Below are 271,621 nucleotides of genomic sequence, written 5' to 3'. Positions count from 1 at the left end.
CAGTGGGATTGGAGTGACCCCATCAGGATTGGGGTGACCCTCAGTGGGATGGGGGTCCCTGCAGAGCAGGGGGCTCCGAGGGGGGGGCACACCCACCCTGTCTCCTTTGGGGCCGGGGTCTCCTTTAGGACCCTGTGGAGCAGAGACAGAACAGGTTAGAAAAGGGGGGGCTCTAAATAATGCGGGGGGAGTTGTGGTGACATTTGGGGGGGCTGCGTTTTGGGGGGGCCCTTACCTCTACTCCAGCACTTTCTGGGTAGGCAGGGGAAGCTGTGGGGGGAAAAAAGGGGGTTCAGAGCAGCTCAGCATCACCCACCCCACACCCAGACACCCGGGAGCGGGGGCGGGACCCCGCCGTGGGAGAGATGTCGTGATACCGTCGGTGTCGGGACAGATGGGGCAGCACTCTCCGAAGGGGATCTCGGCGTTGGGGCAGTCGGAGGTGTCCTCGCAGATCACCTCGTCGCACAGGATGTTGCCGCTGTCGCAGACGCAGATCTGGCACGGTTCTGGTTTCCACACGTCCTTGTCGTTGTACGTGAGCCCATCCTGGATGCAGCTCCCGGTTTGGACTGGGACGGGGCGAGCGGCAGCGTCAGGAGGGGCGGCCCGGAGCTCCCCCCCGCTCCCCTCACCCCCCTCCCCGCTCCCGCAGCGCTTCTCCCTTCATCTGGTTCTCATCAGCGCGGCGCGGTGACACAGGAAAAGCTCCACAAGAAACTCTTCCCACATCGGCTGGAATTTAAACAAAAAATTCCCCGCAGCCGCTCGCTCGGGCCGGCCGGGCCAAGGCAAACACCCCCCGAGGCTGGGGGGTCCCCGGTTTTGGGGGGGGACGGGACGGGCGGGCCCCCAAGTTTGGGCTGAAATTGGATCCGGGCGGGATGGGGCTGGATCGGGCCAGATGGGATCGGGAACGGGAGGCCACGGAGCGGAGGCGGGCGGGGGCTGCGGGGCGAGGAAGGGGAGGGAAGGGCGAGCGGCCAGGCCTGGGGGTGGCCCCACGGTGGGGAAGGGTCTTGGCGTGGGGAGGGGCTGCGCCAGCTCATGGAAAAACCCCCCAGTCCAAAAACCAAAAAAAAATATATATATAAAGGCAAAGAATAAAAAAGGGTCAAAAAAGTGCAAAGGAAAAAGAAAAAAGGAAAAAAAAAGTGGGGAAAAAAGGATGTTGAAAAAAAAAGGCAAATGGAAAATGCAAACTTCTTCTGGGGGAAAAAAATAAAAAAAAAAGAAAGGCAGAATGGCAATGGGAAAGGCAAAATGAAGAATGGGAAATGCAGGACAGGGAATGGGGAATGGGGAATGGAGAAGGGGAGATGCGGGCTGGGCGTTGTCAGTGCAAAATGCATGATAATAATAATAATAGTCATAATAAATAATAATAATAATAATAATAATAATTAAAAATGGATTTAAGAAAAACGGCAAAAAAAAAAAAACCAAAAAGGACAAAAATGGGCAAAAAGCGGTGGGCGCCGGGCCCGGGGTCCCCCCGAGTCCCCCTGGCGCAGGTGGCAGCGGGGCACGGGGACCGTGGCGTGGCACGGGGGGGTGACCCCGGCCGTGCCCCCGGCCCGCGCCGCTGGCAGCCCCCGCTCCCCCGGCTGCCGAAACATTTTGCTTATGAATCATCCGAGACTTTTCTAATTCTTTCCTGATGGCTTTCGCAGATCCCGGGGCTGGGCCCCCCCGTCTCTCCCTCCTCTTCTCCCCCCCTCTTGTCTCTCCCGCGCTCTTTCCCCCCTTTCCTTTCCCTTCCCGGCCTCCTCCTCCTCCTCCCCTTCGTCCCGGCTCCCTCCTTCCCCGCCGGCTCCTCTCCACCCTTCCTTCCCTCCCCGCTCTTGGCAGGGCGCCCCGACTCCTCACCCCCAGAGCCCCCTAAACCCCTTTTCCCCCAACCCCAAATCCCCCCAGTCCTCTTCTCTCTTTTTTTTTTTTCCGCAATTTTCCCCTCATTTCCCTACTTGGCTCCTAATTCCCCTCTCCGCTCCGCACGCCCAGCCCGAGTTGCTCCTCTCCCACCCCAGGGCAACCGGGCCGGGCGTCGCCGGTGCCGCCGGAGCCGGTGCCAGCCCAGAGCCGCGTCCCGAGGGGTGAGGGCATCACCCAGCGCCCGCTACTCACTGTCTTCCTCTCCTTGCCCGCGGGCGAGTAGGACAGTCGCTGCTATCAACAGCAGTGACCGAGAATCCTCAAAGCTGAACATGTCTAAATATTAGACATGTAGACTCTTTGGGGTCTCTTTTGTTCTTAGCTTGGGGTCATACGGGGCCGATGCAACCCTGGAGCTCCAAATCCAGACCCCAGCAGAAAGTTCCTACTGCCCTTTGCCCACTTCTGCGCCGGCCCTTTTATACGGTGTGCAGCCGCGGGGAGGTGGGACCCGCAGCGAGCAGCGGATTTTGGACGGCCCCCTCGGCCAATCAGAGGCACCCAGCGAGTCGGGGGGCACCCCCTGACCCCCCCACCCCACCCACACGGGCCGTGTGGCCGTGCACACGCAAACACGGCCGGGCACACGCACACACGGCCGGGCACACGCACACACGGCCCGGCTGGGCTCGGGGTTAGGGGGGGTTCGGGGTGCGGGTTTTTGAGGGGGGTTGTGATTTTGGGGGGTTCTGCATGCTCGGAGGTGTCTGAGGGGCTGGCGGGGTGGGGACAGGCGATGTGGCACGTGGCGCTTTGGGGATCCCGGTGCCACGCGATGCTGGGAGTGTCACCAGGGCCCTGCCACCCCTCCAAAGGCCACCCCACAGCTGGGGCACCCCAAAACACACCCAGGGCCCTGCCACCTACCCTCAGAGCTGGGGCACCCCAAAACACACCCCGGGCTCCCATCGGGGACCCCCCTCCAGCGGGACCAAACCCCAGCACGGTGCAAGGCCAAGGCCACCGGTCCCCAGAGCATCCCTTGGATGGTCCCCAAGAGCATCCCCTGAGGGACCCCAACCCCGAAGCCCCTCCAAGAAGCACAGACACCCCCAAACCCCTCTCTCAAACCCACTGACTCTGTGTTTTTAGCCCTTTCTTTCCCTCTTTTCCCTTCCTTCCCCTCGCTGCGCTCGCTCCCCTCGCTCTCCCCCCCTGGCACGGCTCCACGGCCGTTTCCACATTTGAAGGAGCCACGTTGGTTGGAAAAAGCAAAAGCTCCTGGACAATGATCCACAACCTACCGTGCAATTTGGGGAGGGTGTAATTACACGCCAAAAAAAAAAAAAATCCCCGCCTGTGCCGGGGCCGGGAGCTCGGCATGGAGCGGGAGGGACGCGGCCAATGTGGCACCGGGGAAGGGGGAGCTCCCGCTCCGCTCCGCTCTGCTCGGGGCGGGTTCGGGGAACGCGCTGAGAAACGGGGCCGGGGCAGGGAAAAGCGGGGTGCAGCCCTGGAGACCCCCACGCTGTGCCGCGGTGCTGGGGGCTTGTGGATACTGGGAATACTGGGAGTACTGGGAGCGCTCTGTTTGTCCCCATTGTCACTGTGCTGAGAGCTTGAGGGCTCTGTGGGACACTGGGAGCACTGGGAGGGCTCAATGGAGTACTGGGTGTACTGGGAGCACTGGGAACTCTGGGAACACTCCATTTGTCCCCCTCCTCCCACTATGCTGAGAAAGCTCTTTGGGATACTGGGAATACTGGGAGCACTGGGAGTACTCTGTTTGTCGTCACTGTCACTGTGCTGAGAGCTTGAGGGCTCTGTGGGACGCTGGGAGCACTGGGAATACTGGGAACATTGGGAATACTGGGAACATTGGGAATACTGGGAACATTGGGAACACTGGGTCCACTCCATTTGTCCCCCTCCTCCCACTATGCTAAGAAATCTTGGAATGCTGGGAATACTGGGAGCGCTGGGAACACTGGGCTCATTCCATTTGTCCCACTCCTCCCGCTATGCTGAGAAAGCTCGTTGGGATGTTGGGGATACTGGGAGCACTGGGAGCACTGGGAGCACTGGGAATACTGGCAGCGCTCCATTTGTCCCCACTGTCACTGTGCCGAGAGCTTGAGGGCTCAGTGGAGCACTGGGAATACTGGGAACACTGGGAATACTGGGAACACTGGGAGGGCTGGGCTCAGCCCTCACAGCCTGCACTGGGAACACTGGGAACACTGGGAACACTGGGAACACTGGGAGAGCTGGGAATACTGGAGCACTGGGAACACTGGGAGCACAGGGAGTATTGGGAGTATTGGGAGTAGTGAGAATAATGGAAATACTGGAGCACTGGGAACACTGGGAGCACTGGGAGCACTGGGAGTAGTGAGAATAATGGGAATACTGGAGCACTGGGAACACTGGGAGCACTGGGAGCACTGGGAGTAGTGAGAATAATGGGAATACTGGAGCACTGGGAACACTGGGAGCACTGGGAGCACTGGGAATACTGGGAGTAGTGGGAATAATGGGAATACTGGAGCACTGGGAATACTGGGAATACTGGAGCATTGGGAGCACTGGGAGCACTGGGAATAATGGGAATACTGGCAGCACTGGGAGCACTGGGAGTACTGGGGGTACTGGGAGTACTGGGAGCACTGGGGGTACTGGGGGTACTGGGAGCACTGGGAGCACTGGGAGCACTGGGAATAATGGGAATACTGGCAGCACTGGGAGCACTGGGAGCACTGGGGGTACTGGGAGTACTGGGAGCACTGGGAGAACTGCAGAGTGACCCCACAACAGAGCAGGGTCTCCCACCAGGACATTCCTCGATGTTCCTTCAGAAAAGCCCCAAATCCGTGCAATTTAACAATGAAATAACGGGGAGGGGGGGGACACACGACACGTCACCTCCCTCCCACCCCCATTTGGAGATTTTTTTTCCTACCATTAAATTTAAATATTAAACAAAACACACTGGAGGAGGGGTGGGAGTTATTTGTGCGCCCACACGTGTCTGTGGGGCTACACCAGTGTCACAGCCCTGTCCCCAGCACTGTCCCCTTCTCCAGCCCCAAATCCATTTTCCAGCCCCAGATCCACCCCCAGATCCACTCTCCATTCCCCAAATCCATTCTCCAGCCCCATAACCAGTCCCAAATCCATTCTCCAGCCCCAGATCCCTTCTCCATTCCCCAGATCCAGCCCTAGCCCCACTCTCCAGCCCCAGCTCCACTCTCCAGCCCCAGATCCCTTCTCCAGCCCCAGATCCAGCCCCTGATCCCTTTTCCAGCCCCAGATCCATTCTCCATTCCCCAGATACATAACTAGCTCCACTCTCCAGCCCCATATCCATTCTCCAGCCCCAGATCCATTCTCCAGCCCCATAACCAGCCCCAGATCCCTTTTCCAGCCCCAAATCCCTTCTCCATTCCCTAGATCCCTTCTCCTGCCCCATATCCATTCTCCAGCCCCAGATCCCTTCTCCAGCCCCAGATCCAGCCCCATATCCATTTTCCAGCCCCAGATCCATTCTCCAGCCCCAGATCCAGCCCCATATCCATTTTCCAGCCCCATAACCAGCCCCAGATCCATTCTCCAACACCAGATCCCTTTTCCAGCCCCAAATCCCTTCTCCATTCCCTAGATCCCTTCTCCTGCCCCATATCCATTCTCCATTCCCCAGATCCCTTCTCCTGCCCCAGATCCCTTCTCCAACCCCATATCCATTCTCCAGCCCCATAACCAGCCCCAGATCCATTCTCCAACACCAGATCCCTTTTCCAGCCCCAAATCCCTTCTCCATTCCCTAGATCCTTTCTCCTGCCCCATATCCATTCTCCTGCCCCAGATCCCTTCTCCAACCCCATATCCATTCTCCAGCCCCATATCCAGCCCCATATCCATTCTCCAGCCCCAGATCCATTCTCCAGCCCCAGATCCAGCCCCATATCCATTTTCCAGCCCCATAACCAGCCCCATATCCATTCTCCAACACCAGATCCCTTTTCCAGCCCCAAATCCCTTCTCCATTCCCTAGATCCTTTCTCCTGCCCCATATCCATTCTCCAGCCCCATAACCAGCCCCAGATCCCTTCTCCATTCCCCAGATCCCTTCTCCAGCCCTGTTTCCAAGCATCCAAGACACGTTGCAAGCGAAGCCTCCTCCAATCCTGCCCCGGCGACTCGAAAAGCCCTGGCCGGGCTCCAGGCTGAAGATGTGTCTTTAATTTTTGCAGCATGACAGAAAAGAAAAGAATGTCATCGGCTTGGGTGTTTTTTTTTTTTTTTTTTTTTTTTTTTTTTTTTTTTTATATATATGGAGAGGGAGGGGAATTCAAAAAAAAGGGGGGGAAGGACGGGATGATGCCACCTCATCAACCCCCGGCCGCCCGCCCCAGGAATGCAGGACAAGGGGTTGGGGGCTGGGAAAAGGGAAGAATTCCCACTTTGAATAAGAAGAAGAAAAAAAAAATAATAAAGAAGAAGAATATTTGAAAAAAAAAAAAAAAGCTGGAAAAGTCATCAGGATCCTCGGAAGCAGAATGGGAGATGCCGAGCGCAGGCCTGGGCTCCTGCAGGGGTTTGGGGGTTCCCACCCGGGACCCCCGTGCTCCTTGGGGGTGTTGGGGATGGGGGTGTCGCACTCAGCCCCCCCTTCAGCTTTTGGGGGAATCCCAGAGCCTTTCCCGCGAGTTCCAGACTGGTTTGTACTGGTGCAAACTGGGCGTGTGGCCACAGGGCTCAGAATGGAGGCGGCCACCCCAAAAAGAAAAGGGTCACCCCAAAATCTTCGGCGCCACCCCAAAAATTGGGGGATCCTCCCAAAAAAAAAAAAATCAGTGGTCGTGCCAAAAAGTTGGGGGATACCCAAAAAATGCGGTGGCTGCCCCAAAAGTTTTATGGGCGCCCCAAAAAGTCGGCGGCTGCCCCAAAAATCCACCAGGCCAGGGGGTGCCCTGAGGGTGGGGGGCGAGAATGGAGAGGGGCAGCCCCCTCCCCAGCCAATTTTGGGGGGGAAGCAGCTAAAAAAGGGGGTGCGGGGGGTTCGGGGCAGGGCGGGGGTTTGTTTGCCGAGGAGCTGGAGCAGACAGCGGCATCTGGAGCCGGTTAGCTCCCCCCGGCAGCCCAGACACATGGATCGGATTAATTCCCTTCTCTCTCCCCTCCTTCCCTTCCCTGGGCAGCCCCGAGAGCCGCTCCCGAGCCCCGGCTGCGTCCCCCTCACCTACAGGACCCCCCGCCAGGGCCGTGTCCCCCCCTCCCCACCTCGGTGAGGATGATGAGGGCCGTGTCCTGCCAGGTGTGACACGCAGGTGTCTGACCCCACCCCTGCCGTGTCCCCAACACCGAAAAGCCAAAGAGACCCCCCACCCCAATTCACACCGACCCCCGCATTGTGAGGACGCGGTGCCTCAGTTTCCCCCGCGGCGGCCGCAGCGCGGCACCGCCCCGGCTATTCCTGGTGGCCTCCGGCCCTGGGCGCCCTCAATTGCGGCGGCAGGGCCGAACCCCGTAATCACGGCCGCGACTCTCCCGGCTATTTCCAGGGCAAAATTGCTTAAATTGGCCTCCGCCATTGCCAACGCCGCCCTCGGCGGGGGCACCGCCGGCTCTGAGGGGGGGGGATGCCGTGTCACCAACGGGGACCCCCAAGTGCTGCTCGGGGTGTTCCTGCACTCCAGTGGGATGGGGAGATGGGGTGTGACCCCTGCTAGGGGCTGGGACCCCCCCTCGGGGGGCTCATTTCCCACTCTGTACCCCCACAGCCAGGGCTGGGGGTCACCCCTCATCTGCACCCCCTAATCCAGGGCTGGGACCCCCCACCCGAGGGGCTCATTTCCCACTCTGCACCCCCACATTCAGGGCTGGATGCTCCAGGGGGGCTCCTTCACACAATCTGAACCCCCACATCCAGGGCTGGGACCCTCTCGGGGGGGTCATTTCCCACTCTGTACCCCCACATTCCCCCCATAGCCAGGGCTGGGGGGGAATGGGGGTTACCCCCCATCTGCACCCCGTCACCCATGGCTGGGACCCCCTTGGGGGGCTCCTTCCCCCATCTGCACCCCCTCATTCAGGGCTGAGACCCCCTCAGGGGGCTCATCCCCCACATCCAGGCCTGGTTCCTTTTTGGGGGGTTGATCCCCCCCTTCTGAACCCCTGAATCACCACAGCCCCAGGCTGGGCCCCTCCTGGGGGGCTCCTTCCCCCCCTGCACCCCCTCATCCAGGGCTGCTCCTTCCTGGGGGGCTGGGCCCTTCCTGGGGGGCTCCTTCGCCCCTGCACCCCCTCACCGCAGGGCTCAGGTCTGGGCAGACCTGGGGGTGCCTGGGGGAGGTTTTTGGGGGTCCAGGGGTTGTTTTTTGGAGGGGGAGCAGCCGCCCAGGCCAGGCCCCAGTCTGGGCTCAGGGATGGAAACTCTGAGGGACGAGCTCCACGCCGAACATTTTCCGTTCCCGACTCCTTTTTTTTTTTTTTTCTTTCTATTCCTTTTTTTTTTTTTTTAAACATTTTTTTCCCTTCTCCTCTTCAGTTTCATTGAAGAATTTGCTGCCCCCCCACATCCCCCTGGGGAGGGGGCGATGCTCCCCATCCCCGTCCTGACCATGGCATTGGGGTGGGGATGTGGGGGTTCCCCTGAGCACCCCAGAACCTCGCGGGGAGGGGATCCCCCATCCCTGAACCCCCAGAAAAGCATGGCCAGGACCAGGAACGGGACAGGGATGGGGACAGGGATGGGGACAGGGATGGGGACAGGATGGGGACAGGGGTGGGGACAGGGGTGGGGACAGGGGTGGGGAGGGGGACAGGAGCGCTCGGGGACGGGATGGGGACCCCGAGCGCTGCCGGCGGCCCCGGTTCTGGCTGGAGCCGTCCCGGTGACCTCATCGGCCGTGGCTGGCCCGGTGCCCGCCGCCTGCCGGGCCCGGTGGCTCCGGTGCCACGTGGCCGGGTCGCGGCGCTGCCAGCCCCCGCCTCGCACCCTCTGCCGTGCCCATAGCGGGGAGGGCTGTACCCCAAAACCTTGGTGCGAGGGGCTGCAGACCCCAATACCCCCCCAGGAGGAAGGGGGTGAGGGGTTGGTGGGTTGGGGGTGGGTAGGGACAGACCTGTGGGGTGTCCTGTGTGTCCTGGGGGGCTCCTCTGGCACCGAGCTGTCCCCAAAACCCCAAACCCGGCCCGTTTTGGGGGGGTCTGAGTGCCAGGGGGGAGCCAGGCACTGCTGGGGGCTCTTGGCTTGGGCTCGGGGTATTTGGGTTGGTGGGAGGAGCTGTTGGGGTGGGGTCCTCAGGTGGTTTGGGTGATTGGGTTGGGGTCCTCGGGTTCCTGGGGCTGTTTGGGTTGGGGGATTGCTTGGGGTGGAGTGTTTGGGGTATTCGGGTATTTGGGGTTTGGAGTTGGGGAGCTCGGTTGTTGGGGTTGGGGTTTTTGGGGTATTTGTGTGGTTTGGGTTCCTGGGGTGGGGGTCAGGCTCCAGCTGTGGACTCAGGACCCCCCCACCCCAAAGGAGGAGCTGGGGCCAGGCAGGGGGAGCAGGGCTGTGCCCCCCCCGGCCCCAGCGAGGGTCCCTCCAGCTGGAGCTCGGCCCAGCAGCAGCAGCAGCAGCGATGCTCCAGCTCTTCCTCCTCCTCCTCCTCCTCCTCCTCCCGGCCCCACGTCAGCACCTCCCTGCCCGCTCCCCCAGCTCATCCCAGTTCCCTGCCAGGGGCCGGGAGCCGCACGGCCGAGGGGGGGTTAACTCTTCCCTCGCAGCCCGGCAGTGTCCCCCCGAGCCTCCCGTGTCCCCCCAGCCCCGCGGAACCCCCCAGACCGACCCAAGGGTTCCCCCAGCGCCACCCCTATCCCGTCATCAGCTCCCCATTCCTGATGGGGTGTCCCCCATTCCCCCAGTGTCCCCCCGATCCCCACAATGCCCCCCATCCCCGCAGTGTCCCCCCATTCCCCCAGTGTCCCCCCGATCCCCACAGCGATCCCCATCTCCTCGGAATTCCCGTTTCTGATGGGGTCCCCTCGTCCTTTCCATGTCCCCCCATCGTCCCCAAGGTGTCCCCCCGTCCCCACAATGTCCCCACGGTGTCCCCCCATCCCCACGGTGTCCCCCCATCCCCATGATGTCCCCCCCATCCCCACGGTGTCCCCCCATCCCCACGGTGTCCCCCCATCCCCATGATGCCCCCCGTCCCCACGGTGTCCCCACGGTGTCCCCCCGTCCCCACGGTGTCCCCCCCGTCCCCGCCACGTCCCTTTGGCACCGGGACTCGGCCGTCGTGGAAACAGAGCGGGGGGGGGGTGGGGGGGAACTGGGCGTGGTGTGCCCGGGTGGGCGTGGCCTGCGGGGAGGGGGCGCGGCCACCCAACAAAAGCTTTTCAAAGGGATGAAATTGGGGCAAAGCCAGAAAACTTTAAAAGCCTTTCCTCACCCCCCCACAAGAAAAAAACAACCCGGGCTCGTCCCTGGCTCTGCACACGTGTGAGGGGAAACTGAGGCACGGCAGGGCTGGAGGGGAGCACACGGTGTCCCCGTGTCGCGGGCGGTGCCGGGGGGTCCCGCACAGCAGCGGGGAGCAGGGGGGGTGTGTGTCCCCCCCTCGCGGGGACGCGGCGGGACCGGGACCGGGACCGGGCCCGTTCCGGGCGCTGCCTCCGCCCCCGGCGGGGCCGCTGGCGGCCGCACCCCCCGGAACGCGGGGCGGGCGCACGATGCCCCTGGCGAACACCCCGGCCCTGACACGTCCCCGGAGCTGCCTCCACGTCGGCAGCGGGAGGGGGCTGGGGGGGCTGGGGGGGGTCCCCGCCTTGTGCCGCGCCCCACCCTGCTCATCACGGGGGGGTCGGAACGGGGAGCACCCCCCGAGGGGACGGCAGGGCACCGGGCAGGGCTGGGGACAGCGCCACGGGCACGGCTGGCACTGCCACGCTGTGCCATGGGCAGGGCTGGGGACAGTGACACCGGCAGGGCTGGCACTGCCACTAGGGGTGTGCCACGCTGTGCCACCGGCAGGAGTGGGGACAGTGCCACCAGCAGGGCTGGCACTGCCACACGGTGCCACAGGCAGGGCTGGCGTGGGGCACTGGCAGCGCTTGGGGACACTCCATGGGCAGCACCGGGGGGCTGCACCCTCCAGACCACCGGCGGGACACACCAGGGCTGCCGGACCCGACCCGTGAAGGATCCATCCATCCATCCATCCATCCATCCATCCATCCATCCATCCATCCATCCATCCATCCATCCATCCATCCATCCATCCATCCATCCATCCATCCATCCATCCATCCATCCATCTAACCACTTTACACTCTTCTTATTTATTTCTCCCGCCATCCCTCTGCCCCTCCATCCCCACACGGGCTCGGCTGTGTGTAACCCCTGCGTGTGCCGAGGTGTGCCAGGTGTGTGTAACCCCTGCGTGTGCAGCCCCCCGCCTGTGTCACCCGTGTCCTCTCAGGGACATCCCCCCGGGGCCACCCCCGACCCCACGCGATGCCGCCATGGCCGCGGTGGCACCCTCAGCCCGTTCCGGTGCCGTTCCCGGTGGATCCCGGGCTGTTCCCCGGCCGGTGCCGGTGGCCGCGCTGCCGGCGCTGTCCGGCTCCATCCCCGCGGCCCGCAGCCAAATTCCTCCGCCTCCGCAGGAAGCCGGCGGCGCTGGCGGCGCAGCGGGGCCGGGCCCGGCCGGAGGGATGCCGGAGGGATGCCGGGGCGGAGGAGAGAAAGCGGCTCAGCCCCGAGCCGCCAGCGTCACGCTGGCAGCGGCAGCGGCGGCTCCTTCGAGGAAGCAGGCGAGGATCCGGCCCGTGACCGCCCTCGGCACGGCCTGGCCCGGCCGCGCTCGCTCGAGGAACCCGCGCGGCCCCGGGGAGCCCCAGACAGGGCGGGTTTGCTCCCCACGGCCGGAGCGTGAGGAGGGGGCGTCTCCTGGCGCGGCCGTCGCTGTCCCGGGAGCCTCAAGGGTGGGAGGAGAGAATGTTCGGCTCGGGCAGTGCCGGCGCTGTGTACCCGGGATTTCCATCCCTGGGTGCTGCTCCCATCCCTGGGCGTCGTTCCCATCCCCAGGTACCGCTCCAGGCCCCAGATGCTGCTCCCACAGCCCCGCTGTCCCTCCAAGGCCGGCTGATGTCCCCATCCCTGGGTCCCGCTCCTTTTCTCGGCGCTGAGCTCATCCTGATCCCCGCTCCCACCCCTGGGTGCTGCTCCCACCCTCGGTACCAACGCCCCCGGGCAGGAATCCCCATCCCCTCCTCCTTAAACCCTTCCCCCTCCCCGCGGTGGGCTCGGGGGGTCCCTCCCTGCTGCCGGCGCTGCTCAAACACAAACACGGCTCAGTGGAAAATGTGAGCGGCCGATAAGCGGGGCCGGCCCGGGGCCAACTGGAACAGCACGGGCTTGGCTGCGGAGCCCGGGCCGGGCGGGGAGCGGGGGAGCCGCCGGGGGGAACAGCTCGGGACTCCCTCGCACCTCGCTCCTCCCCGCCCCCGGCACCTCCCTGGCACCCGGCCCGGTCACAGGCGCGGGACACGGGGACAGAGGGGACACCGAGGTGCTCCGAGAATGGTGGCACCTGGCCCCGGGGCAGCCCTGCCCTGCAGAGGGGCAGAGACACCAGGGGTGGTGGCGGGATGGAAATGCCCTGGGATGGTGACAAAAGGGAAGGATGAGGTGCCCAGGGTGGTGACAAGAGGAGAGGAGGAAGTGCCCTGGGATGGTGACAACAGAAGAGGATGAGGTGCCCAGGGATGGTGGCACCTGGGTGGCACAGAGATGCCCAGGGACAGTGGCACATGGACAGCACAGAGATGCCCGTGGGTGATGCTGGGTGGGCAGGATGGAGATGCTCAGGGATGGTGCTGGATGGAGAGGTTAGTGACACCCCGGGATGGTGACAGATGGGGACAGTTAAGATGTTCAGGGATGGTGACATGTGCAGGACAGAGATGCCCGGGAATTGTGCTGGGTGGGGGGGATGGAGACACCCAGGGATGGTGGCACATGGGGGGATGGAGATGCCCAGGGTCGGTGCCAGGTGAGCAGGATGCAGGTGCCCGGTGCCGGTGCCAGGTGAGCAGGATGCAGGTGCCCAGGGCCGCTGCCAGGAGGGCACCGGGAGGTGCAAGGCCGGTGCCCCGGCCGGAGGTGTGTGGGCCGGGAGCAGCCGCGGCCGAGGAGCCCGTTTGTTTCTCATTAGCGGCTCTTGGCAGGAGCTGTGGAAAAAATCGCTTCAAACAGGGAGCTGGAAGGGAAAAGGCTGGGCCGAGGGAGGGGAGAGAGGGGCCGCGGTGGGGAAGGGGGGCACGGGGCCAGGCGGGGGCGGGGAGGGGGCTGGGGGACGGCGGCCCGGATGGGGTGTGGGGATGGGGACAGGGGGACGCACGGGGTCCTCTCGGCGGCGTCGCGGTGGCCGAGGAGTGGCAACGGGGTCCGCGTGAGGATCTCGGCCGTGCACACTCGGACACGCTTGCACACGCGTGTGCACAGGGCAGGAGCACAGCGCGTGTGTGCGCAGCCGGCGGTCCCAGCGGCCCTGGGGAGGGGACGGGGACACGCGGGCGGGCACCTCCCTCCGCACGGGGCATGCCGGGGAAACCGAGGCACCGGGACCCCGGCCCCGCCGCAGCCACCGCCGGTTCTCACGGGTTTTGGGGGGTCCCGTCCCCTCGGGTTGCGCAACCCCCGAGGCGGCCCGGAGCGGGCGGGGAGCGCGGGGCACCCGGGTCCTCCCTGCCTCGGAGCGCGGCGAGGATTCTGCGGGGACAGCGGCGGTGTCACCCCGCGGTGGCCATGCCCGCGTGGCTCCGGTGCCCGGCTGTCCCGCGGGTCCCCTCCGGGACGCCGCCCTGGCCTGGGAAACCGGAGAGCGGCGGGGTCAGCTGGGGACACGGCTGGGGATGGCGCTGGTCCCTGCGCCGGGGCTGGTGGCACCGTGGCAGCCCTGGCAGCCGGGAGCGGGGTTGGCACAGGCGTCCCTGCAGGCACAGGGTCCGTGTGCCAGGGGATGGTGGGCGTGTGTGACCGTGTGTGTGTGCCCAGGTGTGCCCAGGTGTGCCCAGGTGTGCCCAGGTGGGTGCACCCGCCGTGGTGGATGTTTCTGCCTCCAGCTGGGATTTCATTCCCCGCGGCTGGTGTGGAATGAGGAGCCCGAAGGGGGCCCCGGGTACCCTCCCATGCCCTGGGCGACACCAGGGGACACCAACGCAGCGCCCTGAGCTGGGCTCAGGGGGCAGCACCCGGCCCTGGGGGGTGAAGGACCCCGTGTCCGGCAGCAGAGACTCAGCAAAATCGCTTCAGCCAGGACTGAGGGGGGTTCCCCTGGTTGAGGGGGGCTCTGCCGCATCGGGAGGCCGATTTTGGGGGGTCCCCACCAAGGCATGGGAGGACATGTGGCGGTAAATCCCTCGCTAAGCTCTTGAGCCAATTACGCGGCTGGAGCTGCCTGACCCGTGCGGCCAAGCCCCGGTGCCCCGGGCAGCCCTAAACCCCTTAGGGGGATGATCCTGCTTAGGGCATCCCACAGCCCGATCCCTGCAACCCTCCGCGGCTCCAGCTCCCCCTCCCAAACCCTCCCCACCAGCCTTGTCCCCTCTGCCACCGCCTCCTCGTCTGCTCTTGGGCCACTCACCTGCTTTGTCACCCTCTGCCGTGGGGCCGGGGGCGCAGCGTGGGGCACCTCCGGGTCACCCCTGAATCACCCCTGAATCACCCCTGAATCACCCCCGGACCACCCCTGAATCACCCCCGGATCACCTACCGGCTCTCCCCACGGATCACCCCTGAATCAACCCCGGATCACCCCTGGATTGACCCTGGGTTGCCCCCAGATCGCCCCTGGTTCATTCCCTGGATCACCCACCTGCTGTCCCCTCGGATCACCCACAAATCACCCTCGGATCGCCCCTGGATCACCCCCGAATCACCCCCAGATCGCCCCCGGATCACCCCCAGACACCCCTGGTTCATTCCCCGGATCGCCCCCGCGTCACCCACCTGCTCTCCCTCCGTATCACCCCCAAATCACCCCCGGATCACCCCTGGTTCATTCCCCGAATCAGCCCCGGTTCATTCCCCGAATCAGCCCCGGTTCATTCTCCGAATCAGCCCCGGATCGCCCCCTGCTCACCCTCCGCTGGCCCCGGCGCGGGGCTCAGGCGCTGATGGGATTTAGGAGCTTACAGCGCTGAGCCGGCGGCTCTTCACACCCGCGGCGGGATCCCGCTCCTTCGGCCTCGCCGCTGCCTCCTCGCCCTCCCCTCGGCCCGGGCACTGCTCCCTCCAGGGCCAGCGGTCCCCTGTGCCACCCCGAGCACCTCCTGTGTCACCCTGAGCACGCCCTGCGCCACCCGGGCCACCCCTCATCCCCCCGGTTCGGGGACAGCCCCCTCAGCAAGGTGCCAGCCCCCCTTGGCACGGTCCCACCCTTCAAAAAAAACCCCAGAATGACCCAAATCAGCCCGAAGCGCCCCACGGCGGGGTGTCCCGAGGGCCCCCCACCCAGGGCAAGGTGCGCAGCGGGGCAGGGAGGGTGCAAAGGGCGCGGGTTGGGACGCTGGGCGCGGGCCCTGGCGTGGCCCCGGTCCAGAGGGCGGCGGTGGCACCGAGGGGACGCGGCGGCGCCGGGGGACACCGGGTTCGTTGGCGGGGGGTCCCTGGGGACGGGGGAATGGGGGCATGGAGAGACCCTGGGAGCTGGGGGTGGGTGCAGACAGGGAGGGGGGACATGCCCGCCCCCAGCACGCACCTCTCGGCGTCCCCAGGGCCATGGTCTTCATCATCGCCATCACCTTCGTAGCCATCACCGTCCTCCTCCTCATCTTCCACATCCTCCGCAAGCTCTGCCAGGAGCCCGTGCCCCCCCCCGCCTACAGGAGCCCGCAGGGCGCCCCTCCCGCCCCGCCCTATAGAGACCCCCAGGGCTCCGTGCCCCCCGCGCTGTCCCTGATGCCCACCGTGCCCAGCCTGCCCAGCGCCGCCATCCCCGCAGGGGCTGGAGCCCCCGCCCTACAGCGAGGTGGGTCCCGCCCGGTGGGGCTGGGCTGAGCCCGCGATGGGGCCGGGGATGGCTGTGGGGTGATGGGATGTGGGGTGGGGGGTGATGGGAATGTGGGATGATGGGATGTGGGGTGATGGGGTTATGGGATGCTGGTCTGCCTTGCCCACTCAGGGGGACATCCTGGGGAACCCCCTGAGTGTGCCCTATGTCCCCCCACACTGACACTCCTCGCCCTCAGGTGACAGCCAAGCCCTTCCTGTACCCCCTGCCCGAGGGGCCGTGCCCCCAATGCAGCCACAACCCCACAGCTCAGCCCCCCTTCAGCGCCCGGACCTAGAGGTGACCTCCAAGGACAGCTGGTGACAACCTCCCCGCCACTCAGGGGGACACAGACCCTTCGGGACCACCTGGATGGCCCCGTTTCCCCAAGCCATCCCACTGAGATTCCCCCTATTTATTATATTTAAAAGTGTAAAGAATTCCAGACTCTGCTGGGGGGAGGGCAGGGCTGGGGAAGCTCTGGGAGTACAGAGGGAGAAGGGAGGGGAGATTAAGGGGGGTCTGCACCCTCCATTCACCCCCAGCTGTGGGTGCTGCCTGCGCCCATCCCCATCCCAACCCTGTCTGCATCCCAGTCTCACCCCTATCCCCATTCCCATTCCATCCCCATCTCCATCCCAACTGTCTCTCCAAACCAGTGTCACCTCTATCTCCATCCAACCCTGTCTGCATCCCAGTCTCACCCCTATCCCCATTCCCATCCCATCCCTGTCCCCATCCCTATTCCAGTCCCCATCCTGTCCCTATCCCATCTCCATCCCCATCCCAACCCTCTCTCCATCCCAGTCTCACCCCATCCCCATTCCCATCCCATCTCCATCCCATCCCTGTCCCCATCCCTATTCCAGTCCCTTTCCCATCCCTCTCTCACCCCATCCCCATTCCCATCCCATCCCTATCCCCATCCCCATCCCGTCCCTATCCCATCTCCATCCCCATCCCAACCCTCTCTCCATCCCTGTCTCACCCCTATCCCCATTCCCATCTGATCCCCATCTCCATCCCAACTGTCTCTCCATCCCAGTGTCACCTCTATCCCCATCCCCATCCCATCCCCATCCCATCTCTGTCCCCATCCCGTCCCTATCCCATCTCCATCCCAATCCCAACCCTCTCTCTGTCCCAGTCTCACCCCTATCCCCATGCCCATCCCATTCCCCTCCCATTCCCATCCCATCCCATCCCTATTCCAGTCCCTTTCCCATCCCTCTCCCACCCCCATCTCCATCCCCTCCCCAAAGACAGCTGCTGGCCACTGGGACATCGGGGTTTATTGAGCCGGGAGCCACTCCCAGCCCGAGGCCAGCTGTCCCCGCTGTCCCCTCAGGCCGTGTGGCGGCCCTGGCGCCGCTTGATTTTCCTCTTGAGGAGCAGCAGGTCCAGGTAGAGCAGGCGGCCCAGGACGGCGGAGGCGCAGAGCAGCCCCCCGTGCACGGCCCCCGCCAGCCCGCAGGAGAACACGTCCTGCCCTGAGGAACAGCCACGCACCGTGCGACAGGGGACACACGGCCACCCCCGGGGCGGGACAGAGCCGCCACCATGGGGGACGTGGCCACCAGAGCCGCAGGGACAGCACCCAGGGTGTGGAGCCGGACGCGAGGACAGCAGGACACGGGGACAGCAGGACACGGGGACAGCAGCACACGGGGACAGCAGGACACGGGGACAGCAGGACACAGGGACAGCAAGACACGGGGACAGCAGGACACGGGGACAGCAGCACGGGGACAGCCCCTCACCTGTCAGGTAGAGGTTCCTGACGGGCGTGTCGGGCCTCAGGGCGGCCACGGCGGCGGGGCTGAAGCGGCGCAGGTCGTGCTCCGTGCCGTACATCTCCCCCCGCGCCGCCCCCAGGTAGTGCTGGTTGCTCAGCGGCGACGCCGCCTCCACGAACTCCACCTGGGCAGGACGGGGGGTTCACGGCGTGCCAGGGGGCATCAGGGGGCATGGCTGGGCACCCCGGCCCTGTGGGACACCCCCACCTTGTCGCGCAGGTGCGGGAAGCGGAGCAGGGCTCTCTCCAGCAGCCGCTGGGCGATGTCCATCTTGTAGCGCTGGTATTCGGGGCCGCGGTGGCGGGGGCGGCTCCCGGCCCACTCCTCGAACCACTCGTAGCGCGCCATGGTCAGGATGGTCATGCAGGACCTGCCTGCGGGGCGGGGACAGCCGGTGACACCCCGCGGGGGTGGCGGTGGCGGCGCCCACCCCGTGCCCAGGGGATTGAGGAGCCTCCGAGCCCGCGGAGGGGAGCTGGGGGGTCGCGGGAGCCCCCCGCGGAGGGTACCTGGGTGCCGCTGCTCGTACGTGGGGTCCTTGGCGGCGGGGAAGGTGATGAACATCATGGCCAGGTTGTCGGGGACATCATCGCGGCTCAGGGCGGCGTAGCGGGTCATCCTGCGGGAACACAGGGCTGGGATGCCCCCCGTGCCCCCCAGCCGCCCCCCGTGCCCGCCCCGCGGTGCCAGAGCCCTCACATGGCATCCAGGTCGTTGTGGGGGTAGATCCAGAAGTTGGTGGGGGGCAGGCGCAGCTCGGCCGCGCTGCCCCGCAGCCCCACGAACACCAGGAAGGAGCCCATGCCCGGCCGCAGCATGGCCAGGAGGGAGCGCACACCTGCGGGGACACGGCGGGGACACCTGAGCAGGGCAGGGGACATGGGGGTGGCACTGGAACCTGTGCAGGGGACACGGGGATGGCACCTGAGCCTGGGGGTGGCACCTGAGCCCGGGCAGGGACATGGGGGTGGCACCTGTGCAGGGACACGGAGGTGGCACCTGAGCCTGGGCAGGGACTCGGGGATGGCACCTGAGCCTGGACAGGGACATTGGGGGGGCACCTGATCCTGCCTGGGGTTGGCACCAGACCCTGCCCGTGCAGGGGACACAGGGGTGGCATCTGACCCTGTCCAGGCAGGGACACGGGGGTGCCAGAAACGATGAGCTCTGGGCATGCTGGGGACACCGGGGATGCTGGTGACACTGAGGACACGAGCGCCGCGGGCACACGAGCGCCACATTACCGGGGTGGCTGCGGACGTGGGGGGGCAGCAGCTTCCCGAAGGTGTTGAAGACCCCGGCGTCGGAGATGACCAGGGGGGCGCGGATCTCCAGCTCCTCCTCGCCGGGCCCCGCCCGCACCGCCACCCCTGGGGACCGCGGCGGGGTCAGGGGACACGCGGGGTGCCACCACCGCCTCCCCATCCCTCGGAGGGTCCCAATGGGGTCAGGGGACACGCGGGGCGCCACCACCGCCTCCCCGTCCCTCGGAGGGTCCCAATGGGGTCAGGGGACACGCGGGGCGCCACCACCGCCTCCCCGTCCCCTCGGAGGGTCCCCGCGCTCACCCAGGGCGGTGCCGTCGGCGCTGACGAGCACGCGCGTGACGGGGGCGCGCACGAGCACGGCCCCCCCCGCGCGCTCGATGACGGGCACGGCGTGGAAGGCGACCTCGCTGGCCCCCCCCCGCGGGTACCAGGCCCCGCGCTGGTAGTGGTGAACCATGAGGGCGTTCACCAGGAAGCTCGAGTCCCGCGGGGCCGTGCCTGCGGCGACACCAGGGGGGGACACGGGCACGGCTGGAGGCCGCCGCAGCCCTCCCGTGTCGCGACAAAGCGCTCCTCGCCGCGATATCGCCCTCCCTTATTGCGACACAGCCCTCCGCTGTCACCACGGTGCCTTCCCATACCGCGACACATCCTTTTACTATCACGACACGGCCCTCCCGCAGTGTCACGTGGCCCTTCTGTATCGCGACACTGCTCTTCCCGCCGCCCCCATGCCAACACAGCGCTGCCCATATCGCGATGGTGCAGCCCCCTGTCGCGACACAACCGCCGCCACTGCAGTACCGCCCGCCTCCTCCACCTGGCGCCCTCCCTGTCGCGACAGCCCCTCCCTGTCGCGACAGCCCCTGACCGTAGAAGAGGTATCCGAAGAGGGCGCGCAGGTCGGGGTTGGAGGTGAGGCGGGCGGCGGCCTGGCTGTGGCTGGTGGTGGCCATGCGGAACACGGGGGACAGGCGGGGCAGGAGCCCCGAGCGCAGCAGGGCGGTGACGAGCCAGCGTGGGGACAGCTTCAGCAGGGCCAGCAGCGCCGCGTGCCGCGAGGCCACCTGCGGGACAGCCACCGTGCCACCGCCACCGCCCGCGGCAGCTGGGGACAGCCTGAGCGAGGCCACCTGTGTGACATCACCATGTGCCACCAGCCACACTGCCCTGCCCGGCCACCACCGTGTCCTCAGGACTGTCACCGCTGTGGCCCCAGGGCCACCCGTGGCTCAGCAGCTGTCCCCCCAATATCCATGTCCTCATTATCTCCAGAACTTGTCCCTATCATGCCCATCACCTGTGTCCCCTCTGTGTCCCTTCTGTGCCCACTGCTTTTGTCCCCACCGTTCCCACCACCCTTTCCCCATCACCCATGTCCCCACCACCACTGTCACTTTTGTCCCCACCGTTCCCACCACCCTTTCCCTATCACACCCATCACCCATTGTCACTTTTGTCCCCACCATTCCCACCACACCCATCACCCATGTCCCCACCACCACTGCCACTTGTGTCCCCACTGTCCCCACAGCCCCTTCCCCACCACAACCACCTCCACGTCCCCATCAGTGCCACCACCCCAAGATGGCCCTTCCTTGGGGACATGCGGAGGTGACCCCAAGGCCACACCTTGGAGAGCTTCATGAACTCCCTGATGGCCTCCTTGTCCTCGGGGAACTGCTCCTCCAGCGCGGTGACAAAGGCCACCTTGCCCGAGCGCAGCAGGTAGCGCCGGGCCCCCAGGGTCACCTCGTCATAGGGGTCGGGCAGGCGGTGCCAGCAGAGCTGCCCGTCTGTCACCTGGTCCAGGGCCACCCGCAGGAGGCTCCCCTCGTGCAGCTGCCCCACGTAGTGGATGCCTGAGGTGTGGGGACAAGGGACACGGTAGGGGACAGAGGGGACAGTGCTTGGACACGCGGAGGGAGCGGCCCCTGGAGGGCAGGGTTGGCTTTAGTGGGGCACTGAGGGGTGGGGGTGGGACGTGGACAGGGCAGGGACACCAGGGACACCAGGGACAGGGTAGGGACAGGGCAGGGACACCAGGGACACCAGGGACACCAGGGACACCAGGGACAGGGCACAGACAGGGCAGGGACATGTCAGGGACAGGGCAGGGACACGGCAAGGACAGGGACATGGCAGGGATGGGGCACACACCAAGGCTGGCGGCAGGTTCACAGTGGGGCTGCAGGGACAGGGGGTGACAGGGAGTGATGGAAGGTGACAGGAGGTGACAGGGGCTGACAGGGGGTGACAGGGAGTGATGGAAGGTGACAGGAGGTGACAGGAGGTGACAGGGGGTGACAGGGCTGCCCGGGGGTCCTCACCCACGTCGAACTCCACGCCGTGCTGCTGGAAGGTGTGGCAGCACCCCCCGGCCTGGTCGTGCTGCTCCAGCACCAGCACCCGCCTGCCCGCCTTGGCCAGGGTGGCGGCCACCGCCAGGCCCCCCACGCCACTGCCGATGACCACAGCGTCCAGCGGGGCTGGGACACGCCGGGCACTGAACCCTGCACACACACACGGGTGTGACAGTGACCGCCAGGACACTGAACCCTGCACACACACACAGGGGTGTGACAGTGACTGCCAGGGACACTGAGCTCTGCACACACACACAGGGGTGTGACAGTGACTGCCAGGGACACTGAGCTCTGCACAGCCAGCACTGCACAGGACACACGGACACAGGGACACAGGGACACACACAGGGGTGTGACAGTGACTGCCAGGGACACTGAGCTCTGCACACACACACACAGGGGTGACAGTGACCACCAGGGACACTGAGCTCTGCACAGGACACACAGACACAGGGACACAGGGACACACGGGGAGCACTCACCCTGCTTCAGGACCCTGTCCCGGGCACGCTGGTCGGTCACCAGGGGCCGTGGTGGCTCCAGGGGTGGCCCTGAGAAGGGGTTGCCGGACGGGGCCAGCAGCCGATGGGCCACCCGGGCCAGGGCCAGCGTGGCCAGGGCCACCGGCAGCAGCAGCAGCAGCAGCAGCACGGGCCACATGGCTGTCACTGCGTGGGGCTGTGTATGGACACGGCAGGGACACACAGGAACACGCACGGACACGGCAGGGACACTCACAGACACTCACAGACACACAGGGACAAAACAGGGACACGGCAGGGACACACACAGACAAGCAGGGACACGCACAGACACGTATGGACGTGACAGGGACACAGCAGAGACACTCACAGACACACAGGGACAAAAGAGGGACACAGAGGGACACACACGGACACACAGGGACACACACAGACACTCACAGACACATATGGACACAGCAGGGACACGGCCCAGCCCAGCACGTGCAGCCCCAGCCCTTATAGGCACGGCAGCTTAGGGACACGGGGATTATGGACCGGCCAATACAGCGGCTTTAGGGACAGCGCTGCTTAAAGACACAGAGCTCCCGGACGGGACACTGCACCCATGGACAGGGCACCCATGGACAGGGCACCCCTATGGGACCCTATGGCACCACACGTCACCCCATGGCCATGTCACCCCACAGCACCCCATGGCACCCTGTGACATCCAATGACATCCTATGGCCATGGCACCCCATGGCACCCTGTGACATCCTGTGACACCCCATGGCCCCTGGGAGGTGCCCACGCGTGTGCACGAGGTGGGGACGTGCGTGTCACCCCAGGGCTCTGCACACACAAACACGGGCACAGCCACGCTTGTGCAAGGGAGCCAAAGCCCCTCTGCACACCCAGAGCCCTGCAAACCCCTTTGCACACCTACACACCCCCTTGCACACCTACACACCCCCTTGCACACCTACACAAACCCCTCTGCACACCCAGAGCCCTGCAAAACCCTTTGCACACCTACATACACCCCTTTGCACACCTACACACCCCCTTGCACACCTACACACCCCCTTGCACACCTACACAAACCCCTCTGCACACCCAGAGCCCTGCAAACCCTCTTGCACACCGACACAAACCCCCTTGCACACCTACACACGCCCCTTGCACACCCACAGCCCTGCAAACCCCCTCGCGTTCACCACAAGGGACGAACCCATCTTTGTCTCCTTTAATAAAATTGACAGCAAAGTACCAAAAAGGAGGAAACGGCGGCATGGGGCAGGAGGGACACGAGGGGGTCACACCCCGCACCCCCCGTGTCCCTGTCCCTTGGGGACACCCCGTGTCACCACCCCAGACCCCCCCGCAGCGAGTCCCCAGCCACAGCCCCCCACTGGGTTAATGACAGGGTTAATTACAAGGTCGGTTAAAGGTTAATTAAGGGTTAATTACAGGGCGCGGCGTTATTGCTACCTGGGAAGGGGTGACAAGGGGACACGAGGGACAGTGAGGGACCCCCACGCTGGTAAGGGGAGAAGGGGGTCCCCAAGGCGGGGGGGGGGTTGTGGCCTGGGGGACACGGAGGGGACCCCCCAAACCCCCCCAAACCCCGCAGCCCCCATCCCCAACCCGGGGGCTGCCCCAGGTCCTGGCAGTGACTCAGCTGTGGGGGGGCTGTGCCCCCCATGGGACCCCACGGCTGCCCCTCCCCAGATTTGGGGGGGACACAGGGGTCGGGCTGGGCCCGGGGGTCTGCAGAGAGCCCCCCCAACCCCCTGCGAGCTCATCGTGAGCCACAGCCCCCCGCGGCCCCCCGGGTGGGGCTGAGGGGGGGTTCGGGGGTCCCTAATAGACCCAGGTGACCGGGACCCACTGGGGCTGCACGCGCAGGTGCTCCATGGCCTCCCGCAGGCGCCCGAACGTGCGCTCCAGGTCATCGTTGGTCAGGCTCAGGTCGAAGTAGTGCCCGTAGGCGCGCTGGATGCGGCTGCTCTCCTCCCCGTGCGCTGGGCGTCCGCCTCCTGCCCCCCCAAAACCTGCCTCAGTTTCCCCATCACCGCCAGGGACAGTGGGGGACACCCACTGTGTCGTTCTTCTGCCCCCCAAACCTGCCTCAGTTTCCCCATCACCCCCAGGAGGGATGGTGGGGGACACCCACTGTGCCCTCCTCCCACCCTCCAAACGTGCCTCAGTTTCCCCATCACTCCCATGGACAGTGGGGGACACCCATTGCTACCTGTGTGTCCTCCTCCTGCCTCAGTTTCCCCAGCCCCTCACCGTGAGCTGTTTGGTGCCCTCCTCCCACCCCGCAGAGCTGCCTCAGTTTCCCCATCACCGTGAGCTGTTTGGTGCCCTCCTCCCGCCCCCTAGAGCTGCCTCAGTTTCCCCTCACCGCGAACTGTTTGGTGCCCTCCTCCTGCTCCCTAGAGCTGCCTCAGTTTCCCCATCACCGTGAGCTGTTTGGTGCCCTCCTCCCGCCCCCCGGAGCTGCCTCAGTTTCCCCTCACCGTGAGCTGTTTGGTGGCCACGCCGCTCTCCAGGGCCGCCCTGTTCATGGCTCGCAGCCTCTCGGGCGCGGGCGCCTCGATGAACACCACGTAGGGCACGAACTCCGCCGTCCTCAGCACCTTCACGGCCTGCCCGTGGGGACAGCGCTCAGCCCCGCGCCCCGAGGGCCCGGCTGTGGCTGTCGCCGTCCCCTGGCCGTGTCCCCCACCTGCGGGTTCACATCCAGGATGCACATCTTGCCCGCGTCCACCACGGCGCGGATGGAGTCGATCCTGGTGCCGTAGAGGTTCCCCTCGTACTCGCCATGCTCCAGGTACCGGCCCGCCTTGATGTCCGCCTCCATCTCGCCCCGCGACACGAAGCGATAGCCCTGCCCGTCCCGCTCGCTCTCCTTCGGCTTCCGGGACGTGTCTGCCGGGGGGGGACAGCGGTGACACCGCCCGGCCCGGGGTCCCGCCCGGGAACCGGCACCGGGACGGGCACAGGGACAGGGATGGCAGTGGGGCGGGGACAGCGATGCTGGCAGGGACAGGGATGAGCACAGGGGACAGGAATGCTGGCAGCGACAAGGACGCTGGCAGGGACAGCAGGGATGAGCACAGAGGACAAGGACAATGATGGGGCACAGGGGTGGTGGCAGGGATGCTCTGGGGACAGGGATGAGCACAGAGGACGAGGACAATTATGGAGCGCAAGGGTGGTGACAGGGGACAGGGAAGCTCTGGGGACAGCAATGCTCCAGGGACAAGGATGGAGCACAGGGGACAGGGACAAGGATGGAGCACAGGGGTGGTGACAGGGGACAGCGATGCTCCGGGAACAAGGACGGGGACGATGATGGGGCACAGGAGTGGTGGCAGAGGACAGGGACGCTCTGGGGACAGGGATGCTCCGGGGACAGGGATGAGCACAGGGGACAGGGACGATGATGGGGCACAGGGGTGGTGGCAGAGGACAGGGACGCTCTGGGGACAGCAATGCTCCAGGGACCGGGATGAGCACAGGGGACAGCGACTCTCCGGGGACAGGGGTGGCGCCGAGGGGACAGGGACGATGATGATCGCAGGGGACAGGGCCACTCACAGGGGATGGTGGTGCCGTAGCGCGCCTGGTCGGACATGATCAGTTTGTTCTTGAGGCTGCGGCGCCCCACGCCCTGAGCCCCGATCAGCACCAGCGTTTTCCGGCGGAACGGCGGCATCCGCGCCACCTCCTCGTAGATCAGCAGCTCGTGCCGGTCGAACTCTGGGCGAGGGACAGGGCTGGCACCCGTCCCTGGGGACCCCAGGGCACCCTGTCCCAGCGGGTGCCGCCACCGCTTCCCCCGGGGAGCGCCCTGGGACACGCACCGGCGTTCTTCGTCGTCAGGTACATCATCCTCTTCTTCCTCTTCCCGCTGAGGCTGCCACACAGGGCCCCTGTGAGGCAAGGGGCTGCCTGAGCTGGGGACAGGGACGGGGACAGGGACAGACAGGGACAGCACCCTGGCACGGAGACACGGGGCACGGCAGCTGGGACCTTCTGAGGGGCGGTGCCATGGGGACATCGCCCTGAGAACGGGGACTCCCTGCGAGGGGACATGGCTCTGGGGCCACCGGGACATTGTCACAGGGCGCAGGGGACCCGCCGTGCTCCCCCTCGGGAGGTGGCCCTTCCATCCCGTGTCCCCGCTGTCCCCGTACCTGCCGAGGGCGCCACCTCCCCGTCCCGCTTGACGAACGCCTTGCGCTTCTCCTCCAGCAGCTGGCTGGGCACCAGCCCCGCGCTGCCGCCCTCCACGTGGCACGCCTGGGGACACGGAGCCACGCATGGGGACCCCCCAGCCCCACGGGGACCTCCCTGGGCTCCAGAGACCCCTCTGACCTCAGGGAACACCCCCAGCTCTAGGGATCCCCCGAGTTCCACAAGAACCGTCCCCATTTCCAGGGACTCTCCTCAGCCCCAAATCCCGAGAGGGACACGCATCCCGAGCTCCAGGAAATCCCCTCATTTCCAGGGACCTCCCAGCCCATACAAGAACCCTCTCCTGCTCCAGGGATCCCCCAGTTCCCCAGTAGCCCCCCCTGTTCCAAGGACACCCCCCGAGCTCCAGGGACCCCCCCACTTTACAGGAATTCTCCCACGCACACCCCAAGCCCCCAGGGACCCCTGGATCTCCCCCTGAACCCCCTTGCCCTCCGTGGCCCAGGATGGGGTCAAAGCGCCCCCACCCCCCAGGCCACCCCTCCAGGGCCCCCCTGACCTGCCACCAGTTGGGGTCATCCTGGTTGACGATCTGCAGCAGGTCCCCGGCCATGAACTTGAGCCCGGCCTCCTTGCAGGGGATGAGGCTGTCGGTGGCCGGGTCGTAGTCGAAGTGACACTTGACAAACACCTGGGGACAGGGCGGTCAGCGCGGGGGTGGGGGGGACACGCGGGACCCGTGTCACGCTCAGCCACGCGCGTGTGCCCCGCTAGGAGCGCCCCCCGCGGGCCGCGCCCCCCGTGCCCGCCGCAGCCAGGCCCGCACGGCCCCCGCGCACACGCACAGCGCTCCGGCCGCCGCCGCCGCGCCCCACGCGAGCGCCACGGCCACCCCCAGGCACAGCCCCAGCGCCAGCGACAGGCACAGCAGCGTCCCCAGCGCCGCCAGCGCCGCGCCCGCGATGGCGCACATGGGGACGTGCGGGGGACACACGGCCGTGGGGCAGCGGGACAGCGCGGGGACAGCGCGGGGACAGCGTGGGGACAGCGGGACAGCCCGCGCGGGGACAGCGTGGGGACAGCGCTGCTTTGTCCCTCGGAGACGGCGGTGGCTGGCACGGGGCGGGGAGGGGCAGCACAGGGCACCCTTTGCCAGCCGGCACCCGGGTCCTGTGCGGGGACAGCGACAGGGCAGGGACAGCCAGAGCCCGCAGAGAGGACACGGGGGGGACACGGGGGGGGACACGGGGGTCCCACCAGCCCAGGGGCACATGGCACGGACAGGGGGACAAGACGAGGATGGGAACAGAGGGCAGGGGGAGCTGTGGGCGGGGTGGTGGGTGCGGGATGCGGGTGGGATGGGGGGCGGGATGCGGGGCGGGATATGGGACGGATGCGGGTGGGATGTGGGTGGGATGTGGGGTGGGATGTGGGTGACATGCGGGGCGGGATGCGGGGGGGATACAGGTGGGATGCGGGTGGGATGCAGGGTGCATGTGGGGTGGATACAATCGGGATGCGGGTTGGGATGCGGGATGCGGTACCTGGCGGGGGGTGCGGCTCCTGGTAGCTGGGCAGGATCTTGAGCACGACGCTGCCGCTGGCGTGGCGCAGGCTGTCCTGCAGCGCCCGCGGGTCGCTGCCCACCTCGCGCCCGTTCACCTCGCGGATCACGTCCCCCACGTGCAGCAGCCCCTGCTGCGCCACCATCCCCCCGTGCAGGATGCGGGCGATCACCAGCTCCCCCCGCTCCACCCGGAACGTCACCCCCTGAGGGGACAGCCCCGCTCAGCCGGGACACACCCGTGACACACCCAGCGGACACCCCGCTACCGCCCCAGCACCCCAAAACGCTCCCAGCCACCCTAAAACACCACCCGGCACCTCGCAATGCCCACGGCACCCCAAAACGCCCCATCAACCCACAACACCCCCAGCACCCCATAATTCTACCAATGTCCCCATCCCCCCAACCAACACTCTCCATCCAGCACCCCGAAATCCCCCAGCACCCTAAACTATTCCCATCACCACCCGGCGCCCCCGCAGCACCCCCTGCCCCCGAAGGTGCCCCCCCGGCCGGGCTCACCAGGTTCTCCCCGGCTGCCTTGCGGATGCCCACCATGCGCACGGCGTCGGGGGGCACCGGCTGCGACCCCAGCGAGGCCTCCGGGCCGGGGCTGCTCGGGGGGGGGTCGTAGCTCTTGGCAGCCACCGAGTCGTGGGTCTCCAGCAGCGACTGCAGCGACACGCGGGGCGGGGTGTCACCTCTGTGTCCCACTCGTGTGGCACACGCCTTGTGGCGCAGGACAGAGGGTCCCCGGGGGTCCCACGCACCTGGAAGTGCGGCTCCCGCAGGATCCGGGCCAGCTCCGCCGCCGCTCCCTGCGCCTCGGGCCGCGCCAGGCGCCCGATGTCGCGCAGGATCTCCTGCACCAGCGCCAGGTTGTCCCCGCGCACCGCCTCCAGCTTGCGCTCCTCCAGCCGCTCGTGAGCCTGGGGACAGCGGGGACACCGCTGAGACCCCCGAGTGCCGCGGGGATTCGGGATCCTCGGGGGGATTCGCGATTTCCAGCGGTTGAGGGGAGCGGGGACCCCCCTGGTGGGACAGGGTGTCCCCAAGGACATCCGGGGGGATTGAGGACACTCGGAGGGGCCGAGGGGATTCCGGAGCCGGGGGCTCAGGGGGTAGGGACAGCAGAGCTGTTGGGGACCCCCAGGGTCAGGGGGAAATGGGGATCTGGGTGTGCCTGGGGGATTCAGGACACCCAGGGACAGGGGAATTGGGGGTCTGGGGGAATTCGGGACCCCTGAGTGCGGGGAATTGGGGGTCTGGGGGGGTTAGGGACCCCTGAGTGCGGGGACACACACACACACACACAGAACCCGTGCACACGCACACACACACACGGGGGGCACTCCCGCACATCCCGGGGGTGCCCGGGGGGACCCGCGCCCCCCGCGCCGCCCGCACCGCCGTACCTTGGCCAGGGAGCGGACGATGGGGCTCTCCATGATGCCACGGAGGAAGATGAGGTCGAGGTCCGCCACCCCCGGGGTCCCCGGGAGCCCCATCAGGTTGTCCAGGACCTGCTGCATGGCTGGGGGGGGGGGCACAGGGACACACACAGGGACACGGGGGGGACACGAAATGGGGGGAGGATCAGCGCCGTGAGAGAAAGTGCAGGGGGGGTGCCGGTGTCCCCCCATTCCTGTCACAGGCAGCCCGCCCCCCCCCCCATTACGGGGACAAGCGTCGGGCTCCGCTGGCAGCGCGGAAATGTCCCCTCCTCGTTCAGCGGGAGGGACAAGGGGATGGACCCCCCCCCCAAAACTGTCACCGTGCAGTCAGAAGCCCCCCAGAGCACAGTGCAACGGGCCGGGGGGGCTGCAAGGGGGGGCAATGGAAGGGGGAGGGATGCAATGGGGGGGCGATGAGATGGGGGGGCCGATGCAATTGAGGGGGGCCGCATCCGGGCCCGCGGGGGCGGGAGCGGCTGCGCGGCTGCGCTGCAATGGCGGGGGCCGATGGCGATGCAGCCGGGGGGGCGCGGAGGTGGGGGGGCGGCATCCATCATCCTCCCCCCCCCATCGAGGGGGGTGTCACAGCACCACCCGAACCCCCAGCCCCATCTCCCCCCACCCGTCTCATCCCCCACCGCATCCGCACCCGCGCCGCCCCCGGGGCGCTCTGACCCCCCCGCGGGGCAGCGCCCCCGGCACCCCCAGCCCCCCGTACCTGGGGGTGCCGGGGGGGCGCGGGCGGGCGGCGGGGACCCGGGGCCGGGGCCGCTCATGGCTGCGGGGCCGCGCTCCCCCGCCCCAGATCCGGGTACCGCCGCCCCCCCGGCCCCGCGTGGGGCCCGCGCCCCCCGCCTTGCACACGCGTGTGCACCGGGCACGCTCCGGCCGCTTGGCACGCGCGGCGGCGGGGAGGGGGCGGAAAACGGGGGAATGGGGGTGGGGGGGGCAGCGGCGTGAGCTCACACGCGCGGGCACGGCTCGTGCGCGCGCATCTCCCGCGTGTGCACGCGCGCGCGAGCATCCACGCGTGCAAACCGCCTGAGCGTGATCACGCGCGTGTGCGGACCCACGCACCCCCCCACACACACACACACACACAACACCGCCGCGCACCCGCACGGCGCACAAGCGTGTGCGCGCTCTCGCCGACACGCGCGCCCCCGCCCCTCCCTCCCCACGCGCGCTCCCGCTGGCGTGCAAACCCACGGGCGCGCTCCCCCGCTGTATATCCCCCCCCGTATCCGCTCACCCGCGCTTGCACGCCCGTGCTTGCACACCCACCCCGCTCGCGGGTGGGACCCCCCCGCGGCGTGGGGAGGGGGACGGCGGGGGCTCGGCCCCTTTAAGGGGGCGGTGGGAGGGGGGAGGGGGGCGGGAGCGCGGATTTAAAGGGGCCGCGTGCAACGCGCGCGCACCCGCGCACCAACGAGAGCGCGCAGCCGAGAGCCCATCCCCTCCGGAGCGACCCTCCCCACCCTTGCACACGCGTGTGCCAGACCCGGTTGTGCCCCGCGCCCACGCGCGTGCCCGACGCGCGCACGCGCACCCTGTGCCCCCCACCCGGGCACATCCCCCCCCCCCGAGTGCACGGGGGGGGGAAGGTGTTTGCGCGCGCGTGCCCGCGCGTGTGCGCGCGTGCAAGCCCCGCCCGGTGCGCGCGCTCACCCGTGACCGAGGCGGGGGCGGCCGCCGGCATCGCGGCGGGACACGCGCGACTGGCACCGACCGCGCGGGGACAGCGACGGGGACAGCGACAGCGACAGGCACGGCCGCGTAGGCGTGTCCACAATGCCAGCACCCCCGGTGTCCCCTGCACGGCCACTCGGTGTCCCCAGAGTCCCCAGTGACAGCACCCCCAGTGTCCCCAGCACAGCCACTCGGTGTCCCCGACACCCTCAGTGCCTCAGTGTCCCCGCTGTCCCGTGTCCCCAGAGCCACCGTTGCCCCCTCTGTCCCCAGCATCACTACGGTCCCCACACTCAGCGTCTGTAACACCCCCGGTGTCCCCAGTACTCCCATTCCCCCCGGTCACTGTCCCCACTGTCCCCAGTGTCCCCAGCAGGCAGAGGCAGACAGGCGGTGGTTGCAGGGGGGGTTTTATTGCTGGGGGTCCGTCCCAGCCCCACAGTGACGGCTCTGGGGGGGCCGGGGGTGCAGCAGGGGCAGGGGGGCTGCACCCTCTGGGCTTCTTCACCCACTCGGCCCCAGCGGTGTCCCTGAAACAAAACGGGGGTGTCACGCCATGTCCCCTTCCCCACCGAGACCTCCCAATCCCATATCCCCCACCCTGACACCCTCAGGGCCCCCCCAATCCCACATCCCCCACTCTGACACCCTCAGGCCCCCTACCCTGACACCCTGAGGGTCTCCCCCTGCATTCCCCCAGCCCAGAGCCTCCCTTCCCCCCAGGCTGTCCCCGTGGGGACCCTGAGGCCGAGGGGAGCTGTGGGGAGTTTTGGGGGGCTCCTCCCGCCCCCCAGCCCCTCACCTGGGGCTCAGCACCCTGGGGCTCCCAGGGGCTCCTGGCCCAGCGCTCGCCCACCTGCCCGCTTGCCGTACCTGCAATGGGGACACGTTAGGGGACAGGGTGACAGTGACACACCGTGGGGAGCGCGTCCCTGTGGCACTCACACGCTCTGAACAGACAGAGACATCACTCTCTCTCCCAGGATTTCTCCTGGGGCAGGCAGTGAGAAGCTCAGAGAAGACAACAGTTCTTGTCTCGCTTGTTGCTCCTGTTCGGCACATGTGGAATGTGCTACGGAGATCGTTTAACGAGAGTGGTTTGTTAATTGGGTTCTGCTGATGGTTTGGATTGATCGGCCAATTGGGGTCAAAGCTGTGTCTGTAGTGTCGGACACGGGGTTTGTCTGTAGTATCTCTTTAGTATAGTTTTAGTAGAGCATTGGTGTGATATAACCTCGATATAGCATTGGTGTGATATAACCTAGATATAGCATTGGCGTGATATAACCTAGATATTAGTGTGATATAACCTAGATATAGCATTGGTGTGATATAACCTAGATATTAGTGTGATATAACCTAGATATAATTGTGATATAACCTCGATATAGCATTGGTGTGATATAACCTAGATATAGCATTGGTGTGATATAACCTAGATATTAGTGTGATATAACCTCGATATAGCATTGGTGTGATATAACCTAGATATTCGTGTGATATAACCTAGATATAGCATTGGTGTGATATAACCTAGCTCAATAAAGTGTTTGTTCAGCCCTCTGAAATCACGGACTCAGAGCAAATCATTCACTGCACTGGGGCCGCCCTGAATCGATAAATCCTGACAGGGAGAGGGGCACGACAGGGAGCGGGGAGTGATGGGGAGTGTGTCACGACAGGGAGCATGTCACGACAGGGAGCGCATCGGGATGGGGAGCATGTCATGACAGGGAGTGTGTCACGACAGGGAGAGTTCCATGACAGGGAGTGCATTGAGATGGGGAGTGCATCACGACAGAGAGCATGTCACGACAGGGAGTGCACTGAGATGGGGATAGTATCACGAAGAGAAGCATGCCGTGGTGGGAGCACATTGGGGAGCACATCACGGTAGGGAGAGCACTCCGAGGGGGAGCACGTCGCAATAGGGGGTGTGTCACGACAGGGAGCACATTGAGTTGGGGATGGTGTCACGACAGGGAAGCACACCCTGGTGGGAAAGCGCATCGGGATGGGGAGCACATCACGGTAGGGAGAGCGCCATGATGGGGAGCATGTCACGATAGAGCTTGTGTCACGACGGGGAATGCATTGGGATGGGGATGACGAAGAGAAGCACACTGTGGTGGGAGCACGCTGGGATGGGGAGCACGTCACAGTAGGGAGAGCGTGGCGATGGGGAGCATGTCACGACAGGGAGCATGTCACGACAGGGAGCATGTCACGACAGGGAGCATGTCATGACAGGGAGTGAATTGAGATGGGGAGTGCGTCACGAAGGGAAGCACACCGTGGTGGGAGCACGGTGGGATGAGGAGCACATTGCGATAGGGAGCACGTCACGGTAGGGAGAGCGCCGCGATGGGGAGCACGTTGCGATAGGGGGTGTGTCGCGACAGGGGACACGTCGGGACGGGCAGCCCCGGGCCCTGCTCACCGCGGGCGCGTGACGACGTTCAGGTACTGCTGCAGGTCGTTGTAGAAGCGCAGCAGCTCCTCCACGGGCGCGTCGTCCCCGGGGTACGCGGGCTGGGCCGGGGCCGCGCGGGGCCGCAGCGGCAGCAGCGCCAGCACAGCGCAGGCCACCAAGAGCAGCGGCGGGGCCATGGCTGCGACAGCGACAGCGACAGCGGGGTCACACCGGGCCGGGAACGGGACGGGGCGTGCTCACATACGGGGCACGCACACAGGTGTGCACACCTGAACATACCTGAACACACACCTGAACACACAGCTGTGCACAGCTGAACACACATCACACACACACCTACGTGCAGCTGTGCACAGCTGCACACCTGAACACACACCTGCCCACAGCTGTGCACGGCTGTGCACATCTGAGCACACATCACACACCTACGCACACCTGGACACAGCTGTGCACATCTGCACACACCTGAACATGCATCACACACACATCTGTACATACCTGGACACAGCTGTGCACATCTGCACACACCTGAACACACCTGCACACACCTGCACACACAGCACATGCAAACACACACCTGTGCACACCTGAATGCACCTGAACACACCTGCACGCACCTGCACGCACAGCACATGCAAACACACACCTGTGCACACCTGAACACACCTGAACACACCTGCGCACAGCACACACACACCTGCACACACTTCCACACACGCACCTGCACACTCCCACCCCTGCACACCTCATGGCCCGCTCCTGCACACCTTCAGCCTCGCACAAACCATTGCACACACCTGTCACTTACACACCCGTTTGTCACACACCCGTTTGTCACGCACCCGCAGCTCCCCGTCCCCACTCACCTTCTTCCTCGGCCGGGGACGCGGGGACACGGCGATTCGAGGGGACGCTGCCTGGCACGCCGGGTGCTCGGTGCCGCTGCTGCCACCGCCGCGCCGGCCCTTTTATCCCCCGTGTCCCCGCTGATGTCACCCTGCCACGCAGCACCTGTGGCCAGGTGCCCACTCGGACGGGGAGGGGGGACAGGGACAGCTGGCCCCTGGTTAATGTTTGACCCCGCGCTCAGGGGGCTCCCGGAGGGGACAGGACGTGGGCACGGGTGTCCGGCCCCACGGAGGGACAGAGGGACAGGTGTGGGGACAGAGGGACGAGAGGGGCGCAGCCGGGGGGGCTGGTGGGGTGCAAGGGTGGCAGGAGTGGACAGAGGGGGGGGAGTGGGACAGACAGGGGGACGGTGGAGGGGCAGCACCCCCACGGATGCCCCCCAGCACCCCCTGCACCCCCACATTCACCAGCGGTGGATCCCCCCAGCAGTGCCCCCCACACCCAGCACACCCCAGCATCCAACCCCAGCTCACCCCGCTCCCACCCTTCCCCACGCACCCCCCCCCAAAATTCCCACCCATGACCCCCTCCCGCTCCCCTCCTTTCACCCCCCAATCCCTGCCCGCCCTCCTGACCCCCCTCCCTGCACCCCGGCACCTCCTGTCCCCTGTTCCTCACACCCCCTGCACCCCTCCATCCCCCTCCATCTCCCCCCACCCCTCCATCCCCCTCCATCTCCCCCCACCCCTCCATCCCCCTCCATCTCCCCCCACCCCTCCATCCCTCCTGCCCTTCCCCGCGCCCCCCGCGCCCCCCACGCACAGCGCGGAGCCGCCCGTGCCCACGATCGCTCTTTTATTGTCACTGCGGGGCCGTGCAGGGACCACGCGGGACCCACCCGGCAGCGGTGGGGAGGGGACAGGGTCGGGGACCCCCCGTCCCCCGGCAGCGGGACACCCCCGGGCCGGGTTCTGGGGGTCCCCGGCCTTCCAGCGGGGGGTCCCGCGCTGGCCCCGGGTCCCCTGGGGGGTCCCGGAGATGTGGGGAGGACTTGGGGGGCAGGGGGGGTCTGGGCGGGGCGGTCACCACGAGGAGTCGTCATCGAACCTGCGGGAAGAGCTGGTGTGAGAGGAGGGGAAAAGAGACCCCCGACAACCCCCCTGGGACCCCCAAACAGCCCCGGGACCCCCAGCCCGGGGTGCGCTCCCGCCCGCGGGGCGCTGGGCACAGGGAGGGGACAGCGACAGGGACACTCACCGTGACCTGTCGGTCCCCAGGAGCAGCTCCGTCCCCGCGGCGCCGGGGCTGGCGCGTTTCCCGTACCTGCGGGACACGGGAGCGCGCCTGAGCCGCGGGGACCTCGCGGGAGCGCGCGCCGAGGTGCGGAGGGGACCCCGCGGGGACAGGGACGCGTGTCACCCCCCTTCACTCTGTCGCGCTCACCTCTGCCGCGTGACCAGGTTGATGTAGTGGCGAAGGGCCGAGAAGTAGCGCGCCATCTCCTCGGGGGACGCGTCCTCGCCGGGGCTCTCGGGTTTGGGGGGGTACGCGGCCGCCAGGCACAGCAGGGCACAGAGGGACACGGCCACCAGCGCGCGCCACGGCCGCGGGGATGGCACCATCTGCGGGGCACAGGGGCGAGGGGCGGCTGTGGCTGCGGGGGGGGCGCCCCCATCACCCCCGGGACCCCCAACCCGGCTCTGCCCCCCACCAAACCCCCCAGCTCCCCAGGGATTTGTTCCACCCCCCACCCGGGACCCCAGCCCCACTCAAGGGACATCGCCACCCCCGGGGACCCTCCCGTATCCCACGGGGACACCTCCCTCCCAGAGACCCCCCCCTCAAATGAGTTGTCCCACCCCAAAGCACCCCAGAGACCCCCGTGGCCCCAAAGGGACGCCCCCCTCCAGGGTCCCCACAGCTGATTGTCCCTCCTGGGGTCCCGAGCTCCCCCCGGGACCCCCGCCCGTGGCTGCACTCACGATGGCGGAGGCAGAGGTGACAGGCAGGGCCTGGCAGTGGGGTGACAGTGCCGGGGACACGGCGGCTCCTGCACCCGCCCGGGCTTTTATAGCCCCAGGGGGGCTGGTGGCTCCTCCCTCACGCGTGACAGACCCACGGGCACGCAGGACCCTGCGGCCCCCCCGCCGCGGCCAGGGGACACGTGCCAGCACGCTGTCACTGTCCCCTGCACGGTCCCCAGCCTGGGGCACGGAGGGGCTGGGCAGGACAGAGCGGGGGGACACGGGTGGGACACATGGACACAGGGACACGCGTGTGGCCACAGGGCACGGACACGGCAATGCCAGGCGGGCACGGGACATAGGCACGGGTGTGACATGTCACCATGGCACACAGGCAGTGTGACAGGCGGCCAGGACACACGAAATGGCACATGGCAGGTGTGACAGGCAGCCACGGCACAGTGACATGGATGGGACACGCAGCTGTGGCACGGGGACACAGGACAGGGACACTGACATGGATGTCACATGCAGCTGTGGCACGGAAACACAGGACAGGGACACTGACATGGATGTCACATGCAGCCGTGGCACAAGGACACAGGACAGGGACACTGACATGGATGGGACACACAGACGTGGCACAAGGACACACAGGAATGTCACATGCAGCCGTGGCACAAGGACACAGGACAGGGACACTGACATGGATGTCACACGCAGCCATGGCGCAAGGACACAGGACACACACGGATGTCACAGGCAGCAGTGTCACACAAACCTGCCCTCACACAGCCGCGGGATGTGACAGAAGGACACAGGGACATCAGCCACACCCAGGGGCACAAACGTGGCCCGTGGGACAAGACCCACGGCCCTGAGCCACGCACGGGGGACAGTGCAGGGGACAGACACACCCACAGCCACGGCTGCCTCAGTTTCCCCAGACCAGGCACGAAGCCGCCACCACAGCCCCGTCACCGCAGCCCCACCACCGCCATCGAGCGCTGTCACCACCCGCAGGACGGATGAGGTGACCTTTCCAGCCCCCCGTGCGGGGACATTAATCCCGTATGGATTTACCATTAAGGAGCAATCACCGGCTCCGGGGGAAACTGAGGCACGGAGGGACGCGGCGGGGACGTGCCCGTCGCGCAGGGGCCACCAAAGCCACCGTGGGAGTGCTGGAATGGGGACAAGCGGCAGAAGGGGGTCCCCAAAACCGCCGGGATGGCCTCCGGCTAGTGGGGCAGAGGGGACACGGCCGTGGGGACATAGTGGGGTGCCACCAGCGCGGCTGGAGGCGACAAGAATCGACCGGAGGGGACACGGGAGGTGCCAGCCCCGGCCAGGGGGGACACGGGAGGTGCCAGCCCCGGCCAGGGGGGACACGGGAGGGTGGCAGCCCCGGCCGGAGGGGACACGGGAGGGTGGCAGTCCCGGCCGGAGGGGACGCGCCCCCACTCCTGCCCCGGTTGTCACCCGGGCAGCGGCGGCGGGGACGCGGCTGGTGGCAGTGGCGGGGCGGGCTGTCCCCCGTGGCGTGGCCGCGCTGTGACACCCGCGGGCTGCGGGGACACGGGCGGGGGGTCCCGGCCGAGCGGCGCCGGGCTCGGGCAGCACCGGGAGGGGGGAGCGGCTCCCGCAGCCCCCCCGGCCCCGGAGCTTTCACGTCGGTGCGGAGCTGACGGGACCGGGGGGGGCCTGCGGGGACCCCAGGGCAGCGACAATGTCACCGCGCTGTCACAGATGTCCCCCGGCCGGGGGGGAGCAGGGCGCGGGTGGCCCCCAGCAGCCGCGGGGGGACCCGGGGAGGGGGGGCCGGAGCTTTCTGCCCCATTTATCCGAGTGACAGCAAACAGACATTTTCCAAAGGTCACAGGATGGCTCTGCCGCGGGGGGGGGCGCGGGCTGCACCCCCGGCACAGCGGGGACAGGGCTGGGGGGGGTCCCCTGCCTGCCCCCACCTCCCCAGGGGCAGCGAGGAGGAAGAGGAGGGTCTGGGGGGGGAAGGCGCGGGGCTGGAGCCGCCGGGGGGGTGCCGGGGGTGAGGAGCCGCGGCGGCCCCCCCCGAGCAAACAGGGCTCTGCCGCCTGCCCGCGTTTTATGGCCCCGGTTCCGCCGGAGGCGCCATTAGGGCCCCCCGGAGGAAGCCCCTTATCAGCCCTGTTTGCTTTTCCGGACAGGGCGGGGGGACACGGACACCTGGGGGGGGACACGGACACGTGCCCTGCCCGGGGAGGGGACACGGACACCTGGGGGGGGACACGGACACGTGCCCTGCCCGGGGAGGGGACACGGACACCTGGGGGGGACACGGACACGTGCCCTGCCCGGGGAGGGGACACGGACACCTGAGGGGGACACGGACAGCTCAGGGGGGACACGGACCCCTGCCCTGCCCGGGGGGGGACACACACAGTTCGGGGGGGATACACAGCCCTGCCCAGCCCGGGGGGGTTGGGGACACACACACAGCCCAGGCACAGGACAAGGGCATTGAGGCCACAGCCCACGGGGACCCTGGGGGTTGCCAGCCCCTCCCTGGGGCCCCCACCTGTGCCAGAACACCCACAGCCTCTCCACCAAGTCCCCAGAGTGGCTCCCCCTCAAGCTGCTCCCCCCAAGCCCTCAGACTCACATCCCTCCCCAGATTTGGCCCCCCCAAAGCGGCTCCCCATGAGGGTCCCCCAGAACAGCTCCCCTGCAGCAGCCCCTCCACCCCAAGCCCCTAAAGGAGCTCTGCCCTCCGAGCCCCCCAAAGCATCTCCCCTGAATCAGCTCCCCCCAAAGTGACTCCTCTGAAGCAGTTTGCCCCACAGCAGCCCCTCCCTCACCATCAGCTCCCCAAAGCACTCCTGCATTGCATTCCAGGACCCCAAAAGCAGTTTGTGCCCCAAAAGCTGCAGCCCCTCACCCTGGCACCCAAAGCTGAGCCCCCCGGGGTGAGACATTAAACATTTCTCAGTACATCAGTAAAAATACTTTTTTTTGGGGGGGGAGGAGCAGTGACACCCCTCAGCAAGGGAGAGGCACCCTGACCACACAGTGGCAGGACCCCCCCCACCCATCCTCCGCCAAAATTATCAAATATTTACAAACACCACCAAAACAAAAAAAAAAAAACCCAAAAAAATCAACAAATAAATAGCGGCGCTCCTTAAAAAAATCCCTCCCACCCTTTATCCCCGCTGCCCCTCATCCATCGGTGGCCAGGATGACCACGGCCCCGAAGATGCCGACGTTCTGGCCGATGAGCTTCATCTGGTTCCAGAACTCGACGCGGCGCAGCGCGTGCCAGTAGCCCAGGTTGCCGTCGATGAGCAGGATGGCCAGGGGCAGCAGCACGGCCAGCACCTGCGCCGCTGTCCGCACGTAGTAACCCGACAGGAAGGCCAGGGCCAGCAGCCCGTAGAGCAGGAAGAGCAGCTGCAGGGCCAGCTCCCCCCCCAGCAGGTGGTCCAGGTAGGCCAGGCGGTCCTCGGTGCTGTGCTGCAGGGAGTAGGCCTGGGGGGACAGCAGGGGACAAGGGGACAATCGCAGTGGGGTGTGGCGCTGGTGCCATGCAAGGTTTCCAACCCCAGGGACAACGGGGACCTGGAGTGTGGTGGCAGTGGGAACATCCACACAAGAGTTCTGGGATGGGGAGTCCCACCAAAAGCTGGGACAAAGGGACATTCGCAGTGGGGGATGGCGCTGGTGCCATGCAAGGTTTCACCCTAGGGACAACAGGGATCTGGAGTGTGGTGGCACTGGGAACATCCACACACAAGAGTTCTGGGATGGGGAGAGGTGGCACAAGGGGGGTCCCCAAAACCAGGGGGTCATGGGGGATGCAGTGTGGTGGCACTGGTGACAATCCCCCAAGGACATCTACTGCCCGAGACTTCTCCTCTGGGGACAGTGCGGGGTTGGTGACACTGCTGACACCACCCTGAGGCCATGGACTGTCCCTGAGGCTGCCACCAGGGACAATGTGGAGCATTGTCCCAAGGCTTCTCCTGCAGGGAACCACGGCCCCAGCCTGCAGCACAGGGCTGTCCCCCGCCCCTGGCTGTCCCCAAGGTGTCCCCTGGCTGTCCCCAGCCCCAGTACCTGGCAGATGAGGTAGATGCCCAGGAACACCTGGCCCGTGGACTGCAGGGAGCGGCTGCGGGGTTTCTGCCGGTACAGCTCCCCAGCGCCGCTGGCCAGGATCAGGAAGCCACCGATGATGGCGATGGTGCGCGAGTACATCCTCACCTGGGGGGCACGCTGCTGTCAGTGCCACCTGGGGCTGCCATCAGTGCCACCTGGGCTGCTGTCAGTGCCACCCATGGCTGCCCCTCAGTGCCACCCTGGGGCTGCCCATAACTGCCCCTCAGGGCACCCTCAGTGCCACCCGGGGCTGCCCCATCAGTGCTACCTGGGCTGGCTATCAGTGCCACCCATGGCTGCCCCTCAGTGCCACACTGGGGCTGCCCCTCAGTGCCACACTGGGGCTGCCCCTCAGTGCCACCCAGAACTGCCCATCACTGCCCTCAGTGCCACCCTGGAGCTTCCCCCCAGTGCCACCCATCACTGCCCCATCAGTGCCACATGGGCTGCCTATCAGTGCCACCCATGGCTGCCCCTCAGCGCTGCCCGTCACTGCCCTCATTGCCACCCATCACTGCCCCTCAGTGCCACCCATGGCTGCCCGTCACTGCCCTCAGTGCCACCCAGGGCTCTGGGGGCAGCAGGGGTGGGGGTCTCACCTTGAGCCAGTCTCCGTAGTGCACGTGCCCCCCGACGTGGGCAGCGTAGGTGGCCACTGCCAGCTGCAGGGCGGCGCCCAGGGCGAACCAGCGCCGCTTGACCCCGAAGGACATGAAGCTGGCACAGAGCACGGCCACGCCCATGTCCACGTACAGGTAGGGCACCGGGATGTCCGGCTTCCTGCGGGGACAGGGACAGCGGCTCCGGCACCCCATACTCACCCCGGAGCCTCCTCTGGGTTATGGGGCAGCCACAGCCCTGCCCTGCCCCACAGAGCCCCTCCGAGCCCCCTCTGCTGCTCCGTCCCCTTCCCAGACCCTGACGCTGCTGCGGTCTCCCCTCAGCCCCAGCCCCATCGAATGTCCCTATCACCCGGAGCATCACCACCGAGGGTCCCCGTCACCTGTCCCAGCCCCACCGAGGGTCCCCATCACATACCCAGCCCCACCGAGGGTCCCCGTCACCTGTCCCAGCCCCACCGAGGGTCCCCGTCACCTACCCAGCCCCACACTCACCCAGGAGCCCCCCAGCTGCCCCACACTTCAGCAGCCCCCCAGGCCCCACCGGCTCTCCCAGCCCCCCAGAATCACCCTCAGCCCCTCACACCCCGGACACTCCCCCAGACCCTCAAGGCCCCACACCCCCTTTGACTCTCCAGGCCCCACAAGCACCTCCAGGCTCTCAGAGATCCCCGCCAGCCCAGCCCCACAGCCGCCCCTGCCCTCACAACCACCGCAGGCCCCCCTCAGGCCCAGGCTCCCCAGGAGCACTCGCAGGCGCCCGAGCCCGTCTCGCCCCCGGGCGCGCACCGGCGCAGGTCGGCGCGCTCAGCGCACAGCAGGAGCCCGCTGAAGCAGTGCCAGAAGGGGAAGCGGGTGAGCAGGACGCCGCCGCCCGCCGTCAGCAGCCGCAGCGCCCGCCGCCTCCACCCGCGGCCCGCCGCCATTACCGGGCCGTCCCGCCGGAAATGCCGCGCCGGAAAAGCCGCCTCGCGGACCAATCAGCGCCGCGCAAGGGGAAGCCACGCCCTGTCTGCACAAACCACGCCCCTTTAATGGAAGCGCCCTCATTCCCCTCAGGCCGCGCCTCTCCATTCAAATGGCGGCTCCTGCCCCAAAACCGCAACCGCGCTCCGGAACAGCCGCGCCCAGCGAGCCTCCAGCCTGCCCCGGGCCGCGCCTTCCCCCCGAAACCCCGCCATGGCCTCAACCGCGCCCCATCAATCAAACAAACCCTCATTGAAAATGCAGCGTTAGGCCCCGCCCCCCGCTGAAGCCACGCCCCATAACAAAGGGTAACAGGCACCACCCTAAACCACGCCCACTCCCCTTGGCCACGCCCCTCGCGAGGCCACGCCCCATTGAGCCCCCACAGACTCCGGTGATGGTTAAAAAAATTTCGGGTTTTTATTGTTTTTTGCTAAACAAGACTAAAAAATTTTCCTTTTTTTTTTCTTTTTTTAAATTTTTTTTAATCTTTAATTTTCCTAAAGGCAGGGCTTGAATTGTTTCGAGTTTGATCTGGTTTTTTTTTTTTCTTTAATTAAAATAAAAACCAAAAAAACAATGGAAGGAAACAAAACGGGGAGAGGGAGGATTGTGGCAAAAAAGAAGAATTTAAAAAATTAAAAATTAAATGAAAAATGGCAAAAAAAATTAAAAACATAAAGGAAATGGGGTGAAAAACCCCAAATCCAGGTTCTGTCTGCTCCCAAGGAGGTGTTAGAGGGATTTTTTTGCCACGACCCTAGAAGCAGACAAATATTTAAAGAACATTTTAATATATATTTATATATTTAAAGATAAGAAAAATAAGACTAATTCAAGCCTTGCCCTGTGCAAACAAAATTAAAACGAGACCACGTTGGTCACGAGGGTCCCGGGTCAGCCACCACAGTCAGCTCGTTAGTTTTATTTTCTGGAAGGATTTTTGGGGAAGAGGGAGGCAGGAACAGGGAGGAAAAGGGAAAGAAAAAAAAAAAAAGGCCAAAAAATAAAATTAACAGAGTCTGACTGGCTGGAGGGAGAAACCATGGCGGAAAAACAAAGTCTGTTAGTCAAGTAATGCGCGAGGAGCTTTAAATTATTCTCTTTTCTCGTTTGTTTTGAAGTCTAAAGTTTGGAATTGGTTGAGATTTCCCCAAAAAAAAAAAAAAAAAAGGAAATAAAAGTTGAAGGAGCCCCCCCGACGCCGCCTCCGGGGAGGGGACGCGGGGACAGGGTGGTGGTGGTGGCCCCGAGGTGGCCTCAGGATGACAGGGACGTGTCCTTCTGTGTCTGCTGTGCTTGTGAACGCTGCAGGACCTTCTGGCTTTCCACGTCCCGGAAGTGTTTCTCCACCTGCAGGGGAAGGGGGGAACCGAGGCGTTCAGGGAAGGAACCAGGAGGGGATGGGGAACCCCAGGAGGGGATGGGGAACCCCAAGAAGGTCTGGAGGCCAAGCAAAGAGGGTCTGGAGAACCTCAGGAGGGGCTGGAAAACTCCAGGAGGGGCTGAGGAACCCCTGGAGGGGCTGGAGAACCCCAGGAAGGTCTGGAGAACCCCAAGAAGGTCTGGAGGCCAAGCAAAGAGGGGATGGAGAACCCCAGGAGGGGCTGGGGAACTCCAGGAGGGGTGGGGGGAGCCCCTGGAGGGGCTGGGGGAGCCCAGGAAGGTCTGGAGAACCCTAAGAAGGTCTGCAGGCCAAGCAAGAAGGGGCTGGAGAATCCCAGGAAGGTCTGGAGGCCAAGTAAAGAGGGGATGGAGAACCCCAGGAGGGGCTGGAGGCCAAGCAAGAAGGGGCTGGAGAACTCCAGGAAGGTCTGGAGAACCCCAAGGTCTGGAGGCCAAGCAAAGAGGGGCTGGAGGAGGCCAGGAAGGTCTGGAGAACCACAGGAGGGGCTGGAGGCCAAGCCAGGAAGGGTCTCAGGTGTCCCCAGGGAGGTGACACCCACCCAGTCCTCCCAGTGTCCCCATCCCCTGCTCACCATTCTGAACACACGACTCAAAAAGGGTGGCAGGGGGCTCTGGAGAGGGAAGGGGATGCCAGGAGGGGCTGGAGCCCAGCCAAGGAGGCTCCTGGCTGTCCCCAGGGACGTGTCCCCCTGCCAGGAGGTGCCACCCCCCTCTGTCCCCAGCCCACACTCACTATTTTGCGTACGTGGCTCAGGGCGCTCCCCTCTTTGCCTTTACAGTTCTCCACCTGGTACGGAGGGGCAATGACGACTTCTTCCATCACAACTATGTTCTTCTCCTGCCATTTACAGTCCTTAATGCTGAGGGGAGGGACAATGGCATCAGGGGACTGCCACCACTGCCCCCTGGGGTGGGGCTGTGTCCCACTGAGGGGGCACAGAGCCCCCCGGTCACTCCAGGGTCTGGTTGGAGAGGGGTGGGAGCCCGGGGGGGGTGGGATGTGCCAGGCAGGGCAGAGAGCCACCCTCACCCCCAAGGATCCCATCCAGGACACACCAGAACGTTCCAGGGCAAACCTGAGGGATTCAGCGAGGCCAATCCCCCAAAAAGGCTGTGGGGGACCCCAAAAAGGAGCCTGGGGACCCCGGGTGGGCACTGGGGACCCCCGGGTGGGCACTTACGTCTTATGGATGGTCTGGAAGAGCTGCTGCCCCTCCAGAGAGACACCAGCACTAATTGCATACGCCTGGCTCATCTTCTCCTCCTTCTCCGTCCGTGCTTTGTTGGCAAGCTGGGGACACACAGGGACAGGGGGTTGGGCTGAGGGGACACGGGGACACCCCAGATATGGCTCTGCCCCTCGTGATTCCAGCCTAAATTCCCCTTTGGAGGCACCCTCAGCACTGCCAGGGCCTCCCAGAGATTTGGGGGATGGTGGTGCCATCTCCTGACATGGCCCTGCCCCTTTCTGAATTAATTCTGGCATTTTAGGTGCAATCCCCCCTCACTACTCAGGTCACTTGGGATGGAGATGGGGAAGAGGAGCCTGGAACACCCAACACGCCGGGAGTAAACGCTCCACGCAGGAGTAGGAGCAACTCTAGCCTGCAGCAGTTGGTTTGTTCCCAAAAAATAAGCAGAATTGGTTATCTGGGAGCTGCATCCGTGTGTGGGGAGGTGTGATTACACACAGGGCGCTGGAATAGAGATGGAAAACCCCGACCCTGGCCTCCCCCAGGCTGCATCCCATGGATGTGGGAGGAGAAGGAAGCGGAGCCTGGAGGCAGCAGCCTTGGACCAGCTGCCTTTTCCTGGCTGGAGCTGCCGCAGTGGAGGAGCCACATCAGCATCATCCCTCCTCTTCCTCCTCCTGGAGCCTCCTCGTTGCTGGGAGCACACCCAGAGCTGCTCTGGCTTTCTGACCCCTTGGAAAGCCCCAGATCCCTCTGACTGGGGACACTTTAGAGCCCCTGAGGGACAGGAGTCCCTCTCCCAGCCATCCCCAGTCCCCTCTTGGTGGCAGCAGGCACTGCAGGAGCACTGGGATGTGCTCCCTGACTGCCTCAGCAGGGACAGGAGCCTTCCTCACCCTCACAACCTCACCACCCACCCCCTTCCATGTGGGAATGGCTCTCTCCAAGACCACCAGCCAGGCTTCCAAACCTGACACAACATTCCATAAGAATTTCCCTGCACCCCAGATCCTTCCCTGGGGTGCCACAGCCCCTCACCCCTCTGGGGCGGCTGCCACAACGCTGGAGAAGTGGGAACCCCCCGACCACACTGGGATGGGCTGGAACTGTGGGACAGAGCCCTCAGAATCCCCTCTGCCGTGTCCCCCCTGAGCAGATCCCCCTTCCCCAGCCTGAGCTTTAGATCCCCTCTGTCCCAGGCCTGGGGATGCTCCTCCAGCACCTGCTGCATCCAGACTTGGGGACAGCCCTGACAAGAGGCCACCAGGAGGTGACTGGAACCCCTGGAGAGGGGCCAGCAGCAGCATCCCAGCATTGCCACGGGATCCATCAGCCCCCTGCAGCAGGTGAGCCCTCCCTGCCCATCCCAAGAGGAAATGTACCCATTTCCCAAAAGGAAGTGGCTCAGCCCTGCAGCTCCATGCCCTGGATCCCCCTGAATGGATGGGAGTTCACAGCACCAGGCAAGGAGGGACCCTGGGGGCCACCAGGGGTCACACCAGGGTCCCCCAGGGCCAGGGTGGCCCCTCATCCCACCTGGGTGCCAGCAGGCTGAGGAGATCAAGGGGATCCCTCCAGAATCTCCCTGTGGCTGTGCCAAGGTCCTCAGGTGAGCGCCAGCCCCGTGGGACAGGGGTGTCCCCAAAAGTCCCCAACTCTCCGGGTTCCCAGCACTCCCATGTGCCCACACCCCCTTCTCCCAGTACAACCAGTACCACCAGCAACATCCCAGCCCAGCCTGCCTGAACCCCCGTGGGGATGGGGGGCAGAGCCCACAGAACTGCCCTGCTGCCACTGGAACAGCCCCTTCCAACCCGAGCGCATGTGTCACCTCCCCAAATCCAAACCCACAATTCTGGGATGCTGGGAAAGCCTAAAGTGAGCACAGGAATTCCTGAGGGAATCCCTGAAGTGAGCACTGGGATTCCTGAGGGGGATCCCCAAAGTTAACATTGAATTCCTGAGGGGGTTCCCCAAAGTTAACACTGAATTCCTGAGGGGGTTCCCCAAAGTGAGCACTGAATTCCTGAGGGGGTTTCCCAAAGTTAACACTGAATTCCCGAGGGGGATCCCCAAAGTTAACACTGAATTCCTGAGGGGGTTCCCCAAAATGAACACTGAATTCCCGAGGGGGATCCCCAAAGTTAACACTGAATTCCCAAGGGGGCTCCCCAAAATGAACACTGAATTCCCGAGGGGGATCCCCAAAGTTAACACTGAATTCCTGAGGGGGTTCCCCAAAATGAACACTGAATTCCCGAGGGGGATCCCCAAAGTGAACACTGAATTCCCGAGGGGGATCCCCTCAGGCTGGGCTCCCAGCCATGTCACTCGCTGCAGTGACAGCCAACGGTCACACCGTGGTGGCAGCTGTGTCATCTGAGACCTGGATGTGTTAATCCACGGGGAAGGGACCCAGGAGGGGATGGACACCCAGCTGGTGCCACCTGTGTGGCACAAAGCAGCAGGAGAGGTGTCCCTGTGGGACAAGGAGGTGACAATGAGCACCCCACACCTGGATTCAGCCCAGCACCGAGAGCTCGGGGTCACCTTCCCTGTTTTTCACCTCACTAGGAATGGGCAGTGATCCCATTCCAGGATGGATGAAAAGCAATTCCTCAGAATTCCAGGTGTTCCCCTTTGTGAGTTCATCTTTGCCCCTGCTGTGCACTCCAAAACTCCAAAATCTAGATCCAAAATAGCCTCATCCAGACCCCAAACATCACCACCTGGACCCAAACTACCAAAACCCAGGCTCCAAACCCCTCAAAATTCAAACCCCAAAACAAGATCACCTTAGACCCCAAAAATACCCAAATCTGGGTTCCCAAACACCAAAAATCTAGACATAAAACCCAGGCCCCAAAACCACCCCAAAAACCAGCTCCTAAATGCCAAAACCCACACCCCAAACCCAACAAAATCCAGGCCCCAAATGCCAAAATCCAGAGCCCAAAGTGGTAAAACCCAGAGGCAAATCACCAAACCCCAGATCCAGGATGGAGCTCTGGGAAGCTGCACTGGGAGCAGCTCCAGTGGCGAATCCTGCTGGATGCCTGCAGGATTTTGGGGGATCCCTGAAGGATTTCAGGAGGATCCCTGCTGAGGAAGGGCTCTCTCACCTTGCTGACGTTGAGGGAGGCTAAAGGGGGAGGCGTTTCCGTGCGGTCATTGATTATTTCCACTTCTGACACGTACTGTAAGTTTACGAGCAGGATGTCTGCGTGGTTGGGCTTGCCACTGGAAGAGGGGCATTCTGGAGGAGGGAGTTAAGGAAAACAAATCCAGAGAGAGGTTTTTATAGGTGAGGAGCAAACCAGGAGGAGGGTGGGTTTGTGGGGAGCTCCTCTGCTCCCTTGGGATCAGTGATCCCATGTCACTCATGTCCCTCTGCAGCTGTTGATGATCCTGGTCTATCCCAACTCCAGATTGAATTCTCCAGTCCTGGCCCACCAGCACCACTGGCCCGAACCAGCACCACCAAATTTGCACTTTTTCCACCAGAATTCTTTTCCTCCTGCAAGCAGCAGCACCCCCAGGGAGCATTCCCTGCTCTGGAAGGATGGGAATTCCCAGGAGAGGGACACACAAGGTTGGTTGTTGGGAATGAGACAGCACCCCAAAAAAAAAACCCCAAAACCACTCCTTTCAGAGCTGACAGGGATTCCTGCACAAATCCTCTGCTCCCATGAGGATGGATGGATGGATGGATGGATGGATGGATGGATGGATGGATGGATGGATGGATGGATGGATGGATGGATGGATGGATGGATGGAGGGATGGAGGGATGGAGGGATGGAGGGATGGAGGGATGGAGGGATGGATGGAGGGATGGATGGAGGGATGGAGGGATGGATGGAGGGATGGATGGAGGGATGGATGGAGGGATGGATGGATGGATGATGGATCCATGGATGGATGGATGGATGGATGGATGATGGATGGATGATGGATGGATGGATGGATGATGGATGGATGGATCCATGGATGGATGGATCCATGGATGGATCCATGGATGGATGATGGATGGATGGATGGATGGATGATGGATAGATGGATGGAGGATGGATGGATGGATGGATGGATGGACGATGGATGGATGATGGATGGATGGATGGATGGATGGATGGATGGATGGATGAATGGATGGATGGATGGATGGAGGATGGATGGAGGGATGGATGGATGATGGATGGATGGAGGGACGGATGGAGCAAGGAGCACAGCATGGAGAGCCTCTTCCATGCCAACACCACCTCCCCCTAGAAGAGATCCTCATGGAAGTCCCTGTTCCTCTCCCAGCCCCCCTGAGCACAAGACGGAGCCCTCCCTAAAAAACACCATTCAGTGGTGAGCAGCAAGCCAGGAAATTCCAGTCTCCCCTTTGGGGGATGAGCTGGAGCACCCCAGACGTGGCAGGAGCAGCTGCACTTTGGGAAGGGCTGGCTCAGCCCCCCGTGGGGCTGACAAGCAGCACTGAGCGACCTGTTGGAGCCTCTGGGATTTTCCTGCTGCCTCTAATGGGACCTGGGAGCTCCCCTGGCTCCAACCACATCCCAGGCACCCAGGGGGCCTTTTCCTGTCGTGTTTCCCACAGCTCCAGCCACAAAACCCTCTCCCAGCTCCTGATTCCCTGCAGAACCCATCCCTGGCCCCCCAGAACTCCAATGCCAGCTCTGAGCTGAGCATTCAGCTTCCCCCATCTCCTGGGACCCTCCACTGCTTCCCAACAGCCCTGGGCTTTTCCCGTTCCTTGCAGATTCCAAACACAACCACATCCATGTATATTCACACTGGGGGGGGCAGGGAACACCCCACTGCCCCCCCTCACCCCAACACAAGGCTCCCCAACCCCCCCATAGTCAATGCCACACCCCCACTCGCCCCACTACAGGGTTCCTCACTGCTGCCCCCAAAAAACCTCCAGGACACCCCAGTCCCCCCCATTCTCCCCAAAACTGAGTGCTCTCTGTGCCCCCATTCAAACCAGTACAGAGCTCCCCACACCCCTCCTAAAGCTCTTTATAATGCAGGGCCCCTCCATCCCCATTCACCCCAAAACGGGGCCCCCAATCCCCCCAAAACAAACCTCCTCACTCGCCCCAAAATCTCCCTACAGAACACCCCCCATCCCATTCACCCATTACAAAACCCCCAACTCCCCCATTCAACAGGGCTCCCCAATCTCCTCTCCCCCGGTTACAATCGCCCCAATCCCTGCACACAGAGCTCCCCAATCCCCCCATTCACCCCAACACCAACCTCTCCAATCCTCCCAAAATCTCCCTACAGGACACCCCCCATCCCATTCACCCATTACAAAACCCCCAACTCCCCCATTCACCAGGGCTCCCCAATCCCCTCTCCCCCAGGTACAATCGCCCCAATCCCCGCACCCCAATCCCCCCATTCACCCCAACACCAACCTCCCCAATTCCCCCAGAACCTCCCGAGCGGACTCCCCGCTCCCCCCATCCCCCGGGGGTCTCCCGCAGCCCCTCAGACCCCTCCCCGTCGCCGCCCACCTCGATCCCCTCACACCCCCCCCCCTTTTTCCCCCTTTCCCCTCCCTCCCTCACGCCCCCCCCCTCATCGGGCGGGCCGCAGAGGCCCGAGCGGGCCGCGCCGGGGCCGGGACCAGCGCGGCGAGGCGCGGGCGGGTGGATACTGAGCGCCAGCATCTTGCTGGGGTAGTCGAAGGCGACGACCTCGCCCTGGAGGCGCTGCTCCTGGCAGGTGCGGCAGGACACCTGGCTGCCCACGCTGAAGTACTCGCCCGGCGCCGCCATCTTGTCCGCCCGCAGCGCCCGCGGCTCCGCTCGCCTCGGCCAGGCGCGGCGGGGGCGGGGCCGCGCGGCAGCGAGGGCGGGGATTGGCGCTCCGCCCCGCCGATCTGCTCCGCCCCGCGTCCTGATTGGCTGAGCCCAGCCCGGCCGGTGTTTGTCCCTCCCGCCCCGCCGTAGCGCGCCGCGCCCGCGGGCGGTGATGGGAAGTGTAGGCGGAAGAGGGCGCAGAGAGCGGCGGGAGGGAGTTTTGAGGGTTCCCCGGGATGGAGCCCCCCCCTCAGGTACCTCCCGCCGGTACCGGGGGGTGGGCAGCGCCACCGGGGGGCTCAGGGAGGCTCAGAGGCTGCTGGCGGGGATGGGCAGGCCGCGGGTATGATGTAGCGAGACCCCAGAGAGGCCTCGGGCCTGAGAGCACAGGGAGGCCCGGAGGGACCCCAGAGGGACCCCAGGGAGGGTCAGGACCGGCTTTGGGGAGACCCCGCGAAAACCCCAAGGAAAACCAAGGGTGGCTCCAGGGAGAGCCCAGGCCCTCTGCAGAATGAGCGCAGGAGACCCAGGAGGTTTCCAAGGGAAAGCCCCAGGGAGGTGGTGGCTCTTTAGAGCACCTCAGCTGCTACAAACCCCACAGCAAACCCCGGCATCCTGCCCTGGCCCCCAGCCCAGAGCCACAGGTGTGCTGTGCCCTGGGGCAACGATCTGGGAGTCATTTGTGGGCGAGCTTCGAGTGCTGAGTGACTGCCTGAGTCAGTGCCGAGGGATTCCTTGGGATCCAACCACCTCCCCACCACGGAATCCCTCGGGATCCAGCCACCTCCCCAAGGGGTTCCTCGGGATCCAGCCACCTCCCCAAGGGGTTCCTCAGGATCCAGCCACCTCCCCAACGGATTCCTCGGGATCCAGCCACCTCCCACCCTGGGGATCCCCACCTCCCCAGAGGATTCCTTGGGATCCAGCCCCCGCCCCCGCCCCTGCTGTCCCCAAGGGATCCCAGGGGATCTGTGCCGGGGCTGATCTCCCTGCACTCCCCGAACAGGAGCCAGTGCCCCAGCCCAGTGCCATGGACGCCCTGCACGAGGCCGGGATCCACGCCGCCGTGGCCCTGCAGGCTGGGCCGCCCTGGCTGGAGCAGTTCTGGCTGCTGCTGACCTCGCACCTGGACCCCAACTCCATCTACACCGTGTGCTTCCCCCTGGCCCGCGGCCTGGACGAGCACGTGTCCCTCATGGTCCTCTGGATCGCCCTGGTGGCCGAGTGGCTCAACGTGGTCCTTAAGTGGTGAGGGGGGCACGTGGAGGGGGGCACTGGGGCACTCCCTGCGCCCTGCCTGTGGCACTCTGGGCACACACACCCTGCCTGTGGCACTCTGGGCACACACTCACTGCCTCGGAGGCAGGGGCATTCTCACTCTGGGTAATTACCCTGGGAGCTGCAGGCCCTCTGGCCATCTGCCAGGAATTCCCCGGTCCCAGGGATGAGCGCAGGATCGGGGCAGGCAGGATCCTTCTCATTTGGAATTTTTTGGATGGGCTGCAGGGATCCTGCTCTCCTGGATCCCAGGGCTGCAGGGATCCTGCTCTCCTGGATCCCAGGGCTGCAGGGATCCTGCTCGGATGGAAATCCTGGGATGGGCTGCAGGGATCCTGCTCTGCTGTATCCCATGGCTGCAGGGATCCTGCTCTCCTGGATCCCAGGGCTGCAGGGATCCTGCTCTGCTGGATCCCAGGGATGGCTGCAGGGATCCTGCTCTGCTGGATCCCAGGGCTGCAGGGATCCTGCTCTCCTGGATCCCAGAGCTGCAGGGATCCTGCTCTGTGCCCAGGGTGGGGATCTGCTCTGCTGGATCCCAGGGATGGCTGCTCTCCAGGGATCCTGCTCTCTGCCCGTGGGATCCCCGCTCAGGGATCCTGCTCTCCTGGATCCCAGAGCTGCAGGGATCCTGCTCTGCTGGATCCCAGGGATGGCTGCAGGGCTCCTGCCCGGCTCTGTTCTCTCTCCCACGGCCCCCTACTGTCCGTGCCGCAGGTTCCTGTTCGGGGAGCGCCCGTACTGGTGGATCTACGAGTCCGGGATGGCTGAGCGGGAGCAGCTCCCCCTGCGCCAGTTCCCGGTCACCTGTGAGACGGGACCAGGTGAGCCCCGGCTCGGGCAGCCCCGGCTCGGAGCCCCTGGAGCCCCAAACGTGCGGGAACGCTGGGCTGGAGGTGGGAAAATCCCTTCCTGAGCAGCGGGCAAGGGTCGGGCTGGGCATTGCCGGCTCTCCCCACAGCCCCCCTGTGCTTCATCCCCCAGGGAGCCCCTCGGGGCACTGCATGATCCTGGGGGCGGCCCTGTGGCCGATTGTCACCGCCCTGAGCAAGGCAGTGTCCAGGTACAGCCGGAGGTGAGGCTGGCACGGGCAGGGGCAGCCCTGGGGAGCGTCCTGGGCCTCTGTGGCAGCAGGGGGTGGGATGTGGGGCACAAGGAGAGGTCCGGAGATGGAGACCCCATCCCTTGGGAGCTTCCAGAGCGCCTGTGGGAAGAGGGGGTGCATGTGGAACCCCTGCAGCAGCCCTGGAGGGTGATTAGGATCCCTCCCCTCCCAGCAGGGCGGCTCCAGGGGGACACATCCCTCCCCTGGCGGCTCGGGAGGAGGCCGTGACACCCCCTGAATGCCCCCCAGGACCTTTTTGTTGCTGTGCTTTCCCCCTTTCCCTCCCCGCTGACCCCGTTTCCCCCCAGCCGGCTGCTGAGGCTGGTGCCGTTCCTGCTCTACCTCCTCCTGCTGGCGGCCATGGGGCTCTCGCGGATCTTCGTCCTGGCCCATTTCCCGCACCAGGTGATCTCCGGCTCCCTGGCAGGTGAGAGGGGCTCGCAGCCCCTTCCCCTTCCCCGGAGCCCCTTCCCAGCCCATCCCAACGCCGACCCCGCCTGTCCCCGCCCCAGGGATGGCTCTGGGCTGGGGGCTGCAGCGCTGGCCCCCCAACTTCCTCAAGGTTCGCTTCTTCCTGCTGACGGCTCTGGGGCTGCTCCTGAGCGCGCTGGCCCTGCACGGGCTGGCCACAGCCGCGGGGCTGGACCTGGACTGGTGAGAGTGCGGGGACAAGGGGACAAGGGACAGGGGGAGGGATGTTAGGGGGACAGGGATGTCACAGGGGGACAGGGGTGTTACAGAGGAAAAAGGGTGTTACAAGGGAGACAGGGGTGTCACACGGGGGGCAGGAGTGTCACACAGGGACAGGGTTGTCACAGGGGAAAAGGGGTGTTGCAGGGGGACAGGATTGTCACGGGGAAAAGGGGTGTCAAGGAGGGACAGGGATGTCACAAGGATCAGCTTCTGGGGTGTCATGGGGTCCCCCAGAGCTCTGCCCACCAGGGAGGGGTATCCCCAGGGAGAGCCCTCCGGGCTGGAAGGTGGCATCCCCAGCAATCTGCTGCGGAGTGGTTTGGGGACAAACAGCAGGGATGTGCCAGGGCCAAGCCCAGGGATGTGCCAGGGCCAGCCCCAGGGATGTGCCAGGGGCCAACCCTAGGGATGTGCCAGGGCCAAGCCCAGGGATGTGCCCCAAAGCAGTTTGGGGAGGGGGCTGCCCCCAGAGCAGTTCCTGGGAGGGGTCACACCCCAATCCCCGAGCGGTTTTGGGAGGGGTCACACCCCAATCCCAGAGTGGTTTGGGGAGGGGTCACACCCCAATCCCAGAGCAGTTCCTGGGAGGGTTCACACCCCAATCCCAGAGCGGTTGGGGAGGGGTCACACCCCAATCCCAGAGTGGTTTGGGGAGGGGTCACACCCCAATCCCAGAGCGGTTTGGGGAGGGGGCTGCCCCCAGAGCGGTTTGGGAGGGGTCACACCCCAATCCCAGAGCGGTTTGGGGAGGGGCACCCCCCAGCCCGGCGTTTGGGAGGGGCGCCCCCACCCCAATCCCCGCTATCCCCGCGGTCCCCTCCGGTCCTCCGCCGGGCCAGCGCCCGCTGCTCGGAGCCCGCGTGGCTGCGGCCCGAGACGCGGCCCTGGGCCTCGCTGTGCCGGGTGAGCAGCAGCGCGCTGGGGCTGGCCCTGGCCGCCCGGCACCCCCTGAGCCGCCGCGCCGCCGAGGAGCTGCTGCTGCTGGAGCCGACCCTGGGCAGCGCCACGCTGGGGCTGCTGGCCCTGGACATGCTGCACAAGCTGCCCAGGAGCGGCGACAGCGCCCTGTGGTACCTGAACGTGGGTGCTCGCTACGCGCTGGGGCCCGTGCTGGTGGGAACCCTGATGCCCCAGCTCATCCTCACCCTGCGGCGCTGCTCCGGGCGACCCCCTAGACCCCCCCCAGTGTCGGGGAGTGTGGGGGGGATCTGCTCCCAGTTCATGTCCCAGGGAGCCCCAGATTGAGTAGGGGGTGTCTGCTCTGTTCCCTGTTCACTCTTACACTCCTATCCCCCAGGGACCCCAAATTGAGTAGGGGGTTTCTGCTCTGTTGCCAGTTCATTCTCACACTCCTTTCACCCCAAGGACCCTGAAACTGAGTAGGGGGTCCCCACTCCTGTCCCAGTTCATCCTCACCCTCCCTTTCCCCTCAGGGACCCCCAAATTGAGTGGGGGGTCTGTGCTCTGTTCCCAGTTCACTCTCACACTCCTTCCCCCCAAATTGAGTGGGGGGGTCTGTGCTCTGTTCCCAGCTCATCCTCACCCTCCCTTTCCCCCAGGGACCCCCAAATTGAGTGGGGGGTCTGTGCTCTGTCCCAGTTCACTCTCACTCCCCCCAGACCGAGCAGCTGTCCCGGTTCATCCTCACCCCCCCTGCCCCGGGGACCCCCCCTCACCCCGGGCAGGGTCCCTGCTCCCCCCGGGGCAGAGCCGGGGGTGCCCCGTGCCCAGCGGGCTCTGGGGACACAGCTGGGGGACACGGAGCTGCCACCCCCTCCCCAGCTGTCCCCACCCCGGTGCGTGCGGGGCCGCCCCCATTTGGAACCAAATAAAGCAGCGAACCGAACCGGGCCCCGAGTGCTGCGGGGGGACACGGGCTGGGGGGGGGGGACAGCAGGGACAGAGCCCCCCGAGCACGAGGGTGACAAAGGGGACCCCCCCCTCCCTCCCTGCACCTCTTGCGGTGCTGGGGGAAACTGAGGCACGTGGGGACACGGCGGGGGGAAGGGGGCAGGAAAAGGGAAAGGGACAGAGGGACAGGGAAAGGGACACGGGGACAGGGACAGGGGGACAGGAAAAGGGACCCGGGGACAGGGAAGGGGGCACAGGGACAGGAAAAGGGACACAGGGGAAGGGAACGGGGACTCGGGGACAGAGAAAGGGACACGGGGACATGAAAAGGGGCACAGGGACACAGGGACAGAGGGACAGGAAAAGTGATAGAGGGACAGGGAAAGGGACACAGGGGCAGGAAAAGGGACACAGGGACAGGGGACCTGGGAACAGGAAAAGGGACCCGGGGACAGGGAAAGGGGCACAGGGACAGGGAAAAGGGACCTGGGGACAGGGGCAGGAAAAGGGACACAGGGACATGAAAAGGGACACAGGGACAGGGAAAGGGACACAGGGAGCCAGGGACAGGGACACAGGGACAGGGACACAGGGACAGGGAAAGGGACACAGGGAGCCAGGGACAGGGACACAGGGACAGGGACACAGGGACAGGGACACAGGGACAGGGCCACAGGGAAAGGGACAGAGGGGCAGGAAAAGGGACACAGGGACAGGGAAAGGGACACAGGGAGCCAGGGACAGGGACGCAGGGCCACCCCCAGCCCCCCAGAGGCAGCGGGCCCGGCGGCTATTGCCAGAAACAGTTTATTTATACAAGGACGAACATCGGTGACATCTTACAAAATACTGAACCGAGACCCAGAGCGAGCGTGAGCGGGGACGGACGGACAGACGGACGGACGGACCGGGGGGCACACGGCGGGGCGGGGGTGGGGGGGACACACCAGCCCAAAGCAAACTGGGGGGCCGGAGACCCTCATTCCCCCCCCCCAAAATCCAGGGGCGTTTTCCTCTCCTGGGATGGGAGGGGGATCCCCCGCCACACTCGGGGTGTCCCCAGCGTTGGGGACACGCAGGATCCCCCCCCCTTCCTCACCCCAAACCAGGAGAGGTGACAAGGACACCCTTAGCCCTCTGTCCTAATTTGGGACCACCCCAAATCCCACCCCTGTCCCCCCCACCCGGAATAATTTAACCCACGACGCGCTGTCCCTGTCCCACCCCCCCAATTAAAAAAATACTATTAAATAATCCATCTGTAATAAAATTATATCCCTTTTTTTTTTGGGGGGGGGAGGGTGGTGGGTGGTTTTCTCTCTCTTAAAGCTAAAATCGCTCCGAGGCCCCTCCGGCTGGTGACAAAACAGGAAAATAAAGTGGTTTTTCCTCTTTTTTTTTTGTTGTTTTTCCCTCTCCTATAAGGATAAGTTTGATCCCAACAAAGGGGTGACAAAGTGACAGAGTGGGAGGTTGGGGGACAGGGCTCGTCCCTTTGTCTCCTGTCCCCATCCAAAACGGGGAGGCCGAAGGGAAAACAAAAAAAAAACCCAAGAAAATGAAGAAAAACCCAAAATGAAGGGAAATTAAGGCATTAAAAAAAAAAACCAAAATACTTACTCAAAGGCACGAATGTTTCCCATCGCCTCCCCCGGGGGCGGGGGACGGATCCGGAGCCAGGGAGGGAACGAGGAGGAGGAGACACAAAAATGGGGAAAATAAGGAAAAAACCCTAAAAAAAATCTCGAGGAGCCCCGGGGGGGGTCCGGGCAGCGCCGGGGGGACCCGATGGACACAGGGGACACGGGGGACACGGGGGACACGGGGGGACACGGGGGGACAGGGGGTGCTGGTGGAACTGCTGCTGCACAAGAGACACGACCGCAAACACCGCGGGGAGCCGGGGGCACAGGACGGGCAGGGGGATTTTTTTTTTTTTGTGTTTTTTCTCCTCTTTTTAATAGAAAAAGAAAATATTTTCCTCTTTTTTTTCTGGTTTTCCTTTCGATTTCTGCCTTTTTTTTTTTTTTTTTTTTTTTTTTTAGTGTTTTTTTTGTGTGTGTTTTGGATTTTTTTTTGTTTTGTTTCGTTTTCCTTTTACTGTGATTTTTTTTCTTTGTGTGTTTTTCTTCTTTTCTTCTTTTCCAGGTGTTCCTTGGTTTGCTGGATGATCCGGGTGGGTCAGAGCGTGGGCTCGGCCTCCATGGGCTCCTCTGCTGGCCTGGGCAGGGGAGGGACACGTGTGTGTCACCTGCCATGGGGACACGTGTCCCTGCCAGTGTCACACCCAGCTCCATTCATGTCCCCTATGTCCCCCTTGTCCCTCCATGTCCCCCAGGGTCACACCCTCCCTATGCTCCTTGTGTCCCCCATGTTCCCCCCAGTGTCACACCCGGCTCCATTCACTTCCCACCGTGTCCCCCACTGTCACACCCCGTGTCCCCCATTGTCACACACCCCCCCATGTCCCCCAGTGTCACACACCCCCCCATGTCCCCCAGTGTCACACACCCCGTGTCCCCCCGTGTCCCCCATTGTCACAACCCCCCCATGTCCCCCAGTGTCACACACCCCCCCATGTCCCCCAGTGTCACACACCCCGTGTCCCCCCGTGTCCCCCAGTGTCACAACCCCCCATGTCCCCCATTGTCACACACCCCCCATGTCCCCCATTGTCACACACCCTCCATGTCCCCCATTGTCACACCCGCCCATGTCCCCCCATGTCCCCCATTGTCACACCCGCCACGTCCACCAGTGTCACACACCCCATGTCCCCTGTGTCCCCCATTGTCACACACCCCCTGTGTCCCCCGTGTCCCTCATTGTCACACCCCCCCATGTCCCCCATGTCCCCCATTGTCACACACCCCATGTCCCCCATGGTCACACACCCCCCCGTGTCCCCCCCATGTCACACCTGGCTCCATTCACCCTGCCCTGTGTCCCCCCATGTCCCTCACTGTCACACCCCCCACGTCCCCCGTGTCCCCCGTTGTCACAACCCCCGTGTCCCCCATTGTCACACCCCCAGTTCCCCCCGTGTCCCCGGGCCGTACCTGGCCTGTGGCTCTGTCCTGCCGTGCTCAGCCCCCACGGACAGCAGGGCCATGGCTGTCACCGTCTCGGCCTCCTCGGTGTCCCCGCGCTGCGCCTCCAGCAGGGACCGGCCCACGGCGGCGGCGAAGCGCCGGACAGAGCCCCAGTGCCGGCCTGGGGACAGGGACAGGACAGGGACCCCTGTGACCTCCTGTGACAGAGCCCCAGTGCTGGCCTGGGGACAGGGACAGGGACCCCTGTGACAGAGCCCAGTGCTGGCCTGGGGACAGGGACAGGGACCCCTGTGACAGAGCCCCAGTGCCGGCCTGGGGACAGGGACAGGGTGACCCCCTGTGACAGAGCCCCAGTGCCGGCCTGGGGACAGGGACAGGGACAGGGACCCCTGTGACAGAGCCCCAGTGCCGGCCTGGGGACAGGGACAGGGACAGGGACCCCTGTGACAGAGCCCCAGTGCCGGCCTGGGGACAGGGGACAGGGACAGGGACCCCTGTGACCTCCTGTGACAGAGCCCCAGTGCCGGCCTGGGGACAGGGACAGGGACCCCTGTGACAGAGCCCCAGTGCCGGCCTGGGGACAGGGACAGGGACAGGGCTGGCACCGAGCGGGCAGTGACCCCCCGTGGCAGAGCTGGCCCCAGGGACCACTCAGGGACCCCCCGTGTCCCACTTGTGACAGATCCGGCCCCAGGGACCCCTTGGGGACCTCCCGTGTCCCCGTCCTCACTCTGGATCTCGATGACTTTCTCCAGCGTGGCCACCGCGTTCACGTTGGGCTTCTGCTGCAGCAGGGCCGGGTCCAGGGGCTCCAGCTGGGGGGGACACCCCGTCAGACCCCCAAAAGTGCCACCAGCACTTCCCAAACTGCCACCAGAACACCCACACTGCCACCAGCACCCCAAAACTGCCACCAGCACCCCCAGACTTCCACCAGCACCCCAAAACTGCCACCAGCATTCCCAGACAACCACCAGCACCCCCAAAAGTGCCACCAGAACACCCAAAATGCCACCAGCACCCCAAAACTGCCACCAGCATCCCCAAAATGCCACCAGCATCCCCAAACTGCCACCAGCCCCCCAAAATGCCAACAGAACACCCAAAAGTGCCACCAGCACCCCCCCAAAATACCACCAGCACCCCCAGACTGCCACCAGCCCCCCAAAATGCCAACAGAACACCCAAAAGTGCCACCAGCACCCCCCCAAAATACCACCAGCACCCCCAAATGCCACCAGCACCGCCAGACTGCCACCAGAACACCCACACTGCCACCAGCAACCCCAAAAGTGCCACCAGCATCCCCAGACTACCACCAGCATCCCAAACTGCCACCAGCAACCCCAAACTGCCACCAGCACCCCAAAATGCCACCAGAACACCCAAAATGCCACCAGCACCCCCACACTGCCACCAGCACCCCCAAACCGCCACCAGCACCCCCAAATGCCACCAGCATCCCCCCAAAATGCCACCAGAACACCCACACTGCCACCAGCACCCCCAGACTGCCACAGCAGGGATGAGACCGGAGCCCCTCACCAACCAACGAGGGGAAACTGAGGCACAACACGGGCTGTGCGCCCCAGCACGGCCCCGGGGTGACCGCGGGGGTGTCCCCTGTACCTCGAGGCCCAGCAGGGCGGTGACACAGGCCTCGGAGGCGTCGCAGATGGCCGTCAGGTCGTGTCCCCCCTCCAGCGCCAGCACCACCCGGCCCCCCGCCAGCATCATCAGCTGCTTGGTCAGGTGCCCAAAACCTGGGGAGGGAGGGGGCACCGGGTGAGGGGTGGCAGGGCCGGGGTCCCATCCCAGGGGTGCCCCCAGAGCCCCACTCACACTTGGCGGTGACGGAGTAGCCACCCAGAGGGGACAGGTGGCCCTCGACGGCGTCGAAGCCGGCGGAGACCAGCACCAGCTCCGGGGAGAACTCCTTGGCGATGGGCATCACCACCGTCCTGGGGGGGGGCAGCGGCGGCTCGGGACCCCCCCAGCGCTGGGGGAGCCCCCCAGGAGGGCAGGGACACCCCCCAGGACTTGGGAATCTTCCCAGAGCACAGGGACACCCCCCAGGACTTGCGGAGCCCCCAGAGCACAGGGCACAGGGACACCCCCCAGGACTTGCGGAGCCCCCCAGAGCACAGGGACACAGGGACACCCCCAGGACTTGGGGAGCCCCCAGGAGGGCAGGGACACCCCAAGGTGTGCAGGGACCCCCCTGAGGTGTTCATGGAGCCCCCGAGGTATGCATGGACTCCCCCAATTTGTGCAGGGACCCTCCCAGGATCCAGAGGACCCCCTGATGCAGGGACCCCCCCACACTGCAGAGAAAGCCTTCCCCCAGGACACAGGGACCCCTCCCATAGAACAGACCCACCCCAAGGGCTCAGGAACCCCCAAGGGGCTCAGGAACCTCCCCAGGGATGCTCAGGAACCCCCCAGGGCTCAGGAACCCCCCAAGGGCTCAGGAACCCCCCAAGGGCTCAGGAACCCCCCAAGGGCTCAGGAACCCCCCCAGGAATTCAGGAACCTCCCCAGGGACTCAGGAACCCCCCAAGGGCTCAGGAACCCCCCAGGGACTCAGGAACCCCCAGGGCTCAGGAACCCCCCAAGGGCTCAGGAACCCCCAGAGGGCTCAGGAACCCCCCAAGGGCTCAGGAACCCCCCAAGGGCTCAGGAACCCCCCAGGGACTCAGGAACCCCCCAGGGGCTCAGGAACCCCCCAAGGGCTCAGGAACCTCCCGAGGGCTCAGGAACCCCCCCAGGACAGTGGAACCCCTCGAGGCAGAGCTCCCCCACAGCCACGGAGCCCCCCCAGGTGCAGCCCCCCCACCTGAAGGCCGTCAGGTACTCCACGTCCCCGATCGGGGGGTCCACGCCGCCCGTCCAGGCGATGTTGATGTTGTAGCCCACGCCCGGCCCGCTGCCCACCTGGGCACAGCCACGGGTGACCCCCCCGTGCCTCGGGGGGGGCACGGAGGGACCCCCACCCCCCAGAGTGCCCCCGGTACCTCCTCGGGGGCCCCGCTGCCCGGGAAGAAGTTGCCGTCGTCGTAGCGGTGCAGGGAGATGTAGAGCACGTGCGGGTCGCTGTAGAAGGCCTGCTGGGTCCCATTGCCGTGGTGGATGTCCTGGGGGGGCAGCCGCGGGTCAGGGACCCCCCCACAGCCGCCCCGAGGCCTGCGGGGTCCCCCCTGTCCCCCCTTACCCAGTCCACGATGAGGATCCGGCCCACGCTGAGCCGCTGCTGCAGCAGCTTGGCCGAGATGGCCACCGAGTTGAAGAAGCAAAAGCCCCTGGGGACAAGGGACATCAGTGCAGGGGTGGCACTGGGCAGGGGGGTGGCACTGGGTGAGGGTCCCAGCCCTGTCCCTGTACTCACATGGCCGTGGACTCCTCGGCGTGGTGGCCTGGGGGGCGGATGACAGCGAAGCCATTCTGGGGGACAGAGAGGGACAAGGGTGGGACACAGAGGGACATGTGTGTGACACAGAGACACGTGTGGCACTGGGGCACGACTGGGACAGAGGGACATAGGTGGGACACAGAGGGACATGTGTGTGTGACACAGAGACACAGGTAGCACTGGGGCACGACTGGGACAGAGGGACATGTGTGTGACACAGAGACACGTGTGGCACTGGGGCACAACTGGGACAGAGGGACACAGGTGAGACACACAGGGATGTGTGTGACACAGGGACACGTGGCACTGGGGCACGACCGGGACAGAGGGACATGGACAGGACAGGGAGGGACATGGATGGGACACAGAGGGACATGTGTGTGACACAGAGACATGTGGCATTGGGGCAGAACTGAGACAGAGGGACACGGGTGGGACACAGAGGGACATGTGTGTCACACAGAGACGTGTGGCACTGGGGCACAATTGGGACAGAAGGACAGGGGTGGGACACAGAGACACATGTGGCATTGGGGCACGACTGGGACAGAGGGACACTCACAGGACAGGGAGGGACATGGATGGGACACAGAGGGACATGTGGCATTGGGGCGCAACTGGGGCACAGGGACACTCACAGGACAGATAGGGAGACGTGCAGGGTGGCAGGGTGGCAGGGTGACAGTGCCACGCGCTCACCTTGACCTCCCCTGCGGCCACCTTGAAGGCCAGCTCGAGCAGGCAGCCCACGGCCGTGCGCACCGCGCTGGACGAGTGCAGCTCGTTCCACACCGTGTCACTGTCCACCTGCGGGGACACCGGGGCTCAGCGGGGCACGGCCACCCCGGGGACACCGCCAGCCCTGCCCCAGACTCACCCCGATGCCCCCGCACGGCAGCACCGCGTACGTCTTCGGAGTGATGGGACCTGCGGGGGCAAGGGGCGATGGGGACAAGGGGACACAGGGGTCCCGTGGGGTAATGGGGACCTCTGAGCACCCCAAGGGATTGGGAACGCCAGGGGATGGGGGATCCCATGGGACAAGGGCACCCCAAGGGATTGGGAACGCCAGGGGATGGGGGATCCCATGGGAAAAGGGCACCCCAAGGGATTTGGAACACCAAGGGACAAGGAGCCTGTGGGATGGGGGAACCCCAGGCACCCCAAAGGATTGGGAATCCCAGGGGACAGGGGGATCCCATGGGAAAAGGGCACCCTTGGGTACAGCAAAGGATCAGGAATCCCAGGGGACAGGGGGATCCCATGGGAAAAGGGCACCCTTGGGTACAGCAAGGGATTGGGAATCCCAGGGGACAGGGGGATGCCATGGGAAAAGGGCAGCCTTGGGCACCCCAAGGCATTGGGAACACCAGGGGACAAGGAGCCCATGGGATGGGAGAACCCCAGGCACATCAAGGGATGGGGAAACCCCAAGGGACAAGGGACAGAGGGATCCCATGGGACAGGAGGAACCCAAGGCGCCCCAAGGGATGGGGGAACCCCAGAGGACAGGGGGATCCCATGGGACCCCTGAACACCCCAAGGACTGGAACCCCCCACGGGACACGGACTCTCCTGGATGCCCCAGGGCATGGGGACCCACAGGGAACAGAGGGATCACAAGGAACAGGGCACCAAGGTGACCCCAGCTCCAGAGAGGGGGGGTCCCAAGCATCAGGGGCCCCCCAGCACCCACCCAGCAGCTTTTTGCTGTCCAGTTTCTGGCGGTTCAGGGGGCTGGTGCCGTAGAGCAGCGCGTGGTGCTCCGAGTGCACCGTCTGGATCTCCTCCAGCGTCGCCTTCCTGCCCCGGATCCGCTGCCAAGGGGCACAGGCTGAGCCCCCAGGCTCCCCACGCCATCCTGACCCCCCAGGACACGGGGACCCCCCCTCACCTCACACTTGCCCAGCAGCCCCGTCTCCTGCAGCCGGGACCAGATGCTCTGGATGCGGCCGGCGTGCTCGGGGTGGATGGTGGTGTTCCCGCAGGTGCACTGGTGCTTCAGCATGAACGTGTCGTACACCACACCTGGCACGGCACAGCTGGCACAGCTGGCACCCCGGCACACCCCCAGGGGATCCCTGGGCACCCCGAGGTGTGGGGAACGCCGGGAGACAAAGGGAATCCACGGGATGGGGGATACCAGGCACGGCCAGGTATTGGGAATGCAGGGGACAGAGGGATCCTGTGGCACTGAGGGACCCCAGGGGACAGAGGGATCCTGTGGCACTGAGGGACCCCAGGGGACAGAGGGATCCTGTGGCACTGAGGAACCCCAGGACATTCCAAAGTATTGGGAACCCCAAGGGACAGAGGGATCCTGTGGGGTAGGGGAACCCCAGGACATTCCAAAATATTGGGCATCCAGGGGACAGAGAGATCCTATGGAGACCTCAGAACATTCCAAAGTATTGGGAACCCCCAGGGGACAGAGGGACCCCTCACTCAGAGGGACACTGATCCTGTGGCATGGAGGGACCCCAGGACATTCCAAAATATTGGGAATTCAAGGGACAGAGGGATCCTATGGTGTATGGGGACACCAGAACATTCCAAAGTATTGGGAACCCCAGGGGATAGAGGGATCCTATGGATTAGGGGGACCCCAGGGACAGAGGGATCCTATGGTGTATGGGGACCCCAGAACATTCCAAAGCATTGGGAACCCCAGGGAAGAAGGGAATCCTACAGGAGAGGAACATCCACAGCCCCACCACAGAATGTGACCCTAAGGGGGGGGACACAGCCATCCCTGGCCCTTCCCACGGGACAGGAGCCCCCCAAATCCCAGCACCCCAGAGCACAGGGACCCCCCCATCCCTCAGTACCGTACCTGTGGTGAAGAGGTGCTTGGGGGGCCCCTCGGGCTGGGGGGGTTTGACGCTGGCTGGGGACGATTGCGTGCGGGCGAGGGCGGCGTGGGGCAGAGCCAGGACCCCCAGGGGGGGCGCGGGGAAGAGCTGCAGCGGCGCCTCGGGGTACACCTGGGGAGGGGAGGGGGCGGCTGAGTCACCGGGGGGTCACGGCGCGGGGGCGGCGGGGACAGGGGACAGAGGGGGATGAGTCACCGACCCTTGCGAGTCATCGCTGCGGCAGCGTCCCCAAAACGGGGGAGGGGACACACGACATGGCTGGGGGAGGGCAGGGGGTGCTGGAGCTGGAGTTTGGGGCGATTCAGGGAACTGGGGGGTTTGGGTGCCCCCCAAAGTCTCACCTGCTTGTAGGTGACCCCCAGCTCAGTGACGTCGGGGTCCCCAGGGGGCTCGGCCTCGTCCCCGCTGTCACCCGGCTCCTGGCAGCCCTCGGGGTCCTGGGGCTGCTCCGGGGGCTCCCCGGCCTCCGGGGACACCAGGGCGATGGGGGGGCCGAGGGGGGGGCCGGGGGGGCCTCTCCCCCCCGGGGGGGGCGACTGCTGCTCCGTCAGCTCCTCCTCCGTCTCCTCGGGGTGGGTGGGGGGCTGCCGTGCCAGCTCCCCCCCCTTGGGGAGCAGCTGGGGGGCACGGGGGTTAAGTGAGGGTCACCCGTGCCCTGCATCCATCCCACACCCCAGCCACCCCACACACCTTTGTCCAGCCCTTCCCCAGTTTCCCACCGCGTGCCTCAGTTTCCCCCGCTCGCACTGCTCCCCCTGCTCTATTTCGGGGTCAGCGGTGCCCCACACGCCCCCCCCAGTGCCCCCCATGCCCACCTTGGCCAGCTGGAGCTGCTGCTTGTCCAGGAAGTGCTGCTGGAGGGGCCCGTGGGGCAGCGCCTGGGGGCTCTGCGGCAGCGGCGAGGACTGCGTGCGGCTCAGGGGCCGGTGCCGCGGCAGCTTGCTGCCCCCGGGGCCGCGCGGAGCCCCGGCGCCCGCCGCCACCAGCGGGGACTGCCGCAGCAGGCACTGCGGGACAGGGGACTTGTCAGAGCCACCCCGAGCCCCCAGCGGGGACTGCCCGTGCAGGGGCACTGCGGGGACAGGGGACACTGTCAGAGCCACCCCGAGCCACCCCGGAGCTCCCCTGCCACCAGCGGGGACTGCCCGTGCAGGGGCACTGCGGGGACAGGGGACATTGCCAGAGCCACCCCGAGCCCCCCCAGCCGGGACTGCCCGTGCAGGGGCACTGCGGGGACAGGGGACACTGTCAGAGCCACCCCGAGCCCCCCCAGCCGGGACTGCCCGTGCAGGGGCACTGCGGGGACAGGGGACATTGTCAGAGCCACCCCGAGCCCCCCCAGCCGGGACTGCCCGTGCAGGGGCACTGCGGGGACAGGGGACATTGCCAGAGCCACCCCGAGCCCCCCCAGCCGGGACTGCCCGTGCAGGGGCACTGCGGGGACAGGGGACACTGTCAGAGCCACCCCGAGCCCCCCCAGCCGGGACTGCCCGTGCAGGGGCACTGCGGGGACAGGGGACATTGTCAGAGCCACCCCGAGCCCCACAGAGCCCCCCAGTGGGGACTGCCCGTGCAGGGACACGGGGACACCGGCTCAGAGCCACCCTGGAGGCGCTGGGGAAATGTGGGACAGACTGGGGGGACTGGGAAAGGGGGAAGGAAAAGGGGGGGTGAACTGGGCAGGACTGAGGGGAAAATGGGGGCTAAACTGAGGGCAAACTGGGAAGGACTGGGGGGACACTGCAGGGGGATAAGGGGGACACTGAGGGAGGAGCAGGAGGACACTGAAGGGGGGATTATGGGGACATTGAGGGGGGATCAGGGGGACACTGAGGGGACACTGAGAGTGGATCAGGGGGACACGGAGGGGACACGGAGCAGGCACTTGGGGCTCACCAGCAATGAGGGTGCTCTGCTGCCGCGCCTGCTCCAGCAGCAGCACGTGCTGCAGCAGGGACGGGGAGCCGGCCGGGGCGTCGCCGTCCAGGGCCACCCCCAGCAGGCAGCCCGGGATCGAGGACGTGCTCAGGAACTTGCCGGTGAGGGCGGCCCCGGGGCGCAGCGGGGACACCCCCGGGGGCACCCCCGGCCGCTCGCCCTCCGCCTGCGGCGACAGCTTGGGGGACACCTGCGGGGACAGCGGTGACACTGGGGGTACCCGCGTCACCCCAGGGCTGCCAGGTCCCTGTGCCACCCCTGTGCCACCTTTGTGGGTCCCCACATTCCTGCTGTAGGGTGCCAACCACCCATACCACCCCCACTGTGTTCCCATATCCCGTGCCACCCGCCACAGTGTCCCCATGTCCCAGGGCCCCCCTTGTGTCCCCTGTCCCCCCCGTGGGGTCCCCATATTCCCCCTGTGAGCGCCAGGTCCCCGGCCCACCCCGTGGCGCCCAAGTTCCCAGCCCCCCAGCCAAGCCCCAGTGCCACCCAGCCCAGGGTCCCAGTGCCACCCAGCCCGAGGTCCCAGTGCCACCCAGCCCAGGGTCCCCAGTGCCACCCAGCCCGGGGTCCCCAGTGCCCCCACTCACAGGGAGGTGGGCGCTGGTGACAGTGACAGTGGCCTGCAGCCCCAGGGACAGGTTGGGCAGCGATGGGGACGTGTAGAGGCTCAGCTGGGCCCCGTCCAGGGCCAGGGCGCGGGGCTGGGGCAGGAGCTGCTGTGGCACCACACGGCAAACGTGGCATCAACACCCGAGGGGGACACCACAGGGGACAGACAGGCCACCAACATGTGTGGGGAACGACAGGACAGCACATCAACATGTGGGGACAGGACAGGACAGACAGGCCACCAACATGTGTGGGGAGAGGACACCAAAAGTGACAGGACATCAACATGTGGGGACAGGACAGGACAGTGGAACACGCCACCAACATGTGTGGGGACAGGCCACCAGCATGGTGGGGACACACCACCACTGACACATGTAGAGACACGACATGCCACCAACACGGGTGGGGACAGGACAGCACTGACATGCACCCAGCCCCCCGGCCACCCGTGTGTCCCCGTCCCTGTCCCCATGGGGCCGTACCTCGCTGTGGATGTTGGGGACAGAGGCAGCCAGGCCATTGTGGGCACCGTGGGAGCTGTTGGGGGAGCTGGGCCCCGACCCGGGGGCGCTGCTGCAGACCGATGACACTGCGGGGGACACAGGTGTCACACGGGCATGGGGACAGTGCTCTGTGTCACATATAGACACTGTGGGGGACACAGGTGTCACACGGGCATGGGGACACTGCTCTGTGTCACATGGGCATGGGGACACGTGGCGCGGGCATGGGACAGTGCTGTGTCACATATAACACTGCAGGGGACACGGGTGTCATGTCAGCACTGCCCTGTGTCACATATAGACACTGTGGGGGACACGGGTGTCACACGGGCATGGGGACACTGCCCTGTGTCACATATAGACACTGTGGGGGACACGGGTGTCACACGGGCATGGGGACAGTGCTCTGTGTCACATATAGACACTGTGGGGGACATGGGTGTCACACGGGTATGGGGACACTGCCCCGTGTCACACAGACACTGCAGGGGACACGGGTGTCACACGGGCATGGGGACAGTGCTCTGTGTCAATTGGGCAAGGGGAGCACAGGTGTGTCACACAGACACTGCGGGGGATATGGGTGTGTCACACGGGTATGGGGACACTGCTGTGTGTCACACGGACACTGTCCTGTGTCACACAGACACTGTGGGACATGGGTGTGTCACATGGGCATGGGGACACTCCTCCATGTCACACAGGCATGGGGACACTACCCTGTGTCACACAGACATGGGGACACTGCTCTGTCACATGGTGTGTCACACACAGACACTGCGGGACACGCGGTGTCACACGGGCACGAGGACACTGCCCTCTGTCACACGGGCATGGGGACACTGCCCTGCGTCACACAGACGCTGCAGGACACACTTGTGTCACACGGGCACAGGGACTGCTCTGTGTCACACAGACACTGCCCCATGTCACACTACACTGCAGGACACGCGTGTGTCACACGGGCACAGGGACACTGCTCTGTGTCACACGGGCATGAGGACACTGCCCCGTGTCACACGGTGTGTCACACCCTGACACCCCACATGTGTCACATGTGTCACCCCAGCCGCGGGAGGCCAGGGGGGCTCTGGGGAAGCACTGGGTGAGCGAGCCCAGCCCGTGTCCCCGCGGTGTCCCCATTGTCCCCGCGGTGTCCCCAGCACGCACCGGTGATCTCCACGTGGCGCTTGCGGAAGGCGCTGAGCACGGAGCCGTCGCGGCGCCGCAGGAGGGGGCTGCTCCTCCGCTCCGCCACCTTCTGCTTCAGCCGCGAGCGCACCTTCAGGTTGGGCTCGGACGCTGGGGACACAAACGTGTCACCACCACCGGCATTGTCACCGTCACCCCCTGCGGGCGTGGCACGCCCCCCGCCATCACCCACCGGTTTTGCGGAGCGGGAAATCGTCCCGGCCGTCGTAGGTGCCGAGGAGGGGGAGCTTGTAGGACGGGGGGGTCCCCGGGCTGCCGGTCTGGGGGGGGGAACTCTGGTCCAACGAGGTGTGGTGAGCCCTGGAGAGGGGGGGGGAAGGTGGCAGAGACCCCGCTGGGACACCCGGGTCACCCCCAGAGTGCCTTAGGGGGGGTCCTGGGGGGCTCGGGGGCACCTACCAACATTTGGGGTGCTGGGGGAGGGAATGGTTGGGGGGGCCGGGGCCCGGCTCCTTCGTCTTGCTGAGCAGGAATTCCTGGAGCTTCAGCTTCACCTCCGTGCTGGCGATGGCGCCTGGGGGCAGGGGGGGGTCAGGGGGGCAGCACAGCCCCCCCTCCAGCCCCGCTGCACCCCCACAGCCCAGCCCGGCCCCCCCACTCACTGTCACGGCCCCGCTCCTTGGGCCGCAGGCTCTGCAGCTGCTCCAGGCGCTGCTGCTCCAGCTCCTGCCGCTCCCGCTGCCGCTGCTGCTCCAGCTCCTGCTGCCGCCGGGCTGCCAGGGCCTCCTGCTGCTGCTGTGGGGAGGGGGCAGCGCCGCCGTGGGACCCCGGACACGGCCCCGGGCCCATCCTCACCCCCGGCCCCAAGGGGGGAGCTGAAACCCCCCAGTGTCCCCCCAAGAGCTCCATCCCTTCAATGGCTCCCTCACCCTCCATCAGTGACACCCCACGGCTCCATCACTCCCTGTATCCCCCCAATGGCTCCATCAACCCCAATATCCCACCCCACGGCTCCATCACCCCCATATTCCTCCCCCAGTGGCTCCATCCTCCCCAGTACACCCCCAAAAGCCCCATCTCCCCCCCAAACTGGTGACACCCCACATCTCCACCATCCCCAGTATCCCATTCCACAGTTCCATCCCCCCCCAGACTGGTGACACCCCAAATCTCCATCATCCCCAATACCCCTCCAAAAGGCCCATCTCCCCCCCAAATTGGTGATACCCCATCTCTATCATCCCCAGTATCCCTCCCCCAGTTCCACCCCCCCACAATGGGTGACACCCCACAACTCCATCATCCCTGGTACCCCTCCAAAAGCCCCATCCCCCCAGACTAGTGACACCCCAAATCTCCATCATCCCCAATACCCCTCCAAAAGGCACATCCCCCCAATGGGTGACACCCCCACAGCTCCATCCCCCCAGATCCCCCCCACCCCCCAATCCCCCCCCCAGCCCTGGCCATGCCCCCCCACCCACCTTGAGGTGCTTCTGGAGCTGCACCTGGTGCTGGCGGGTGAGGTGCTCGTGCTGCTTCTGGAACTCGGGCAGCAGAGTGGTTTGGGGTTCTGGGCTGTGCTGTGGGTTTCCAGGGGGGGTCACTGCAGCTTGGGGTGGGTGCAGCGCTGCTCCGCCCAGCCCCATCCCCGGATCGACCCCCACCTCAGGTCCCCCAAAAAAAAACGGGGCCCCCCCAATCCCCCCTCCACTCCTGCGGACACGCGGAGGGGGATGGGATGGGGACACGCCGGGAAGGATGGAGGGGCTGGGAGGGGTTCAAGGGGCCGGTTTGGGGTGCTCCGGGCATGCAGAGTGGTTTGGGGGTGTCCCGGGGGTGATGTTTGGGGGGTCAGGGGCGGTTTGGGGTGGGTATCAAGGAAACCCTCGGGGGTCTCCCCCAGCCCCACCCCCTGGATCGACCCCCACCTCACTTAACCCCCCAAAAACAAAACCGGGGTGGCCCCCCCACCCAATCCAAGCCCCTCCATCTGCAGCACACACCGAGCCCCCCACCCCAAATATCCCCCCAACACCCACCGGGGGGAGGGGGGGCCACACAGAGGGAGGGATGGGACACGCAGGATCGGGGGTGGGAGGGGGCGGCCCCACGCACACAGGAAGGCGGGGGCGGGCGGGGGGGGCACGCGGTGCATGTCAATGAGCCCCCCCAGCCCAGCCCCCTCCCCCGGGCACTGACGGGCACTGACGTCCCCACGCGGACCCACGGACGTCACCGGGCACGGAGGGGGGGGCACAGACCCCCCCCAAGGACAGCCAGAGCCCCCCCAGTACCACAGAGCCCCCCAGGAGAAGCAGCACCCCCATATCCCGAGCACCCCCAGTCCCATCCAGCCCCCCCAGGGGTTCGGCTCTCCCGGGGGTATTTGGGGGTACACTGGGGTACTCCTGCAGCCCCCCCCCCGGGGGTCCCCAAAAAGCCCCGAGGGGTGTTGGGGTGCAATGGGGGGGGGTCTCAGCAGCCAGTCCGTGCAGGGGGCAGCACTCGGGGGAGGGGGGGTAAAAACAGCCCCGAGGGGCCAATGGGGCACTTTGGGGTCAGTGGGGGCTTTGGGGTGGGGTCTCGTTTAACCCCTCGCTGCCCGGGACACCCCATGGGCACAGTGGGGGTGTCCCACGGAATGGGGACACGGGAGGGGCAGTGTCACCGGGTTGGAGCGGTGTCACTGGGTTTGGGGTGGTGTCACTGGGTCTGGAGCGGTGTCACCGGGTCTGGGGCGGTGTCACCGGGTCTGGAGCGGTGTCACCGGGTTTGGGGCAGTGTCACCGGGTTGTAGCGGTGTCACTGGGTTTGGGGTGGTGTCACTGGGTCTGGAGCGGTGTCACCGGGTTTGGGGCAGTGTCACTGTGTCTGGAGCGGTGTCACCGGGTCTGGAGCGGTGTCACCGGGTTTTGGGGCAGTGTCACCGGGTCTGGAGCGGTGTCACTGGGTTTGGGGTGGTGTCACCGGGTCTGGAGCGGTGTCACCGGGTTTGGGGCAGTGTCACTGGGTCTGGAGCGGTGTCACTGGGTCTGGAGCGGTGTCACCGGATTTTGGGGCAGTGTCACCGGGTCTGGGGCGGTGTCACCGGATTTTGGGGCGGTGTCACCGGGTCTGTAGCGGTGTCACTGGGTTTTGGGGCAGTGTCTCTGGGTCTGGAGCAGTGTCACCGGGTTTGGGGCAGTGTCACCGGGTCTGGAGCGGTGTCACCGGGTTTTGGGGCAGTGTCACCGGGTCTGGGGCGGTGTCACCGGGTTTTGGGGCAGTGTCACTGGGTCTGTGGCGGTGTCACCGGGTTTGGGGCAGTGTCACTGGGTCTGGGGCGGTGTCACCGGGTTTTGGGGCAGTGTCACCGGGTCTGGGGCGGTGTCACCGGATTTTGGGGCAGTGTCACCGGGTCTGTAGCGGTGTCACCGGGTTTTGGGGGGCACGGGGGGCCGCCCCCACTCACCTGGGGCGGGCAGGGCAGCGTGCAGGGGGACACGGGGCAGCAGCTCCAGCGGGGGCTCACGGCCGGACCCCCCCTCTGCAGAGAGACACCCGGGACCCCCTGAACGGGCTGGGAACTGGGGGGCACGTGCATCCCCAAACCCAACCCCAGCCCCCAAATCCCTCCCCGGCGGGTGGGGCTGGGGGGTCACAGAGCATCCCTGGGTTTTGGGGTGACGGGAGCCAATGCAGCCCCCCCACTGCAGGCAGGGCAGGGCCAAAGGGCCCCCCCTTCACCCACGCCCCCCCAATCCAGGCTATTCTCTCTGGCGCCTGGAAATAGCCGGCGCACGGGAGGAGCCGGCTATAAATAGGGAATTGTGCCGGGGGGGGGTCACGGCAGATCCCGGCAGGGGATGCGCTGTGTCCCTGCACCCCCCCAGCCCCCGAGACCCGGCTGCACCCCCGAACTGCCCCGGGGGCTGGGGGGGGAGCACGGGCTGGGGGAGGCTGTGGGGAGATTGGGGGTCCCCGGGACCCCCCAGCTCCATCCCACCCCCCACATCCCCCTAATTAGCGGGGACGTTAATCCGCGGTAATCAGCGCTGCCGGAACCAAAGCTGGGATGTGCCGGGGGGATTAGCCCCACTTTGGGAACGTGAAGGCCGAGGACCCCCCCCACACCCCACCCCACCCCACTCCAGACCCCCGGATGCCCCAAGAGGGGCTGGGGGGGGCGGGGGGGGCACGGCTGCCAGCTCAGCACCTTTCCCAATGGGATCGCTGTCCCCAAGCGGCTCTGCAGGGACAACCCGGACCGGGGGGGGGGGGGTGACACCGTGCTGAGGTGTGGAATGCCCCCCCCCTTTTCCCCCTTTTCAGGGACCACCCCCCAGCGCCCAGACCGTGCGTAACCCCCCCGCCCCGGCAGCGCCACGTTTATTTACCCGGCGTTAATCCCGAGCCAAGACTTTTAATAGCCGGGATATTTCTGGGACACCCCGCGCCCCCCCCGCTGCCCCCCCCCAGGGGTGCTTTGGGCCTTGACGTCAGCCCGGCTATTTCTGGTGCTGCCGGCGGGCAGGAGGCCGCGGGAATGGGCCCGCCCGGCTCCCGGACCCCCTTGCCGGTGGTCGCACCCCAAATCCCATCCCAGAGCCCTTTCCTGGCTCCCACAGCAGGGCAGAGGGGGGGCCCCGGCCCGCGGAGCCCCCCCAGAGGTGGTGGCACACCAGGGGGACGGGGGGATCCTCGGGGGTGTTGGGGGGAGCAGTGGGGACCCCCAGAACTCCGGGAGGGAGGGGGCTGCACCCCGGGACGGGCCCGGCACCCACGGGACCCCCCGGTTCTGGGGCTGGGAAAAGGAGCCCTGGGGGGGTCACGGAGCCCCCAGGGGCAGATTGGGGACCGCTGAGCGCAGGGGTGGCCTCTGCCCCATCCCCGATGGTCCCAGCCCGGCTCAGCACCCCCGAGGGGTCCCCAAACCCCCCCAGACAGCCCCAAAGCCGGGAGGGGACCCCGAGGAAGGCAGAGGCGGCCCGGCCGTGTCCCCGCGCCACCGCGCCGCGTGCCAGCCCCGTGCCAGGCACGGCCGGGCCGCGCTCCAGAAATACCGGCGGGGGGGGCTGGGGACAGAGGGGACACACGCCCCCCGCCCCGAGCCCGCTGCCACCACCGCCCCGTGCCTCAGTTTCCCCTGCCGAGCCCGCGCTGTCGGCGCTGCCGCGTGTCCCCTCGGGGCGGGGCAGGGGGGGGACACCAGTGCATCCAGATGTCGCCGGAGTTCCCCCCCCGGGATAATTACAGGGCGGGAGCGGGGACAGCGCGGGCACGGCCCTGGCGGTCACCGCGGCTGGCTGTCCCTGTCCCCACGCGTGGCACCCCAGGGGGCCGCGGGGGACCCGCCCCCGGTGCCATAAAGAGCCACGTGTGAGCCGCGCCACGACGGTGCGGCCAGCCGTGCCTCAGTTTCCCCTCGCAGCGCGGCCTGGGAACACCGGCAGGGGGGCGGTGGCACGGGCTGGGATAACCGGGGCAGGGGGTGCCCCCCGGTGCCCGGGCACCCCCGTTTGGAGCGGATGTGTCCCGCTGGGCGGAACGCTGCTGGGGCCCGCGGTACCCCGATATCTGCCGGCTGCCACACTGGGGGGGCACAGCGGGGACAGGGGACACGGCGGTGCCCGGGGGCAGTGCCCGGCTCTCGCAGCGGTGCCCAGCGGGCGCAGCCCCCCTCGGGCTCTCACCTGCGTCGCTCTGGGGGTCCATGGTGGCCCGCGGGTGCCGGGGGGGCTCGCAGAGCCGCGTGTCCGTCAGCGCCGGCCGGGGCACCGGGGCTGTGCCCGCGCCGCCCGGGAGCCCTGCGGGACCAAGCGCCTGTCAACACCCCGGGACCCCCAAAAGCTCCCCCCGCTGCAAACGGGGGGGGTCTGAGCCCGCACCGAGCCCCCCTGAGCACCCACCCCGGGCAGGATGCGGACCCCTCTCTCCCCTCCGGTGCTCCCCTGGGATGGGGGGGCCTGGGGCAGCCCCAGAAGGGACCTGGGGGTCGGCAGTGCTACACAAAGCTCTGCAGGGAAATGGGGGGCCCCACGGGATAACGGGGAAGGACCCCCGGCCGTGCCACCCCACGGGGACACGGATGGGACCCCATAAGGACACGGCTGGAGGGGGGACACACGCTGACCCCCCCCCCGGTGCTGCAACCCCCCCAAACCGAGGCGTCACCCCAAGATCGGGGTCTGGGGGTGTCACCACGCGGCGGGACGGACCCCACGGTGGGGGGGACACGCCACTGGCGCCGCCGGCAGCGCCGAGCCCGGCGCGGTGCAGCGGGGCCCCCCGGCCCCCCCGGCCGCGCTGCGGAGCCGCCGCCGTGCCGGCGCACGGGCCCCCCGACACTGCGGGAACCCCGGACCCGCAGGGCCCCCCGAGCGCACGGGGACCCCCCCGCTGCACGGTGCACGGCCCATCGCACCGGGACCCCCACCCGCACCGCGCCCCCGAGCCGCGCCGGGCCCGCTCATTGCAGCGCCCCGCCGAACCGCAGCGGGACCCCCCAAACTGCGGGGCTCCCCCGAACTGCACGGGGCCCCTCCGGGCTGCAGGCCCCCCCGTTGCACGGGCGCTCCCCCCTCGAGCCGCACCGGGACCCCGGACTGCACAGGACCCCCCCACCCGCACAGGGGTCCCCTCCTGCAGCCCCCGCACCGGATCGCACCGGGACCCCCAGTGCAGCCCCCCCGACCCGCAGCGGGCCCCCCCACCGGAGCCCCTCTCCGAGCACACCGGGACTCCAGCGCCCCCCCTCCCGCGGTGCGCCCGGGCCCCGCTGCAGCCCCCGACCCGCGCAGGGCTCCCCCCGCTGCAGCCCCCCCAAACCCGCACGGGGGTCCCCATGCGGCCCCCCCGCCGCGCAGCCCCGCACCCCGCGAGCGCACCGAACCCCACCCCCATTGCACAGACCCCCCCATCCCGGCCCCGAACCGCACCGGACCTCCGGGATCGCAGCCCCCCCTCCGCCGCACGGAGCCCCCCCCGGAGCCGCACGGGGGTCCCGGACCCCGCGGAGCCCCTCCCGGCGCGGGTCCCCGCCCCGATGCGGCCGCCCCGGTGCCCCCCCGTGCCGCCCGTACCTGGGGTCCCCCCGGTGCCGCCCGGCGCGCGCCCCGCCGCCCCCCCGCCTCCTCCTCCATCTTCGCCGCGCGGCCCCGCCCGCCCCGACAACAACATTCGGTGACGTCACTCCGCGTCACGTGACGGCGCCCGGCGCTAAAAATAGCCCCGCGCGCGCGGAGCCCCTCCCCCCTTAAGGGGGCGGTGCTTAACGAGGGGCGGAGCCTATCCGGGCCTTAAAGGGGCCGCGGAGGGAGTGAGCGTGAGGCGGTGTCGGCGTGTGAATGAGCGTGTAACGAACAGCTCGGTGTGGATGCGGGTGACTGTGAGCGTGCAAGGGCACGCCGGTGTGTGAATGAACGTGCAGCAGCACGGGAATGTGAGCGTACAAGGGCGCACAGCTGTGTGACAGGTGACAGGCTATGGCGCACACACACACGTGCCACAGGCCAGGCGGGAAACGCTCCGCAGGGCACACGCGTGCTCTGTGTGCAGCTGCACGTCAGCCTGCCACACTCACGGGGCACACATAGACATGCGTGTGCAGGACACACACGCACACACGCCTGCACCCTTGCCCACGCACGCGTGCAGGTGTAGCAGTCCCAGGTTGGGGGGGTCACTCAGCCCGTGCCGCGGGGACGTGCGGGATGAATCACGCCGGGCCGGGGCCGCGCTGAGTCACCGGCGGCGCCGCGGGGCCCGGCCGGATGACGCGCGGGCACACGCGTGTGCACATGCGACACGCGCGGGGAAAGGGGGTGCGTGGCCCTTTAAGGGGCGCGGCCGCGCCTCCTGCCCGCCGCCAGGGGGCGCCCGGTGCCGCAGGGGAAGTTCCGCCCCTTCCCCGGGGGCCGCGGGTTCGAGTCCCGGCCCCGCCGCTTCCGCCTCCGGGGCCGGGCCGGGGTCGCGGCGCTGCCATGGTAACGGGGCCGGGGGGACGGAGCCGGTTTTGGGGTGCCCTGGGGGTGATCTGGGGTCCTCACGGAGTGCCCCCACAAAGGGATCTCTGCGGGCCCCGCGCGGTGATGGGGGCCGATCCGGGGATCCCCTCGGGGCCGTGTGAGGCCTTTCCGGGGCCCCCGAGCGTCCCACGGCGAAACCTCCGGGACCACCGAGGGCCCCCCAGCCCGTGTGTCCCTCCCAGCCCCGTTCTTCCCCTTTTTCCCACAGTCCTGCCACTTCCAGAAGCTTTTTGGGACCGATGGGGAGCTGGAGGACGAGGTGAGGGACCCCCAATGGCCTGGGCCCGCCCGAGGTGCGCTGTGCCCGGGCTGAGCCCGCGGGGGCAGTCTGGGGAACGCACGGCGCCGTTTGAATTCCCGCTGTTTATTTTCACAGGATTTCCTCTCCGCTGTGGAAGATGCAGAGAACCAGTTTGTGACCCCCGGGCATTCCTCATCCAACTTCGTCCCAGTTCCTCCCAGTGAGCCCCATCCCAGTGAACCCCATCCCAGTAACCCCCATCCCATTAAAGCCCCCACCCTCTGGCCCCTCGCCGGGCAGGGGGAGCATCCCGTGGGGTTCCAAGGACCCCCATCGCGGGGGGCAGCCCCCCAGGATGAGCTGGACAATGACCTTTTCCTGGCTGCCTGCAGGGAGCTGGAGGGTCCCGAGGTGCCCGTGGGGGCTGGCGCTGCCCCGGTGCCCCCCGGGCGCCGCGAGAAGCCGCCATGGAAGTGCCCAGGGAAGGAGAACGCTGTGGAATGTGGAGTCCCCAAAAAGCTCAGGGTGGGAGAGGAGCTGGCCCCTGGCTCCGGGGGGCTGCAGGACAGGCAGGGCCCCCTCCCCAGTCCCAAACTGGTGCTGCGGCCCAGCGCGGCCGGTGCCTGCGCCCCCAGACCCCCCCATTCCACGGGAGAGCCAGGAAGCTCCGGAGGCTCCATTCCTGCTCCGGGGACTCCGTGCCTGAGGCCCATCCGAGCACCCCTAGCAAGGAGCAGCTCCTCGGTGCCCTGGACCCCCCCAGCACAGAGCTGCCCCCAGCCCCGGCTGCCCCCCAGACCCCCCTCGGGCCCCCCCAGCTTCCCGAACCCCCCGGTGGCACCCAACGCTCCCGGGCCCCCCAACGCCCCCGTGGTCACCAACCACCTGGTGCAGCTGGTGACAGCGGCCAGCAAAGCCCCAGGGACCCCCCCGAGCCCCCGGGCGCAGGGAGAGCCGGCGCTTCCCGGGGCCCGCCGGGATCCTGCCCCAGCAGGTGGGTGGGCACAGGGTGGGGAGACCGGGCGGGGATGGGGGGCGGTTGGGGGGGGATGGGGACAGCGGGGGAGTGGGGTGAGGATGGGATGGGGATGGGGACTGTATAGGGACTGGGTAAGGATGGGATGGGGGCAGCATGGGAATGGGGTGAGGATGGGATGGGGATGGGGACTGTATAGGGACTGGGTAAGGATGGGATGGGGGCAGCATGGGAATGGGGTGAGGATGGGATGGGGATGGGGACTGTATAGGGACTGGGTAAGGATGGGATGGGGGCAGCATGGGAATGGGGTGGGGATGGGGACTGGGTAAGGATGGGATGGGGATGGGGATGGGGACTGGATAAGGATGGGATGGGGATGGGCACAGGGACAGCATGGGAAACAGGTAAGGATGGGATGGGGATGGGATCAGGAATACAGTGGGTTGGGATTGGACAGAAATGGGAGTTGGTTGTGTGTTGGGATGGGATGGGAGCATCTGATGAAGCCAGGCAGATCCCTGGACATCTCTCCCTGTCCCACAAGCACTCTGGGAAGCTGCTGGAGGAGATCCTGGTGTCTGCTCCCCAGACTCCAGCTCACGGGGCTGTGGCAAAGCCGCGGGCTCAGGTAACCCCCCCACCCCACCCCTGCTCGGGCAAATCCCGGTGGGAATCCCCCAGTGGGATGCTGGGCAGGGACGGAGCCCCTGGGGCTCTGACCATGATGTCCCTGGCCCCAGGCGCTGCCCAGCTCCCCGCTGCCCACCGAGGAGGATTTCGGGAAGGGGCCCTGGCTGGCCATGAAAACGGAGCTGGGGCTGGATGAGAGGGACCCCGGCTGCTTCCTCCACACCTACAGCGTGGTCATGGTGCTCCGCAAGGTGAGGGCGGCCCAGGATTCGGCTTCCTGCTCTTCCCTCACCCCTCAGAGCTGCTTTTAGGGCTGGGAATCTCTGGGGAGGGGGCTGAGCTGGGCACAGACATCCACATCCCTGTGGGTGATGAGGGCTGTAGAATCCTGGAATATCCCACACGGGAAAGGACCCATGGGGTTCAACTCCCAGCCCTGCCCAAGGTTACCCCAAAATCCCTGTTGTGTTGTGCAGGCAGCCCTGAAGCAGCTCCCGAAAAACAAAGTCCCCAGCATGGCTGTGATGATCAAAACCCTGACCAGGAGCAGTGCCGGCGCTGGCGCCGTGTTCCGGGACCCCACAGGTGAGTGTGCCCCCGTGGTACCTGTGCCCCGTGGTACCTGTGCCCAGTGGGGCTTTGGCAGTACCTGTGCCCCCATGGTTCCTGTGCCCCCGTGGTTCCTGTGCCCCGTGGTACCTGTGCCCGGTGGTACCTGTGCCCCGTGGTACCTGTGCCCCGGTGGTTCCTGTGCCCAGTGGGGCTTTGGCAGTACCTGTGCCCCCATGGTACCTGTGCCCGGTGGTACCTGTGCCCCGTGGTACCTGTGCCCCGTGGGACCTTGGCCGTACCTGTGCCCCCATGGTACCTGTGCCCAGTGCCAGTACCTGTGCCCGGTGGTACCTGTGCCCCGTGGTACCTGTGCCCCCGTGGTACCTGTGCCCAGTGGGGCTCTGGCAGTACCTGTGCCCTGTGGTACCTGTGCCCCTGTGGTTCTCCTGTGCCCGGTGGTACCTGTGCCCCCGTGGTTCCTGTGCCCGGTGGTACCTGTGCCCCCGTGGGGCTCTGGCAGTACCTGTGCCCAGTGGTACCTGTGCCCTGTGGTACCTGTGCCCCGTGGGGCTGTGGCAGTACCTGTGCCCGGTGGTACCTGTGCCCCCGTGGTTCCTGTGCCCCATGGGGCTTTGGCAGTACCTGTGCCCCCATGGTTCCTGTGCCCCCGTGGTACCTGTGCCCAGTGGTACCTGTGCCCCCATGGTTCCTGTGCCCCCGTGGTACCTGTGCCCAGTGGTACCTGTGCCCGGTGGTACCTGTGCCCCCGTGGTTCCTGTGCCCCGTGGAGCTCCAGCCCGTTGCCCCCGGGGCTCAGGGATCCCATCCTCGTTCCCAGGGGAGATGCAGGGCACCGTGCACCGGCTGCTGCTGGAGCAGAGGCAGAGCGAGCTCCGCGCCGGCTCTGTGCTGCTCCTGAGGCAGGTGAGGAGAGCTGGGGGGCTCCTTATCCCACCCCAGTGGGGTCTGATCCCAGGGGAGTGCGGGGTGGTGATACAGCACATCGCATTCCCAACCCCATTAAACCCTGGAGCTGGGAATGTAAATATTAGGATTGGGGATAAGAGGAACCAGTGCATGTGGTATGTCCCTGTTCCCATTCCATAGCACCCTGGCACTGCAAATACAGATACAAGAAAAGGATCTCCCACAGCTTTGCACCTCGGGTTTTTCTCAACTCTTGCTAAAATTTCACTCTTCATCCTAAGATTTCCATAAATGGGGCCCTGTAACTTGGGGGGTTTATCCAGGAGCTGGCTCTGCCCTCTCTGCAGGTCGGGGTCTTCTCCCCCTCCCACCGCAACCACTACCTCAACGTGACCCCCACCAACCTCCTCAGGATCTTCCCACCTGAGCCCGAGGGCTGCTCCCCAGCAGGTGAGGAGGGGGCACTGCTGGGACCCCCAAGAGGAAGGGTGAGGGCTGGATAAATCCCCCAATAATTCACCCCCACTGGGTTTTGCAGGTCCCTGCCCAGGCTGAGCCGACCCCAGATCCCCCTGCACAGCCCACCCGGGGTGTCCCTGTTCCTGAGGACTGGGGACAGTCGAGGACAAGTGGACACAGTGCAGAGCAGCGTCCTGGGGGCTTCTCCCTGTGCCCACCGAGCTCTGATCCCAGCTGGGAAGAGCCGGTGGGAGCGGATGGATGTGACATGGGTGAGTCAGACCCACTCTGGGAGGGGAGGAAAAGCTCTCTGTCCTGTGGAGAGCAGGTTCCCAACCTGAACAATTCCACCATCACACAAAACTCACATCCTGCTGTGCCCTGCAGATGACCTGGACGGGCTCCTGGGAGAGCTGCCCGAGGATTTCTTCTCAGCCCCAGCTCAGGTTGACTGTGGCTGAGCCCAGCAGAGGGTGACGGTGCCGAGGAGCAGGTGACACACCTGCCACCCACCCACCTGCTTCTCCCTCTGCATGTCCGTGGTGTTTGTGGTGGAGCTGAGAGCTGGGGAGGCCCAGGGGGAAGTGCCCTCAGCCCTGTCCCCAATCCTGGGGCACACGGACCCTTCTCACTCCCAAACCTGCATTAAAGGGCTGTTTTGTTTCTGCATCACCTGTGTCCTCGTGTGTCACCCCTCTGTCCCTTCCTTGGGTGGGAGGAGCCATTCCCCAGGGTCTCACAGCCCCGCAGGACTGGGGGGTGGTCCCCAGATCCCTCCCCATGGGACATCCCCACCTCAGATCCCTCCCCATGGGACATCCTCACCTCGCACCCACCAACAGGTTAAACTGCCCCGCACCCCGTGACTCTGTTTACCACCAGGAGTTATTTATAGGGCCCTGGCTCTGGGATTTGATTCCACATCCGTGTGTGGGGCTCAGCCCTATTTATAACCCCCCCCCAGGCTCAGGGCACCACTTGCTGTCCCCGGAGCCTCCCCTGCCCTCCGGGGCTCCCATGGCCCACGAGTCGTTCGCCTTCAGCCCCTCGGCGCTGCGCTCGCTGCGGCTGCAGCGGGAGCTGCTGGAGCGGGACGATCGGCGCCGGGCGCTGGCCCGGGGCTGGACCGAGCGCCGCCTCCTGCCCGGGACCCCCCCGAGCCCCCCCCGGCGGCGCCAGTTCTGCCGCGACCCCGCCGTGCACAACGCGCTCTACGCCGGGGACCTGCGCCGCGTCCAGAGCATCTTCAGGGACGAGGCCACTGCCAATGTGGTGCTGGAGACGGTCAGCGAGGAGCTGGTGTGGTCACCGGAGCAGGGTACGGGCTGAAAGTGGGACTGGGGGGCGCCTTCCTTTCTTCTCCCTTCTCCCCGTGAAAAACTGGTGGGGGTCCAGGAAAGGGGCGTGGCTCCAGGTGGGCAGGGGGCAGCAGGGAGTCTGGGGCAGGGTGGGTGCGCGGGGCATTCCCATGGTGTCCCCCTATTCCCTCGCCTCCGGCAGGGCTCTGGGTGGGTGGGTGCGGGTCAGGGGGTCCAGCTGCTCTCCGGCAGCCCCCGCTGACCCCCGCAGGGCTGTGGGTGCTGAGCCCCCGCCGGCAGCACACCTCCGCCCTGCGCATCGCCGCCGCCCGCGGCTACGAGGACTGTGCCCGGCACCTGCTGCTGCGGGGCGCGGCCGTGGACGCCGTGGTGGGAGGCAGAGCCCCCCTGCACGACAGCGCGGCCGCCCCCCACCCCAACTGCGCCCGCCTGCTCCTGGCCTTCGGCGCCGACCCCAACGTGCTGAGCGCCGACGGCTCGGCCCCGCTGCACCTCTGCACCGCGCCTCAGAGCCTCAGGTACGGCCTCACCTGCGGGAAGGGTCCGGCCAGGGTGGGGCTCATGTGCTCCTCCCCCACCCACCTAATCTGGGAGCCAGAGGCCTGTGGGGTGTCCTGGGAGGGTCCCTGGGGGTGTCCCATGGGTGACAGGTGTCTCCAGGGTGTCCCGGGGTGTCCCTGGGGGTGTCCCTTGGGAGCCAGGTCTCTCCAGTATGTCCCGAGGCTGTCCCTAGGGATGTCCCATGGCAACCATGGCATGTCCTGGTCGTGTCCCATGGGTGCCAAAGCGTCCCCTCGCCCTTTCCACCCTTTCTCCAGGTGCGCGGAGCTGCTGCTGGCACACGGCGCGCAGGTGAACCTGGGCACCCGTGACCGGCAGGTGACAGCCCTGCACGTGGCGGCGCGCCAGGGGCTGCTGGCCCACGTGGAGCTCTACCTGCACCACGGCGCCGACCCCTCCCTGCGCACCCACCAGGGCGAGACCCCCCTGAACGCGGCGGCGGCGGGCCCCGAGGACGCCGAGCGCTTCCTGCGCGTGGCGGCGGCTGCTGGCGGCGGCGCAGCCCGGGCCGCGGGCGCAAGGGCCACACGCCGCTGCACAACGCCTGTGCCAACGGGCACCCCGCCATGGCCCGGCTGCTGCTGCGCCACGGCGCCGACGCCGCCATCCCCAACGGCGCCGGGGACACCCCCATGGACTGCGCCCTGCGCGCCGTGCGTGAGTACCGCCAGCAGCGCCCCGAGGAGACCCTCACCCTGCTGCTGGACCACGGAGCCCTCCCCGCGCACCCCAAGGTGGGCCAGGGGGTGACGGGGGGCACGGGGAGGTGGCAGTGGTGAGGTCACACCCTGGTGACACAGCTCTGCTGGCAGATGCTCAGGCTGTGCTGCCAGCACCCGCCGGCGCTGGAGGTGATGCTCAACGCCTACGACCGCGTGCCCCCCGCCGACGGCTGGGTGGAAGCCGTGCCCCCCGAGCTCTGGGAGGTAACGGGGTGTCCTGGGGGGTCCTGCAGTGTCCCCGTGTCCCCACCCAGCCCACTGAGCCCCCGTCCCCCCCGCAGGAGCACCAGGAGTTCTATGCCTCGGCAGTGCGCATGGCGGGACGGCCGCGGCGGCTGCAGCACCTGGCACGTGTGGCCATCCGGCGTCACCTGGGCGCCCGCTGCCGCGCCGCTGTCCCCAGGCTGGCACTGCCACCCCCACTGCGCCGCTACCTCCAGCTGCCCATCGAGGGTCTCATCTCCTGAGGGCGCTCCGTGTGTCCCCACTGGTGTCCCCTCCACGTCCCCCACCAGTGTCCCTTTGCTGTGTCCCTGCCCGTGCCCTGGTGTCAATAAAGGACGTGGCAGAGGTGGCCTTTGAGGCGTCTTTGTCCCTGTGGGACCAGGGTGGGAAATGGCAGCTGCTGTGGGGACAGGAGATGAGGGGGGACAGGGGACTGTGGGGACAGGGGACTGTGGGGGACAGGGGACTGTGGGGACAGTGGATGATGGGGGACAGAGCCAGTGGGTCACAGGTGGCAAGGAAGGGACAGACGGGCCCTGGACAATGTGGGAACCGTGGAGGGGGTGACAGCGCGGCCGGCGGGGTCCGGTCCCGGTCAGGCTCCGTGAGGGTGCGGGGTGTTCAGCCCGGGGGTTCCCACGGTGCTCCCGAGGCCCCGCCCCGCCGCGGCTGTGACTCCGCCCCCAACTGACCCCGCCTCCAACCACAATCCCGCCCACACACAGCCACGCCCACTTTGGGGCGCGTCCAGTTCGCTCCGCCTCTATTGGCCGCGCCCACTGGGCGCGGCCGTGACGTCACCCCCGCGCGCCCGCCGCCCCGTCCCGCCCCCTGGCGGCGGCGCGCTGTGACGTGGCGCTTCCGGCGCGGGCGGCGGCGGCGGGAGGCGGTGAGTGGGGGGGGGGGGGGCACCGGCACCCTCGGGGATGGCGGGGACACCCCGGGACCGACAGGGACACACCGGCACCCCCCGGATGGCCGGGCATGGCAGGGACCCACCGGCACCCCCGGCATACACGGGCACCGGTAGGGACACACCGGGACCCCCGGGGACGGGCAGGGACATCCCCGGTTCCTCCCGCCCCGCCGTGCCCGGGCCCCGCTGACCGCATCGCTCTGCTCCGTGCAGGTCGGGGATGGCCTGACCGTGCCTCGCTGGGCACCGAGGTGCTGCGGGACCCTCCGGGACCCCCCGGGACCCTCCGCCGGGCCCGGTGAGGTGAGCGCAGCGCTGCCGCTTCGGCGTCTCGGGAGCGAGGAGGAAAAACCCGCAGCGAGGAGCTCCCGTCCCTGCGGTCTCCGGGCACCGGGAGCAGCCCCGGGGTCTGTTCTGAGCCCGAAGGCGGCACCGGGGCCGCCCCGCTCGCTCACACCGGGCACCGCTCGGTGCAGGCGGGGGTCGCGGAGATGGAGCCCCCGGCCGCCCCGCTCATCCCGGGCGTTGGGGACGAGGTGACGCTGGTGGCCGGGGTGGCCGTGCTGGCGCTGGCGCTGGTGCTGGCCTGGCTGTCCACGTACGTGGCCGAGGGCAGCGGGCAGCTCCTGGGCACCGGGGACGCGGCCGTCATCCGCCTCGGGCCCCTCCCGCCCTACGCGGGAACGGCGGGGGCGGCCGAGGCCCCGGAGCCCCCCGGGATCCCCGAGAGCGCGGAGGAGAAAGCGGAGGAGGAAGCGGGGGCGGCGGCGCGGGCGGACAGCGGGAGCGGCCCCGGTGCCGGCGGGGAGCAGCTGCCGGACGCCGAGCCCGGAGCCCCCGGGGCGGCAGGGGATGTGTGTCCCGGCCTCATCAAGATCCGCCTCAAGTTCCTCAACGACACCGAGGAGGTGGCGGTGGCCCGGCCCGAGGACACCGTGGGGATTCTCAAGAGGTGAGGCCCGGGTGCGCAGCCCCCGCGGTGCAGAGAGCGCCCTCCCTCCCACGGCCCGGGGAAAGGGCTTCGGTCCCTCCCGCTGTGCCGAAAATACCCCGGGGGCTTGAAAACAGCGAGTTTGAAAGAGGCGGCGGTGGCGCGGTGGCAGTGCCATTGCTGTCCCCTCCCCGTTACACACTGCGGGGGTTCCCAGCCCGGGTGGGGGTCCCTGAGCCCGTCTCTGCCGCCTCCAACCCTCCCTCGTCCCGCAGCAAATACTTCCCGGGCCAGGAGAGCCAGATGAAGCTCATCTACCGCGGGCAGCTGCTGCAGGACCAGGCGCGGACGCTGCGCTCGCTGCGCATCACCGACAACTGTGTCATCCACTGCCACCGCTCGCGGGGGCCCGGCGCGTACCCCCCGCCCTGCCCGAGCCCGGCCCCGCCGGCCCCGCGGCCCCGGCGCTGCCGCTGGGCGGGGGGACGCTCATGGTGCCCACGGTGATGGTGGTGCTGGCGCTGGGCTGGTATTTCCGCATCAACTACCGGCAGCTCTTCACGGCACCGGCCACCGTGTCGCTGATCGGTGTCACCGTGCTGGTCACCTTCCTGGCCTTCGGGGTGTACGGACAGGCGGGGTGAAGGCACCGCGGTGTCGCTGTGCCCGCTCGGTGACCGGAGCCAGCACGGCGGCAGCTCAGCGTGTACATCCCAGCCTTGCTGCCGGACTTTACCCCCCAAAAAGGGGCTGTGCCCCCCCTCAAACCCCACTGCCCCAGCTCCGGGGGAGTGGGACAGCACCGGAACGGGCCGTGGCTTCTTCCCAAGGACTTTTAATGCAAATAAAGGGTGTCAAGTCACCCCAGTGGTTGCCTTCCTGCCCTGGGGCTGCTCTCTCCCACCCACCCACACTGCTGGGAGATACAAAAACAAATCCGGCCCCACCCGTGGTGAATGGAGTGGGGGAGATGATGGGGGGGGGGGTAAAGGCCGTGTTTAATTAACGAGCTGTAATTAATGCCAGGGATACCAAGTCAAGATGCAGTTTTATTTACAGGGGCAGCCACAACCCACTCACGGGACACACAGACCTCACAAGGGCTCAGTTCCCCTGCGGGGGGGACACGCAGAAACACCGGGGGGTGAGGACACCGACTTTGGGGGGTCACAGGGGATGCTCTGAGCCCCCCCAGCCCCACTGCACCCCTTGGACCCCAAATTGCAGCGCCTCTCCTGCAGCGGAAGGGGCTCAGGCTGCCTCCCCCCCACAGCCCCAGCTCGCCGTGCCCCCCCTCAGGCAGTTTGGGGTGGTCCCCCGTGGTTTTGGGTGCCCACAGCGCCGTGCTCGGGCCCCGGGGCACGCGAAGGCCAGCTTGGCATGCTCCGGTGGCCAGACCTGCCCAGCCCCAAAGCTGCACCAGGAGGGGGCACACGGGGGTCCCCATGCAGGGGGGGCTGCAGCGTTCTGAGGTGCCCAGGGCTCTGCAGGACCCCCCAGCCCAGCCTTTAGCAGCAGTTTGAAAACAATAGTGAATCCAGAGTCAGAGCACCATAATGTGTGAGTCCCAGCGAGGGGACGAGCCAGGGCACCGGGCTGGGGGGACAGACAGAGCCCCACCATGGGGACATACGGCCAGATGGGGGTCAGACAGCCATGGGGGGGGACAGGAGAGGGGATGGAGCCAACCCTGTCCCCAGCAGAGCCCCTGTGATGGAGAAAAGCTGCAGGGAGGGGATATCAGGGCAGGGGTGAGCTGGATCCAGCCAGAGGGACCTGTCCCCCCCCGGCCCGCACAGCGGGGCGCTGGTCCCGGCCCCCCCAAACAAAAGCAGAGCCTGTGGGGGTGCAAACACCTGCCAGATCTGTGGGGGTCCCCACTGACCCCCCGACTGCAGCAGCAGGTCCCCAGGCACGCGTGGAGGTCAAGCAGAGCTGCCCTGGGGACACCAGGAGTGGGGGGCTCTGCACTGAAGCTGGGCTGGGCTTCCCCCCCAGTTCTGCTCCATTCCCAGCTCCACCCCGGACGTCCCTGCCAGGCTGGGGTCCCCCCTCCCCAAACAGTTTGGCACAGGGATGGTCGCAGCAGCTCCCCCCACCCCCAGACCCACTCCCGAACAGCCCCAAACATGAAGGATGCAGCATGCAGCCCCCTGTGACCCCCTGTGTGGGCACTGCCAGGCCCTCGAGACCCCCAACAGCCGAATGCAGGCACAGCTGAACAGATCTGGGGGTGAGAGGGTCCTCCCTTGTCCTCTGGGTGGGAAATGCCCCCTCCAGTGTGACCCCCTCTCCTGAGCCAGCCCGACCGGCGAGTGCCAGCCCAGGGCGGGGGGGATTCACAACCCCCTGACCCAGGCCTGGACCTGCCCAGGGTGTCCAGGTGCCCCCCACCCCACTGGGGTGAGTGAGGAGTGGGTGTGGGGGGGGCACAGCTGGCTTTGGGGGTGCTGGGAGGGAGGGAAGGGGGGGCTGTACCCCCATGTCTGAGGGTGACCCCCGACAGGAGCCCCAGGTACAAAAACTGTCACAGAATAAATAGAGGCACCGGGGCAGGGGGGAGGAAGGGGGGCACTAACGGGGGCTCCCCAAATCCAGCCCCACTCCAGCTGAGTCCTCTGTGCCCCGGTACCCACGTTGTGTCTGGGGGCTGTCCTGGCCCCTGTCCGTCCCTCTGTCCGTCCTGCCCCTCCCCAGCTCGGCGGGGCTCAGTTGTTGATGTCGTCGTAGATGCTGGGGGTGTGGGGGGCGGGGGGCTTGGGCTTCTTCTTCTTGCTGGAGCCGAGCCCTGGGGCGCCGCTCACCAGCCCCAGGTGAGGCTTCTTCTTCTTGGTCTTGCGGGACTCGGAGTTGTTTGTACCTAGGGAGGGGAGGAAGGGAAGAAATGGGGGTGTCAGGGAGGAGATGAGCCCCAAAACAGAGTGGATGGTGCCCAACTCTTGTCAACACCCAAGAAAATGTACCCCAAAATGTTCCTGCCCTTCCCAAGTGGGGGACAAGTTGCTCCAGGCTTTGGAGCCATGGTCTGTTCAACCCCTCTTGTACTGGGGACATGCCAGAACAGCCAGTTTTGCCCCCTCAGAGGGACCTGTGCCCCAGGATTTGCCCCCCAGCCCCTGAACACTCACTGGCTTTGGAGGAGGCTGAGTCGGAGGGGGAGATGTCGGAGGAGCCGTCCCACTGCAGGCGGCTCATCAGGGCCTGGCTCTCGGCCACCTCGAAGCTGTCGTTCTCCACGCCGCCCTCGGCCTCGGGCAGGGACCTGGGCACAGGTGTTACACAGGGCAGGAGGGGACAGAGCCCCCCCAAACGCCAGGGGGACACCCAGGGCCTCAGCCCAGCCCTCACCACCCTGCTGGGCTGTAAATCCCAAGCCCAGCCCTGGCTTCCCATCCCCTGCAGGCCTCCTCAGGGCTGTCCCTGTTCCCAGCCCCACCTGAGCACCCCGTGCAGCCCCCCCAGTCCCTTTCCACAGTGACCCCAGGAGCTTGGGGACCCCGATGTGCGGCCACTTACGCGGAGGGCCCGAGGAGGTAAACCCGGACTGCCCTGCGCTGCTCATCCGTGTGCTGGGGACACCGCAGGGACCTGGGGGTGAGACACGGCGCTGAGCTGGGCCTTCCCCCCTCCCATGGGATCTGAGCACGTTGGGGACCCTAGGGAAGCCCCCCAGAGTGAGCAGGGCCAGGCCAGGCTGCCCTTACCTGGTGCACATCTTCTTGGTGTGTTCGGAGATGACCCCGCATTGCTGGGGAGGGAAGGGACAGGTGAGTTTGGGAGGGGACAGGTGAGTGACCCCTGGGCTGTGCTGCACCACCACAGGCTCCCAGTGCTGAGTCCCAGACAAAGCAGCCACCAGGCCACAATCAGGACCTGCTGCACGTCCCCATTCCCAGCCTGGAAACCAGCCCCAGTGGGATGGAGCCCAGCTGGGAGAGATGCCCGGGGTCCCATCCCCTGTGGTGCCCCCCTGTCCAGCTGGGAGCCCCCCATCCCCTCACCGTGGTGAGCAGCGTCCGCAGCTCCTCGGGGCCCAGCGTCTCGTAGTTGATGCCAGCTGAGTTGCTGTACTGGGGGGGCAGAGAGCAGGCTCAGGCCTGGGGGGACCCTCCTGGGGGGCACCACAGCCCCTGGGGAGGCAGAGCAGGGACTGGCAGCCATCTCCCCCCATCCCAGGCTCACCTTGAAGGGATCGGGGTTCCCGCCAATCTCGCCTGGGAGGGAGGAAAGGTGAGGGGGGGGTCCTGCCCCCAGCCTGGGACCCCCAGAGCCCCCTGCGACAGCCAGGGAGAGCCCCGCCTCCCCACAAGCCCCACCCATTGCAGCTGCTCCACCCACCCCAAATACCCCACCCCAGACATGCCCAGCCCCTGCAAGCCCCGCCCCAAAGGTGTGAGCCCCCTCCTCCATTGGTTAGCCCCGCCCAAAAGTGTGAGCCCCCTCCTCCATCGGTTAGCCCCGCCCCAAAGGTGTGAGCCCCCTCCTCCATCGGTTAGCCCCGCCCAAAGGTGTGAGCCCCCTCCTCCATCGGTTAGCCCTGCCCAAAGGTGTGAGCCCCCTCCTCCATTGGTTAGCCCCGCCCAAAAGTGTGAGCCCCCTCCTCCATTGGTTAGCCCCGCCCAAAGGTGTGAGGCCCCTCCCCATTTTAGCCCCACCCCAAAGGTGTGAGCCCCGCCCCCATTTTTAGCCCCACCCCAAAGGTGTGAGCCCCGCCCCCATTTTTAGCCCCACCCCCTCACCATTTTTGTGTTTCAGGGACTTGGACCTGCGGGGCGAGTTGGGGTTCTGCAACGAGAGGGGGGTGTTGGAGTGTCCTGTGTCCTCCCCGCGCCCCCCACCCTTCCCTGCACCCCTCACCTTATCCGACTTCCTCTTCTTTGCTGTGGGGAGAGACAGAAAGGAAAGATTTGACCTTTTCCAGGGCATGCAGCCCCAAGCCCAGAGCCACTGCTGCCCCCCCAGGGCTGGGACCACCACATGTGGTTGCTCTCCCCCTGCACACCCACCCAGGACCGAGGTTCAGGGGCCTTGGGGCAGGCAGGACATGTCCCCCACCCCTCAGGACACCAGGGACCCCTCCCCACCTTTCTTCTCAGAGCCATAGGACCAGTCATTGTCATTGATGTCATCGTTGTCCTCCTGGTCACTCTCTGACTTGTTCAGGTTGTTGCTGCTCGCGATCCTGAGCGGGGAAGGGGAAGGAGATCATGGCTGGGGTCTCCCCCAACATCCTCCACAGAACCCCAGCATCCATCCCGTGTCCCCTGGTCCCCTCCCACCCTCCCCTGCACCCAGGGATCCAGACAGGAGTCCCCAGCAGCCACCGAGGTAGGGGGGACAAAGGACTCAGGGGAACACAGGACCCAGGAGGGACAGAGCACCCGGGGGGACACACAGGACTCAGGGGGGACACACAGGACCCGGGGGGGACACACAGGACCCGGGGTTCCCAGCTCATTTTGCCAGGAGGGATAAACTGGCAGGGAGGAACAAGAGGAGCTCCAGGGGCAGGGAAGAACAAGAGGAGCTCCAGGGGCAGGGAAGAACAAGAGGAGCTCCAGGGGGAACCAAGCTGGACACCCCAGGATGGAAAGCAAGGACTGGGGAGACCCAGACTTGGCTGAATTCCCATCCCAGGCTCCCCAGAGCCCGAACCCACAGCACCCCCAGGGTGAGACAGGCAGCCAGGCCCCGGTGCCTCGGTTTCCCCGGGAGCTGCAGCCCCACCTGCGGTTGGCGATGCGGCTGCTGTTGCGGCCCATGCCCAGGCACTTCTCCAGGTGTGGGGCGAAGCGCGAGGCGGCGATGCTGCGGCTGCAGTTGGGGCACACGCACTCCTTGTTCTTCCACTGGTTGTACACCTGCCCGAAGATGTCCACGCCCGGCTGGTCCACGATCTCTGCGGGGGGACACGCTCAGCCCCTGCCCTGAGACCCCACATCTGCTCTGGGGGGTCCCCGGGGATGCCAGACCCTCCCCACAGCCTCAGCGGGGCTCGGGGGAGCTGAAACCAGGGGGTCTCTGCCACCCCCACCCACACCCCAGCTGCACCCCACAGGGCCCCAGGCACCACATTTACCCCTGTGGTCACTGCTGGGGGGACATTTGGGTGTTTAATCTCCCTCAGCAGCCCTCAAACCCAAATCCCTGTGTGTGGGGACCACCAATCCCCTCAGAGAGCAGGGCCTGGCTGTGTCACTGTCACCAGCGTCACCCTGAGCCCTGGGGAACTCGGGGGGCTCACCAAAGTCCTTCATGCTGTCGGGGTCCGTGTCATCCAGGAAGAAGTAGCCGCACTTGACAGCCCGGTGCACCTCGAAGCACAGCCCCAGGCAGGCATCCTCCACCAGCTCCGTGTAGATCTCGTGTGCGATGGCCTGGGGGCCCAGGGGGGGCTGTTAGGGATGGGGGGGGGACACACGGACACCCCAGGGGACAGACAGACCCCCAGATGGAGCAGCTCACCTCCAGTTTGCTGTTATCCAGGCCAGACAAAGACATATCCTCCATTTTCATTTGCAGCTGCTTGCGGAGAAGTCACGCCGAAGCCGCTCATAGCACGGGACACGGGGGGCTGGGGGCACGGGGGGGGTCTCACTGCCACCTCAACCCTCACCTGCAGACCCCTCCCCACCCCCTTGCCGGCCAAAACCCCACTGCACACCCTGGGATGTCCCCAGGATGCACTCTGGGGGGATCCCCAAGAGAAAGCGTCCCGGGGTTAAACCCTCCAGGAGTGAAGTGGGGGGGCTCGGGGGTCTCCCAGCTGGGCAGGACCCTCCCCAGCCTGGCACGGATCCCCCCCAGGTTAGTGGGGGACACTGGCTGACAAGGGTGGGATGTCCCCAGTCCCCCACTGGCCAGCCTGGACACGCCTGGCCTTCAGAGAGGTGTCAACCCCCCCAGGAGCCCCACCTCACCCCCCCACTGTCTCAGGACTGGAGGTGAGCACAGGGGACTCGGGGTGTCCCCAGACTGTCCCCTCCCAGTGGGTTTTGCTGCATCACCCTCCCTTGCAGCAAACGGAGGGAGAGCAGGGCAGGGAGGGGAGCACCGTGTGCCCCCCCAAAATGGGGCCTGGCCTCCCCCCAGCAATGGGACTCTAAAAACCCCAAAGTCATTGTCAGACACCCATCGGTGCTGGCCAGTGGAACCCCTGATTGTCACTGGGGGAGATGGGGGGGCTCTGCCCAGCCACCGGGATGGGGGGACACAAGAGGGGTCTCCACGCCCCCCCTACACACCCCAATCCCGCTGATCCACGGATTTCTTCCTTCCACAAGAGAAAGAGGAAACGGGGCTGGAATTGGCTCAGCCCCCAGTGCACCCCCCAAGCTGAGGCAGAAAAGGGAGACGGAGAACGGGGGGCTCAGGGGGTCTCCCATAGGGCTGGGGGGGCCAGGGAGGGTCCCAGGATCAAGGGAATGAGGGGTCTCGGGGCCTGGGGGTCCAGGGGTGGTGCTGAGAGCTCTCAGGGAGGAGGGTGGGGGGCACAGACAGGAAAGGGGGGTTAGGGGCGGCTCGGGGGTCTCTCACCGGTCTGGGGGAGACAAGGGAGGGCCCCGGAGCTCTCGGGAGTGGATGGGAAAACAGGAAAATGGGGGGGCAAGGGAGATCTGAGGACCGGGGGGTCTCACATAGGGCTGGGGGGGCCCCGTGAGGGTTGTGGGGACTCTCAGGAATCGGGGGAGCAGGAAAGGGAGGAGAAGGTGATCTCAGGGGTCCCCAGCAGACCTGGGGGGGCCCGAGGGGGCCCTGGGGGCCCTCAGGTAGAGAGCGAGGGAGGGGGAAGAGGAAGGGCAGGCTCAGGATCCCGGGGAGGTCCCGGGGCCTCTCGGACGGGGGTGGGAGGGCACCGGCGGGGCGGTCCCGGGCGGATCGCGGGGTCCCGGGGCGCCCCGGGGCGGGGCCAGCAGGCCGCTCTCCGGTGCGGCGGGGCCCCACGGGCGGGCAGGCAGGGCCCGGAGGGCGGGAGCTCCGGGCCGGGAGGGGCGGGTCGGGCGGTCACTCACCGGCGCGGAGGGTCCGCCGGGGCCGGGGCGCGGGGCCGGCTCAGCGCCCCCCCGCCGCTCCGGCGCGGGGCCCGGCGGCGACTCGCCATGGTCGGGGCCGGTGCGGGGCCGGTGCGGGGCCGTGCCGAGCGGACGGAGCGGCCGGGCCGGGCCTGGCGGTGCCTCCGCCCGGCGGCGGCGGCGGCGGCCCAGGGGGTGAGGGGGTGAGGGAGGGGCGGGGCGGCGCGCCCGGCGCGCGCACGGCCCGGCCCCGCCCCGCCGCCACCGGCCAATGGGGAGGCGCCGTCAGGGGCCGCGGCCAATGGGAGGGGCCGGAGCCGCCGCCGCCGCGCGGGGCCTCGTCAGAGTCACGGGGGAGGGGCGGGGCGGTGGGGGCGGAGTCAGAATGGGCGGGGCTGTGGTGGGCGGGGTCTGAAGGGGCGGGGCCCGGAGCTCCCCCCTCGGCAGGGACCCCAAAACCCCCGGACCCTCGGGAGGGACCCCGAACCCCCGGGACCCCCCAGAACCCCGACCCTCATTCCTGCAGCCCCCACTGAGAGGCCCCAGTGACATTCCAAATCCACGGATGCCTCCAGATCCCACCCTGCAAACCCCCAGTGCCACAGAGCCCCCAAAAATGTGCCCTCCCACAATGGACCCCCCAATGGGATCCCATAGGAAGGAGGAAAAACACTCCTCAGGCTTGTCCGGTTGTTTTTTTTTTTTCCTAAAGTTTTATTTTTTATAGTAATGACATGAGAACAGAAACATTATTTTTCACTTTATTATACAAAAAAAAAAAAAAAAAAAAAAAAAAAAAAAAAAACCCCAAAAAACTCAAAAATAAACAAAACAAAACAAAACAAAAAGAACCAAAACCCCAAGCAAACCGGGAAACCGGGGACGCGACCCCCGCGTCCCGCTCAGCCATACAAATTCCGAGTCGGGATTATTATTATTTTTCTTTTTTTTTTTTCCTTTTTTTTTTTTTTTTTTTAAACCTACAAAAACACTCTTTAAATATTAGAAAAAAAAGATGATTTTTTTTATCTTTTTTTTTTTTTTTTTTTTGCCTTTTTTTTTTTAACGTAATTCACAAGAACTTCCATCTAAAGGATCCCGGGATTTTGTGGCAGTGCCAAAATGCACTCAGGAATTCTCTTGCAGCGCAAACGTCTTTCCCCCCCCCCTCCCAAATTGTCGGCGCTGTAAGAATTTTTCTTTTTTATTATTTCATTTTTTTTACCTTTTTTTTTTAACAGAAAAAAAAAAAGGTGGGGGAAAAAAAAAGGTGGGGTTTTTTTTTTTTTGTCTTTTTTTTTGTACTAAAAACACATCCACTAAAACACGACAGTGCTGGGTACATTCAGCAGAAAAAAAGGGATTGGGGAGGGGGTTCCCCTTAGGGGATTTTGGGAGGGGCAGCGATTAAAAATTGGGATGAAAATGAAAGGAAAATCCCAAATGGATTGGGGGAAGTGGGAGGGGGAAGCAGAGGGACGGACAGATGGACACTGGGGGTGGGGGACACCATCTGGGTTCTCTCGGGGGCCCCGGTCCTGGGGGGACTCGGGGGGATTGTCCGTGTGGGAGCACCCGGCTTCACCCCCTTGCCCCACGTTTGGGGGCAGTTTGCCCAAAATGGGGTTTTCTCAGCCCAAACGGAGGCAAGGACAGGGGGTGCTGCCCCCACCTTCCCCTCAGCACTGAGGGGGTCCCCAATGTCTTTGTGGGGGGCTGGATTTGGGGTGCTGAGAGCAGCAAACCCGGGGGGCGTTACAGAGCTGGATGGGGGAGGGACCCCTCAAACCCAAAATCTGCAGCATGGCCCCCCCTGCTGCCCCCAGAGCCCTGCAGAGATTTGGGTGAAGAGAAAAATGAGAGAAACCCTCTCAGAACCCCCATCCCCTTCTCTGGGATCCCCAAATCCTGTCCCCCAGCCCAGCTCCTCTCCAGGGACAGGAAGGGGGGAACAGAAGGAACAAATCCTGAGCCCCCCCAGTTAGAGTGGGGGTCTGGGGGGGGGTCCCCAATGACACTGGGTGGGTTTTTGGGGGGTGGCACGGGGTGGGGACAGAACCCTGCAGGGAGGTGCCGTGGGATTGCTGGTGCTCGTGTCTGCTTAAAAAAAGGGGGGGGCCCTGCCAGGCCCCCCATGCACCCACCCCGGTCCCCACGGCCCCATCCCCTACCCAGGAAGGAGTACTGACCCCCCCCAAAATAAACCCAAACCACACCAAAATGTACAGCGTGGCCTGGCTGGGGAGAGGCCCCCGGGGGGAACATGAACTGGTGTTAACTGGGGTTAACTGGGGTTAACTGGGGCAAGGGGAGCTCTGGTGTCCCCCCCCCCGCCAGGATTTGGAAGGAAGGGAGAGGAGCAGCTTCACCAGAGACAGAGAGGAAAATCGGGAGGTGGGGAAGGAGGGCAAGGAAAAAGGGGAAAAAGAAAAATAAAAGATGGATCTTTCTTGTTTTATAAAAGGAAAAAAAAAAAAAAAAAAACAACAACAAAAAAAAAATAAAATAAAATACAACGGCACAACAACCACCGACAACAGAGCGGGCCGGGGGGGGGAACCCCGCCCCCCTTGGTCACGCTGAGCTGCCGGCCCCGGTGCCCCCCCCCGCAGACGCTCGGTGCCCCCCGGTGCCCCCCCCACACACTCACACGCTCGCACACACACCCACACCCCCCACCCCCCCGGGGACACGCGGGTCACCGGCCCTGGCTCCCTGTCCCCGGCCCAAGTGCCGTGGATGTGGAGTTCCCGGGCAGCTCCCGGGGCAGCTTCCAGACTGTACAAGGTTTGTTTTTTTTTGGGGGGGTGGGGAGGACCCCCCAAGATGCTGGGGGTGCGCAGAGGGCGGGGGGGGGGCTGCGAGGAGGCATTGTCCCATCGGCTGAGTCCTGAGCCCCTCGGCTCGTGCTCCGTGCCCGCTGCCGGAGGGGCTGCGCGGCCAGGGCATTTTCTTCCCATTTCTGGGTTTTTTTAATTAAAAAAAAAAAGGTGTGGGGGGTGTTGTTGGTTTGTTTTGTTTTTTTGTTTGTTTTTTTGTTTTTTTTTTTCCTGTGTGTTTTTCTTCTCTTTGTAGAAAGTCCAGAGCTGGTAGCGAGGGGGTTATGGGGGTAGGGATGGAGAGACACCCCCCTGGAAAGAATGAAATTCCAAAAAAAAAATCGCTTCCCCCTCGGGAGTAAAGCGGGGGGCAGGGGTGGGGGGCTCTCTCCTCGCCCCCCAGCCTGGGGGAAGCAGCCCCTGATCCCCCTCCTTAGTGTGAGCTCGGCGGAGGGGTCCCCCCGGCCCCCGCTCCCCGCGCTGGGGGTCCCACGGGGGGGCAGGAGGAAGAGGAGGAAGGATTTTGAGGGGCTGCAGGGGGGATTTGGGACCAAAACCGAGAAACCAAACGACGTTACAAAGAGCTTGGCCGATCAGTTGGAGTCGGAGTCGGAGGAGTCCCCCGAGGAGGAGGAGGAACTGCTGCTGCCCTCTGAGTCGTTGTCATCCTCATCCTCATCATCCTCATCCTCATCATCGTCGTCGTTCTGGGAGGGGGGTGGCAGAGAGGAAGGGGTGGTCAGGGCAGGGTTGGTCATCATCACCTCCTTGTCCCCTGCTCACCCTCCCCGCAGGGGTCCCACAGAGCAGAGGTGTGACCCCCACCCTCCCATCACTGCCCCCGGGGTCTGGGGGAGGAGGAGGAGGAGGAGGAAGGACACGGGCAGGAGCCAGGAGCGAGTTTAGCGAGGGCTCAGCTCGGGGTGGTGCCGGGGACGTGCCGGAGCAGCGCGCGGGGTCCTGCCCTCACCTCTGCCACTGCCTCGCTACACGATCCGAGGGAGGCTGCCCCACCCGCCTCGGGCCTCAGTTTCCCCCCTCTAAAGCCAGGGAAGGAAGAGGCGTGAGCTGAGACCAGCGAGGGGGTGGAAACACCTCACCTGTCCGGTGGCGAGCACAAGGCACGGACACGGTTTCTGCCCCCAGCGCCATCCAGCATAGTCTGATTTCAGTTGCACCGGTGTAAAGCTTTCACTCTGGTGACTTACTCGGCATTCACACTGGCGCAAACGGAGCCGAGACCAGACTCAGTATCTCCACCAGGAAAAAGACAGGAGATTGTTCTCTGCTCACTGGGGGCTCTGCACACCCCCCCGCACCTCTAGGTCCCGAGGCTGCTCCTGACTGCGCCCCGCGGCTGCTCCTCCTCGTGCCCTCCCCGGGAACTCCGGGGGGATCCTGTTCCCCTTCTTCTCCCCACGTCCCCTGCTGCCCCGGGGGGTTTCTCTGCCATGGATCTGTCTGAGCCCCCCAGCCCAGGGGAAGGGTGAGGGGGGCCCTGTGCCCTCCCCGTGCCACGGCCTCACCTCGTCCCCGTCCTCGCTCTCCTCCTCGCTGCTGGACTCCGAGGAGTCGCCGGCTTCCTCTGACGAGTCACCGTTGTCATCATCGTCATCCTCATCTTCATCGTCATCCTCCTCCTCCTCTTCCTCCTCGTCATCGTCCTCGGACTCCTGTAGGACAGGAGGGGTTTGGTGACTCCCTGGACCTCCACACCCATGGGTGCAGCTCCCACCCCATCCCTGACAATCCCCCTTTGGGTTCCTCCAGCCATTGAGCAGATCAGGTGATCCCCTACCCCACACCTTGCTGGGAGCCTTTCCCCATTTATACTGAAAAAGGGTCCCTGAGCAGGTACCAGGGTCAAAACCCGACCTGGATGGGTTCTGAGCAGGGATTTGGGGAAAGTTTATGGTCTTGAGGACAGGGCAGGCAGCTGGAGGCACAAAGGATGCCTCTGACACGCTCCCCAGGGAGGGATGGGTGGCCTCATGGGGATGTTATGTACTCACCGACTTGGACTGCATTGTTGGCTTCATCTTGGGGTTGGGACCCCGGATCTTCCCTATGCTCTTGCGTTTCTGTGGGAACAAAACAGAGCCTTTTAGGGCTCAAGTTCAGCTCCTTCCCAGCGTCCAGCCCAGAGAAAATCCCCCTGCTGAGCTGCCATGGGGACAAATCCCCACTGGAGGGGCTCTCTGGAGTGTGGCACATCCCAACCTCCCCCAGGACTGATCCTGCCCAGTCCCAAGCCCCCAGTAACCCCAGCCCACTCCCAAACTCCTGGGATCCCAGCACAGCAGTGCCACATGGATACTCACGTTGGAAATGTGTTCCTTGTACGCAGCCCGCTCCTGGGGCGAGAGGCTCTGTGGGGACAGGGACACAGTCAGGGATGGAAGGGCACGGAACAGAATGGGGGATGGAGCAGGGAGGGCTCTAGCACAGGGCACAGCCTCCCCATCTATGTAACTTTTATCCTTTAAAGTTACAAAATGTCAAAAAATGGCCCGGAGGTGGTGGTTTCCGGAGGAGGGGTGGGAACAGAGACCCTGCCAAACATCATCCCCAAAACCAAGGGATCTCAGTCTCCCACTAGGAATCAAGATCCAGCACCCACCTTGAGCCAGATGTCGAGGTGCACCTTGTACTGTTTCTGCTGCTCCTCTGCCAGTTTTTTGTAGTGGTCCTTCTGGCCCTGGGAGATGCGCTGCCAGCGGCTGCCGATCTCCACCATGCGCTCCTTCAGCGGGAGGTGGTTCAGCTCCCCGTTGGACAGGAGCTCCTGGGAGAACTTCTGGTAACCGTTCCTGCACGGGAGAGCGCAGGGACCGGGCTGGGACAGGGGGCACAGATATCCAGGTGCCCATAAACCCCATCCAGCCACACCAGGATCCAACCCACCCACCCTCCCTCCCTCCTCTTGCTCCAGGTCCTTCCCACCGGCACAGCCAGAACCAGTTTTTCACACCCAGGTACTCACATTGGGGGTTTCTTCGGCTCTCCCTGGAATTTCATTTTCTTGGTGGAGTTGGTGGAGCACGGAGGGGCCCGCATCTCACTCAGCTCCCTCTGAGGCACAGGAGAGAGAGAGGGTCAGGGAGAGGGGCAGTGCTGGCTAAGGGACACGGCGAGGGGCAGGATGGGGCAGAACCCACCTCATATCGTTTCTGATCCTCTGCTGCCTTCTTGATCCACATCAGCTTCTCCTTCTTCTCCATGTTGTTCCAAGTGGCCTCCATGGCCTTCAGCGCTTTGCCCCGGTCGTTCTGTGGGACAGAACCACCACGATGCATCAGGTGCACCCAAAAACCCTGGGATATTGGGGTGCTGCTCCCCCTGAGACCCCCATCCTCCCCACGGCTCCCAGCCCAAACCCAGGTGTGAGAGCCAGAGAGAAATTCCTGCTGGTGGGAGTGATGATCCCACCTCCAGCCCCTTTCCCGGCCCACTCCTCACCTTGAAACGAGCCAGGTAGTCCCCGATGACGCTCTGTTGCCAGATCTCCTCAGCAGTTTTGGGAGACTCGGGCAGCTTCCCACGCTCCTCCTTATCTGAGCCGTGCTTCTTCTCTGACTGCGCCTTCATCGCTGCTTCCCGCGCCTTGTACTTGGCCTGGGCAGGGGGCACAGGGTGAGGGGGCACAGCAGGGACACAGCCCCCAGCACAGGGGGACATGGAGCTCCCCCAGCACTGTCCCCACTGACAGCCCCAACCCCATCTCGGGACTCCCCCCATCAGGAAAACCACCAAAGCCTTAAAACTGAGGCTCAAGGGCCCTCTGAAGTTTCTTTATCTGGTGGGTTTTGACCCCCCAGGTGATGAGAGGGGAGGCACAGCCAGTGCCAACATTGGCACCTGTGTGACAGGTCACTGAGATACTCATGGGGATGTTTGTGCCCCGTGGTGCAGGACAAGGACAGGAGCACCCCCTGCACTGCCCGAGATGCCTACAGGAGCAGAGGAGATGGAGGAATAGAGGGATGGTGATGGAGATGGAGAAGAAATACAGGGATGGTGATGGAGGAGGAATAGAGGGATGGTGATGGAGATGGAGAAGGAATAGAGGGATGGTGATGGAGATGGAGGAGGAACACGGGGATGGTGATGGAGATGGAGGAGGAATACAGGGATGGTGATGGAGATGGAGAAGAAATACAGGGATGGTGATGGAGGAGGAACACAGGGATGGTGATGGAGATGGAGGAGGAATACAGGGATGGTGATGCAGATGGAGGAGGAATAGAGGGATGGTGATGGAGTTGGAGGAGGAATAGAGGGATGGTGATGGAGTTGGAGGAGGAATAGAGGGATGGTGATGGAGATGGAGGAGGAATAGAGGGATGGTGATGGAGATGGAGGAGGAATAGAGGGATAGTGATGAAGATGGAGGAGGAATAGAGGGATAGTGATGGAGAAGGAACAGAGGGATGGTACCCACCTTCTTCTTCTCGGAGAGGTCGTTCCACATGCGGGCCAGGAGCCGGGTCAGCTCACTCTCTGACAGCTCCGGCCGCTCCTCCTGCAGCTGCTTCCGCTTCTCCTCCGAGAAGATGAACATGGCTGAGATGGGCCTCTTGGGCTTCTCTGAGCTGGCCTGAGGGGGCACACAGGGCTGTGAGGGGGTGAGCCCATGCAGGGACCCCAAAGCCCTTTGAGATGCACAGCCCCACCCCAAGGCTCTGGCAGGTGCTGCCCCCACCTTGCCGGTCTCTGGTGAGGATTTTTTGGATGCAGGACTCGTCGCCCCTTTCCGGTTGCTGCCCAGCATCTTCTCCTCACCCAGCACCCGCTGCTGCTCCTCCTCGGGCAGGCTCTGGGTGGCACAGGAGGAGAGACATCGTTAGACAGCCAGTGCTAATGAGGCCTTGAGGCAATGGGGGAGTAGGGACTCTAGGGAAGGGAAATTCATGCACTTGGGTGTCCTGATCCACATCCTGTCCCAGTCAGGACCAGCATCTGGAACTGCACATGTACAGACTGGGGTTCCCATGCTGTCACCCCCTATCTGGGCAGTGTCCCTCTCCCCCAGCTCAGCCATTTCTCAGTGAAAGCAGGTGGGCAGGTGCCTGGATCCGGGCACACCCCTGGGTTTTCCATCCCGTGGCCCTGCAGCCGCAGCCGGGGCTGCGTCACATCCGCCCGGGGACGGGGACCATGCTGGGGTGGCCTCGGTGCAGCTCCCCCGCCCACGAGGGAAGGAAGTGAGAGGCTGCACAGCCACAGCCACTGAACAGCCTCCCCTCCAGCTCCAGTCCTCTGCTCACCCCAGCTGGGGGCCCACCCTCACCTCCCAGTGCCCAATTGGAAGACACTGAGTCAGGCATTAGGACAGACAGAAGGACAAGGCTATGTGCAACCACCTGCACAGCACCCACCGCTGGGCCCAGACATGTTTTGGGGGTGCAGAGAGGGCAGCTCCCCATTTAAGTCATTCCAATCCCTGGGCAGAGTTCCCCATTCCCAGATTTGGGATCTCCAGCACCTGATGGCTGAGCACCCCCTCATCACTCACCTCCAGGAAGCGGAGCAGCTCGATCTCGTAATCTTTCTTTTTCTGGAAGGAGATGGAGGCGTGTGGTTACACAGAGATCCCTCACTCCATCCCTGCCCCTTGCAGCCCCTAACCCAACCCCAATCCCTTGGCAACAGCACCCTCCACCTGGACCATGTGTTTGTCCCACACAGGAGACAGGATCCAGGGAGGTGACTGAGGATCTCAAGGAGAATCAGCGATGCAGACCAGCACAGGGACTGAGGAAAGGTGAGGGCTTTGTTTCCAGGGATATTTGTAGCCCAGACTCTGCACTGGTGCCCACCTGCCTCTTCCCCTACCTGTCCATCCTCAGCCACTCACCTGGTCACACTTTTTGTGGTAGGCGTCCTTTTCCTTCTGGGAGAGCAGCTTCCACTGCTGGCTGCACAGCACCATCCGCTCCGTGCTGGGCACGTCTTTCATGTTGGCCATCAGCTCTGCACAGTACAGGGAGTAGCTATTCCTGAAAAACCCACAGAGGGACCCAGTGTTAGGGAAAACTCTCCCCTGCGCAGCTGCCTCAGTGCAAAAAGCCTCCCCAGAAGCCCCAGCTAGGTTGCACCAGGCAAGGAAGTAAAGTGCCTGTGTTTTAGGGCAGCTGAGTGCTGGATCACCCCCTAAAAGCCAGAGTATCACTGTAAACCTTGCTCAGATTCTCCCCAAAATGTGTATTTGATGTATATTTAAGGACTGGTTTAAAGGGATCATCTTTAAGTCTGGAAAAGCCCTCTAAGATCATTAGTCCAACCATGAACTAACACTGCCAAGCCCACCACTAAACCGTGTCCTTAAATGCCACATCCACACTTTCTGAACACTTCCAGGGATGGTCACCATCCACTGCCCTGGGCAGCCTGTTCCCAGGCTTGACTGTGAAGAAATGTATCCTATAAACCCCACGTAACCCCTCTGTGTCTGTGCTCCCAGAAGTTATCTGGGCTCCCCAAGCCCAGCAGAGTCCAGTTTCCTCTCTGACAAGAACCAGCATCCCCGCAGGCCGTGGCTCCAGGAGGGACAGGACTCACGGGGGAGGCTTCGTGGGTCGTCCGTCGAACTTGTCCTTGAGCTGCCTCTCGGCCTTGGTGAGGGTGGAGCGGGTGATTCCCTCCTCGCTGATGTTCAGCTCCGGGTGCTTCTGGATGTAATCCCGCATGATCTCCTGTGGGAGCAGAGAGCGGTCAGAGGGGCTGCCACCCCCGCCTGCCGGGCCCGGAGGAGGAGGAGAGAGAAGCCAACCATTGCCCTAATCCTGTGCCCTGGGATGCTGCTGCCTGCCCCACACACGGCTGGAGAGGCAGGGCTCACACTCACTAGGGACCTGCCAGGACCTGCCTGATCCCCACGCTGGCTATCGGGAGAGGCCCCGCAGGGCTGGGATGCAGAGAGGCTCAGAGTGAATGTCGGGACGAGTGTGGAGGGGACCGGGTGAGGCTGCTCCCTACCTCGTACTCCTTCCGCTGTTCCAGGGCCTTATGAATCCATTTCAGCCTCTTTTTATCCGAGAGTTGAGACCACTGCTTGCCCAGCGACTCTTTCACCTCCTTCGTGGTGGCCTGAAAACCCAAAGCCAGAGGTGAGGGCAGAGGGGTAAAATCCAAAAAAAACCGAGGGATGATGAAAAATATGAAAAAATGGCAAAAAAAATGGCGTGGCCTGGTGGGGCCTGATAGCAGCCAGCATGGGGTGGCTGGGAGCCGTGGGGCTGTGTGGGAGTGGGGGGCATGGCCAGAGGTGGATGTCTGTGCTGGAATCCTTTCCTTTTCCTGCCCTGACTCAGGTTGTGGTCACCCCTTCCTGGCAAAAAGTGGGGGCTGGATCCCTGAGCCTCTTCCAGGTGTGCAGAGCCCCTCCTTACCTGGGTCCAGGCTCCGGGAGCTCCTAGCGGTGTCCTCCATCCCGACCCCCTGAAATGCTTCTCTCCCTTCCCCCTCCTGCCCCCAGCAGCGGGGTGCAGGACCCCCCAGCACTCACACTCGCACTCACTCCCACCCACCGTACTCACATCTGGACGCACTTTCAAGTAGATCTTCTTCTCGTGGTTGTACCACAGCTGCTGGGGGGTCTTGGGCTTCTCGGGGACGTCAGATTTCTTGGCGTTCTGGATGAGATCCGGGTGGTCTTCCCTTCAGCACGAAGGCAGGCGGGGAAGGGAGAGCGTCAGGGAGGTGGCAGTGGCAAGGAGAGCACCCCTAAACCTCACTGCAGGGCAGAGCCTCAATGGGCTCAGGTGCTGGGGAGTGCCCAAAAAGAGCAGGAGGGTTTTAGGAGAGATTTAAGTTTGTCCCTCCTTGGGGAGCATTGGCTACAGCCATCCCTGGGCTCGGCTGCAGCCCTGAAGCAGCAGCAGGTCACTGGGAATGCCAGGATCCACCTGGATCACAGCAATCACATCCAAAGGGAAGGTCTGGAGTGATTGGGGGGACACTTCAGCTTTTATCAGTGCTGTCCCCCACCTCGCAGACCCTGACCCCCAGAGCATGGCTGGTCTCTCATCCAGTCTCCCAGCTGGAGGGCGGCTCTCAGACACCTTTTCCTTGCTCTCTTTTTGCTGAATTCCCCCTTCTCTTCAAGCCAAAAGCCCATCAGGGCTTCCTCTATGAGCTATGCACAGGAGGGGAATCTGGATCTGCCTGGTGGGGCTTGGGGAAATATGGGGGGCCTGCCTGCTCACCTGAACCTCGCCAAGTTCCTCTCAAACTCCTGCTTCTCTCGCTGGAAGTCCTGGATGTATTTCATCTGGGGACACAAAGCCACCACAGGTGGAGAGGGACGTCAGCACCAGGGAACAGGCAGGAAGATACATCCCTATCCACCTGGCTGGGCATCCCACCAGCCCAAGAGGGTGGAATGGTCCTGCAGAGGGTTTCCAGCCTGCCTGAGACCCAGCAGCTGGACCTCTCCCCTCTCTGTGTATCCCAGCAGCCCTGGGGGACCTTGTGCCCTGGACTTCTCCTGGACACCCCAGAGTTAAAGCTGGGCACCCCCCAAAGCTGTGCCCAGGCTCTGGTATCTCCAGGTGGGCAGATCTCTGCTCCCAGCCTCTCTCAGAGCCTGTCCCTGTGTCCCTCACCCAGGACAGGGTGGCACAGTGGGGTGTGTGCCTTAACCCCTTTAAACACAGATCCACCCGGTGGCAAAGCCACCATCCAGGTCCGTCAGGAAGAGATGGACCAACGGACAGACCCAACCGGCCTCCACCCCAGGGATCCTGGGAACCAGGACAGGAAAAGCCAAGGAAGTCTTACAGGTCTGACAGGACTAAAGGAACACCTGGCTTCTCCTGTCGAGAGCTGCATTAAGCCCTCGCCAGGCAGAGCTCGAGCTCTGCTGGTTTTACTGGAAGAGCTGAGCAGAGCCCAGCACAGAGAGGCCCACAGTGGGAAGGGGCTTGCTGACCACACCCCCACACCCCCCATACCTTTTTCTTCTCGGGAAGCTCCTTGTATTTTTTGGACAGGATCTTGGTGAGATCCAGGTTGCTCATTTCGGGGTGAAGCTTGGCGTATTTGGCTCGCTTCTCCATGAAGAAGCGGAAATAGGGAGTCAGGGGCTTCTTGGGGAAGTCGGGGTGTTTCTGGGGAGACAGCAGAGTGGAGGACATTGAGCATGGAGCTGGCAGTGGGGCAGAGCCTAACCCATGGCTCCCCAGACCTGGGGGCTGTCTCCATCCAGCCCTGCTGGTGATCCAGGCACAGCAGGTAAGGAGGAGGAAACTACAGCATCTCATGGCTGGGAACCTTGGGAGCAGCCTCCAGCCATCCAGAGCTGTCAGCACAGAGCAAGAGGGGACACTGGGGCAGGAGGAAGGGATGGGACCCAGCTCCCAGGGATGGACCATTGGCTGCCCCAAGGCCACCCAGCCGAAAGCACCCGGCAGGCCAGGAATAGGACAGCAGCTCCCAGCCCCTCTGGAGCTAAACTTGGATGCAGGCTGCCAGCAGTACAGCCAGCCATATTAAATGTACCCGGGAGTTGGCCCAGGCCCAGAGCCACGGCCTCCGGAGCCTTGGGCAGCCGGACACCAGGATTAGGGGCACTGAGGTGCCTGCAGGGGCTGCCACGGTGGAGCCACGTGGATCTGAGGTGCCACAGGGACAACAGGACCACATCCTGGGGAAGTGTGGGGTCACCCTTCAGGGACTGAGACTAATTCCTGCCCAATACCTTGAGCTTTTTGCCTTTGTAAGGATTCTTCACGTGCTCTTCAGCATCCATAATGAGCTCTGTGAGGGTCCGGAATTTCCTCACCTGTGCAGGAAATGAGGAGACAAAGATTTGAATAGGGGACAGGGCAGATTCCCAGCACAGCAGAAGGCCACTGGGTTTTGTAATGCCACCCCAAAAATGACTGATGCCAGCCCCTCTGAGGGGGTCACAATGCTGACAGCAGCGGGATGGTGCCGGCACCAAGGGCCGAGGGCTCTGGGCACTCAATCTGGACAATACCAACAGCCCAGGGAATGTCAGTAGGACACTCAGACCCTGCCACAAAGCCCCCAGGAAGCCCCATGAGGTGTCAATTACCTCATTAGAGATCTCCATCCACTTCATCTTGCACATCTCCCCTGAGAAGTCCTTGAAAGCCACTTTTTCCCAGTCCAGGTGGGACTCGGTGGTTTTGAACTTGCTCCCGTCGTTGGAGGGCAGGTTATTCTTCATGCACTCCAGGAGGGTTAGCATGTCCTCCTGCGACCAGCGGTCTGAGCAGTGAGAAACAGGATCAGCCAGGGGCAGGAAGCCTTTTCCCTTCCCTTCCCTTCCCTTCCCTTCCCTTCCCCCCCCGTCCCTTCTCTCCCTTCCCTTCCCTTCCCTTCCCTTCCTTCCCTTCCCTTCCCTCCCTTCCCAGGACACAGTCCCGGCGCCGCCCGGACGCACGCCAGGACACGTAATCTCCACATGCTGCCTCTCGAGATTAAAGATCAAAGGGACGTGGCTGTTTCCATCACCCTCGAGCAACTCTCCACGGGCCAAAACAATCTGGGCAAAGCTAGAAATTCCACTCGGTGCAAACCAGAGAGACTCGCTCATCCCAGAGAACCATCAGATAAGGGATGGCTCTGCTGTACGGGAGCAGAGGGCTATTTCCTACCCCTGCGGAGTGACATGGGAGCAATGAGCTCTCCAGCCAAGCAGGAAGCTGGGAAACCCACTTTCTAAGTGGATGTGTCCAGAGCAACTGGAAAACCTCAGCGTTGCTTTTTCTGTACCTTGGAGAGCTTTGTGATCACCTGGGCCCAGCTCCATGGTGACCTCTGCCAAGGTCAAAGCTCCCAGATCACAAAGTGAGGGGGGGCAGAGCCCAGCATGGACCCCCTGTCTCACAGAGAGGTTCCTGATAGTGCAGGGTGATGTTCATATCACCCCAACATCCCCCAAACTGCTGGGAGGAGCATGCCCAGCTCCCACAGGAACATGCTACTGGAATGGTGGGATGGGCACGCGGCAAAGCCAGAGAGCCTGGAGCAGCCTGGAGGCCAGGACAGGCAGCAGCACCGTGCTGGGACAGGCAGCAGGCAGGATATCCCAGCCCTGAACACCTCATCCTGCCCCAACCTTGGGGCTGCTTCCTTGCCAGGGGAATTCCTCCCTGCTCTGAGCTTCCACGCCAGCAGGGGAGCACAGCCCAGGGTGCTCTGCAAACATGGGTGGCCCTGGGGAACGCAGCGGGGCCTGGGAGCGGAAGGAAAATTCCCTGGGGATGGGCTGGAGGAGGAGCAGAGCCCGGAGCCACCCGCCCACGCAGCCGCGGCTGCCTCAGCCCGGGATGGGCACCTGGGATTCCCGCAGCACAGGACTGGCTCACCACGGCATTCCCTGCCTCACACCTCTGCCAGGTGAAGGCTGAGGTGTTTGGAGCTGCCTACAGGACATGGAGCCCCCCAGAGATGGGGACAGGGTGGCTCGTCATGGATCTGAGTGCAGCATCTCTCCCTCCACCTCCAGGAATGAAACCAAGCTCCCAGAAATATCCAGCTGCACAGATTTCTCCAGCTGCAGCTCTCCTTCCACTCAAGACTCAACATGAGGAAAACCACCTCCACCTCCTGCCCTTGCAGGGGTCTGGGGAAGGACAATTCCCCTGGATTCCTAAATTCAAGCAAGGGATGTTAAACGACATACAGGACCTGGTGAAGGGAGCACAGCCAGGACATGATCCCCTCATCCCATTTCCCCTCCTGGACCTGCCTGGTTGGGAATCAAGGCAGGAACAGTTTGGGATCCAGCTGGTCCCTCGAGTGACCTCATTAGGGATTAATAAGGAGGGAGAAGACAGAAAAAGCCCCCTGGAAAGCGAGGGCCTGGTGGCTTGGGGTGTGTCCCCATACTCATGGCTTCAACCCAAAACACCATGAGGAGGCAAAAGAGATGGGAAACTCCCATTCCCTATAGAGCTGGGGGAGATCAGAGCTGAGGGAGGGAGAACACAGCCCCAAATTCTGTCTTCCTGTTTTTCCCATCCACCTTCCAAGCCTCCCAGGCAAGGACCAATGAGGCAGAACAGGGCTGGGAAGCTGGTGCCAACTTTACTTGCAGAAATCAGGAGGAATTATCAAAAGCAGCACAGCCACAAAAATCCAGAGGGGATGGAGAAGGGGATGAGACACCCCCCCAAACCTGCCCCCATCAAGCCCAGTGCCTCAGTTTCCCCCCTCAATTGCAGAAACACCCGGAGACCTTTGGCCCTGTGTGAACCTCCCACTGGCACACAGCCGGAATAACCACATCCCAAAGGAAAACATTAAAAACCAGTGGAAACATCCCAAAATCCTCGCTGGCAGCAGCGTGGGGACAACAGGGACCCCCACACTCAGCCCTCCATCCCTCTGTTGCCCCTCCCTCAACCTGGGGCATGCTGAGGAGCGCTGGAATTGCGGCGCTCACCCACCAGGATGAATGGGGCTGTCTGTGCCCTGGGACCGATTTATCCCGGCTCTCCTGGCACCGGCCGGGCCGGGTCTATATTAGGAAAGCTGCCCCGGTGTAATTAAATCCATCTCAAGTCCTGGAGAAGGACACGTGCTCGGCCGGGTTCGCTCGAGGCAACAACCCCGACTGCAGCAGGGAAGGAGGAAAATGGGGGGACCTGGCAGGTGTGAGGGGCTGGACGGCGCTCCACAGGTTTGGGGGACCCAGGGGGTTTTTAAGGGGTGGAGTGGCAGAGCCCTGCGAGCTGCCCTAAACAAACATCTCTCTTGTTTCCCTTGTTTTCCTGCCCCTTTTCCAATAAAAGCTGACGCTCTGATGTCATGCTGGGGTCTGGAAGCTGGAGGCCCAAGGTAACGGCTCGGCTCGGCTTTTAATGCAGCCCAGATGTGAGCAGGGAGGGCAGCACCTCTGTGCCAGCCCCCCCTTCCCAATCCCCCCCCAAGAGCATCCCAGTGCCAAGGGTCTGCTGGTGCACTGGAGCATGAATCCGTGTGCTCGTACACGTGTGCGCGTGTTCCCCGTGGGGGATCAGAACTCAGAGAGGCAGATTCCCCCCCACCTCAACCCACTGGCAGCCGGGATCACACATCCTCCATCCCTCCTCCCTCTCCATCCCTCCTCCTCTGCCATCCCTCCGAGAAAAGGGGCGCTCTGAGGTTTATTTATTATTATTTTTAAGCGTGGCAGCAGCACTCCTCTGGGAGCACATGCTGGGGGATGCTGTCGGGGGCTCACCTTGGTTTTTGGGAGCTGTCATTTCCAGGTCTGCAGGGCACTCAGCTTCGCCGTTCATCCTCCACCTGCCTGTGCCCAGCACGATCCCGCCGGCTCCCTCCTCACCCTCCTCCCGAAATCACTCCCGCACGGCTCTGCAAGGAAAGGGAGAACCCTGCTAGGCATCCCCACCATGATGGGGGGCCCGCAATTCCTAACGGGGAGTGGGGGAAACGTGATCCACACATCCTCTCCATTCCCGGTGAATGAGTGCAGGAATATCCCCTCCCACCCATCCCTGTGAGGTCTGGAGAGAGCTCCAGCATGGGGGATCCTTCATGGTGATGTGACCCCCACGTTGGTCAGGGGAGAAGAAAAGGGTGTGTGGGCAGGGGAGAAGGGTCCAGGGGTTTGTTCCCAAGGTGGGGGTGGGATCTGAGAAGGATCCCAATAAATCCCAGAGGAGACACATTCAAGGTGGCTCCCTGGGGTGGGTGGGATCCAAAATCATGGGAGCAAGAGAATCTGAGGCAAGAGGGCTCTGAGGGATCTCCTGTAAGGGGGTTCACTCCCCACACTGCAAAATGGGGGTTTCAAAGGAAGGCCCACCACAGATCCAGCAAAATCCTCCCCAGAGGTGGGGACATGCTTGGAGAAGAGAGGGGTCCCCCAGATCCAAGGGAGCTGGGGGAGGCATTTGGAGACCTTGGGGAGATTCAGGGGTCTCCCAAGGGAGGAGAACAGGCTGGAGGAAAGTATTTCAACAGGGGGGGCTCCAGAGGAAGGACGTCCTCAGACCCCATTAGGAAGAATGTTATGTCTCTGTGGGGAAGGATAGCCTAGGGAGGGAGACCCCAAAACTTAGTGTGGGGGGGTGGCAGGACAGTAGCCTGGGGGGATCCCCATGGGGGACTCCATTGGGGGAGCCCCTGGAGGGCGGAGCGGGCAGGAGGCCTCAGGGGGATCCCCTGAGGGACAGGCCGCAGGCCTGGGGGGAGCAGGCCCAGGCCTGGGGACGGGCTGGGCCTGGGGGATCCCCGGGGCCATCCAGGCTTGGGGGGGCCCTGGGGAGGGGGCCCAGGGGCTTCGGGCAGAGCCGGGCCCTGGGTCTGAGGGAGGAGCAGCAGGATGGCCCAGGGGGCGCAGAAACCCCGGCAGGATCCGGGATGGCCGCGGGGGAGATGAGCTGCGGAGGGGAATGCGGGAGCACCGCGGGGTGCAGGCCCCGCCAGGCCCGGGGGCCGGGCCAGCCCGGGGGGGGCCGAATGTGAGACCCCCTGAGGGAGATCCGGCCTGGGGGATCACCTGGGGGCGGGTGAGGAGCGCTCAGACCCCTCCAGCGTGGGACCGAGGATCGCCCGGGGCGGGATGAACCCTGAAGGGATGGGGGAGAACGGCTCCAGGCTTGGATCAACCCCCGCGGGGGGCGGACGTAGGACCACCCCCGGGGCCGGCCGAGGGATCGCCGCGGGGTGGGATCAAGCCCGGCCCCCGGGCGGTGTGAACGCGGGGATCGCCCCGCGGTGGGAGCGGGGGATCGCAACCGGGGGGGGACGCGTGGGGGTGTCGCGAAAGGCGGGATCGCGACAGGGGGAGGGATCCGTGGGATCATGGCGGGGCGGGGCGGTGCGCGCGCACCGGGATCCCCGGGGGGCGCGCGGGGAGGGGGTGCGGGATCCCCCCGCGGGGGAGCCGGGGGGGGACCGGATCCCGCGCCCGGAGGGGGGGGGGAGGAGGAGGAGGAGGAGGAGGCGGGGGAGGAAGGGGCCGGGCTGGCGGGCGGAGGCGGGGAGCCCGCACATGCCCTGCGCCGCCGGCCAGCTCCAGTCTCCTCCTCCAGCAGGCAGCAGGAACCGGGTGGGACCGAGCGCGGGCGGCCCCGGCGGCGCCTCCCCCGCCCCCGGTTCCCACCCGGGCGCCAGCGAGCTGAGCGCCCCCCCCCCTTTTTTTCTTTCCCTCCAACAACACCCGGGCAGACAATGGAAGGCGAGTTCGGGGGGCCGGGGGTACGGAGAGGGGCCGGGGGAACGCGGAGCGCTCCCCCGGCCCCTCTCCGCACCCCCGGCACCCCGGAGCGATGCGATGCGCTGCTTCATCCCCCCCCTCACCGCATCCCCCCCCGCATCCCCCCATCGTTACCGGCCGCTCTCCGCCGCGGCACACAATGGCCGGGCTGCGCCCGCCTCCGCCCGCCGCTCCTTCCCCTCCACCCGCGGTTATAAAGCCGAGACAAACCCACCTCTCCGGGCTGCTAAGGGGGAGGAGGAGGAGGAGGAGGTGGTGGTGGAAGAAGGAGGGAGGAGGTTGGAGGGGGGGGGTGTGGGGGGGAGCTCTAGCCGAGCCGCCGCAGCCCCAACCCCGCCGCCGGAGCCGCTGGGGGAAGAAGGAGAAGGAGAAGAAGGAGGAGGAGGAGGAGGAGGGGGAAGGGGGGGCGGGGATGCCCGGCTGGGGGCGGCCGGGCAGCTGCAGCGAGCCGGGCGAGGGCAGCGCGACCTCCCCGCACCGACCCCCGGGGAGCGGCTCCTACCCGATCCTCCCCCCCTCTCTTTTTCCCCACCGCCGCCCCCTCCTCGCTTTTCCTTTCCTCGCTTTTCCTTTCCTTTCCTCCCTTTCTTACCCCCCTCTTTTCTCTCCGCGACCCCTCCTCGAGCCCGCAAACACCCACCCACCCGGCGGGGGGCTGGAGACCCCGCTCCCGGTCCGGAGGGAAGAAAGGAAGGGAAGGGGGTGAAAGGCGGAAAAAAAAAAAAAGGGAGAGGAAAAAAAAATATAGATAAAAAGAAAATAAGGAGAAAAAAGGGATAAAGAGGGGATAGAGCGAGGATAAGGGGAGATGAAGCGCGGGGGGGGTCGGCCGAGCCCCGGCACGCACCGGCGGAGCGCGGCGCCCAGCTCCCGCCGCGGCGCGGGACTCACCCGGGCTCGGGAAAAACAAGCGGGCAGCGCTGGAAGCCTGCCCCCGAAATCCAGCTGCGGCACCGGGGAGGAGGGAGGGAAGGCGAGCGGGAAGGAGGGAGGGAGCGAGGAGGAGGAGAGGGAAGGGAAGGGAAAAAGGAGGGAGAGAAGGGGGGGGCACACCGGGGCCGCCGAGCCGGGCGCTGCCCCCGCCCCGAGCCCCAGCGCGGTGCCCCCGCGGGCGGGCGAGGCGGGCGAGCCCCGGCGGTGGCGGCGGCGGCTTCCTGCCCGCGGGGCCTGCGCGAAACCAGCCTTTCTAAAAAAAAAAAATATTCTCTCTTTTATATTTATCTATCTATCTCTCTTAAAAAAAAAAAAAAAAATCGCTCCGGTGGGCGCGACCCCCTCCCCGTTCCCGTCGGAGCGGCGGCGGAGCGCCTTACCGAGCCCGGAGCGCGGCGGTGGCGGCGGCGGCAGCGGGAGCCCGGGGAGGAACAAAGCGCCTCCTCCAGCCCCGCCGGCGGAGCGGCGCGGCGGCGAATGGCGAGCCCGGGCGGCGGGCACGGCGCGGCGCGGCGGGGCACGGCGGCGGCGGCTCCCCCGGCGCGGGCACGTACCGGCGGGGCCGCCGCTTTGGGGGCGGCGGGGGCTCGGGGCTCGCTCGGCGGGGCCGGGGCGGGGGAGCGGCGGTTGAACGGCGGCCAGCTCTGCAGCGCTGGCCCCGGGCGTGGACGCGCTCCAGTCCCCGCAGAGACGATCGCGCTTTCCCCCGCCTCCATGGCGCTGCGTTCGCTCTTCCAATCAGCCGGGCTGAGCGCGCCGGGATCCGCCGGGATCTCCCCGCCAGCCCCGCCGCCCCGCCGCCGCTTTCCGCCGGGTTTTTTATTGCTCTTTGCTTTTGCAACACTGTGGTGAGAAGAAAAAGAGGAGGAGGAGGAGGAGGAAGGAGAAGAGGAGGGAAAGGAGGGGGGGGGGGGGGGGGGAAGGGAGGAAGAAAAAAAAAAATCTCCTTACATGTGCAACAATCCTCGGCCGGCGTTTGCATAAAGAAAAAAAATAAAAAAAATAGGGGGGAAAAAAGAGAAATGAGGAAAAAAAAAATAAAGGGGGGAAGCGGGAAGGGGGGGGGGGGAGCCGAGCCGGGCCCCCACGGCACGGCGGGGCCGCGCTCCTGCCCGCCCCGCGGCCCCGGGACACGGCGGCGGGGGGGGCTCTGCCCGGCGGGGCGGGCGAGGGGCAGCTTCCTCCCCTCCTCCCTCCCTCCGCTCCCTTTCTCTCCTCTCCCCCTCTCTCTCCCTCTCTCTCTCTCTCTCTCTTTTAATTTTTTTTAATGGAATTTCTCCAACTCCACCTTTGTTGTGCTGGGCGTCATTCCCCGCAGCCAATCCCGGCCGGGCAGCGCCTGCACATTCCCGGCCATCCCGGCTGCCGGCACAGTACGGGCCATCCCGGGCTGCTTCCGTGCCACCGGCCGGCCCGGCGGCCGCCTCGCTACCGAGCACCCCGCCGGTACCGGCTGCTTCCGTAGCACCGACCGCGCCGCGGCGGCGGCTTCCTGCACGGTGCCGGCCGCCCCTCCGGCACCGGCAGCTCCCGTGGCACCGGATGCCGCCGCGGCACCGAGCAGCTCGGCTGGCCGGGCCTCCCCGGCTGCTCCTGGCTACCAGCGCGCTCCGGCCGGCTCCGGTTACCGGGCACGGCCGCTCCAGGCCGGCGCGGGCCCGGCCGTGGCGTGCTCCGGGCGGCTCCGGCCGTGGCGCTGCTCCCGCTCCCCGACCGGGCCGGCTCCGGCAGCCCCGGGGCCACCGGCGCGGCCCCGCCGGGGATGCGGGCCGGGCGCTGGGAACGTGCGGTCACCCGGCTCGGTGGGCTGTGTGCATCTCCCGGGCTGACCGCGTGGGGATGGCTGAAATCCGGGGGTTCTCAGGCCTGTTTATATAGAAATATAAGAAATATAAGAAATATAATAATCCCTAAATGTGGGTAACACACAAACACCCGGCTCGGTGGGCTGCGCGCATCTCCCCCGGGCTGACCGCGTGGGGATGGCTGAAATCCGGGGGGTTTCACGGCTGTTTATATAGAAATATAAGAAATATAATAATCCCTAAATGTGGGTAACACACACACACACACCCGGCTGGTTTAGGGTGCGGGGGCAGTGCCTGGCTGTGCAAGTGGCGTATTTGGGCTTTTTCCGAAGGCAAGGATCAGGCAGAGGGAGGGACAGGCGGACAGCCGGCTCCTCCGCCACGTCCTGCCCGAGCTGTGCCAAGCCCGGCCAGGCGGCGCTGGCGCCGGGTGCTTAATCCCTCCTGTGAGAGCTTAAAAATAAAAATATATGTATTAATTCTGTGTGGGAAAGGGCCTGGCCTGGGGTGGATCCCTGAATTTCAGGAATTGTCGCTATTTTGCAACAGGGAAAAATTATAAAAGTAAAAAAATTAAAAAAAAATAAAAAAAAAAACCAACATAAAATATTTTGAGCCAATCAGGCCCAACATGTGAAAATTGACATTTCTAATTTTTCAGGTTTTTTTTTTAATTCGATGGAGTTGTCAATGCGCTCAGTTGCAATTCTCCCAACGTGGTTTTGAGGCTTTTGTTACCAGCAAGACACACTGGAGACCTGGGAATCAGCCACAGATTCCGGTGGGCTGGGAATGGGGACCCCCCAAATACCACCCCCACTCTCTCCTTGCCCTTCCCAGGCCTTGCTTCTGAACACAAGAAATTTTTTATTTGCTGTTGCTTGTGTCAATTCATATTTTTGGAGAATAAAGCCGCAGGTTTGGAGGGTTTTGTTTGCTTTTCTGCTTTTTCAGTGACACTGCCAGCAGATGCCAGGGTGTCCCATGTCCCCTGCCCGTGGATGGCGTGGAGCACCCTGCGATGCTGCAGGCACTGGGGTTCTCCCTTTCCAGTGATGATTCCCCTCTGGAACTCCATTCTCCCCCCCATTAGCAACCAATTAATTAACATTTATTTCCCCCTCGTTTCTCCTGACCTTTCCCTAATTCCCTCCCCATTTCCCAGGGCTGAGGCAAGTTCAAAGAGGAGCTTGACCTAAATTCCCACCCCCAGCCCGGGCTGGATCCCGCGGCAGTGACCTCGCTGCCATCTCCCAGGGAACAGCGAGATCTTCCCAGGCTGGGGAACGTGAACCAGGGGTGCAGGCAGATGCAGGCAGTGCCTGGGCTTGGCAGGCAGGGATGGCAGCCCTGGAGATGGCAGCAGCGTGGCCTGCCCACGTGAGGCTGGCACAGGGACACAGGGACACAGGGACAGGAGCTGGCCCTTGGGTTTGGAAGTGCCATGCATGTCCTTCCCTCTCTGGAAAACACGGCCAGAGACTCTGCTGGGCTTGGGACAGCCTGGTGGCCACGCTGGGGTTTATCCCAGCCCCTCAGAGAGGCTTTGGGGTGCTGGTTGGGATCGAGGATGCTGCTCCCAGTTGCTGCCCCATGGACAGGCTGGGGGCGAACGGGCACGGCCCTTCCCACGGCCCCGCCGGTGCTGCCCGTTCCTTAATGGGATTATGGATAATCGGGGTCAGCCCCGTGCCAGGGGCTGGGGGAAGGGCAGGGGCTGCTCTGTGCCCTGTGCCAGCAGCACCGGATCGGGATATTCCAAATCCGCCTGGAACAGGGATCAGGATATTCCCAATCCCCCTGGAATGGGATCAGGATATTCCCAATGCCCCTGGAATGAGGGTCAGGATATTCCCAATCCCCTAGAATGGGATCAGGATATTCCCAATCTCCCTGGAATGGGATCAGGATATTCCCAATGCCCCTGGAACAGGGATCAGGATATTCCCAATCCCCCTGGAATGAGGGTCAGGATATTCCCAATCCCCTAGAATGGGATCAGGATATTCCCAATCTCCCTGGAATGGGATCAGGATATTCCCAATCCCCCTGGAACAACGATCAGGATATTCCCAATCCCCCTGGAATGAGGGTCAGGATATTCCCAATCCCCTAGAATGGGATCAGGATATTCCCAATCTCCCTGGAATGAGGGTCAGGATATTCCCAATCCCCTAGAATGGGATCAGGATATTCCCAATCTCCCTGGAATGGGATCAGGATATTCCCAATGCCCCTGGAATGGGGATCGGGGTATTCCCAATGCCCCTGGAACAGGGATCAGGATATTCCCAATCCCCCTGGAATGAGGGTCAGGATATTCCCAATCCCCTAGAATGGGATCAGGATATTCCCAATCCCCCTGGAATGAGGATCAGGATATTCCCAATGCCCTAGAACGGGATCGGGGTATTCCAAATGCCCCTGGAATGGGGATCAGGATATTCCCAATCCCCCTGGAACGGGGTCAGGATATTCCCAATCTCCCTGGGATGGGGATCAGGATATTCCAAATCCCCCTGGAACGGGGTCAGGATATTCCCAATGCCCCTGGAACAACGATCAGGATATTCCCAATCTCCCTGGAATGGGGATCAGGATATTCCCAATCTCCCTGGAATGGGATCAAGATATTCCCAATCCCCTGGAATGGGGACAGCTGTGGCAGTGCAGAGAGCTCCCTGGGATGCCTGTGGGGAGCACCCCACAAAGAACAATGAGGGATGATTCTTCAGAATGCTGGGATGCAGTGAGGATCTTGGGATTCTGGGGTTCGGTGATATCCCAGGACACCATGGCAAGGATCCTGAGCATTCAAGGGGAAATGGACACCCCCAAAGGATGCTGCTGCTGCTCTATTTCCGGGGGGAATTAAGGCACCATCCCAGACAATTCCCAGCTGGAAAGAAAACCCCCATTTCCTCTCTGGTTTTATTAATTTGTTTATTAAAGCCTGATACAGAGGTGTGGGGAAGGGAAGGAGAAACCCCCAAAGATCAAAACATTTTTATTTCAGACACGTAATTAATAAAACTAAACCAACCCAAACGTGAGGCAGCGCAGCCCTGCCCCTTCCCACCCCCCCCCACACTGATTTTGGGGTCCCCTACTCTGATTTATGCAAAAAGGAGCAAATTTGGAGCCTGATCTGGTGCTCTGCACCCTGGTCACATCCAACCTTTGGTCACATCCAACCCTTGGGGCTGCCCAAGGCAGGACTGGGGGATGCTTGGCTGGACTGGGAGCAATCCCAAGGGAAATGGGGCACGACACGGTGAGCAAGCAAGGGAAAAATCAAGGAAAAACTACATGGATTTACCTGAAACACTATAAAAATAAAGATGACTAATTAACTAATTAATACTAACTTATCAGTTAAATGACGCTGCCACACTGGTCCATAGAGTTTAGGCCCTGACCAGGATTCTTTAAAATCATCTTTTCTAGAAAATTCTAGGTTTTGCTATCATTCTCTAGTATATACACACACGCACTTGGCCCCACTGCGGTGGGGGCACAACCAGCCTGAAAAATAAATTACAAACCCCCCCAGTAGCATCAAATATACAGATCACTCCTTGCAGCTACTTTTTTTTTTTTCTCTTTTTTTCTTTTTTTTTTTCTCTTTTTGAGGTACTTTTTCAACCTTTTTTTTTTTTTTTTTTAATTTTTGCTTGGCTCTAAGCGAATTCTACCTGCAGAAGCATCAGCTTAATTTTAAGTATTTTTCTGTGTGTTTTAAGCATGATTGTTTTCATTGTAAATGTAGAAACCCCCTTGCTGGACTATTTACACCCTGGCTCTGGGATGTGCTGGGAGTGATGTGGAGCAGCTGCCACCATCCTGTGGAGCTGGTGATGGAGAAAATGGGAAAAAAGGCTCCACAGGGTGATGGGTCTGTCCCAGCTGGTTCAAAGTTCATCTGGGGAGAGGGGCTGGGCTGGGGGGGCTCCCTGGGGATGGGGAGGACAGTGGGAGGGCCCCATCCTGCTGTATCTCTGTCCCTGCCTTCCTCCTCCTCCCTCCTGGCTCCTTCCCATGCTGGTGGTGGCCTTGGGGACAGGACAGTGACACATCCCACCTTGCCACGGGTGGAGGGTGGCACATGGGGCCCAGCCAGCCCAGGCAGCCCCTTCCCCAGCAGGCAGCAAAGTGGGGGTGAGATCACATCATCCAAAATGCTTTTAAAAATAGACAAAAAAAAAAAAGGGAAAACAAAAAAGGCTCCATTCCCAAGGGCGGGCAGGTGGGGACTGTGTCCCCAGTGCTTCTTGGTGGCCCGGTGGCCTCAGGATGGCAGCAGTGGAGGTGGAAGCGGGGCTGGGGGGGCACTGGGGGGGGCCTTAGCTGGGCATCTGCACCTCGTTGTACACATCTGTCCCCTCTGCCTCATCGAAGGTCACCACGGCGTCGTCTGCGTCCAGCTGTGGAGAGGAGAGGCCGTGAGGGGGACAGGCATGGGGACAGGAGGAAGGACAGGGACACTCATGGGGACAGGGATGGGACAGGGACACTGATGGGGACAGGGATGGGACAGGGACACTGACAGGGACAGGATTGAGGACAGGGACACTGATGGGGACAGGAATGGGACAGGGACACTGATGGGGACAGGAATGGGACAGGGACACTGATAGGGACAGGAATGAGGACAGGGACACTGATGGGGACAGGAATGGCACAGGGACACTGATGGGGACAGGAGATGAGGAAGGACAGGGACACTGGGATGGGGACAGGAATGGGATGGGATGGGATGGGGACAGGATTAAGGACAGGGACACTGATGGGGACAGGGATGGAAATGGAGGGAGGGGCTGGTATGGGAATAGGGGCTGGGATGAAGCTGGGGAATGGGATGGGGACAGGGTTGAGGACAGGGACACTGATGGGGCTGGAGATGAGGGAGGGGCTGGGATGAGGCTGGGGACAGGAACGAGATGGGGACAGGATTGAGGACAGGGACACTGATGGGGCTGATGTGGGAATAGGGGCTGGAAGGGAGGACAGGGACAGTGACAGGGACAGGAATGGCACAGGGACACTGATGGGGCTGGGGATGAGGGAGGGGCTGGGATGGGATGGGGACAGGGATGGGGACAGGATGGAGGACAGGGACACCGATGGGGATGGAGACCGAGGGAGGGGCTGGGATGAGGCTGGGGAATGGGATGGGGACAGGAATGGGGCAGGGATGGGGACACGGGTGGGAATGAGGGATGCAGATGGTGACAGAGATGGGGATGGGGACAGAGGGAGGATGGGGATGGGGAGGAGAACAGGGACAGGGACGAGGCAGGCACAGAAATGGAGATGAGGGCAGGAGCAGGAACAGGGAGAGAGGTGGGGCTGGCACAGGGCTGGTAGTGCCAGGGCTGCGTACACATTTGAGCTCGATGTCCCGGAAGATCCTGGGCAGCAGGAAGCGCCGCAGGGGCACGGTGAGGATGAGGACAAAGGGCAGAGCCAGCGAGGCCGGCGTGGACTTCACCACCCACAGCACCACGAGGAAGATGATCTGGGTGAAGGTGAAGAGGTGCATCCTCCAAGTCTTCACCTGTGGGACGAGGAGCCGAGAGTTGAGGACAGGGACGGCATCCCACACCTTCTGTGGGGTGTTGGCTGCTGGGGGAGCAGTGCAGGGTCCCACCCAGCAGTGCTGAAGGAGGAGGCTCTCTGGGGAGCCTCAGGACACCCCAAACCCACAGCCCCCACGGGGGTCACTCACCCGGGTGACGTAGGGCTCATCAGGGTGGTACTTGGGGGGCTTCAGCAGGAGCAGGATGCGGTCGAAGAGCTGGATGCCAAAGAGGGAGGTGACCCCCATGTAGAGGAAGATGCCGAAGAGCACGGCCAGGGGGATGTACTTCAGGATGGGCTCCATCAGGATGGAGACACCTGCGGGGGCGAAGGAGAGGTTGGGGGGAGTCCCTTGGGACCCCCGACCCTTGCTGCCCATCTGGGGACCCCTGCCCAGCTCACCAATGAGCACGGCCACCAACAGGCCGCTGATGCGCTGCTCCTTGACCTCCAGGATCTGGGATTTCTCGCCCGGAGCGGAGGTCTTGCTCATGATGGTGAGGGCGTTGGCGTGGGTGATGGTGCGCACGGTGGTGGCACTGAGCCAGGGCATCCCAAAAAGGGCTGCCAGCCCCCCCATGGCCACGATCAGCAGCAGGTCCAGGTGGAAGCCGGTGCCCTTCACCAGTTTCCTCTCGGGCTTGCTGACGATGAGGCTGTGGGGACACAGGGAGCAGTTGGGGACGCAGTGCCAGGGGAGGTCCCCTCTATCCCCAACCCACCAGGCACCCCCTAGCCCTCCCCTGCCCATATCCCCCTCCTCACGTGGTGATCTGTGTCTCGAGGAAGATGAGGATGAAGACCAGAAGGGCAGGAATCACGGAGGCAAACATCATCCAGATGGGGAAGGGGTTAGCAGTGTCCCCCATGGGGTGGATGAACCAGCCCCGGGCACTCGAGTTGGTGACCTGCAGCCCTTTGGGGACGCTGAGTTTCTGGAGGGGAGCAGAGATGGGGGAGTGAGGGCTGGGAGACAGGCACAAGCACCCACCCCCATGTCCCCATGTGGGGACACCCTTTCCCCCCAGGCCTGCCCTCCCAGACCTGGGTGTAGGTGTCGTCGATGAAGAAGTCGGCCAGTGCCATGATGAAGATGGAAATGGGCACCCCAAAATCCCCGATCAGGCGCCGGACCTGTGAGGACAGCGTGAGAAACCTGCAGGGCCCCCCAGCCCGGGGGTCCCACCACCCCCTCCCCTGCAGGAACAGCCACTGAACCCCCAGATTTGCACCCCCTGGGCGCGGGGGGAGCCTCACCTTGCCAGGCAGGAAGGAGCTGTTCTTGAACATGCGCAGGAAGAAGGCCAGGAAGAAGGTGCCAGCCATGAGCACCAGGGACAGCAGCGCCGTGTTGGGCTCGGGCACCCCGGGCTGGACCTCCTGCTGCACGTTGTACTCCCTCCTCAGTGGGTGATGCTTGAAAATCTGGGGAGGGAAGAGAAGAGAGTGAGGGAGAGTGGGCATGGGGATGCCCTGCACCCCCCTGCCATGCTGGGAGCCCTGTGGCACCTTCCAGGTGGGAACCAGGGGCTGGGAGAGGCTGAGAGCTCAGCACAGATTGAGCAGGGGGTGCTTTTAGGGTTTTGGATGTGGGGACAGAGCAAGGGCTGGGTGCTACAGTGGGGATGGACAAGTGTGCCCCAAAATCCCTCTGCAGAGAGAAGCATGGATCACAGAATCACAGAACAGCCAGCCCTGGAAGGGGCCTCCTGAGCTGGGAAACACCTGGAAAAGGGGAGGCAGCTCCGGGAGACTCCATCCCTCACCAGCATCCCACTGTTTCTATGGAAACCTGGGTGATAACCACAATCTGCAGCCCCCCACCCCCACGGTGGGACCCCCGCGCCCCTCACCGTGACCAGCTTGGAGAAGGTCTCGAAGATGAAGATGAGGGAGATGAGGAAGGAGAAGATCTCCTGGGTGTAGCGGGACAGGTAGCGCACCAGGAAGCTGCCCTCGCAGGCCACCACCACCAGCACCAGCAGGATCAGCCAGAAACCGATCCAGACCCGGCCCACGATGTACTCCAGGCCATTGCTGCTGCAGAACTGGGGAGCCAGAGGGCACAGCCCTGTCAGCGCGTGGGCACCCAGCTGTGCTGGACCCACGGTGGCTCTGTGTCACCTTCCTGGCATGGGGGTGAGGGTACCTCGGGGTGGCAGGACCCCCGTGGGTCACCCACCCAGCAGCACCTGCCTGGCACGGCCCCTGGGGTGCCACCCACACGGGGCCAGCTGTTTGGCATCACCCACCTGGTGTCATGCACCTCCCATCACCCCAGGGCCACCACCTGGGTGGCTCTACCTGTGTGGTCTCACCCCCTGGGTCATCACACAGGTGGCATCACCTCCATGTGCCATCCCCTGTGCCATCCCCCACGCAGCTGCGCCCTGTCCCTGTCCCTGTCCCTGTGCCAGGGCTGGTGGGGACACCCCAGCCTCGCAGTGGGGACAGCTGGTGGCAGCTGAGGGGCACCCACCGAGTAAAAGGCTTCCTCAAAGACCAGGAGGGGTCCCGAGAAGCCGACGACGAGGAGGGGCTGGGCGCTGAGGAGGCTGAAGAGCACGCACTGCACACAGGTGGAGATGAGCAGCTCCGACACCCCCATCATCCCCTTGGTCTTCTCACCTGATGGGAGCAGAGCCGGTGGGTGCCGGGCTGGGGGGACAGCGCTGTGCCCCCACCCCACACCTCTGGGCACCGCGATTGGGGGGAAGAGCATCCCCGTGGGCAGAGACACCCCCAGCCCCACGCCCAGCTGGGGGGACATCCCCATGCCCAGGAGCGTCCCCAGCCCGTCCCCCCATTACCCAGCAAGCCCCCGAAGGTGATGGCGGGGGACAGCGCCGCGAAGTAGATGAAGATGACGGCGGCCAGGCACTGGGGGTTCAGGGCGTCCTTGATGTCGCTGAGGTATTTGGGGTAGCGGCGGCGGATGTCCCGCACCAGCCCCCCAAAGGGCCGCCCCGTCCTGCGCAGGGGGTCGTCGTCCTCTGCAGCCGCCTCGTCCTTCCCTGGGGACGCACCAGGTGGCCATGAGGGACCCCGCGTCCAAGGAGGGGGTCCCGCCAGCCACGGGCACAGGGGATTGCGGGTGCTCCCTGCGTACCCAGATCCTTCAGGAAGTCCCCGATGTGCAGCCTCTCCAGGGGTTGGTAGCGCCGTCGGAGCAGCTCCTGCTGCAGCGGCACCAGGGCGCGGAGCAGCTGCTCGTTGGGGGCCTCGGTGGGCGGCAGGACGATGCTGGAGTCCAGGAAATCCTCCACGCCCCGCAGCAGCTCCTGCCGCCCCTCGGCCAGGTACGCGTCCCGGCGGAACACCTGCGGGGCGGGACAGCGCGGGGACTGAGCCAGCGCCGGCAGCCGGGGGGACACGGGGGACAGGGGGACACCTCAGGGCTTGGGGACAAGGGGACACAGGGAGGGGAGGACATGGAGTCTTGGGGACAGGGGCATGTGACCACAGAGGCGCGGGGACATGGGGATCAGAGGGGACATGGGGACAAGGGGGCTCACAGGAGGGGGGGACATGGGGACACCTCAGGGCTTGGGGGACAAGGGACACCAGAGGGGACATGGGGCCCCCAGGGCCTGGGGATAAGGGGACACAGGGAGAGGGGACATGGGGACACCCCAGGGCTTGGGGATAAGGGGACACAGGGAGAAGGGGACATGGGGACACCCCAGGGCTTGGGGACAAGGGGACACAGGGAGAGGGGGACATGGGGACCCCCCAGGGCTTGGGGATAAGGGGACACGGAGGGAGGGGGACGTGGGGACACCTCAGGGCTTGGGGACAAGGGGACACATGGAGGGGAGGACACAGAGTTTTGGGGACAGGGGCACGAGGCCACAGAGGCACGGGGACACGGGGATCAGAGGACACGTGGCACAGGGACACAAGGTGCACCCCAGGTGCTCAGGGGGTGCTGGCGCTGGCGGGTGGCCCGTACCCTCTCGGACATCATGGTGGCGATGGCGCGGCCGATCTCGTGGTAGCTGATCTGGGGGGTGTCGGGCCCCAGCACCACGACGAGGAAGCGGACGGGGATGGACACGTCGAGGACACCGTCCAGTGTCACCGCGTCCTTCAGGCGCACAAAGGCCAGCATTGGCTGCTCCAGGAAGGCTGCACAGCCTGGGGGCAGGATGGGACGGGACAGGGATCATGGGGGAACGTGCACAGGGACACAGGGGACGGGGACGTGGGGACGTGGGAGCACAGAGACACGGGGATAGCAAAACGTGGGGACATCAGGAATGGAGAGGAGGTGACACAGAGGCATGAGGACAAAGAGAATGGGAGAGGGGCACAAAGGTCGCTGGGACAAAGGGGTGAGTGGGCATGCAAGTACAGGGACATGGGGCATGGGCACAGGGACACACGGCACAGGGACACACAGATGGGTGGGCAGGGGAGTACAGGGACATTGGGACACAGGGGGACATAGAGGCATGAGGACATGGGGACAAAGGATGTGAGGAGAGGGGCCCAGAGAGCAGCGCTGAGCAGCAGCAGGCGGCGGCGAGAGCTGAGGATGGGGAGAGGCAAAAAAGGCACAAGAAAAGCAGCGTGTGAGCGAGCACAGCGAGGGGCATGTGGCAAAGCTCCCCCTGCGCCCCCAACCCTGCACCGGCCCCCCCAGCCCAGCACACCCAGCACACCCAGCACACCCAGCACCCAGCACCCAGCACCCAGCACCCAGCCCAGCACCCCCATCCCGCTGAGCACTCACCCACAAGGACCAGGGTGGCCTCAGCACCCTCTGGGATCATCGCCAGGAGTTGGGGTTTGGGGACCCCGCTCTGTTGCAGGCAGATGGAGGGCAGGGATCAGCCTTGGTGGCTGTCCCCCGTGGTCCGCTCTGTACCCTGCATGTCCCCCTGCTCTGCCCCTGTGTGTCACCCACCATCCCCTGCATGTTCCCCTGTGTCTCCCTCTCCATGCACGTCCCCCTCTGTCCCGTGTCCCTCCTTCTCCCTCTCCATCTCCTGCATGTCCCCCGCTATTCCTGAGTCCCCGCTCTGTCCCCAAAGTGTCCCCACTGTTCCCTGTGTGTCCCCCCTGCAGGTGTGTGTGTGTGCACCTGCGTGTGCTAAGCTGTGTGTGTGTACCCAGTGTGCATCTCCCACTCCCAGCCCTGCACCCCAATGTCCCCAATGTCCCCGGTGCCCCCCGTGTCCCCCTCACCTGCTCCTTCCCTGCCATCCTGCTCATCTCCATGGGCCGCTGCTCCCTCAGGAGTGGCCTCTCCACGTCGGCCCTGCCGGTGCCCGAGCGCTGCACCAGCGCCGGCGGCATCGTCCACACCGACTCGTCCTCGGTGGGGTGGCTGGGGACACCGGGGGGTGTCACACACCCCAGTGCCACCAACTCCTCCCCAGCACCGCCCCAGCCCCGGGGGAGCACAGGAACCCCCAGAGCAGGCTGAGGGGCAGAGATCTCCCACCCTGAGCCAGGCTCCAGCACTGCACACACTGGAGCCAGGCTCCGGGCTCCACACTGCACACACAGGCCCTCCACGCCTGCAGGGGGGACCTGATGCCCCTCCCCAGAGCCCGAGACCCCCTGGACCCCCGCCCTGGCCGTACCTGTGGCGCAGGAGCAGCGTCCTCATGACATCGTCCCGGTCCTGCGGCTTCATCTGCCCCTCGTAGATCAGCTGGTCCAGGAGGATGTGGACGATGGCCGGCAGCGAGTTGGCCTCCACGTTGAGGAGGATGGCACCTGTGGGGACAGCACTGTCACCATCCGGGCCAGGGCAGGGTCCTCAACACCCTCCTGGTGGTCCCTGGAGCTGTCCCCACCTTTGCTCAGAGCCCGGCGGATCTCCAGGAGGCTGTGGTAGGTCAGGAAGGAGAGATGGGGCTGGCTCCAGTCCCCTGATTCCTGGAAGTCCTCCTCCAGCTTGAGCCAGTGGCCGGCCTCCATCCAGCACAAGTCCTTTGCATTGTCCAGCACCAGCTCGTGCAGCTCCACATATCCCTGCAGCCAGAGATGGAGGGGTCAGCGTGCCCCTGGCCACACTGGGGACCCCCAGGACATTCAGCATCCCCCCTCAGTGCCCTGTGAGGGTGGTCCCAAGGTCACCACAGTCCACCCAGCCCAGAATGGGGAGGGAATGGGGGTCCCTGGGGCAGCACCCACCTCATGGCTGTCTGGCTGGGACAGGAGCCTCCTGCTCCCTGATGCCTCCAGGTCCACATCGGTCACTGACACAGCTGCAAGTGAAGCCACCAACGCGTCAGCCAGTCCCTGCCCCAGCCCAAACCCCCTGCTTGAGGGTCTGCTTGAGGTGCCTCTATCATCACACCCATCCCAGCCCCCTTTAGGGTCACCTGGACGTGTCCCCTTCTCCATCATCCCCACCCCATCCCTGCTGGGCATTCATGCATGTGCCCCCCGTGTCGTCCCACCCCAGACCCAGCTGGAGTTTGCTGGACGTGCCACTCTGCCATCTCTGGCCCTGCTGGTGCCCACCTCGGTCCCTCACATCCCCATCCGGCCTCTGTGGCAGGGTGACAGCCTGGGGACATCACCGGAGCCGGGGTGAGGACGGGGCTTGTGGCCACCGCCCTGCCACCGGCACAGCGCCAGCACCGAGCACCGGGATGGGGACACGGGGACAGCACATCCCCGGCCAGCCTGAGCCCCGCGGTGTCCCTGTCCCCATCCCCTGCCTACCTGCGACCCCCCCTGCGCTCCCCATGTCCCCGCCGCTCCGTCCCTATAAAGTGGGGACCGATCCCCGCGGCCGCCCTGTGTGCACCGTAAAACCCCGCAGCACTTCCTTTGCTGACAGTAAACACCAGCGCGGCTCCGGCCCGCCCGCTGCCACCCCAGCGCGGGGACAGGCTCATCCCGCGCCCCTCCACCCCCGGCGGGGACCACCGCGGTCCCCTCGCCATCCCCAGCGGGGTCACCCGGCGGGGCGATGCTGCGGGAGCCGCATCCCGCTCTGCCGGGGGAAGGATGCTGCGCCCGCGGGAGCGCGCATGGGGCGCGTCCCCTGGCACTGCGTCCCCGACGGTGCTGGCCGCGGCACGTGGGCACGAGCGTGTCCTCGTCCCTGCCCGCCGCCACCGCCACCGAGCCGCCCGGCGCCAGCCGGCGTTCGGCCCCAAGTGGTTCTTGTCCTCACCCCAAACAAAGACTTTATTTATCCTCAATCAGTGGGCGATTACGGGCAAGTGGCAGCGGTCACCCCGCGGCGTGCTCTGACGCCCGAGTGACCGTCCCCCCGCGCAGGGTGGGACACGGGGGTGGCAGAACCGGGGCGGGCAGCTCGAGGTGGGGGGGGGGACGCCGGGGCCGGGCTTTGTCCCCCGGGGCCCCCGCGGTCACTCACGCTGCCCTTCGCCACGGCTGGGGTGTCCCGGGGGGGCCCCGGCCGAGCGCCTCTTCCCGTCCAGGTCATAAAATCCCCGGCGGCCGGGCAGATACTGGCTGCAAAACACACAGCGCGGGCACGGGGGTTCAGCGCCGGGCACCGCGGGTGCCACCGGCCTGCCCCGGGGGTGCCAGCCGGGCAGGCAGAGCCCCCGCCCCGACCTGGGCACTCACCGCAGGGGATTCATCTCCTCGGCCCTGGCCCTCCACGCCTGCAGGGGGGACCCGATGCCAGCGCCGGCCCCTGCGCAGAACAGGGGGCAGCGTTACCCCATCTGTGTCACCCCAGCGGTGACAAACAGCCCCTCGGCGTGGCAGCTCCGAACCAGCCGTGCCTGGGGCAGGGGGATGCTGTGCGGCACGCAGACCCCCAAACTCCCCTCACCTCCCTCCCGGGGGGCTCAAGGACCTCGGGTGTCCCCAAGCTCAGCCCCACTCCGGGCACCTGCAGCTGGAGGTGGCACCTCAGAGGGACTCGCTGCCCTGAAGGGGGGTGTCCCTGCCTGGCCCCGCTGCCACTGCCACGCTGGCACCCGGGAAACGCAAACATGCAAGACCTCTGTGCTCATGCAACTCATCTGTGCAACGCATGCAACGTGCCTGCGACATGCTGGCACCCATGCAACGCGGTGCTGATGTGCCATGCGTGCCCACGAGAAGCTGGCAGCCATGAAACACCTGTGCCCATGCACTGCTGGTGCCCGTGCAACGCCCCTGAGCCATGCTGGTGTCCCTGCACAGCTGCACCCACAAAACTCTGCCCATGCAACGCCTGACCGTGAGCCACTGGTGGCCCTGCAATGCTGGCACCCAGCTGGTGCCAGTGCCCCTGTGGTGCCATCAGCCCTGCAAAGCTGTCACCCGTGTCGTGCCATTGTCACACATGCAACGCTGTCGCCTCTGCCACACCGGCGCCCGTGCTCTGCCACACCCTGCAGCGCTGGCACCCCTGTGACACTGGTGCCCATGCAATGCCACCCCTGTGGTGCCCACGCCGCCAGTGCCCCCAGCACCCCAGCAGCCACTCACTGCTCATCTCGCCCAGGGACAGGTGGGAGCTCTTCAGGCCGGGGTCCTCGTAGCCTTCGGGGTCCAGGCTCCTCCTCATCCCCTCCTCGTAGGCCTCCTGTGGGACACAGAGAATGGTCAGCAGGCTCGGGCACCCCCGAGGCCTGGCCGGGGCCGTGCCGGGGCGCAGCGGCGGAGCCGGGGCGGGGGCCGGGTGTCCCTACCTGGCCAGGCCCCTCCATGGCTCCGGGCTCGGCCCCCGCTGCCGCCTCGGCGCGTCCCGGCGCTCAGCCCGGTGCCACCATAACCCGGCGCTCTGCGGGGCGGGCACGGGGGAAACGAGAGAGAACAAGTTAGCAGAGAGCAGGGCATCGCTCGGTGCCCCCGGGACGGGGTTTGTCCCGAGGGCTGGGGCTGGACGCCGTGGCCGTTCCCGCAGCCCCTGCCTGCCTAACCCGCTCCCCACGGGCTGGGAGGTCCCGGGCTTGGGGGTCCCCAGGGAGGTCATGCCCTGCCCTGTGGCCAAACGGGATGGGAACGGACGTCAGGACATGGCAGAGCTTCCCACCAGGGACGTGGCATGCTGCCCTGAGCCACCCGTGCCCACGCACACCGTGCCCTGTGCCCGGGGTCAGCCCCTGCACGGACCCACAGCCGGGGCTGGGTCCGATACAGACCCACGCTCAGAGACTGCGGTCCCACACGACCCTCTCGTGTGTGGGTGGGGGTCCTATATAGACCCACGCACATGTCAGGGGTCCTACACAGCCCCCTGCAGCCTCTTGCACCTGTATGAGGGTCCCGTGTAGTCCCACACTCACGGGCTGGGGTCCCACACACAGTGCCCTGATCCCCCAGCATACAGCCCCAGCTCCTGGCAGAGCACGGGGTGGGGGGGAGAAAGGGGGAAACTGAGGCACAGCTGGACTCACAGGACACCCCAAACCCGGCCTGAGCACCCCAAACCCCCCCAGGGTGCACAGCTGGGGAGGCGCCTCTGCCGCCCTTCCATCAGCCCCCAGATCCCCTGCAGCACGCAGTGCCCGCACCCCCTGTGACGCCTGTGTCCCCCGTGTCCCCTGCGTGTCCGCTGTGTCCCCTGTAACCCCTGTGTCCCCTGTGACCCCTGTGACCCCTGCGTGTCCCCGGTGTCCCTGGTGTCCCCTGTGTCCCCCGTGTCCCCTGCGTGTCCCCTGTGTCCCCTGAGTGTCCGCTGTGTCCCCTGTAACCCCTGTGTCCCCTGTGTCCCCTGTAACCCCTGTGTCCCCTGTGTCCCCTGTGACCCCTGCGTGTCCCCTGTGACCCCTGCGTGTCCCCGGTGTCCCTGGTGTCCCCCGCCCCTCCCGCTCCCCCGCAGCTGCCCCGGGGCTGCTCCGCGGCACAACCGCCAGGGGGCGCCCTGCCCGCACTCCGCCCCCCCCCCCCGGGGCAGCCCCGAAGGGACCCAGGGGGATCCGGACCCCCCCCCCCGGAACCCCCTCACCGCTGACCCCCGCCCGACCCCGCCCCGAGTCTCTGAGGAGGGGTCCGGGACCCCCAAAGCCGCAGTTCCAGCCGCCCCCGGGGCCCCCCCCAGCCTGGGGGCCCGAGGGGCTCCGGCTGCCCCCCGCCACCCCGGCCCTGCGACCCCGCTCGGGGGCTCAGGGACAAGGTCAGGGCACGGGCGGCTTTGGGGGGAAGCAGCCCCCCCCGATCTCACCAGGGTGATGCAGGAGCTCGCTCCCGGCCGGGGGTGGCGGGAGCCGGGCTGGGGTCCCGGACACCCCGCGGGGGCCACGGGATCCCCGCTGGGGCGCGGGAGCCGCGGCGGGGCCACGGGATGGACGGCGAGCCTCTGACTCGGCCGTCTCCTTCCTGCCCCGCCTGGCCCCGGGACCGGCGGCCCCCGGCCCCCCAATCCGGCCTGTCCCGGGCCCCCCCGGCCCCCCCAGCCCGCCGGCGGCTCTTGCATCAGCCCGGTGCTCCGGGCTGTGCCCCGCTGATAACGCCCGACACCGGGCGTCGGCCCCTGCCCCGCTCCACCCGCTGCCCCCCGCTCTGCCCCACCGCGCCCCGGGCCGGGCTGCGGGGCCGGGAGCCGCGGGTGCTGCGGCACCGGCAGCGAGGTCACCGGGAGCCGCCGAACGCATCCCCGCAGAGCCCCGCACGGAGACCACGCTGCAGCCCCGGGCACGGCAGGATGGAGCTCGGTGCGGGGCTCCTGTCCCACACGGTGTGTGCGGGACGGAGCCCACAGCCCCCGCACCGACAGCCAGCGCCGTCCCCGTGGGGTCCACACATCCCCCGGCAGCCAGGGCACGGCTGGGGTCCCCCTGAGTGGGTACAGCCCCATGGGGTCCCTCTCAGCGGGTACAGCCCCGTGGGGTCCATACATCCCCTGGCAGGCTCAGGGCTGATCTCGCCCCTCCTGCACCAAACGCCCCGCAGGGCTCAGCACGGAGCCCGCACACCCCACGCCACCCCCGCACGGTCACCGGGATCCTTCCCGCGCCCACCACGGCTCTGTGGAGCCCTGACATCCCGCACCATCCCTGAGGCATGGCCGGGATCCCTCCTGCCTCCTCGCTGGGCTCCGTCTGGAGCCAGCACATCCCAAACCATCCGCACAGCCTGGGACTGCTCCTTCCCTCCGTGGGTCAGCCCCGGCGCTCCCTATGGAGTCCATACATCCCTGGCAGCATGGCTGGGATCTCTCATCCCGCAGGTGCCCGGCACGGCTCCGCACGGAGCCCGCACATCCCAGGCCATCCGCACCGCACGGCTCGGACCCCTCCATTGGAGCCCAAATCCCCCATCCCGCAGCACCTCCCACTCCAACACCCCCTTGGGGCAGCCCAGGGTGCCCCCCCAGCCCCGCATCCCCCCGCCCATCCCGTGTCCCCCCCGGCAGCCCCGGGGACACCCCGAGGTGACCCCGCACCTACCCCTGGGTGCCTCCGCCGGCCCTGCCGCGCTCCCTCTGCGGTGCCCGGGCTGTGAGACGCCGATGCCTGAGTCACGCTCACCTCCTTAATCTTGCCCCCCTCGGGCTCACCCGGCCCCCCCCCGGGCCCCCCGGAAAAACAAGGTTATCGGGGTGCAACATCTGCAGACGCTGCGCCCCGGCTGAGCCCCGCCTGCTCCCCGCTGTCCTCCCGTCCGTCCCTCAGCCAGCCCGACACCCCCGAGCTGCTCCCGCTGCCCCCGCAGTCATGTTTACCTCCGGGTTTCCCTGCAGGGAATCCCCGGGATCCCCCCGGTGTTCCCCCTCCCTTTCCACGGAGTTGGGGTGTTCTCGTAAAAAAAAAAAAATTAAAAAAAAGGGGGTTCCTGGGGAGGTTCCCCGGGGAGGAGGCGCGGGGGGGACACGGGGATGGGGTGTCCCTCTGTGCCATGGGATTGGGGTGCCCTGGAGAGGGGGGGATGCTTTGAGGGAGGGCAGGGGTGAGTGCACCTGTGTTAGTGCCCACCCATGGGCACACCTGTGTGTGTGTGTGTGTGTGTGTGTGTGTGTGTGTGTGTGTGTGTGTGGTGCGTGTCTGTGTGTGTGCGCACCTGTGTGTGAGGGGCCCATGTCCCTGTGTGTGTGTGTGCACACCTGTGCTCACTCCTGCGGACGTGTGTGCACACACACCTGCGTGTCTCTACATTTCCAGCCTGTCTAAAAGGATCTCAGGCCCAAAATCCCAATCCTAGGGCAAGGGTGAGGTTGGTGAGCCTTGCACACACACACGCACACATACACACACACGCACACACACACGCACACACACACACACATACATACACACGTGTGTGTGTCTCTACATTTCCAGCCTGTCTAAAAGGATCTCAGGCCCAAAATCTCAATCCCAGGGCAGGGGTTAGGTGGGTGAGCCTTGCACACACACACGCACACACATACATACACACGTGTGTGTGTCTCTACATTTCCAGCCTTCCTAAAAGGATCTCAGCCCCAAAATCCCAATTCCAGTCCCAGGGCGAGGTGGGTGAGCCTTGCAGACACACAGACACACAGACACACAGACACACAGACAGACACACACACACACCTGTGCACACACACGTTCCCATCCCAGCCCCGGTACCAGGGGACCCCCACAGGGTCCCCCCGCAGTGAGGTGGCACCGGAGCTGTCCCCGCTGCGCCATCCAGCCTGGGGGCTCATTGCACACATTGGGGACCTGGCGGCACCCTCAGGGCACACAGGGGTGGTGCTGGGTCTGGGTGTCCCGATAACGGCCCCGGCCTTATCTGGGCACTGCCAAGGGCTCCCCTCCCTGCACAGCCTCGGGGATTTTGGGGGTCCCTCCCCGCGCTGTGCCCACCTGTCCCCCCCAGCCCGGGTTCTCTTGGCCGAGCCCCACTTGGCAGGGGCACAGCGGGCGTGTGGCACTGCAGTGGTGGGCACAGGGAGGTGGCACGTGTCCCCACGGGGGTGTCTGTGTGCTGAGGGTGACTCTGATTTATTTGGGGGCTGTGGATGTTTACGTGGCTGCTGTGGGATTCACCAGCCCACGCCTCGATTTCTGTCACAACAACGGGGAAACTGAGGCACGGTGAAGAACATGGGTGGGGGGGCTGCCCATCAGCACAGTCACCCCCCGCCCACCCCCTGAAGGGGGGCGTCAGACCCCGCGGGGGGGGTGGGGGTGATGCTGAGCCCCCCAAAACGGCGATGGAGCCAGGGCAAGCCAGGGGGTGCTGATCTGAGCCTGGGGTGGGCAAAGACCCCCCAAATCCCCGGGTGCGCCCCCTCCCCTGGCTTTACCCGCGGGGTGCCCCAGCAGTGTCACACCACGCCGGGAGGGACAGGGGGGGACCCCCCCGGGGGACCCCGGCCCTCCCCTCGGTGTTCTGCCCCCCCCATCCCCCGGAGAGAGATTTGGGGGGCCGGGGGCGGGGAGAGCATCCCTTGGGGGGCGGCGCACGGCCCGTGGCGTGGGCACCGGCGGAGCAAAGCCTGCGCGGAGCGGGGGGCGCCGCGGGCCGGGGGGGTCCCCACGGGGGGAAGGGGCATCGCCCGCGGCCGCGGCGCCGGGGCCGCTGGATGGAAGCGAGCTGGGTGCCGGCTGCCATGGCTCTGGGGCTCTCCTCCAAGAAAGCTTCCTCCAGGAACATCGCCGTGGAGAGGAAAAACCTCATCACCGTCTGCAGGTGGTGGGGGGGGGGGGGGCACCGCAAAATGGGGAGGGGGGGGAGAGGAGAGGGGGAGGGAGAAGAAGCGACCACCGGCGGTGGGGATGGAGGGGATGGGGGGCGGGGAGGGGCCGTGCTGGGGAGGGGTGGGGGGTTCATCCCTCCCCCCCACCGCCGCCCCTTCACCCTTTGGGGGGATTTGTTGTGGCTGCAGTCGCTTTTTGAGGGGAGGGGGGGAAATTCAGGTTTGGAGGGGGGAGGAGAAGGATGGGGATGCGGGAAAGGGGGGGGGGCGCGGAGCCGCGGGGCCGCGGGGCTGCGGCGGTGCGCGGTTCCAGGGGGTTCCAGGGGGTTCTGGGGGGTTCCAGGGGGTTCTGGGGGGGCTGTGGGGATCTACAGGGGCTGGGGGGGGTCGTGAAAGGGGAGACGGGGGGCGGGGGACGCAGTGACAACATGGAGGCGGCCGGCGCGCTGATGTCGGGGCCCACGGGGGATGCTGGGGGGATCTGGAGGGTGAGGGGGGCGCTGGGGGCAGCGGGGTGCACGGGGGGGGCTGGGGTTGGGGACCCCCATGCGGGCGGGGGCCCAGGAAGTGACGTCAGGGCCCCGGAGCGGCGGGGATGGGGGATGAAGGATGGAGGATGAGCGTTGTCATGGAGACTCGCGGCTGGACCGGGATGGGGGGGGCAGGAATGGGGTGCAGGGACGGGGCTGGGGGGGGCTGGTGGCTCCTGCCGGGGTGCGGGTGTGGCGTGACACCCCCGGGCGGCCCGGGGAGGGGCTGCTGGTGCCGGGAGTGCTGGAGCCCGGCCCAGGGCCGGGGGGATGTGGGAGGTGCCCGGGCCTGGGCAGCCTGGCAGGGACCCCCAGGGCCTCATTTGGGGGTCTGGGGAGGCCAGGGCTCCTCAGCGTGGCACGGGGCACCTCCAGACCCCACTGCCATGACATGGGCACCCGATGGATCTCCTTGCCATGGCATGGGGCACCCAAAGACCCCATTGTCACGACACGGAGACCCTCTGGATCTCCAGCAGGACGCCTCCAGCCCTCACTGCTGTGCCATGAGGCACCTGCAGCCCTCGGTGCCAGGACGGGACACCCTCCAGCTGCTGCCACGGGGATCCCCCCGGCAGCTGTGACCCCCAGAGCCCACAGAGGTGGCGATGCCCCCGGGCAAACACCTGCCCCGTGCTGCCCTGGCCTGGTCCATGCCGCATCCTCGGCGTCGCTGCGCCCCGAGCACGAGCGGCCGGGCGGAAGGGGAAGCCATCACCGCCCGCGCACGGCCGGGAGGAAGGGGGCCTTTGTTCGCCCTTCCTGGCCACTTGCACGGCGGGGAGCAGCGGGGTCCCTGGGGACGCGGGGACAGGGGGGTCACCGAGCCACAGCCCAGCCCGACGCCCTCTTCCCGCTGCCGGGAGCGGGAGCCAACAGCTGGAAAAGAGCTTTGCTGAAAACCCTGAGCGTGCCAGGGCTGGGGGTGTCCCCTCCCTGCCGTGACGCCCGTGCCCTCCCTCGCCAGGTTCTCGGTGAAGACCCTCCTGGAGAAGTACACGGCGGATCCCATCGATGACTCCTCCGAGGAGTTCGTGAACTTCGCTGCCATCCTCGAGCAGATCCTCAGCCACCGCTTCAAAGGTAGTGCTGGCCCCCAGGGCTGTCCCTGTGCCATCCCCGTGTCCCGTGGTGGATGGGGACACACCAGGGAGGGTGTCCAGCTCTGCTGGAGGGGCTGTGCTGGCACAGCAGCCCCTGAGCAGCCCATGGGTGCCTGCAGGCCCGGTCAGCTGGTTCAGTTCTGATGGACAGCGTGGGTTTTGGGATTACATCCGCCTGGCCTGCAGCAAGGTCCCCAACAACTGCGTCAGCAGCATCGAGAACATGGAGAACATCAGCACCTCCAGGGCCAAGGTCGGGAAGGCACCAGTCCTGTCCCTGTCCCTGTCCCCATTTCTGTGCCTGCCACTGTTTCCATTCACTCCACTCTGACCCTGGTACATGGACGCATCCACATTCCCACCCCATTCCACCCCATCCCATCCCATTTACATCCCCATCTTCATCCCCATCCCCATCCCCATTCCCATCCCCATGTCTATGCCTGCCCCTGTTTCCATTCACTCCACTCTGACCCTGGTACATGGACCCATCTCCATCCCCATTCCCACCCCATCCCCATCCCCGTTCCCACCCCATCCCCATCCCCATCCCTCTCTGCCCCCACCTTGCTCCCTTCCCCTGCCCTCCTGCAGCTCCATCCCACACCACAGAGCCCTTTGGGACACAACAGCAGCTGTGGCTCCCCATGGTACCGAAAAAGGGGCTGAAAGCCACTCCTGGGGGTGGGTGGGGATGTGGGGACCCCCGAGGCAGCCCCCACCCTCAGCGCTGCCCGGGTGCTGCCTCGCAGGGCCGGGCCTGGATCCGCGTGGCGCTGATGGAGAAGCGAATGTCCGAGTACATCTCCACGGCCCTGCGGGACACTCGCACCACCAGGTGAGCAGCCCCGGCCCTGCCGGCCACGGCCACACCTGCCCCGGGGTGTGTGGGTGTGCTGGGGTGGGTTTTGGGGTGCCAGGGTGGGTTTTAGGGGGCACAGCCAGCCGTGTGCTCCCCGCAGGCGGTTCTACGATGACGGGGCCATCATGCTGCGGGAGGAGTCCACGGTGCTCACGGGGATGCTCATCGGGCTCAGCGCCATCGACTTCAGGTAGGGACAGGCGGCACAGCGGGACACAGGCCCCAGGTGACAACCTCAGGGTTCCCTGACCTTCTCCTCCCGCTGCCTCTGCTCAGCTTCTGCCTGAAGGGAGAGGTGATGGACGGGAAAACGCCCGTGGTCATCGACTACACGCCCTACCTGAAGTTCACGCAGAGGTAGGAGCTGGGCTGCCCTTCCTGCGGTGGGAACCCCCCTGTCTCTGCCCCAGCACCACGATGGGGCTCCCTGAACCCCTGACAGCCCTGCTGAGCCCCCACACCCCCCAGCTATGACTACCTGAGCGAGGAGGAGGAGCGGGGCAGTGTGGAGAGCAGCACGAGCGAGGACAGCTCACCTGAGCACCCCTACCTGCCCCTGGTCACTGACGAGGACAGCTGGTACAACAAGTGGCGCAAGATGGAGCAGAAATTCCGCATTGTTTATGCCCAAAAGGTACCAGACTGGGGCCAGCCGGGTATCAACTTCCCCAGGATGCTCCAGCCTGGAGCATCTCTGCCTCAGTGGTGCCCTCAGCCCTTCCTCCTGCTGCTGCGGTGACCCAGCCTCTCCCTGTCACTCTGGATGGCCCTGGGGACACTGGGGGTGGTGGCAGCGGGACACCACTGACGGTGGCCTCCCGCAGGGGTACCTGGAGGAGCTGGTGAGGCTGCGGGAGTCGCAGCTGAAGGACCTGGAGGCGGAGAACAAGCGGCTGAAGCTCCGGCTGGAGGAGGTGATGGTGCAGAACCAGCTGGAGAAGAGGGAGCTGGAGGGTGTCATCCTGGAGCTGCAGGAGCAGCTGTGAGTGGGGACCCACTGCCACTGCCGGGGGTCCCTGTGGGGAGCCAGGCTGCCCCACAGGCCCTGGCTGTCCCCAGTGCCCCACGTGTCCCGTGGGCTGTGTCACCTGGCGCTGGTGGCCGTGCCAGGTACTGAGCACCCGCCTTTGCTGCAGGACGGGGCTGATCCCCTGCGAGAACCCACAGCTGGCCCAGCTCTCCAAGGAGATGGTGACACCCCTGGTCAACCAGTGGCCCTCCCTGGGGACCCTCAATGGCAACGAGAGCGGCTCGGACAGCAAACTCTACCGAAGGTAAGCTCGCAGTGGGGGCAGAGACCTGCCAAAGCACCCTGCCCTGCCCGGGGTGGGGGGACACGGGGTGAGGGAGGGGCAGAAGAGCTGTGCCAGGCCCAGGGGGCTCAGAGCTGTCCCCCTGCAGGCACAGCTTCGTGAGCACCGACCAGCTCTCGGCCGAGAACAGCCTCAGCTCCGACTCCCAGCGCCTGGGCGAGGGCAAACGCGAAGGGGAGCCCTGGGGGCCCTTGGGTAAGACCCCCCCACCCACCATAGGGCATCCCCGGGGCTCAGCACGTCTCCCCCCAAGCACCCGGGTGTCAGGACCCTCCAGCAGCCCCCTCCTCACGGTTGGGATGCTGCCCCAGCAGTGCAGGGACACGCAGGTCACCCCCGGAGAGGCGGTCCCTGTCCCCCCGGGGTGGCAGGGCAGGGACAGAGGCCGAGCCCCCCGTGACGCGCCGCTCTGCCCGCAGGGAAGGACCCCACGCCTTCCATGCTGGGGCTCTGCGGCTCCCTGGCCTCCCTGCCCAGCTGCAAGTCCCTGGCCAGCCTCAAGTCCAACGAGTGCCTGGTGAGCGACAGCACGGAAGCCAGCCCGACCCGCAGCCCCAGCTGAGACCCCCGGCCCCCGCGCCGCCCCCCGGCCCCGCCTGACGGCGCAGGACTGACCGAGCTCGGCCCCCCTCGCACCCCGCGCACGACGAGGGACTCGCCGCTCCCACCGGGGAGGCTGGGGACGGGCAGCCCCCTCCCCACCTTGAGACCCCACCCTGGAGCCCGGCTGGAGACACGGACCTGCTGGGATGGGGGTGCAGGACTGGGGGGATCGAACTGTGCCACGGTGGGGGGACACCGGCAGTGACAGCTGCTGGGGAGCAAGGGGGGGTCGGGGCCAGGCCCCTTCCAGGGTGAGGGTCTGGCGTGGCCCCGCTGTCCGTCCTGCTCAGCCCCTGGTGCCCACCTGGCCTCCCCCGGCTGCCCTGCCCTGTGGGGGGCTGCCTGTCCCCCTTGCAGCAGCATCCCCACAACAGGGGGAGGACTCTTCTTCCCCCTTCCTCCCCGTCCTCCCCTGGGTTTTGGGTTGTTTTGGGTGATTTTGGTTTTTATTTCAGCCCCATCTGCCTTGTTGGAGCAAAAGGAATCAATAAACGCAGCAAGCAGAGCTGGCCTGTCACCCACCCCCCCAGAGGGGAACAGACCCCTTGTGCCCCCCGCCACAAGGTGTCTCTACAGCCCCCCAGCACGCAGAGAGAAATCCTTCCACTAAGAGACAATTATTTTATTTAAGAAATTAGGAGAAGTTCCCTCCATGAGTCCCGGGCTAAGGGGGGCAGTGCCCGCAGAGCTGGGGCAGGCCCTTGCAGTGAAACATGGGGCATGGGGGGCACAGTGGCCCCCCGGAGCAGCAGTGAGGTCTGTCCCCACACAGGGTCTGACAGGCGATGGGGACCTCCCGAGTGGGAGGAGAGGTCCAGAGGCAGGGAGAGGGTCCTGACGTGTCCCCGTGCCATGCAGAGCCAGCAAGGCGAGGCTGTGTGTGAGTGATGGTCAGGAGGGGCAGATCCGCAGGCAGAGCAGGGCTGGGGGGCCCAGGCAGGCAGAGAAGCCCCCGAGGTCTGGGGTTTGGTCCTTGCCAGAGCCCCAGCTCCATCTCCTGCCAGGCCAAGTCTCCTGGGACACCCCATCCTTGCCAGAGCGTCCATGAATCCAGCAGCAGCATCTGTCCAGCCCCAAGGGATGGGTGTGGGGGGCTCCATATCCCCTCCAGTGTCACAGCAGTAGGCACAGATGTCCCCCAGCGTGGCTGGGACAGGGAGTGGGGCAGGCTGGCCCTGGCTCCGTGTGCGGGCAGCGGGAGGCAGAGCAGGAACGAAGGCACTTGGGCTCTGCACGGCCGAGTGCGGATCGCCGCTCCTGGTACACCTGGCTGGAGCAGGGCTGGCACTGTCCCCTGGGCACGGCCACAGCCAGCCCGGCCCCAGGCCTGCTCACAATCCCCGCAGCTGCTGCTCCTGGTTCAGCTTCTGGAAGAAGCTCTTGCCAAATTCATAGGTGCTGATCATGATGGCGCAGGCAGGTGCCACCTTGATGACGCGGGGCAGGAACCCTGCAAGGACAGCGCTGTGAGCCCTGGGGTGACACCAGGGCACCTGGAACCTCAGCACATCCAGGGCACATCCTCACCTGCAAACAGCCCCCGGGTGCCAGACTCAGCGCGGATCCGCTGCATGAGCAGCCAGGTGGAGGAAGGCTTGGAGGCTGTGACTGTGGGGAGAGGGGAGCAGGTGAGGCTTGGGGGGCACCCATGGGCAGTGCTGGTTGTCCCCCTGGAGCCCAGCCCCTCACCTGGGTGCACCTCACTGTCTCCCAGCTCGATCTGCCGCTGTGTTTTGACCACGTCGAAGGGCAGCGTCAGCACCGCGGCCACCTGTGGGGTTGGCACTGGTTGGTGAGACTGGACCTGGCGTTCCTACCCAGTGCCAGCTCTGTTGTCACCTCCCAGCACCATCCCAGCGCCACTCCTCCCACCCCCAAGGGAGCCCCAGAGTCCCAAACTCACCGTGCCAGAGATGGCCCCGGATGCGAAGCTGACCATGAACGTGGCCCCGTCCAGCCAGGCCTGCCTGCAGAGCCACGTCCTCACCAGCTCGTAGTTAAACCAGTACAGAGCTGGGGGAGAGGAGACACCAGGGCTACCACTGGGCACCCCCCAGCAGCACACGGCTGCCCTGGGCCCCCCACGCCCCAGTGCCCCCCAGCATACCTGAGAAGGGGACGTCCCGCAGCACGGTGGGTCCCCAGCCCCTCCAGAGGGACAGCCAGCCGTCCTGGGCCACTGCTGACTGGATGCACACACGCAGCTCACGGTAGCTGAGCTGCTGGGACTGCATCTTGGTGCGGATCAGCTCCAGGGGGCTGATGACTGTCACAGCACCCACTGCAACACAAGGGACACGGGGAATGAGCTCTGTCCGCTCCAGCGGCCATCCCAGAGCCACCAGCACCGTGCCAGGAGAGCCAGGCACTGAATGTGGGCACTGAGTGGGCACGGAGGGAACCCAGAGAGGAGGGGCACTCACGCCTGGCGAGGGCCCCAGCCAGCAGGGGGATGTAGTGGTTCCAGCTCCCCATTCGGGTGTGCAGGTAATCCCGGAGCTGGTCATAGGTGGTGAAGTAAATCACAGTGGCTGGCACAGCCATGACCCTGCGAGGAGGAGAAGGGCAGTGAGGGGCACATGCCCTCCCTGGGGGCTGGCAGGGGGCTTGGGACCTAAATCTGTGTGTGCCTGGGCAGGCGGTAACAGCCAGAATCCCCAAACTCACAGGGTGGGGGGCAGGCCGCTCCACAGAGATCTGATGCCCTCATTGCGTGTGATCTTCACAAAGGCATCCTGGGGACAGAGCGGAGCACCAGCGACAGCAGTTACAGGTGGGAGAAGGACAAACAACCCCCAGAAAACACCCCGACACCCCTCTGGGGTGGGCAGGCCCCTGGCCATGCCTGGAGTTCCTACCAGCGTGCCGGTGAAGCGGCCGGGGGCTTTGTACCAGGCGGTGCAGCCGTTGCCGTTCTGGCAGACGTACAGGTGGTCCATGAGCCCGTTGCAGTAGAGGAAACACTTCCCTGAGGCAGGAAACAACAGCACTGCCATCACACGGGAGAGCCTTCCCCTCTGCCCCATGCCCTGCACATCTGATCCCAAAGCTGCCACATCTTCCAGGAAAGAGCCAAACCCTCAGTGTGAGACCAGGAGAGGAACAACCCTGCAGCAAGGGTCTGATCGTGGCCAGAACAGGAGAGGAACAACCCTGCAGCAAGGGTCTGATCACGGCCAAACCAGGAGAGGAACAACCCTGCATCAAGGGTCTGATCATGGCCAGAACAGGAGAGGAACAACCCTGCAGCAAGGGTCTGATCATGGCCAGGCCAGGAGAGGAACAACCCTGCAGCAAGGGTCTGATCGTGGCCAGAACCAGGGGATGGGGACACCCAGCCCCATGGCAGGGTGGGCACACAGCAGGTCCCACTGCCAGCACTGGGAGAGGGTTTATGTCTCACTTGGTCTTGGCTCTGCTGCCCTGGCACAGTGGGGACATCAGCCCCTCCACTGTGCTCTCAAGCCAGGCACAAGGGACACCGGGCAATAGAAATCCAAGGGGACTTTGATGTGGCAGCAGGACAGAATGACAAGACTACACAGAGCCAGGCCAGCTGCACAACAGATCCCCACAGATGTGGCACAGCCAGCCCCAAAGCAGGGCTGCAGGGCAGCCTGGGCTGGGGACAGCGTCAGCCCCCACAGTGCAGGGATGCCCCCACAGCCAGAGGAGCCCAAGCCACCACCAGTGGAGAAGCAAACCAGGATGAAGGCTTGGGAAAGCAAAGCCACTGGCAGCAGGAGCCCCCGGCGTACTCACATGTGGCCGGCTGAGCGCCCCAGGGCACTGACTGCGCTGCCAACACTGAAACACACAATGGGGACACACTGAGCAACCACAGGGGACACGCCACCACCCGGGGCTGGGCAGCAGGACAGCTCTGTGGGTGACTGCATGCCCCCACAGCCACTTCCCAAGCAGTTCCTATTGTCACCAAACCAGTCCCTTGGGGCCAGCCCCAGCCCAGTGACCACACAGGAAGGGGCAGAGCCCAAGGGGAGCAGCATGGAGACTGGAACAAAGGCCAGCAGCTGCAGCAGGGCTGGGGGCTGCCAGGCACAGGGCTGTGCAGGGGGAAGGACAGAGCCAAGCACCAGCCCAGCTCTCCCAGCAGGGCCCCCGGGCCCGTGAGGACGAGGGGCCCATGGTAACCTGTCACCTTGCCATGGCCCCACGCTCCAGAGCAGAGACACCCTGCCACCAGCTGTGCCAGCTGAGACACCCCTTGAGCTGCCCCAAGCAGGGTTACCTTTGGAGAAGGGGGTTCTCTGGGCCTGCAGCCGGATCTTCACCACGTCCAGCGGCGTCACTGCAAAGACACCACCATCCCTTAGCCATGCCAGCCCCGTGCCAGCCCCCCACCCCAGCACCCACCCCAGCATGCTCACCAAACAGGGAGGTGAGGATGGCCCCTGTCCCCGAGGCCAGCATCTGCTGCAGCGGCGTGATGCCCCCGCCGGGGCTCGGTGGCAGCTTCTCAGCCATGGCACCGTCCCCCTGCAACACACGGCAGGGGATGGTCCAGCCTGGGGGGTCCCTGTCCAGGGATGAGGTCCCCTGGAGCCCCCCCAGCATCCCCAGCCCAGCAGAGTGTCCCACAGGTGTCCCACGCCCGCCGTGCTATCGCTGCAGCACACGGCACCGAGGGCCCCCCATAATCAGGGTGGCCTGGGGGGTGACAGGGACTGGCTCCCAGGGCCAGCCCAGCCCTGATAACACCCCCTGGCCCCACACTGGCAGCAGGCCCAGCCTGGCTGGAGAGGTGGAGACAGTCCAGCCTTCCACGTCCTTGGGGAAGGAGGACTGCCCCCTCCCTGCTCTCGGAAAATTAAGGAAAGGAAGGAACAAAGTCCAAAGACCAGCCATGCTGTGACAGCCTCCCCCAGCTCTGGCTGGGATGGCAGCAGAGCCCAGGGCAGCCATGGCAGGACACCAGGGAGGGGGAGATCCCCCTCGTGAGTTTGCAACAAGAATCCCAGGAAGGGTTTAGGCATCTGAAACCTCCTGCCTGATCCCGCTGGGGCTTGGCAAGGCTGCAGCCTCCAGGGCTGGTGCGCTGCCCTCGGGAAGCAGGGGATATCACACCCTTCCCAGGGAGAAGGATGTGGAGAAATGACCCTCGGCACATTCAGCACCAGCTGCTCCCTCTCGCTGCAGCCTGAGGATCATTATCGTGCTGCGACAGGGCCATAGCAGGAGAGTTTCCAGGCTTTGGGAACCCAGGGTTCTTTAAAGCCTGGGAATGCCGCAAAAAACCTTCACCATCTGACTCATCGATTCGCAAGGTCAGAGAAGTCATAAATCTCTCCTTTACGGGCTCAGGAATTGTTGGGTAACCAAGGCTGCAAGTCGGGACAGGTCTATCGTGAAGCCACACGTGCCAGCCCCTCAAGGGAGCCGGGTCTGTCCTGGCACCGGCGCCAGCCCGGCTGGGAGAGCTGGATCCATCCCAGCCCTGCACGTGTGCCAGCCCCACGGGGAGCTGGGCCCGTCCTGAACCCTGCAGTGCCCCAGGACGTGGGGGCTCTTTGGGCACCCATCGCAGGAGGGCAGCGTGGCACGTGCCCCACTGGCCCCAGAGCCATTGCAGAACCGTGCCACGGGCAGGGCGCTGCCTCCGGATCCCCGCCGTGACCCAGCCCTCCTGCTCAGCCTGACGCAAGCCAGGGGAAATCTCTTGCTCGCAGCTCTGCCCCACCTGATAAACTCACTCCTTGTGACGTGCCCCAGCACAGCCCTGGTGCTGGGGCATTGGGGCACCTCCGGGGCTTCCCGTTTGTGTCCAAGCTCCCCTCTCAGCTGAGAGCTGCTCCCTTTTCTGCGCAGGGTAAAATATACCCCTAAACCCAGAGCCCTAAAATATTCCCCTAAACCCAGAGCCCTAAAATATTCCCGTAAACCCAGAGCCCTAAAATATGCCCCTAAACCCAGAGCCCTGCTCCGCTGATGATCGAGACAAGAAGGGGGAAAACAAACACGGCTTAAGGTGATCAATGCAAACAATTCCCCGGGAATGGGGCCTGCGGGGAAGCTCAAGGGGCTCTTGCGGGGCTGGAAGGGCCCAGCTGACTCCAGCCCCGAGCCTGAGGGAAACCCTGCGGCGGATCCCCTTGGCTGCTCCAGCCTCGGGGGTGTGAAGCCGGGTCACAGACCGCTCTCCCCGGGGCAGGGACAGCAATGCTGTGTCCCCGAGGAGCCTGGCCCGGAGCAGGGACGGTTCTGCTGTGCCCCCGAGCAGCCTGGCCCTCTGCCCTGAAGAGCCCCCGGCGGGGCAGCCCCTCATGCTGGGCCCGAGCCCCGGCGCGGTTTCTGCCCCCCTGCCTGGAGCCCGCAGCCCCCTCAAGGGTTCGTGCCCCCCATGAGGGCTCGGAGCCCCCAGCCCAGGGCTGCGCCCCCTCCCCTGGCCCTACACCTCCCTCTCCAGGATCGACAGTCCCGGGGTGCGCCCCCTCCCCGGGCGGGGAGCCCGGGGGTCCCTGCGGCCGCCTCCACGGCCTCCGCGGCCGCACGGCCCCCGACACCGGGGGAAACTGAGGCAGCGGTCACGCGTGCCGGACCACGAGGGGGGATGACGTGGGGGGACGGGGTGCCGGGGGAAGTGCCGGGGGTTCCGCCCCACCTGCTCATTCCAGCCAGGCTTGGCGCGTCCCTCCGGGACCGGGAGGCGGCTCCGCGCCGGCGGCGCCTTTAAGGAGCCCCATGGGTGCCCCTCGCCCTCCGCCGCGCTTCCGCCCGCCCCGCCCCGCGCACGCGCAGTGCGCCCCGCGCGCCCCTGCGCCCCCTGCCGGCCCGGGGGGGGCGCGGCACCCAGAAACAGCTGGGCTAGGGAAACAGATGGAATAGAGAAACAGCTGGAATAGGGAAACAGCTGGAATAGGGAAACTGCTGGGACACAGAAACAGCTGGGATAGAGAAACTCCTGGGACACAGAAACAGCTGGAATAGAGAAACAGCTGGAATAGGGAAACAGCTGGAATAGGGAAACTGCTGGGACACAGAAACAGCTGGGACACAGAAACAGCTGGGATAGAGAAACTCCTGGGACACAGAAACAGCTGGGCTAGGGAAACAGATGGAATAGAGAAACAGCTGGAATAGGGAAACTGCTGGAATAGGGAAACTCCTGGGACACAGAAACAGCTGGGATAGAGAAACTCCTGGGACACAGAAACAGCTGGGATAGGGAAACAGCTGGAATAAACAGCTGGAATACAGACACAGAAACAGCTGGAATAGAGAAACAGCTGGAATACAGACACAGAAACAGCTGGAATAGAGAAACAGCTGGAATACAGACACAGGAATAGGAAACAGCTGGAATAGGGAAACTCCTGGGACACAGAAACAGCTGGGATAGGGAAACAGCTGGAATAGAGAAACAGCTGGAATAGAGAAAGAGCTGGAATAGGGAAACTCCTGGGACACAGAAACAGCTGGAATACAGACACAGAAACAACAGGAATAGAGAAACTCCTGGGACACAGAAACGGCTGGAATACAGACACAGTTGGGATACGGAAACACCTGGAATAGAGACACACCTGGAATACAGAAATACCTGGAATACAGACACAGAAACATCTGGAATACAGAAACACCTGGAATACAGACACAGAAACATCTGGAATACAGAAACACCTGGAATACAGACACACCTGTAATACAGAAACACCTAGGATACAGAAACTCCTGGGACACAGACATATTGTAAACAGACCCCCGGAACACAAACACATTGTATGTGCCCTGCACTCTCACCGTGCTGACAGAGGGGCCCACCTTGCACAGTCACCATGCTGGCAAAGGGGTTCACCTTGCACACTCACACTCCACGCTGGCAGAAGGCTTTGCCTTGCACACTCACACTGCATGCTGGCAGAAGGCTGTGCCTTGCACACTCACCGTGCTGAAGCCCTGGGGCTCTCACCCTCACCATCCTGAGTTGCACACTCACTGTGCCAAGGCCAGCAGCAGGCTGGGACACGGGCACAGTGCCGTGCCAGGCCCAGTGCCACTCTGCTGCCTGCAGAGGAACAAAGCCTCTCAGTTCCCAAAGCACTGTGAGCATCACCCAGCGTCTCCCCATCCTGTGCCACGCTCCCTGCAGCTCTGCCGGGCCCTCTGAGCAGGGAGTGAGTGCCCTGCTGCTCCCACCTGGGCCTGTGAGAGCTGGGATTAACGCTGGGGGTCTGGAATCCCATTTCTGCTCACTGCAGACCCTCACGTGGAGTCCTTCCATGTGTTGGAAGCACTGTGTTTCCTATGGAGAACGCCAAACCCTTCTGGGCGAGGTGCCGATCTCCCTGAGGGGCTCTTATTTCTGCTTGCAGTTAAATCTGGGTATTTTCTCGGGAAGAGTTACTTGACTGAAAGGGTGATTAAACATTGGAAGGGGCTGCCCAGGGAGGCGGTGGAGTCTCCATCCCTGGACGTGTCAACATGGCACTCGGTGCTCTGGTCTGGTTGACAAGGTGAGGATCGGTCACAGGTTGGACTCGAAGATCTTGGAGGCTTTTTCCAACCTGAGTGATTCTGGGAGGGTGGGAGGGAGCAGAGCCCGTCTGGTGCCCCTCGCTGTAATCTGGGCTGATGACAGCAGATGGCTCCCGAAGCCCCTGGGAAACCCGCAGGGACCCCCGGCCCCGCGGGCAGCACAGCTGGGGCTCCAGGGCTGCGTCCTTCAGGAAAAGTCCCGCAGGTCAGAGTTCCTGGTGACTCGTTTGTGTGACAACATCACTGCAGGACCTGCTGCGGTGCTGCTGCATGATGCAATCCCTGCCTCGGAGCTGGCTGAACTCTTGCCCTGACAAACCCTGCGCTGGTGCCCGCAGCCCTCTCCGCTGCCCGGGGAGTGCCATCCTGCGGGAAGGACGGAGTGCCCAGGGACAGGTGACGTGCAGGTGCCACAGCAGCCTCTGCCTGTTGAACAGGAGCAGCTCAGGGCTCAGTCTGCAGCCCCAGGGTGTTGGAATGGAGCCCGTTTCACCCACAGAGATGTTCCCCGTCCCTTTGCAGAGCAGGCAGAGCTCTGGTGGCTGCTCTCCTCCAGGAATAAAGTCCCTCCTGGCTCCTGGCATCTCTGAGAATTGTCAGTGGAGGGGGAAGCTAGTGCTGGGAACTGCCCTTCCATGACACCAGGTCCAAGGGAATCTTGGCTTTAAGTGATGTGAGCCCAGGAGCCTGATAATTCCCACAAGGTCCCGTAAGTGAACACATCCTGTGCCTCCCCGATGAGTCAGTTCTGCCTCTTAGAGACACGGGCTTTAAATGACCTGAAAGCCTCTTGCAGCTGCTAATTTAGAAATGGAATAATGATTAATTACAGATATATCTGTCCTTAGGGGTACTGGGTCTGGTTTAGGTGTTGGGTTTTGTGTGGCTTCCGCGCAGCTCAAAAGAGACAGGAATAATGTTTTTTCAGATGGGGTGGGGTCAAGAAGGACCAGTGAAAGACAGTGTAAGTGCCTTGACCTCGATTTTTTTTGGGTCTCTTCATTTGCTAAAGAGGTCAGGGTGAAAGGGTGAGTTTGTTTACCCCGAGCTCAGCGCTGCTGAGGACCTGGCTGGCTCTTTGTGCTGAGTCACAGCCCGCTGGCCGCCTGCGTGCTGTCCAAGCCCCGGGAACATTTCTGTCCCCAATTCACATCCTCGCAGTCCCGCTGGCCCTGGCAGGCTGGGCAGGGTGCACCGTGCTCCCATTTCTGTGAATATGAACTGTTACTGTCCAAGTGGAAAGATGTGTTTGCGGGTGTGAAAAATGCCAATCGCTTGTTTTCGAAATTTTAAAAGTTTAAGAGTAATAAAATGGTTATAAAAATAGTAATACCATCAGAGTAATAATAATTTGGACAATTTGAATCAGGACAATATGAGACAATAAAAACAAAGGGTTACAGACGCCCGGGTACCTTTTTCTGGGCATCACGAGCCCGAAAAGGGACCCCTGCTAACAAAGGATTAACCCTTGAGAACAACAGCCTGTTGCATATTCATACACTTCATACATGATGCATAAATTCCATTCAAACACAGGATTCTGTCTGGTCTTCATCAACTTCTTCCTTCTAATCCTGACAGTGCCTTCAAGGTGGAAAGAAGTTCGTTTCTTCTGATAAGAAGGCAATAAATTCTTTTTCCCTGAAAGATTTAGGTGTCCTGTGGCTGCTATCTCGCTGCAAGTCCTCTCTTTTAAACAAAGCATCTTACATAGCACAGTTTCTATTTTAACAACTTTTATAACCTAAAACTACCTTTAACACAGTACTCAAGAGCATCAATACAGCATCGCTTTCTAACGCAGCACATACAACATTCATTTGAATATTTGCCAAAAGCCAATCACAAAACACACGCGTTTTTCACGCGGGGCAGGAGCCAGCTGAGCTCCGATCCCCCCGACCCGCAGCGTCCCGCGGCTGGCGAGGTTTGCGTGAGCCCTGCTGGCTCTGTCCTGCCGTGACACCGCAGGCACGGCCGGGAGACGCTGCTTGTGTAACCGCAGCTCTTACGAAACGCAGCTGGTGTCCTGGGCCAGGGCCACGGCCGGGGAGCCCTGCTCTAGGGCTCTGTGTGCCTGGGGCTCCTCACCGGGCAAGGCTCACACCCGCTCTCTCAGCGCCTGGAACCATCCATCCCCTCTGGTCGCTTCCAAAATCCTGCTTTGAAAGCAGTTAGCCCAATTCCTTAATTCAGGTGAACTTCAACGGCCAGGTTACAAAAGGATCTGGGTAGTGCTTTAATGGAATTAAGCCAGTGCAGAATTTGAGTATTTATTTCAGCCGGGATCATTATGGTTTTGCAAAAGCCGGGCTTAAGCTGAATTAAGTGACTCAAATGAAGCAGCTTGTGGGCAGAGGAGGCCCTAGGGACATCAGACTTGTATAACCCAGAATATAACCCAATATAACCCAGAATTTCTAAGGCAGCTGCTGCTCTGCAGGTGAGACCTGGAAAGTGCTGTTCTGCCTTCTGCGGCACCTGCCAGGGAAAACCTTGGTGGTCATGAAACAGGGGACAAACCTCACCTGGGAGGAAAATAAACCTGGTCTTAGGGATGAAGACACAGGTATGGAAGATGGAGACCCCATGGTTTCCTCCCTAAAGGATTCCTTTATAGTTTTGTGTTAAAATAATACACACCTAGCAGCAGCATGGGTCAGGAGTGTGGAGGGAAGAGGAGCCTGGCCTGAGAATGGTGGGGAAAATTCCCAGATCCCTTTTCCAACAAACAAAAGCCCCTGTGAACACGAAGAAGAGCCGGAAGAGCTCAGTGCAGTAATTAAACTCTGCATCGGCTGTCAGCCTGCTGCGCATTCAGGTAAGAGATGTGTCCTTAGAGAGCTTCTCTGCAGCTCCTCTCAGCCGGGGCAGGATCTGCTGATCACCAAGAGCTCTTCCCACCCAGGGCTGCACTTTGGGGCTTGGGCTGCTCCAGCAGTTCTGGAAACATCTCGGCGTTGCTGCAGCAATTGATGCATTTCACTCTTGACCATCCTTTGCCAACAGATCTCCTAAACGGCCTGGATGTGCCTGTACCTGAGCCCTGGCTAACCATGCCTCACTGCCCAGCCCAGGATTTCTTGGATCCAGACGGGACTTGTGCTGGGAACTCAGGCAGATGTAAGCGGGCATTGAGGCGACTTCAGGAAGACAGGTGTTGTCATGCTGAGCACTTCAAGAAATGAGGCCCGGAGTCTCTTTTGCCATCTTTAGATGAAGGAATAATCCTGTTGGAGGGTGCTGAGCTGACTCCCAGCCAGCCTGGTGTTCCTGCTACATCCCACATCGCTGCTGTCCCAGACTGGGCTCGAGCTGCTGGCACTGCAATTCATCTTGTTTTCTGTTGTCTCCCCTTGCAGCGCTGTAATGTTTGTTTTACAATTCCCAAAGCGGTGATAGATTTTTGAGAGGAGATGTGTCTAATCTAGGAAAACTCTCCAGCTAAATTATAGTGGGTACTTTTTAGGCAGTTTAAAAATGGGCATAAAAGAACCATTCCTCTGGTTTTAGATGTCTTGCCTATTACTATGGACCTGAAAACAAACAAACACAACTATCTCATAACATTGCATGCTCATAAATAAATTTTTTTTTGTACAATTCAAATCTGTAAATTTGCCGTTATTGATACTGTAGTAGGAGAAGAGCTTTGACACTCCATAAAGCTTTATTCCAAACCAAAACAGATCATTCCCAATCTGGTCTGCTGCTTTAAAAAGCAGACTGGTGCTGCACATGTGGGCACCTGGTGAGGAAACTTCCCTTTTCCCATCTGAGTTAGACTGAGTCTCTCCTGAGGTGGTCCTGAGCAGGAGCTGAGGGGTGCTGAGCAGGAGCTGAGGGGTGCTGAGCAGATACTGAGCAGATGCTGAGTGGTGCTGAGCAGATGCTGAGTGGGGCTGAGTCGGTCCTGAGCGGGAACTGAGGTGGTGCTGAGCAAGTGCTGACTGGTGCTGAGTCGGTCCTGAGCGAGTACTCAGCTCCCACTCAGCTCCCACTCAGCATCTGCTCAGCACCACTGAGTACTCGCTCAGCACCGACTCCGGACCGACCTGAGTGGTGCTGAGCAGATACTGAGCGGCGCTGAGCGGGTGCTGGGGGAGGCCGCTCCCACACGAGCCGCGCTCCCGCCTTCTCCATGGACGCTCAGGGCCGGGCCCAGCAGCGCCCGGCGGCAGCAGCGTGTGCGGGACGCGGGGCCGGGCAGAATTGGGGATGGAAGCGGGCGGCGGGGCTGGGCGAGGCGGTGTCCCGGGGGTGGCATCGGGGTGTACCGGGTGCGTACCGGGGCTCGGTGTGTGCCGGGGCTCGGTGTGTGCCGGGTGCGTACCGGGTGCGTACCGGGTGTGTACCGGGTGTGTACCGGGTGTGTACCGGGTGTGTACCGGGGCTCGGTGTGTACCGGGGCTCGGTGTGTACCGGGTGTGTACCGGGTGCGTACCGGGTGTGTACCGGGTGTGTACCGGGTGTGTACCGGGGCTCGGTATGTGCCGGGGCTCGGTGTGTACCGGGGCTTACCGGGTGTGTACCGGGTGTGTACCGGGGCTGGCGTATCGGGGGGTTACCGGGTGTGTACCGGGTGTGTACCGGGTGTGTGCCAGGTGCGTACCGGGGCTCGGCGTGTGCGGGGAGTGTACCGGCTGTGTACCGGGTGCGTACCGGGGCTCGGTGTGTACCGGGTGTGTACCGGGTGTGTGCCGGGTGCGTACCGGGCCTCGGTGTGTACCGGGGCTCGGTGTGTACCGGGGCTCGGTGTGTGCCGGGTGTGTACCGGGCCTCGGTGTGTGCCGCGGCCGCCGCAGGCCGGAGCGGAGCGGGGCCGGGCCGGGAGGGGCGGGGGCATCGCGGCAGCGCCCCCTGCCGGCCGGGGCGGCGCGCGCCCCCGCTGCCCGCAGACAATGGGGCGGCGGCGGCGGCGGGGCGCGCGCGCGCGGGCGGGGCGAGCGCTCCCCGCGAGAGGCGGGGGGCGCGGGGGGTGGGGGGCTCGGCGGCGCTCCGCGCACGCGCGCGCGCGCCCGCCCCGCCGGCGCGGCGAAGGTTCCGGAGCCCGCGCGCGCCCCCCGCCCCGCCCGCGCCGCCGCCGCCGCCGCTGTCACCGTCACCGCCACCGCTGTCAGCAGCCGGCTCCGGTGCGGACACCCCCGCAGCGGCAGGTACGGGGAGGGTGGCTGCCGTGGGCTGGAGGGGGGGCGCTGAACCCCCGGGCGCGCTCTCCCTCCGCCGCGTCCCGCGCGGAGAAGAGGGGGGAGAGAAGGATAAAAAAAAAAATCAATCAACCCCCGAGAAGCAAAATCCGTCCACTTCATCCCAAAAGCGAGGGGAGGGGCGTGTCCCGGTGCCGGCGCCCCGGGGCTGCGGCAGCGCGAGGCGCGGCCCCTGCGGCAGCGCGGGCGCCCGGGGCAGGTGCGGCGGGCGGGGAGCGGCGGCGAGGGATGGATGGAGGGATGGATGGATGGAGGGAGGGATGGAAGGATGGAGGGAGGGATGGATGGATGGAGGGATGGAGAAGGGCGGGTTTGTCTCTTTCTCCCCGCTTTGCGCCCGTTTCGGCCCCGTTCCTCCCGGCAGGTGGGGCCGGGGCTGCGGCAGGAGGGGCGGCAGCGCGGGGCCATGTTCTGCAGCCGCCTCGAGGCGGGAGGCAGCGGGGATTAAAAACGGTAAATTAATCAATAATGGGAAACCGTAACGAAAAAGCGTTTCGAATTAAAAAAAAAAGGGAAAAGGGAAAAAAGGAGCTGCACACGCCCAGCCCTAAATTTTGCGTGGGGGGAAGCGCTATTGAGGTCACGGCACCTCGGCGCTGCCCGGCTTTGTTGCACCCCCCGGTGCCCGTGTCGAGGGGTTCGGTGTTTAACGTGAACGAGGTGGGTCCCATCCTGTTGAATCCCGGGTGTTTTCCAGCCCCGGGATGGGGATGCTCATCCTCGTGGGTTCGGGGCTGGGATGGGGCTCCTTGGTGTCTCTGGCGGTCCCTGGATGTGCCGGGCACATCCCAAGCATCCCAGTGCCATGCTGGGATTGTCCTTGTCATGCTGGAATGGCCCCCTTGTCCCTTCCGTGTCCCTCTTCCCATGCTGTCTCTTCTTTCTCGTCCCCAAATCCCACCAGGTGGGGCGTGGAGCTGCCCCCCCTTTCTGGGTTTTGCCTTTTTTACCTGTGGTTGTTGGGTATTTCTTTATGTTAACTCTGACTTAGCTGGGAGAAGGGAAGTTTCCTGGCCAGGTGTTTCCAGGAGCACACACCTGGCCTCCTGCCTTGGAGCAATTCAACCTGCAAGGAGCAGAAACAGCTCATTCCAGGTGAGGGATGGAGATTTCTGCCTGCATCCCCGACTGCCACACGAGCACGAGGGAGGGCTGCCTTAGGGCAGATGATTTTCCCTGGTGTTTTTGAACACCTAGAAACGCAATCCTGCTGCTGCTCGCAGAGGGCAGCTGCCATCACTTCAGAGGGAGTTTCTCCTTCCATTTGCTGTGGTACCACCCCGCGAGGTGCAGCTCCATTTGCAGCGAGAGGCTGCTCGTGCTGGAAGGAGCAGCTGAGATGAGCTAAGCTGTCACCATTTGTATGCAGAGTATTCCCGAGCTTCCCCCGGCGTGGATGTGGGCAGATGTTGGATGCGTGTGTGAATCGGTGGAACAAAATTTGCTGCTGACAATCGTTAATGTGCCTTGTCCAGCAATGGCTGCCTGCTTCCATCCATTGAAGGGGTTTTGGCTCTGCTGCCAGCACCTCACATTTGGGGTGTTTGATGGCTTTCCTTGTGGGGTTCGGTTTTCTGGGCATTATTTCCCTCAGGATGGTCAATCAAAACAGGTCTCAGTTGGGCGTTTGCAGGCTGCTCTTGAGGGGAGAAAAATGAAAACCTCATTCTCTCTAGGAGTGAGAAATTGCCTAACCCAGTTATGCTTTGTTCACTCTTGAAACACAAAATGCTTGGTTTTCACCCCAAGATGAGCAGCTTAAGGAGTAAAGCAAAGTGTTGGCTGATTTACCTGTAGTTTGTAGAGGATTTGAGCATAGAATCATGGAATGGTTTGGGTTGAAAGGAGCCTTACAGACCATGTTGTTCCACCCCCTGGCATGGGCAGGGACATCTTCCATTAGACCAGAGTGCTCCAGCCTGCACTCCAAGCTTCCGGAGATGGAGATTCACTGGCAGATGGTTCACACCTGATTAAAGTATTGCATTTTCCCATTCTTTGAGTGAGATGCAGGTGGGGTTCATTTTTTGAGACCTGGTCAACGCGATGCCCATCCCACAGATGGTGTTACAGATCAGATAGGGATGTTTATCCTGCGGGGATTAACTGGGGATAGCAGTGGTGGGAGCTCTGTGTGCTCTGTGTGCAGCTCCCTGAGCAGCGGATGGGCCCAGCCCCTGCAGGAGGCAAGTGCAGGTTTGGTGTGTGTCCCTCTGTCCAGCACTGTGTGAAGTATTTACAGGTCTGGCTTCCAATCTGGTCTTGCTCACCCTTCCCTCTGTATCCCTTGCTGCCCTCTGCCCTCAGCCTCTGCCTTCCCAAGGTGTTCCATTCAAACTGTCCCATCCCCTCTGTGCTTAAAGAACTGCAGCTTCAGGAGGATCAAGCACATGCATTTATTTAATGTATTATATAGATGAAAAGGGGGTGCTGTAGCTTTGTCATTTCCTTCCCAAAAACCCTGGTAAATTCTTCTCCCCTGGCCAGACCTCATAGGATAAAAAGGAGGAAAATGTGACACTGTAGCTGCCCTTTCTCGGTGAGGAAGAGCTGGGTGTAGCCAGTCAGGGATGCTCGTAGCACGCTGCTGAGGTGGGTGTTTCATCTCCTGCCTTTTGTGTTCCTCTGCTGCATTTCAGAGAACCGTGCTCCTCGTGGAGTGCTCGTTGATCTGTGTAGCACCACAGGCTTTTTTCCAGCGGTTTCCAGGCGTGGGGTTTGGAGGTGTTTGGGTACCACATTGCTGAGCAGTCCCGAGGGTGCAGCAGCAGGGATGGAGGGAATTGCTCCCTGCCACGTGGAGTTTGGGCTCCCCAGCATTGCAGGGCTGTTGGAACAGCCACGTTGGGAGTGTTTTGGAGCTGGTGTCGGTGCTGAAGCTCTTGAAAGGCTGCTTCCATCAGCATGGGAGTGACAAATTGTCCTGACACATCCTGCAGCACAGCCGTGGCTGTCGGTCCCGCCAGAGCCGGGTGGGCTCGTCCTGGTGCTGGGTGTGCCCGCCCCAGAGCTCCACACAAATCCCAGTCCTGGTGCCCGGTGTGCCCACCCCAGAGCTCCACACAAATCCCAGTCCTGGTGCCAGCTGTGCCCACCCCAGAGCTCCACACAAATCCCAGTCCTGGTGCTGGGTGTGCCCACCCCAGAGCTCCACACGAATCCTGCTCCTGGTGCCCGGTGTGCCCACCCCAGAGCTCCACACAAATCCCAGTCCTGGTGCCCGGTGTGCCCACCCCAGAGCTCCACACGAATCCCGGTCCTGGTGCCCGGTGTGCCCACCCCAGAGCTCCACACAAATCCTGGTGCCCGGTGTGCCCACCCCAGAGCTCCACACAAATCCTGGTCCTGGTGCCAGCTGTGCCCACCCCAGAGCTCCACACGAATCCTGCTCCTGGTGCCCGCTGTGCCCACCCCAGAGCTCCACACAAATCCCAGTCCTGGTGCCCGGTGTGCCCACCCCAGAGCTGCACACAAATCCCAGTCCTGGTGCCTGGTGTGCCCACCCCAGAGCTCCACACAAGTCCTGGTGCCCGGTGTGCCCACCCCAGAGCTCCACACAAGTCCTGGTGCCGGGTGTGCCCACCCCAGAGCTCCACACAAATCCTGGTCCTGGTGCCAGCTGTGCCCACCCCAGAGCTCCACACAAATCCTGGTCCTGGTGCCCGGTGTGCCCACCCCAGAGCTCCACACAAATCCTGGTCCTGGTGCCAGCTGTGCCCACCCCAGAGCTCCACACAAATCCTGGTGCCCGGTGTGCCCACCCCAGAGCTCCACACAAATCCTGGTCCTGGTGCCCGGTGTGCCCACCCCAGAGCTCCACACAAGTCCTGGTGCCCGGTGTGCCCACCTCAGAGCTCCACACAAATCCTGGTCCTGGTGCCAGCTGTGCCCACCCCAGAGCTCCACACAAGTCCCGGTCCTGGTGCCCGGTGTGCCCACCCCAGAGCTCCACACAAATCCTGGTCCTGGTGCCCGGTGTGCCCACCCCAGAGCTCCACACAAATCCTGGTCCTGGTGCCCGGTGTGCCCACCCCAGAGCTCCACACAAATCCCAGTCCTGGTGCCAGCTGTGCCCACCCCAGAGCTCCACACAAATCCTGGTCCTGGTGCCAGCTGTGCCCACCCCAGAGCTCCACACAAATCCTGGTCCTGGTGCCCAGTGTGCCCACCCCAGAGCTGCACACAAATCCCAGTCCTGGTGCGGGTGTGCCCACCCCAGAGCTCCACACAAATCCTGCTCCTGGTGCCCGGTGTGCCCACCCCAGAGCTCCACACAAATCCTGGTCCTGGTGCCCGGTGTGCCCACCCCAGAGCTGCACACAAATCCTGCTCCTGGTGCCCGGTGTGCCCACCCCAGAGCTCCACACAAATCCCTGTCCTGGTGCCGGTGTGCCCACCACAGAGCTCCACACAAATCCCTCTGGGTTGGCAGAGCTTGGAAAATTGGATCATGAGGCACTGGCTAAGGGGAAATGCTCAGGGTGGCCGGTCCCTTTCTTCCCAAAAGCAAGATTATTCAAAAGCTGGAAGAAAGCTGTGGATTTGAGTTTGTCTTGAGCAGAATAATCTTATTTTGTCGACCCAGCGTGCTGATGAGGCTTGGCTGTGGTGCTGGTGTCCTTTGGGGCAGTGCTGCTAATTTAGCTGTAGGAATGCTCTGACACTTGATGAACGAGTCAGGGGAGAGCCAGGGCACTGGTTTCCACCTGGCTCCCAGTATTTTCCAGTTTGCTCAGCTTGCTGGCTGGTGAGCTCAGTGGGATTGTAGCTTGGCTGGTTGACCCCTAGGCTGTGTGCTAAGGTGTGGGGCTGGACTGGCAGGTGGGAGCTTGTAGTGCAGTGCCCTGGGCTTGTGGCCTCCTTCTGGGTGATGCTGGGAGGCTGCTGGGGCTGCTGGAATGTGGCAGCAGGGTTTAAAAGGAATTTAGAGGGGTTGTGATTCTGCACGCAGGTAAAGCAGCCAACCCTGAGCAAAATGGGCATGGCTGATTCTTTCTGGCTCCTTCTGAGGTCTGCAAACCCACGAGTCTGTGGGAAAGCACTGAGAGCCCTTTCTTGGAGCAGGAGGGGCCTCTCTGGCTGTGTTGGAGTAGCCAAGGCTGAGGGATTGTGCCCCTCGTGTACCTGTCCTGTAGCACAGGGAGCCCCAGCTCAGCATCCCGCCTGTTCCCAGCCTCAGCTGAGAGGAGCAGCAGCTCTCTGAGCGCCTCTCCCTCCTGCTGCAGTGGCAGCAGAGCTGGGCTGGCTTTCTAGGTTTTTCTGCCAATGCAGTGTAATCTCTTCCTACCTCAGGGGCTCTGCTGGCTGGGCTGTGCTGCTCAGGCTCCAGAGCTGGCTGGGTGGTGCCTGGGGCTCACCCCACGGGCACATCCCCGGGGCTGGGGGTGCTCATCAGTGAATTGGGCAGTGCTGGGTGCTGCAGGGCTCTGCCTGCCCGTGGAGATGGAGAAGGAAGCGATTGCAGAAGTGGCTCAGGTCCTGCAGAGCAGCACAGAGATGTTCCCACTGCCCTGGCAGCAGGATTAGGGTGGGTGGTCTGGGGCAGAGGGGGGTGGGCTTGGAGAAACCCCCCTGAGCACCCAGGCTGGCTCAGCCTTGCCAGAGGTGCAGCCCCCACGCTGGATCACTGCAGGGAGATGTGGAGCTCCTGCTCTGGGCAGTGCTGTTCCCTCCTGGCTGTTTCAGCATGAACAGCCCTCAGTCCCAAGCTGTCTTTGCAGGTCACCCTAGGATGTGCTGGACAGAGCAGAACTGTGGCCCTTCAGGTAAACCCTTGTGAGGTTTTTAAGGTGGGCACAGCTCTGCTGTGAGGGGCTGAGTGAATCTGAGTCTCTCTTGCAGCAGGATGGATCTCCCTCCTCCATCTGCGAGCTGGAGCTTTGTTTTACACTGAAATCTGCTGGTTGTAGGCTGGGGTTTTTTTAAGTGCCTGTGGAAAGCATGTGTGGTTTACACTGGAGTCTGGAGGAGAAGTATCTGTGCCTTTAGACTTGAGTGGGTTTTCTTTGCAAGTCTAATGAGCTTTTTTGCTCCTCAGAAATCAATCCACTGGTTTTCCCCTTTTCTTTCCTAGCAGACCAGTTAGTAAAAGTGGTCATAACACACTGCGTGGCTCCTGTTTTCAGTGTCTCTTCTTTAAATATCCAGAGAAAGGGAGCACCAGGGGATACCTCCTGTGCAGCTAAAGGGATTATTGCTGCAGTTGGGCTAATTATTTCCATCTTTGCAGCCTCTCCGCTCTACCTGCCCTGACCTCTCTGCCTTCCCTCCGTGCTGTGCTCCAGAGCAGCGGGGTTGTCCCACCCTGGGCAGGGGTTTGTCCCCAAGAGCTCAGGTGTGTTTGGACAATGGTGGGGCTGTGGGGGTCGATGATCGCTGTGGTCCCTTTCAGCCGGGGATATTCCATGGTTCTGTGATCCCCAGCTCTGGGGTGATGCTCCGGGGAAGAACAGAGGCTGGTGTGGGGCATGGAGGGGCAGGAAGGGCTGTGTGAACTCTTCAGCACTTCAAGAGAGGTGATGAAACCGCTTGTATGGAGGGGTTTGAATAGCACGTGTGGGACTTGAAGGGCTTTCTGCCGCTTATCAGCTGCACTTTGTGGCTCCCCCTCAGCCCCTGCCCCGGGCTGTCTGCCTGGAAGTGCCAGATGTAATTTCAGATGGATTTCATCAGCGGCTCAAGTCAGTTGCCGCAGAATGAAATTCCATGAGGTGTTTGTAAATGACTCAAAACATCTAAAGAAGCCTCTCCTGTGACTCCTGAGGACATCCAGCTCGGCCTGTTTGGGGAAGGGCGGAGATTCACTTCTGAGATAAACCGACTGTTTTCTGTGCCCTGCAAAGGAGCGTTTGCACTTCTGAAGCTGAAATTGCGCAAGTAGGGGAGGTCTTCAGAGTGGTTACATTGTTCCCTGTCCTAGGAAACATTTTATCTTTTATTTGATTAAAAGTTTCTTGAATCCCGGGTTTGTTGGCAAAGTCCCAGCGCGGAGCGTGTGTGGCGCTCAGGAACAGCTCTGCTTGTTCTCTGTGAAGTGAAATGTCGCTTTACTTGGGCTTCTGGGGCAGGAGCACATCTGGCCAGCTGTTCTCAGCCAAACCACAGGCAGCCCAGCGCTGTCACGCTCAAATTGAGAGGCCAAGTGATGGGCAAGCGAGGCTTGTCCTGCCTGGTTGCTGTGGATCTCAGGATGAGCAGTTCCTGCTCTTTGCGTTAGTTGGAGACCACGGGAAGACAGGAGGGAGCAGACTGTCCCAAGAGAAGGGATAATCTGGAGGGATTCCTTCCTGGAGGTTGGTCTGTGTTTGTGCCCACTCAGGGTTATGTGAGGAGCCTTTGCATAAAAATGACATTTATATCTGCAGCTGTGCTTGACTTTGGTATGCTCGGAAGAGAAGGAAATGTAAGGTTTGGAAATGTGGCTAGTGCTGACCCACCTGGTACAAAGTGCTGACTCCTCCCTGCAGGAGCCAGTGCTTCATTACCCTCCTCAGATCCTGCGTGTGATGGGCTGAGAGTGGCTGGGATTGAGTTACCTGTGTGCTTTAAGGTGAGACCTGAGAGGAAACTGAGTGATGTGGCACAACTGGGGCTTCTCCTGCTCTCTGCTGGTAGCTGTAGTTTGTGGTGTTAGTGAGCCCAAAGCTGGGATTTAATCCAAAGTCAGAATTGCCTTTTGTGGTTGATTTTCAGCTCCCACTGACTCTGAATTCAAGGGCAGATTCCACCCTGAGCAAATTCTGCCCTCTGAAGTTACTGCTTATATGTGGTTTTACCTCCTGCCTCATCAGCATGACAAAGGGCGCTGCCTGGAGCTGCCTGGAGGGATTTGTACAAGAAGCTTTTAACAATGGACGTCTCCAAATTGGACAGAAAACTACACGGTTTCCCCTCAGCATTTCCCGGTGTAATAATGGAGAGCCTGGCAGGCGTGAATAGGCAGAAGAAATAAATGTTGCTGTTGGGGGCAAAAAGGAAAGCAGGTAAAATCTGTTCAAACTACGGCGTGGCTTGGAGTCACTGCCTGGGAGAACAGATTTAGAGAGGATGGGACCAGAATGAGGGTTTTGGGACCAAAATGAGGGTATTGGGACCAAAATGAGGACGTTGGACAAAGGGAGTGACTCTGGGGTTTGTGGAGCCCTGCAGGGTTCTGGTGCTGGGTGGGTGATCCGAAAAGAGCAGCTGTGAGCAGGAGGAGTCCCTGGAGCTCCCTGGTTTTGTTCTCATCCCGAGCAGCATCTTGGGCACACCTGGGCCTGCTGTCCTGTCTGCTCTCCTTGCTCATCCATCTCTCCTGTTCCTGCCCTCTCACCCTTCCATATTAAACCCTGCCTGGCAGCCCCAAGCTGGTGCTTGCCTGAGAGCAAGGTGGGGACCCAGCTCCCTGCAGGATGTGGAATTACAGCATCAGGAATTGCTGAGCTGCATCCTTATTTCATGATATTTCATGGTTTTGGAGCTTACTCTGCATGAGTTCTGCTTTCGCCTCCCATGTCAGTAGTAGCTGGATTACTTTGCCAGCTCCTCCCTTCCCCCAGGTTCCTCCAGGCAGGAGGTGAAGAATGAATACTCTTTAATGTGAAGGCACTTATTAATGCTTAATCTCTCAAATATGTCACTGCTTTTTGTGTCTAATTGTCAGGGCTTATTGTCAGGGCTGTCTGAGGCCCGTGCTCAGCTCCAGAGCAGGTTTCATTAGCCACTGCTGCTCACCTTAGCAGAGGAGTTTTGGACTTTGGGGTTGGTTTGTTCTCTCAGCATCCAGGAGCCTCTCCTTTTTTTCTTAAAGGGAAAAAATCCTTCTTAGGGATTGTGGCGTTTGTGTCCAGGTGAGCAGCACCTTCCCAGTGCCCAGGGGAATGCCAGGCTTGGGAGGGAGCTGGGAGGGTGTAAAGTGACTTTTTGGGTAAGGATTGCTTGGCACTGGAGTGCTGCAGCCAGGAAAAAAAGCCGTGAATGCTTCTCCTCGGAAAAGGGGCGGTCGTGTGAGGTGGGTGAAGCTTTTGGCTCGGTGGGGAGAGCAGAAGGCTCCTGCCTCCCTCGATAAGGGATGACAAAGCCGTGGCTTTAGGTGTGGTCAGAGCCTCTCCAAAGAGGCTGGCTCCCTTCATCCACGATAAAAACAAGCACTGCTGACACACCAGCGGCCCTGCATCTTCCAGCCTTTGTTTCAGTGATGGAGAGAGAGCCCGTGACCCCGGGGAACACGAATGGAGGCCTGGTAAGCAGAGAGCAGGAGTGAGATTATTTTGGGGCAGCAGTGAGGCTGGGAGGCAGGCGGCCCCTTTGTACATGGCATACATGTGACAGCAGAGCTGCATTTAGAGCTGAAAGAGGATAAAATCCCCGAGGAGGCTGATTGCACCTCGTTTATTTTTAACTAATGTACTGGGGGAGATTGAGCTGGAATTCCTAGACTTGGGGCAGGCTTAAATTCGGACAATTTCCCTCGTCCCTGTGAGGAGAAAGAATGGCACCAACTGGGCTAATTCCTGGGGAAGATGAAATGCATGTGGATTATGGATTTTTTTTTTTTTAACTTTCTCCTCCCTTAGCCTTTGGGTTAGGAGGGGAAATAATGGTTTTACAACTCTTAGGCTGAATTTATGGTCCGTGTTCCCTTGTGGACTGTCACTTAGTCACACTGCCTGCATCTGCTTGTGCTGCGGATCTGCTCATCGGCCCCATAAAACTAAAATCAAGACAAGACAGATTGCTGCTTGATTGTCATCCCAAGTGGCCCAAACTGGGCAAAGACCAGCTGGGGAGAGACATCCAAGAGCTCAGTAGGGATGTTTTGGTATAAAGGCTTTTATTTGCTGTTCATCCTTGCTGTAAAATCCTCGTTTGTCTTGTGCCTCAGCACGAACTGTGCTCCCTTGTTAGGAGAAATAAAGGTACAAATGCAGCTACTGTCGGGTTTTTGTGTTAGAAGGAAGAGCTCTGGCTCTCAGATTCTGTGATCTTGTGCAGGGTGTGGCGAGCCACAGCCATCTCCCATCACAAATCCCTTGCTGTTCGTGTCATGTAAAACATGAGCAGAAACAGGCACTGGTGCCTTGTTGATCCTTGTGGGATGAACAACTTCTGGGATCTCCCAGGTGTTCAGGGGGTGTGAGCCTGTTGGGGTGCCCACCTGCTTCCCCTGGGCTGGCGTGTCGCTGTCCCTCCCCTCCCTGCCAGGAAATGAAGGATTCTCTCATCCCTACGCTCGGCTCTCCTGCTGATGTTTGTTTGTTTTCTCTCTTGAGCTTTCCCAGATTAGGCTTTTTTCCCCCCCCTGCGTTTATCTTCTTACTGACCTGATACAGATTTAATAAAAAAAATTGAGCTTTTCGTTTTAATAAATACAGTTGTGAACATTTTAGGGGACAGTGTTCTACTGCTGTTATGCAACAACATAAAAGCAAAACAGAGACACTTGATGAATGTCCTATTGTTTGTTGTCTTTTGGCATTAAAGAATGAAAGATGATGTTCAGGAAACACACTGTGACTTTTGACCTCGTCTGAAGAGCCTCTGAGTCATGAAAAACAAAAATAATCCAGCAGAGCCAGACAGAAGCTAAAACAAGCGTGACAGAGCCTGCTCTGGTGGCAGGGTGGCTGCTGGGGTGAGGACAGGTCCTGCTGGAGCCCTGAAAACTGGTGAGATCTGACGTGTTTGCTGCTTTCTAGGCTAAGGAACCAGTGTGTCGAGAATGCCTGAGCCTTCTCTCTGTATTTAGAGAGTGTCCTGGTGAGCTCCTGCTGCATTCCAGCTCTGCCAGTCACCCTCGGGGAGCTGGGGCTGGGCACGGGGGCCAGGGACTGGCTGGTGCCCAGTTTGGGGTGTCAAGTGGCTGGGAGTGATGGCTTGGTGAAATGAGCACAGTGTATGGAGTGTAGGGGAGGCTGCAACGGGGCTTTTTCAGGCTGGGAATGCTTGTTCCAGCTCTGCTGCTGGACACCCTGTCCTTCCCCTCCGCTCCGCTGGGATGTGTCTGTGCCACAGCACCCTGGAACCCACTGCTGCAGTCAGCCTTGGATCCTGCAGGGGTAAAGCAGGGATGGGATCCTGCATGGGGAAAGCAGGGATTGGATCCTGCAGGGGGAAAGCAGGGATGGGATAGCAGGGATGGGATCCTGCAGGGGTAAAACAGGGATGGGATCCTGCAGGAGGAAAGCAGGGATTGGATCCTGCAGGGGGAAAGCAGGGATGGGATCCTTCAGGAGGAAAACAGGGATGGGATAGCAGGGATGGGATACTGCAGGAGGAAAGCAGGGATGGGATCCTGCAGGGGGAAAACAGGGATGGGATCCTGCAGGGGGAAAACAGGGATGGGATCCTGCAGGGGGAAGGCAGGGATGGGATCCTGCAGGGGGAAAGCAGGGATGGGATCCTGCAGGAGGAAGGCAGGGATGAGATCCTGCAGGGTGAAAGCAGGGATGAGATCCTGCAGGGTGAAAGCAGGGATTGGACCCCACAGGAGGAAGGCAGGGATGGGATCCTGCAGGAGGAAGGCAGGGATGGGATCCTGCAGGGGAAAGCAGGGATGGGATCCTGCAGGGAAAGCAGGGATGAGATCCTGCAGGGTGAAAGCAGGGATGGGATCCTGCAGGGTGAAAGCAGGGATGGGACCCCGCAGGAGGAAGGCAGGGATCCCTGGGGAGCCTCACCTTGGCTTCTCCCCTGGGCCAGGCTTTCTGTGGCTGCCTCAGCCATGCCAGCCATGGTGGCGTGACAGTAGCTGCAGCAGATGGTGCCGTTGTCATCGTTTTATTTTCTATCCATGTGCTGAAACAGCTCAAAAATAACTTCAGAAATGATGGCCCAATCCAATGGAGAATGTTTTCCTGGCCCTGAGAAAATCTCCTGCAACATTAGTGGCCACAAGGCTCTCCTGGTTGTGTCTCATCTGCTCTGGTTGGGATCGCTCACTAGGCTGGAGCTGTGGCATGGAAAATCTTTCATATTTAATATCTTCATCACTGTGGCAGCATTGAATATTCACAGAACTTCTGTCAGGGTGCAGCAAATGTTGTCAGCACTGTGAAATCAAAGAAAGAGGAGCAGCTGAGATCAAAGTAAGCGATAAACACATACCTTGTGTCTCACAAGGTGTTTCTCAAGCCTGAGGCAGAACTTGGTGGGGCTCAGGTGCAGCTGGGGGGTGGCTGGTGCAGGTGCATCTCCATTTCCACCTGCAGCATCTCCTGGCATTAAATAGATCTTCCTTCCTTGATCTTCCACCCCTTCTTAGTTTCCTTCTCACTTCTGCCCTGGTTGACCTGACCAACCTTTCCCAGCACCAGCACAGACCCCAGCCTTCCCTGTGAGCTCTCAGAGGGCATTTCAGGGTGCCCACAGCCCAGGGAGGTGCTGGCCCTCCAGATCACCCAGCTCATTCCATAATATGATGCAAAAATCAGGCTGCCCCTAAGTCCCCTAAGTTTAGGTAGATTAGAGCTCTGATCAGCAGGGCTTACGTGGCAGCACAAAAGGAGGCAGCACTGGCCTGGCAGTTTGTGCAGTCAAATGCAGACAGTTTGACCCACGAGGAGGAAGAGCAGAGCCAAGGAGTCTCTGTTCACAGCCTGCCTCAGACACCCCGAGGGATGGATCACCCTGAGAGCTCTGCCTGGGTGGGGATTCTCACCCTCCTGGTCCTGTGAGGCTGTTCCATGTGTGGCTGGCTGACAGAGTGACTTCTGGGGTGTTTCTCAGCTCTTTGATTGGCTGATTTACGTTGCAGGGAGCCCGGGATGGGTGTAGCAGTGCTCAGTGCCCTCCCAGACGGGCTGTACTGGGGGAGATGGGGGTGATCTGAATCCACCAGCCTGTCCCCGCCTTGGGAGCTGGTTTGGTACCCACTGGAGCACTAAATAAGTTCTGTCAGCTTGTTTCTGGCCTCATGTCAATGAAGAAAAATGTGATAGCCATGAGACCCTGCTGGGCACAGGAGCTGCCCTGTGTTTGTGAGATGGCAGTTGTCCCCAGAGCAGGTGAGCCCTGCCAGGCTCCTGTCCCCAGACTGCTCTGCCAGCAGCTCTGTCCTCTGCTGCCCATCCTGGGCACATCCCTGACAGTCCCAGTGAGCCACCCAGGCGAGTGTGGCAGTGTCAGCTAGTGGGGATGGATGCTGTTCTGCTTTTCTTCCTTCAGCCAGTGCAATCTCTCCAAAAGCCATTTCTGCCTGCTCATGGTGTCCTTTGCCAGCCAAGGTAAAGCAGGCACTCGATGGGGCAGAGCAGCTGCTGTGCCATCCATTGTCCCAGTTCATTAAAACTCCAGGGACATTTTTTGGGAGCTTCTTTTCCCTCTCCCCATCCCTTTTGGTGGCAGTGGGCAGGCTGGGGGAGCAGCCTGTGTCTCTGTGCTGGGCTCTGCCGTGCCTGGTGTTGCAGCCACATCTGGGCACGAGCCCAGCCTTGGGAAGGCAGTGCTGGGGGAATATCAGCCTTCCAGCACTTTCTGTTCAGTGGATAATGGCTGCTCCAAGCCCGAGAGCTGCCGAGCCTGCCTTAAACCCGCGGCAGCAGGGGGGAGGCTCCGATTTGCAGCAGGTTGGGCTCAGCCTGGGATGGGAAGAGTCAGAGAGAATTAGCTGGTAAATAAGATCTGCCTTCTCTTTGATCCGCTCTACGTGTTCAACTGCTTAAAGGCTTCCCAGGCGAGCGGGATTTTGGGGAGGAAGAATTTATCCCCCCCATCGACCATCTCGGGGCTCGGTGGAGCTGCAAGATGCTGTAGCAGGGGGTGGGAAGAAATCCTCAGGCAGCCTGGCAAATCCCTGCCAAAGAGGCTTCTCTCCCCTCTCTGCAAAGAGCCTGCTGAGCACACAGGGCTGCTTTCAAACCGCTGCTGCCTCCTTTTGTGCTGCCACGTAAGCCCTGCTGATCAGAGCTCTAATCTACCTAAACTTAGGGGACTTAGGGGCAGCCTGGTTTTTGCATCATATTATGGAATGAGCTGGGTGATCTGGAGGGCCAGCACCTCCCTGGGCTGTGGGCACCCTGAAATGCCCTCTGAGAGCTCACGGGCAAGGCTGGGGTCTGTGCTGGTGCTGGGAAAGGTTGGTCAGGTCAACCAGGGCAGAAGTGAGAAGGAAACTAAGAAGGGGTGGAAGATCAAGGAAGGAAGATCTATTTAATGCCAGGAGATGCTGCAGGTGGAAATGGAGATGCTCAGGCTTTGGGTGAGGGTGGAGCAGGTCACAGTTGTTTCACTGGGGCAGAGAGGAGACGTGCACACAAACCCATTGCCCTGTCCTGCAGCTCAGGCCGTGGGCTGGGGTTTTGTGCTGGATAATCTGGTCTCTAATTGCTACCCTGCCCTGAGGCAGCTGCTGAACTGGGCCTAAGCTGATTTGGGATGGCAAATTCTGTTAGTTTAATTCTCAGCAGCCCTGAGGAACTTACCAGCGTGTGAGTGAGTGTTCCTTGGCTTTTCCTGGCCACGAGGCTGCTCTGGAGACCCCCGTGGTGACCCCTGGCAGGGCTCTTGGCCGTGAGCAGCTCTGATTTGTAAGGGCTGTGCTGGGGGAATGGAGTGGCAGGAGAAGAAGATGGGTGTCCATGCTGCTGTGGTGAGACTCCTGTGCCCCAAAAACTGTTCTGCTGTGAGCCCAAACCCATCTCGTGTCTCTTTGAAAAGTCCAGCCCCTGGAGAAAGGGGAAAAAGTTTCACACCTCCAAGGAGTTACTTAAACTATAATAACTATTTTAAAAAAAGCGAAAATAAAAAAAGAAAACATGCAATTTGGACACAATTTCTTTTGCAGCTCTGCCCTGTTTCTCCAAGAGACATTATCTGTCTTTGAACCTAAAAGAAGTTTTCTGTCCTCTTGGCTGGATATCCTGAAATTCCATGTAATTTCTCAGCTCACTGCATATTAGTGCCTGCAATTAATGAGATCATCGTCCGTATTCCTTCCTCTGTCAGCTTCTGGGAAAAACAGTGCTTGGAGGAGAGCACAAAGGAGATGAAAAGGAAGTTGCTTATGAATTATGAACAGCCTTTCAGGCTGATGTTGTTTCACGGTGCTGTCAGTCTGTTTTAATTATGTAATTCAGACGGAATGATGCTTTCCTAAAGCCCTGTTTGTGTTTGATCACCTTTCAGAGGTAACACTTAGCTCGTGTTTGTTGAGTTTTCATTTTTGACAACAAAAGCGAGCGCTTTGCGCCCTTTCTGATTAAATAACGGGGAAGGAAGATGCTGAGCATGAGACAATAGCCAAGAGGCTTGGGAGTTACCTGGGTGATCACTTGGGTATTTTGTGGGTATTTTGTGGGTATTTTGTGGGTATTTTGTGGGTATTTTGTGGGTATTTTGTGGGTGGCATGGGGGGTGGAGCTGCTTGGTGGGGCCACTGGTGAGTCCCAGAGTGCAAACCCAGCCAGCATCTCCCCGGGTGTTGCGCCCTCCTGCTGCTGCAATGTTCCTTTCCTTATTCTCTGTTTTCCTGCCCCTGTGCCCCAGGGCCCCTGCACCACCCGCAGGCAGCTCTGCCAAGGCCGGGTTTATTTTGGGCTGGGCTGTGTAAATCGAGCCCCTGGTCCAGCCTTGTGATCCCGGGATTGTCCCTGCCCTGCTTGGGGCTGTGTCCCCTGGGCTGTGCCCACTGTCACCCACTCACCCCCTGGCACTGAGGGGCTCGGGGGAGGCTGTTCCTCTCTCCTTTGTGCCAGGGCTGGTGGTGCCTGGCACAGATTGCCCAGCTGGGTGCTCCTGGATCTGCCCTCTCCCCTCCCTCACTGGGACACCTTGGGCTCACCTCGTCTGCAGCCCTGGGTTTATCTCCCTGCCACTGCAGAGAAACTTTCTGCCCAAGGGTGGAGAGTTTGGGCTCTGACCCTCGCCAGGCAGAGGCTGCTGGAGGCTTTGTGTGGGGTTTTTGGGTTCCCCAGGGCCCTGCTGGGACGTGCTGGCTGGGCCCAGTCCTGCTGCCTCGTTGGTGTAAGGCAGGAATTGCTGCTGCAGAGTGGACGTGGGGCTGGGGACAAAGAGCAGCTTTGGGCTGAGCTAATTGTGGCTTTACAGCGTCTCTGGGAAATGGGAATATTGGGAAATGGGAATATTGGGAAATGGGAATATTGGGAAATGGGAATATTGGGAAATATTTCCAAGGACCTGCAGCGACAGAACAAGGGAATGGATTCAAACAGAGAGTAGGTTTGGAGTGGGTATTAGGAGGATGTTCTCCCCTGTGAGGGTGGGCAGGCCCTGGCACAGCTGGGGCTGCCCCTGCATCCCTGGCAGTGCCCAAGGCCAGGCTGGGCAGGGTTTGGAACAACCTTGGATAGTGGAAGGTGTCCCTGCCATGGCAGAGGTGGCTCTGTGTGGGCTTTGAGGTCCCTTCCAACTCCAGGAAGGCTTCAGGTTTGGAAAACATGAGGTTTGGAGGAGCTGTTAATTATGGGATGGGCTGTTGCTTTTTAGATAGTGTCCCTGGTTAAGGAGAATAGTTCTGCTGGGGATGGATAAGGTTCTTTGGAGGGTTTGTGCTTTATCTGCCATGTGGAGGGTGCTGTTCAAGTTTATCTCCGTGCAGCTTTCTTTGCTCTAATTATGCATCACTGAGCCATTGCTTCAAGGCGGAGCTGCTTTTACATTTTAAAGAATATTTTAGAATTTTTTTCCCCCCTTGATGTTATGTTTTTCTCCGAGAGGGATTTCCCCTTCCCCCACTCAAAAGCAAAAACAAAGAGGATTATCACTGTGGACTTCTTTCAGAATTTTCAGCCCATCTTTGAGAGTTCCAGTTTGAGTATGCCACTTTAATAAGATTTAAATTCTCTTTGGTCACAGGAGTTCATTACCTGAGTGAAAACCCAAGGCCAAGCTGAGACTTTCCCTCCCTGCCGTGCCAGCTGGAGGTGGGTTTGTTCCCCACTGAGGCTGGCTCAGGCGCAGGGGACTCTGAGGAGCAGCAGGAGGACGCTGTGCTCCATCTGCTGGGAGACGTTTCTGCTCTCCAGAGCCATCCAGGCCTCACCCCCACACCTCTGTGTCTGAAGGAAGGGGCACTGGGGCGTTGCCTGGGCTGCAGCTGGGTTTGAGGTGCCCCCAGGGTCCCCCTGAGTGTTTCAGTGATGAACCTCCATGCTCTCGGTCGTGCTTTTTTCCCTGTAACAGGAAGGCAGCTCTTCCTCTCAGACTGTCTCTGAAAAATTAATGCCTGCATCCTCCCGAGCTGCACTGTGCCGTGCCATGGTGGGAGTGGGGGCTGGCCCTGCCTGTCCCTGAGCAGCACAGGCAGGGAGCAGCATCCCCAGCTGCTCTGCACAGCCCTGGCCCTTCCTCTGTGCTGCAGAGCCCTGGCACTGGCTGGCCAGGGCAGGCAGGTGAGCACCAGCCCTGCCCACAGCAGCGTCTGCTGAATCACAGCGCCAGGGCTGCAGCCCTGCATGCCCAGAAGTGCAAGGACATCCCCAGGGCTGCAGCCCTGCATGCCCAGAAGTGCAAGGACATCCCCAGGCTGCAGCCCTGCATGCCCAGGAGAAATGCAAGGTTTTCCCCGGGGAGATGCTGTCCATGGAGCCAGCAGATGAACCTTCAGCAAGCAGTCCCCTCTGCATGGTGCCCCAGGAAATTGTCCAGAGGCAAGAAAGGAGCAGATGTGGGGGGACACTTGGCTGCTCTTCTCCAAAAAACACCCGGGAGGGAGCGAGGAGAGGAGGCAGAGGGAGGAAACAGCCTGGTGCAGATGCAGCACAGCAGATTTGGGTGGTTTTTTTCCCTGGATGTGCAGCTGAGAAGCAAAGGTGTCGCTGCTGGGAGGTGTGTGGTGAGCAGAGAGTGGCTGCAGGGGCAGGAGCTGCTGCTGCCATCCACATTTTCCTGCCCAGGACAGGGCAGTGCTTTGGGAAAGCTGCTGTACCCAGTGCCAGGGGCACAGAGGGCACCAAAGCAGCACCTCTCTGTGTCATTTTACCCTCAGGTTTGTGCCTAGGTTGCTTTTTAACACTATATTTTAGTATTTCAGTGCTGTAAATAATATCAAGCATCAGCCACTTGAGGCCTGGATATAATCAATGTGATCCTTTGAGCACTGGGAGGAGGGCAGCCATATGTCCAAATTATTAGGGCCCACCAATTAGAGCAAAAATTAGATACTTAATTCTTTCTTATTTTATACCTCCATTTTTATCAGTGATTTCATTGCAGTGCAAGCTCTCCAGCTTCCCTGGTTCTCCAGTCCTGTCCAATGGCTTTGTAGCTGTCTAAGGCAGTAATTAAATTGCAGAGTCATCTTGCTAAGGCTTAAAAAAAAAAAAGCTGGGTGAGAGATCTGGTTGCTGGCCCTGGAGTTTCTCTCGTGTGGTTCCATCCATGCAGTTAATTTATTGCCAGCAGACAAAACCACAAGTTTCCTCCTTGCTGCTGGTAACCTGAGCTCCACTGCTGAGCATGTGATCGCACTAATAGCTGATTATTAATCACTGCCAATGGCTGTAATTAACCAGCTAAAAGCACTGTCTGTCCATCCAGCGCAGAGCCCCCTGCACCAGGAGGCAGATAATGGTTGTTGGAGATTTCATTTCCTTCTGCAGATCAAGGGCTGGGAGGTTTGGCACCTTCCTGCTCCCAGCCCTGCCCTGTTTGCTTTGCTCTGTGCTGTGCTGGGGCTCTCTGAGCCCTGCACGAAGGGTTTGGGGTTAAAGCAGGGGCTGTGCTGTCCCCTCACAGCCACAGCTGAGCGAGACCCTCTCCCCTAAGAGTCCAAAATCCATCTCTGGACAGTCCTGGTGTCCCGTCATATGTCACTTTTGGGTGGCTTTTAAGATGATGAGTGTGCTGTGGTAGCTGTGTATCCCTGCTGGGTGTGTGCACAGGGGTGGAAGGATCCCTTCCCACGGCAGCATCACCCCTCACCAGCAAATACAGCTCTTGGCAGACTGGTTCAGCTGGGAAATGCAGAGTTTGGAGCATGCACAGGAGTCAGTCAGCACTTAGCCTGCTGCTCTCAGGGACCTCCCGGGGCAGAGCTGTGCCAGAGCAGTGTCCTGGGTGCACCAGGGTGCTCGTTTTGCTTGGCACATCTTAAATACTCCTGGAACCTGAGTGCAGCTGGCAGGAGCTGCCTCTGTGTTTGCTGTGAGGGATGCAGTGACTGGCACATGCTTTTGCTTGTGCAGGACTGCCCAGACCTTCCCTTTGCTCCTGTGGGGTCAGGTTTTGCCTAATGGGTGTGAGTTTTTACTCTCCTTTTCAGGTACCTTTGCTGAGAGGTGGCAGAGCAGCCTCAGGACACCGCCATGATGGAGGATCACGCACCTGGCCAGGAAAAGCACTTCTCATCAGGTGAGCACGTCCAGGAGGTGGTGAAGGACCTGCCTGGGCCACTGCTGGGTCCAAGGAGGGAGAGGGAGAACACGGTGGTGGTGTGAGGGGTCCTTGGAAGGACACCGAGGGTCAGCCAGGGCACCACAGGGAGCCCACAAGATGCTCCAACGTGCACAGGCCTGGCAAAATGCTGCTCGTGGATCTCACTGTCCACGGAGCAGAATAACCCCAGGCTAGGGGGGATCCCACTGCTGCAGCTTTGCAAGTGTGTGTTTGTGTCCACTCCTCAGTTTGCTCAGGAAACACAGCACTGTTTTTATTTGGGGTCACAGCTCGAGGACGCTGCTTGCTGCCTGCTTTCCTCACCTGCACAGGGACCTGGGGACAGCTGAGCAGAGAGCTCTGGGAGTGGGGGCCATGCTGGAGTCCTCCTCACCATATTTCAGTCCTGCATTTCTTCAGAAGCTTTTCCTTTCTCATTCCACCGTGCTCCACAGCTGAGCTTGGAAACCCGCGCTGCCAGCAAACCTGGTGGGACTCACTCCTGGCTATGCTCCATATAAACATCATCTTAATTTCCTTTTCTTGAGGTGCTTTGGACGCCTCTTTGGCCAGATAAATGGATGGCCTCTGTCCTGGAGAGCATCCAGAGCCTCCATTCATCCTGGCTCTGCAGCACTGCGGTCTGACAGCTCCTCTCAGCTTGTCTCACACACCACAGGCTCCCAGGGATTTCGCTTCTTCTTCCCCAAATCACTTTTTCCAGCCCTCATTATTTGATTTGCCCGCACCCTTGCTGAGGGGAGGCTTGTGCCTCTTGCCCTGCTCTTCCAGAAGACTTTTGCCACCGTTTCTTGGCACAGAATGTTGTCCTGCTCCAGCCCCATCACCACCACGGGCTGGTTTGCAGTCCTGGGAGTGCTCAGCCTGCTCTGGGAGGGAAGGAGAGGACAACAGAGGTTCAGAAGCTGCACATCTTTCCTCCTTACGTTGCTGAGATCTCCCTGCCTGCTTGTGCCATGCTTTGCTGTTTCTGCCTGCCCGGTTCACTGGGCTTTTCTTTTGCTGGTGGGTTTCCTTTTTGTTCCTTTTGGTGGTCACCCTGGTGCTTTTGGTTGGCATTTTCACGCTTTGCTTGCTTTTAGTTCAGGTGGTTTTCACTCTCCAGCTGCAGCTTCTTGCAGCTGTGGCTCTGGGCAATGAGAGTTGGTAACCCCCAGGCCCCAGGTGATAGCCAAGGACTTGTTGTAAGTGTTTGAATGTTTTCCAGGCTATCCCCTTCAGATACCAGTCGATGATGGATCGGATGAGCCTGTTTCTGAAACATCTGACGCTAAGAGCACCCCAACTACGGAAGGTGGGAGCTCTTTGACTTTCTGCTTGGGAACCACGATGGATGGGGTCGTGGTAAACCTCACCAGAGAGTCCCCGCGCCGTGTCCTGGTGGGGTTTCTCAGGAGGAGAAACCCCTTTGCCGGTCTCATCACTAGTGGCGTTTGCTGTGCTGCAGAGTGAGGTGCAGAGTGGGCTGGAGAGCAGAGAGGTGAATTGTTCCTTACAGCTCAGGAAGGTTTGTTTGCTGCAGGCTTTGCAGGGGCTCTGCAAGGTCCTGGCAGTGCAGCCAGGAGCAGTCCTGTGTTGAGTGACACAGCTTTGTGTCACTGTGCTCCCCAGGTCCCGAGTGCCTCGTGGGTAGAAAGGCTCTGATTCCAGAGTGGTCCAGAGACTTGTTCACTGTTGTAATTACCTTCACTTTTTGCTGCTTTAATCCCAAGAATCTGCCTTTGGAGACGTGAGGTAGAGGCTTTAGCTTGCAAAATTGTTCTGAAAGGAAGGAAAACTGGGCACAAATGCTGAGCAGTCCCAGCTCTGTCCCACTGGAGGCATGGGCTGAGTGATTGTTGGGAAAGTTCCTCAGGAAATCAGGACATAGAGCCCATCTGGTGCAGGAGGGGATTTGATCCTGCTTTCCAGTTGGAGTGGGGCTGCCAGGACGAGCAGCCACCCCTGTGGCAGGTGGAGCTGGGTGTCCCTGTGCCCCAGAGCACGATGCAGCCGCACTGGGGTGTTTGGTGCAGCCCAGGGGAGCTGTTCTGTCCTGCTCCAGCCCAGCTGTGTCTCCATGCAGGATTGCTGTGCCCCAGGGGCTGCTTTCAGTGGTGGATTTTTGGACAAAAAGGCTCCCTTTTTGTCCAAAAGACTCCCTTCAGAAGTGTAGGGAGCAGGTTGTGGCACGCTGTGTGCCAGGGGGCAGCTCGCGGTGTCCCTGTGGCTCTGGCTTTGCTGTGCCGTGCTCAGTTGTTCCCTCCACCAGCTCTGAGTGCTTCTCCGAGCAGAAAGTTCTTCAGGCCCATCCTGGCCTCCAGAGGGCTTTGCCTCTCAGCAGCTGTGTGAAAGCTGTGTTGTTTTTCAGATGCCACAGCACCTTTAGTGGAGGAAGGAGACCACGAGGATCAGGGTGGTGCGGAACAGCACGGGGAGATCCCAGAAGGAACCACAGGTGAGGGAGACCGAGGTGCAGCTTCATCTCTTGCTGCAGGCAGAGCAGAGAGCTGGACTGGTCGGTGCTGTGAGACAACACCACGAAATCTCTCACAGGGACACTGCTCCCAGTGCTGCTTCCTTCTTCTCCAGAGAATTCCTCACTCGGAGCTGTCCTCTTGCCTTCCCCATCCTGGGGGGAGCTCGCAGCCTTTTCTTCTCTCTTCCTCTGCTCCACATCTGACCATCCTTCTGCCTGGTGTCTCTGTGGTGGCTTTGGCACCCACCTCCAGGCTCCTACCTGCAGTTCTGGGTTGCTCCTGTGCCAGCAGCCCCTTGGGTGCCCGTCCTGCAGCTCTTGGGCTCTGCCCAGCCCCGCGGGTGTCTTTGGAGTGGCAGGTGAAAACCAGGCCACTGCAGCAGTGCTGCTGAGGGTAATGCAGAGGAAGTGAAGTGACTAATTCAGCCTGAATGCCCTGTGGGCACTCACTGCACCTGGGCCTGGTTTTCCAGGGAAGGATGAGGCCTTTCAGAGGCAGAGCAGGGAGTGACTGTGGCAGTGCTGTGTGTGGGAGAGCAGGATCTGGGAGGGCAGGTCTGTGTGTGAGAAATGAGGACGTGTGCCCCGTGCCATAGCCAGTGGCTTTCCCTGGAAAGATCAGGCAGGACCTGAGAAAAGCAGCGGGTAGAAAAGGGCTTCTGCCAGTGCCAAGCACTGAGACAAACTCACAGCAGGGAAATTTCTGCGCTGCATCCAGTCCCTGAGCTGCTGGGCTGAAACACGCGGGCTCTGGTGCAAGGTCTGACTGTCCCAGGGAGCCAGTGTATCCTGAGCTGCTTGGAAAATAATGGGGAAAACAGAAGTCGTCCTAGTTTGACTGGAGAACTGTGGCATACCAATATCATTGTTTAAGCTAGTTTGAAAGTAGCCAGAGAATAAACTGAAAACAATGCTGATGGAGACAAACCATCATCACTGTGAGGAAAACCATGCTTCTCTGATGTACCTGTAGCCCTGAAGTTCAGGATTTCTCTAGCTTTGTATCAGGCTTGGAATTACTGGTCTCACACAGCCTTGGCAGGGTTCACAGCTTGGTCACAGACACCAAGGAGGTGAGCTCAGGTAAGAGACATACATGGAAATGCTGCTGGCCATGTAAAGGCCAGGTGGGGGTAGAAGAGGATATGCATCCCCAGGTTTCCTTGCTCCTTAACAGCCTGTTTTCTGCCTGGAAGAGCTTGCACTAACCTGCCATTCAGGATGTGGAAGCTGGTGAAACACCACTCTGCTCTGTAGAGCAGGGGCTGAACAGATCTACCCAGACCCATCATCGGTGTTGGGGAGATTTCCTAACACACTGTGATACAGCAGAGATCCTGCTCATTCTGCTGGGCAGCCTCAGCAGGGAGGCACATTCATTCTCCAGGCACGTGCTTAAACTTAACTCTCCTTTTGATCATGTTTTTCCCCTTCTTTCTCCGACCTGGGAGCAGCTGAAGAGGCGGGCGTAGGAGCCACTCCCAACCTGGAGGACCACGCTGCAGGAGATGCCACTCAAGGTGGGTCACTTGTCTCAAATTGTCTGTCATTGGGACCAGGTGGTGCTGCCCACGTGTGCAGCTGGTTGGTGGTGGCTTGGGAATCCTGTTCTGTGAGGAAATGCTCTGCCCTGCTCAGCAGCCGTGCAGTTCTCCCTGTTCCTGGCAGAGCAGGGCCATACACACTTGGGATGTTCCAACATACTCATTTCAGCTCCTCATGCACCACATCTCCCTCTCAGATGGCCAAAGTCATGGTGCTTGTTTGTCCAGCTGTGAAACCAGGGCGTTCTCCAGGCTGGAAGAGCTGATGGGCAGAGCTGGGATGTGCTGGGGCCAGAGGAGCTGCTCAGATTGAGCAGAGGCAGTGTAGGCCCTGTGCTCACACGTGAAACCAGCAAATTGTTTAATTACTGTGACTTTCTAAAGTAAAACAGGACTCAAACCCACTCACTCATACCCTGACTTCAACAGATTTTTCTCAGAAAATCAGAAAAATCAACAGATTTTTCTCCTCATCCCAGTCTTGGGGAATGGGAGTGAGGAAGGCAGACACAGTGGGCAGTGAGTGTTCTCACAGCATTCATTGTGTGTCTGCTTAGCTGGCCTGAAAATTACCCAGGGGCCATTTGGCTACCTGGAAAGTTTCTCTTGACTCTCCTCAGTTCAGACTTGATGGAAAATTGGTTTTCCCAAAGCCCCCAGTGCTTGATTCCATGGGGCAGACTTAGGGGTTGAGGCTCCCTGTGGTGTTTCTGTCCTGCCTGCACTGCACACCACAGCACTAATTTATTGTGCTGCTTAAAATCTCAGTCAAAAGCCATTTTGTGAAGCATTTTCCTGTGCAGCAAACATAACAAATCCAGTTGAGCAGTGTCTTTCCTCTTCATGGCTCCATTAGTGCACTTAGACATCCATGTCTTTTACAGAAGTAAATAGGTTTTGCCTTCTGAGCTCAGGGCAGAATTCAGGTTGTTGTTGCTTTCCACACAGAGATGAGCCCAGTTCTGTGCACTCTGCTCCCTGCAATTGGAATAAAACCTTTACTTGCCTGGCCAGTGGTTTTTGGACTGTCAGCTCTTCTAAGTATGAAATAGTGGCTCCATTATAAAAAAGAAATCAGGATTGTTAGTTGAGGGGTCGAAGTTCTCTCTTCTCTCTGCCCTGGTTTTGGTGCTGTTTCTCACCAGGTTTTTACTAAGCCCTTTCTGCCCCATCCTGGGATCTTTCAGCTGTCACACACGAGCTCTTGGTGTGGTTGTTTCACTTAACTGCGATATCCTCTTAAAAAGGGGAGGACACTGATGAAAGACCAAGTTGGTCTTGACTTCATCTTTTCTTGTTTCAGTCTTGTTTGTTAATCTGCCAAAGCCACAGCTGTGATCTCAGGCCTCTGATTTAGGCTCTTTACCTGATCAGTGCTCAAAGAGACCAAAGGGTCCTTGAGGCTGAACCAGCTCATAATACGAGAGGCACATCCTTACAGGGCTGGTTAACTCCAAAGCAATGTACCCAGGTGAATTCTCCATTGCTCAGGGCATCTTTCCTTCAGCTGGAGGGATTTCCAACAGAAAAGCTCCGGCTCAATTGGAAGACCTGGCTCCATGCAGCAGTTGTTGGTTGGGATTGTAAATGTCTGTGTCATGCACAGAGCAGTGACAGAACAGAATCCCCTCTTTCACACACTCACTCCAAAAAAGAAAAGAGAATCAGACAAATCTTTGCCTCTGTGGCCTCAGGTTCTGGGGTTCAAATGTCACCCAGCCCAAGTGATGGCAGAGAGCAGCACTGGAGCTCTCAGGGGTCCCAAACTGCTGTGGCCCTGTGGCTGCAGCCACGTTCTTCTCCCCAGTCCTTTCCCGGCTCTGGCATGGCATGGGAGTGCCCTTCCCAAGCTCCTGGGCAGTGGGAATGATCCAAGGGCAGAGCAGAGGAGGTTTGAGCTCTGAAGCCAGCGCTGTGTGTGCCTGAGCATCTCCCAAGGGGAGGGGAGGCCAGCAGGGTTCTGTGAGGTCAGGAAGGAGGGCAGAGCTCTGGCCCTTGCTCAGGCCCTTGGGGCAAGAAGAGATGGGCACTGACCAGCAAACTGATGGTCCAGTGGTGGTGTTAGGGAAAATGGGAATGTTCCTGGCTTCTGGAAACCTCTACAGCTAAACCAGCTCAAGGATGCAGGGTGAACCCGGCCACCTCCAAGCTGGGTCCAGGCAGGAATCTGATCTAAGGTGCTGTTCCTGATTCCCATGGGGATCAGAGCTCTCTAAAGGCAAAAACCACTCTAGGAGTGAGCTGTCTGTTCCGTGGGGCGGGGTGGGACTTGCTTTTACCCTTGATTGCCAGTAGAAATGCTGAGTCTCTCCCATTACGTGATGTTTGACATGCCTGTGCTAATTTCTTGCCCGTGCTTCACACCCCACGTCTTCAGCTCCAGGCGAGCCGAGCTCTGCAAAGCTCCAGCCTGGCCCTCAGGAGCGTGTGGGAGAGGCAGTGAAAGGTGCCAGCCAGCCCCCAGAGCAGGGGCTGGGCCCTCAGCAGCCACCCCTGCCCCGTGAAGCCAAGGCTCCAGCAGCAGCTCCCACCAGGATCGAGGTCACCATCCCAATCCCCCTGGACATGTACCAAGGCTCTGGAGGCAGCAGGGACCAGGCAGGCAGAGAAGGCAGCAGTGCAGAGCCAGAGCTGGGCCTGGCAGGAGCAGCAGGCACAGGTGACCGCAAAGATGGACCTTTGTGTGCCAGAGCCACGGTCAAGGAAGGTTCTGGTGGACGGGAGAGGGATGAGGACCGGGATGTTGATGAAACTCCTGGGCAGGGTTTGCCTTCCCTCGTGGATCAGCGTGTTTCTCCGGGACCTGAAAAGGGCTCGTGTCCAGCAGCTGCCCAGGAGACTCGTGAAGAATCTGATGGAGAAAGCAAGTCCAAAGGTGTCCTCAGAGACACCCCAGGAGAGGCACTTCTGGTTGAAACTGAGTCGCATAAAGCAGGAGAGGACCAAGAGGAGAAGCGAGAGCTGCTGGGGGGAGAGGGAGGCGCAGACACCGCCCTGGCAGAGCCTTCTGGAGGTGTCTCCCCAAAAGAGGCTGAGCCCAAGGAGGGAGAAGATTCTGGGCCCGTGCAAGAAACAGCCAAACTCCCTGCTGAGGCAGAAGATGCTGTGAAGGATGAAGATGCTGCTCTGGGAGAGGCTGTGCCAGCCTCGGGGGGCCGCCGGCCGCCCCGGAGGAAGCCCGGTGGGCTGGCTGCAGACAGGGGCAGCCGTGTCCCTCTGCTCAAAGGTGTGTGCTCCAGCACTGCAGCTTGCTGCCACCGGGGCTGCTGCTGCTTGGAGCTGGCCTGGAGCGTGCCGTGACTGACCCAGGCGCTGCTGCTCCCTCCCTGCCCTCCCTCCTCACTCAATCCTGGGCTGGATTGACAGACCCTTGTGCTGCGGTTCTGCGTGCCTTGCATGGTGCTGGCGTGTCCCTAATCATGCTTTTTTTCACCTGTTTTTGTTTTGATTTCCTTGGATCTGTTGGGTGGGCGCCTTAACTCCCACCTGAGAAGAGGAGGACCTGGACGTGGCCCTGGCAAGGTGGAGTGGGGCTCCCCTGGCGTGTGCAGCTTGTTCCAGCAGGACACGTGCCATCTGGTTTGCATGTCTGCTCCAATAACTCTTGGAATTGGCTTTCCCAAAGAGGAGGGAGGAGGAAAAAAGGCAAGGATGGCAGGTCTAACCATGGAAAAGCTCCCACGCTGATCCTGTTCCTTGTACTTTCCCCTTAAATATCCACTGCTGACTGCTGCTGGAGGCACGGGCTGCAGCCAGCAGGGCCTTTTCCCACTGCCAGGCATGTCCATTGCTCTTCCAAAGCATCCTGCTGCCACCCCAGCTCTGGATGGGGTGTCCCTGAGTGTGCCAGCGCAGTGCTGCCTCTGGGGGCTCAGCAGGAGCTGCCTGTGTGTCTGGAGGCATTGAAAAACAGTGTGTGGGGCTGGGAGGGCAGCCTTGGGTAAAGCTTTGAGTTCACCACATAGTGCTCCAGCATCCCTTAGACCTTTCCTTTGTGTTTTCCACCCCTCCTGGGTTTGGGAATGTCCCAGGGGCCCAGCTCAGGGGCCAAAGGCTGCCTGGTGGTGCTGTGAGCTGTGGTGAGGAGCCAGGGCAGCAGGACACCTCACCTGTTGGACCTCAGCTCTGGCTCTCCTGGGCAGGTCCTGGGGGAAGCTCTGCCTTTTCCCCCAGCTCCACATTCCACGGGCTGGCTTGGCTGCTCCCATTGGCCTGGGGATGCTGCTGGGCTTGGGGCTCAGGCAGAAATTGTGGATGGAGCTTTTTGCCCTGCAGCCAAAGCTCCTAACACATTTCTCCTTGTTCCCTGCGGGATCTGCAGTGTGCAGCTTCCCTCCTGTGCTGCAGGCACTGGCATGGCTTGCACTGGAGCCTGGAGCCACAGCAGGGTGGGGAGGCACTGCCCAGAGCCAGCCAGCTTCTGATTCAGGAGGAGAAGTTCAATTATTTAATGGTCTTCCCCTTCAAAGGCAGAGATGCTCGGTGGCTCCAGCCTTGCTCCAGTTCAGCTGAATTTGGGAGGGATCAGGGCTGGATTAACAGCATTGTTCCTGTCACCAGGAAAGGGCTGATCCCCCAGGACGAGTTTCCCAACACTGGGGAGGATGTCAGCAGCTTCTCCTCCCAATTAGTTGAAGATGGGGGGAAAGGGCTTTGCTTTGAGTGCCTTGGAGTACAAACTTTAACTCCTCCCCATTTCTGATCTCCTAATTAGATTGACCCAGGTGGAAGGGGCACGGGGCTGGGAGGCAGAGAGCAGCCTGTCAGGAGAGATGGGAATTTACAACAGCCAGGGATAAAAGTGCTCTGCAACACCAACTGAAGAACCCCTAAGTGAGATCACAGTGCTGCTGGGCTGGGGCTTCCTCCAGTTTGGGTCTCTGTTTACGTAATTGTTAGAACAAGTGGGTGTTTCAGAGGCTTGAAGGGAACTTTCTGTGCTGAACTGGATGGATCCTGCAGGAGCTGGGTGGAAATCTGGGCGAAATTCTCCCTCCCAAACCTCCCTGGTGTGTCTGGTCCCCAGTGCTGACTAACACAGCATCATCTGCTGGCACAGAAGGAACGTGGTGTGGGGTGGTGCAAGGATTTCTGCAGGAAGGGGTGACTTTGTCACATTTCTGAGAGCAGTACTGAGGGTCAGGGAACACCCCCAGCAGTGTCTGGAGTTTATGACCAGTCCCAAGAGGTGTAACTGTGTGTTTCCATCTGTCAGGTCGTGTTGACAAGGAAGGGACCGAAGCTGATGAAAAGAAACCCAAGGTAAGCTGAAAACCAGCACCAGGGTGACACCTGTCCATGTTCCTGGCTCCTCTCCTGCCCTCCTGCCTCTTAGGAGACCTTCCCATTATGTTCCATTTTCCCATTTGTTTTCGAGATTGTTTTTATTTTTATTTCCCTCCCCTGGGTTTGGATGGTGCAATCCATGGGTTCTTTGAGGGTGAGGAAATGATCCAAATCTAAATCAAGCACGTGGCTCATGGGCTTGGGTGGGAGGTTGGAGAAAGCATTTGGTCAGCCCAGCACTGAAAAGCAGCAGCTGACCTTGGGGCAGACTCAAAACTGCACTGGGGACAAGCATAACTGTGAAAAGAGCAGAACGTGTAATTAAAACATTAAATTAAATAATCTAGGCCTTGCAGCTCATAGAATATCCTGAGTTGGAAGGGATCCACAAGAATCATCAAATCCAGCTCCTGGCTTGCCCAGAACAACCCCCAAAAAGATGCTGTGTTGTGTTCTGGGTGAGGAACAGAGTTTGGTAATGGGCAAATCCCAGAAGTTAAACAATATCTGTCACACTGGGAATTTGGAGGAGGTTTAGCTCAGCTGGCCATGATCCTGGTTAGTGCCTGGGTGGGATAATGGACAAGCTGAGGGGAAATGCAGTGGGTGAAGAGTTAAAGATGAGGAATAGGATTATTTTCTAACACTGAAGTTGGTTATTTCTCTATGTACAGCCCTGGCAGTCCCTACCCCACACCCAGCTCTGTATTGCACCTTCTAATCCCATTCAACATCACTGATCCCATTTTATTTCCCTGCCATGCTGATTTTCTTTTGATTTTTGTTCCCATTTCGTTTCACTTCATTTCCACGTCCAAGAAATCCTCACCTTGCCCTGCCAACCCCCCTGGCTCCACTGCAGCCCCTCCGAAAGCACCCAGTGCCCCCAAAGCACCCAGCAGCCCTGCCAGTGCCTCCCAACGAGCCTGTCCTGCCACCCCCCGGCCTGCCAGCACAGGAATGCAGGAAAACAGAGCCAAGGTAAGGCACTGGGCTGGGACAGAGGCCAGGGCAGCACCTGAAGGCATTCCTGGCATTCCTGGCTGCTGCAGGTCCTTCCCTGTCCCTGGAGAGGGTGATGTGCTCCCTGCACCTGCCCTGGTGAAGCCAGGCTTGGTCCTGGGTTTGGTTCTGAGAGGACCCAGCCCAAGGGGCTCCTTGCTGCAGGTGTGCCCCCATCCCCCTGTCCCTTTGTGCCTTTCCTTGTTTGGCAGCTCTGTCTGTGTTTCACAGGTGGGTTTGAGCTGTGCCAGAGCTGCATGGGGTTAGGGGGTGCAGCACATCCGTGGTTAATCCTGCAGGGTGGACAGAACCTCAGAGCTTTTTGCCTTTGTGCCGTTCAGACACATAAACACACCCATGGGCAAGGCACAGGGCGTGCAGGTCACACGGAACCACGAAATCCTGGCATGGTTTGGGTCAGAAATGAGCTTAAATCTCACCCAGGGCCACCCCTGCCATGGTAGGGACACCATCCACTGTCCCAGGCTGCTCCAAACCCCAGTGTCCAGCCTGGCCTTGGGCACTGCCAGGGATCCTGCTCTGGGCACCCTGTGCCAGTCACACATGCTGTATTTTTACACACGTGCATTACATTCCATGCATTACAAACATAAATACAGAATTTATCTTCTGTACAAAATTTTGGCAAAACGGGGGAAACCAAAGGACGAAATTTAGAGAGCAGAGGTGTGGCTAAGCCAGGTGTGAGGGCGCAGTGCATGGCGTAGCCGAAGCCAAGGGCTCACCTGGGAAAGGTCACAGGCATTCCTGTGCCCTGCCTGTGCATTTGGGACACAAGGTGTGAACAGGGACATTCCAGGTGTGGGGAATCCCAAGGAAAAGTGGGAGGGGTGCCAGCCTGTTCCTGGCTCTCTGAGGGGTGCCACCCTGTCCCTTACTCTGACTGAGGGGTGCCAGCCTGTCCCTGGCTCTCTGAGGGGTGCCAGCCTGTCCCTGATGTCCTGCTGTGTCCCCAGGGGTGCCACCCTGTCCCTGGCTCTCTGAGGGGTGCCAACGTGTCCCTGGCTCTCTGACTGAGGGGTGCCAGCCTGTCCCTGATGTCCTGCTGTGTCCCCAGGGGTGCCACCCTGTCCCTGGCTCTCTGAGGGGTGCCAGCCTGTCCCTGACTCTGCTCTAGGGGTGCCAGCCTGTCCCTGGCTCTCTGAGGGGTGTCAGCCTGTCCCTGATGTCCTGCTGTGTCCCCAGGGGTGCCACCCTGTCCCTGGCTCTCTGATCCCAGGGGTGCCAGCCTGTCCCTGACTCTGCTCTAGGGGTGCCAGCGTGTCCCTGGCTCTCTGACTGAGGGGTGTCAGCCTGTCCCTGATGTCCTGCTGTGTCCCCAGGGGTGCCAGCCTGTCCCTGGCTCTCTGACTGAGGGGTGCCACCCTGTCCCTTACTCTGACTGAGGGGTGCCACCCTGTCCCTTACTCTGACTGAGGGGTGCCAGCCTGTCCCTGATGTCCTGCTGTGTCCCCAGGGCCCGGAGGCGCGGGCTGGCTCCAAGGCGGGCTCGGCGCGCGCGGGGCAGGCGCAGAGGAACTCCACCAACGCCACCCGCATCCCGGCCAAGACCCCCACGGCCCCCAAGACCCCTCCCAGCTCCGGTAGGTGACGGTGGCAGCGTGTGCTGGGGGCTGGGTGGTGCTGCTGGGCAGTGCCAGGGGTTACTGACCAAACCCAGCCCTCTCCTGGGGCTCTGAGCCCTTCCAGGTGCTGCTCAGTGCCTGTGTTCCTGCAGTCTCCGGTGTGTAGGAGAGGCCAGTTGCTTTATCCCCTGGGATTTCCTCAAATTTGGAAGATTTAGGCAGCTCCATTTTTTTAATCCATCTGCTCGTTTTCTCCCTGATGATATTCACAAAGAGCAGGGGCAAGAGGATCAATTCTTCGATTGCAGGAATGGAGATTAGCCCATTTTGCTCAGAGAAGAAAACCCCAGAAAGCATCAGGCATTGTGAATTTCCATTAAAATGGTGCATTTCACTGGATGTATACATACATTTCATACTTAACCAGAGCTGCATAAAACCTTAAATCAATTAATTTTCCAGCTTTATTATGTTTAAGCATCTTTCTCATTCACTAAACAGGCAGAAAGGAGCAGAAAAAGCCACCTCCTGCAGCAGCAAAGACTGAGAAAGGTGATGTTTAAGGGTCTTCTTTTCTTCTTTCGTTTCCTTTCCAAACTGGGGACAGTGCTAAGCTGCTCAGCGATCAGCCTTAGTTAATTGCAGAAAATAATTTTGCGAAAGCGCGTCCAAATTTCTAATAGAAAAGTGGTTCTGAGTGTCTTTTGTCTGTAATTCATCGTGCCACGCTCGGGTGGGGAGCCTTACTGATGATCCAGGCAGTGGAGACCATCTTCCTTCTGGGATATTAGGAAATTGCCTTTGAATCACAGTCTTTCCTTCAAAATGGAGTAGAAGAAAGTGCAGCCAGCAGCCTCCCCCTGCGCTGGGCTGTTGGGTGGGCTCTGGGACGAGGCAGAGCAGCCCCCAGGGGCAGCAGGGGAGGGCTCCTGACCGGGGCTGTGCTGTGTGCAAACTGCAGGTGAGCAGCCCAAGTCTGGAGACAGAAGCGGTTACAGCAGTCCCGGCTCCCCCGGGACTCCAGGCAGCCGTTCCCGCACCCCCTCTCTGCCCACCCCACCAGCCAGGGAGCCCAAGAAGGTGGCAGTGGTTCGCACGCCCCCGAAATCTCCCGCCTCCGCCAAGACCCGCGTCCCGCCCGCCGCCGCGCCCATGCCCGACCTGAAAAACGTCAAGTCCAAAATCGGCTCCACCGACAACCTGAAGCACCAGCCCGGAGGTGGCAAGGTAAACACGGGCTCTGCTCCTGGCTCTGGGGGGGACAGTGTGTGCTGGGTGCTCCCTCTGGGCTGGCAGGGCCTCCCTGCAGCAGCACTGGGCGCTGGGCATGGGCAGGGCTCCAGCCTGGCTCTGCTTCACCTGGAAGGTTTTTGGGGTTGGATGCTTGGCCTGGAATTCCTTGCTCAGCTGTGCCATGGAGAGCTCGTGGTGAGGGTCTCGTGGGGGAATGACATTCCCTGGTGGTGGCAATGCCCAGGCAGGGACAGCAGGCTGTGAGCTGAGGAGTGGCAGGGTCAGGGCTGTGTTTCTGAGTGCCACCCTGTGCCTGGGGCAGGGGACAGGAGGGTCTGTCTGCTCCTCCTGAGGGTCTCAGGCTCGGACCCCACATTTTGCCAGAATTTTGGGACTTTGGATCCAGCTCTGTTGGCAAGGTTTTGGGCTGTGTTGTGCCACCAGGTGCCACACAGTGCAGGGTGGCACGGCCAGAACTGGTGGCACTTCTGTCCTTTCAAACACTTTGCACACCCAGAAAAGCTGTTTCACGAGCAAAGCGACCTCTGGGCTCCAAGTGCTTGGGAATGAGGGTCTTGGGTTAAATTCTGCTTGGGAATGAAGGTCTTGGATTAAATTCTGCTTGGGAATGAGGGTCTTGGCTTAAATTCTAAAAGCCTGGCAGGGGACACTGCCTGTCCTGGGGGTGACACTGCCTGTCCTGGGGGTGACACTGCCTGTCCTGGGGGTGGCACTGCCTGTCCTGGGGTGGCACTGCCTGTCCTGGGGGTGGCACTGCCTGGCTGCAGACCTTGCAGAGCCATAACAAACGTTCCCTGAGTGCTGTGCATGACATTTTGTGTGAGCAGGTACCTCGGTGGCTCTGAATGTTCCCCCTTTGGCATGGGGGGGGGAGGCTTTGGGCTGGCTCCTCTGCATCCTGTGAAGTGGCAGCCTGCTTCTCCATGGCCTTTCCAGGCACTTCCCACCGTGGCTGGCGATTCACTGGCTTTGTGCCACCATCCAGGGGGGCTCTGGAGCCTGGGCACGTATCTTGGTCATGAGACAGCAGCACATGAGCACAGTGTCCTTTTTGGGGGGGCTCAGCCCTCCTGCCCACTTAGCACGAGACATGGGTTTTTCTTCCCACCCCCACAAACCCTGTTCCCCAGGGATTTTAGAAGGAACCCTTGTTTACTGGAAAACAGTTAAATTATTTGCTTGTTCTTTTTTAATCCAGCTTTTACAAGTTGCTTTTTTTTCCCCCCTCTCTGCTTCTCTGTTCCTTGTTGTTGCTGAAAGAGTAAGGACAGCTGAATTTGGGACAATTCCTTGCTCTTTGCAGGGGAGAATGGCTGGATGCTCTGCTGGGCATTCTGTAGACTGCTCCCAGCAGAGTGGCTGCAGCTGGAGCAGAAGGGGCTGATCCCAGACATTTGATTTGAGGCTGCTCAGAAATGGGTTTGGAGCCTGCTCTCTGTGCAGATTCCAGACCCCCAGGCTGGGCAAGCAAAGGAACAGCCAGGCCAGGTCTCTGCCCGTGCTGCTGCATGTCTGAGCACTCGTGCTGTGGCTGCATCACCCAGCGTGGCTCTGGCACAGCCTGCTCTGGCACAGCTGGCTCCTGATTTGTGGCATTAGTTGGTGTAAATTGGGACAATCCTGCTGGAGGCACACGCCAGCCCTGGTGCCTGTCATGCTGGAGAGCCAGGGCGCTGCAGGGAGCTCTCCTGGCAGAGCAGGCTGGGGCTGCAATGCTGGGATGGAGGCCAGGTGCCTGCTCAGCTCTGGGGAAGGTGCCACCAGCAGTGTCTGTGCCCAGGGGGGTGACACTGCTGGGTGCTCTCGTGGTGCCTCGCACAGGCTCAGACCTGTGCGCTGTCACCTGCATTTACACCTGTGGGGGTTGTGAAGGCACTCCAGGGCGTGTGGGGAAGGAGCAGGGGTTGCCTTCACCCTGGGGCTGTCTGGAAGTGCTGCTCAGGTGCCTGAGGTGGCTCCAGGGCAGCTCCCTACACAGCCAGGGGGGAAAACAAGCCCTGAACGGAGCCAGCTCTGTGAGCACAGAGATCAGCGTGCAGGGAAGGCTTTGGGGCTGCAGGCAGCGGCCAGCAGTGCTTCCCGTGTGGCCCCAGCCCTTCCCACCCCACTCCCACCCACCAGGGACGTGTTAGGGATGTGCCACAGCCCTGGGATGGGGCTGCATCCCTGGGGTGGGACCTGGAGCTGCATCCCTGTCCTGGGGCTGCATCCCTGGGGGGGGACCTGGAGCTGCATCCCTGTCCTGGAGCTGCATCCCTGTCGTGGAGCTGCATCCCTGGGGTGGAGCTGCATCCCTGGGGTGGGGCTGCATCCTTGGGATGGGACCTGGAGTGCATCCCTGGCCTGGAGCTGCATCCCTGGGGTGGGACCTGGGGCTGCATCCCTGTCCTGGGGCTGCATCCCTGGGATGGGAATCACTGCCATCCCTGGCAGCATTTCTGGCTTTCTCTTGGCAGCTGTGGAGGGAGTGTGAGCCCCGTGCAGAGCAGAGCTGGGTGTCCCCTCCCAGTGCTGGACACACAGCTCCTGCTCCCCAGGATAAATTCTGTTTGCCCAAGGCCAGGTGTGCCTGGCCCAGAGCTGGAGCTGGGCAGGCATTTTTCTCTCAGCTCCATCCCTCCTCGTTCCACTGGCTCTGCAGGAGCTGTGTCTGAGCCCTGGTGGTGCCTCAGCCCTGCCTCCCAGTGGGTTTGCTGTGCTGCCCAGTGAGTTCCCTGTTCTCTCAGTGGAAGGATCCAGGCTGAGCTTTTTGCCTGGTGTTTGTGGCCTGGGACCCAGGGCTGCAGCACTCCCCAGGCCTGTCCAGTCTCGAGCTATAACCTGCCCACCTCCATCTTCCCTTTCCAGCCCAGGAACACAAAAATCTGTGCAGCAAGCCAGAGATTTTCCTTTTTGCTGCTGGCGCTGGAAAGCAGGCCCCTGGTTTTAGGGCTGTAACACATGGTCAAGCTGCAGATGGTCATGTTGTTTCTCACGCTCTTTTCTGGCTACTAAAGGTGCAGATAATTAATAAGAAGCTGGACTTTAGCAGCGTTCAATCCAAGTGTGGCTCAAAGGATAATATCAAACACATCCCGGGCGGAGGCAGTGTGAGTACCTTCACACTTTCAATGCTCTATCTTAGTGCTGATGATAACTGGCATGTTGTGTACACTGAACTGCCAATGCTATCTGCAGTGACCCTGCCAGCAGATAGCTATTGGTGACGTGCAATGACTCTTTTCTGGCTACCAAAGGTGCAGATAATTAATAAGAAGCTGGACTTTAGCAGCGTTCAATCCAGGTGTGGCTCAAAGGATAATATCAAACACATCCCGGGCGGAGGCAGTGTGAGTACCTTCACACTTTGAATGCTCTGTAATAATCCTGATTTCAGTGGCATGTTGTTACACTAATCACCAATGCTATCTGCAGCCACGCTGCTGTCACATAGCCATTGGGGACGTGCTGTCATTTAACCCTTTAACCCAAAAATGAACCCTAACGAGTCCTGGACATGCCTGCCATGGACAGAACTAACTGCCCCGTGTCCAAACCACGTCTGTAACCAAACATCCCAGTAACCCCAGGGCTCTGCACTGCCTGGCAGGCTGGAAGCCTCTTGGGCTGTGGGATGGGGCCCCTGGCACAGGGTGATGCAGGAGATGGGCAGGTTTATGAGCAGACCCAGTCCTCATTGCTCAATGTGCTGCTAAATTGGACATGATCCTGCCCAACATGTGAACGTGCCCGTTCCCATCAGGCAAGTATGATCCATGCAAATATTAAGTTTCTCCTTGCTAATGAATGTGTCCAGCAGCGCCCATGGGGGCTGAGCCTGAAGTATTGTTGAGCTAATTGATTTGAACACTGGCATTTCCAGCTGTTCCCACATAAATACCAGACTCAGCTTTCAGTTACTGTGCCAGAAACCTGGAGAAACTCCACAGAGGTTGGTGGATTTACAGCTGGAGACAGTTTGGGTCCGGAAAAGATGCTGGGCCGAGGAAGGCACATCCCTGAGACCCCAGGCAGTGTCGCTGGGGCTTCTGGGGCCTGCTCTGAGATGCTCCCCATGGATTTTCCTTGATCTCTGTGGACGCCCTCCCTGAGAAACTGAGCCTTGCAGAAGGCTTGGCAGGTGAACACAGGGACACAGCTGGCTTTGCAACCTCTGGCTCTAATTTGGTGTCACTCTGCAGTTCCTTCCCAGGCCAGAGGAGCTGCTGTGCAGAGCCCAGACCCCTGTGAAACAGTTCCATGGTCGTTCCTCTTCCTTACTCTGGGGTCCTGCCCTGCCTGGGCTGCCCAGGGTGGGGTGGGCCAGGAGCTGGTGCTGGCCACGAACCCCCTGTGCTGTGGCTGGTGATGAGCTGGTGCTTTCCTCCACAGAGCTCACACCGTGGGCTTTGCAGCTGCTCTGGGTTAAGAATTACCTGAGATTTTCATCTGGGGCTTGTGATCCCTCCCCAGGCCCTGCCAGAGCTGAGAACCCCACGGGCTCTGCGTGGCTGCAGCAGCTCTGGGAGCAGAGCCTGGCAGGGGCAGTGCCAGACTGTCCTGGGCTCCTCGGGAGGGGGCAACAAGAGACCCCAGGGCTTTGGGACTGAAACCCAGCCCCTGCCCAGCCATCCCTGCTTCCAGAGGGAGCTGCCACTCCCTGGGGTTGGTGCCTGGGTTTTGAAGCCTGTGGATGCTCTGACCAGGGGGTGCCTCAGGCAGGAGTTGGCCTTGGCATTGCTGATGCTGAGGGTGGGATCCCCAGGTCTCTGGCACTGCTTTCCCAGGCAAAACAACTCTGTTCCCCTTTTCCTTCCTTGCTAAAATGGGGAGGATCCTTCTGTGCTCCCCAGCAGGATGGGAAGGGATGACAGAGTCCTGTCTGTCACAAAAGGGACTGGGAATGAGAGCAGAAAGTTCCAATTGCTGACTGCTTGTTCTGGAAACGAGAGGACTTTCAGTCCCAGGTCTCAGTGGTGCCTGAATTGCTGAGAGACCCTTCAGGGTCACAGCTGGGATCACAAAGGCACCAGCTGCCCTTTTTGGGTCTGTTTCCTACTTTCCAACCAAACCCAGCTCCTCTCCTGCCCAAGTGCATTAATCGTGTGACCTTTCCCTACACTGTCCCCACGTCTGTGTCCACGGTGTGCTCCCAGACCCTGAGGGGTTGCTTTCCTCCCTCTCTGTCTCCTGTCAAACGTGCCTTTTGGTCTGTGTGAGCAGCAGAGACAAGGCAGGTCAGTGCCTGGGGCTGTTGCTCCTGTTCCTGGCTCCAGGCTGGGCTCAGGCTTGTTTCTCAGGGCTGTGACAATCACTGGGCGTGTTGGGGCCAGGTGAGGACTGCAGGATGCACCTTCCCCTGGGGCTTTGGGGTCAGCCTCAGTGCTGAGATGGGGAGCAGGGGCTGCAGTGGGTCCTGGTGCTGGTCTGGGAGCTGCTGGGAGGAGCAGCTCCTGTCACAGCTCCCTTTGGTGCTGGCCCATCCTCCTGGGGCTGCTGAGAGCATCGCACTGCCTGGGGAGCACCGAGAGCAGCAGATGCTCCCTGGGGAGGCCAGGCTGTCCCCAGAGCCAGCCTGAGGTGTGGGTGATGCCATTTCTCCTGCCCAGCCCCACCCACCCAGCAGCAGCTGACCCTCAGGGCTGGTGGGGGTCCCCAGCCAGGCTCCAGGGTGACCTGGGGGGTTCTGGGGGTGTTTTGTCCCCCTTGTCTCCTGCTCCTGCCGTGGCTGCCGTGTGTGTGCCTGCTCTGAGGCTCCTCCCTGGTGTGTGGCTGCTGCCCAGCCCTGCAGCCCCGTGCTGTCCCTGTGTCTGTCCCGTGTCCCCCTGTCCATGCCACGAGCGCTCTGGGGACGGGGGGGGATCCCTGCAATTGCTGGAGCCCCCCTCAGAGACATCGTGGGCAAAGCACAGCAAAGCAGGGCTTAAATGTCACAAAATGCTGTTGTGGTTCAATACTTTATAATTGCCATTTTAATTTCTATGATGTGAACTCCAGATATTTAGATTTTGCTTTGCTTTTTTTTTTTTTTTTAATTTTTTTAACCCTTATTTCCGTTACAGCATTTTTCAGAAATGCATATTTTGGTCACTCTTTTGAAAGTTCTGTGCACATTGATCATTTCTGTTCTTTCAGTTTTTGTGGACATAAGCTTTATGTTTTACACCAGAAAAGGTATTTATTTTTTTACATTTTTCTCTCTGGTATATCTCCTCCTTTTGGATGATGTGTATGCAAATCTTAAATTAATTACCACTCCACTTTCTCTCTCACTCGAGCACTTTAAAATTGCCTCTACTCCCCCCTCTGTGGAGAGGTGATCTCGTGCATGCTGACATGTTAAGAGGCTCCTGCACACGGGCATTAATGATCTCCCATTTCTGATGGCAGTTTCTTTGGTGTCATTAATCCTCCTGGGGCTGGAGCTGTCCTTTCCCTCCAATCCAGCTCAGGTGCTGCTGTGTGTTGTGTCCCCCTCCCCACCTGCCCGTGCTGGCCACCAGCTCATCCCCTTCTCCTCTCTCCTCCGGGCAGGTGCAAATCGTTTACAAGCCAGTCGACCTGAGCCATGTGACATCCAAATGTGGTTCCCTGGGCAACATCCATCACAAACCAGGTACCCTTGGGGCTCAGGGGGGTGTGAGAGGGGCAGAGGGCTGGGCAAGGGCAGGGGCTCAGGGGAGGCAGTGACTGGAGCGCCCCAGTGAGCCCTGCAGTGCTGGGTGCTGTTCCAGCCCCTGAGCCACCTCTCACTCTTCTCCTGCAGGTGGTGGCCAGGTGGAGGTGAAATCTGAGAAACTGGACTTCAAAGATAAGGTGCAGTCGAAAATCGGGTCCCTAGATAACATCAGCCACGTCCCTGGAGGAGGCAATAAAAAGGTAAAGGGGCCCTGGGGACAGGTGTGTCCTGCTGTGGGTGTGAGGGGACAGTGGTGGCACTGGCCAGGGTGGCCCCTGAGTGAGCACGAGCCAGTGACAGCCTCTGCTGTGGTTTCCCGCTCTCTCTGCTGCCTCTGGCGTTTGTTGTGTCCCAAACCCTTCCCACCATCAGCCAGTCCCGTGCTGTGCTGCTGCTGTGACACAGAGCTGGCAGCTGCAGAGGGGCTGGATCCCCAGTGAAAGTGCAGCATTAGAGGCTCAGCTTTATTTAGAGCAGGTGACTTTGCAGCAAACTGGCCCTTCAGAAGGTGATTTCTCCTTCCTGACCCAGGGCTCTGTGAAGGGAGGGGAGTGCTTGGGGATTAAATTGAGACACAAAAGGCGGTCGGGTCGGGGAGGTGAGCTGGGGCTGAGCTGTTCCCACCAAGGCTTTGATGGTGACTTCAGTGAGTCTTGGCCAAGTAAAACAGCCCCACAGCTGGGCTTCAGGGCCACCAAGTCCCCAGCAGCCAGGGGGGTGAGGACATCAGGTAAGCACAGAGCTGACACTCCAGCCTGGCCACACGCAGGGTTCAGCTTCCCCAGGGAAAAGCGGGTTTTATCTTGCTTGTTTTTGCAGCACTTTTGTCTCAATGGGAGGGGAAGGTTCTGTTTCAGCTCCTGTATTTTGGCACTTTGTTCTTGGCCACGTGTTCTCTGTGCAGCTGCAGCTCTCACCTCCAGCTGGCCTCTGACTGCGGGACCGCTTGACTTCCTTACCCTTCTCTCTGCCGTGCATCAGCTCCCCTGTGCTTCACTGAGCCTTTTGCCATCGGTTTTGTGATTCCAGCGATGGCTCTGTCACCTCCTGGCACATTCACTGGGCCATAGTTTGAAGAACTTGCCCTCTGCAGGGGAGTTTCTCTGCAAGGCTTTGACCCAGCAGTGGCATCACCTCCTCCAGCCTGGTGGCTGCTCCTCCCCTGCCTAAACCCAGCCTGGAGGAGGTTCTGGGTGTAACTGAGTCCAGGTGCAGCTCTGCTGCCCCTTTCCCACGTCCCCAAGCCCCCTCCTTGCTCTGTGACACACAGATCCACACTGGGACTCACAGTCCACAGCTCTTTAGGCTGAGCTCTGGTTCCTGTGCTGGGCGTGCCGTGGGGAGCTGGGTGCTCTGTGCTCTGCCCAAGTCCCTGTGCTCTCCTGTGCTGTTCCTGGAGTTTTCCTCCCTGGCTCCAAAGGCAACCACTCTTCTTTCTATGAGTCAGTGAATGGCCCTGTTTTTCGGATCTTTTTCTCCCCAGTTTTCTATTTCTTTTCTATATTTTTTGTCTTTTTCCTTCTGGCTGGCATTTCTTGGATCATGGTTTTTTGTTGCTGATGCATTTTTTGCCCCCCACTGCCCTGGGTGGGTTTCTTCACCTGTAGAGAGAGAAAGGCAAGGAAGACAAGACCTGGACCCCGAGCCCAGACCCCGCTGGGCTCCAGGCCCTGGTGCTGGAGCCACTCAGCCCCATGGAGAGCCAGCCCCCAGCCTTGCACTCGGCTGGGGAGGGCACCTGTAAGTAGCAAACCAGATCCAGTTCACCGGGAGAGGGGTTTGGCTCCTGGGAGCAGCTCCATGGGCTAAGGGGAAGCTTCACGTGCCACGTCCCCCCACGATCTCTGCCAGGGGAGTGGGAGCAGCCCAGGTTGTGCCCTCTGCGTTCTGGGACCCAGGACCTCGCCTGGGGAGGATTTGGCAGCATCCAGATGCTCAGGTCCTGCTGTTCCCTCTGGTGCCTGGGACATGCTGAGGCCTGGGGCACTGCTCTGAGCTCTGCTGCCCCCTCTCAGGGCCATGTCTGGGTGGACACCTGGCAGGTGCCTCTGTCCCCTGGCCATGCTCTGACCGCCCTCCTCTCCCTCACAGATTGAGACTCACAAGCTGACCTTCCGCGAGAACGCCAAAGCCAAGACCGACCACGGCGCCGAAATCGTCTACAAGTCCCCGACCATCTCCGGAGATGCCTCCCCGCGCCGCCTTAGCAACGTCTCCTCCACCGGCAGCATCAACCTGGTGGACTCCCCCCAGCTGGCCACGCTAGCCGACGAGGTGTCCGCCTCGCTGGCCAAGCAGGGCTTGTGATCGCAGCGCGGCGGCCACCGGGAGAGAAGACAAGGAAAGGAAACGAAAAAGAAAAGAAACAAAAATAATAATCTGGCCTTCTTCCTCTGTTCCTTTTACAGCTGCTTCCCCGTCCCTAACTGGTTAATGATTTAACCTGCTTTTACTGTTCATTCAGCTCTAGCTCCAGGACTTCAAAATCAGTGACACTATGAGGTACAAAACCTCCTCTCCCCCTGCTCCTCGGAGCGCACAGCCCGTCCCGTCGCGTCCCCGCGCTCCCCCTGCTCCTGCCCTCGCTGTCCCAGCCCTGCCCGGGGCCCCCGGCGAGGCGGGGAGGGGGCCCGAGGGGCGGCCACAGCACGACGCTGACCCGAGCACCCCGCACCAGCACCGGGCAGCGGGTGGCCCTCCCGGGAAGGGGCTGTGACCTGGCCCAGCTCTGTCCTGCCGCTGGCCGGGCTGGGTGCGCAGCCAGGGCTGCGGGGAGGTGCCCTCCCTCCCTCCTTCCCTCCCCGCGTTAAATTTGCCTGCTGATTTGGAAGAAACCTTTTGTTTTTATTTCCGAAAGCCGAGATGTGTATGAAGATAACGGCCAGGTACCCCCTAACCCGCTCTCAGCTCCGGCAGCTGGAGTCCCGGCGAGGCCGGGTGCCCGCTCCGAGGGGCCCCGGGCGGCCGTTCCCCTCTCCGTGGCTGTGCTGGAACCGCTGAGTGGATGAGTAGAGGCTTTTCCCCATTCCTTTGGCAGCCCCTCGTGTCGTAGAGTAGATTTGTCTGTATATGCTTGGACCGTGCCAGGGTGATTGTTTTCATAAACGAGCATGTGTTTGAAAAATAAATGCTGTAAGTAGTTTTGAGCTGCCCCGCGCCGGCTCCGGCCGTGCCCAGCCCCGGTGCCGCAGGAGGAGCCCGGCACCGCATGTCTGCCGGAGGAGGGGCACCCACAGCTCCAGGGCTGGGATGGCTCCTGGATTTGGGTGCAGCTTGTGACATTTTTGGGTTGTTCTTTTTCTTTCCCTGCAAGGTCAGCGATGGCGGAGGTGGCAGCTCCATGGCTCTGCTGCGCCGGTGGCAGCGGTGAGACCCCGGCAGGACGCGGGGGAGGCGGCAGCAGCTCCCCCAGCCCGGGGCCTGCGGCTGCTCCCTGGCACTGAAGCCCCTTTGCGGGCGCTCCCCGGTGTGAGTTGGCAGCATCTCACCCCTCACACAGCACTGACCACCCCAGCACACTCGGGGACAGGAGCCAGTCGAGTTCTTGCTTTGGCTGCTCTTGTTCCTGTGGCTCCCTGCGGAGCACGAGGGTGTCCCGTGGCTGTCCCTGCCTGCCCCTTCCCTCTACAACCAAAGAGGCCGAGATGCCACCGGAGCAGCTGTGTGTGCCCTGCCCTGTCCTCCTGTCTCCCCCAGGAGCCCCAGCTGAGCTCTGGGGGTTCAGCTGGAGCTGGGAGGGCAGAGGGGGCCCCTGCACCCCCGGGCTGTGCTGCAGGGAAAGCCGTGCTTTCCCAGCAAGGGCTGCAATCCTGGTCCGACAGGGCTGGCGGCGGGTCAGGGCCCCTGGTTGTCCTTGGGGTGGTGGCTGGGTGCCACCGAGGCTGCCAGAGCAGCTGTTCCTGGGCAGAGCAGCAATTCCTCCCCGGACAGGACCCGTGGGAGCTGTGAACCCCCTCTCACCCCTGTCCCTCTGCAGGGCTGGGCTGCCACAGGCCTGGCTGTGGATGGAGATGGTCTGGGGGGTCCAACCCTTCTGTGTGCAGCCCCAGGAGCTGCTTTATTGCTGGGGAGAGGCTGGTCCAGCAGCACCATCATGTCCAGCTTGTCACTCGCTCCGTTCACTTGACTCCATGATTGTAAGACTCTGTGCTCCGTCCCTGACTCTGTAGCGCTGTAGGAGCCGCCGCGCTTTTTGTCCTTTGTAGAACGAGCAAGTTGGGAGAACCCTCAAAGCATCACCTCCTTACCCCTCTGGGCTGCAGGACGGGATAGCTGAGCTCGCCCGTCCTGTGCCACCCCTGTCCCCTCCGTGCAGCCCCTGAGGGACACCAGCACCCAGGGTGGGATGGCCTCGGTGCACCGAGCTCCAGTGAGCAGCCCCTTCCTACTCTGAGTGTCCTCAGCCCCGGCTGTTGTCCCCCCCGGGGGCTGTGGGGTGCCAGGACAGCCCTTTACAGCCACCACGTCACCCGCTGTCCCCTCCAGCAGCCCGAGCCACGTCCCCTGCCCCAACCCTGCCTTCAGACCCAGGCCCGAGGGTCCGGTGAGCAGCCGGACAAAACCTGACCCCCGGCTTTTCCTTTACTCCACACACATCTTGGGTCTGAAAAGGGTTAAAACCGGCACTGATTAAAAAAAAAAAAAAAAAAATTCGTATTTCTGCACTCCAAAAGATTCTGCGTGTTAGCCAAGGTCGGTGCCAGCCTGTGTGGTGTTGGCAGCCCCGTGCCCCCCGCGCCGAGCCGGGGAGGGAAGGTTTGATCTCAGTGTATCATTCTAGCTTAGCTTCTGTCTGTGGGTGTCCATAGTGTATCGTGTGTTTAACAACTGGTTTACACTGTTGCCGTAAAAGTGAATTTGGAAATAAAGTCATTACTACGATAATGATAATTGGCACCTCTTTTGCATGGGGGGGATGTGGGGTGGGGGATCCATCCACAGAGCCATCCACTGGGGCAGCACCGAGGGGCAGGGACCGAGTTGCAATTTTTTACTTTTTAAGCTCCCACATTTCTTCCTGGGGCACAGAGGGGTGACCATGCCTGCCAGAGCAAGGAAACACACATCAGTGCTTCCCTGGATGAGAACCAGCAGCACCCAGTTAACCCCAGAAATGTAAAAATAAAATAACCCCCAACCCCAGAATTGTAAAATAACCCCCAGCCCAGGGGTTCCTCCTCTTGCTGACAATAACTGCTGGAAAATAACATCACACAGGAAAAAAGAGGCCACTGAAACGCAGGAGGGAAGCAGTTGATCTGAGTGCACTGAGGGCCCCTTCCCTGTCCCAGCCCAGCGTTTCACACTCATCAAATGGAATATTACATTTTAATTTTTTTTTAATCTTTTCTTCTTTTTTTTTTTTTTATAAGCACATTTGTGCTTTGCCAACAGAATCAAGACATTAACAAAGATCAGCTTCTCGGAAGAAAAGCATTTCTATATAACAAGGACATTACACAGCTCAAAGCAGGAAAAGAAAATATTTACAAAATACAAGGTGGGTTTTTTTTGTGTGGTTTTTATAATGCTAAAAGGGTTATTCAGAATTTTCAACCTTATAAATAGAAAAGCACTTCTGCAGAGGGATATGGTAGCGCCGTTGTTTGTTGGGTTTTTGTTTTAAAGAAACGATGACGGATCCTTTAAGCTAGAACAGAACCAAAACCACGAGATCATGTTGAAAATTGTGAAAACCCCGACCATGAAGCAGTTCAGCGACTATTTCTTTACGATTACAAAATGGAAAAAAAAAAAAAGTCCTTTTGTATTTTTTTTTTCCCGTTTTTTTTTTTTTTTTTGGTGATGTGATTATACATAAGACAGGCACAATGCTAGCAACAGGACAGGGCCCAGGAGCCACACCGTCAGGACCGGGAAGCGTGACGATGGGGACGGTGTGCGGGGTCCGGGATCGCTGCGGGTGCGGAACCGGGCGGGAGGGGACGGGGAGGAACAACGGACTGGGGCTCAAACTCAAATACCTGTCAGAAGGGGGCACGGCGGGCGCCCCGAAATGAAACGGAACCGGCACCGGAGCTGGGACGGTGCGGGAGTGGAGCGAAGCTGTGGTGACCCCAGGCGGGACCGGGATGACCCTGATCACTCACCAGGAGCTGCCTCCATCCTTCCCTCTCTGCCCCCTTGTCTGACACAAACCCACCTGCGCGACCCCGGCCCAGCCGCTCCTCGCTCACAGCTCCCCCAGCTGCACCCAGCCCAGCTCCAGCTGAACAGCCTCACCCCAAAGGGCATCCAAGTGCTCCGGGAATTCTGCTCCTGCTCAAAGCATCGGGGGCGCTTCCCCTCCCTGCCCTCGCCACACACCAAGTGTGCACAAGGTGCTTCCCAACTCCCACGCCAAGCTGAGTGTGGAGCAGCCACAAGGTCCCTCCTTTCTCCCTGCCAGGAATGCAGCCAGAGCCACGGCTGCTGCAAACCACGGGAGAAGGAAGGGAGAGGTGTCCCCAGGGGCAGAGCGAGCATCAGGGAGGGACAGAATCCCCCGCTTTGGATACCTGGAACTACAACCTGGGGCAGGAAAACGCAGGAGGGTGAAGTGCAGGTGGGCACTCTGCAGGTGAGGGCAGCCAGACAGTGAAGGTTGCAATCCCAAGACATCACTTTTCACCACTAATTTCACTCCACTAAAACCTTTCAGGGTGGGGGGAGTGGGTTAAGAGAAAACGACACCCTTTTGGTGGGAAAAACTATCCCCGAAATCTGCTAGTCAGCTAAATCCTGTGCTCTAGTTTTATACACCTAAAGGAGGGAGGAAAGGGGAGGGGGTCTGGTGGGCTGCTCCCCTCCCGAGGCTTCACTCCGCTGGGAGGAATCTGGGGGCTCATTCATGTGACGAGGAAACATGGAGAAGGAAAAAAAAAAAAAAAACAAAAAAAAAAAAAAAAAAGAAAAAAAAAAAGAAAACAAAAAACAGTTTCTAAACTCCTTAAATTCACTAAAAACTGTGAAAATTCCCGGCAGGATGTTTGAATATCAAACGCAGATTTTGGAAGCTTTAATGCCAAGAGTTAGTTCTGTGTGTTGGTTTGCTCATGTCTCCCGTGTGTCTCTATCTGTGCGCTGGCCGCAGGACTGCGGAGCAGGAGGAGGAGGAGGAGGAGGAGGAGGAGGAAGAAGAGGAAGAGGAGGAGGAGGAGGAGGGGGGGGCCAGCGGGGCTCGGCTCTTGAGGCTGGGCAGGCTGGGCGAAGCCGAAGTGCCATCGCATTCCCGGGAGGATTTGCTGCCCGACGTGCGGCGGGTGCAGCGCGAGAGCCGGTCCTGGGGGTCGGGCTGCTCCTCGCACTCCGTCCGGGGGTCGTAGGAGAGCGGGAAGGTGCGGCGCTCCCAGGGCTGCACGGCCTGGGGGAGAGACAGGAGTCACGGAAAATCCCCGGAAAATCCCCACAAAAGCCCCCGCACGGATCCGGAGCTCAGAGCTGCTCCTGGTGCGGGTTCCCAGCTCGGAGCAGCGTCTGGGAAGCTTCAGCAGATGTGGAGAGGGCACAGAGTCAGCTGCTGGCAGCGCTTCCCGTGCCCTGATCCCACCTGGGCCAGCACTCCAGCACCGCCCACAGGCGGCTGCCAGGCTGCTCCTCACACCAGGGTCACCTGCGGTGCCACAACTGTGTCCCCACACCAGGGCCACCTATGGTGTCACACCTGTGTCCCCACACCAGGGCCACCTGCGGTGTCACACCTGTGTCCCCACACCAGGGCCACCTGCAGTGTCACACCTGTGTCCCCACACCAGGGTGACCTGCAGTGTCACACCTGTGTCCCCACAGCAGGGCCACCTGCAGTGTCACACCTGTGTCCCCACACCAGGGCCACCTGCAGTGTCACACCTGTGTCCCCACACCAGGGCCACCTGCAGTGCCACACCTGTGTCCCCACACCAGGGTCACCTGCGGTGCCACAACTGTGTCCCCACACCAGGGCCACCTATGGTGTCACACCTGTGTCCCCACACCAGGGTGACCTGCAGTGCCACACCTGTGTCCCCACAGCACCCACCTGCTCGTCCAGGCCGGCCTCGGGCGTGGAGCACCGCGTGTCCTCGCTGGACAGGAGCCGCAGGGAGTCCCGGGACAGGGGGGTCAGGGGGGCACAGAGCAGTTCGGGGCTGATGGGGCTGCGTGGTGAGTGGGTGTGGGACAGCTCCAAGTGGGAGTGGTAGTTGCCCACTTCAGGGGATGCTGGCTGGGGAGTCGAGGGGTTCCCCAGCTGGGGGGTCGTCCGTCCGTCTGTTGATCTGTAGGACCTGAGACAGGAGCAGGTTTGAGAGCCTGGCCATGCTCCCCCCCTGCTGCCTGATCCTACCCCAGGATCCTTTTGCCCTGATGGGAACACGAGCAGGGGATGCCACAGCCCAGAGATAAAATCCACCCAGGCCCATCCCTGTCCCATCTCCAGCGTCTGGGTGCATCACTGATGCTGCTCTGCTGAGGTTCCAAGTCCCACACATCTCCTACACTCCCAGTGCTGCACAAACACCACGATGAGAAGCTCCCTATGGAATCAGGACACTTCCAAGTGTTTCCCCCTCCTCACACCAGGTGACCCCTGGCAGCAGCTCAGTGACTGAGTGCAGGGAATCGGCAATGCTGGAAATACAGCAATTTCAGCAGCTGGGAGTGGGAGGAGCACAGCGAAACCCTGAGACCTCAGATTTCAACCAAGAATTACAAAGTTCTGAGCTCTGACACAGAGTCCAGACAAAAACCCACAGGCTACAAGCAGAGAAAGATAACTGAGTTCCTAAATCCACGTGCAACTCTCCAAGATGTGCTGCGACATCAAGGACTTCAGAGGTAAGAAATGGGCTAAAGAAACAGCAGAACATCCCACTCTCCAGGAGCACTGGGAACTGCAGCTGCAGAGGAAACAGGGCAGCAGCAGCACAAGGGGGGCTTGCCACAGGCCAGGTTTGCACCTGCAGGAACCCCCAGAGTGGCAGGAACCAAAACCAAAGCAGGGACAGAGCTGTGGCCCAGCAGTGGCTCTGCCCCAGAACAAAATGACTCCAGGCAACCAAACCCTGGTGATGGAACTGAGAAGAGCAAATCTCTTCTTGAGCAGGTTTATGATGAGATCAACAGCTGGAAAGAGTGGTGGTTTTAGACACCCACTCATAAAGACGCAGCAGAAAGGGAACTGAGTGCCCAGTGCCAGTGTCCCTGATCCTGCAGGAATGATGCCATTGCAAGCCCTGTGCCTTCCCCTGGACTCTGGGCTGGCACAGCATCTCCCACACTTCTGGAGCAGCAGAAAGGCTTGAGGAAGCACTTGGTGCAGCTGTCTGCAGCCAAATTGGGCTGTGGCTTCACCCCCACCTAAGCAAGGCTTTGCCCCCTCCCACACGGGCTCCTCAAGCTGGATGACGCCAAACTTTTCAACAGGAGCAGCAGCTTTCAGCCATTTGTATGAGTCCCAGTGAGCAGCCCCGGGCTGGGAATGTGGCCCTGAGGGCAGGAGGGCAGGGCTGTACCTGCTGCCCCGGCGCTGGGGGGGGACACTCGTGCTCCAGAGCCACCGCGCCCGCTCCATCTCCTCACACTTCCCGTGACGAGCAGCGAAGGCTGAATCTGACAAGTCCTCAACCTGGAAAGGGAAGGGCAGAGGGCTTGGTCAGAGCTTTCTCCTTCAAAACAACCATCTCTGTACAGTTTTGCCAGCACTAGTTGCAGTGAGAATTTAAATGTTTGTCATCGAGGTGTAGAATGTCCTGAGCTGGGAGGGACCCACAGGGATCATCCAGTGCAGCTCCTGGCCCTGCAGACACCCCAACAATCCCACCCTGTGTCCCAGAGCATTGTCCAAATGCTCCTGGAGCCCTGGAAAGGAACCAACCCCAGCTGTTGGCTCCCTGCTGAGGTCCCTGCCTCTGTTCCCTCCATAGACACTGCTCATTTACCACCAGCCTCATCCCACATTAACTGGAAAATAAAATCTTTCTTACCTCCTCGTTGTCCTCCTCAGGGTTGGTTTTCAGAGCACTGATATCAACTTCACGCCAGCTGCAAGACAACCACCATGGGCATCACTCAGGGCACAGCTAGAGCCAGCTGCACATCCCCCTCCCCTCCCAACAGCGGCTTCTGGGAAAGGGGAATTTCACCCTTGCCATGAGCAGCAACACACTTAGGCTCAGTTTGAAGCACCAGACCTCCTCAGTGGTCTGGTAGCACAGCTGGAGCTTCCCAAGGACAGAGGAAGCAGAGCAGAGGCTGCTGCATTTCCTTCTCTTCCTCCCACAGGCTCCCTCCTGCCCTGCTCTGAAATGGGCCAGGGAAGAGCACAGATGACCAGGAGGGAGACAGAGGGAAGTTGGGAAGAAGCAGAACTGCAAAGTTAACCCAGCCCAGGCACCTGCAGAGCTGGGAAACCACTGGGACCTCTGACTTAGCAGCAAGTCAAGGAGACAACCAGGACTGACTTTAAATTGAGCAGACACTGAGCTGAGCAGTTGGCTTTGATGGCCAAGGGCTCCTCAGAGAAAACACTCCCTAACTTAGCCAGTCTCCAGCAATGGTATGATCAGTTTTCCAACCTTTCCTTTATTCCCAAGGAAGAAGCAAAGCACTTTGCTTTCCCTCTGGGGCTGGGGCAGTACCTGGGGGTGAGGATCTCCTTGTACTGCAGCTTCTCCACGCGGGTGGTGGCAGCCACGGACATGGGGATGACGATGTTGTTTATGTCAAAGGAGCTCTCACCCCTCCTCCTCCTCGGCTGCTGCAACAGGGAGAACCATGTGAGAAAGGGATGTGGGGTCTGGCACGTGGGAAAGTCATCACAGGAAGTCATTGATGGAAAAAGGACAGAATGACCTTGTCTGACCTACAGACACTTCAGAGCCAACATCAATTTGTATCAGACTAGAGATCTCCTACTGCTTGCTCCAAGTCCTCCTCCCAACCCAAAATCTACTGCCCCAGCAGCGAGGAAACCCAGATCCCAAGGTGTGGCTGCCCAAGAGTGAGGATTGAGCCTTTGGCTGGGGAGCCCCCACAGACCCGCAGCTGCCTGGGACGCTTGAACACAGGAGCTCCACCCCTGAGCCCAGAGTGTGGAGCCCAGGGCCTGGAATCCTCTTGCTGGGGGAGGGAAACTTCTTCATCCTGCATTTCTGAATGAGCTTGTGAAAGCACAGCAGGAAAGCAGCAAGAGAAAACCAGGGTGGGTGTGCAGAGCCAAGGAAAGGCCTCCTTGAGGTGTCAGAGCTGCTGAGATGGGCTGTCCTCTCCTCCAAAACACCAAGCACACTCAAGCTGAACCACCACTGGGTTCTTCTGACACCCTGATGTCACAGCTGGTGATGGAACAATTGAATTCTGCAGTGAAGGAACCCAGTGGGGACCCAGAAGCTCATGGCAACAAGCCTGGAGCAGGGGGTTCAAGGAGTCCTGCTCTGCTCGCCCTGGGTCACATCCAGCTCAAGCTTTGGCCCTAACTACCAAATGGGGGGGCCAGACAGAAGGCAAATTCTTCACTGGACACCTGTGAGCTCAGCAGAATTCAGTCTTTCATTGAAGGGCTTCTGCTGCGTGGGAGGGAGTTTCTGCTCACTCACAGAGCTCATGAAGGTCCCACACTGTGCCACCCTCAAGCACTGTGGCAGTCTGAGTGTGTCTCAGAAGATGTCTGAGTTCACAGACTGCTGGAGACTGTGCACAGGTGGAAGATCCCCACCACCACTGCTGTGCCCTGGCCCTGTGACCCCAATGCCATCCACAGCCTGGTGACACCAAGGGGAGCTGTCCCAGGGGAAGCAGCACTGCTGGGGCTCAGCTCTTCTCCTGGCAGCCCCACACTGCTTCACACACCAAAATCTGGGTGTGCACCAAAGCCAAGGGGCTGCTGGGAACGGGAACATTCACCAGCAGCTGCTGAGCTGATGGTGAACCTGGAATTGCAGCACAGCCAACATATCCAACACCCAGCCAGCAACCCCAGCAGCTGCTGAACCAAAGGGTCCAGCATGGCAAGAGGAACACTGAGCACTCTCCAGCCCAGAATCTGTGCACCGGCTGAGCCCCCACGATGGGCTGAGCCCAGAAGCCCTGGGAAGGCAGCAGATACTCACAGCAGTGCCAGAGGTGCCCTGGGAAGCGGAGCTGGCGGGAGCAGAGCCCTCGGAGGAGGTGGAGAGCTGCCGAGCTATGGGGCTGTGAGGGGTGGGGGTCACAGCTGCTGCCAGGTAGCTCGGCCCACCGACGTCCGTGTGATGCTTCAACACTGCACGGGGAGGGGGAGAAAATGAACAACAACATTAGCAAAAAAACCCCAGCCCACCCGAGGGGGTGGTGGTGGAGAGGAAAGGACCATGTGCACTGAGGAGCACTTTGCAGGAAAGAGAAGCACCTTCTGAGGGGCTGCCCTGGGGAAGAAGCAGTTTAGAGCACACGAGGCATTGCTGTGGTGGCGGCTCGGCCCGAAGCAGTGCGTGCCCCCTTCTGTGGGGCAGAGAGGCTGGGGATGCAGCAAAGCCCAAGCTCCCCCCGAGACACCTGCCCCTGGGGGCCTACCTTCACTCCTCTCAGATGAGCAGTCTCGCAATCGCTTTTTGTCAAAGGCAGGAGGCTGGGCAGAGCGCTCTGGCGCTCTCTCGGCCTTGGACACGGCCGAAAAATCGTCTAAAGGCGGCCTGTGTGCCTTGTCTGCTTGGGCTTTTTGATGGGAGCGCTCTGAGGAGGGGAACAGAGAAAGAGCTATGAAATGCTTGCTTTCACCTCTCTTTCTGCTGGCACAGGAGACTCGGGCAGAGCTTGTCCACACCACGGGGGTGCTGTGGGGAGGTGTGCTCAGACCTGTGGCACTGCTGTGGGCATGGCTGACACCGAGCACGGGGAGGTCCCTACAAACCTGAGCTGCACCTGCACACAGCTCACCTGCAGCCCTGCCATAGCCCTGCCTCACCCCTGGGAGCGGGACTGAAGGGCATCCTCCTCCTCCTCCTCCTCCTGGGGCAGGGGCAGCACTTACTGGCCGCGGTGAAGAAGGAGTTGACCAGCTTGTGGCGGTCCTTGCGCGCGGGGTCAGCCAGGCTGGGGGGCACGGGGGCTCTGTGCTTCAGCGACAGCTTCTTGGGAGCTTTAGTTTTCTCGTAGGGCTTGTTCTGCCACTGGGATTTCAACATGCTCTGGAAGTGCAGGCTCGTCGGCACATCTGCAGGGGGAAAAGAGCATTCATCCAAATCAATCGTGCAACAAAGAGCTGTGGTCCCATCACCCTGTCCCAGTGCTCCCAGTAAGAACAGCCCTGGATGAACATGCAAGCACAGACTGTCAGACCCAGGCTTCCTCACACTCTCCCCATGTTCAGGAAGGACCTGCAGTAGGTTCCAACATTTGTAATCTGCAGGTCTTTGTGTAATTCCTACAGGATTCACAGCCCAAGCATATCCTGGCAAAGTTTTCTAAGTCAGAAAATTCCTGTGTCTTCACCTCTGTAGGTATCCCATGTGGTGCTACCTTAGATCTGACTTTCAAGAACCTGAGGTATCTCAGCACCAAATCTGGGCTGAAAGAGAGAAATTCAGCCTCAATTTCAAGTCAAGCTAAAAAAATCCTCAATTGCAAGTCAAGCTAAAAGCCAACCAGGCACTGCAGCATGTTAATTTGCATGATGTGGCACCTCAACCATGAGAAGTTGTGTGTGACCACACCTGAGAGGTCCCAAGGGCAGGAGGAACTCCTGGCTGGAAGCTGGACCCCTGCCCAGTATTTCCCTCCCAATTTCAGGGACTGGAAAGCCCCAGCAGATCCAGGCAGGCAGAGAGGATGGAGCTGGCAGAGCGTGGGCTGGAGCTGGTGGGGACTTGGCTCCCTGGAAAAAGCCAGGACAGCTTCATTCCAGGTACCCTGGTGGTTAAAGCTGTCACCCAGCCCCTTGCTAAGGAAGGGCAGTCACAGGGCGATGGCAGTTCTTTGGCCATCACTGCTGGCTTGTGGGGACATGTCCCAAAAAACAGAGAGGGGCCAGGCCAGTCCTTCAGGGATGCTGCCATCCACTGGGGTGGCCAGACTTGGGGAAAATGGCCTGTGCTCTCTGCTCATCTTTTGCTTTCTCCTCCCAGTTCACATCCCACACCATCTGTGGAAGGAGGGGACAGGCTGAAGGGAGGGGGAGCAGGCCAGGACAAAACGCTGTCAGCAGGAAGGGAGTTCTCTGCTGCTTTGGCAGCAGTGCCACCATCCCTCCTCCCCTGCTCCTCGGGAAGCAGTGCAGGGCTCCCAGGGACCAGCAGATGGCAACCACAGTGAGCCCAGCGCTCATCCTCCCTCCAAGGTTATTACATCATCCAAAAATTCCCAGCGAGAAATCAAACCAGAAAAAAAAAAACAACAAAAACCCCACACCACCCTGGAAGGAAGGGGACAAAGCTCTGGTGGAGCATAAGCACAGGGGTTCAAGGCCTCACTGGCTGGGTCCTGCTTGCCAGGGGAATAAGTGAATAAATGATCTTTTCCTCCTGCAGTGCCTGGCAGTTTTGCCCTTGGCAAACTGCTCTGGAGATCCCGGCTGGCACCCAGAGCCGGCTCAAAGTGAAAGTCAGCACATGCTCACAGCTGTGCCCTGGAACCAGGAGCCCTCAGCGAGCCCTGCACACACAGCAGCCCCAGCAGCACCCTGGGTTCACCCCACAGGTGTGCAGAGACACTTCAGAGCACACCAACAGCACCAGGCACTGCTATTTCCCCACCTGAACACGTTACCTGGCTTTCCTCTGGGACAGGAATCACTCCCATCCCAAAAATCAACCCTAGCCAGCTGCTTGAAGCATTAGTGAATAAATAAAGGTCACCAGTACTGGAAAATGGGTATTCCTGCACAGGTGTTTAAGCTTTACATCAATTAGTTTTAAATCCTAAGTTTTTTAATCTCATGCAGCCAGAACTGATCTTCTACCCTGTGAGGCAGCTGCAGGGAGCCCTGAAAATGGGAAGAATATGGGATAATTTGCCTGGTGCCTCTGCTGCAATAGCACCCAACAGGTTGTCTCCCCATTTCCCAGCATATTTGATTTAGCACTACAGAAGATCACAAGTGCTGTGAAATCAGAAAATAAATTCCTGCTTCAGAAGTTCATTAAGTTCCTTGAGCACTCCTGATCAGAGCTGTGTCTTTGGGAGGGGAGGGATCTAGCTAAAAATAGCCCCAATTTACTATTTTAGTCTGGTTTAAATATAGTGCTAATGAAAGAGGCCACACTAATTGCTCCCAGACACTCCCTGCATTTCCTACTGTCACAAAAAGTTTGTGAAAAGCTGGAATTTAAACCCAAGCACACACATTAGCCCAGTGACTTCTCCCAGACCAACCAGTTGACACCTCCATGGGAAGCCAGGCCACACACCTTCCTGCCAGCATGAGAATCCCAGAATGGCTGGGGTAGGGACACCTTCCACTGTCCCAGCTGACTCCAAGCCCCGTCCAGCCTGGCCTTGGGCACTTCCAAGGACAGGGCAGCCCCAATTTCACACCCCAAGCAGCCATGAACTCCCACCAAGGCAAGGAACCATGTGATCCAACCATTTCCCAACTCTCTGATAAAAGGATCAGTTGAAGAAGACTCTGGAAACTACTCTTCCCTTGGGAAAAGTCCCTACACATGGAATTTGTGAATAGCCCACGGTCAGGGCTGGTTAATTATTCCTCTCTTAATGCTGATTAACCCTGAAGCTGTAACACAGGAAATTGAGTGTCCTAACAGGAACATCCCTTCTTGCTGTGCCCACCGAACCATGGAAGATCATTTTCAATTCCTCACGAGGTCAAAAGGATTTCCTGTGACAAACCAATCCACAAATCATTTTATACTGATGAGTTAGGGACAAACTCATGGAAGCAAATATTTCCCAAGTGCTTTAGAGCCCCACAGGCAGGTCCCAGGAAGGACTTCCAGGCCTTGGTGTCCACACCATGAGTGAGGTTGCAGGTAGAGATTCCCAAAACTCAACAGAGCCCAGGTGTGACACTCCCCCAGACCCTCCTGCTCCAGTTAATGCTCTCATCTCAAATCCACCTGCACATGAACAGGTTTGGCTGTGCCCCAGCAGATCTGCACCTCCCCAGGAGGCAGCAGGAGCCGTGCTCACCATCTGGGAATGACAGGACAGGATGGATGCAGGAGTCCAGCTGCGAGAGGCGCTCCAGCAGGGGGGCATCGTACTGGATCTCCAGCGTGCCGGGGCTGCGGCTGCCACACAGGGCACACGAGGGGTTCACGTCGCAGCTGCAGCGCGCCAGGCTGCCACGCTGGGCCTGGGGGGACACAGGGCACACGTCACAGCCAGCCCAGGGACAGCACACGCTCCCTGGGACAGCTCATGGAAAACACCCGAAAAGCAGCTGTATTGTTTTAATGTTCCTTCTGCGTATTTATATAAATACATACTGTATGTGTATATAAAATAGCAAAAATCAACCTGCATTTTATAGATTATAGCTACATTTGATTATCAATAAATATATAATAAATATATAATAAATTCATTTTATTTCTATAGAATTCATTATGAAATAGCTGTTATGTGACATTTTAAAATATTGTTAACATTATTTATAATATTAAATAGCTGTTACGTGACATTTAAAATATAATTTAAAATTATACTTATGATGCATAATATATACAGTATATTCAATATTAATTATATATATTCAATGTTAATTATACATATTCAATATTAATTACATTCAATAGTATATAGTATATATAGTACATTCAATATATAGTATATTCAATATTAATTATACAGTGTATTCAATATTAATTATATATATAATATGCAATTTATATATATAGATATAATATAATTTTTATATATATGCACACATACACACACACCCTTTTTTCTCTTGTATAAAATTTATATATATATATAATATAATTAATATAGGTAATTTATATATATATAGATAATTATATATATATATACATACACACCCTTTTTTCTCTACCTTGTACAGAATGTGTTAATTTAGTCTGGCCTCACGAGAGGATGCTTTCACTTTGCATAAACACAACTGAAAACTACGACTTACCAGCACAGACAGTTTAACAGCTGCTAAATTTGACTAAAAGTGTTTAATTTTATCTAGGTTGAAACCTCATTTATAAAAACCATGAGGCAGCACAATTCTGCTGTCAGAGAAGGGGCAAAGAAGCCATTTTTAGTTCCAGTGGGTCAGAGCCATCATTATATGCCAGGAGCTGACACTTGCAGGGACATCTACAGAGTGACAAAGGTGGTTCTCAACCTTGTTCCTTAATCCAGGACAGAGTCACAATTCACAGATTTATAGACTTGATACAGACTTCATTTGTGTGAAACCACTGCCAGCAACTGGATATAAACTCCATGCAGAGAAAACAACCCCTGGTTCTCCACCAAAATGGATCAAACTGGATCCTGCAGAAGCCTGTTCTGAGTCAGAATTATTCAAATAATTTCCATGAATGACTTGAAGGATGGGAGAGAATATCCACAGCAAATAACACTACACTGGGAAGGGCTGCTTGAAGCAAAGAGCTGGAAATCCACTCCTGGTTACAAAAGTTCAGAGAAATTATCTAAAATAAATCAAATGTAATTCACTGAGGGCAAATGCAAGAAGCAAATGCAGTGCCCAGAGAAGAGGAGGAAGGGGTAACTGAGCAGTTATGTTGCTGCTTCTGGAAGTTCTGCCTAGAGGATGTTGTGATGGATCCAAAAATGAGCATGAATCAGCAGGCTGCACCACTGTTGGGAACTAATTAATTAATAAAAAATAATAAAGATTAAGCCCACAGGGCTTTCTAACCAGGATGGCTGTGCAAGGACAGAGACAATCCTGCCACTCCGCCCACGTGTGAGCTGAAGGGCTGCCCCCAGCTTTGGGCACAAATTCCCATAAATGTGTGCACCGAATTGTGAGGAAAACGATAAAAACATTACAAGATCAAAACCCCCACAATGCAGGTGGCAAAGTTCAATCCACAGCCACTTTCTGCTGGGCAGGGGAGTGGAGGCAACAGGACATGGTATTTCTGGAGCACGGCTTGGCCATGACTCAGCTGTCTCTGGAATGACTGGAGGAGGGCTCAGAAATCCCCTGCTCTCTGCTACTTTCATCCCTGGAACTGCTCTTCTGAACCATCTCTGATTACCAAATGTATTTGATGATGACAACAACAAAGATCTAACACAGAATTTACAGCCAATTCTTCAAGCACTGAGTGTACAAGGCAGCATCCACCACGACAATGTTCAGCAACTTCCAAATCACTGAAGATCTTGCAAGTAATCACTGCAGAGCTCTCCCAGAAATACCCCAGATAAAACTGCAGATAAGTGATCAGTTAAAGCTGACTCAGCTGAGGAAGAATCTATTTTGCTCAGAAAAATGCTGCTTTTGGAGCTTCTCTTTAAAACATCCGCAGAGTGAAAACCCCCCAACCCTTGTGGGAGAGTTACACTTGAAACACTATGTCTCAAAGGTAAGTGGATTTTTGCCATTATGGCTCTGCATGCACAAATAAAGATCCTTATTTCCTTCATTTCTCACTATTTTCCCTCCAACTGACAGTTTATGGTATTCCTAAGAGAAAATAAAAAGAATTAAACATGGCCCTTCCTCATGCAGGCAATAAACTGCATTTCCATTGAATGAATTCTGCATTAGGGAGAGGAGTATAAAAAATAGTAATAAAGGAAACAAAACAGGAAGAGACAGGGCATTCATCCCATGGATGCCTGGGCAAACAGCTGTGGTTTTCCCTTGAGCAGCAGCAGCGAGTTCCTGGGGCTTTGCTAATTCCTGTCTCAGAGTCAAGGTTTCCTGATACTTGACTTCTCAGGGCTTCTTTCTCCTGCTCAGACTGTGCCACACTGACCTACCTGGCCTTGAGTTCACCTCAGGTTGGTTGGCTTAAGAAAACTCACGAGTTCAGCATCTTCCCTCCCCAGTGACAGCAAAGAAAAATCTTCCAACCCGTTACAATCTTCTCCTTCATTTCTCATTTGTTTTTCCAACAACCTTTACAGCCCTGCTGTCCTGCTCTTCCTTCCTGTTGCTTTCTCCATCTTTACAAGAAAAAATAAGAGCAGAAAACAGCCGACTGACCTTTTTGGAAAGGGGCATGATGGTGCTGGGTCGGACGAGGCGCCGCTTCTTGCAGCTGAGGACGGGGCGGGTGCGAGCGGCCACGCACGTCCCGTCCGCGGGGACCAGGGACAGGCGCTGCCTCTTGTGGAGCAGCTCCTCGGCTTCCTGGCCATCTCCCTGAGCGTGTTCTGCCAGGCCAGGCTGCAGACTGCCCCACAGGAGAGGAGAACAGGAAAACCCCAGTTATTCATGCAGCACTACCAGCAGGTTCGTGGTTTGCACCTGAGCCAACACTCCAAGCTGAGTTTAGAGCTCTGCAGTTCATGGCACAACAGGTTTTATTAAACCAACTCCATTTTTTGCTTTTATTTCAGTCACCTTCCACTCTCCCATGACTGAACCTTTGACCAAATACCTTTGGAAGCTCTGAACAAAAAAGCAGCACTGAAAGCCACAGAGCAAAAGCCACTCTAGACCTGAACAGCTTTAACCCTAGAATTCAGCTTCCTCCAGAAGCAGAGTTTGAGGAATCTTTAGACAGGAGGTTTTCATGAGTTTAAATGCCAGAGAACATATACTCTTACAGAAAAAATATTTAACCCTGATGTAAACTTGGTTCTGATGGATATTTGAGATCTCTACCTGTGCCAGCTCCCAGCAGTGACCCCAGAAAGGTGCAGAGTTAACATCAACCTCTGCGAGGCACAAAGGCTGCAGCAGCCCTGGCATCAATGCCCCGTGCCCCGAGCAGATTCCAGCGCAGCAGCACCTCATCTACAGAACCTTTTCATGTCCCTTCTACAAGTGTTTCATTTCTAAAAATGCAAAACATTAAAGCCCTGTGGTCTAAGGCTGTGCAGTTCAAAGGCTACAAGGATACAAAGGGCTCTGTTACAGCCTGCAGTGTTCCAGCTGCAGCCATGGGCTCCTTGATCTGCTCGCATTACACCGGTGCAGGATCCATCCCTCCCTCCCTCCTTCCCTTTTCCCCTCTCTTTTTCCCTGCCTCCTCAAGGCAAGGAGCAAGTGCAACGTTTTTCAAGGGTTTTCAAGTAGTTCAACCCTGCAGCATCAGGGAATGTCTTTCACTTGTTTTCATTTACCCACTTCAAGACTTTGTCAACAAAAGCAGCCGGGAGAAATAAAGAATTTAGGAAGTTTTACTCCCCAAATCAATGGGATTCCTCTGTAACTCCAATAAAGTGGGTCAGTGGTTACAGATAATTCTGCAAGCAGGGCATTAGTACCTTTGAATCACACAATTTGTAGATGTATTAAAACTACTCATAAAGAAACAAGTTTTGCCCATGCTCAGTGCACAGCTGCCTGCAGGGCCTGTTCATGTAAACACAGCTCAGTTTAATTCCATTTTCAGCAAAACAATGCAGCAGAAAACCTCAAGCAAGCAATCTCCTCCAAAATGTTTCCAGGCATGATCTACTACTGTACTTTTTTGAAAAAAGACACCATCTGTACCATTACCAACCCAGTTACAGCCTGGCTTCCAACGAGACATTGCAAAGATCAGAAAAGCAAATTCTTCCAGAATATCCAAGAGCTTACGTGTTAATAACTCCATTGACAGGTCTTGGTGCTCCACAGGGCTTGGTGGGATGGGATTCAGGAGTATTTGCAGCAGAAATTCCCAAGCTTTCTAGGGGCTGGGATCCAGACACACTCTAAGGAAGGGTGAGAAAAATAGAAATAAATAAAAGCTTCTTAAATAGCCACAATTAGTACAACTGGGTTCTGGTTGAGGATTCTGCACTGTAGCCATGGATTTCCACATGGGACTTCAAAGCAGGGTTCAGAAGTCACTGTATGAACAGGAGAGCAGGGACACAAGGAGATCTTAGGAACAGCAAGAGGATGGATACACGGCAGCTCTTTCATTCCAAGATCCAAAGGACTTTAATTCCCCTCAGGCAACCAGGAGCATGAAAGGCTGAGGGCTTTAAGGAGATTTTAGCATTTTGTCTCCATGGTGCAAACAAGTTCATCACCACCTGTAAACCTCTGCAGTGTCTCCTGCAGTTTGGTTTCTGTTCTGAGCCATGTGCCGAAGCACTTTGGGGGAAAATAGGGAGGGAGGGAGAGGGGAACTGACTTGCAAAACTGAATTTGCATTTTACCTTACTACCTGTGCAAACAGAGTCCAAACAGCATTTTAGGGAGTGTTTTAAAATGAGTGTGAACCCAGGCTGGGGGATTGGGATGGGAGCAGGGCGAGTCTGTAACGCTGAAAGTGCTGCATAAACACAAAGCTGGAAACACCTTTTTGGTAGAGCGAAGTGAGTAAAAATTGACTTAAAACCACTGTGCTCCCGAATCCCTTCAGCCTGAGGTCTGAATCACAAGCCCTGTGGCTCTGCAGGGAGCAGCAGGATTGTCACCAAGCCTTCAAGGACACACTGGCTTTGTATCTCCCACCAGTGACATTCCTGCTCCCCACCCTGCAGCCCACCAGTGTGTCCATACCTCTGGCATTCATCACCTTCAGCCCCTCCCATGCAGCCCCCTGTTTCTGGTGTCAGACATGCCCCTCCCTGGGGTTAAACTTTATTTCTTCCTTTGTGTGGTACTTCCTACACTCCCTGCCCTGTCTCTCGCTGGGGTTCCCCCTTTGAGCACACACAGTGGTGATGTGGTTCAAGTACCAAGAAAAAAAAGGCAAAAGCAGAGCTCTGACACCACACAGATGGTCAGCCAAGCCCCCTGCTTGGCCTTGACTCCATCCCGAACCCATCTGGATTGTGGTGATTCAATCTTCCCAGCAGACACCCCCAAACTCAATAAACAACAAACCCAGGCCATGGCACTGCTGGATTAACGGTTTCCAGAAGAGCAGACACCTGAGTCACCCAGGGAAGGGCCATTTTTAACAACTCAGACAACTTCTGCCTGGGCCTGTTTGAGGAACTTTGCAGGGGTTTTTACACTTCTGCTAAAAGAGATGTTTCTCCTGTGGGGCAGCAAAGACTGGATGAGACCAACTCTGCCACTCAGAGAGACAGAGGAACGAGAGCAGCTCACACCTGAGACATCAGGTAAACTCAGCAGCCCAGCCAGGTGAAGTCATGCAGGAGCTGAGCACTTTCCCTCTGCTTTCCCGAGGCTTGGCAAGGCTGAGCCTCCACGTGACACCCGCCAGAGGCACCCCTGGTGCAGCAGGGCGGGTACTCATGACTCATAAGCTCTTTTGAAATCCTTTATTTTCTTCTACAGAAAGGGTCTTAAAGGAGGAACTTCTTCTCCAAGAGCTTGCTCTGTCTTGGTGGTTCAAGATAGGAACAGGGGGACTCAGCTTCCTGTGGAGAAGCTGGAAAGCATCAATCCAACGTGTATTTATCAGGAGCAGGCCAGGCTCCCTTTATCACCCTGGGATGGGTGGACCCAACACATGAGCACAGCCAACACCTCCTGCACTCTCACTCTTGTGCCAGCTCCTGGTGCACCTCCCAAGGCTGTGCTGTCCTCCAGGGCTGCCTGGGCAGCCAGGCTGGGATCCAGAGCAGCATCACAGCACCAGGATCACACCCTGCTCCTGACTGAGCTCTTCTGTGTGCTTTGCGTCTGGAAGTCCAGGTCCTTCGGATCCCTGGGAATCTTGGGGGGTGTGGAAGATTCAATTGTAGCACGTCTGCTGTTGCATATCAGGGCAGCAAAGCAGCTGTGTGCAGACAGGCCATGAGACAACAGCAGGAATGTCCCCTGTATTCCCAAAAATCCCTAAAAGCAGGCAGGTTCAGACCTTCACCTATTACTGGAAATATTTAATTATGGGGCAATATCAAGTGCAGCCCCTCATTAGACTTCTGGTTCCAAGGAACCAAAATCAACAGCCAAGTAATGTCTTCAGGGCTTCATGTCATTTCCATCTTCAGACAAAAATATTTATTCACCTACTCAGCTTCCATTTCCCAGAAGATATTCCCAGGCCTTATTTGCAAAGCCCTTCCCTCCACTGGTGATAGGATTAGTTCCTCTGGGGATTATCAGCCCCATCCCACGTAGGAAGCCGATGCCCAAGGACACGGATCCGAGGCACTCATGAAAGGAGGAGATCCAGGGGAGCTGGGCATGAGACAGGATGGATTCCTCCCTCTGCTCCACGCTGCAGATGCGTCTCTAACTCTGCCAGTTTGGGGGGAAAAGGCCTGGAGGGTGCCAAAATGATAAGCACCTCTCCAGGAAAGGCCCAGGAGATCCCTTTCCAGTAAGAGCCCTCAGTCTCTGGGTAATCTCTGGCTCGAGCAGATCAGGGCTCTGACTCAACAGCCTGCCCTAATGAGCAGCCCTAATTAAGCACAGAGCCAGGGGCTGGGTGCCGGAGGCGGCGGTTCCAGGGGTGACACTTCCAGCAGTGTCACAGACACACTGGGAGTGTGGAGTGATGTGGGAGTCCCTGTGCAAGGGGAATAAACACCATTTCCTTCCTAAGAAGGCACACAGGGCTGCAAGAGTGGCCACAACAAAGCGCCAAGAAGAACCTGCACAAGTTTCAGGGACCACAACTTGCAAACCCTCCATTTTAATGCATTGCTGCATCCCCCAGGATCCAAAGCAATCACAGGCAGGATGAACAGTATGATCAAGCCTTCAGTCTGTGCCCTACATTTCTGCATTAAATAATAAATACCTGGCACTCTGCATAGTTTCCAGTGCATCTCACTGCAATCATTACTGCCCTTTCCAAGGGGGAATGCTCAGATGCTCAGGCAGATATTAAATAGCCACATCTTTAGCAGCCTTTGCTAATCATGCTGCTCTCAGTTTGAGGTACTTTTTTTTGCTGGAGGGAAAGGATTAGTTAGGATTTTAAAGCTCACAAAATGCTAATGCATATTACAAAGGTACCCCCAGGAACTCTGTTCTAAAAGGTGTTTAAATCCTATTGTTTATTAACCCCAAAACAACACAGGAGGGGGTGAGCTCAGACCAAGATCAGTGATTCCCACCCGGAGTCACAGCAGGGAGCTGCTCCACGAGGCCACTGCCGTGGTTTGAGCATCCCTGTGCCCCACACAGCTTGAGGGATGAGCCTTCCCTCCCCAGGGTGGTGCAGTGAAGCACCTGGAGCAGCCAGCCCCACGCTGGCACTTACCAGGCGCTCAGCCCCAGGCTCCAGCCTGACTTCAGCTCTAACAGGACGGGAGGAATCATCTACTGCAGGGTCAGGGGGCGAAGCTTCACCAAGAACTATCAGCCCCTGCAAGAGAGGAACAGGAATGAGCCGCAGATCCTTTGTTGTCCACAGGGAAACTGCACTCCCACACTGCCATGCTGAATTCCTTCCCACCACGGCTTCCAGACGTGATGCCAAACCCAATTCCCTGCTGCCTGGCCTTCCCTGGCATCTCAGCTGAACTCAGAGAGGGCTGGAGCCAGCTCACAGCCTGTCCCCACGTGCCAGCCAAGCCAGAGCAGCTTCCTGCAGGAGCACAGAGCAGCTGCCCTTGTCCTGCAGAGGGGAACTTGCGCAGCCAAGCAAACAATTCTGAGCTGGTGATGAAAATGTACCAACTTGTTACTCTGAGCAGACTTCCCCCTACCCCCCCCAAGAAGTAATATTTACAAAAATTCAATAAGGAAAGAAAGACATTGCTGTAAACTTGGTGGGACAAAGCAAAGTGGCTGAGCACTGTTTTAATCAGGTTTAACATATGCTGTCCTGTTCCTGTTTAACTGAAGCTTAACCTCAAGGCAGGACTGCTTTGCTCTCAGAACAACACAAAGTGAAATAAAATCGTTGTAATTATGCATATTCTGGGCTATATTACAACAAAGGAGGGAAAAATGTGCAAGGGATCAGGGAGCTGGTGGAACCTATAGGCCACAAACACAGCTCAGGACAAGGACAAGCCCCAGTGAGTAGTACCTGGTCAAACAAGGAACTGTGAAGGGGCTGCTCAGATCAAGAACAGGAGATCAGTCACCTGAAAACAATTCTGGAGGCTGCACAGTGTGTCACAGCAAAGTGAGCCTGGAGGGAACCTGGGCATGTTATCTGCAGAGAGGACAGGGCCACAAGGCTTCCCTGCTATTTTTCAGTGCCTGCAAACAGGGTATTCTACAACCAGCTCTGAGCACACGCTCCCTGATTTGGTGTTTTCCTCCACTTCTCACCAGGCTCCAACTGAGCTGATCTGAATGTGCTGAGAGCACAATTCCTGCTGAGACTCCCAGGCAGCAGTTTACCCTCAAAACACAGGGTTATTTTTGACTGCCTCGTCCTTCTCTTGCTTTGATCTGACACAGCAATGTGTCTTTCTTGAAGGGTACACTGGGATGTAAACTCTAACATATAAAGGTAATTAAACTAAAAAAGAATGTAATCAAATTTCTTTGAACTTTAGAACTTGTAGAACTCTGAATTCCTGCAGCAGCTACATTTTAACCTCCTGATGGCCCAATAAGCTGGAGTTAAGTTACATTGATAGAAAAAACAAGGTGTTTCCAAATTCTTTAACTGTTTTCCTTGTACAATTTGAAGCCAAATCCATTCCAACAAGCTCCTGTGTTACTGAAACACAGGGCTGTTTCTCTAGTCTCCTATTCTTGTTCCAAGCCCTTTTAAGATGGTCTCTAGTTTTTCATTGGTGCAAACAGAATCTGTTTTACAACCATCCCAGAGCTCAATGACATCAAGATAACGACAGCTGGGTGCAAGAATAATCTCCAGCAAGCCCCATCAGAGATGGGGTATGTGATACTCATGGTTCTGATTTTTTTCTTCTTCAGACAGAACAGCCACTACCCAAAACACTCGAGTTCTGAACGCCCTTGCACCTTAAGCAAGATGTTTTAGCTTAAATTCATGTGTTGGGGTATCACAGGTGAGTTTTGGTTTGAACAAACCAGAGAGGATGATCCTGTTGGCCAGAACCTCCTTTCAGACCTTGAAGCTGCAGCCTTATAAAAGCACAGGGGATGCTTGTGACCATTATCAGGCCATTTCATGAGCCTGTCAAGTTGCCATGACCTGGTGAAAACCCTGAACCTTCCACACCATTCCCTGAGTTTTCTCATTTCTTCCATTTCTTAACTTCTAGCATATAAACCTCCAGCTATTTTGTATTTTGTACTTAAAACCACGGGGCACTGTCAGCTTTAAGACAGAAGGAAGATGATTCTTTCTGAAGAATCATTCATTTGCCCACTTCCCAGAAGCCTTCTGCCCTAATCTCAGTAATGGATTCTGCTCACAAGCCAGTGCTCTTCCACCTACTCATTTAGAGCCCTCACTCACTCAATTAAGCCTGTTTTTCTGCACAGCTGCATCAAAGTCCAGTCTCCATCCCCTGTTTTCTACCCCCTGGAAGCCTCTCCCCACCACCCCCAGAGCAGCACACATCTTGGGAAAGGCGTTTGCCAGACTGAATTCCTGAGGATCTCTCAGTTGATGCAATACCAGGAGCCTTCTTGCCACAAACTCCAGACATTCCTTCCTCCAAGGCCTGACATTTAGATGTGCATGCCTGAACAAGTCTCCATAACAATCCCTTCCTCATCCCTTCCCTGCTCTCCCCCATTCTCCCACCATCTGAGAGCAATGCTAAAAAAAATACCTTCCACAGAGAAAGGTCAGCACCAAAAAATTATCTTTTTTTTATAGAACAGACTCAATTTTAAGCCTGTTCAGATAGCATCTGAACTAACTTCCCTCCACAGGCCACTCCCTTTTCCACTAAATCTCAGCTGTTTTTATCCCCATCCTCAGCTACTCCCAGAAAGAAAGAATGGGAAGGTTTTAAAAAAAATATCAGAGAGAAAGGCTTGAGTGATGGAGAACAGCATCACACATGCAACAGCACCAGCTCGGCTCAGCACCAAAGACTGACTCTAAAGCAAAGTATTGCTCCCTTCATGTTATCATACTGAACCAGGGACAGGAATTACACTCAGCCCATGCCAAATTGCATTACAATTAGTCACAGCTTTGCAATCTGCTTTGGGAGAGAGGCAGGAGGGAAAAGCATCAGACTTCACATCTGCACTCTCTGGTGTCAGAGAGAGCCATCAGGAGGCAAAGCAGAAGCACAGTGCCCAAAGGCCTCCTGCCACATCCTCCTCCATTCCTGCCCCATCCTGCTCCATCCTGCTCCATTTGTGCCCTCTTCTGTTCCATCCTGCTCCATCCCCGTCCCATCCTGCCCCATTCTCCTCCACTCCTGCCCTATCCTGCTCCATCCCATCCCATCCCGCTCTATCCAGCCCCATCCCATCCTGGTTCCATTCCTGCCCCATCCACCTCCATTTCTGCTCCATTCCTGCCCCATCCTGCTCCATCCTCCTCCATTCCTGCCCCATCCTGCTCCATTCATGCTTTCTTCTGTTCCATCCTACCCCATCCCTCTCCATCCCATCCTGCTCTATCCAGCCCCATCCCATCCTGGTTCCATTCCTGCTCCATCCTCCTCCATTCCTGCCCCATCCTGGTCCCATCCTCCTCCATTCCTGCCCCATCCTGCTGCATCCCATCCCGCCCCATTCCTACCCCATTCCCATCCCATCCCATCCCATCCCATCCCTACCCCCTTCCTGTCCATCCTCCTCCATTCCTGCCCCATCCCACTCCATCCTGGCTCCATCCCATCCCACCCCCCCCTCACCTTGTTGGCTCTGATCTGTTTGTAGATGTCCGTCTGCTGCCGGATGCGGTACTCCAGGTCCGACACGTGGGCCTGGAGCCAGTTCCAGCGGCTGACGATGGCGGCACGGTCTGCTGCCCACCTCCACTCTGCCCTCCGCCTCCTGCAACACACACACACGCTTATTCTCAGGGTGATTTTAATTACACAGCACACAGAAATCCAAAGAGAACTGACAGACAGATCAAAAGCTGCATTCTGGATGGCAGGACTGATACTATCTCACCACTGCTAATAATTACCAAGGAATTACAGACGCGCTGCATTTGTCTGTGCAGAGCAATATTCCAACATCTGCTGGCACCCAGTGACTGAACTCTTCAAAAAAAGTCTCTGGCATCAGTCCCCAAATCCACCTGAACGCAGCTCATACCATGTGGTCACAATTAAACCTCAGTGACAAGTTTCACAACCACCACTGCTGGGGTTTACAACTTGGAGAGGACCAACAGGGCCAACCTTGCACAAGCTGCTCCCTGCAATGGTGTGCTGCAAAGGACAGGGCAGGCAGCAGCAAAGCAACCCTGATTTCTACATCTGATGGATGGACCAAGCAAATAAAGAAGCCAGGAAATAACATCAACTGTCATCAAAACACCCTCAGTCCCTGCTGCTGCACTCCAGGGCAGACAGGAACACAGAGATGGTGAGGAACGGATAAATCCACGGCTTCACTCTCCATGTTAAAAGCCACAGTATCATGAAAATATACCCTAAGCACACTGATTCCTGTGGATAAACATTAAGGCTTCCCAGAAAGGAAGAAAACCCCGACATGGTGTGGAAACAAAGCATCAGCAGAAAGTGCTGACAAATCCAATGTTGCTGCACAAAGCCTTTGCCACATCTGGATGCTTAGCAATTAAGAAATTAATCACAAAGTAATTCCCTTTGCCCATCTCCCCCCCGCCTCCTTCTGTGTAGGAATTTTGAACCAGTCAGAGCATGTGGGGCAGGGGAGCCACAGCAATGTCCAGATGTTTCCTCCAAAATCAAACCAGAAAGTCTTCTGCTGAGATTAACCCATTTCAGAGCTGAAACCAGCCACGACAGCAGAAGCAGCACGTGGTAAATGAGGTTTTGTACTGAGGCAGCCCCAGCTGCAAAGATGGGAAGGAGCAGAAATCATCAAGTTCTTCAAAAAATCTGCACCTCCTGGCCCTCTGCTCTGATTCAGGCATAACTGCTACCAAATGCACTTGCCTAAAAATGAAATAAATACAAAAAAGTCCCGGGGTTACTACAAGTCTCAAATCAACTAATAGAAATACCCTGAAAAGGAGGAGTTGGTTGCTTCAAACTGCAAGTGAAACCCCTGCATTTAGAACAAGGCACGTTATCCATATTCCTGGTGGAGCTCTGGCTGCCCCTGCAGAGCCAGTGTAGATGAGGCAACATGAAGATTTTTGTTCCCACAAAAGAGGCAAGAGCATCCGCTGCCTTCTGCCCTCCCAGCCTTCTCCAAAACACCTTCAGGGGTTCAAGCCCTTCCCTCTGCAATATCTCCCTGTGTAAAGCCAGATTTCAGCAGTTTGCTCTTTGGGGAGCCACAGAGCCCTGGGAATTTTTAGAAGTAAGTTTTTAGAATCAAATGCTGCTGAGAGTACACCCGAAGTGCCAATTCCCAAAGTTTGCCTCTCCCAACATTACAAAGCACCTCTCTGCCTGCTGGAACACTGGCCTGTGCTGATAAATACAGCCTATTCTTTTGCTCAGATTACACAGAAATTAAGTATGAAAAGAATAGTTTAAAATCCATTTAGTTTCTTAAGTGACACGGCAGCACAAGCAGCAGCAGACCTGCTCCTCACCTTAAAATCAGGACACATCCTACCCCAGAAAAACCCACTGGATTTGAACCAAAAATAACCCAAGAAAGCGAAACACAGTAATGTACACTTCATCCTCTGACACCCTGCGGCAGCACTGGAGGAGGGGAAGAGCAGAATGATGGCTCAGCCACACTTTCCAAAACAGCACCGAGTGTAGTGGCTCTATATTTAGAACTGAGCCTTTCCCAGCTCGGTCCCACCCTTCCCTGTGAGGTGCTGGCAGCAACATCATGGGATGGATGTTCCCTCATGGGGATCAGCTCTGGGACAAGGACCCACGGACATTCCTCAGCTTTAATGCCTCTACAAGCATTTGTGAAAATGATTCTTTTCTCACCTAGAATTAGAAAGGAACAACCATGCACAACATAGAGTGTGATGTCCTGCAGTGACCACTGGGCATCTGAAACCTCCACTTGCTCTGGGGGAGAGGAAAACCCTGAAAACCCTCTCCTTTCTGTCTAAATCTGAACAGAGTCTACAAGGAAAATGGAGAGGGATTTTTCACAAGGGCACGGAGTGACAGGACAAGGGGGAATGGCTTCAAAGTGATAGAGGGAAGGGTTACATTGGATATTGGGAAGAAATGCCTCCCTGTGAGGGCGGTTACACCCTGGCACAGGGATCACTTAATTCCATCCCCTGCCATGGCAGGGACACTTTCCACTGTCCCAGGCTGCTCCAAGCACTGTCCAGCCTGGCCTTGGGCACTGCCAGGGATCCAGGGGCAGCCACAGCTGCTCTGGGCACCCTGTGCCAGGGCTTCTCATCCTCCCAGGGAAGGATTTCTCCCCAGTATCCAATCTGAGTCTCAGTTTCAAGTCCCTCAGGCAGCCCATCCGCCCACCAGCCCATGCTGCTTTCTGCTGAGTCCATGCAGCTGAATTCCAACCAGGCAGACAGAGACAGCCCCAACAAACGGAGGGAATTAGAGATTAGCAGACTTATTTTTCACCAGGAGACTGCCCTACTAAAGGCCCTGCTGCAAAGTGAGCAGAGCAGGCCCACCAGCTGCTGCCAAACCATCCTGGTAATGACATGGAGCAGCACAGACAAATGGAGCTAGAGCTGATTTCAGATCAGAAAAAAGTTACAGGCTGGAGGGGAGCTACATTATCAGATCCACTTCAAGGAATCAGCAGAATGAATGAGAAACAGCCACTGGGGTCTGGAGAGAGATTGTTTCTGCCACTCCAAGCACCTGAGCAAACCCAAACCATCTTGATCTTAAATGAGGAATAACAGGTCACGCTGCAAGAAACAGTCGATGCCAGAAGAGAGAGAAACACAGCACAGAAACCCTGAGAAGCTCTGCAGGCAGCCAAGCAGGCTGAGAGCTGAACAGCCATGGGAGGGGTTCATTGGGAACCAGAGAATGCCTTTGGCACTGATGCCAGGAGGTGGCACAGCCCAGGGCAGCTCCCAGAGCTCGGACACTCACAGATTAATGCCACAACATGAGGCAATAAACTCCAGCTTTCCAGGCACTCCCCATATGGTTCCCCTCCTCCACTGTGTACTGGTGTATTCCCAGGGGCTCTGCTGTCCCCTGGAATGCAGTCACCTTCCAGTGCAGAGGCCACGCTGTGTTTACTCTCCTCTTTCCTGCACAGCTTTGGACAGAAGAAATCATGTGAGAGTGATTTGAGACTTTCCCCCAGGGACACCCAGCTCAGCCTCCCTCACCTTCCACAGGCAAACTGGGAATATTTCAGCCCTTTCCACAGAGGAGCCTCACCGTGGCACTGGGACAGAGCCCAGAAGGTACAGGATGGGACCTTTCTTCAATAAGACAACCAATTCAGTTGCTACTTTCTACTTTGCTCATGTCCCTATACATTCTTCACATTCATTCTTCAGCTTTTATATTATTATTATTAATCATCAATGCAAAACCAGATCAGCGTGTGGAGCAAGAGTTAAAGCTCTGCCAAAAACCCACTCTCATGATGACTCTGAGGGAGGAAGAGAAAACCCCACAAGGCTCGAGAACAATCTCATTAGCTGATCGTAACATTTCTGCCTGCAAAGAAGCCAAAGTGAACAATTTGTTCAGCTGAACACCCGCCCCCACCCCTGGACAGAACCATCAGCTTTGAAGGGTTCTTTATTCCCAGCATGTGCTCGGCACTCTGCTCAATCTCCTTCCAACCTCCCCTTGGCTCATTCATTCCCATATTCACACAAACCCAGGACCTCCACAGGCTGGGAGTAAAGACTTATTCCCACTGAAAAGCCCCCACTGCTCAGGGAAAACTTGGGAGGACAAATCCTAAACCATGAGCAGGGCTAAGCCAAGCTCCTGCCCCAAGACAGAAGTGCCCAGTTTCTCAGCAGTAAACTAAAAATCACTGTTTTATTTGCCTGCTGTTTGCAGCTCAGACAGCACTGCTGGCTGTGAATCAGCACCTGCACAAACTGTGCCACCAGCCCTCACTGGGGTGTGCAATGGAGTCAAGGTCCTGAGCAGAGCAGCTCCAGAGCACTGCCCAAGGCTGGACCAGACGGTCTCAGAGGGCTTTTCTAACTGAAAGGACTGCAGGACTCCGTGAAGGTGGAACTCCACAGCCCCAGGTGCTACACCAGGCTGGTGACACAGCATCCCATCCCATCCACCCAGGCCTCGGGGTCGGGATCCTGCCCGGAGCACCAGGGTGACTCACGGGGACACTGAGTCACGCCTGCCTGTGCTGGCCTTCCCCAGCCTGTCCACAATCCTTGTGCAGACACTGAACCTCGAGAGGACAGGCAGCAGCTCCCACCAAGGCCTGGAAATGGCAGAACGCTGTCTCTGAAGTTCTTCTGTGCTGTTTCAAATCCAAGTGCCCCACATCTTTACACCATGACATTTATGCACTGCCCCGAGCATTTATTCAGCTGACTGTCTGAAAAACAGCCATTCCCAGCTCCAGCTGCTCTTGAGCCCTCAGCAGCAACAATTGTTCTGTGACAATAGCCAAAAATCAGGATTTTATTCTTGCAGCTATGCTAACACAAGTACTTTGGGCCACGTCTGAGCTCTGCTTAGCACCCACGGACAAAGGTGTGAGGAGACAAGGGGAAGGTGCAGGACAGGAGGTTGGATCAGAAGTGTGGTCACCACGAGCTGCCTGTTACACCAGGAAAACCATCTCTCCAGAGGCTCAGCAGAGCAGTCAGCTGAAAAATACCATGTTTTAAGGGAATTTATTGGGCCCATTTTTCAGTAGAGTTCTCCACACACGCTCATGGGCACTGAGGCAGGCAGGGCAGAGCAGCTTGAACCGTCTGTGTGCAGACTCTGATCACCATCACTCCAGAAATTAAGGCAGTTTCTTAGCCCCTTGCAGCTAAATCCAGGAATGAGAAGGTGACACTATACAAGGCACCAAGGTTTGCTCCAACTGTGTTCAGTTCATTTAAGGGAATTTTTCCCTTAAAGCTCTGGTTAAGATGCCAATCTCAACATCACAAACTGAACGAAGAACGCCCACTTTTTCCTCAAAATGCCTAAAATACAATTGCTCAAGCTCACAACAAACATCTTCCAGGAGCACATCCTTCTTTTTGCTGAGAAGGATATCAATATTATAATTTTGCTTTATCAATGTTATAATTTTGCTTATAGCAGCTTCCCAGTAGATCTGGGTTGCACAGGAGAATCATTACCTTTCTTAGACCCAGATTTTTCACTAGGAATTAAAATTCTTCTACAAGAAAGCACAAAGTGGCAGAAGCACAAAGCCAATGGAAATTGTGCTTTTCAGTTTTTTCTCCTCTTCACATTAAAGGTAGGATCTCACCAAGAGACTTATAACTTTCTTCTGGCAAATTCAGGACCTGAGGGCCAGTGACTCCTGTTCACTAAGAGGATACAGCAAGCGATGACAGAGGTTTGACATCATGAGCACAACCAGCAATAACCACAAGCCATTACCTTGAATATTGTACTTCTATCCTAAAGCTCTGCTTGCTGCCAAAGCAAAGCCCCAGCAGAGCAAAGCAGAAACTTCCCAGCTCCTGGTCTCCCTTCAGCTCCATGAGATCACCTCACTTGGCAGCATGGGACGATGTGACTTTCTGGATTGCTGGAAAACAAGCTTCCCTGAGAACAACGCCATTAAAACATCAAAGAAGAGAAGGAAGGGGGTGTTCAGTGTTCTAAGCTCTTCAAACAAAACTAAGCACAACAGAGAGGAGACAATTACAGCACAGAGTAAACTGTTTGAGAAGTTCTTACACTTGTTCCACAGCAAAGCCCTTTGTATGCAGCAAACAGAGGAGTTTGGTGTCCAAGTGGGGGAGCGCTCGCTGCAGCCCATTAGTGCCACAGTCCCCGGGGAACAAGAATAGAGACTATGCAAATCAGGATCCATTGTTAAAAGGGAAAATTTATTTCACATTCCTGAGCAGCAGTGTTCCTGGAGCATAACAATTGGAGAGGCCCTTCTGCTGAGCACGGCACATTTTTATGCTCCACAGTAAATCAATATTCCATAATACAGAAACTACAGAAATTACAGCCAGGGTGAGGATGGCAGGCCCGAGCTTTGGTGAGCAGCACCAACACAACACTCTATCAGAACAGGACTTATCTGGGACCTGCTTTCATTGTTCAGGAGAGTTACTGAAGGCAGAATTTATGGAATGATTCTCCAGGATGTTAAACCTTCCAGCTCATGCCATAAGGTGAACGGCACCAACAAAGGTGTTTCCTGACTGTGCTGCTCTCAACTCGATCTGAACAAGTGCCACTACACTTGTCTCAGTGTCCTGAACCTTCCCCACTCGGGCAGCACCAGCAAAACAATCTCACAATGAGATAGCCCAGAAAAAAGTGGAGTTAATCTCAAAGCAAAGAACTCTTCCTTGCAAGAGGAGAATTGATTACTCCTTCAGTATTTACCAAACTTCCCAACAACAGAGCTCACTGCACACTGACAAAGGATGCAGAAACTTGTTTTCAACTCAGCCACTTCTGATCACTGTCACTCCAGGATGGAAGCGAGCAGGGCAACAAATAAAACCTGCTTTCATTTTCCTCTTGGTTTATCTCACAGGAGATAGAGCCTTCCTCTCAGCCCCCACCCAGTGCACCCAGTAAACACTGACAGAGGAGTGAGTAGCACTGGATACTCCCATCTCTCCAGGCATGAAAAAGCAGCTTCAGTCTCTTCAATTCTCATTATGCAGCCGTTAAGACCTGAGGTCAAAGGGTGTTTTGTCATGGCTCATGGGGACCAGGGGGGCTTTTGTTTAACTCCACAGGTTCTGCAGCCCAAGATCAAAATGAAACTTCAGGATAAGTGATTACACTGAAACAGGCTCAGCTCGAGGCCTGGGAAATTTCTGCACTGCTGGGATGACCTCACCCTCCTTATCTGCTCTTTCATGTCCTGGGAGGAAGAGGAGAGAGCTCTGCAAACACGTCTGCAAATGCAGAATTCCGACATTGTTTTCCTGAACACAGCTCTGAGATCACAAAATTACACTCTGCTCTCTACCTGCAACGCAAAAGCTCTAAACCCTTCTCACAGAAGTCTCCTAAAAGGTTTTTTTTTCCAGTTTTCCTCACAGTACATTAGAGCAAGGAGGATTTCAAGCTCACACAAAGGCATCAATCAAGAAGTCCAGAGACTTTTTGACTCCCCATCTCTGGAAATGTTCAAGGTCTGGGACTTGGAGCAACCTGGTCTAGTGGGAGGTGTCCCTGCCCATGACAGGGGGATGACACTGGATAAGTTTTAAAGTTCCTTTCAACCCAAACCATTCTATGATTCTAAAAAATACATTTGTTTGAACCATGTAATGACATCAAGACAAACCAGGTAGAAGCCAGGGAAGATTTCCAGTAGGAGCAGAAGTTCTCAGCAGGGCCAAACATGACTGAAATGGGCTGGGCTTGGAGTAAGGGAGAATACATAGTGGATTTTAGGGGACAAAGCAGCACAGAAACATCAATGCAGAGCTGCATCAGAGGTATGAATTCACCAAGCAGGTGCAGTCCCAAGGCTCCCTGCCTTCCAGGGGAGCAGCAGTCTGCTTCCCAGCCTTTGGGAGAGCACTGGGAGCAAGTTCCACGAGTGCAACCCCAGCTCAGGCCCACTCACTCACTCAAGGGCTTGCCCTGATTTCCAAGCCCTCAATCCCAGCAGCTTCAGAGTCATAGGAAAAATGAGATTTCCTTTTCTTTTTTGGCTTGAAGCATGCGGAGGTCATCCCTGTTCAAAGCAACAGAACACCATGTCTTTTAGGGAAAGAGAACACCCAGTGATGCAGATATTCTCCATGGTGCTGTGCTCTGCTCCTCTGCAGCCCCTCTTAGCACAAGTCCCTACCCCAGCCTCTCCCAATGCAGTTCCCAGCAAAGATCACCTCTTCAGTCTAAATCAGAGCAAGAATAAAGCTACACATCAATATTAAATCTGAAGGTCATTTAGTCAAGGGAAGGGGCAGCCGTGCTATTTCTGGCACCAGTCCAAGGAAAGTTTCCTCTCTCAACCCAAAGAGCCATTCCAGTTAACACAGAAATAACACATTTCTGGCCTCCAAGCCCTTTATCTAAGAAATGGGATAATATAATCCTGGCTGAAGGACTGCTGTATAGTACAGGAGCATGGAAAAAGTCCAAAGAGAAATGGAAAGGGACTGATGTGAGTCATGCTGTGCTGGGTTTTGCCTGGAGCCAGAGAAACACGGTGGGAAGGGGCCATGGCGCATGGGGATGGCATGGGCAGGGAGAAGGGCAGCTGCTCCCAGGCACTCAGCTGTGGGCAGGCAGCACCAGAGGCAGCACATCAGAAGGTATAAATGATGGACTTAGCAATTGTGTTCCACTGCAAAGATGCAGAAAGGTTTCATGGCACTGGATCAAATCTGAGACCGACATCCCTGGGGATGCAGGGGGAGCTGCTGGTTTGGGGCAGGTGAAGTGGGGGCACAGGAGAAAGGAGCTCTGCCCAGAGCTCTGTCCTGGGGGTGGCTGGAGATGGCCAAAATAAGGCTGTGAAAATCCAGTTGTATTTCCATGAGAAGAAAGGAACAATCTGCATTGTTCGGCCACGTGAAACCCCTTTTATCAGCAATGCTGTGGCACACAAAGGACTGAAGAAACACTGGATTCAAACATCAAATGGGAGCCACAAAAGAGCATCTCTGCTTTCTAAGAAAGGGCTGAGCTCTGACCAGGTCGAAGAATCTTCCAGAAGAGCAACTCTGGCCTCTAATGAAGGGTTTTCAGGGAGCTTCCCATCTCATCTGCATTCAACCACCAGCACAGGGTGTCACTTCCCTCCACTCCTCATCACAGCTTTGGCACCAATGGCTGTCTGTCAACACCCGTGAATTTCTCGGGCATTCCTGGCTCCTTTATCAAGTTTTCCATCATTTAATGAATCTCATTTAATAAATCTGCAAATCCCTCTGCACGGTCCCAGAGAGCACAGTTTAACAGCCACTATTTCAGCCTGAACTACCTTCTGAATGTGTTTGCCAGAAACAATTTCAAACCCCAGCAGTTTGTGGACAGTAGAGAGGAGGAGTATTTCACCCAACACATGGCAGAGGTGGCACAGGCTGGAGGCTGGAGTTGAACAACAAACGTTGGGTGATTTACTAGGAAGTGATGGAGACAAAAAGGAGCCACTTGGCAACTCCTCTGAGGGCTGCAGCTGATGCTGTGGGTCCCACCCTGGCAGGGGCCCTGCCTTTGGGACAGGTGGCTGGGGGAAGACAGGGGAGCTCAGCTCCTGCCAGAGCCCCACCTGTGCCCTGCTCTGCTGCCCTGCTGCCAAAGCATCCTTCAACACAACCCAATGCCCTGTGAAACAAGGGCCTCCCCCAAACAGAGCTGCAGCCACAGGAGGCCTCTGCTGCTCACTGTGGGCTGACAAAGGCCTTAATGTTTAAACTTACAGATACCCTATTTACTGTGCTGAAAAAGAGCAGGGAGTAATTCAAACCCTGGGAGCACAGGAGCCTTGGAGGGGGAAGGAAGAGGGATCTGGGTGAGTCTGCAGAGCTGGGGTAGCCGATGCTCACAGACTGAATGCTGGGATTTGGATATGACCCATCCAAATCACAGATCCTGTTTGCTGCACAAGACCCTCAGGGAGCCCCCAGGACGAGGACAGCCCTGCCAATGCCACGTCCTCAAGGACTCCTTGCAGAAGGGTTACACAGTGACTTTGGATGATGAACTCTGGAGAGTCCAAGTACATGAAGTCCCATGTGTGCACATGCACTTCTCCTACAGAGCCAAAAGGCACTGTCCCACAAGAGAGAACACAGAACTACCACTGAGAGCACAGTTAAGGGTTAACTGCAGGTAGGCTCCAAGGAGGAAATCCGCATCTGACCTGGGAGAAAAGCAAAGAACAAACAAAAAGGAAGAAAAGCAAGAAGCTGATAGCAGAGTCCATGTTTGTATACCCGTGGAGGGAATCTAATTCTTATTTCCTACATCACAAAGGAAGCCCTTCCCTCAGGGAATAGGACACTGCTGAGGTGGAATCCCAACTGAGGGCTCTCATCCATCTTCTGCAACACGGCAGAGCAGGGGGGGAAGAATAAAGTCTTAGAGTTTAAAAGGCCCAAAGCTGGGCCCCCAGTCCCACTCTGCTAATTCCCTGCTCCATCACAGATTTGCTGTTTGATCCTGGCCATGGTACTTGACATCTTTTTCTCATCTATTAAATGGCCAGAGGAGTTCTGGCTCACGGTCAAGAGGCTCTGTTATCTGTGGGGTATTTATTGTCCCAGGCACAGGATCACTTTAGAGTGGAATGGTTTTAGCATCACAGAAGACATTCCACTGTAACCATCAATTTACTACCTTCTCTCTTTTAATTAATTAAACACTTGCCAAAGAGGCTCCCTCTGATCAGGCCCACACTCGCTCCCAGGCACAGGGGAGGTGGGTGAAGAAAAGCAGAACAAAGGGAGGGTTTTCACCTTGTGGCATCTCTGATCCTACAGCTGCCCTCCCCCTCCACATTGCCAGGCTCTTCTGGAGCAAAATATGTGTCACAGACACACACACAAATTTAGGAGTGATTATATGGGTTTCATTTCATTTACTGAGATTAAAAGCAAGGGGTCAGCTGCAGGTTAACAATCCACTCATGTAGTAACTCTGTTGTTTGGGCTTTTTATTAGTTTAGCTACATGAGGCATCTTCAATGTGAATTTGGGGAGCAGGACTGAGCAGCTGTTCCCATGTTACAAATGTTACACCCTCCTGAATGCTTCCTCCTTCTCTCCCTGCAGCTCAGGCTCTTCCCAGAGACTCTGGCTATTCCCTAAAGCTGGGGAAAGGACACGCTGTGTTCAGCAATTCTTTTTGTCCCCTTGTGCTCCATTTTCTTTCTTCAATGTCTCAAAAAAAAAAAAAAGGAAGAAAAAACAAACCACAAACAAAACTCAAAAAGCTACAGCTATTTCTCCCCTTTAGTAATCCTGAATATATTTATTATCATGTCTGACCTACAAAAGAAAACACGACCTGATCTACAGAAGCCTGCATCAAGCGTTATTTTGCCTTTTTGCTGTTTTGTTTTTAAAACCCACCCTTCCCCCAAAGCTCTGATTTTGCAGCAGTTGAGACTGGACAAACACTTCGGAAGGAAGTGGCAGAATTTCCTAGATGTATCTGCTGAGAAAGCCTCTACCCAGAGGCACCAGGGAAACTGAGGAGGTTTTCAGAACGCTGCCATCCCTTCACAGCCACCTCTGCCTGTGGAACATTCAATTCTGGGCAAAATAAATGAGGCTGGACAGGAGCAACCTGGTCTAGTGGAGATGGTGTCCCTGCCATGGCAGGGGGTGGAAGGGGATGATCTTTAAGGTCCTCCCAGCCCAAACCATTCCAGGATTCCCCAAAAGCAGGCCCACCCACACTGTGTCTCATCCCACTGCTCCCAGAGCTTGCTCCTGGGCTGAGTTTGAGACCAGCTGCAGCAAATCCAAGCAGTAATCCTCGCACATGAGGAAGGAGAGAACCCCAGGGCAGGAGCTGAGGCTGCTGCTGCCCTCGACAGGTGTGGAGGCAGAACCTGGATGGGTGACAGGGCCTCAATGAGCCCCTTCATGCCCGGCAGTTCTGGGACAATGAAACCTCTGTCCAAAGCCTCGGAAATAAAGTTCCTCTTTGTGAGAGTTGAACTCTGACAAGCAAGAGCTGCAACCCAAACCCGACTCCACCTCCTGCCAGGACTCAGACAAATCCCAACCTCTGAGGTTTGTGCTGTGTCCTGCCTTGCCATGACCAGAAAAATTCTCTGCACAGCCCCAGTTTAAAACCACTGAGGTGTCACTTGGGACAAGACCAGAGACACCCACTGATCCCAATGGATTGGAGCTGACAAACTGAACAAAGGGGAACAGGAAATAAGTCTGGTCACAATTCCAACACTCCTCTGCAGCCACTGCAAAAGAGGTTGTGCAAACATATTTCATAAATAGGTCAGAGAAATGAAAAAGCAGATGACAGACAGATGGCACAGCGAAAGATGACGAGGAGGAAGAAGGGGGCAAGACCATCTGAGCCAAGAGAGGAGCAGCCAAGGAATTCTTCAATGAAATCCCAGTTGGATTAAACAGCTCCATGCTCCAAACTCTACAAAACGTGAAACACAAATAGGAAGTCCACTTTATTTTGGATAAGGATCCCCATACATGGAAATCACATCTCCAAGCAGCAGATGCTGTTCACCTTCCAGCACCTCAAATTCAGGTCATTCCTGGGAATGGAGCCAAAGTGCACTGGTAATTAGGGTCTAAAGGACAGCATGAATTACACCAGCTTCAATGCTAGCAAAGCTCCCACAAGCACCAACACAACCTTTGTACAAACTTTACAAGAAAACCATCACCTGGTGTGTGTTAAAGGAAATTATCCTACCAGAACATTTAGTGATCTATCAGACTTCATCTCATCTGCAGACACGAATCCCAGAATGGTTTGGGTTGGAAGAGACCTCAAACCTCATCCAGTGCCACCCCTGCCATGGGCAAGGACACCTCCCAGTGTCCCAGGCTGCTCCAAGCCCCAGTGTCCAACCTGGCCTGGAACACTTCAGGGATGGGGCAGCCACAACAAACCCCTCTCATGGCAGAACCACACGTGTCAGAACTGCAACACACTTCAGTACTTTCTGTACACATTAAGTTTCTCCACGTCTAAAACTCCACATATGTAACATAAAATGTGTTTAAATGCTTAAAGATAACTCTCTTTGAAAAAATCTTCGGTACTCGACAGGTTCTTGACCAAGCCATCAGCATGGTTCTCACCCACAGAGCACACAAACCACGTCCCAGATGATGAGCAACTGAAAGGACAGACCAGGAACAGGAGGCATTTTGAGTAGTTTCTGCAAAACAAAAATCTAAATAAACCTTGATTGAAGGAACAAAAAGTAGTGAGACGCATCACTGACAGCAAGATGGTTCACTGGTACTGACAGCAAAAGAGAGCATGAAAACACACTTAACACTTCTGACTGTATGCAGCTGACACGAAAGAATATAGGGCAGAATTACAGTATTGGAATTTATGGGTTTTTTAAAAGATAGAGAGAAAAATGAGTTTGGATCACTGAGGAAAAGCACAGTTGGATTACACCACTAAGAAGCCTTCTTTAAAAAAGAAGGGAGGGGTGGTAAATGATCAATCAACAAGCCAGAAAATTTTAAGTGAAGTTTTAAGTAAATGAGAACAGATTTTAAAAGCCATCACAACTCCAGTTCAAATTCAGGCTCTGTTCAGATGGCAAGAGGCTACAAGATCACACCCACAAGAATCTCTATTTGCTCCATGGCTTCCCAATCCAACAGACAAGGGAGGAAACAAGAATTGATGCCTGCAAAATCAACCAAAGCAGGAAAAGAATTATTCTGCAAATCCATTCCAGCTCAAGCAAACAAGCCTTTACTCAGCTCAATCAGCCTCCACAGTGATGTCTTCTCACATAAATGATCTCATCTGGCCTTATGATCCAAGGCAAAAACAAGTATTCCTGACACCAGCTCTCTGAGCTTGCTTTCTTTCTTTTCCTGCCAGTTCTCTCAGGATCATTTTGTCTTCTCCCAGCAGTGTTTCTGTCCCATTGCCCAAGGCCCTGCACCACTCCATCCATGTCCTTCTAGGCTCCTTCCAGGCCAGCAGCTGGAAGATCAAGACACACTGTCCACACACACCATGTCCTTGTTCAGGAGAATTTAAGCACAAAATATTTTCAGTCCCAGCAAAGTGCCCCAGCCATCAGCACCCAGCAAGTACTTACAGCATTCAAACACTCAGCCCTGCTCATTTGGATGTGGTTGAAAGAGTCAAGTGTGTGGATCACTTCATGGAACCAGCCCCATTGTGACAACCAGAGCTCAGCTCTGCACCCACAGCCGGCAGGGAGGAGGCTCTGGACACAAACACCTTTCAAGAGATGTTCAGGCACAGCCAGAAGGTGCATCTGCCCCTCCAAACTGGAAATCCTGCTGGAAGGGGATGTGGAGCTCACACCTGCTTCACACATTATTCAGAGGACAATAAAGAAACTAATTATGTTTAGAAAGTCACAAGTTATTTATAGCATGACAGCAAATTTGTTGCCAGGAGAGCTTCAAGCAGGTCAGGGTTACAGTCCTACAGTCACCCGCACAGGGCATCTAAAATACCTGGGCTGGCCTACACTTGAAATAAAACCGAGTTCAAACACAGCCAGGGCCTTAAAAGCAATCCTCCAGCACGTATTTGCTAAAAATCTTAATGGAAACATCATTTAAAGACCTTTATCAGAAGAGACAGAGATAAGGGTCATGTAACCTGTGGGAGTCTGATTTATTACAGGTGAGCTAAGCAAGGAGACATTCAAACACATAATTAGAAAACAGGGAGGTGGAACAGACTCAGAACAAGCACCTTCTCTTGCAGCAATGCCAGTTCTTCACCACAGCTCCAGGCGAGTCACCCTCCCAACATCCCAGTCAAAACTCTGAATCACACACTGACACAAGAGCAAACAAGGAAAGTGTCCAGCCCCCCATTCACTAGGGAATCTGATTACTCAGATTGTCCTGCAGCTAATGGAAAAAGAGACACAGTGTGACAGAGGTGACACAGCCAGACCTGCAAAATCAGTGCTCAGTTTTCCCTCCAGCACCCGCAGAGCAACCCATCACCAGCATCTGCCTCCCGCCCTTTCTGCTGCTCACTCTGTTGACAAAACCCAAAGCCTTTTAAGATGTATTTAGTAACAACTGAACTGTTTTTTTTTTAAAGAAAAGTTAGGCCTCTGTTGATTTCACAGGGCAGGACAGGCTGCACCCATCTTCAGTTGTTCTTACAGAAAATGTGTGCAGAAACATTTTCTAACTGCAGCAGTGGAGCATCTCTGCATTTGCTCTCCATGCACTTCACAAAGCTACAGAAAGAGGGGCAAAAGTGAGGGAATGGGGGGATTTAATAAACATCAAAATTCATCAAGCAGAAATTCTGTTCAATCACCCACTATTCTGTGATGAAGAGAGCTGACCATGTTTGTTTCATCTTCCCATGCCTGTCTCAAGACAAAGTGGATAAATCCTGGGGCAGTGAGTAAAATCTGTGACCCTTCCTTCTGTGTTTCAATGCTTCTCCTGGATATATTCTTCTTTTATAGGACAACATCTTCTACTTCATCACTGAGAAACCAAGAAACTAATTGCTTCAAAACAGCAAAGAATTCCAGAGTAACTGTTCCAGACTTTACAACGCTGGTGGGAATAAATCCTCAGTGAATATGGCTTCAAAAAGTACCCTGTGCCCTCTCTTCCTCTTTCAGCTCGCTAAAATAAGACTTAAGAGGAAATCTGCCAAGACACCAAAGAAAAAGGCCACCTCTTCTGCTAAGGGAACTAAGGGAAGCAACAATAACCCTCAGCAAAAGCACAAAGATAACGGTTTTTCAAGCTGCACCACAATCTGAGGGAGCCAGGAATGGTTCTCAAGGACTTTAACACCCCGTGATGTGTCCTTCTGCCCTGGGAATGACAGCAGCTCCAAGCTGCCCAATCCCCCCACACAAAACAGCAGAGGGCCTCTGCAGGTCCTGACAGAAGTATCTGCAGAGTAACTGAAATTTAAAATATTTTAAAACAAAAGTAATTTAAAAAATAAAATTAAGAAAAGAAAAAAGGAAAAAGCTGTGGCTGCCCCTGGATCCCTGGCAGCGTCCAAGGCCATGCTGGAGAGAGTTTGGAGCAGTCTGGGATAATGGAAGGTGTCCCTGCCATGGCAGGGGTGGCACTGCATGAGCTTTAAGGTCCCTGCCTATCCAAACCAGTCTGGGATTTTTTTTTATTCTATAATTGTGTTTCCTTCAACCATTCAGCTCACCTAATTCTGCCCTTTGCCTGACTAGATTAAGTAATTACCAGCGGTATGGCAGCAATGGGAGGACAGTGGTTTCTGGAACATGGAATTATGCCAGAAAAGCTTTGGGATCCAGTTCCGAAGCAGAGGGAGTGGAAGCTCACTGCTGCCTCATTTCACAGCAATGACATCAGCCTGAGCTCTCTGGAAATCTGAAGCCTCTCTCCAGGAGGATGGATCGGTGCTGGGCTCAGAGTGGTCACGGGGCTGCTGAGCACATCAGGTGATTCACACACAAAAGGGATTTCAGTCTTCCTCCACCACCCAGGGGAACCACCAGCAGCTATTTATTTATATAGCAGACAAGAGGGATTTATATCATATATGTTAGCGTGTATATATATATATAATTATTATATATATAATATAATGTCTCTCACGCCTGAGTAAATGTCACCTAGAAAAGTTTAAGGCTTAACTGCCAGGTTAGTTCATGTTTGTGCAGTGCTTTCAAGATTAAAACACTCTGTGTGCTAAGCATTATCATCAAGTCTAAGAAGGGCAGACTTGGCTCTAGGAGAGATACTAGAATTACATCCACACAAATTAAAGCATTTGGATTCTTTCCAGAGCAGATCACTCCGATTTTGTCTTTCTGCTTGTCAGTACACAGCTCCACAAATGTCTGCTCTTTGGAGACATGGGACAGAAATCCACAGTGTCAAGTTCCTAAAGGCAAATAATATCAAAAACCATTCCTAAATGGCAGAAGATTATCCTCAAAACAAGGAAAAAAAGCAGCCTCACTTTTGTCATGGGATACCCACAGAGCTTGAAAAGTCTCAACTTTAAGGCCCATAAAATTTTTCTGACCTTCACAGTGAGACACCAAACCCCATCAATGAGAAACTTTAAGCGAAAGAAGAGATCTAAAAGGTTCAACCAAAGTATTATATATAAACATTGAACATTTATATAAATATTTATGTGTAGTAAGTTCCAAAACGAGATTCAGGCAAGAAGCAATCAAATAAGCTTCCAAGTTTCCACAAAAAGCATGGCAGTCTCATGGAAAGCCACAGCAAGTGGCTTCAACCAAACACCCAGCTCAGGTCTCACTCCTCCTATCTGAACAAGCCTCTCTGTATTGTGCTGGCAGTTTCTGGAACAGAGTTTAGTCTTTAATCAAAGTTTATTTTCCTCTTGCAGAACACTGAGTACTCACATATCAAAAGCCTTGACAAAATTCCTAGGGCTTCACATTTTTCTTTACTCCTAATGAAAACCAGCCTGGCTGGAGCTGTGAATCTTGTCCTTGTTACTGTGATTCCCAAATTTTGGGATATGGAGCTGCTGCTCTGGGTGCCCTGGGGAGCATCTGGGCACCCCTGGGGTGGCTCTCATCTACCCCAAAGCAGCAGCAAGGGTAGGTGAGATCCCTCTGTGTAAAATGCAGCAGGGCAGCTGGAAGGCTGCAACCCAATTTATCTCCCCACAAGTGTTTTGCATATTTGAACCCCAAGTTTGTGATTCAGGCCCTTACTATGGACAAAAAGGAGCCATCCTTGGCCTCATGAGAATAAAAAGATGCTCAAGTATTTGCAATCACAGCAAAAAGAAATAGCTGCTGAGGCCACAAACCCCAGCTGCAAGAGTCACTGAGAGATGTATTAACACTGATTTTCCCAGAAAGGTGTGGACTAGTGAAGAATGTGACAGCTTTTATACATTCTCACATGCAAGAGAGACATCCAAGTGCTCAAGGTATCATTTAAGCATGGTTCTGTATGAAACAGCTTCACTACAGACTCTGGTGTTTAAGAGGGAAAGAGCTGTGAAGTAAAATCTTCCCCATGCAGTAAGAATGCAGATATCACAGAGTCTCTCTCCCATATGGATTCTGAACTGTCTACTAAGGAAATTAAAAACTACCCATTAAGCTTTCTTTCTCTGCTTTCAGAGAAACTGGAACAGAAGCAGGGGACTGGATCTACCCAACAGCTCCCAGAGCTGCTGGGGAAAGGTGAACACACAGCTTTAGGGTATTTGGTAAGGCAAGAGCAGAAATAAAAGCAATTTATTTCAGGAATGATCAGAAGCACTTTCAGCTACAAGAAATCATCCTCCCAACGGCAGCACCCCCATCACGTGCTCAGTGCTTCCTGCAGGACACAAATTCCTGCTGTATGGAAGAGAGGAGAATCTAACATCGAGTGAATGGAGTTTAATCTGTGCTGGCAATTCTCAGGAGCTTTAGCTCTCAGGGAGGAGTTTGTTAATTCAGTTCACTGCCAACTCCAGCAGCCTAGCACACCATGTACCCCTCTCCCAACTCCACACTAAAGCTCCCTGTGAAAATGGGAGATTTAACAGGACACACATGCACAAATCTTCCCCCTGTGGAAACTCAGCTGCTATAAAGGGAGACCATGTTTTGTTACATCTCCTGAGAATTCTGTCTGCCAGGACCTGTGACTAAAAACTTCACAAAACCACTCAACTGCCACTGCCACCCTCCTCCCAAACTCCTCCACACTGGACATCCTGATCTTTATTAACTCCAACTACACCCAAATCCAGAGAGTCCCATAAAAGGAATGAGGAAACCATCAAGTTCAGCTGAACACTCTCCAGGAAATAAAACCTTTGCCAGTGTCTTATTAACTTATTTTGACAGGTAACATTTCTTGCATCAAGATCTTTGCTTTTATTCCTAGGAATTAAAAGGATGTCCAGTCTTTATTTTATGCCCAAAGTTAGAGCCCAGATATTTGAAAGAGGTGGCATTTGAGACCAAGAAGATGACTGATTAGCAGAGTTTTTGGGTTTGTTGTGTGTCCCCCAAAAGGACAGAGAACTAGTAGCGCTCTCCCAAACATCAGAGCAGTAACAGAGGATTAAAAATGGACAGAATTTTAATAGAAGAAATCTTAGTAGAAGAACATGTCTGTAACTGGAGCACATTTCAGTGAATGCAAGAAAGAACTGCAGAGCTGCAGTCTAGATGGTCTTATTTTAAAAAGCACACAACTTCAAAGCACTGAGATATGTTCTGCCATGAAGCAGCACTGAACTTGGCTGGCTTCCCTCCTCTCTCCAAACAGCAACAAAGGAACACTGTTCTCCCCCAGCAGACAGCAAACACTGGCACATATTTCCAGGGAGACACCTGTTAGGGCTGGAAGAGCTCAGGGAGTGCAGCAGAGGTGGCCACAGTGACCCAGTGAACCTCAGAGCACCACCATGGCTCTTTTTGATCCCAGCTCTTCCTCAGCTCAATGCAAACAGTTTTACAGACAGCACAGATGCTTTGGGTTCACCAGGGAAGAGTTACAAGAGGATGTTTAGGCACATTCCATAGATAAAGTCTTACCTCCCAGAGCAGCATTTTCCCCTTATTTCCCTAAGGAAAAAAACCAAAATGCTGCAAAACCCACTTGGGCTTTGGTCAAGGATAATTTATACTTATTTTACTTTAAAGAATCATCTTTGCATGCAAACTATGCCAACTATTCCTGCTGAGAGCCTGTGAGAGCCTCATCCTTGAAGATCTGGGGCAATAGGCAATGCTGTTCCAACTGCAGCTTGAGACACAGAGCACGCACAGGCAATATTTAATCTCCAGTATATCCCCTTCCATTTACAAGTGTAGCAGCAGATCCCTTCACAGTCTCCAGTTTGGAAGAAAAAAGGGGAGAGTAAGGCTGATGTGAGCTAAAAAGCAGCAGCTACTGGTTTGGGGCAAAACTTCCCTCCCCAGAGACACCAGTCCAGACTGATACAGGAGAATCCTGATGTTGACCTTCATAAGGCAACAAAGAACTCATGATTTATGTCCTTTGATATAAAAACAGAACTTACAACAAAAATAAAAGCTCCAAGAAGTCTATTGGACCTTATAAACAAAGTCTTGGACAAACTGGTAACTGTATTCAGTTTAATTTATTAAGAACAAATTAATTTGCAACCACTTAATTTCATCTAAAGGCTGACGAAGCAAGGCTTACAGGCTGCTTTCTTACTGACAAGTCACATCTTTAAAAGCTCCTTATCTAACAGCTCTCTGCTTTTGCCACAGCAAGTCAGAAAACTGAGATAAAACACCAGTGGTGCAGAAGCCAGAAACAAGGCACCAAGATATAGGAATTGAACCATGTTTAAGTATTTTGCATCCTGCTATCCACATAAAGATGCAAATTCTAGAAGAGATGTTAAACCTCGTGTTTCAAACTTTACAATAACCTCTAACCAACATGGATGAACTCTACCACACACACTAAGATTCCATATTCAAGCTCTCAAAACACACTTGCTTTTACCCAGTGACCTACACCTCACCTCCTGCTTGTCCTAAAACCTGCTTTAATAAAATTATATTGAGATTCCATTGAAAAAGAGACTGCAGATTTCCTCCTTGCAGCCAACAAACTTAACCATACCTGTAACTACAGAGATGAGAGCAAGGGCCTCAAACTGCTGGGGTCTAAATCAACACAGAGGCTTCTTTAAAATGTTGGTTGTATACCATGCACAGAGTGTGTACATACATACACACACACTCCAAAATGCTTTCAAGCCTTTCAAAACTCACTATAAATTCACACAAGTCCTTCACAATTCCCTATAGCTTAAAAAACACAAGAAGCTATAAAAAGGACTGTACGTCACATGTGAAAGAGAAAACAAAACCGTTTTTATTTTGGAATAGTTGGATTCAGCTGCTGTTTGGGAAACATATAGTCAATTACATTTATTTCTGTGACTCAGGATTCCTGCAGCCTGCTTCTCTTCCCAGAGATACCTGAGTTATCCCTTCAGCATTTTCCAGCTTTCTGCTGGGCTGTTATGTGGCCACAGTCCTTCAGCTCATGTCTGATGATTAACACAATCCTGCAGAAGAGCAGAATGCTGCTGATTCTTTGCAAAAGAGCTCCCCAGAACGCAGTATTAATTTAATCTCATTTAAAACAGATTCAGCATTTCATTCTGCAAGGGAGAGATGCTTTCTACTATGTCAAGGCAGCGAGCAAGAAATCAAAATAATGAGTTCAGAGCCACATTGCTGGGTTCACACAGACTGGAATTCCATAACGTGAAAGAATAAACTGCTGTCTTGAGCAATTAAGCAGCATTTTCTATTCACAAAAGTACATCCTCCTTGGGCGTCACTAAACACCACACTGATTCCAAGCAACTCAGCTGCTCTTAATAAAAATAAAAAAAAAAAAAGAAAAAAGAAATCCTCTTTCTTGCTGGCAAGGTGAGTTACTGGAAGGCTCTTTCCTTGTCAAGGACAATGCGGGTCTGTATCGAGCAGACGTGGCAGGTTTGCCACTGCTACACGGCTCCTCCCTGTTGTAAATGCAAACAGGGGAGCTCCTGCCTCACCTGCAGGAGCAAGGGGAGGGACAGGGAGAGGAGGAAAGCACACACAGGCTGGGGAGAGGACAGGCAGCAACAGGGAACCGTGCCCTTGACACCCAGGGGTGATTTCCAGCTCCTCTCCCTCCCTACATAAACAGCCCTGTGAGGTACCTCTGCAAACCAGGAACCCCACGTAGCCATGGTATTTTCTGAAAAATCCTTTCCTTAGGATTTTTCCTCCTGAGAAGCTGAGAGGCCTCAGGAACGAAATGTAAACAATGGTTATCTGCTGCTGTGGAATGCAACAGGTGGATCTGTGATTGGTCTCATGTGGTTGTTTCTAATTAATGGCCAATCACAGTCAGCTGGCTTGGACTCTCTGTCCAAGACAGAAGCTTTTGTTATCATTCTTTCTTTTTCTATTCTTAGCTAGCCTTCTGATGAAATCCTTTCTTCTATTCTTTTAGTATAGTTTTAATATCATATATATCATAAAATAATAAGTCAAGCCTTCTGAAACATGGAGTCAGATCCTCGTCTCTTCCCTCATCCTAAGACCCCTGTGAACACCGTCACAACCCCAGAGCTGGGGCAGCCCAGGAACCCCACAGCAGCAGCTCTGTGGGGCTCATGTCACTGCTGGCACTTTGGGGATGGGACCTCCTGCTCTGCCCCAAAACAGCTGAGACCTCACCCAAGAAAGTTCAATTGAAACCAATGCATCAAACTCCCTCTGGGATGAAAGCCAACACTGCCCTGTCTGAGACACCCAACTCCATGGTCCACAGAGCAGGAGAAAAGGGAGAAGCTCTCCTGCACGATCTAGACAAGATCAGAAAGTTCAGGGTACAAAGTGGAAAGAGAAGCCATGGGCACAAGAAGTGGTGAGAAAACACCAAGAACTGAATTATTTCAGGCTATAAAGAGATGGTTATATCTTAATTGTGTCTGTAAGGACACATAAAAATGGTCTTTATCCCCCCATTTCATCCATATTTCCCAGAGCCAAATCAAAACCACCTTTCTGTACCACCCCCATCTCTCCAGAAGTTATTCATGTCACACACACTGTTGGCTGCTCCACCAGAAATTTATTTTTCTTGGATAGATTTTCCTCAGCCCTTTCAATCAGGTTCAGCCAAGACATACTCTCTACTCCAGGACTTTTCACAAGGACTAGACAATGTTTGTTTCATGCCAAGACACAAGGCAGGAGACAGAATAAAAGTATCTGTAGAGCAATCAGGCCACTTTCTACCTTCTGAGCAAACTCCACTGCATCTCAAGTGCCACAATTTGGAGCATCTCATACTCTAATTTTATTTTCAAGCTGTGTGAAGTCTGCAATAAATATCCAGCATTTCTATAAGGAGTTGGAAAGGGAGAAGAGAGAGAGGAATATTGGTCTGTTTCTTTAATTTGGACCATTTGCAACCAACAGTATGTTCTTTAATACTGGGCTCCAATTTGCAAGAATGGATTCTTCCTGAATATGGGATATTTTTAGAAGATGTTTTGATTGGTGGCATTGAAACATCTGATCCAAGCAGCAGAGCTCATCGTTATCCCAAATCTCAGTCTCTCAAAAAAACAAGACATCAATCTCATCAGGAGGATTTTTTATCAAAGATGTGTTCAGGAGGGTTTTCCTGTTCTTTTGGGAGAAGAGGGAGTGGGAGTGAATGGAGCATTACTCACCCTGCAGTCACCACTTTCTAGGAGTTGGGCTTTTCTAGAGACATGAATACTAGGCCTTTTTTTTTAATTTGGTTTTTTTATTTACAAGCAGAAGCAAAGCATGTCACACTCACATGTCTAAAAGCCAGCATAAGAGCCAAAAAAAACTGAACTGGGGCAACTTTCAGTCAAGTAATCCACGAGGAAAGGCAGCAAATGAGAATAGTTTGGAGTATTACACCATCATCCAGACCTTAACGCTTGGTAAAACTACAAAAGGTTCACACAAAGGACAGAATAGAGGTTCTCAAGCCACGGGGACTTTTGTAAGAGTGCTGCAAAGAGGCTGAGCCCTCCCTGCCCCTGGATGCTCCCCATCCATCTGAGGGTGAGCCTGAGCTGAGGGTTCCCAGCTTTGGGACAGAGTCCTTCTCCTGGCCCATCCAACTCCCTGCACGTGTCAGAAGAAAGCCTACAACGCATGGGAGGTTTTCAAACACATTCACAAACTCTGAAGCCAAGAGTTTCACAACAAAAGCCAACACAAAAGTCATTGTAGCAGGAACAAAGAGCCGTGGCTGCGAGTCCATTACTGCACAGCCTGCAAGGGTCCAGAGGGCCAAGCAGGACCTGCAGCCAAACCATTACACATTTGCACCTCCCCAGATCTAGAGGATTCCCAGCTCTGGAAGAGATACGACAGGTTTTTTTTCATTAGAGGAGCTGGAATGAACTGTGGTAAGAACTAGAACTGTGGTCAGCCAGTGCAGCTCTGCACTGTCAGCTCCCTTGAAGGGCCAGGGAGTTCATGACTACTAGAGAGGGTGGGATGTTTCCATCTAAATAAAAAATAAAAGAGCCTTGGTAAAAGGGAAAATGTCCCTCTGAAATGATCATACAATCTTGTGCAATAAATGCAGCTTTAGAAGTGACATTACCCAGCTCTGAGCTAACAGGCAATTACAGTGACTGGAAAAGAGAGATTTTTGCATGGATTTCCACATTCTCCAAGACCTCTCTGTGAATGAAGACAACACTTTTCCATCAGCTGTCTGCCCTAGTGTGTGTCAAAACCTGATCAGAGGTTCGATGGAGATGATTAATCCTGGAGGGAGCCGGGCAGCTGCTGCTCTGCTCTCTCTGTGGCAGGGAGGAAGAGGAGAAAGAGGAAGAGGAGGAGGAGGAGGAGGAGGAGGAGGAGGAGGAGGGGAACTACCTGTCTCCTTTCTGAGACAGCAGCATGAGCCACAGCTAAGGAGACAACCAAAAATTCTCAGAACCCCCTTTATCCCACCAAGCATCAGCTAAATAAATAAACCAAGATGCTTTTGGACAAGCTACTCTCAGAAATGAAGTGAAACCCAGGAGAGCTCCATTACTTCAATTAATACTCCCATTTGTACCAGGTCAGCAGTTCCTAAGGGCAGCGAGGACAGGCACATCCCACTATTCCTCATCCAACAAATCCCCAAAGGCTGGGCAATGAGCATCCAACTCACTTTAAAACTCCAGGAGAGCTCTGTGGGACCCAAGAGTAGAAAAAGAAGGAAAAAAAAGAGAAAAAGCTTCCCTGGATATGCTTTCTTGAAAATTTTGGTTGCAGTCGCTCAAACTGGAAGGAAAATTACACAGTTTTACAGAATCACAGAATGGTTTGGGTTGGGAAGGGACCTTAAAGCTCATCCAGTGCCACCCCTGCCCTGGGCAGTGACACCTCCCACTGTCCCAGGCTGCTCCAAGTCCCATCCAACCTGCGATGGGGCAGCCCCAGCTGCTCTGGGCAGCAAAGTTTTCTCCCATGCCTAATAAATTTAAGTAAAACCAATTTTTTTTCCCCCAGTATGACAACTGTAGCAAGCCCAGAACAGGAAGATCACTTTAGGTACTAGTTTGACTAGTTGAAAAATTCAAACACCTAGATTAGAGAGGAAAAAAAAATCCTACCAGAAAGCTCCAAAAGGAGGAGGGGGGGAAAACTTCAATTATGTAAGGCAAAGATTGAAAGTAGCCAAGTGCTCTGCATGCAGATGGTTGTTAACAAGCAGACAAGAAGTAGATGAAAGGGATTTTGAGGAATGCCACGACATCAGAGGAAAACAATAAAGAGAGGATTCCTCCAGCAGATTCACCCAGTAACACTGGGCTCCAGAACAGACCCTCATTAGTGGGGACCACCTCGTTAGTCTGTGAGGGGCTGCAGAGGTTCCCTCCCTGCTGGAGTCCTGCAGTCATTGCTGTTCCAAGCATCACAGTTAAAGCAGCTGGGAATTTACAACCAGAATCTTCACAGACGTGACAACAACGAACAAAACACCCACTGCATTTTCCCCTCATCCTCCTCTTTCAAGGAGCTGCATCGCTGAGCACTACGAAGTTTTCACAGAGCATCTTTTTATTGTGGGAGCAAAAGAGGCACAGGGTGGGATTGTTGGGGTGTCTGTGCAGAGCCAGGATTTGGACTGGGTGATCCTCTTCCAACTCCAGATATTCTGTGATAATTTTCACTAAAGCAATTTAAACAATTGAGTCATTTTTCCTTTAATTTTTCAAAGAGGAGCACCTTGTCCTGGCACACAAATTCGTTGCTCAAGCACAAGAAAACATTGGCACAATAACCAACCCAATTTGCAGAGCAGCTAATCTGATCAGGGCTTACCTGTACCCAGCCTGGAGGGCTTTGGTTTCAGGAGTTTAACATAATCAAAGCATGCCTGGTACAGAGAGAAAAGGGGGGAAAACAAAGGCAGAGCTGTGCCACTGACAACTAGGATGGGTCATGAAAATTTTCTCTCCTCAGAGGATCCCATTTTGAAATAAATACTATCTCAAGAGGCAGCATGCAGAAGAATTAGCTGCAAAAAGAAACAGAACTCTTTCCATTCAAAAGACCTGGCCATGAATACTCGAGGAGGGGCACTGGGGCAGGTCTGACAAGTGAAAGATTCACACAAAAGAGTGAACCAGCACAGAACCACTGTAAGTGGAGACAGATGTAATTCCAGCCTGTTAGGAAGAATTTAAAATGCAGGAAAAAGGCAGTCAAAAAAAGAAAAACCAGCAGTTACACACTTCATAAACCAGGTTAACATCTAATACACAACACAACGTCAATCAGAGCCTTCAGGTAAGATTTTTTACAAGTATTACTTATTAAAAGTAGGCTTAAATAAGTCAGAGTTAAGCTGGTTCGGGCTTCCTGCCCATTTCCAGAGGCAGGGAGAGAGGGATGGTAGGGGGGAGAGAGAGGGCTGAGTATGGAAAGCAGTCTTTAGGCACAATATGAATCACCACACTGAGGAACCTTCCTTAAGTGGCTGGCTACTACTCAAACAGATTTATTTTATTTAAAATGGGATGATTTTGACCAATACACGCACAACAAACCTTGGAGAAGTCATTACACGACACTCAGCTGTGTCTATCACAATGAAAAATACTTGAAAATTAATTTGTATCAATTTAATCCACCCTGATGTAGGAAAAGTGGTTAATGCCTTGGGAGATTTCCTAATGTGCTTAGTTTCTTAACATTATTTTCTGCTGTCTCAGTATAAACAGCACCTTGCCTTTGACTTTCAGAAATCTCTGCTAATGGCAGGAGAGCTACCTACAACATGAAAGGAGCAGAGAGAGAATAATTTTCTTGTTTTAGCCTGAGACAGTAAAAACCAACACCACAAAATGTTGCATACATGGAGCAAGAGCCCTGCAAGTGTTCTGCATTCAAAATGCAGATCTACAGAAGGCTGATTGTCTCATTTTTTTGAAATAGCCAGCACGGGAATAGCAGAAGTCACATGGAGAAGGGTTCCAATTCACACAAAAATAGGCAGATTTAGCTGCTGCGATTTTTATTCATGCAACTGTCCCAGCCTAGGAATAGCAATGGCTGCTGAACAGAAATATTCTCCCCCTGGCCACTGGGATGTGGGAGAAAAAAGTCACCAGGAACAGGAAGAGCCATCACCTCCTTCCTCCCATCAAAGCACAGGGAGCAGGAGCTGGGAGCACAACAGTTCAATTTTGCCAGAGCAGAGCCAGGATCACTGAGCACTGAAGCTGTGCCCTGCTCAGACAGATGCCTGTCCCAATTTCTGTCTCTTGCACCCACAAAAAACCTCTCTGGTTCCCTCTCAGGAGTAGAATGGATTTGCTAATGCAACATCACCAGCCCTGAAACAGCCAAAGCTCAGCACTCAGGGTATTAAAGGGGAGCCACCAGGGAATTTAGGAAATGTACACTGAGCCTATGAGCTGCCTCAAGGCTTCTAAATGAAGACATCCAATTTTATCTCAACTAAGCCTAGAGCCCCCCATGAATGTCAACGGGTAACAGCTCCAAATCTTTAACACCATGGAAGGAGATGAAGCTCCAACTGCACATGGGCTGGGATGAGAAGCACTTTGGAGACAAAATGTTCTTTACCTGGACCAGGAGAATGAGCAACAGGAGATATTCCCAAGCTTCACCTACAGCATCAGAAAGATTTTGTGGCAAACATTCCCCAGATGACTGAAGCTCTCTTATTTTCCTGTTTGCTGGCCAAGACCAGTTCAATCTACGGATGGCTGCTCACTCCAGGCACTACATCAAACCCTCCCCTCTGCCTCCCATCACACACATTTCCCTCCAATTCACACCGCTTTCCATTAATATTTGAAAGTCCTCCCTTACACAAATAAAATTCTTGCAACATTTCTTACAACATCGTTATGTGTTACTATGGAAACTGCAAAAATGTCACAAAATACAAAAGCCTAAAGCTCTGCTGCATGAGGAGAACCCTGATCATTCTTAGTTCCCTCTTTGGGTAATTTGATGATCAAATGTTTGGAGCCTAATATTAAAAAAGTCACTATTATAGTGAGGGGGGGGGTTGGTTTGGGGTTTTTTTGGCATTGCTTAAATTACTGAATATTTCATTAAGCCAGCAGCCAAATGAAGTCACTTTTCACAAATCCACCCTGTAAGGAGGCACTTCCGAGGCAGTAAAATGACATTCAAAACTCTCTGGCATTCCATTCTGAGCAGAGTAGCTGTGGCTATCCCTGGATCCCTCTGAGTTTCCCAGGCCAGGCTGGACGCTGGGGTTTGGAGCAGCCTGGGACAGTGGAAGGTGTCCCTGCCATGGCTGGGGTGGAAATGGATGGACTTAAAGGTCCTTTCCCACCTGAAGCATCCTGTGATTCTGTGAGTGCATTTACAGAGGCAGGATGCACAGACTGAACAGACAGGAGCTCTACCTCTTTAAACCAGAGGCTCTCTGAGAATCAGGGAGTTGTGCAGAGAGCACCCTGTGCTCATTCATAAGGCAGCAGGGATTGAAGTGCCTCAGAAGCAGGCGCGTCACGGGATGTGCCAGCCGAGCTGTGCCACCACTATCGCAGGGAACATCTCGTTTTGCAGCTGAGACACCGTGCTTGCACACAAGCATGGGGAGAGAACAGCCATCTGCCAGGAGCTCACCTCACTAACCTGACAGATCCTGGCCCCACAGCAGCACCAAACACACCCTGGGCTGCCCTCAGTGCTGGGGCTGCCCTCCCTACCCAGGGTGACCCTCCCTGCCCAGGGCTGCTCTCCCCACCTGGGGCTGCCCTCCCTGCCCATGGTGACCCTCCTGGGGCTGCCTTCCCTGCCTGATCTGCCCTCCCTGCCCATGCTGACCCTCCTGGGGTTGCCTTCCCTGCCTGGATCTCCCATCCTTGCCCAGGGCTGCCCTCCCTGCCCAGGGCTGCCCTCCCTGCCCATGCTGACCCTCCTGGGGCTGCCTTCCCTGCCTGATCTGCCCTCCCTGCCCATGCTGACCCTCCTGGGGTTGCCTTCCCTGCCTGGATCTCCCATCCTTGCCCAGGGCTGCCCTCCCTGCCCAGGGCTGCCCTCCCTGCCTGGATCTCCCATCCCTGCCCAGGGCTGTCCTCCCTGCCCAGGGCTGCCCTCCCTGCCCATGGTGACCCTCCTGGGGCTGCCCTCCCTGCCCAGGGTGACCCTCCTTGCCTAGGTCTGCCCTCCCTGCCCAGCACAGCCAGGACAGCACTGGCATGGCACACTTTGGCACATGGGAGGCACACTTTGGCACAGAGCTCAGGCTGGTTAGGGAGAGGCAGGAAAAGGGAAAACACCCTCCACGTGACCAATCTGCTGCAGAAATTCTGAGCCCGTAACAAAAGCAGTGAACAGGAAGTCTCAAGAGCACAAGCCTCTGACTGTCCCCTTTTAAACATTCTCCTTCACCAAAGCATCATGCCCCTCACTGCTGATGCAATGCAATGAAACAGCACATTTTTACAGGAAAATCCCAGGCATCCTTAGCAAATCCTTAACTCGGCGTGCCTGTGCCAGGTACCCTTCCCATAAATAGCTTGTTCAGTGCTGAGGTCAAACCTGGAGCAGGCATTCCAGAAAGTAACCTTATCCCAGGAAAGGTCAGAGGGGGGTGAAAAGAAATAGGACAGAAAAAAAGGAAAAAAAAGTAAAGAAAAGAAGGAGCTGGATCTTACTTAAGCAAACCATTCCAGTACTTCAAGTGAAAGCAAATCTTTTAAATGCAGAGAGCCACAACCAGAGACAACTCCAAATGCACTGGAGAGTTGAATCAGTCCCAGTTGGCTCCAGAGATGAGAAGGGCAACTGCAACAAACCCAACGGCAATTCAAGCTTCTCTTCCCACTTCCCATCTGAATTCCTAGTCAATGCACAGGCCCTCACCTATTTATATTTTTAAGCCCTTCCTTTCATTCCAAAATCCAGCAAATAAAACCTAAGCCAATTTTTTTAATTCTCTCCTACCTAAAGCGTTTCATCTGAGGATGGCCCAGCAGAGACACCGAGCTCTCCAAGCCTTTGAAAGGAGACACTTGCAAAACGCCCCACATCCAGGGTGTGCCCAAAACACACTCCGTGGAAAAATCTCTTGGGGCAGTGCCAGTTTAGCAAGAAAAACATTTTCCCCCAGCTGGAAGTCTAGCACTGCTGAGCGAGTGCAACCAGAACGGATCTGCGGGAGGAGAGAACAGAACGGGGGGGAAGCCCCATGTCACTGCAGAATGAAACCCCAAATCTTTGAGGAAGACACCTGGGAGTACCTTTACAAGCCCTTCCTTAAGGAATTCCACGCTCACCCTTGCTCCACTTGTAATCTCAGCCACACAGGCATTTGTTGTCTTCTGTCAGTACCAGCATGAATAAAAATGCAGCTCTGAGCTGGGTCAGCTTGCAGATGCTGGTGTAGCACAGTGTAAAAGTCTTTCCCCATCCCCCACAGAGGTATATTAGCCTTCAATATTGGAGATTAGCTCTAAACAGGGCCCCTTTCCCTCGCTCAAACACTGACTTCAATTTCAGAGGAGACTGCAGCAAAGCAGATAAGTACCACACTGGGTTTTTAACACCAGTTCACATTCACAAACTTCTAAAAAAATTTTTTTCTGCTGCTTCAGATGTTGTGACAGGCTTTTTCCAATGAAAAGTAAAGTAAATATTTATACAACCCTATTCACAGTGTCACCCACAACTCCTAGAAAATCTGAACTGGAGCCTGTTCTTACTCGCTGCCCCACTGGGTAAGGGCTAGAGAGACAAAGAGCAGCTTATTGGCAGCACCAGACACAAATCATTCCCAGCCCTCTGCATTATCCTCCATACACCAAGCCAGCCCAGCCTGACAAGCAGGGAGAGAAGACCTGGCTCTGAACAGAACAACCCAAAACGCTGCAGGGGCACTAAAGACATCTGCCAGAAAGATGCTTTGTCTGCATTCAACACCCCACACACTCAATTCAAACGTTTTCCTCCACACAGCACTGATCCAAACGCTATTCCTTGCACGTGTGACCCAACTCTGAGTGCTGGTTCACAGAATCTCAGATTGCTCTGGGGTGGAAGGGGCTTTCAGCCTAAATAGATAAATTCAAACCAAAGCACCAAACTCCCTCTCAGATGAAGGACAACCACACTGCCTCATCTGAGGTCTGTGGATGGCCACTGACCTACAACAAACCTCCCTGCCATTCTCTACTGGTCTGCACGAGGATCAAGGCTCTAATAAAAGTCAGAAACAACTTATTAGACGCCCATAACATCTGTAAAAAGTGTACTAGGACCAGCATCTCTTTGAGAAATAACTGACTAGTCTTGTTTGCCCTCTTCCCTTAAAAGCAAGAGGGACTTGGAGTGTCCTACTTACTTCAGATACCTGATTAAGCATTTTTGAACAATCAGCCACCCTATTGTTCTGCTTTCAAATGCTAAGCAAAAACACTTCAGGATTTGCTCTCTCTGAAAGAGCTTTCAGGACTGCTCTCCTGACCAACACATCACTGCTGAGACCAACAACTCGGACAACACATAAGTAAGTTCTCATAAACAGCTAAAAAATAAAGTTAGGCACCTTGCTGTCATCAGTACCTACAAGCACAGCTAAAATTCAACAAAAAATACCCAAAGTGTCAAGCAGGTGACTGAAAAAGTGATAACGAGTAAGAGACAAACTTTTAGGATTGCTCTGCATAAATCATTTAGTGAAACATGTTTGTGACCAGTAGGAAAAGTTTCCTTAGTCCCCATGGTGTGGGATTTGATTTCTGAATTACATGTGGGATCTGCCATCTGAACCATAGTTCCATAAAGTCATGGATTTAAGAAATATTATTTAATGGGCTTTGAGATACAGGCTTCATTATCATGTTCTTGCTTGAAAAACATAATCAATGGAAAAAAAATCAGAATCTCTAAATCCCATTTCTCAGTCAGCTGATGCACCAACTGCAGCCACTCCTCAAGCAACCCCCAACCCAAGTGCCCCATGCATTCATCTCCAACACAGGACTTGGAAATCAGTGCTGGGAAAAGCAGTTGTGAGAAATGTTAATTACTACTCCAAGCCCAGCAACTCTGAAATCCCAGCAGCACAATGTGACGCAGTGCAGGGAGGAGACAACACACGGGCTGTGAAATGATTCACTGCAACACCAAAGTGCAGAAGGTGCTCGGATTTCCCTTCAGTAAATGGGAATAATTAAAGTGTGCTCGGGCATCGTGGCCATAGGCATCATAATAACCACAAGTGAATACTGCAGGGACTGTCTGACCCTTGGAAAGGTTCTGTGGGAAGCCAGGGGTGTGAGAAATTGGTCACTAGGAACTTCAGTTCCCTCTCAGCAGCTCAATGCAACTGCCAACCAAACACTGACTCTCCAGATAAGAAAACCTGAGCTAAAAGATAAGTCCCAGTTAAATATTTGGTTTCATTACCTTTTCAGAAAATTTTTCCATGGTACAGACTAAAGTTGAACTAAATCACCTACAACTCACCAGCTCATGTCTACATCACTGCATAGCATAGGTCACCAACCAGCCAAAAATAATTGACAAATTCTGATTAAACTTGTCTGCAGGCAAATCCAACACAACCTAAGAAACCACCATTCTGAGAAGAGCAACTACTATAAAAGTGCATAAGCCACATGAAATATTTCCTATTTAAATGTATTAGCACAGGGACACAGAAACAACAGGACTTTGGTGACTTTCTAAACCATCACTCAGCCACATAAACCAGATTTCAGCCAGCAGCCCTCCAGCACTGGGAAGAATTCCATGTCCTTCTCTGAACCACGTTTCACAAGCAGTTCCAGCATGCTGACAGCAACATAAAACCATGGAATGGTTTGGGTTGGAAGGGACCTTAAAGTCCATCCAGTGCCACTCCTGCCATGGCAGGGACACCTCCCACTGTCCCAGGCTGCTCCAAGCCCTGTCCAGCCTGGCCTTGGGCACTGCCAGGGATCCAGGGGCAGCCCCAGCTGCTCTGGGCACCTGTGCCAGGGCCTGCCCACCCCCAAAGGGCACCTGGGCTCTTTCACAGTCGCACAGGTTTCTCAGGTGCTGCTGCCTCCAGTCACACCCAGCCAAGGAAGCTTGGATTCTCCTCAGGGGAGACTCCCACCTGCCCTCCTCACCTCCTAGCAAAGGCAAAGCTGCTCTCTCCTGATCCTCACTCTGCACTGCTCACACCTCTAGGCAGTCTCAGCTGTGAAGCAGACATGGGCATTGCTAACCTGCAGCAGACACAATCCAGCACGGTGGTCCTTGATGCACACAAAGCAAAGGGCTCAGCACAACCCAGCCCTGCCTGCACACACCTGCCTTCCCCATCGGCAGCCCGAGAACCAGGAGCACCTTGTTAAACCAAGCCCATGGCTGGCAGGGCTTCCCAAAGGTGTAACAAATCCCTCCCTGCTTTGTTTATGCATTACATGATGGCCTGGTTATGCACCTGAATGACAGCACCTTCCTGGGCAGCAGGTCTGGGAGTGCTTTAAAAGGAGCTACCAAGTTCTGATACATCCCTAACACCACTGGAATGAAGAATTTCTCAGGGAGATGGTGCTCTGTAGCTGAGATCAGGCAGGTCAGAATAGTACAAATGCTTCAAAGTCTGTCCTTGACCAGATACCAGCTCTGGAATGTCACCACACCAGAAAAACTCAAAGGTCAGCTCTTATCTAAGCATGATGTAAACGTGTCTTTGTCTCTTTTGGGCGCTCCTACTTGAATCTCTGAGGTGGTCAGTGACATGGCCACTCATGGCCAGCAGGTTCTGAGTCACTGCTGGTGCCACAACTCTCACTACAGGTCTAAAAGCAAACAGCAGATTTTTTTGGAGGGGAAAGTAGGGGCATCCAGGAGCAATGCAGAAGCAAGGGATGGTGACTGAGCAATGAGAAGTGTACAGAATCACAGAACTGCTGGGGTTGGAAGGGACCTCTGGAGATCACCCAAGGCAGGGTCTGCTAAAGCAGGTTACACAGAACACATCCAGGTGGGTTTGGAATGTCTCCATTCTACACTGAGATATTCCATCTATCAAAATTAAAACAATCAGGGTTCATGTTTTCCTTCTAAAGAAGTAAATTCAGAAAGACAAAAACTCCAGCCTTCTGCACTCACCCTAATGTCCAACATGGCTGTGTACCATCAGCTGGCCCAAGGCAGCTTCTGGGTGGAAAACTCGGCTCTTCCCTTCCTGCCTCCTAGCACTGCTGGAGAAGAATGGTATTTAGATGTGCTCAGAAGCTTGTACCAGCTCTTAAGGGTGACTTGAGGAGTTCCACTGACAAGCACCAACATGCACTGAGGCTCAGCAGTGCCAGAGCTTGGGCTGGTGTCACAGAATCCATCCAACAGGACGGTCAGTGCAGGGATGGCTCATTACTGAATAGCCACAGGCACCAACTTTACACGGGCTTTGGTGGGCCTGGCCCAGATGCCAGTGTGCATACACACCAGCTTCTGAACCCAGAGACAAACAGAGTGATCAGCCTTTTTATTAGCTTTCGAATCTTGGGCTTTTTAAGAACACTCAGAACATGAAGGCATGACTAACGCAAGGGGCGGAAAAGTCAGCAAAGAATTTCACGCGCCGTGTCTCTGAATGCTGCACTTCCTCTTGGGATTAAGGAGTGGCAAAGAAATTTCACTTTGCTAGACAACACGTGAAGCCGTGAAACCCACAATATGGGAAATTTAATATTATTTTGGGCAGATTTTTCGTCAAATGTCTCCTCCAATAACTACTACAAGACTTAGAAATACAATTCTACTACTAAACCCAACAGTAGGTTTGTGGATGTTATAAAACAGGAATAAAGTTACTGAACTCTTGTTTCTAACAGCACAAGAACCCCTTTATGTCCACCCAGGAGAGATCACATGATCAGCTAGCTACCAGCTTTGCACTGGGAGAAACCCAATCTCAAGCCACATTTACAGCTTCACATGCAGAAATTCATCCCGTGCCACCATCCCAAAACATAATGTGACATTTAGCTGGAATTTGATATTCAAAAGCTGTAACATCTGGTTACCGGCACTCATCCACATGAGCATGCTCTCAGAGGATGCTGAAGTTACCAAGTGCTCACAGCTCACATCCACCCAGCTCAGTAAAATCTGTCACACAGCCCTCGACCAGTCACTCACACAGTCGGGACAACAGGTATCCAAATCCATTCAGAGATTTCTCCAGAGAGATGTGAAGAACCCCAGGACAGTGCAGGAATTCAGAAGTCCTGGTGACTATTTCCAGCCTGGATGTGAAAGCCATTGGCATTCCAGCCAGGACCCCTGAGCCCATGGCTGGGACCTTTTTGTTGACGATAACGACACTCCACAAACTGAGGTCCAACACATCCATCAGGGTGGAAGAGACCATCTACTGATGCAAGGAAGATATCAAACTAGACACAGAATATGGCCTTTTAAGAGATTTTTACAAAATAGTGTGGTATGCACTCCCAGGGAAAATTCTGGGTTTGGAACAAAAACTTCCCTTCTTCCCTGATCTGTCTCAGGACATTTTGCCTTAAGAAGGATCTTCCTCCTCCACACACACACTGACACCTAATACTTATGCAAACAGCATCCAGTTAACAACATAATTATGAAGCTGTTGTCATCATTTAATGCAACTCACAGACAAGAAGAAAATTCCCAGCAGTAATTTCCCAGATTCAAGAAGGGAACACACTCGTTTCACACTTCCACTGGCACTTGAACCAAATCCTTTCTGAGTACTTTTTTCCAGGCAATCCATTTAACAAATAAAATAATTCCCCAATGATAAATACGCTGTCAGCCACACAGATTCAGACTGGCCTTACTTTATACAACAGGTTTACAACAAATATTCCCATTGTAAAACAACAAGCATTTCCTTTCAGGAGACAGGACCAAAGCCTCTTGGAGAGAAACATTCCAGGTTTGTATCTGCAGCTCACCCTACTCCAGCCAGCCACTATTTCCACAACTTGCTGCTCCAAAAACACCAAAGAATATTTCCAGTAAGCATGAGGAATTTTATCTTCAGTGCTGTACGTGCTGCAAACCACACCACACCAGTTTTAACAATTCTTTGACCTAAGATCATCCAAAATTCAGGGTTCCTACAAAAAACACATTTCTACCTGCCACCTTCCACCTTGCTCCCCAGCACCAAAAGGAAACAAGTGAGTGCTACTTACAGTGGTACGTGGGGTTGTTCTGGGTCTGCTTTGGTCAGTTCCTCTTCTTCAACGTCCGACTCTCCCCCCGAGCTGCTGTCAGTGACATCCGAGTCAAAGGCCTGCTCGCTGCATCTCAAGTTGGCCATGCCACTGGCCGTGAATCTCTCCAGTTCCTCTGATATTGAATCACTCTTCAGGAAGTTGCTCAGGCCTTCCGAAGTAACTGTCTCGCTCGCAGCTTTCCTCAAGGCTGCTTCTGCTTTTCTGGTCAGCATCAGCTGGCTCCGATGCCTCAGGGGGTCCAAGGCTGGAAGCTTGCTCAGCGTTTTCTCCAAGAAGCCGCCCAACTGCTGCTGGATGTGTCTCTCCACCTGCTTGGCCTGCACCACCTGCAAGCGCTTCTGCAGCCGCCGGGCTCGGCTCTCGATGTCCGCCTGCCGCCGCAGCAGGGCCCTCGTCCTCATCTCCGAGTCCAGGGCGCTGTGGTGACCAGGCAGCACGGAGGGCTTCTGCTCCTCCAGCTTACTGCTGCCGACACCGGGCACCCGCGCGTCCCCGCTGCCGCCCTCCAGCACCCACTGCTGCTCTGTGGAGTTTAGGGAGGATTTATTTGCAGTGCTATTATTGCTAAAGGGAGTTGCGTGCTCTGCATCAAGGCTTCTGTGTGGAAGAGTGCAATTGGTCAACCCGGTCTTCAAGTCCCCCAATTCAGAACCTCCTGTATTATAGTCAACAGTCTGGAGGGCAGCAGAAGGAGAAGCACACTTCCCACCATTCAGAGAACTAGAGTTTTCATGGTCTGAATTGGTACTTTTGGCCAATTTCTTGGCCAAGCCATTCACAGGCGCTTGAGGGAGAGGTGGCTGGCTATTAGTACTCATTGTTTTTAGATTCTCCAAAGTGAATTCCAACACTGGTTGCCTCCCCAACAGATCACTTGTTTTCAAAAAGGACTGAGATAAGAGAGAGTGAGATTTAAGGACTGTCTGCTTGTTGAAGACTCCTTGCAGCTTCAGAGGCTCTTTTGAAGAGACAGATGTTACATCCGAGCAGAGATAAGAGGCCACTAGCGGCTGCAGCTTGCCCAGCTCTTCCTTGGTGGGGTTGTTTCGGAAATCTAGACTGGGATCCTCCGGAGCAATGGCTTTCCTTTTGGTGCCGTTGGCAGCCAGGAGGATGTTGTTGGCGTTGCCGTTGCTCTCGGCACTGCCAGGCGACAAGGTGGAGGACGGGGGAGCCAGCTTGAATCGGATGTGGTGAGCTTCGGCTGCTGCGTCAGTGAGAGCGGGCGCCATCGCAGCCATTCAGCACAGACACACGGGAAGTCCAGCCTCTCCCGCTGCCGAGGCCAGCTCCACTGCCTCCCACTGCCGCTCCCGAGGGCAGCCTGCACGGGGGAAGGCAAAACACACAGTCAGGCGCTTGGGGGAAATAAATCAAAAAACACTTGGAAAACAGCAGCGAGATATGGATGCGACGCTTGCGCTTCGCCACGCTGAGCGCGGCCTCCTCCCCCTAGAGCCCCAGCTGCTCAGCAGAGCAGCACCAGGGAACAGAAACAGGAACACACAGCCCTCCAGAACCCCAGGATCTCCCACAGTTGGTGCCTGTCTGGAACTGCTACTCCCATCTTTCACAGAACCCTTCCAGGCCTCCATGAAAGCTCCAGCCCTGGATGCTCCTATTCTTCAATGCCAGCAGCTCACCAACTTCATCATTAAAATCCCTGAGCTACACCTATGAAATAGCTTTCAGTGCTTCTACTGCCAGCTCAGGGGTCTTAAAAATGACAAATTTGACTATAACATGTAATACAGACTGGGCTTGAGGGGAACAAATCTCCATATGCTTAAACTCCCAGTGGCTGAAGGAACCCCACTGCTTCCCTGAAACCGGGATTTCAAGAAAGTCTCTTCCCCGGTGTATACGAAACCTACTTTCCCAGAAGTACATTTCCGAATGAGCCAGGTGATTTCCAGTGTTAGCAATTCCCATTTCTCTTTCAAGAGCATGGATAAAGATTAACCCACACACGCACAGAGGAGTTCCACACTGACTGTCAGAGTAAGCCTGGGTTTAACCCAACTAGACCAAACAAGTATAAAGAAATAACTAAAGAACTAAAAACTCTTCATTTCTCTACACTGCAGCCTCTTCGCACCATCTACAAGTCTCTGGTCATTCACTTTCCTTACCACTAAAACTGTCAGTGTTTTTAAATGCCTTTTTAAATTGCATTCAAATAACCCACAGCACTGCCTGTGCTGCCAATGAAACAGTTACTTGATTTTCCTTTTACTGCTGAAGTTATTTAGCATCTTCATAAGATATTTCACATCAACTTAATAATAAAAAGTTGCCCTGATCTCTTGCCTGATATGCCAATCCTCTAATTTCACATAAATTTGCATAAGCTTGTTGTAGCTGTTCATTAACACATCCCAATGACCATATTAATGCATCACTTTACAGGAAAAGCAAGGACTCTCTGAAGTTTTAATATGTTTAACAAGGAAAATTTCACAGCCAGTTTTGTTTCTGGGCTCATCCAGTTGCTCCCAACATCAGATTCAGGTGCTTCTCCCTAACAGGGACCAGAAGGACATCAAGGCTGAAAATCAAAGAACCAGAACCTGAATTTTTGTGAGAAGTCAGAGACGAGGTAGAGAAACAAACCCACATTCCCATGGAGGGAAGGCTCAAAATTATTTACTGTGTGGTTTCCAATGAGTACATACATTGGGTCAACTGTCCAGCCCCTCACCAGGTCCAAAACACAAACCCTCCACAGTCCTGGAATCCCAAAATGATTTCCATCTGTTCATCCTGCAGCCTGGACTGGTCCTGAGGGCTGTCCCTACCCTGCTAACAGTCCTTCTAACTCACTCTCCATAAAATCCAGTTAGGTGACAGAAGAAGAAGACAGGGAAGGAAGAATACACTCCCAGAGGAACCCACTTAAAAAAAGCTGTTGCAGCAGAAATATCGAGATACTGGAGGAGAGTTCAGGCTTCCCAAGTCCCCAGCTCACAGAACTTACTGTATTCTGTAATTGACTACACTTTATCCTTACTAAAAAAGGATCTGCATGTCTAAAAGTTTAGGCCACACTCACTGAAAATGGCTTTTAGTCACCATTTGGGTCCATAAATAAAAACCGAACATGCCTATTCAGGGAAGAAAGAAAAAAAAGGAACTTGCAGGGAACTTTCCACTTGTAGCTAAGACACCCTTGGGAGAGGAGGGAGGAAGACTGTCAGAATAAAGACTTCCTCCACTCCAGCCTCCTTCCAAGACCTTCACTAGAGACACACACACTGGGAATGACTGCCCCTAACAGGTTCCCAGTTCTGCAGAAACATGTGGGTTTCCCTTCCAGAGGGAACTCTGGCTCAGGGCTCTCCACCACAGTTCCCACCAGACATCCACAGTGGCTTTGGAAACACCCAAGTGCAAAAAGAGCAGAAACCCCTCCCCTCGGAGCTAAATGATTCTTCATGAACGCAGCTGCACAGCCAGGAGTCTGCAGGAGATGCAGGCTGGAGTGAGTTAATTTGTAGGTCACCAACTTAAATTAACAGAAGTGGGAAACGGAAGCAAAACTTTGACACTGCTTTTTCCTCCGGGTTAGCAAACCCACTTGGAAACAGCAAATCCTCCTGCTAAGCTACTGCAAACCTCCTTGGCTCCACTTTTCGTTGACTGGACAGCATTAAGAGTACTTTGGAAGCCTGGAAAGCCTCCCCTAAGAATAAGGCTTTGTTCTAGTAGCTTAAAGATGACCTCCAAAAATTATTGGGCCTATTTTTTGTATTTTATTTAAGTCCTTATAAACTCTGTGTGCTGGACAGCACTGGCTCCTCTAACACTGAATTAGATCTCAACTTTTATGAGCAACCCTGGAAAAGACATTAAGGAACATTTGTAAGCATGTTCCCTCCCTCTGTTTATAGTGTTGTTATTAAAGCTGTATTACACTTATCTGGAATTTCTTCCTAACAGGGAATTGGAGGGGAGAAGGTGTTAAGGCATCTCTGAGGAAAGAGAATAAAGAAAAGGAAGGGTCACAGAATGGGAAGGTCATTCACACAGACTGAGGAACTTTCAGAGCATTCTGCTAAGTCTTACAATAATTCCAAGAATTATCCCCAATCTGTTGCCTGCTCCTGGGACCCAAACTGTGCTGGCAAGTTCTACTGAAACTGCTGTCACACATCAGCATTAGCAGATCCATGTGAGCACCCACAGTCTCTTTTCACTGTTTCCCTGCCAAAGGTCTTTAATTCCCAGCCCTCAAGGTGACACATGTGGGACCAAGAGGCTTCTGCTGTGGCACCAGCCCTGCTGTTAGAGAGCTGCCAGGGTGACTGGACACTGCTCCAGCTCCACCAGAACAGCTCAACTCCAGCCCAAAAGCCCAGCTCAGCCTCCAGCAGCCCTGGCACAAGCCCTGTGCTGGACTTGGCTTGGCCAGGTCCAGGAGGATCTGCCTCTGGAAGGCCAGCATGGTGTTTACAGCTAATCCTGAATGAACGTTCTTCATTTTCCCTTCAGAAGTAGAGCACTGCCAGAGCACCTAGCAGTAATTAACAGAGCCGAGATGAAAGGCTGCAGCAAGCAGGTAAAACCAGGGTAACCGTAACTCGCCCATCTTCCCTCGCTCCCCAGGAGCGCACGGGAGGCAGCAGAGCCACCAGGGCTCCTCGGGGGGATTCCTGACCCAACGCTGCAGCTCCTGGAAGCCTGAGCAGAGGGAGGAGGGGGACACGGCTGGGGCAGAGATGGGAGGTCAGAGGGGCAGGAGGAACGCACCCAGTCACACTACACCAGAAGCAGGACCAGGTCATGACACCCCTGAAAACAATCCCCTGGCCTGCTGACTTATTCAACACCCTCTGCTTCTAAAACCCAACTTTACAATCAGACATTGAAAGGAGAACTGGGTTTCCAAGCACATGATTTTGTGCAGTACCCCAGAAAACAAGCCCAAAACAAACACAGGAAGTTTTGGCTCTCTGAATTCTTTGTGGAAGGAATTTCTTGGGGAGAAATCAGGCACTGTGCTTCCAGTGAGGGTCATGAGAAACAAGGGGAGCTCTGAGCACTGGACACAGGAGGCACCAGTTAGCCTCTGGAAGGGCTGTGTGTGCTCTTTTCCCAGACATCAATCCCACCATGGCACCCACCCGGCCCCATCACCTGTGCCCTCCATCCCTCCCTGCACTGCCTGGCCACACACACCTACCTCACACATTTGCGTTCCTGGATTATGGTTGAACTCCCCGACATGACACCAAATTCTGCACTATTGCACCCTGAAAGCCCTTCAGCCCAAGCTGTCCCCAACACTCATTTCCTGACGCACACAAAGGTGCTGTTAGAAGCAACAGAAGTAGTTACCCTGAAGGAAGTGAGCATTATACCAATTCCCACTTCCCCTCTCCTCCCCCACGACAAATCAACAGCACAGCCAACTCTTGAGTCCGTGTGGTTTCAAATATGTTTCAGTCAAAAAACCAAAACAAAGCACACAAAAAACCCCAAACTTGGTAAAATAAAATCCCTCTACACTTCATTTTGCAAGTAAAACACATCATCTGTGCTAACCTCAGCAGATAACAACACACAGCAACTCCCTGAGCCCTACAAATATTTTCCACATCCACAATGTCCATCTACCAAAGTTACAACTGTACATAACAGATTCTCTATGTGCCTTTTGTTATCACCTCTCAACATTCTGTAGTTGTAAGACAGGTGTTTACCAATTTAGAAAGGGATTTACATGAGAAGCAACTCAAAGCTTTAATTAAGGAAACGTGACAGGCAAGTACAGGACGATCACCTTATTGATAAGCCAGTTATCATGTGCAGACCGTGTGCTTGCAATGACCCACATTTGGGAAACAGGCTCTTTTTTAAAATATTAATTAAAAAACGGTTAAGAAGATACACAAGAACCACAGATTTTTACAACACACACATGAGTACATGCCACAGCTACTAACACTACAGACTTGCACCTAATCTCCCAGGGAAAAATAAGAATTTGAATAGTAAGAACATACCAGAAATACTACTGAGCTCCACTTTTGTTTGTTTCCAAAGAGAAGCCCTCAAGATTAAACGAAAAGCTGCTGTTTCCACTTCCTTGTCCACATGAGTGGCAGGGTCTGGTCAACTCTGAGATCTCTTTCTGCAAGAATAATTCTCTCTTACGCCTGTGAACTCTCACTGGATATAAATAAACCAAACCAATTGCATCATCTGAGGTAAAGGAGGTTTCATCAATATGATGTCAGAAAGAAAAACAGAAGCCACAAAGCAAGATTAACTGTCATCACTGCCAAAAAAATCTGGAAAAGTGAATAATTAAAAGCAAGAATGCCTTCACCTGGAAAATTAAGTGGCTGGAGATAAAAATACCCATTGCTGTTAAGCTACTTTTCAGAACAAAGTTGCAGTTTAGAGCCAAATCAAAAGAAATATGTTTCAAAAATAATAATGGGACATCTGCAGAAAGCAGCAGCCTGTCAGAGACAAAAAATAAAAAACAAAATAAAATTTTAGAAAGCTTTAATTGTGAAATCTGGGTCTCCCCCATCCAGTATCAGAAAGATTTTGTTTTTCTTTCGCATAATCTGGGCAAGTTGCCCAGGAAATATGAAAAACTGAACTCAGGACTCAGGGAGCAAGTTAAACAAAAAACAGAATTGCCTTTTAATTTTAAAGATACATTTTCATTCACTAGGTACAGCCATACCCACCTTTGCTCAAAAGCATATAACTGCTTCCAAAACCCTTAACATCCCCCTGCCCCATAAAGCAGCACCACCTTAACACTTCATATTTAATATTTAGTATTTTTTAGAACAAGGCATTGGCTGTCACTACAAGAAGTCCTTGGGATAACTGGCCATGTCCTCAAGAGGAAATAAGAGCCCAGAGAAGAGCAGAGCCAAGTGTCCCAAACCAGCAGACCCCTGCCCACGTTTACAGACAGCCAAGTTTACAGACTTTATTCTGACAGGAGTTCAGAATCCTCAGGACAGAGAGCTCAGCTGACTGATCTCAGAGGAGAGAGCACAGCCCACCACGGGGGACACCAGCTCCAGAGCTGTTTAATCAAAGGTGATGCTCACTCACACATCACAGGTCCTTTTCCACGGCCGTAATTACAGCCTGAGCTGGGCTTGCTCTTCCTCATTTAGCGCAAAGCAACCTCGCAGTAACCTTCCCATCACATCCTGTCGCTGCAGACCCTGACAGGAAGTTATAAAGATTTCAGAGAGATGTTTCCTAACGTTTGAGAGCTGAAAATTAGAAATCTTTAAGGTCCACCTTCTGCTAAGGCCTCTGAGGCCTGAAGCAGCTCCCAATACAGAAATATATATTTCAATTAAACTTTTCTTTCCACCAAATCTGAAAAAAATAAGTTTGCAGCAAGAGATTAACTCAGGCACAGATGAGGACAAGGCCTGTTCAGGCTGACAGCTACCCCCATTTTCCCTCTTGAGATTCGATTTTGTTACCTTTTTCCTTCATTGTATCAGATAAACAGCAGTTTGATCATTAAATTCAGATTCTGCACTGTCAGAACTCCAGAATTAAGTCTTCCGAACTATTAACATCTCCCATTTCTCATTTGTCTCACTCTCCAAACTCTGACAGTCACCTGCTGGCTGCACCTCGTGGTAGGAGAGATCCAGACTGGCTTTCTAACTTTCTTTAAAAAACCTGAACGAGACCTTATCCAACCTCTCCTCTTCCAAAAACACGGCTCTGAACTCGGGCTGACAAGGACATGTGCAGGGTTTAATGGAATTATGTTTACTCAAGTTCTGCATCACCCAGACTCTTGCTGATTTGGGTATGACAACTCCTGGCCCAGCTGAGAAAGAACAGAAAGCTTTTATTCCAATTTAAACGATTTGTCACAGAAAACTGCATCCCCCAACATGCAGCCAAACTCCTGTTTACAGGGAAGGATTTTCAAACCAAGTCTTTGCTGCTTTTCATTCCAGATAGACATTGTATTCCTGGAAGTCATGAGCAGGGACATGGTATTTATAAAATGCAGCAACGGAAACGCTGCTTCTCAGATCACCTGCCACTGCAACTGCCCAGTGCTCAGAGCTCTTTTTAATGGAACGATAAACATTGGGAAGAGAGGCAGGCGTGCAGAACTTACTCATTGTTTGGTCTCATCACCATGTGATCCACCTGAGACCCTTCCAGGAATTAAATTCCCATTTAGGCCTAAGTTGACCCACCTGTTTCTCTCACAGTCCAGTAAAAAAAATAAACAGAAAAATGCAAAATCAGGTGCTGTTTGGGTTCAGGCTGAGATACCACTGACCTACACTCAAAAAATGGTGCCAGAAAAAGGCAGTTTTCCATAAGAGGAAAATTGTATGGAAGGGGGTGGGGGGAAAGCCCAGAAATAAAAATATGTGCTGCTTGCCCTTTCTCCCACTCCCCATGCTTTACCCTCCCCCTTGGGCTGGGCCTAAGAAGCCTCAGGCCTTATCTTTACCTCGCTGTCCATTGAGTCTCATCCTCCCTGGAAAAGCCTTTTGAGGTTCCTGAGGACAGGCAGCAAGTGGAGCCCAAGCAGGGAAGGGTGGAGTGCTGGGACTCCAGAGACAGGCTTTGTTCTGGGCGTTCATTAGATAATGGCAGTGGCCTTCACCAAAACGCGAGTTATAAACAGGGCAAAGGAAGTGACTTTGGTCACAGAACCGCTCAGTTTTCACCCCTGCCTCGCATGATGTCACACTCTCACCAGCTCTCCGGTTACCGGATGATCTCCGAGAGCAAATGGGACTGAAATACAGCTTTCAAAAAAAATAAAAGGCAAAAGAGGGGAAAAAAGGCGTAAGAGAAACCCACAGCCACATCTGCCTGGTCATCTGCTGCTTTATCACCTCTGACGAGAGAACACAAGTCATTCCTCATTGCTAAATCATTACAAATCAGCTATAACAGTACCACAACCAAGTTCCACAATTAACTGCTCCTGCAGCATATCAATCCATTAAGCCCCACACAGCTGTGCTACCTTGGCAGTGCGGCTACAGGGAAAAAAAAAAAACAAAAACACCGTCCCCATCTCTGCCGCGCCAAAGCCGGGCCGCCCGTCCCTGGTGCGCGGGGGCGGGCGGGGAACCGGGAGGGGAACCGGGCCGGGAACCGAACCGGGAACGGAGCGGGGAACCGGGAGGGGAACGGAGCGGTGAAGCAGGGGGAACCGGGCCGGGAACCGAGGGGGAAACCGGGAGGGGAACCGAGCAGGGAACCGAACTCGGCACCGGCCCGGGGCTCCCCCGGCTCTCCCGCTGCCCCCGGCCCCGCTCTGCTCCACAGCCCCCTCCGCCGATTTAAAACGCTGCTGACTTCTCAATTAAAGAAAAAAAAAAGATATAATCAGCTTGACGAGCGTCGCTGTTCCCGTGCCAGAATGGAAATCCAAGAGGATACGCTAAAGCAGGGAAGAGCATCAGAGGTTCCTCCATGAAAACAAAGGCTATAAAAAGGACAAATATGGTTTTAAAGAGAAAACGCCTGCATGCAGGCAGATGCCCGGACTGGCAGAGGTTCGGGACACACAGAGGCACGCTCACAGCTCGGGCAGCCCCGGTGTTTTATCCCCGCAGCAGCGGCACCGACCCACGGCGAGTCCTGCCCGGCCCAGAACCGGCTGCTGCCTCCTCACCTTATTTTCACAGGCACAAAGCACCCTGAACACAACACACGACATGATGTAACCACCGACACGGCCGTGCCCCAAACCAGTTCAAAATATAATGGTCAGTCAAAACAAATAAAAAACCTGCAGTTCCTCCCATATCCTGACCGGTTTCATGGAAAACTACAGTTTGTCATTCAAGTGCATTTTACATAACAGGGAATATAATCTATGGAGTGCCTGCCTTCTGCTCCACCTGGACACAAATTCAAGGAGAGGAGAGATGACACCTCGGTTTGGAAGGTGGGTCTGATTTTTGGGGGGAAAATAAGTTTAGTTCCCAATATATTTAGCTGCTTTATTTTTTCCTCCTACATAACCCCCATTTATTCCCCAAATGATGGAAATTTCTCCGTAACCAAGCACTGGAAGATGCTAATCCCGTGATGGAAGTAAACACACGTATGGATCACGGAAAGCATTTCAGGATAGCCGGACTCTTCCAGCTTGTTTGGGGGAAAATAATCCTGGATCGGCAGGGCCGGTTCCAAATAAATAAAATACAAAATATGCGGCTGGAAAGTCAATACAGGGAAACGGTTCTGGAGCTCGAAGCCACCTGGAAAATGACGCTATTGTGCACCCCGGGAACAGGGAGAGCGCCCGGTGACACGGCTCGCGCCGGTGACAGCCCACCGGGATTACCGGCACCGCTCCGCTCCTATTTTCCAGGCGGATTTGGGGCCGCGGGACCTGCTCCTTCCACGCGTTTTGCAAGCTTTGAGGTTATGCAATTTAATTTTTTTTTTCTGTTTACTTTTAAAACTTCGCGTGTGCCCCCCCCCACCCCAGACCCCCTTTCCCACCAGGTTAGGGAGCGGTGCCCCCCCTTCCTCCCTCCCGTCCGTCCCTTCCCCTCCCCGGGGGCAGCGGCCACGTGAGAGGCCCCGGCCCGACCCTGCGGGACCCCCGGGGCCGGGATTTCAATGTCGAGCGGCGCCGCCGCCCCCCGCCCGCGGCGGCCCCCCCCGCGCCCCGGGGAGACGCAGCACCGGGGGCGGCGGGCGGGGGGTGCGGGGCGGCTCTCCTGCCGCGACCCCCGCACTTTCCGCCGCACCGGGGAGGGGAAGGGCAGGGGAGGGGGGCTCGCAGAAGTTGGGGCGCGGCGGCGGCGGGGCCCGGCGGGGCGCGGCGGCTCTAACAAAGGGGCGGCGGGGGAGGCGCGGCGGGCGCGGGGCGGCGGGCGCGGGGCGAGCGGCACCTACCACGTGACGAGCGGCGAGCGCGGTCCGGGCGGGCTCGGCCGCGGCGAAACGGGCGCAGTTCGCAAACAAACCAAGCGGGCCCCCCGGGACGAGGGGCGGCAGCCGCGGCGCCGCCACCCCCGGCGCCCCCCCGCCCGCCCCGGCGGAACGGGGGATGGGCTCGCCCGTCTCCCTCGGCGGCCGCAGTGCTGGGGGTGGGGGGAGGGGAGCGGGGCCCCCCCCCCCCCGGGTCGGAGCGCTGGGGCGGAGCGGGCGCTGCGGCGCTTCTCGTCGGCGCGCCCGGTCCCCCCTGCTCCGGGCGAGCGCGGCGGCGGCGCGGCTCGAAAATGGCGGCCGGGCTCCTTCCTGCCCTCCCCCTCCCGTCAGCCGGAGAATGCACCGGGGGAAGGAGGAGGAGGACGGCGAGGAGGCGGGGGGGGCGGGGGCGCCGCCGCAGCGCCCCCGGCGGCCGCACCGCGCAGCGCAACCCGCGCCCGCCCGCAGCCGGGGGCCCCGCCGAGCGCCCGCCGCGGCCGCGCGGAGGAGCTGCAGTGCGGGAGGGGAGGGGAAGGGGAGGGAGGGGAGGGGAAGGAGGGGCGGGCACCGGCACCGCCGCCGCCGCCGGGGAGAGAGGGCGGGGAAGGGGAGGGAGGGGCGGACCCGCCGCCTTTTGTCCGCCCGCCGCGGCCCCGCCGCTGCCGGACACCGCCAGGGGGAGCCCGCGGCGGCGCGCGGGGCACGCCGGGAGTTGGAGTCCGCCCGCGGCTGGGGACACACAGGACACGGAACGCCGCTGGTTTAACGCTGCTTTAACCGTTTCCTGCCCAAAATGCACGGCTCTGCCACCGCGAGCGAGCTCCCGGGAAAAATCAAACAAACAGCCTTCGCCGGTTACGCGTTTCCCCACAAAACTGCACGTCACGCTTTCCCGTGCCCAGCCGCAGCCCCGGGAGCTCGCTGCCGGCCCGGCCCGCACTGATCCTGCCACGGTCCCCGGCGTTATTGCCAGGAAATCTGCCCAGGAAATGTGCCGAGGCAGCCCCCTGTGCCCCAGGCGGGCTCCGGGGCTGTCCCCCCCGGCTCCAGGCAGGGTTTGGGGCTGCGGCCGGGGCACGCAGCGCTGGCAGCTCGGCCAGCGGGGCTCCTGCTGCTGCTGCCCCGATGCTGCCCTTCACAGCTCCCTCACGCAGGACACACCAAGAGCAAGCAAGCATTCCTTTGGAACCGCACAAACCATTTCCCCTCTCTGACCTTCAGCCTGGCCCCTGGCAGGCGCTGACACTGACTGTGCCCAGCACAGAGCCCGGCACGCTCGGGGTGCCACAAAGCCGCTGCAATTTCAGCCAGAACACGGCTCTGCTGCCTCTACAGCAGGAACACAGCTCTGCCAAGATAAAAGTGCTTTATGCCATGGTTTGCCTGCAAAGGGAAAGAGACACAGCAGTGCCAGCTGTGCTCACTGCCACCGAGAGACGCACTGAGCAAAAAATAAAACCTGTCCTGCTCGACTGCAGAGCTAGGTAAGGAGGAACCCTCTTTCCAGTGCAATCCTGCCCTGCACTATGCAGCACACACACACAAGTTTATTTGCTCCTCGTGATTCAAGTCCCAGCACCACACAGGGCAGTTCAATACCTCAAAAGCAATTGCAGAATCCCCTGAGCTGGGAGGGATCAGAACTCCTGCACAGGAATCCCCCACCACGTGCTTGAGCAATGCTCTGTTCCTCTAAAAACCATTTGGAGATAAAGAGTCAAGGCGCTATGGTTACTCTTTAAAATCCAATATATTGCTCAACAAACCACACCACGGCACTGTCATTCCAGCTGGGCTTTCTGGGCCAGGAAATTCACATTTCATCATTTTTCTAAGGGTGTGTGCAACCCCCTGGGCTTGCAGCCAGAGCCACCCAGAGGTCTCTGCTGACCACACAAATGCTCAAAACGCAGCTTATACCTAAGAGTTTCTCCAAGAAAAATATTCAGCTAAGGACAGCAGTGAGACTAATGCTGTTTTTTATGCCCTAGGCAGGGAGCTGCAGACAACCAGCTCCACTCCTGGGCTGTCCCTTGCAGTCCCAGCTGTCCCCTCAGTGATGGCCATTCCCCATCCCCACACCCCCCAGGCTCAGCACTCTCATGCAGCACCTTAAGAAAATGAGTGTAGAGACCTTGAACACGGCTTTAAGTCAGTGATGAAACAGTGCCAAGGAGGACAGCAGGGCAGTGTGTTATCAGCAGCCCCACATCCAGCACCAACGGGGTCACACAGTGAACACTATCTATTCTTAAGGGGAACAAAAATACCTTTTCTGAAAGACAATTGCATGAGGAACTCAGCAGCTGCACACTCTCTCCTGATCTCCTTGTCTCACTTGGAGAGAACTTGAGGAACCCAGGACCCTACAATGGCATGCAAACCTCTGGTATTATTGTTTTTTTAATCTACCTTGAATTAGAGCTCAGCTAAAAAGCAGAAATAGCAACAAATGTGATTTTATACTGGAAGAGTGAGGACAATCTGTTGTGGAGGAAATGAAAAGAAATTCCTGTGCAATAAAACTTCTGATCACTGTGCAGTGCAGGATTTTCTGCTGAGGCACAGACCAAGAACCCAGATTCCAGCTTGACATCCCAGTGCAGGTCTGGATCTTCCTGCAGCACAGACACAGCTGCAGTTTCCATGGTCCAGCCTGATCTGGAGATGAGTAGCAAAAATTGCTGTGCAGTGTAAGATTACACAGCTTTGGCCTTTGACATGTACCTTCCATGGCCCTGGCAGACTCAGTTTCCCACTCACAACTGTGCCACAACTGGCCACTCCTGGACCAGCCACCTACCTGTCCCTCACACAGGATGTTCCTGACCTGGAGATGCCCCCCATGAACAAGAGCAGCTCTCCCCAGTGAAGCCCCATTTTTACAGCATCATCCTTTGAATTGTCCTTTTCTGCCAAGTATCCAGAACACTCAAACCACAGTAGCTGGTGAGGGCTGTGTACCCAGCTACTCACACCTAATTGTTACCTCATCTTTCCACCTATTAATCCTCATTACTTGCTCTGATTGGACCTGCCTCAGAAATTTAACAGTCTCTATACAATAAGTACATGCATATCTGTACATAAAATAACTCTTAAGTGTTATTATTTATGACTTTTGAGTCTAAAACCATGCTATTTCTGTTTGGGAAACATCCTGTATGTGGGAAAGGTGGATGGCCACTAAAAACCACATATTTCCTATGAAATAAAAAACACATATTTCCTATGAAATATTTCCTATGAAAAATCCAGCATGGGAGAATCACAGCCCAGGCAACCATAGGGAAATGGCAATGGGAAGGAGAAGGCAGGGAGTCCCTGTTCTGTGAGCCCAGCACAGCCAGAGCTGGAGCAGCACATTCTCCTGGGAAGAAGCAAGCAGGGCTCCCTGCTCCTCTGCTCCCACAAACCTCCTGCCTCTGAGGAGCTCTGGGTCACGAGTTTCACAGAACCCAAGGGCCGTAACTGAGCTGATCTCTTCTGTGCCAATAAAACATTGCAAAACTGTGACAACACCAAGTGCCAGGAGCTTGAGGACAAGGTGGGGGGGGACAAGTGAGAACAGCCCTCAGACAGGTCCTGGCAGAGCTGTAGAGCAATTCAACCTGTGACACACTCAACACATTCCAAAAATCAAGGTCCAGCAAGATCCTCCCTTCCAGAAGCAAACACCGCTCAGCAGAGCTTCTGGGAGATGCAGTGGCCAGAAACATTGACAGCCGGACAGCCCAACGACTGGACAACCCAACAGCTGGACAGCCGGACACACCGACGGCTGGACAGCCCGACGGCCGGACAGCCCAATGGCCCAACGGCTGAACAGCCCACTTGGAAGGCTCTGATGGATTTACAGGACACGCCGACGGCCGGACAGCCTGACAGGGCTGGACACCCCAACGGCCGGACACACTGACGGCCAGACAGGGCCAGACATCCTGACAGCTGGACAGCCTGACAGAGCCAGACAGAGACGGACACCCTGACAGGGCTGGACACCCCACAGCCAGACAGCCTGATGGCCAGACAGCCCGACGGCAGGACACTGACAGCCGGACAGCCTGATGGCTGGACACACTGACGGCCGGACAGCCCGAGTGCCCCAGCAGCACACCAGGCACTGCTCCTTCCCTCAGCTCCTGCTGGCTCACAGGAGGCACAAAGGATGCAGAGCCCTTCCCTGCCCTCCCGCAGCCTCCCAAACCAGCCCCATCTCCCCATGCCACAGGGCCTGCAGCTCTCTGAAACCTTACTGGGTTTTCTCCTCCACAGTTTTCCAGACTGCAGCATAAGACTAAGGAGCTGGCATCGAGGATGGGGACAAACGGGACACTCACAGGGCTGACAAAACCCCAGTGCCCACGTGAGTGAGGCTCCACACAGCCACATGTCAAACCCCAACACATCAGCACGTGGCACTTTGGAAATGAAGACCAGTCTGCAGAGAAGTTATCTCCTAATTCCCACCAGTGTCAGCAGGAGCTGCAGCAACACAGATTTCCAAGGTATTTCACGATAGCCTCCAAAACCACAACAGGGAGATTTCATTCCATTTTTAAAGCCCACAAAACAACTCACTGTTATTCTGTGTACAAAGAGCAAGAGCTTTGCTGCTGTGTTGGCCAACTGGAGATCAGATACCACAACAGATTTGTGTAAGGGCAGTGTGAATGGATTGAGATAAGATTTTTGGTTTTCCCATTACAAGAGAATTTGTCTAAATTCAGCCTCAATAATTGGTCTAAAGTCAGGCTGCTTTGGCTTGTAGATTTATGAAAAGAAGGAAATATCCTTCCCTTTAGCACTTCTCTTCAGGTTTTATTCAGATGCCCAGAACTGGATTCCTGTACCTGAGTGTTTAGGTCACATTTTTAACGTGCAATAACATCAGCAAGGCAAGAGGTCACTTTTCTAAAGAAGCACCAGCAAAGCCCCACCAAGCTCCACTCCAGACCCAGGAACACCACAGCTGCCTCACACACAGGGAAACCAGAGGGACAGAAATATGAGCAAGAAACTCCAGCTTTAGACCTTTGGTTTTCACAGGACAGAACCAAGACCCCCTCTGACAGGTGTACTCAAAACACTTTTGATGCTATAAATACATATACAAACCAGAACAAACCAGCAAGTTAAAAGGACCTTATAGTGTAAACCTGGGGTTTAAGGATGAACACAATAAAGAGAGGAAAAAAAGCATGAAATCTTTCTTTTTCTGGGCAAGTCATGCCTTGATGTCTCGATGCTGCTGCACACAAGGACAGGTAACACCTGTAAATACACACACATGCTCCCAAGAGGAGCCTCCACATCTCTTCACTACAAGCACTGGAATGGCTTTGGAGAGAGAAACATCCTGTGCACACACAGGATGAATCCACACTTCCAGCCATAACACCAAACCTCCATTTTAAAGTTCTGCATCAGCCAAGAAACTACGTGCAGGGCTCCAGCGTCATCCTGCACGGTCGGGAACCAGCCCAGCACCTGCCGAGGCACCTGAGCACACCCGAGCGGGCCGGGGCCGGGGAGCCCCGAGCAGCCGGGGCAGCGGGGCACACGGGACGTACCTTGCTGGGCATCTTGGCCAGGCCCATCCTCACACCTGCGCTCCAGGTGGGCAGCACGGGGACGGCCTCCGGATCCTTGCAGCCTCCGCCGACGCCGGCGGGATGTAAGTTTCTTATTTATTTACTCCAGGAGGTGGGAAAGTGCAGGAGCTGGGGGCAGAAAGGGCTGTCACAAGGGGGCCCCGCCGCCCCCTCCCACCGTTACCTCCATCCCGCCCCGGGCCGGCCGGCGGGGCCGGGCCCGGCGGCGCTCGCAGCGCGGCCCGGGGCGCGGGGGGCCGGGGCTGCCGCCACCCCCGATCCTTCTCGAAGCCCCCCGGGCCCGGCCTCCCCTTCCCCGGGCTAAAATGGAGGCGCGGGGCGGGCGGGGGGGTCCCCGCTCCGCACGGAGCCGGCCGGGCCCGGCCCCCGGGGCAGCGCGGCGGGGCGGAGCTCTCCCGGCGCCCCGGGCCCCGCGCCCGCCGCGACCCTGCCCGCGACCCCCAACTCCCGGGCGAGAGCGGCCGCCCGCCCCCGGCCCCGCCGCGGCCCGGCCCCCGCGGCCAAGTTGCGGGACGGCGGGGCCGGGGCCCGGGGCCGGCGCTGCCCGCGGGGGCGGGGGCCGCGACCCCGCCGAGCGCGGCCCCCCCCAAGCCCCCCCGCCCGCTCCGCGCCCCCCGCCCGCTCCTACCTGCGCCGCTCCGCCGCCTTCAAGCGGGGACCTTCCGCCCTCCCCCGCGCCCATTGGCTGCGCGCGGGGCATGGGCGCGCCCCATTGGCTGCGGCCGCGTCAATCAGCGCGGGGGGGCGGGGCGGGCGGTGATTGATGCGGTGCCGCCGCTCGGCCCCTGCCCCGCGCCCCCCCAGCCCGCCGCCCCCTGCCCGGGACCCCCCAACCCCGGCACCGGCCCCGACCGGGGGTCCTGGGCGACCCCCGCCCCCGGGCAGCCGCGGGTCCG

At 58.9% G+C, this 271,621-nt stretch overlaps 18 protein-coding genes and 1 long non-coding RNA gene across 52 annotated transcripts in view; 6 read left to right on the top strand and 13 right to left on the bottom strand.

Annotated features, from left to right (window-relative positions):
• Positions 1-2,346, bottom strand: part of COL1A1 (collagen type I alpha 1 chain) — an 18,092-nt gene extending 15,746 nt beyond the window's left edge. For both annotated transcript variants that reach the window (XM_030966487.1, XM_030966486.1), the window contains exons 1-4: positions 2,128-2,346; positions 378-572; positions 236-270; positions 97-132 (exon numbers count right to left, since the gene is read on the bottom strand). In XM_030966487.1, the coding sequence (XP_030822347.1) occupies positions 97-132; positions 236-270; positions 378-572; positions 2,128-2,209 (348 nt within the window). In that variant the 5' untranslated portion in view covers positions 2,210-2,346. The remainder of the gene's footprint in view (positions 1-96; positions 133-235; positions 271-377; positions 573-2,127) is intronic.
• A 14,912-nt stretch (positions 2,347-17,258) lies between these two features.
• LOC115913816 (all-trans-retinol 13,14-reductase-like) lies at positions 17,259-22,089 on the bottom strand. The gene is made up of 11 exons (XM_030966041.1): positions 21,827-22,089; positions 21,309-21,491; positions 20,611-20,840; positions 19,850-20,111; positions 19,279-19,476; positions 18,955-19,080; positions 18,410-18,548; positions 18,220-18,329; positions 17,918-18,084; positions 17,675-17,834; positions 17,259-17,404 (listed from the first exon to the last, which is right to left on the bottom strand). Exons 1-11 carry the CDS (start codon positions 22,002-22,004, stop codon positions 17,259-17,261), a joined length of 1,899 nt encoding a protein of 632 aa, XP_030821901.1. The 5' UTR covers positions 22,005-22,089.
• A 956-nt stretch (positions 22,090-23,045) lies between these two features.
• MPP2 (membrane palmitoylated protein 2) lies at positions 23,046-29,816 on the bottom strand. Its single transcript, XM_030966369.1, is given in 13 exon segments — positions 23,046-23,826; positions 23,829-23,847; positions 24,334-24,462; positions 24,543-24,745; positions 25,418-25,579; positions 25,684-25,752; positions 26,017-26,122; positions 26,577-26,715; positions 27,567-27,787; positions 28,107-28,256; positions 28,355-28,513; positions 29,000-29,118; positions 29,757-29,816. Coding segments are annotated over 13 exon segments (1,689 nt in total). The 5' UTR covers positions 29,815-29,816; the 3' UTR covers positions 23,046-23,671.
• Positions 29,817-35,092: 5,276 nt separating this feature from the next.
• On the bottom strand, positions 35,093-35,632 carry LOC115914094 (peptide YY-like). Its single transcript, XM_030966442.1, has 3 exons — positions 35,454-35,632; positions 35,268-35,333; positions 35,093-35,117 (listed from the first exon to the last, which is right to left on the bottom strand). Exons 1-3 carry the CDS (start codon positions 35,630-35,632, stop codon positions 35,093-35,095), a joined length of 270 nt encoding a protein of 89 aa, XP_030822302.1.
• A 3,317-nt stretch (positions 35,633-38,949) lies between these two features.
• On the bottom strand, positions 38,950-41,677 carry TMEM101 (transmembrane protein 101). The gene is made up of 4 exons (XM_030966406.1): positions 41,521-41,677; positions 40,711-40,891; positions 40,070-40,216; positions 38,950-39,481 (listed from the first exon to the last, which is right to left on the bottom strand). Exons 1-4 carry the CDS (start codon positions 41,655-41,657, stop codon positions 39,173-39,175), a joined length of 774 nt encoding a protein of 257 aa, XP_030822266.1. The 5' UTR covers positions 41,658-41,677; the 3' UTR covers positions 38,950-39,172.
• A 429-nt stretch (positions 41,678-42,106) lies between these two features.
• On the bottom strand, positions 42,107-50,144 carry LSM12 (LSM12 homolog). Its single transcript, XM_030966395.1, has 5 exons — positions 49,969-50,144; positions 47,420-47,553; positions 44,286-44,395; positions 43,838-43,964; positions 42,107-43,050 (listed from the first exon to the last, which is right to left on the bottom strand). Exons 1-5 carry the CDS (start codon positions 50,087-50,089, stop codon positions 42,958-42,960), a joined length of 585 nt encoding a protein of 194 aa, XP_030822255.1. The 5' UTR covers positions 50,090-50,144; the 3' UTR covers positions 42,107-42,957.
• Positions 50,145-50,246: 102 nt separating this feature from the next.
• On the top strand, positions 50,247-55,087 carry G6PC3 (glucose-6-phosphatase catalytic subunit 3). Of its 3 annotated transcripts, none has more exons than XM_030966427.1 (7): positions 50,247-50,367; positions 51,120-51,361; positions 52,109-52,215; positions 52,376-52,466; positions 52,805-52,923; positions 53,059-53,152; positions 54,013-55,087. In XM_030966427.1, exons 1-7 carry the CDS (start codon positions 50,350-50,352, stop codon positions 54,362-54,364), a joined length of 1,023 nt encoding a protein of 340 aa, XP_030822287.1. In that variant the 5' UTR covers positions 50,247-50,349; the 3' UTR covers positions 54,365-55,087. The 3 variants fall into 3 exon arrangements, with proteins under 3 accessions (XP_030822287.1, XP_030822286.1, XP_030822285.1); XM_030966426.1 differs by having other exon boundaries at positions 52,376-52,454; positions 53,009-53,152; positions 54,013-55,085; XM_030966425.1 differs by having other exon boundaries at positions 53,009-53,152; positions 54,013-55,082.
• A 1,987-nt stretch (positions 55,088-57,074) lies between these two features.
• HDAC5 (histone deacetylase 5) lies at positions 57,075-70,235 on the bottom strand. Its single transcript, XM_030966040.1, has 25 exons — positions 70,071-70,235; positions 69,249-69,381; positions 69,046-69,160; positions 68,819-68,946; positions 68,605-68,736; positions 67,414-67,520; positions 66,907-67,035; positions 66,272-66,503; positions 65,503-65,533; positions 65,191-65,356; positions 64,717-64,992; positions 64,336-64,486; positions 63,397-63,530; positions 63,199-63,319; positions 62,380-62,429; positions 62,202-62,309; positions 61,479-61,534; positions 61,305-61,392; positions 61,108-61,227; positions 60,930-61,027; positions 59,936-60,054; positions 59,723-59,856; positions 58,824-58,908; positions 58,100-58,253; positions 57,075-57,261 (listed from the first exon to the last, which is right to left on the bottom strand). Exons 1-25 carry the CDS (start codon positions 70,233-70,235, stop codon positions 57,222-57,224), a joined length of 3,072 nt encoding a protein of 1,023 aa, XP_030821900.1. The 3' UTR covers positions 57,075-57,221.
• Positions 70,236-72,044: 1,809 nt separating this feature from the next.
• On the bottom strand, positions 72,045-75,686 carry LOC115913999. Its single transcript, XR_004061414.1, has 3 exons — positions 75,651-75,686; positions 74,262-74,375; positions 72,045-72,115 (listed from the first exon to the last, which is right to left on the bottom strand). It is a non-coding gene; the product is annotated as an uncharacterized LOC115913999 (long non-coding RNA).
• Positions 75,687-76,504: 818 nt separating this feature from the next.
• Positions 76,505-81,045, top strand: HROB (homologous recombination factor with OB-fold). The gene is given in 11 exon segments (XM_030966194.1): positions 76,505-76,553; positions 76,804-76,854; positions 76,972-77,756; positions 77,758-77,830; positions 78,360-78,443; positions 78,556-78,696; positions 78,922-79,030; positions 79,836-79,921; positions 80,272-80,374; positions 80,463-80,655; positions 80,771-81,045. Coding segments are annotated over 10 exon segments (1,452 nt in total). The 5' UTR covers positions 76,505-76,550; the 3' UTR covers positions 80,480-80,655; positions 80,771-81,045.
• Positions 81,046-81,400: 355 nt separating this feature from the next.
• On the top strand, positions 81,401-83,523 carry ASB16 (ankyrin repeat and SOCS box containing 16). Its single transcript, XM_030966215.1, is given in 6 exon segments — positions 81,401-81,701; positions 81,953-82,220; positions 82,521-82,771; positions 82,774-82,997; positions 83,076-83,189; positions 83,267-83,523. Coding segments are annotated over 6 exon segments (1,344 nt in total). The 3' UTR covers positions 83,453-83,523.
• Positions 83,524-84,041: 518 nt separating this feature from the next.
• TMUB2 (transmembrane and ubiquitin like domain containing 2) lies at positions 84,042-85,917 on the top strand. The gene is given in 4 exon segments (XM_030966279.1): positions 84,042-84,099; positions 84,340-85,078; positions 85,333-85,490; positions 85,493-85,917. Coding segments are annotated over 3 exon segments (828 nt in total). The 5' UTR covers positions 84,042-84,099; positions 84,340-84,617; the 3' UTR covers positions 85,702-85,917.
• Positions 85,918-86,093: 176 nt separating this feature from the next.
• Positions 86,094-93,165, bottom strand: ATXN7L3 (ataxin 7 like 3). Of its 2 annotated transcripts, XM_030966263.1 has the most exons (13): positions 93,070-93,165; positions 91,523-91,631; positions 91,302-91,434; positions 90,785-90,956; positions 90,142-90,239; positions 89,915-89,937; positions 89,797-89,842; positions 89,240-89,271; positions 89,059-89,127; positions 88,762-88,805; positions 88,574-88,645; positions 88,186-88,319; positions 86,094-87,917 (listed from the first exon to the last, which is right to left on the bottom strand). In XM_030966263.1, exons 2-13 carry the CDS (start codon positions 91,571-91,573, stop codon positions 87,766-87,768), a joined length of 1,026 nt encoding a protein of 341 aa, XP_030822123.1. In that variant the 5' UTR covers positions 91,574-91,631; positions 93,070-93,165; the 3' UTR covers positions 86,094-87,765. The 2 variants fall into 2 exon arrangements, with proteins under 2 accessions (XP_030822123.1, XP_030822122.1); XM_030966262.1 differs by having other exon boundaries at positions 89,797-89,937.
• A 2,528-nt stretch (positions 93,166-95,693) lies between these two features.
• Positions 95,694-113,128, bottom strand: UBTF (upstream binding transcription factor). 11 transcript variants are annotated; one of them, XM_030966117.1, is made up of 22 exons: positions 112,975-113,128; positions 109,087-109,220; positions 105,949-106,124; positions 105,589-105,672; positions 104,843-104,998; positions 104,096-104,160; positions 103,427-103,547; positions 102,867-102,977; positions 102,450-102,583; positions 101,746-101,887; positions 101,404-101,445; positions 100,591-100,704; positions 100,330-100,485; positions 99,348-99,503; positions 99,047-99,157; positions 98,872-98,960; positions 98,509-98,698; positions 98,210-98,257; positions 97,901-97,969; positions 97,415-97,561; positions 96,989-97,108; positions 96,482-96,595 (listed from the first exon to the last, which is right to left on the bottom strand). In XM_030966117.1, exons 2-22 carry the CDS (start codon positions 109,142-109,144, stop codon positions 96,482-96,484), a joined length of 2,403 nt encoding a protein of 800 aa, XP_030821977.1. In that variant the 5' UTR covers positions 109,145-109,220; positions 112,975-113,128. The 11 variants fall into 11 exon arrangements, with proteins under 11 accessions (XP_030821980.1, XP_030821981.1, XP_030821982.1 ...); XM_030966119.1 differs by lacking the exon at positions 112,975-113,128 and adding an exon at positions 112,578-112,866; XM_030966114.1 differs by lacking the exon at positions 112,975-113,128 and adding an exon at positions 112,404-112,526.
• A 4,337-nt stretch (positions 113,129-117,465) lies between these two features.
• SLC4A1 (solute carrier family 4 member 1 (Diego blood group)) lies at positions 117,466-130,834 on the bottom strand. The gene is made up of 22 exons (XM_030966104.1): positions 130,733-130,834; positions 128,033-128,124; positions 127,830-127,926; positions 126,975-127,044; positions 126,760-126,857; positions 125,559-125,632; positions 125,219-125,396; positions 125,003-125,138; positions 124,602-124,743; positions 124,147-124,216; positions 123,364-123,548; positions 122,521-122,731; positions 122,222-122,425; positions 121,891-122,039; positions 121,265-121,459; positions 120,669-120,836; positions 120,456-120,545; positions 120,177-120,346; positions 119,814-120,067; positions 119,560-119,729; positions 119,215-119,388; positions 117,466-118,255 (listed from the first exon to the last, which is right to left on the bottom strand). The coding sequence occupies exons 2-22, from the start codon at positions 128,048-128,050 to the stop codon at positions 118,175-118,177; spliced, it is 2,934 nt and encodes a 977-aa protein (XP_030821964.1). The 5' UTR covers positions 128,051-128,124; positions 130,733-130,834; the 3' UTR covers positions 117,466-118,174.
• A 1,964-nt stretch (positions 130,835-132,798) lies between these two features.
• Positions 132,799-137,861, top strand: RUNDC3A (RUN domain containing 3A). 2 transcript variants are annotated; one of them, XM_030966220.1, is made up of 11 exons: positions 132,799-132,947; positions 134,452-134,567; positions 134,707-134,840; positions 135,340-135,425; positions 135,550-135,639; positions 135,726-135,806; positions 135,918-136,083; positions 136,274-136,431; positions 136,586-136,723; positions 136,851-136,957; positions 137,182-137,861. In XM_030966220.1, the coding sequence occupies exons 1-11, from the start codon at positions 132,841-132,843 to the stop codon at positions 137,322-137,324; spliced, it is 1,326 nt and encodes a 441-aa protein (XP_030822080.1). In that variant the 5' UTR covers positions 132,799-132,840; the 3' UTR covers positions 137,325-137,861. The 2 variants fall into 2 exon arrangements, with proteins under 2 accessions (XP_030822080.1, XP_030822081.1); XM_030966221.1 differs by lacking the exon at positions 136,851-136,957.
• A 111-nt stretch (positions 137,862-137,972) lies between these two features.
• On the bottom strand, positions 137,973-144,107 carry SLC25A39 (solute carrier family 25 member 39). Of its 3 annotated transcripts, XM_030966252.1 has the most exons (12): positions 143,988-144,107; positions 141,757-141,865; positions 141,618-141,677; positions 141,128-141,172; positions 140,224-140,333; positions 140,033-140,100; positions 139,789-139,913; positions 139,473-139,646; positions 139,269-139,378; positions 139,055-139,136; positions 138,893-138,973; positions 137,973-138,815 (listed from the first exon to the last, which is right to left on the bottom strand). In XM_030966252.1, exons 2-12 carry the CDS (start codon positions 141,851-141,853, stop codon positions 138,697-138,699), a joined length of 1,071 nt encoding a protein of 356 aa, XP_030822112.1. In that variant the 5' UTR covers positions 141,854-141,865; positions 143,988-144,107; the 3' UTR covers positions 137,973-138,696. The 3 variants fall into 3 exon arrangements, with proteins under 3 accessions (XP_030822112.1, XP_030822110.1, XP_030822111.1); XM_030966250.1 differs by lacking the exon at positions 143,988-144,107 and having other exon boundaries at positions 141,757-141,990; XM_030966251.1 differs by lacking the exons at positions 141,128-141,172; positions 143,988-144,107 and having other exon boundaries at positions 141,757-141,990.
• A 6,785-nt stretch (positions 144,108-150,892) lies between these two features.
• On the top strand, positions 150,893-195,078 carry MAPT (microtubule associated protein tau). 14 transcript variants are annotated; one of them, XM_030966179.1, is made up of 16 exons: positions 150,893-151,020; positions 170,273-170,361; positions 171,614-171,700; positions 172,757-172,843; positions 174,319-174,384; positions 179,624-179,670; positions 180,514-180,675; positions 182,174-182,300; positions 182,784-182,834; positions 183,244-183,509; positions 186,533-186,625; positions 186,773-186,865; positions 190,050-190,131; positions 190,282-190,394; positions 191,802-191,934; positions 192,286-195,078. In XM_030966179.1, exons 2-16 carry the CDS (start codon positions 170,316-170,318, stop codon positions 192,288-192,290), a joined length of 1,458 nt encoding a protein of 485 aa, XP_030822039.1. In that variant the 5' UTR covers positions 150,893-151,020; positions 170,273-170,315; the 3' UTR covers positions 192,291-195,078. The 14 variants fall into 14 exon arrangements, with proteins under 14 accessions (XP_030822039.1, XP_030822040.1, XP_030822037.1 ...); XM_030966180.1 differs by lacking the exon at positions 191,802-191,934 and having other exon boundaries at positions 183,346-183,509; XM_030966177.1 differs by lacking the exon at positions 191,802-191,934.
• Positions 195,079-195,515: 437 nt separating this feature from the next.
• On the bottom strand, positions 195,516-271,378 carry KANSL1 (KAT8 regulatory NSL complex subunit 1). 4 transcript variants are annotated; one of them, XM_030966093.1, is made up of 16 exons: positions 271,354-271,378; positions 270,684-270,833; positions 254,161-255,529; positions 217,900-218,041; positions 214,392-214,496; positions 210,851-210,966; positions 209,306-209,495; positions 206,296-206,461; positions 203,180-203,362; positions 202,723-202,881; positions 202,281-202,432; positions 200,811-200,929; positions 200,157-200,214; positions 199,686-199,798; positions 198,212-198,458; positions 195,516-197,557 (listed from the first exon to the last, which is right to left on the bottom strand). In XM_030966093.1, exons 3-16 carry the CDS (start codon positions 255,444-255,446, stop codon positions 197,267-197,269), a joined length of 3,327 nt encoding a protein of 1,108 aa, XP_030821953.1. In that variant the 5' UTR covers positions 255,447-255,529; positions 270,684-270,833; positions 271,354-271,378; the 3' UTR covers positions 195,516-197,266. The 4 variants fall into 4 exon arrangements, with proteins under 4 accessions (XP_030821953.1, XP_030821952.1, XP_030821954.1 ...); XM_030966092.1 differs by lacking the exons at positions 270,684-270,833; positions 271,354-271,378 and adding an exon at positions 265,096-265,435; XM_030966094.1 differs by lacking the exons at positions 270,684-270,833; positions 271,354-271,378 and adding an exon at positions 265,096-265,435 and having other exon boundaries at positions 200,811-200,926.
• Positions 271,379-271,621: the final 243 nt, after the last annotated feature.

This window comes from Camarhynchus parvulus, chromosome 27 (genome assembly GCF_901933205.1).
Source record: "Camarhynchus parvulus chromosome 27, STF_HiC, whole genome shotgun sequence".
In the NCBI taxonomy this organism is placed as follows: Eukaryota; Metazoa; Chordata; class Aves; order Passeriformes; family Thraupidae; genus Camarhynchus; species Camarhynchus parvulus.
Note: the sequence above shows the minus strand (reverse complement) of the source record. Positions and strands in the feature narration are given on the sequence as shown.

Excerpts from the sequence above, each read along its gene's own strand:
- LOC115913816 (XM_030966041.1), bottom strand. The coding sequence starts at position 22,004 with ATGTGGCCCGTGCTGCTGCTGCTGCTGCTGCTGCCGGTGGCCCTGGCC. Across the intron at positions 21,492-21,826 it reads GGACAGGGTCCTGAAGCAGG|GGTTCAGTGCCCGGCGTGTC; the intron begins GTGAGTGCTCCC and ends GTGTGTGTGCAG. Across the intron at positions 19,477-19,849 it reads CTTCGGATACCTCTTCTACG|GCACGGCCCCGCGGGACTCG; the intron begins GTCAGGGGCTGT and ends GTGTCGCCGCAG.
- LOC115914094 (XM_030966442.1), bottom strand. The coding sequence starts at position 35,632 with ATGGTGCCATCCCCGCGGCCGTGGCGCGCGCTGGTGGCCGTGTCCCTC. Across the intron at positions 35,334-35,453 it reads AACCTGGTCACGCGGCAGAG|GTACGGGAAACGCGCCAGCC; the intron begins GTGAGCGCGACA and ends CGTGTCCCGCAG. Across the intron at positions 35,118-35,267 it reads CTGGGGACCGACAGGTCACG|GTTCGATGACGACTCCTCGT; the intron begins GTGAGTGTCCCT and ends CTCTTCCCGCAG.
- TMEM101 (XM_030966406.1), bottom strand. The coding sequence starts at position 41,657 with ATGGCGGCGGGCCGCGGGTGGAGGCGGCGGGCGCTGCGGCTGCTGACG. Across the intron at positions 40,892-41,520 it reads GAGCGCGCCGACCTGCGCCG|GAAGCCGGACATCCCGGTGC; the intron begins GTGCGCGCCCGG and ends CTGTCCCCGCAG. Across the intron at positions 40,217-40,710 it reads ACTACGGAGACTGGCTCAAG|GTGAGGATGTACTCGCGCAC; the intron begins GTGAGACCCCCA and ends CGTGCCCCCCAG.
- LSM12 (XM_030966395.1), bottom strand. The coding sequence starts at position 50,089 with ATGGCGGCGCCGGGCGAGTACTTCAGCGTGGGCAGCCAGGTGTCCTGC. Across the intron at positions 47,554-49,968 it reads CAGCAAGATGCTGGCGCTCA|AATGCCCCTCTTCCAGTGGC; the intron begins GTATCCACCCGC and ends TCCCTCCTCCAG. Across the intron at positions 44,396-47,419 it reads CCTCCCTCAACGTCAGCAAG|CTTGCCAACAAAGCACGGAC; the intron begins GTGAGAGAGCCC and ends GTGTGTCCCCAG.
- G6PC3 (XM_030966425.1), top strand. Across the intron at positions 51,362-52,108 it reads CTCAACGTGGTCCTTAAGTG|GTTCCTGTTCGGGGAGCGCC; the intron begins GTGAGGGGGGCA and ends TCCGTGCCGCAG. Across the intron at positions 53,153-54,012 it reads GGGGCTGGACCTGGACTGGT|TCCTCCGCCGGGCCAGCGCC; the intron begins GAGAGTGCGGGG and ends GGTCCCCTCCGG.
- HDAC5 (XM_030966040.1), bottom strand. The coding sequence starts at position 70,235 with ATGGGGCTGGGCGGAGCAGCGCTGCACCCACCCCAAGCTGCAGTGACC. Across the intron at positions 67,036-67,413 it reads TCCCCAACATCCACAGCGAG|CAGCTCCTGCCCCAGCCCCG; the intron begins GTACGGCCCCAT and ends GTGGTGCCACAG. Across the intron at positions 58,254-58,823 it reads GAAAGTCATCGAGATCCAGA|GCCGGCACTGGGGCTCTGTC; the intron begins GTGAGGACGGGG and ends CCCTGTCCCCAG.
- ATXN7L3 (XM_030966262.1), bottom strand. The coding sequence starts at position 91,573 with ATGAAAATGGAGGATATGTCTTTGTCTGGCCTGGATAACAGCAAACTG. Across the intron at positions 90,240-90,784 it reads AGCCGCATCGCCAACCGCAG|GATCGCGAGCAGCAACAACC; the intron begins GTGGGGCTGCAG and ends TTCCCCGCTCAG. Across the intron at positions 88,320-88,573 it reads TACCTCCTCGGGCCCTCCGC|GTCCCTGCCCGAGGCCGAGG; the intron begins GTAAGTGGCCGC and ends ACCTGTGCCCAG.
- UBTF (XM_030966117.1), bottom strand. The coding sequence starts at position 109,144 with ATGAACGGCGAAGCTGAGTGCCCTGCAGACCTGGAAATGACAGCTCCC. Across the intron at positions 101,888-102,449 it reads CGACCCACGAAGCCTCCCCC|GAATAGCTACTCCCTGTACT; the intron begins GTGAGTCCTGTC and ends TGGGTTTTTCAG. Across the intron at positions 97,970-98,209 it reads ACAAGGAACACATTTCCAAC|AAACGCAAGAGCATAGGGAA; the intron begins GTGAGTATCCAT and ends TTGTTCCCACAG.
- SLC4A1 (XM_030966104.1), bottom strand. Across the intron at positions 127,045-127,829 it reads GTCCCTGGGCGAGATGAGCA|GGGCCGGCGCTGGCATCGGG; the intron begins GTGAGTGGCTGC and ends TGTTCTGCGCAG. Across the intron at positions 122,426-122,520 it reads GGACTTCCTGAAGGATCTGG|GGAAGGACGAGGCGGCTGCA; the intron begins GTACGCAGGGAG and ends GTGCGTCCCCAG.
- RUNDC3A (XM_030966220.1), top strand. The coding sequence starts at position 132,841 with ATGGAAGCGAGCTGGGTGCCGGCTGCCATGGCTCTGGGGCTCTCCTCC. Across the intron at positions 135,640-135,725 it reads CTCAGCGCCATCGACTTCAG|CTTCTGCCTGAAGGGAGAGG; the intron begins GTAGGGACAGGC and ends GCCTCTGCTCAG. Across the intron at positions 136,432-136,585 it reads CTGGAGCTGCAGGAGCAGCT|GACGGGGCTGATCCCCTGCG; the intron begins GTGAGTGGGGAC and ends CCTTTGCTGCAG.
- SLC25A39 (XM_030966250.1), bottom strand. The coding sequence starts at position 141,943 with ATGCTGGGGGGGCTCCAGGGGACCTCATCCCTGGACAGGGACCCCCCA. Across the intron at positions 140,101-140,223 it reads GCCGCTTCACCGGCACGCTG|GATGCCTTTGTGAAGATCAC; the intron begins GTAGGAACTCCA and ends CTCTGTCCCCAG. Across the intron at positions 139,914-140,032 it reads AGCGGCCTGCCCCCCACCCT|GGTCATGGCTGTGCCAGCCA; the intron begins GTGAGTTTGGGG and ends TCCTCCTCGCAG.
- MAPT (XM_030966177.1), top strand. The coding sequence starts at position 170,316 with ATGATGGAGGATCACGCACCTGGCCAGGAAAAGCACTTCTCATCAG. Across the intron at positions 182,301-182,783 it reads CAAGACCCCTCCCAGCTCCG|GCAGAAAGGAGCAGAAAAAG; the intron begins GTAGGTGACGGT and ends TTCACTAAACAG. Across the intron at positions 186,866-190,049 it reads ACATCCCGGGCGGAGGCAGT|GTGCAAATCGTTTACAAGCC; the intron begins GTGAGTACCTTC and ends TCCTCCGGGCAG.
- KANSL1 (XM_030966093.1), bottom strand. The coding sequence starts at position 255,446 with ATGGCTGCGATGGCGCCCGCTCTCACTGACGCAGCAGCCGAAGCTCAC. Across the intron at positions 200,215-200,810 it reads AAGGAGATCCTCACCCCCAG|CTGGCGTGAAGTTGATATCA; the intron begins GTACTGCCCCAG and ends GTTGTCTTGCAG. Across the intron at positions 199,799-200,156 it reads CTGAGGAGGACAACGAGGAG|GTTGAGGACTTGTCAGATTC; the intron begins GTAAGAAAGATT and ends TTCCCTTTCCAG.